General features: G+C 42.4%; 1 protein-coding gene and 3 long non-coding RNA genes across 6 annotated transcripts; 1 reads left to right on the top strand and 3 right to left on the bottom strand.

The window, feature by feature from the left end:
* Positions 1-53,683: 53,683 nt before the first annotated feature.
* On the top strand, positions 53,684-278,620 carry LOC105497451 (gamma-aminobutyric acid type A receptor subunit beta3). Of its 3 annotated transcripts, none has more exons than XM_071067295.1 (9): positions 53,684-53,818; positions 54,681-54,772; positions 54,984-55,051; positions 206,763-206,983; positions 238,461-238,543; positions 241,405-241,542; positions 254,497-254,649; positions 261,053-261,297; positions 274,007-278,620. In XM_071067295.1, exons 1-9 carry the CDS (start codon positions 53,739-53,741, stop codon positions 274,346-274,348), a joined length of 1,422 nt encoding a protein of 473 aa, XP_070923396.1. In that variant the 5' UTR covers positions 53,684-53,738; the 3' UTR covers positions 274,349-278,620. The 3 variants fall into 3 exon arrangements, with proteins under 3 accessions (XP_070923396.1, XP_011766850.1, XP_070923397.1); XM_011768548.2 differs by lacking the exon at positions 53,684-53,818 and adding an exon at positions 54,399-54,573; XM_071067296.1 differs by lacking the exons at positions 53,684-53,818; positions 54,681-54,772; positions 54,984-55,051 and adding an exon at positions 106,816-106,833.
* Positions 87,630-90,121, bottom strand: LOC139355513 (uncharacterized). The gene is made up of 3 exons (XR_011606282.1): positions 89,969-90,121; positions 88,354-88,542; positions 87,630-87,750 (listed from the first exon to the last, which is right to left on the bottom strand). It is a non-coding gene; the product is annotated as an uncharacterized lncRNA (long non-coding RNA).
* On the bottom strand, positions 188,984-194,254 carry LOC139355515 (uncharacterized). Its single transcript, XR_011606284.1, has 3 exons — positions 194,101-194,254; positions 193,679-193,866; positions 188,984-189,112 (listed from the first exon to the last, which is right to left on the bottom strand). It is a non-coding gene; the product is annotated as an uncharacterized lncRNA (long non-coding RNA).
* On the bottom strand, positions 195,279-198,020 carry LOC139355514 (uncharacterized). Its single transcript, XR_011606283.1, has 3 exons — positions 197,900-198,020; positions 196,756-196,822; positions 195,279-195,412 (listed from the first exon to the last, which is right to left on the bottom strand). It is a non-coding gene; the product is annotated as an uncharacterized lncRNA (long non-coding RNA).
* Positions 278,621-288,358: the final 9,738 nt, after the last annotated feature.

The raw sequence follows: 288,358 nt of genomic DNA, 5'->3' as shown, positions 1-288,358 counted from the left end.
GACGCTTTCCTGCAACAGTGGGACAGCTCAGAGTCTGAATCCAAACGTGTCTCCCACCTACTCCACTTACAGACTCTTCAGGTAAATAATTATTACATTCCCTTTTTTTTTCCTTCAACAAATTTTGTTACTGGTAATCTGAGCCATCCTATGGGATGTACCTTCTGTGTACCATGTTGAGGAATTTACTCCAGCATGTGCTTCTGTACAGTTGGTGAGGAAATCAAAATTTAAAAAAAACCCTGAGATTCAGGAAACTATATCCAACAAATGAATGCAATGATTGGAAGTTCTGGTGTTACAGGAAAGGGGCCCCGATCCAGACCCCAAAGAAGGTTCTTGGATCTATTGCAAGAAACAATTCAGGGAGAGTCCTCAGTGCAAAGTAAAAGCAAGTTTATGAAGAGAGTAAAGTGGAGAAAGAACAGCTACTCCATAGACAGAGTGGGACATTCCTGAAGGTAAGAGGAGGAACGCGTTCACCCTGGGTACAATGCTTGTATATATGGGGAAATGTGCTCTGCTATAAGGATTTGTGTTAAGGATTAATTTTTTTACTTACTATATTTTGCAAGAATCAATATTATTATCTTTAAAGCAATATTAGGAATGCCTTTGTTCTCCAGATATTGTGATATCTAGACACTCCCAAGTCTGAGTCTGTTTAGTAAACATTATTAATTTGTCCTCCTCACCCTAAACATCTAGAGGCTGAGGATACCTAACTTTCTGAGAATGCAGCCCAGCAAGTCCCAACCTCATTTTCCCAGCCCTCACTCAAAATGGAGTCGCTCTGGTTCGAAAGCCTCTGACACTCAGATCATAGCTGCTATGCAGCAAGCAAGAAAAATAGCTGGTGTGAGCTGAGGCAAGAGGCAGCTATCTGGGCTATCTGGGTGAGGCAAGATGTTATGGATTAGATATTATGCCCAGGGTTTGATAATGGCAAAAGCATTATGCAGAGTAAATAAAGTCAGTAGAAACCAAATGTTTTGCAGAAGATACCCAAAGACCGTCTGCTGAGATTGTGTTGGCCAGGACTGGGCCATAAACTTCCACATGCCACAGGCAGGGAAACATCATTATTAAGTAAAAGGCCAACATCCTTTGAACTTTATGGGACTCTGCACACCCCCAAATAGATATCTTCTGTCATGAAGAAAGTAAGTGGGGAAATCAGCACTTTCCACGGTAGCATTTCACCAACTCAAGAGAAAAGACTGCAAACTTGGGCCCAGAGTCTCACCTTCCCACAATGCCAGGACAACAACATCCCCAAATCTTAGGTCACCCCAGGAGGCAGGACAGAGAAGGGAAGCAGTAGACTTAGATCCAAGTGGAAGTTACAAAATGCCTGAGGAAATTACATAGGTACATAAATTGTCTGCACTTGGCGGTGGGGGCTTGGTAAGTACAATTATTTGAATTAAACGGTTGTGTTTGCACACCAGAGTCTGTGACTGTAAAATTCACGCTACTTTTGTAATGAGCCTGAACTAATTTTATAATCAGAAAAAGGTCATGTTTTACAAGTAGTAAGAGGTAGCTGGGCACAGTGGCTCACCCTGTAATCCCAGCACTTTCGGAGGCTGAGGTGGGCGGGTCACCTGAGGTTGGGAGTTCAAGACTAACCTGGCCAACATGGTGAAACCTTGCCTCTACTAAAAATACAAAAATTAGCTGGCATGATGGCCTGTGTCTGTAATCCCAGCTACTTGGGAGGCTGAGGCCGGAGAATCTTTTGAACCCGGGAGGCGGAGGTTGCAGTGAGCTGAGATCGTTCCACTGCACTCCAGCCTGAGCAACAGAGCAAGACTCTGTCTCAAAAAAAATGAAATAAATAAGTAGCAAGAGGTATGCAGAAAGCAGAGCTAGTCGTGGAGCTGGAGAGAGATGCTGACTTTTTGCAGATGAAGATGGTAAAGCCATTATGTGCTTCCATTAAATGTGTTGTAGGAAGGCTTGATACCCATTTGATCAGTCATAGTAATTTCCTTGGCAGTAAGCTCCAGTTTGATTTTACAACAAATATTTCCATACCGAGATTGATTTTGTAGCTTTTCCTGTGAATATTACTGGTGTTGCTAGACTTGCAATGGCAGCTTCCACTTACATAGAAATTGATTGCATTAAAAGGGCTTTGCAAGGCAGAGAAATTCAATTTGCTAGCCATTTACTTCAAAGAGATTTTTCTGAGCAAGAAAGAAAGCAAAAGATTTCTCATCACTAAGAAGATTAAGAAAGTTTCAGAGCCTCAGGAGAAAATGTAAAAAGAGGCTGGTCAAACAGTCAGAAACTACATTATTGAAGAGCAATTCTGTAACAGTCATTGAGGTTTTTTCATCTTCTAATGACCGTTGATTGCCTGACACTACTCAAGGCTTGGCAGGTTCTGGGAAAAAGAAATACCAGCACAACTGCTCACATACTTGTTTTGAGCTTCATTCATTTTTTGGAGATAATCGTTATGTAACATATATCCTCCTAAGTGTTTTAATTTTTCTAAAATATATATTATGTTTAAAATTATAAGAGATTTAAAAATTTTTTGAAAGATATTTTCCTATAATCTCAATTCTGGTTTTTAAATTCATCTATAATTTATAGTCACTTATGATTATGAAATGGTATATGAATTTGGACACTACAAAAATTAACTCATTAGTTCAATACTCAGTTATGCATTATTTAAAGTTCATCTATTTACTAAACATACACAGGCAAGGTTTTGTATTAGGATGTCATTTAATATTATATTGTGAGCATTTTTTTTTCTTTTCTTTTCTTTTCTTTTTTTTTTTTTTTTTTGAGATGGAGTCTCGCTCTGTCACCCAGGCTGGAGTGCAGTGGCAGGATCTCAGCTCACAGCAAGCTCCGCCTCCTGGGTTCACACCATTCTCCTGCCTCAGCCTCCCGAGTAGCTGGGACTACAGGCACCCGCCACCACGCCCGGCTTATTTTTTCTATTTTTTAGTAGAGTTGGGGGTTTCACAGTGTTAGCCAGGATGGTCTCGATCTCCTGACCTCGTGATCTGCCCGCCTTGGCCTCCCAAAGTGCTGGAATTCCAGGTGTGAGCCACTGCGCCCGGCCTGTGTTTTCTTGTATCATTAAAGATTATTGAAATAGATGATATGCCTGATTAATATTCCTTTAAAAGTCTGTTACCATATTTTATTGAATGATTTCTATATTGTTGGACACATTCTGCTTCTAACAGTTTAGTAGTAAAATGTACTGAGAGAAATATCAGCTTTTTTATAATCAGCTTTTTGGCCATCAGCTTTTTTTATAATCAGAAATAAGCACATGTTATTTTCTACAGGCAGATTCCCACATTTGTAATTACTACCCAACTATTCATTGTTTAATTTTACTATATGTTAGTTTGAAGATATTAACAGTTTAAGACATTTACATGTCATTCGCTAATCATAATAGTGCTTGGACTATGCAGGAAGTACCATGAGGATGTACACAAGGTTCATTGAAGAACATGCCAAGTATTTATTATGTTAAAATAATAATAAGAACTCCCATTCTTAGTTTATTAAAATTGTGTTTTAAAAATAAAAGAAAAGAAGTGTTGGTTTTTATTAAATATCACTTCTGCAGCTATTGATGGGGTGCCATAGCCTAGTACATTGGTTATTTTGAAGCAACGTGATCTATTGTAAGATTTTAAAAATGGGAAAGAAAGTCATTCATTCCAGTAAGTACTATTTGGTTATTGAAAATTTTCTTTTAAAATTATTGTTGAGATTGATTTAATTCTTTCTGGGATTTTTGTCCAGAGAAGCAAAAACATTGATAGCTTTTTCTTTGGAACTACACTGGGTTATTGTGTGTAACCTGTCTTAATATAGCGAGTTGATTAACCTTCTAATTTACTGCATGCTTTGAAACACAGTATATAGTGTCCTAGAATCATTGCAAAAAGATTTCCCATGAAGTTTTCCACACCTAGAGCTCGTGGAAGGTAGTTTTCCACCACATTTGTTAACTTCAGGCTAACTTCAAGGTCATCGTGCCCTTTATTGCCCTTGCAAAGCCCCTCTTTCTTGACTTATATATATAAATGGCATTTTGCTTTCTCTCTCTCTCATACCCTAATTCCATTCCCCTGCCATAGGCAGCCATTCAAACATCATTGATACATATTCTTTCATTTGTATTCGTTCTTAACGCAGTTCGTAATATTGCTTTCTGAACATGTACTTCTACGTTAAATAAATAGCTTTTGATATAGACTTTAATCTATTTCTCATTTTCCACTCCAACCTATGTTTCTATTTTGTTTTGTTTTGTTTTTGAGACAGAATTTCGCTCTTGTCACCCAGGCTGGAGTGCAATGGTGCGATCTCGGCTCACTGCTACCTCTGCCTCCTGGGTTCAAGCAATTCTCCTGCCTCAGCCTCCTGAGTACCTGGGATTACAGGCATCCACCACCACGCCCAGCTAATTGTTTGTATTTTTAAAATCTATTTTCTATTTCAGTGCTTACAACTACTTTGTGACCTATTATTTTTACATTATATTTCCAGTATGAATCCATTACGTCTTAAATTTCCCCAAGTTGGCCGGGCATGGTGGCTCACGCCTGTCATCCCAGCACTTTGGGAGGCCGAGGCGGGTGGATCACAAGGTCAGGAGATCGAGACCATCCTGGCTAACATGGTGAAATCCCATCTCTACTAAAAATACAAAAAATTAGCCAGATGTGGTGGTGGGCACCTGTAGTCCCAGCTACTTGGGAGGCTGAGGCAGGAGAATGGCATGAACCCGGGAGGAGGAGCTTGCAGTGAGCCGAGGTCTTGCCACTGCACTCCAGCCTGGGCAACAGAGCGAGACTTTGTCTCTAAATAAATAAATAAATAAATAAATAAATTTCCCCAAGTTATGGACAACTTGATTGCCTCTAACCACCACTCCCAAAGACAATGTTCTGATGAATGTAATTGTACACATCCCATCATCAAACAGTGTGAGAACTGTTCTCTATATGGTCACAGCAGCAGGACTGATGGTCACAACGTCTGGGCATATTTAATTGGACCAGGGCCCCCAGGCTCTCTGCAGAACGGCTGCACCTGTGTGTATGCTTATTGGCTGCGGATTAGGTTTCCTCCATCCACAGAATTTTACTAACACTGCATTACCCAGCTGTTTTTGCCAATCTCTTATGAGTAAAATGATATCCGATTATTGTTTTAATTTGCATTCCTTTAATTACTATAATGTTTGAACAACTCTCCAAATGCTCTTTTGCTTTCTGGCTTCTTTTCTGAATTACTTTATCTGTTCATATCCTTTGCTTAGTATTTCAACCGATGTGCCTATATTTCCTCTTGTTTATTTGAAGAGTCTTTGCATAATCTGGGTATGGATGCTTTTCAGTATTAGACTTGGAAAATAGTTCACCCCAATCTGTGATCTGTCAGTAAACTATGTCATATTCCCTAAGGAACATAATTTTTTCTTTTGATATAATCACATATCAAGTATAGCAATATTATATCTTGTGATTTGTGCTTTTGGCATTTAGGTTATGAAGACCATCCCTGCTCTTAGGTTACAATTGTATTTTCCTACATTGTCATCTATTCAATTCTTTTCCTTTCACATTTAGTTTTTAAGATACCTGGAACCAAATGCTACAGATATGTTTATTAAAAGCAAAATCTATGTATTACTTTGTTTCTTTCAGACAACACTGTGTTATTATGTATAATATCTTGAAAAAGTGAATTGATTAGTTTTCCAACTTACCGGGTTATTTGAAACACAACATATATTGTCCTAGAATAATGGCAAATAAACTACCCATAACGTTGCCCATATATGTAACTATATATGTGTGTGTGTGGGCGGGGGGGGGTGTGTATCAGACTAACTTCAAGGCAATCATGAAATTGTATTTTTATATTTTTCTTTATGTAGTGACTCAGTTTTCCCAAAACCTTGTGCTAAAATGTTCCTTTGGCTATTGGGTTTTAGTGCCAACTTTTCCAGATTTTATGAGCCTATGTAGGCTTAAATATGTCGTTGAGATCTCTATTGTGTCACATTAGCCTTGCAGATTGTTGTTGAGCCAGCACCATACTGGTCTTATTTATTTATTTGTTTATTTATTTATTTATTTATTTTTTTGAGACGGAGTCTTGCTCTGTCACCCAGGCTGGAGTGCAGTGGCCAGATCTCAGCTCACTGCAAGCTCCACCTCCCGGGTTCACACCATTCTCCTGCCTCAGCCTCCTGAGTAGCTGGGACTACAGGCGTCCACCACCATGCCCGGCTAATTTTTTTTGTATTTTTAGTAGAGACGGGGTTTCACGGTGTTAGCCAGGATGGTCTCGATCTCCTGACCTCGTGATCCGCCCGTCTCGGCCTCCCAAAGGGCTGGGATTGCAGGCATGAGCCACCGCACCCGGCCTACTGGTCTTATTTTTATAACTTTGTGGTATATCTAAGTATCTGATATGCTTAATCATTCTTCTTTGCTCTTTTTTAAAATAAAATCTTAATTATTCAAAACACTCTGTATCTCATAAATTTTTGAATCAATGTATTGACTTTCTCAAAAACTCCAGTGGGAATTTTGATTGAAATGACTTGAATCTATAGATTAATTTGGGAATAACTAACATGTTTGTATTTTTAGCTCATCCTAATCATGTGCAAGAAATGTCGTTTGTTTTAGAAAACTGTAAGTCACTTTAAAAAGTTACTTTTAACAGTGATTGTGTGTTTATTTTTTCGCTGTTTGTAATAAAGTGTCTGACCCTAATGGCTTAATGGTTGACTCCTGAGACGGCTTTTTAAGCCTCATTCCTTCTTCTTACCCTTGTGCCTCATTTCTTGGCAAGCTGAGAAAAAAACCTGGTGCTCTCTCCTTTGTCACCAGTTGGGGTTTCAAACCATGCAACCACCTACTGATGTACACAATTCCTCACCCAGGCCCCACTCCCTGTGTGCAATACACAACCCTAGCCAAGCCAGGTGCAGTGAGTGGTGTGTGCCTGTTGTCCCAACTACTCAGCAGCTGAGGCAGGAGGATTGCATGAGCCCAGGAGTTCCAGGCTAGCCTGGGCAACATAGTGAGACCCTGTCGGTATTAAAACAAAACAAAACAACAACAACAAAAATAAGCTAGCCAGTCTCCTCCCTTTCCCCACTCTCTCAAGCCACTTTTAGTCCAGCTTGGGAAGCTGCCACGCTCTCCCACAGGAGCCCTGCTATGCGAGCGATCGACATTTCACACCCTCTCAGTGTGAGTGTGGCAACAGCCAAACCAGATTTTGGATGAGGGTCCATCTTCTTTCTGCAGAGGAACAGCAACGATATTTAATTATATTTTATTTTTATTATGGTCTTATATTTTGTAAAGTATTATATTTTTTAGTAGTTTTACTTTTGTAGAGAAATATTTGGTTTTGGAAATTGACCAGAATCTGACACTTTGCCAACCTCTTGTTGTTTTAATAATGTATTTGTGTATTCTCTTATTTTTTCTATTCAAATTATCATGTGATCTATACATAACAATAGATTTATCTGTTCCTTTCTAATCCTGACACCTGATAATTCTATTCTTTTCCTAGATTATTATTTAGAAGCTCCAAAACAACGTTAAATTAATATGGCTCTAGTGGAGATTTTCACCTTATCCTGATCTTTTTTTTTTTTTCTTCGGAGTCTCGCTCTGTCGCCCAGGCTGGAGTCCAGTGGCCGGATCTCAGCTCACTGCAACCTCTGCCTCTCGGGTTCAGGCTGTTCTCCTGCCTCAGCCTCCCGAGTAGCTGGGGCTACAGACGCCGCCACCTCGCCTGGCTAATTTTTTTGTATCTTTTAGTAGAGATGGGGTTTCACGGTGTTAGCCAGGATGGTCTCGATCTCCTGATCTCGTGATCCGCCCGCCTCGACTTCCCAAAGTGCTGGGATGACAGGCGTGAGCCCCCGCACCCGGCCTTTACCCTGATCTTAAAGAGAAGGCATCTAAAGGTTATCTGTTAAGTGTGTGTATCCTGTAGATTTTATATGCTATATATATTTTTGGAATGTAACATCTTCCAAGATGAAGAAGTTTCATTCTATTTCTAATTCACTGAGTTCCGTTTTAAATCTTCTTTTATGTTTAATTTTTGTGGGTACATAGTAGGCGCATGAGATGTTTGGATACAAGCATGCAATGTGAAGTGACCACATCGTGGGAACGGGGTGTGCATCCCCTCAAGCGTTTATCCTTTGTGTCACAAAAACTCCAATTACATTGTTTTAGTTATTTTAAGATGTACAATTAAGTTATTATTGACTATAGTCACCTTGTTGTGCTATCAAATAGTAGGTCTTGTTCATTCTTTCTATTCTTTGTACCCATTAACCGTTTTTACCTACCCTACAACTCCCCACTCCCCTTCCCAGCTTTTGGTAACCATCTTCCACTCTATGTCCATGAGTTCAACTGTTTTGATGTTTAAATCCCACAAATAATTGAGAACGTGATGTTTGTCTTTCTGTGCCTGGCTTATTTCACTTAACGTAATGATCTCCAGTTCCATGCGTGTTGCTGCAGATAACAGAATCTCATTTGTTTTTATGGCTCTGTAGTATTCCATTGTGTATATATGCCATGTTTTCTTTATCCATTAAGCTGTTGATGGACACTTAGGTTACTTGCAAACCATAGCTATTGTGAACAGAGCCGTAACAAACATGGGAGTGCAGATATGTCTTCTGTATACTGATTTCCTTTCTTTTGGGAATGCCCAGCAGTGGGATTGCTGGATCCTATGGCAGCTCTATTTTTAGTTTTTTGAGGAACCTCCAAACTGCTCTCCATAGTAGTTGAACTAATTTATATTCACTTCAACAATGCACAAGAGTCACCTTTTCTCCACATCCTTGCCAGCATTTGTTATTGACTGTCTTTTGGGTATAAGCCATTTTATCTGGGGTGAGATGATATCTCATTGTAGTTTTGATTTGCATTTCTCTGATGACTAGTGATGGGGAGCACTTTTTCATATACCCGTTTGACATTTGTATGTCTTCTTTTGGGAAATGTCTATTCAAACTTTTTGCCCATTTTTTGATTGGATTATTAGTTTTTGGGGTTTTTTTCCTATAGAATTGTTTGACCTTCTTGTATATTCTGGTTATTAATCTCTTGTCAGATGGGTGGTTTGCAAATATTTTCTCCCATTCTGTGGGTTGTCTCTTCACTTTGTTGTCTGTGTCCTTTGCTGTGCAGAGGCTCCTTAACTTAATGTGATCCATTTGTCCATTTTTGCTTGGGTTGCCTGTGCTTGCCTATTGCTCAAGAAATTTTTGCCCAGACCAATGTCCTGGAGATTTTCCCCCAATTTTTTTTGTAGTAGTTTCATAGTTTAAGGTCTTAGACTGAAGTCTTTAATCCATTTTGATTTGATTTTTGTATGTGGTGAAAGATAGTTGTCTAGTTTTATTTTTCTGCATATGGTTATCCAGTTTTCCCAGCACCAATTATTGAAGAGACTGTCTTTTCCCCCAGCATATGCTCTAGGCAACTTTGTTGAAAATGAGTTCACTATAGGTGTGTGAATTTATTTCTGGGTTCTCTATCCTATTCCATTGGTCTATTTGTCTGTTTTTATGCCAGTACCATGCTATTTTGGTTACTATGACTCTGTAATATAATTTGAAGTCAGGTAATGTGATTCCTCTAGTTTTGTTCTTTTTGCTTAGGATAGCTTGGCTGTTCTGGGTCTTTGTGATTTCATATAAATTTTAGGTTTGTTTTTTCTATTTCTGTGAAGAATGTCATTGATATTTTAATAAAAATTACACTGAATCTTTGCAATGGCTTTTGGTAGTATGGTCACTTTAAAAATATTGATTCTTTCAATCCATGAGCATGAAATATTTTCCATTTTCTGTTGTCTTCTTTATTTCCTTGGTGTTTTATGGTTTCCATTGTAGTTTTTTATTTTTTTCACTTCTTTAGTTAATTCCTAGGTATTTAATTTTATTTGTGGCTATTGTAAATGGGATTACTTTTTAAATTTCTTTTCAGATTTCTTACTGTTGTCATTTAGAAAAGCTACTGATTTTTGCATGTGGATTTTGTATCCTGCAACTTTACTGAATTAGTTTACCCGTTCTAATAGTTGTTTTGTGGAGTCTTTAGGTTTTCCAATAGTTGAGTTACTTTTTAATATCATAAAAATGTTTTGAACTCTTTGGAAGCTTTCTTTGAATCTGTTGAGATAAGCATTTATTTTTTTCTGCATTCCAACATGGTATGTTCCACTGACAGATTTTCTAATGTGAATTCTCCATGCAGTTCTTAGTTAAACAGAATTTTGGCCTGTAGTGTATTCATTGCCATCCATTTCTAAGTATTTATAATCCTCAGAATTATTTTAAATTTAAGAATCATTTTTCCAAAATATGTAAAATTTTAGCAGGAACATATTGTATTATATTTTAAAAACAGTCTGTATGATACTGGTTCGTTGGAATTGGTGGAAGATTTTCCTTTATGGCGTAAATAATTCGTATGTTACCAGATCATTTAATGTCTCTATCCCAGGTATAGTGTTCAGATTGGCTCAAGTTTTCATTTTAAGTGATATTTTAATTTTAAATGCAACTCTTTGTATAGTTATTTTTGTGTTTGCTCTAGGGATTACAATATACATACTGAATCTTTAAAAGTCTATTTAGAATAAAAATTGTACCTGCCTAAGTGCAATATAGAAACCTTTATAGGTCCCTTTAAACTCGTTTTTTTTTTTTTTGGTATGTTAGCGCATATATTTTCTGTGTTGTACAGACTCATTTAATCTAAAATATTTCTTACCGAATTCTGGGAAATTTGTTCTAATTTTATCACAGAAGTTATTTCCTGGGACGTTTTCTTTTTTTGCACTTCTGTTACTTCCTATTTTCCAGATGTTGTCACTTATATATTTTCTCTCTCTTTGCTATTCCTAACTTCTGATTCTTCGGTGCTGCCTTTGAGACTCCAGTATGATCTTCCAGGCCACTCACTTGTTCTTCAGTCATTTACATTCTATTTATTCCTTTCCACATGTTCTTTCCTAAAACAGTTTCATATTTTATAACTGATATTTTATCATATTCTTTTTTATGTCGTTTTATCTCATGCTACTAACGTTCTCTTGCTTCTTTGATATATTGATTTTGCCTCTTTTACTTTATTGCTCCATCTTTTTCAATAATTTCACTTCATGTCAAAAGTGTCTGGTTTTTCCTTTTTAATTCTAGAAGTACTTTTTAGATGTCTGGTAATTCTGTGTGAGGCAGCAGCTGACTTGCCTGGTGACAGGTGTTGGAGGAAGGTTAAAGGCCAGGTCTCAGGTTGTGTCCTTCCACATCATTGGCACATTTTTTTTTTTTTCTTACTGTCAGTTATAGTTTTCTTACCTTCAGTTATGTATTTGTCTTTCACTTGTTTATTTGCATTATTTTTCTTATTTTAAATGACTTTCAGCATAACAAATACAGTGCCTTGTACACAGTAATCGATACATAATTATGATTTCCATTGTTACCATTAATAGTAAGGTTTAATTCTGCACATGAATATCCAGTTGTTCCAACACCATTTGCTGAAAAGCTTGTTCTTTGTCAAGAATCATTTGCTGACTTTCTGGAGTCACTGTTTTATTCAGTTGACCTGTATGTCTTGCCCTTTCACCAATACCATACTGTCTAGGTTAGTTTACTGTGGATTTACGGTAATTCTAAAAATGTAGTGGTGAGTCATCATTCACCATTGTATGACGATGCTGAGGGGTGAAAATTTTTTTCTCAAAACATACTTGATGCATTTATACCTTGGGAACTTTGAACTTTGTATTGCCTCTGTTTTCCTACAAATCTCATGGTTAACTTCTTCCATGACTCAGATTCCAACTGAAAATTTGTTTTCTAAGGAAATTTTTTTTTTTTTTTTAAATACAGGGTCTTACAGTGTCACCAAGGCTAAAGTGCAGTGGCACAATCTTGGCTCAAAGCAGCCTTGACCTTCTGGGCTCAAGCAATCCTCCCACCTCAGCCTTCTGAGTAGCTGGAACTACAGGCATATGCCACTATGCCCTGTTCATTTTGTTTATTTTACTTTATTCTTTTTTGAGACAGGATCTTACTCCGTTGCCTAAGCTGGAGTGCAGTGGTGCTATCTTGGCTTACTGCAGCCTCGGCCTCCTGGGCTCAAGTGATCCTCCCACCTCAGTCTCCTGAGTAGCTGGAACCAGACCTGCACTACCAAACCTAGCTAGTTTTTGTATTTTTTGTAGAGACAGTATCTCACTATGTTGCCCAGGCTGGTCTCGGACTCCTGGACTCAAGCGGTATTCCCACCTAGGCCATTCTAAGTGCTGGGATTACAGGCATGAGCCACCGAGCCTAACCAATGAAACTTGGTTTTTTGCATCCTATTTAATATGGCTTCTCTCACATAATTTTCTATTATAATATTTTATTTTAATTTTGTTACTGGATATACCACAATTAGAAATTATCTTTATTGTTTGTTTCCTGTCTCCTTCAGTAAAATTTAAACAGTGGTTCAGTAACCACGTTAGCTACTGTTGGAGCAAAAACCAGGGCCTAAGCTTATCTAATACAATGTGTATTACTTTTTTAAAATGTGTGTACATTTCTTTAAATGTTATTTCTTAATTTCCACAAAATGCTAGTCAAGATATCTTCAATAGACAGTTTGGGAACATGCTTATTGAAAGACTTTTAGACCTCAGCAATAATCATGAAGGTTACATTTTATCCTTTTTTGTGTTTTTTTTTCAGGAACGCAGTCAAAGAACACAGAAGATTTTATGCCATTTATGAAACCAGGTATGTCCATTATACCTGCATTTTATCAATGAAAGGTTTTCACTTCTTACTAATGCTATGAGTATTAGTAGTGATTGCAGTATGAGTGTATAACTTATTTTATGTATTTTGTTTTTGAAATGCTGGTCTAAATTATGTTAAGGAACAGATAGAGACTAAAAGAATACAGTGATGAAATAGTATCACCTTAACTTGTGTAATGTTGCTATAAGTTTAAATGAAAGTTTTGTTGAATTCCATCAGGGCATCTGATTCTAGGACTAGGTGTATGCAAGTTTAATATCGAGTGATTTCACGTGGGAAGGAGCTTCAGACATCCTCATTTGCCGTGTTTGGAGAGGTAGCCCACGAAGTTTAGGCTTGCCGAAGATCACACAGCTACTCAGAAGAGGAGTTAAAAAAAGAAAATATGTTCCTTACCTTTATCACCATGCTCTCACATTGCTTCACAATGACTGGCCAAAAAAAAAAAAAAAAAAAAACCCATGTAATTATTTTGTGCATATAAAATCATGTTCTCCAACTGATATTCTCTTAGAAAGAAACAAACTGACAACAAAATCTTGCAGTAACTGTTTAGAAGTCATACACTTAAAGAAAACTAATCGTGTAATACTTTTCTTTAATCTTTAAAGATTCATCTACACTACAACTTCACAGTTAAGACTTCTCTAGATACCAACCCCTCCCAACCTCCAAACCAAATCAGCCAGCATTCCAGCCAAAGTTTATTCTCCTCTGCGTCCATTCCTTTTTAATGTTTAAAGCTTTTCTATGTAAAAATATAACCCCTCCTTCCTTCCTATTTTCTTTCCTTCCTTCCTTCCTTTCATATACCCAGTCTCAGTACTGTAATATGAACTACAGTAGTTGTTAAATATTATTGGTAGAATTCATAATTTATTATTAAACATAATTATAATTTATCATTTTGCATATATATAATTTTTTTCATTCATCCATATGTGAGCATCAAGAAATGCTCCAATGGATATCTGAAAATCAAACACATTCCTATCTGTAATCTGCCTCCTCATAATGATGTGGGTCAACTTCCCTGACCATATGGCAACTCCAGTTTTAGCCATCAGGTTTACTGGCATGAGAAACCCAAAGTGACCAAGCAACAACAGCTTTACTGTTATTGAGGTTATTAATGTGCCTACTTGTGGGAGTGTCCTTTTTCTGAGAACCAGGACAAGTATACCCAAAATACTGATTTTTTTATTATTCACTGTTAACATTAAGGTTCACACTTTGTGTTGCAAATTCTATGGCATTTGAAAAATGTACAATGACATATCTGTACTTGAGAACAAGTATAGTATAATAGTAACATATTCTGTGTGTATTATAGTATCATACAGAGTAGTGTCACTGCCCTAAACTCCTCCTGTTCTTAATCTATTCATGCCTCCTTCCCTCCCCGTGAAGCTTTGAGAACCATTAATCTCTTCTTACCGTCTCCATCATTTTGCCTTTCCAGAATGTCATATAGTTGACATTCTGTACCCTGCTAAAACTGGCTTCTTGTGCTGAGCAGTATGCATTTAAGAACATTCCATGAATTTCTGTGACTTGATAGCTTATCCCTTTTTATCATAGTATGAATGTGCCACAGTATGTTTAGACACTCAATTATTGAAGGATATCTTGGCTGCTTTCAAGTTTTGACAGTTATGGATATAGCTACTATAAACATTCGTGTGCAGATTTTTGTGTGGATATACATTTTCAACTCAAATTAATAAATACCAAGAAGCATGATTGTAGATTAAACGGTGTATTTGTCTGTTTTCATGCTGCTAATAAAGACACACCTGAGACCAGGTCATTTATAAAGGAAAGAGATTTCATTGACTCTGTTCCATATGGCTGGGTAGGGCTCATAATCATGGCGGAAGGCAAATAAGGAGCAAAGTCATGTCTTACATGGTGGCAGGCAAAAGAGCTTGTGCAGGGAAACTCCCATTTATAAAATCATCAGATCTCATGAGACTTATTCACTACCATGAGAATAGTATGGGGGAAACCACCCCCATGATTCAATTATCTCCACCTGGCAAAACCCTTGGTATATGGGGATTACTACAGTTCAAGATGAGATTTGGGTGGGGACACAGCCAAACCATATCAAATGGTAAGAGTGTCTTCAGTTTTATAAGAAACTGCCAAACTGTCTTTCAAAGTGGCTGGACCACTTTGCCTCCCAGCCAGCAATGAATGAGAGTTTCTGTTGCTCTATATTTCAGTCAGCATTTGGTGTTGCCCGTGTTTTCGATGTAGCCAATCTCACAGGTGTGTAGGGGCATAGCATTGATGTTTTATTTGTAATTCCACGAGGACATGTGATGCTGAACATCTTTTCATATGCTTATTTGCCATCTGTGTTTCTTCTTTGGTGTGGTGTCTATTCAGGTCTTTTGCCCAATTTTATTTATTTTTATTTTTGTTTTATTTTAAATTCTGGGATATATAAGATGTCCACATTTGTTACAAAGGTAAATGTTAGACATGGTGGTTTGCTGCACCTATCAACCCATCAACTAGCTATTTTTAATGCTGTCCCTCCTACCCCCTCCCCGAGATACTCCCCAGTATGTGTTGTTCCCCTCTCTGTGTCTATGTGTTCACATTGTTTGCTCCCACTTACAAGTGAGAACATGTGGTGTTTGGTTTTCTGTTCCTGCATTAGTTTGCTGAGGATAGTGGCTTCCAGCTGATCTATGTCCCTGCAAAGGATGTAATCTCACTCCTTTTTATGGCTGCATAGTATTCTATGGTGTATATATACCACATTTCCTTTATCCAGTCTATCGTTGATGGGCATTTGGGTTGATCTTATGTCTTTGCTATTGTGAATAGTGCTGCAGTGAACATACATGTGCATGTATCTTTATAACAGAATAATTTGTATTCCTTTGGGTATATAAAACAGAAAATGGGATTCTTGGGTCAAATGGTATTTCTTGTTCTAGGTCTTTGAGGAATTGCCAGACTGTCTTCCACAATGGTTTAACTAACTTACATTCCTAACAACAGTGTAAAAATTGTTCCTATCTCTCCATAGCCTCATCAGCATCTGTTGTTTCTTGACTTTTTAATAATTGCCATTCTGCCTGGCATGAGATGGTATCTCATTGTGGTTTTAATTTACATTTCTGTAATGCTCAGTGATGTTGAGCTTTTTTTCACATGTTTGTTGGCCACATAAATGTCTTCTTTTGAGAAGTGTCTGTTCATGTCTTTTCTCCACTTTTTAATGGTGTCATTTGATTTTTTTCCTGTAAATTTGTTTAAGTTCCTTGTAGATTCTGGATATTAGACCTTTGTCAAATGGATAGATTGCAAAAATTTTCTCCCATTCTGTAGGTTGTCTGTTCACTCTGATGATAGTTTCTTTTGCTGTGCATAAGCTCTTTAGTTTAATTAAATCCCATTTGTCAATTTTTGCTTTTACTTGCAATTGCTTTGGACATTTTCCTTATGAAATCTTTGCCCATGCTTATGTCTTGAATGGTATTGCCTAGATTTCCTCCTAGGGTTTTACATTTAAGTCTTTAATCCACCTTCAGTTAATTTTTGTGCAAAGTGTAAGTAAGGGGTCCAGTTTCAATCCTCTGCATACGGCTAGCCAGTTCCCCCAATACCATTTATTAAATGAAAGACCCTTTCTCCATTGCTTGTTTTGTCAAGCTTGTCAAAGATCAGATGGTTGTAGGTGTGCGGTCTTATTTCTGAGCTCTCTATTCTATTCCATTGGTCTATGTGTCTGTTTTTGTACCAGCACCATGTTATTTTGCTTACTGTAGCCTTGTAGAATAGTTTAAAGTTGGGTAGCATGATGCCTCCAGCTTTGGTCTTTTTGCTTGTGAATGTCTAATTCTGTGAAGAATGTCAGTGATAGTTTCATGGGAATAGCACTGAATCTATAAATTACTTTGGTTTTTGTCCAATTTTTAATTGGGACATTTGTTTTTCTGTTGTTGAGTTTAAGGGTTTTTTTGTTTATTTAATAGTTTGAAAATCAGTACTTTATCACATGTGTTTTGCAAAGATTTTCTGCCAGTCTGTGACTTGTCTTTTCATTCTCTGAACAATGTCTTTCACAGGGCAGAAGTTTTTAATTTTAATGAAGTTCTACTTACTAATTTTTTGTCATTAATAGTGCTTTTTTTGTTGTATCTAAAAAGTCAACACCAAACCTAAGGTTGCCTAGGTTTTCTCCTATATTATCTTCTAAATGTTTATATTTTAGCATTTTACATTTAGGTGTATGATCCATTTTTAGTTAATTTTTATGAATTTTTATGAAGGTATGAGATCCCTCCCCCTCTCTCTCCATATCTACATCTATATCTATGAGGTATGCATATATACATATATATATATGAGGCACGTATACATATGAGGCATATATATATACACACATATATTTGCATGTGGATGTCCAATTGTTTCAGCACCATTTGTTAAAAATTCTATCATTTCTGCATTGAATGGCCTTTGCTATTTTGCCAAATATCTGTCAACTCCACTTGTGTGAGTCTGTTTCTCAGCTCATTGTTCTGTTCCCTATATACATTTGTGTATTATTTCACCAATACCACACCCTCTTGATAATTGTAGCTTTATGGGCAGTCTTTTATTTTTAACTTTTATTTTAGGTTCAGAGGTACATGTGCAGGTTTGTTGTAAAGGGAAACTCATGTCATGGAGTTTCATCACCCAGGTACTAAACCTAGTACCCAGTAGTTATTTTTCTTGGTCCTCTCTCCTCCCACCCTCCACTCTCAGGTAGGTCCCCACTGTCTCTTGGTCCTCTCTATGTGTTCACATGTTCTCATCATTTAGCTCCCACTTATAAGTGAGAACACATGGTACTTGATTTTCCTTCCTGCATTAGTTTGCTAAGGATAATGACCTCCAGCTCTATCCACGTTCCTGCAAAGGACATGCTCTTATGGCTGGATAGTATTCCGTGGTGTATGTGTACCACGTTTTTTTTTAATCCAAACTACCATTGATGGGTATTTAGGTTGATTGCATGTTCTTTGTATTGTATAGCACTACTGTAATAGTGCTACAGTGAATACACAAGTTCATGTGACTTTATGATAGAATGATTTATAATGTAATGGGGTTACTGGGTCAAATAGTAGTTCTGTTTTTAGCTCATTGAGAAATCACCATACTGATTTCCACAATGGTTGAAGTAGTTTATACTCCCACCAACAGTGTATAAATAACCCCTTTTCTCTGCAACCTCACCACCATTATTATTTGATTCAGAGCCATTCTGACTGGTGTGAGACAGTATCTCACTGTGGTTTTTATTTGCATTTCTCTAATGATCACTGATATTGAGCTTTTTATCACATGCTTGTTGGCTGCATGTATGTCTTCTTCTGAAAAGTGTCTATTCATGTGCTTTGCCCACTTTTTAATGGGGTTGGTTTTTTTTTGTTTTGGTTTTTTTTTTTGTCAATTTGTTTAAGTTCCTTACAGATTCTGAATATTAGCCCTTTATCAGATACATAGTTTGCAAAATTTTTTCCTATTCTGTAGGTTGTCTGTTTACTCTGTTAATGGTTCCTTATGCTGTGCAGAAGCTCTTGAGTTTAATTAGATTCCATTTCTTAATTTTTGCTTTTGTCGTGATTGCTTTTGGTGCCTTTATCATGAAATCTGCTGATTCCTGTGTCAAGAATGATATTGCCTAGGAGCTTCTGGGCTGAGACTATGGGGTTTCCTAGATATAGGATCATATCATCTGCAAACAGGGATAGTTTGACTTCCTCTCTTCTTATTTAGATGCCCCTGATTTCTTTCTCTTGCCTGATGGCCCTGGCCAGGACTTCCAATGCTATGTTGAATAGGAGTGGTGAGAGTGGACTTCCTTGTCTTGGGCTGGTTTTCAAGGGGAATGCTTTATAAGAAGTCTTGAAGTTGGGTAGTGTCAGTCCTCAGTCCTCTGACTTTGTTTTTCTCCTTCAACCTTTTGTTGGCTAGTTTGGCCCTCTTGCCTTTCCATATAAACTTTAGAATTAGTTAGTCAACATTTAGAGAACAATTTGCTGGAATTTTGATTGGTATTATGTTTAATCTATAGATCAAGTTAGAAAGAACTGACGTCTTGGGAGTGTTGAGTTTTCCTGTTCATGCACCGGAAATATCTCTCTATTTAGATTTTTGATTTATTTCATCGAGGTTGTAATTTTGTAGTTTTCCTCACATAGATCTTCTATAGGTTAGATTTATTCCTATTTCATTTTTCTGCCAATGATTGAATAGTTTTAAGTTATATTATTCTTTTATTGTTTACCATAGATATTATAGTAGGCATTCTTTTAGTAGAGTCTAATATGTATTATAATTGTCCTACTTCATAATTATCATTAATTTTAACTCTACATACATTTAAAACCCTACAAGTTGTTATAATTAGCATAGAAGTATGTTTTACACATTCAATATTCATTTAGATTTACTGACATATTTACCACTCATGTAGTTCTTAATTTTTTTATACACTACCATGTTTCTCTTAGCAATTATATTATCTATGGGAAGGATTCCTTTCAGTATCTCTTAATGCAAGTGTACTGACAGCAATTTCTCTAAGTTTTTTGCCTGATATGTCTTTATTTTTCCTTCCAAAGTGAAGCATGTTTTCACTGAGAATAGAATTATTTGTTGGCATGTACTTTCTTTCATCACTTTAAAGATCAGCTTCCAGTGCTGCCTTTGTAGTCCTTTTTCTGTTAAGAAGTCAATCACCGTCAGTCTTATTGCTGCTCTTTGAAGTTAATTTGTGCATTTTGGGGATGTGTGTACAATTTTTCCTTTGATTCTGATTCCAAAACTTTTACTATGGTGTCATTTTCTTTTTTTTTTTTTTAAAGATGCTTTGGTTTCATAGTTCCTGTGAATTTGTGGCTTAATCTCTTTTTACCAATTTTAGAAATGCCTTCTTAGCCATTATCTCTTCAAATATCGCTTCCACACCATTCGATCTCTTCTCTCCTTCTGGAACTTTAACTAGAACTATCTTATGCCTATTTCACCACAGTCTTAGTCTTTTATTCTCTTTTCTGTGTTTCCGTACTTCATTTTTTCCCGGGCTTCTGTCTGGTTATCTCTTACTGACCTATCTTCCACATAACCATTTCTCTCTTCACTGGATCCTATCTGCCATTTGGCCCATATTTTGGGTTCTTTATTTGCCATTGAATTTTTTATTTTCCATTTAATTAGCTCATATTGATTTTCATTCTCTGAAGTCTTTCTATCTTGTCATCTATGTCAAGTACATTAATCAAAGTTTTGTTAAAGTCTGCATATGATAACGCTAATATCTGGATCACCATCGTTATGATTTTATCACTAGTTTTTTAGGTTTCAGGTCCTGGTGTGTTTTTAAAATTTGATTTACTGCCAGAGATGTGCTTTAAAATACAAAAATCCTAGATCAATACTGTGCAATAGAACTTTCTATGAAGATGGAAATGTTCTATGTGTATGTCGTCCGATATGGTAACTATTACCCACACGGAGCATTTGAACAGTTGAATTGTGATTAGTGTGATGGAGGAAGTAATTTTTAATTTTATTTACTTTTAGTAAATTTAAATGTGAATAGCCACATGTGGCTTGGGGCTGACGTTGGTCAGCATGGTTCTAGATGAAGTTCCTTGCCTGGCACTGTGTAGTAAATGTTGCACATGCTCTGGGTGATATTTCTTCTACCAGAGAGCACAGTGTTTAGCTCGCAGCAGGAGGTAGAACGGGAGAAGATCACTTTAACGTGATCAAGCCCCGAGCTGCGGTCCAGCATGTCTTTGCTCTCTCTCCGGTTACCCTGCCTCTTAGTTTGTGGTTCCCCAGGGTCATGCACGAAAGCCCAGTGTGAGAACCTGGGCCTCTCCACTTTGCCCAGTTCCGAATCCCAGTTTTTGTTTCCTGGAATGATGGGAACCCTGGTGGCTCTCCTCAGCCTGCTAGCCTGCCACGACCTGCCGGCTGCTCAGCTTCTCTGCCTCTTGGCCTGTGCTGCTCAGGAACCGGCAAAGGGCTTAGGAGAGTAACGGGTCAAACTCTTGAAATCACTTTTCTGCACTTCTTTTTTCCAGGATCTTGGCCTCGCAGGCCCTGGCCGTGAGGATCAGGCAGCCCTGATCCTCCATTTTCATCTCATTAGGTCTGCCAGCCTAATGAAAGCTCTTCTCAGCCTGGAGCCCTCCACAGCTGCTTCCTGTTCAGCTTCACAGCCTCTGCCCCACACGGCTCAGGAATCATCAACTGGGCGGCCTTAGTGCAGACCCTGAGATAAATGTTACAGTAAAAGTCATTTATTTGGAGGCTGCAAGGGACACTGGTCATGGCATGGGGAAGTGATAGAGATGGGAGGGCAGCTAATAAATTTATTTTATTAAGCCAGCTACCACAGGAAGCAACTGGGGCTGAACCCTTCAGGAAAACTCTGGAAAATGGCTCAAAACACCTGTCTCACATTTGTCTTACTTAATTTTTGAGGGATCTAGGGGGTTTTTGCACCGACTCCCAAGGGCTGCGTTGGGAGGGAGGTGGTGTCTGAATCCCCCACCCTACCTCCACCTCAGGTCCAGCCTGCCACCACTTAGAAGAGCCTTCTGAGCTTCCTCAAACCCCAAATTGTCAGGCACTGAGATGCACACACAGACATTGGAGGTCTGCTGGAGCATACCCAAAGGCTGCCAGCTGCAGCAGAGCAAACGTGACATGGAAGGTCAGGTTCACCTCAATGAATTTGTTTTCCTTCCAGGATTTCAGTCCCTTCAGTCCTGCATACTTTAAGAGCTCTAAAACGCCCTCATACATATATAGTTTTTTTGTGTTCTATTTTTATCCATTTATTTTTCTGCTTGTTCTAAGTGGGAAGATGGGTCTCCTGAAAGCTAGTCAGTCATAGCTGACAAGTGGAAAGCTAGGTTGTTATATTTTGGACACTAAAAGTATTTTACTGAATGATTTATGGGCCTGAACACTAAAATATCTTTTTATTGATTTGGAATTTGGATAACTGTTATCCAATTTGTACCAGTGAAATGAGAGTATTTTAAAGACCATCAAGCAATTCTCAACAAACACGGACCCACTGGAAACCCACTTCCTCATTTCAGTGACCTACTGATGTATGTCCCTTCCAATTAACTGTGTCTTCTACTGTATTTGTTTATTTTTTCATATGTGATTGTCTATGAAAAATTAAAGAAACAGAGTTAAAATCTTCCAATATCATCCTTCCACACAGTTCATTGATGGAATCACTTTGAGAACAAAATGGCAATTGCTAAGTGCGGGGAGAGTCCTCCCTGATGCGTGGTGTTTATGCTTGCACAATTGTCATGGTCCTGGGCTTGCTGCCAGGCCACAGTCAGGCCCTGTTGCTGAGAGATCCTGGCCTCTAACGTGCTGAGAGCTCAGTTTCCCTTTTGGGTACTGCTGTTGGTGTCAGTTCTCATGCTCTCTGAAGCATCTACCACATCTTGGCTGTGTTTTACTACTGATTGACAACTGCCAATGTACATCTTCTCTTGGCATCCCTGGAACTCCCCACTTAGGTACTTCCTTGTTCCCCAGACGGGCTGCCCCCGCCTCCCGCCCCATGCTCTGTGCAAAATTCTATCAGCACAGACCATGCCGAGCAGCTGGATGTGCATCAGGGACCATAAGTAGAGAGTTTCTGTGGACTGTCAGAGGCCACTGGGCAACAGGCCAGCAGCCACCTTCATAGCAAGTTCAGGGAATGTGGACTAAGGAAGGAGGAATTTGGAGGAACAGCTTCCACCAAGCATTTTTGGTCATACATACTAACAGTAAAATATAATTCAATTCTACCCATATATACATTATGCTTTTTATAAAATGCACTAATGCAAATGAGTTTTTTTAATGTTCAAAAAAAAAAAAAAAAAAAGGAAAAAGCTCTCATTTCCTACCTCCAGTGGACCATTTTGATGACCTCTTGGGGAAACCATTAACGTAGACAAGAAGAAAGCCAGGTACCAGGAAACCCAAAGGCACTGCAACTGGAAAAGTGCCATTGTAAGGCAGCCCAAGGTCAGTCCTTGGGGTAGAAGTGACAACAGGCTGAGAGACCAATGTGTGCCAAGTTCCACAGGATGCAATCACTGAACTAGCTTCCCCCAGGACAGAATCCAATTTCAGAGGAGCTTAACTAAGCCCCGTAAGCAGAATGGTTAATGAGCAGCTTCCAGTTGAAGTGGAATGTGTAGAGAATTAGTGTTGTTTCCAGGGAGCAAAGCCAAAGAGATCCTGAGCTTGCACTGAGTTAGTTTCTTTGCCTTCGAAACCTTACATTCAATGCAATATATATTCCACTGCGCAGATATGTTTGTATCTGTTTTCCAACACGGAACATCAGGGTGGATTTTCTATCTGTTGGGGTGCAATTCAATCTCTTTTGACTTACAGCAGAAGTAAGTATAGCATAACTTTTATGTCCCATCGTTTAAATTGAATGAGTCAAAATCTGATATTGGCTTTTGCAGTTACTGTTGAATTGGGAAAGAAAACGAAGCCACGGATGGTAGTTGTAAATGCTAGCAGAGATTTGCAGGGGAGCCTTGCACGGACGCCTCTGCCATCCAGCGTTTCTCACACCATCTATATTTGGCAGCGGTAGTAAAAATGTGACTAGGACTGTGAAGGTGCCGCCAATATTTGTGTTCCTTTTGACCAAAGTCAGAACCCAGTGCAGGATCCCCGGAGGAGATGTTACAAGGCTCCTTGTCAATCTTCGTGCAGAGGGGAGGCACCATGCTGCGTGCTGCCACCTGACCCTCCTTCTCATCAAATGGAGAGCACTGGGTAGCTTCCGACTTACGTATCTTTATTCCTGGTGCTTATCTGTTAATACCACACACCTGACAGGTTGACAGCCCCGAGCTCCTGGAGTGAGAACACCTGCAATTATTCCCCAACCAGGGCACTGGAGCCAAGAGAAAGTGGCCTCTGCTCCATTCACAGTCGTGTGCATCTGACCCATCGTGACAAGATCCGAGAGAAAGTCTGACTCCACCTTAGGAGAGGATGTTTTGTCCTAGGAGTGTCTGCTTTCCCTTTCCTTGGAAGCTGGTATGCAAATATGTTATGAATATTAGGCAAAAAAATGTGATTATCATCATTTTTGTATCTGGTTTTTTTCCACTTTCTGTCCACCTATAAATTTGGCACCAATAAGTTTGAAAATAAGAGTTCTGGCAGGGTGCAGTGGCTCATGCCTGTAATTCTAGCACTTTAGGGTCCATGCAGGAGGATCAATTGAGGCCAGTAATTTGAGAACACCCGGAGCAACCTAGTGAGACCCTCAACTGTGCAAACATTTTTTTTTTTAATTAGCCAGGTGTGGCCGGGCACGGTGGCTCAAGCCTGTAATCCCAGCACTTTGGGAGGCCGAGACGGGCAGATCATGAGGTCAGGAGATCGAGACCATCCTGGCTAATACGGTGAAACCCCGTCTCTACTAAAAATACAAAAAACTAGCCAGGCGAGGTGGTGGGCGCCTGTAGTCCCAGCTACTCGGGAGGCTGAGGCAGAAGAATGGCGTAAACCCGGGAGGCGGAGCTTGCAGTGAGCTGAGATCCGGCCACTGCACTCCAGCCTGGGCGACAGAGCAAGACTCCATCTCAAAAAAAGTAAATAAAAAAATAAAATAAAATAAAATAAAATTAGCCAGGTGTGGTAGTACACACCTGTGGTGATAGCTGCTGGGAAAGCTGAGGCAGGAGGATCGCCTGAGCCCAGGCTGCTATGAGCTATGATTGCGCCACTGCCCTCCAGCCTGGATGACAGAGCAAGACCCTGTGGAAAAGAAAGAAAAGAAAGAAGGAAGGAAGGAAGGAGGGAGGGAGGGAAGAAGGAAGGAGGGAAGGGGAAGGGGAAGGGGAAGAGAAGAAAGAAGGAGAAAGAAAGCGAGAAAGCGAGAAAGCAGAAAGAAAGCAAGAAAGATAGCAGGAAAAAAGAAAAGAAAGGAAGGAAGGAAAGAAAGAAAGAAAAGAAAGAGAAGAGAAAGAAAGAAGAAAGAAAAAGAAAGGAAGAGTTCTGTTTATATATTTGAGAGCATTAGGAAACTAGTCACAAAATGATCAGGGTTTTCGTGGGCCTACAGTCAGCCTCCTTTTATCGTCCGGCCTCTGCTGTCTCAGGAATGTGCGGTGGGACAGCTGCAAAAGCCTTTCCCACACAGAGGCAGTCAGGGCTGTGCTGAGTGGCAGCTGTCTGCACGTTCCACCCAGGGACTTTAATGAGCTCAGGGCTGTGATCCTGTGAAAGGAGCAGCAAATGAGATAAGGCTTCTGGTCACTGAGATTTCTGCCTGGATGTAATTTCCAGAACTTGGCGCAGGAGAGGGGAATCCCAGTCCGGCAGCCTGGTTGAGCTGAGGAGCGGGAGAGGGTCCTCAGAGGCTGAGGTCATCATCACATGGTACAAGACTCTCAGAGTGGAGGCAGATACACAGAGAAGGAGCTGCAGACACAGGCTTGGGTGCAACTTAGACTCAACATCCATCTGCATGTGCCTAGGGTAAAGCTCCACATGGACAGGCAAAGAAAAATGTGCAGGAAAGACTAACTACTGGGAAATCAAAATTAAAAAAGAAAAGAAATCCTCAGAGATCACACAAGGCCAAGAATCATTTGAATTCCCCAAATCCAGACTGGAGAAAACTTGAATACCTGAGGTTTTCAGTAGGCCTCAGAAAGATGTCTTAGTAATGAGGCTAAACTAGACCTACAGGAATATCTGCCTGAATCCATCATGAAAAAAACCCAAAAGCCAGTCTTGAAAACATCAGACTTATCCACTGAGGCCAGCCAGAACAGTCACAGGAACCTTTGCAGGCATACAGCAAAGCCCAAACTAAAAGATGTAACGTTCACAATACGTGGCATTTCACTGTATGTAAATTATCCTCCATAAAAGTTGACTTTAAAGAAATCAAATATTTTCATCTCAACAGACACATTAAAAAATTAGTAAAACTTAATACCAGCTCATTAAAAAGCAAAAAATCATTTAGCAAGCTAGCAATAGGAGACAGCATCTTAAAGGCTATGATGGGGCATCAGGCTCTATTAACATCACAGTTAATAAGGAAGCATGAAGCACAAACCCTTTCAATCTTTAACATCTGCTATCAGCATTTGTATTTATCAGAATACTGGAGGTGCTGACCAGCAAAATAAGACAATAGAACAAAATTAAAAATAGAGGGAAATAAGATAAAGAATTAGAACTTCTTACATAGTTACTAGCTGCGTATAGAGTCATATATATAATAGCGAAACTAATTAGAAAATTGACTTTTTAAGAAAAGTTACCCTTTATAGTAACTAAGAACTCCAACTTTTTACAATTGAGTTGTATATCGTTCCTAAGCATATATGAAGGCCTAGGGGAGAAGATGAAAATTTTATTGAAAGGCATAGAGAAGACCTAAATAAATGCAGAAATATGTTATGTTCATGGATGGCATTATTGTAAAGGTGGCATTTCTTCTCAAAGTGATAGTAAATTCAACATAATTCTAATTATTCAACAGGGCTCTTTCTAAAACCTGACCTGGTGATATTAAAATTCAAGGGCAGATAAGACAACTGAAGAAGAGAAGTAGGTAGGGACCCATTCGACCACATTTTGTATGTTACAGCAAAGCTATGGTAAAGAAAATGTGGTTCCAGGAAGGTCACTAGGTAATGGACTAGACCAGAAATCCCAAAAATAAAGCAACAGAAGCACATGAGTATGGAGTGTGAGAGAGGTGGTGTCATAAATCAGAGAGGAAAGTGTGGATTTACTCATTCATGACACTAGGATAACGGACCATACATGCAAAAGCAATAAAGCCAGGTTCGTATCTCGTCCCTTACACGGAATTGGCACCAGATGGATAAAGCCAGGTCCGTACCTCGTCCCTTACACAGAATTAGCACCACATAGGTAAAGCCAGGTCTGTACCTCATCCTTTACACAGAATTGGCACCAGATGGACAAAAGGCAAAAAATGAGGAAATAAATTGTAAAACTTGAATAGAACAAAACACGAGAGAGTATCTCGATGATAGTGGTGGAAGAGATGCCTTTCTTGAACTACACACACACACACACTCACACACACACTCACACACACACACACACAAGCACATATTACAAAAGAGAAGACTGATAAATTGACTTTGCCAAAAATTACAACTTCTGTAGGAAAAATGTGAAAATATAAGCCCAAAATTCAAATATGTGTGCAACCTTCAGTAAGTCATAAATAATATCCAGAATATATATATATGTGAATATTATATATAGTTTTCCTTTCTCCTAGTGATTTAATTTTTAGGTGAAGAGATACTCTGGCTATCCTTTAGTTGTTAATATGGAATCGTATTACATTGGTTAGAGCACATTGATTTCTGCTTTAAAAAATCTGTAGACGTTTGCTTTTGCATAATACATGGTCAATTCCTGTGACTGGTCGTGTGTGTTTGCAAAATTTCTGTTGGTTATATATATGTACATTATCATATTAGTTTTTTTTCTCCAAGCTAGTTAAACTTGTCATATACATCTCTTATATTCTTATTTATTCTGAAAGAGTTGTATTAATGTCTCTCACTAATTTTGTGGGTTCGTCAATTTCTCCTTACATTACTATTTATCTTTATCATTTACTTTATACACATATATTAACATCATTAGAGAAATAAAAGAGGAAATAGAACCCGCATTACAAGAGTATGTTGCAGATTACCCATTTCCAAGATGTCCATATATTGCTTATGTTTTAGAAAGACCATTAGTGATCTTGGAAATAAGGCATAAAATTATCCAGATTTAAACATAATAAAAGTGGCTGGGCATAGTGGCTCATGCCTGTAATCCCAGCACTTTGGGAGGCCAAAGTGGGAGGATGGCTTGAGCCCAGGGGTTTGAGAGCTGCCTGGGCAACATAGTGAGATCCCATCTGTACATCTCTACAAATAATTTTTAAAATGAGCTTGGTGTGTATGGTGGCATGTGCCTGTAATACCAACTACTCAGGAGGCTGAGATGGGAGGATTCCCTGAGCCCAGGAGTTTCAGGTTGCAGCGAGCTGTGATTGTGCCAGTGCACTCTGGCCTGGGCGCCAGAGCAAGACCTCATCTCCAGAAAAAAATAAAAATAAAAATAAAAAAAGAGTAATTTGTATATCAACAGTGTACATTGAAAAAATAAGAATATATACTAAAATGATAATAATATTATTTTGTGTTGGGAACAAGAGCAATTTTATATTCTTTTTTATTTTCCAAAATGATACATATTATTTGCATACTTTTAAAAAGACTAAATAAGGGCAAGGTTATGTAAAATGATAGGGGAACCATATGCATTGTTAATAATTAGTTTTAATGGATAATATTTTGCATTTCACTTCTTGTCTTTGAATTATAAATAAAGTGATATATATTTTAATATTTGATCATGCTTAGGGTACTGGCATGAACTACATGAAGAAGCCTACAGTAATACTAAACAGTCATATTGATGGCCAATAATTTGAAAGCTCATTATTTTTATCATACCCCAGCACATAATACCTGTTATCGGTTAATGCCTTATATGAAAAAATTAATTTCATGAGCTCACCTGGGGATTATACCCAGAAAGAAAAATGTAAGAAGGCTATCGTACATGAGTATAAGCCAATTTGTCAATTGCTTTTAATTAAACAATGTATTTAAGGCTTCATATTTTATCCTTACTGTGTAAAGGAACTTGGAGTAGTCACTGCCGTCCTTACAACAAGAAAAGTCCCAACACATTGAAAATGAACAGCTTTTCTAGGCTATGAGAGCACTGGAGTCACAAGGCAAATCGCCTCCCAGAAATCTAGAGACACAGGGCAATTCAGAGGGCAGAGCAGAGAGCCGGGGGTGCTGTGGGGGCTGCTGGAGCGCACCCTAGGAAGATTCCTCATGGACAGCCGAAAATGTACTTCAGTTTTCACGCAAGGGTATAAAAACGCTTTATCCTCTACTTCTACGAATTAATTGTAAGATCTTAAAATTAACATCCATGTGTGGGAACACTTACAGGGTGATTCTGATGACCTGATGGAGGCTGAGCACTGGCGAGGCAGGGTGTGAAAATCCTGGGGGCCGCAGTCTTGGGACGTGGCCCACACTTGTGTGGATTTTACCTGGAAAAATGCCACCAGGTTCTCATGGGGAAGATCTGAGGAACAGTCCCTAGTGTTCTGGCAGGAGAAGGGGGGAATTAATTATTATTTTCTCTGCCACAAAAGCCTACACTCCAGGGAAAAGGATTCCCCTGAGCCCTATCCCAGCTGGTGAAAGATATTCTTCCCACACCGGACACCTCTAGCCTACCTGCCTCACGGTAAGGGCTTTCTTTAAAAAATTGTTAAAGGGTTTTACTACTCTGGAGAAAAAAATGCAATTGTGAAGGTCATAGCCTTTACACAGGCTGGTAAAATGCTGAGATTTAAGTATTTTATATATACTTAATATGTGTATATGTATGCATACACACATATACATATATATAGGAAATATATACATAAAGAAAAGGAAATAAAATGTGTGTGTATATGTGTGTGTGTGTGTGTGTGTGTATAGCAGAATGTTCAGGAACCATGGCACAATTTTATTTACTTAAGGCAGGGTCTTTGTCACCCAGTGCACTTGTGTGATCAGGACTCACTGCAGCCTCGACTTCCTGGGCTCAATGGATCCTCCTATCTCAGCCTCCTGAGTAGCTGGGACTGCAGGCACACGCCACCATGCAGAGCTAATTTTTTGTTTTTGTAGAGATGGGGTCCCACTATTCTGCCAGGCTCGTCTTGAACTCCTGGGCTCCAGCGAGCCTCCTGCCTCAGCATTCCAAAGCACTGAGATTACAGGCATGAGCCGCCGCGTCCAGCCTTAATCATAACATTATAGACTATTCTCCTTTCCCATACCTGGCCACTACACTGGCAGAGCTTCTGTAGAATAACAAGGAATTGCAATGGAAAAATGTGAAAAGCACAGAGTCTCTCTAAGAAAGAGTAATTAGGCGAGCCCAAAATCAAGAGAGGAGACAAAAACACGAACACTGGAGGAATTGGAAACCCCTGGCAACTAAAGCCACCGCACACATTCAGTAAAGGCCAACTCCCGCCCAGGCTCACACAAACACTCACACTAAGGCCTCTTTACCGCAGCCTCCATTACCTGATACGAGTTTGACTTTCAACAAAAAACTACAAAGAATGCCAAAAAGCAAGAATTACAGAATAGTCTGAAGTAAACAACAAAACTAGCCGCAGATAGGACACAGATGTTGGCATTATCAGAGAGGGACTTTAAATCACTGTGATTAATGTGTTTCCATTAGAGCCCTCATGGGAAAGGTAGAAACATGCCTGGACAGATGGATCATCTAAGCAGAGAGATGGAAACTCTAAGAAAAATTTAAAAGGAAATGCTAGAACTCAAAATGGCGAGAACAGAATTGAAAATCGAACAAAACCGAGCATGATTTCCATGGGCTTCTCAGGACCCTGGGGATGGGCAGGGAAGAGTCAGCAGAGGGAGGGCATAGAAGCTTCTCAAGCTGAAATGCAAAGAGAACGAAAATCAGCAGAACATTCAGGAACTATGGCAAAATTTTCTTTCTTTCTTTCTTTATTATTTTTTAAGAGGCAAGGTCTCGCTCTGTTGCCCAGGCCGGAGTGCAGTGGCGCAATCACACCTCACTGCAGCCTCTGACTCCTGGGCTCAAGTGATTCTCCTGCCCCAGCCTCCAGGCCAGCGGGGTCTACAGGCTCACACCATCATGCCCAGCTAATTTTTAAAAATTTTTGTCAAGATGCTGTCTCACCGTGTTGCTCAGGCTGGTCTCCAGCTCCTGGCCTCAAATGATCCTCCTGCCTCAGACTCCCGAGGTGCTGCGGTTAGTCATGAGCCACTGTACCTGGCCACTGGGACAATTTTAAAAGGTGTACATTCACATAATTGGCATACCAGAAACAGAAGAAAGAGAAAGCAGAGGCAGGAGAAATATTTGAACTGAGAGTGTCTGAGAATTTCCCTAAATTGATGGCAAACACCAAACAACAGATGCAGGAAGTTCAGAGAACACCAAGAAGAATGAATACCAAAACGAAAAACCAGCAACAGCAGAACTAACAGAGAACACCCAGCCATATGCTATTTAAACTTCAGTGGACAAAAAACAAAGAGAAACTTGAAAGAAGCCGGCAGTGTGGAGCTGGGGAGAGCTTTACCTCTAGAGAAACAAGGATAAGGGTTACAGTGTACTGCTGTTCAGAAACCATGCAAGCAAAAGGAGTGAAATAAAATATTTAACGTATTGAACAAACAAACAAAAACCAACCCACGATTCTACATCCACTGAAATTGTCCTTCCAACGTGAAGCAGAGATAAATTCTTTTAAGACAAACAAAAATAAGAAATTCAAAATCAGTAGACCTGACTTGCAAGAAATATGAAAAGACTTTCTTCACTGAGGAGGAAAATGTTATAGGTCAGATTTGGAGTGACAGGAAGAGATCAGAGAAGTTAGAATGTAGATTAAATGAATCTAAAATATAATTATTTCTTTAAAGTAGGTGTGATCACCATGTATTGAGTGATCATAGCACACAGATCATTGAAATGAATGACAGCAATGTCATAAGGGAACTGGAAATAGTTTTAAGGTCCTTGCATTATGTGTAATGAAGTGTATTGTTTTAAGATGAATTTGGATTTATTAAAATATATATTGTAAACTCTAGGGAAACCCTTAAAAACATTATAACTTATTATATTTATAATAAATAAAAATAATACGTCAATAAAGGCAACAAATCAAACCACATAAAATGCTCAATTAAAGCACACAAGAGAGAAGAAAGAAACAAAGAACTAATGCAATGAACAGAAAATAGTTACCAAGATGATGGAGATTAATTTAACTACTGTATATTAATAATTACTTTAAATGAAATGGTATAAGTACAACAATTAAAACACAGAGAACAAGACTAGATCAAAAACCCATACCCAAATAAATGTTTTCTAAAAGAAACCCATGATAAAGATAAAAATCACAGGTTAAAAAAATAAGGATGTGACACCAAGTGTGGTGGCATACACCTGAAATTCCAGCTACTCAAGAGGCTGACAAGGGAGGATTGCTTGAGCCCAGGAGTTTGAGGCCACAATAAGCTTAGATCAGGTCACTGCACTGCAGCCTGGACAACATAGTGAGACCCCATCTCTTTAAAAAAAAAAAAAGTGGGAAAAAACATAGCGATGTTGTGCTGGGTTGAGTAGTGTGCTCCCTAAATCATGTCCGCATGGAACCTCAGAACCAGAACCTCAGAATATGGCCTTGCTTGGAAATGGGGTGTTTGCAGATGGAATTAGTCAAGATGGATTTGAGTGGTTCTAAATCGAAAGACTGGCATCCTTATGAGAAAGAACGTGGATGCACAGGACACAGAGACACTCAGGAAGAACAGCAGGTGACGAGGAAGGCAGAGGCTAAAGTCACTTAGCTGACGGGGAAGGAGTGCCATGGATTCCAGCCACCACCAGAAGCCAGGAAGAGGCAAGCAAGGATTCTTCTCAAGAGCCTTCAGAGGGAGCATGGCCCTGCCTGCATGTTGATTTCAGACTTCCAGCCCCAGAACTATGAAAGAATCCACTTCTGTTGATTTTAACCACCCAACTGGTGGTTTATGACCACAGCCCTGGAAAACTGGTACTGTGTTGACACTATCAAAGCAAAGCTAGAGTCGCCACAGTCGTTTCAGACACAGCAGACTTTACAAGAAGGAAGATTATCAGGGTAAAGAGGGAAATTGTGGCTGGTCGCGGTGACTCACACCTTTGATCCCAGCACTTTGGGAGGCTGAGGCAGGTGGATCACGAGGTCAGGAGTTCAAGACCAGAACAACATGGTGAAACCCTGTCTCTACTAAAAATACAAAAATTAGCTAGGTGTGGTGGCGGGTGCCTGTAATCCCAGCTAATTCTCCTGCTGAGGCAGGAGAATCACTTGAAACCAGAAGGCAGAGGTTGCAGTGAGCCAAGATCGTGCCACTGTACTCCAGCGAAATTGCAAAAAAAAAAAAAAGAAAAAAGAAAAAAGAGGGAGACTGCATGATGATAAAGGGGTCAACCTTCCAAGAAGACATTACAATCCTCACTACCAAGAGTAGCCTAAGAAGACATGACTACTAAAAATAACAGGGTATCCTGAGTAGTATCCTGGAACAGAAAAAGGACATTAGATAAAACGAAGAAAACCTAGATAAAGGATAAACTTTACTTATGTAAGGTATCAATATTGGTTAATTCGTTGTAACAAATATGCCTGTTATGTTAGGCGTTAGTAACAGGGGAAACTGAGTGTGGTTTACACATTAATTTTCTGTACCTTTTCCGCAGTTTCTCTGTAAATCTAAAACTGTTTTAAAATAAATTGTGTGTGTGTGTCTGTGTGTATCCCCTTAGAGAAATGCATGACTACACAATTTAAGAAAAAGTAACAATGTCTCGTGTGTTTAAAACATTTTACCTTAATAATAAAAGTGCTGTATTAAAAACCTTGAGTTGCTATTTTTCACTCATCATCAAATGCTCACAGATTAGATGAAACGAACATCTAGGTGGGTATTCTGAATTAATGAGTGTCATACTCCTCACGTGAATTCAACTTATAAACTTTGGAAAAAATAATTGAAAATGTTACAATATCCTTTTTATAAGTTCCACACCATTTGACTAAATCATTCATTTCTTGAAATGTTTTAGAAGGCAAGTGTCAAAATGGAAGCAAAGGTTTTGGCCTCAAGATGTCAGAAAGGACATTGACTTATAATATTGCATATTAAATAGAATGTGTCTTGTATAATGTCTATACAGCTAACAGTTTCCTAGGAGAAGGCCACTTCGTTCTTCATATTCTAAGAGCTGAGCTGGAGAGCTGAGCTGCCAGTTGTTGGAAGTCGTTGTTTAAGACAAGCCAAAATGAAGGTAATGGCCAAACCTTGGGTCACCAATTGTGAGAGTATAAGCAAGAGGCTACTTAGGACAAAGTGCCAGTCCTAACCATCACTCACCAGCCCAGTTCCATTTTCCCTACAGAACAGTGTGAGGTGTGGGGCAGGTGGATCAGCTCAGAGGTAGGGATCATAGCTCTTCTCCAAACGGCTGCTCACATTCATGAACCTGGGGGCTATGAGGAGGGGTCAGGGCAAAGGCTAGGAGTGGAAAAGTACTAAACCCTGAGTCGCAGTGGAGAACGTGCCTTCAAAGCCACCTATGCCTGATAAGAAGGGAGGCTCCAAGGGGAGCTCTCAGCTGAGGGTCCCCAGTCAACAGGCCTGGGAGATAGGAATGGAGAGGTGCCTGACAGCATGGCTGGCCGGCGCCTGGTAGTTGCAGCAGCTCCCATGAGAGACTGCAGTGTGCTTGACTGTGCACCAGGTCTGCTGTGGGGAGGGCAGCTTCCCCCATGAGGCCTGCCAGATAAAGCATCTGTAATTGTCTGTGGTTGGCCTGAAAAATCACACACAAGATTTTGGCCAGGAGCTGGATTCGACATGCTTAACTGTTGAAAGAATGCTTTTCTGTTGCTGTTTGCATAAGGGGAAATAGACTCATGATTCCAAGAGCTGTATATTTTTAAATGAAATGATGTGTGGTAAACTTCTTAAGTGATATTCCTGTTACAATAGACAGAATGCTAGAATCATACACAGATGTTTTGAAAGAGTGTCAGGAATAAAAAACCAGCCAGGCACAGTGGTACCCATCTGTATAGTTCCAGCTTATCAGGAGGCTGAGATGGGAGGACGGTTTGAGCCAAAAGTTCAAGTCCAGGCTGGACAGCACAGCAAGACCCACATCCCTTAAATAAATAATTTTTAAAATTATTATTTAAAAAAGAAAAAAAGGGAGTATCAGAGCGATATCATGTTGCTGAGTGCAAAGTAGCTGTTAGTTAAAAACTATTACTTCTTGTTTGGTGCTTAGGAAGTGATGCGATAAAAATTCTACAGCCTAGAAAAAAATTAATGATAATGTAATAGCAATAAAAATGTTTAACAAATGTTTCTCATATCTTTGCAAAACAAGGTGGCAAAAATAAAGATTTCTAAAATATATATCTGAATCATATAATCAATGGCTTTTTGTCTAAACTTACCAACATTAATAATAGAGAAGCACTACAAACTCCTCTCTAAATGCTTATGAGGCACTTACAACAATTGTTTATATATTGCAACACACCAGTAAACTAAAAATAACAGAAAAATATTGACCAGTGTTCTGATTACACTGCAAAACTCTGGAAATAATCACAACATCATATTTTTAAAAATTAAAACAAAAAATAAAGTAAAAACCTTATTACTTGGAAACTTTAAAAAGTATTTTGGGTCAAAGATGAAATAAAATTGGCAATCATGGAGTATCATTGTATACTGAAATCCACTACTGTAGCCAAAGCTGATTCAGAAGAAAATTTATAGCCTTAAGCAAACAAACAAACAAACAAGAAATAAAAAATTTCATGATTTTAACATTTAAGTCAGGAAGGGAGATGAGATGTAATAACAAATACACATAAATATAGAAGAAATTAATGAAAATATATATCAGTAATTTAGAAAGCAAATAATAGAAATGATGTATGAATCCAATATCTCTTTTTGGGAAAAAGAGTAAAAGGCAATGATGATATTCTAATTTTAAGAAAAGAAAAGGCAAAAGATCCATGAAATTGCATATAGAAATACTGCCAATGTGGTTTTTAGATAGAAATCTGTAAATTCATAAATCAGTGAAGATACATAATATGTATACAATCTCAAAACTATAACTCAAGATTCGTTATCAAAGACTTAAAAAAGAAAATTCATAGTGATGAGTAGACTAATACTCCTTAGCATGTTAAAAAATACCCATTTTTACTTCTTATATGATAACTAATCAATATGAAGAATAATATGTTTTCTGTGTCATATTTTATTGTGAACAAGTAATCATCAAGGAACTATTAAAGTGAGATGACAAGAATATCTACAATAATCAATGTTTAACATTGTTTTGTATGTTAGAGGCAATGCAGTAATGGCTAAATTAATGTGATATTAGCAATTGAGAAGAGAACACACATTCGTCTTATTTCAGATGTTATAAATATTCACCTAAAATACCAAGAAAATAAAGTTTTAAAGTATTTAGAACCAAAAGAAAAATATTCAGTGAGTCTTGCACCTCAAAATTAGCATAAAGTTAGTAGTTTTCCTGCAATTTTTTCTTTTCTTTTTTTTTTTTTTGAGATGGAGTCTCTCTCTGTCGCCCAGGCTGGAGTGCAGTGGCACCATCTCGGCTCACTGCAAGCTCCGCTTCCCGGGTTCACGCCATTCTCCTGCCTCCGCCTCCTGAGTAGCTGGAACTACAGGCGCCCCCACCATGCCCGGCTTTTTTTTTTTTTTTTTTTTTTTTTAGTAGAGACGGGGTTTCACCGTGTTAGCCAGAATGGTCTCGGTATGTTTCTAACAGTCATTAAAAAATACAATGAGGAGGCCGGGCGCGGTGGCTCAGGCCTGTAATCCCAGCACTTCGGGAGGCCGAGACAGGCGAATCACGAGGTCAGGAGATCGAGACCATCCTGGCTAACGCGGTGAAACCCCCGTCTCTACTAAAAACACAAAAAATTAGCTGGGCGTGGTGGCGGCGCCTGTAGTCCCAGCTACTCGGGAGGCTGAGGCAGGAGAATGGCTTGAACCCGGGAGGCAGAGCTTGCAGTGAGCCAAGATCTCACCACTGCACTCCAGCCCGGGCGACACAGCGAGACTCCATCTCAAAAAAACAAAACAAAACAAAACAAACAATGAGGAGCTGGGTGCAGTGGCTCAGGCCTGTAATCCCACAATTTTGGGAGGCCCAGGCGGGTGGATTACTTGAACCCAGGAGTTCCAGACCAGCCTGGCAAACAGGTGAAACCTGTCTCTAGAAAAATAAAATAAAATTATCCAGGCAAGGTGGCGTGTGCCTGTTGCTCCAGCTGAGGTGAGTTGAGGGAGACTGAGGTGGGAAGATTACCTGAGCCTGGGAAGCAGAGGTTGCGGTGAGCCATGATGGTGTCACTGCACTCCAGCCTGGGCAACAGAGCAGACTATGTTTCAAAAATAGTAAATAAAAAATAAAATAAAAATAGGTCCAAAATACAATAAGAAGCTTCGGGCTGAGGAAGGTTGGTGTGGGAGCAGTGGGTAGTGAGGCTGGGTTTGATTGCTAATGGTTACAGGGCTTCTTTTAGATGGATGAAAAGGTTATAAAAAAAGGATCGTGGTGTTGCTTGCAAAATCCTGTGAATAAACAAAATTCAAAGGAGTTGACATTCTTAGCATGTGAAGCACTTATACAAAAAATTAGCATGTGACAATCCATAACCTATGATTCAGTAAGAAAAATAAAGTTTGTCTGAGGTACAAGCAAATATAAATGGTCAAAAAATTTGAAAAGATTTTTAAAGTTACAAATAAACAGGGAACTGCAAATTATCACCACACTGCTATTTCATTTTAGAACAAATTGACAAAAATGTAAGTCTTGGTATTACAGAGAATTATTGAATACATAGATCAAAGAGAAGTTTCAAGCTCTGCTATTGTAACTGTAAATTGATAGAGCCAATTTGGAAAAGAATTTTTGTCAATATTTAGTAAATACGAAGATGTGTGTATCCTTTGATAAGACGTATTTATATGTGTGTTTGTGCAAATTTACTGGAGCCACATTTATTAATAGGGATAAATCTAAAAATCACAATCTTAAGGAATAAAAGCTAGTTACATCACAAGAGCGGCAAGTCTACTGATAAGCACAAGCATTTGGGTATCTGGGGGCCATCCATACACATTATTATGTCAGTAGAAGTCCTTTGCACGAGGAGAGTAGAGTCTTCCCTCCTCCACTTCCTTCCCTCTTGGTGGTGTTACCAATCATTTAACTAGCACATTGCACTTGTCTTCAGCTGATAACTGAAGCTACTATTTAACAAGTGGACTTTTGTGGCTCTATGTACGTCTCCAAATGATAGTCAAAGAACACAATTCAAGTCATATGGATGGCTGAAATGTTTGCTATTCTACCACTGTGCAGGCTAAATTCAGCTGATCTGATAGAATAAAGTTTGTATCTTCTTCTTCTGTCACCACTCCATGACTTTTCTTAGCAGATAAGTAATTGTCTTTAGTACTGAGAGGTGAACCTGGCTGGGCTCCTGGGTCGGGTGGGGATTTGGAGAACTTTTCCGTCTAGCTAAAGGATTGTAAACACACCAATCAGCGCTGTGTCAGCTAAAGGTTTGTAAACACACCAATCAGCACTCTGTAAAAATGGACCAATCAGCACTCTGTAAAATGGACCAATCAGCACTCTGTAAAATGGACCAATCAGCGCTCTGTAAAATGGACCAATCGGCGCTCTGTAAAATGGACCAATCAGCAGGACATGGCGGGACCAAAAGAGGGAATAAAAGCTGGCCATCCAAGCAAGCAGTAGCTACGTGCTGGGGTCTGCTTGCAATGTGTTCTTTGGCTCTTCACAGTAAATCTTGCTGCTGTTTGCTCTTTGGGTCCGCACTACATTTATGAACTGTAACTCTCACTGGGGAGGTCTGCAGTTTCACTCTGGAAGTCAGAAAAACCACGGATCCACCGGGAGAAACAACTCCGGACGCGCTACCTTTAAAAGCTGTGACACTGGCTGTGAAGGTCTGCGGCTCCCTCCTGGAGTCAAACCAGACCACGAGCCCACCGGAGGAAAGAAACTCCAGACACATCCGAACATCTGAAGGAACAGACTCCAGAGACACCATCCTTAAGACCTGTAATACTCGCTGGGAGGGTCCGCGGCTTTGTTCTTGGAAGTCAGCCAGACCAAGAACCCACCGGAAGGAATGAATTCCGGACACAGTAATAGATATGGGAGTCCTCAAGTTCTTCTTTCTTGTTCCACCTGCTAAGTCCTCCTTTTGTCTTCCTTAGTAAGGTCCTAGTGTTAATGCTTCTCTAAAGGGACTCCCATTTCTTTCTCGATGAAGCCTCATACTGTATCTGTCTCTTTGTTGTTAAATCTCATGGAAAGAAATGGATAATCTCTTAGAGTTCTTACGTAGGCTTTGAAATTCTCCTATGTGACAAGTTGCTAGAAGGCAAGAACTGTATTGCATTTATATTTTTGTCTGATTAATTTGTTAGCAAAATGTCTAGGATAAGGTAGTTCTCAAATTGTCTAACTTAAATGGATGCTTAAATATGAAAAGGAGACAACTCTGAAAGCATTTCAGACTTCCTTCTCAATAAACACTTGAGATAACATAAACCTATTTGCTTAGATTACACATTACGTATTCCAACATTCTATGTAGAGTAATGGTGAAGCTTAAATGTTCTCAAGTTATATAGTATATATATGGTTAAGACATAATGTAGACTATAATTTAGACTACATTATTTTAGGTTTTATAATTTTACTTTCACTATATAATAGAATGTTAAAATCCATAGTTTATCACTTATATATTTGATTTAAACTGTTATGTACTTACATGTAATATAACAACATACATTAACATATTAACAGATGTTAATGCGTTTTTTAAAAAAACTTTATTTTGAAATTACTTCAAACCTACAGAAAAGTTGCAAAAATCATTCACAGAGCTACCATACACGCTACTCAGATTTAGCAATTTCAAACATTGTTCCACATTGGTTCTTCTCTCTTTTATCTGTCTCAACAAATATAAACACACACAAATTATTTTTCCCAATCTCTCTTGACTTAACTTGCATATATCATGTCTTTTACCTCTGATAATTCAGTGTGTACTTCCTAAAAGAAAGGACAAGGGTGTTTCTTCTCAAACTAAAGAGACTACCCAAAATTTCAGATGTATTGAAATGGTGCAAGATTTTTTCCTTTATTTTTAGCTGTGTTTTGATTTACAGTTTTCATTAAGATGCAGCCCTATGCTGGAGTTAGACTTTTAAGCTTGCGTCAATTTCCTATTTGTATGATCTTAAAACACGAAAACAGTTCTTAGTTTTATGTGTCTCTCGTTGTACCCAGCTTATGCTTGTATTAGGTCATCTCTTCACTATTTCTGATCATCATTGCTATTTAGTCAGGTTAGGAGGGAGACCCACACAAAGAATGACTCAGGAGAAGAAGAAAAAGGGGACCATGGCATCAATCTTAAAGGAAATTAATGATGTTTTGGAAAACACTGATTGATAGACTTCTAAGTCCATTGTTATTGAATATCTTAGAATCTAGAGTAATATCTCGGAAATGCAAATTATGTCATCATTGGATTAATATCTTTTCTTGTGGTGTTGCTGGTGTAAGAGTATCTCTGGAAACCTTGGGTAATAAAATGTTCCAGATGCAGGAAGACAAACTGTATGATTTATTATTGAAAAATACTTTGAGTTAACACTAGTAATCATTTTTTTCAGGGCAATTCTTGTCTTCTATTTCTTTGATTAGTTAAAAATTAACCAAGCAGGCCACATCTTTTCTCCTCTTCCCATTGGCATTTCAGCGACTACTATTCCTGGGACAAAGGTTTTAAATTAGCCTTTTGATTGGGATTTTGTCATAGGCATAAATATACTTAATAGGATGTATAAACGTATTTTGCTAGTAGAGTTATGGGTTTAATGAGATACTGAGATGTTCAAGAACCTTTGCTGCTTTTAGATCACTGTTCTGAGAACAACGACACTCTCAATAATCGCTCTTAGTAACATCAGTAGTCATTTCTCTGTAATCAAAATCAGCTTATGAATTCTCCTTCCAGCAATAATGAAGTGAGTGTGACTAGACTTGCTTTTCTATCATAAGTCACTAGAAAAGCTGAAGAAAACCTATAAAACAACTGTATGTAGTCATTAAACAATAGGCCGTTTGGTACTGTCATCCCTTAGAGAAAGGAAACAAGACCGCTACAATGGACTTGGCTCGCCTAGAGACCATGATGGACTACAGTGTAGTGAAAACAATCCTAAGCAGGACATGGCAGATCACTAGAGTGAGAAGACAGAGATCAGTGTTCTGAGAAAATGCAGCAACTTAAATTTGCAGAATATAGAATGAGAGAGGAGGGTGCTATGCAGAGCGCGCTCAGGACATGTGGGTTCTCTTGCATTTGTTGATGAGTATTAAGCTGCACGTGCATAGAGTGAGTCTCCACAGAGCTAAATAGACAATAAGCCGGGACCTACAACCTACATGATTTTCGGAGGTTACGCAAGACTAGATGACTTTCTATTTCTAACCAGCAAGAATGGAGGATCTTTATCAAACATACAGAGACCATTAAATGGACCATTAAATGGGCATATTAAGTAGGTATCCCAGAAGGGTAATGCTTTAGTAGTAGGACCAAAATAGCCTTAGGTTAAAGGCCACCCTAGACTTTCCCCTTAAAGAACTTTAAAACTACTCTTGAAAAGATCAAACTGATCAGTACATAACTTTACTGCTGGAGTAAAGACAAATACCCTTTAAAAGAAGATGGCAAAATACAGCACAGAACAACATAAAATTCACAACGTGCAGAGTCTGAAAAGAATTACTAGCATACCAAGATTCAGGAAGATGTAACGCATAACCCGAAAAAAAGTCACTCATTATAATAATAACAGCGCAAGAAATGAGAGATGATTGAATAACCAGACAAGAAAATGATAAACTACCGTTGATGAGCTTAATGGTTTAAAGAAAAAATGAACACAATGAAGGCAATAATGGGATATATAAGAAGAACCAAATGAAATTATTACAGCTCAAATACAATTTCTGAAAGACATGACTCAAAGCAAATTGGACAATGCAGAAGACAAGAGAAGTTGGGATGCCCACTGTCACCACTGTTGTTCAACACAGTACGTGAAAGTTCTACCTAGAGCAGTCAGACGAGGAGGAGAGAAAGGGCATCCAAATCAGAAAGGAAGTCAAATTGTCTTTGTCTGCAGATAATGCAGTATTATATTTGGAAAAACCTTAGAGATTTCACACAAAAAAAATTAGGTTGGTGCAAATTGCGGTTTTTCTAACAATTACATATGTTGGAAAATTACACGATTACATAATTACATAATTCTAACAAAATATAGTTAGAATGCAGAAGATGTAGTATTTGATGGCACATTAGGATGACTACAATGAACAATTTATTGTACATTCAAAAATAACAAAGTATAACTGGAATGTTTGTGACACAAAGAAATGTTAAATGCTTGAGGAGATGAATACCTCATTTACCTTGATGTAATCAGTATGCGTTGTATGCCTGTACCAAACTATCTCATGTACCACATAAATATACACACCTACTATGTAAACGTAAAAATATAAAGGGTTTAAAAAGAGAACTTGAAAACATAGTAATATGGTTATCTGAACTAAAGCACAGTGGAAAAACAGGCGGAAAAAAAGTATTCAGATGCCTGTGAGAGTATATCAAAGTGTCACACGTGTGTATTGGAGTTTCAGAAGAAGGGAGGAAAAATGTTTTTGAAAATAGGAGCTGGAAATTATCCAAATGAGATGAAAGCTATAAACACACAGACCTGAGAAGCTCAATGAATTCCAAGAAGGGTAAACAAAAAAAGTACATCTAGGAACATCAAGATAAAATTGGTGATGAGTATTGATAGACGGAAAAACTTAAAGGCAACCCAGGTGGTGCATATTAAGATATTATGGGCTGGGTGCAGTGGCTCATGTCTATAATCCCAGCACTTTGGGAGGATCACTTGAAGAGGAGGTTGAAAGCAGCTTGAACAACAAAGCGATACCCCATCTCTACAAAAAAAAAATTAAAAAGTAAAAAATAACTTAGCTGGTCTCAGTGGCATACACTTCTAAGTCCCAGCTACTAGGGAAGCTGAGCCAGGAGGATCGCTTGAGCCCAGGAGTTTGAGACTCTGATGAGCTATGATTGCACCACTGTATTCCATCCTGGGTGACAGAGCAGGACCCTGTCTCTGGAAAACAAAGTATGTACATGAGGACAGAGATAATATATTTTTATTAATTTTTTGTTGAAATACATAAGAAATTGTTAATTTCTTATGAAATAACAAGGGACTACTATTTTTAAAGTGCTAAAGGAGAGCTTGTCAACTTTGACTTCTATATCTAGCAAAATAATCTCATGAAAATGTAGGCAAACAAGATTTTCAGTCAACAAAAGCTAGGAGAATTGTCACTAGTAGACGTGCTCTAGAATAATATAGTAAGTTCCTTTGACAAAATGAAAATATCAGATGAAAACATATATCTATAACTACAAAATACTAAAGAGTGCTATAAACAGCAAATATATAGAGAATTATTTTATTTTAAAATATTTCTTGAAAGGTATTTATAGCAATATCAATGTGATGGTATTTTAATATATATAAAAGTAAAATAGAAAATAGCACACAATTTGGGGGTGGTAGAATTGCACTGTGGTAAGGTTTTTGCATTAAACATTAAATAGAATTACAGTATTTGAGACTAGACTGTACTTGAAGGTAAACGTTGTAAACCTTAAACACCAGAAAAAAGGCATAATTTATAACCTCACAGTAAATACGGAATTGAATGCTAAAAAAATACAATGATTTGAGGGGTTTTTTTGTTGTTGTTTGTTTGAGATGGAGTCTCATTCTGTCCTCATGCTGGAAGTGCAGTGGCATGATCTCGGCTCACTGCAACCTCCGCCTGCTGGGTTCAAGTGATTCTCCTGTTTCAGTCTCCCAAGTAGCTGGGACTACAGGCATGCGCCACCACGCCCAGCTAATTTTTGTATTTTTAGTAGAGATGGAGTTTCACCAAGTTGACCAGGATGGTCTTGATCTCTTGACCTCATGATCCGCCCGTCTGGGCCTCCCAAAGTGCTGGGATTACAGGTGTGAGCCACTGCACCCAGCCAAATTGAGTTTTTTAAAAGGCAGGAAAAGGTGGGAGGAGCAATAAACAGATAAGACAAACAGAAAACAAAACAAAAAAATGGTGCTTGGCATAAACTCTACCACTTCAATAATGACATTAAATACAGGTAGTTTAGATTTGCATTGTGCAAAATGGTAGCTGGTAGCCACTTGCGACTATTGAGCACCCTAAATGGACCTATCCCAAATTAAGATGCACTGCAAGTGCCAAAAAAAACCAGATTTTGAATACTTAGTATGATACTTTTTCTCATTTATATTTTTACATCGATTATAGGTTGACATATATTTTGGATATATTGGGTTAAATAAGATATATTACTAAAATTATTCCACTTGTTTTCTTTTTTTAATATGGCTACAGAATTTTTTGAAAATTTCAGTGTGTGGCTTACATTTCATTTCTATTAAACAGATCTGAACTGGACAGTCCAACTAAAAGGCAGGAATTATCAGACATGATAAAGAAGCTTGGCCTGATGAAATGAAGCCCACAAAAAAGAGATTTTAACTCTCAGCAAATAGGTTGCAATGAAAGGAAAAATTACAAAAGAGTTGGAGTAGCTAAGACAAGACAGGCTCCAGGCAAAGAATACTACCAGCAACAAAGAGGGTCATTTCAAATAGTAAAAGAGACATTCAGCGGGTGGATCACAAACTCAGGAATTGGAGACCAGCCTGGTCAAGATGGTGAAACCCCATCTCTACTAAAAATACAAAAAACTAGCTGGGTGTGGTAGCGCGCGCCTGTAGTCCCAGCTACTCAGGAGTCTGAGGCAGGAGAATCGCTTGAACTCTGGAGGCAGAGGTTGCAGTGAGCCAAGATCGTGCCACTGCTCTCTGGCCTGGGCAACAGAGCAAGAATCCGTCTCATAAAAGAAGACATAAAATTCCTGCATGCTTATGCACCAAATAACAGTTTGAAAAGACAGGAAGACAGGTAGCAGAAACTCAAAAAATTGAAAGAAGTAATAGACAAAAATTATTTAAAGCCATCAACATTCGCCTCTCAGTAATTGACTGAACAAGTACACAGAAAATCAGTAAGGACACGTAAAACCCAAACATCACTGTCAGCTAAATTAACCTCATTGACATCTATACAATACTCCATCCCCAAAGAACAGAACGCACTATCTGCTCAAGTGTGCATGGTATACTCACTGACCTAAACCATGCACAGGTCAGAAATTTTATCACAGCAAATTTAAAAAAGCTGAATCTATAGAAAATATATGCTCTGATTATAACAAAATTAAATTAAAAATAAAATAAAATCTAGTATAGTTTAATGTTTTGAAATTAGAGAACATACTTCTAAATACCTATGGCTAATAAAAATCAAAATAAATGAGAAAATACTATGAAGTAAGTTAAAATTAAAATATAGCATAGTAAAACTTTTGGAATACCACTGAAGCTTAGAAATATATAGCTTTAAATGCCCATATTAGAAAAGTCCTAAAAATCATTAATCTAAGCTTCAATCCTAAGAAACTAGAAAAGGAAAAGGCGAAGTAAGCCCAAAGAAAGTTAGAAGAAAGGAAATAGTGAAAACAAAAGCAGAAATCAATAAGATACAAAACAGGCGAATAATAGAGCAAAGTGGTACAACCAAAAACAGATTATTTGAAACGATGAATGAAAGTAAGCAACTTTAAGCCAGAATCATCAATATAAAAAAGAGAACACAAACTACTACTATCAGAAAAGAAAGTGGGAGCATAACTACATGCACTACAAACTTCAAAAATTACAAGGGAGTGTTGTAAATACGTTTCTTTAATAAATTTGACAACTTAAATGAAATAAACTTCAATTATGTAACAAAACGATCACAAGAAGAAATAGAAATCTAAATAGCCTGTGTCTGCTGAAGATACTGTATTTATTATTTAAAAATTAAGGAAATCTTCAAACTTCATTGGCAAATTCTAGGAGCCTATTTAAGGAAGATACAATGACAATCCTACAGAAAAATCTTTCAAAAATTACTGGAGAAGGGAACACATATGGAACCTTGCTTTCTGAGGTCAGCATCGCACTAATACAAAAACTAGGCAAGAAAAGGCAAACATACACCAAAATACGACCATAGGCACACATGTTTTTAATAATATTGGGCAATCAAATGCAGCAACAGGTAAAAAGTATAAGCAAAATGACCAAGCAATGTTTATCCTAGGAATACAAATATTGCTTAACATTTGAAAAATCAATGTCATTTATCATGTTAAAAGAATAAAGGAGAAAATTAATGATTATCCCACAGATACAAAAAAAAGCATCTGATGAAATTCCATACCTTTCTTGATAAAAACTCTCCATTAAACTAGGAATAGCAGGCAATTTCCTTAATCTGCTAAAGGGCATGTGCAGAATTTCCTTACACCTTTTTTTTTTAGTTTGAAGTCATCATAACATCACGGAAAACTTTTCTCACATATCTTAGTGTGGTTTCATACATACAAAGAGCCTTTCAGTGTTATTACAATACAACCATCAAAATATCAGGAAATAGATATTGTTAAATTATTGCCATTCAGTCTTTACACCTCAGTTAAGATCAACCAATTGCCTCATTAAAATATTTTACAGCAAAACGATGGAGTCCAGAATTATGCATGCATTAGTAATTCCTGTCTCTTTGGTTTACTTTAGTTTGGAGTAGTTTCAGTCTTTTCTGGACTTTAATGGCATTTGCAGTTTTGAATTATTATAGGGATATTATGCTGTAGGAACTCTCTTAATTTGGGTTTGTCTGATGTTTCCTCATGATTGGATTTAGCTTGCGTATTTTTGTGGAAATGACATAAACTGATATAATCTCACTGCATTATATCATGGGATGCATACTTTTGAGATATCTCAGTCTTTAAATTTGTTCATATTGATCTTTTGATTAAGGTAGTATCTGCCCAGCTAAATTATAAATTTACTACTTTCACTTCATAGTTAATTTTGTAATTAATTTTGTGAAACACATACTTAAAAGCTATGTAGGCCGGGCGCGGTGGCTCAAGCCTGTAATCCCAGCACTTTGGGAGGCCGAGACGGGCGGATCACGAGGTCAGGAGATCGAGACCATCCTGGCTGACAGTGTGAAACCCCGTCTCTACTAAAAACTACAAAAAACTAGCCGGGCGAGGTGGCGGGCGCCTGTAGTCCCAGCTACTCGGGAGGCGGAGGCAGGAGAATGGCGTGAACCCGGGAGGCGGAGCTTGCAGTGAGCTGAGATCCGGCCACTGCACTCCAGCCTGGGTGGCAGAGCGAGACTCCGTCTCAAAAAAAAAAAAAAAAAAAAAAAAAGCTATGTAATATATTACCATGAATGATCCAAATACATCATTCATGATCAGACAATTAATGTGTATGAACTCTAATTTTCCTATTTTATCCTTTGGGTTGCAATTATTATCATTTTTTATTTTTACTCAAATCATCCCAGAAATAGGCAGTATAAAAACATTAAAGCTGGATTTTGTGTCTTTTTGACATGTTCTCATCATTCTTTGAACACCTCATTGCTCTGTCACAAATGTTCCAATCCCATCTTAGACTTCCCCTGTCTGTCTCTAGAAGTATCCATTTTCCCAAGTAGCTCTGGTTCCTTTCTGTAGAAAATAGTATGGAGAAGCCAAGATCTGGGTGCAGAGGGTGCTCATTGCTATTGTGCTGTCACTGTTCCCAGGACCTCTTGGTGGGTAGAAGCAGAGAATATATATATATAAATGTGTGTATATGTATGTCTACAGTAAGTACATATATACATGTCTACATGTTTATGTATATATTTGTAGTTGTATTTATAGAAAACCAGTAGTTCACACTAATACATTCAATTGCACTCACACCACAGGGATTGTTTCTCCCTTTTTTTGTTCTTGTAACTCTCATCTCCAACAGAGAGAAACTTGGCTTCCATTACTCTTGGTGTATGTACTTATTGGATTAAGTCCCCACTATGTCTCCCATTGCTGCCACTGCTTCCATTCCCTGTGGCATTCTCCCCTTCCTTTTCAGGTTCTGACTCCCCATTTTGGGCCATCCCAGTACATGGATGCCTTCCTGACCTTGCTTTGGCTGGTTTTCCATGACAGGTCACCTTATCAAATGAATGACCCCCTCATCTTCACCTTGTGCCTGCCTTCCTGTGGGGGAACCCTCCTAGCACTGTGTGAGCTCGAACTCTGTATGCCAGGCTGGCCCACCCAGTGCATGCCCTCCTCCTGCATGGGCTTAGACCCTCATGCAAGGCAGTTTTCATGTGTAGACTCTCCTCACCCTCTGAAACAGACTGCCAAACCAGACCAGGCTTCAATGGGGATGTTCTCTTAGCTTTGCTTTGGCTATAATTTCAAACACAGGCTACTTTGCCCACCTTCTATGATCTGATAACTATGGCTGGCTCTCCCTCTCCAGGCCTGCCTTCCTTTGCTTTGGCTGTGATTTTCAAACTAAGCCTTCTATGTGAAATGGTGCTTTTCTCAGTTTCTCAAGCTATGAAGCTTCGTGCCCTCCTCACACTGCCTGGACTCTGGCCTGAGAGCCCCCTACTCCATACCAGGTACACACCATGTACTTCCCTACTCTTAGGACTAAACTCTTCCAGGAGATGAAGGAAAAGGAAGAGAGGGTAGAAGAGGGAGAACAGAAGAAAAATAAGAGGAAGATACCAACACCATACTTAATGGTAAACAAAAAACAAAAATCCCAAACAGCAATGACAAAACCCTAATATTGGAACAAGGCAAGGGTGTCCACTCTTACCACTTCCTTTCCACATTGTACTGGAAGCCCCAGCCAGTACTGTAAGGCAGAAAAAAGAAATTAAAAACATCTACATATAGGACAGGAAGAAATAAACTATATTCACAGATGATGTAATTATCTCTTGGATATAATCCTAAAGAATCTACAAAACTATTAAAATAATAAGTACATTGAGTTGTAGGATGTAATGATATAGAAAAGTTAATCATATTTATATGTACTAGCAATATGCAATTGGCAATTAAATATTTAAAAATCACTTATAATAGCATAAAAATATGAAATCGTGATAAATTTAATGAATCAAATACAGAACCTCCACTAAAATACACAAAGTACTTACAAAAAGAAGTTAGAGATGATCTAAATATAGAGTTTTCATAAACTGATAGTTTTCCATGTTGTTAAGATGTCAATTTTCCCTAGATTCATCTACAGATTTTATGTAATTCCAATTAAAATCCCATCAGGCTAGAAATTGAAAAGATCATTCTAAAATATTTATGAAATGCAAAGCCGTCACATAGTTAAAACAATTTTGGCAAAGAACAAAATTGGATGGATTATGCTACATTATTTCAATATTAATTTTATAGCTATATTAGTCAAAACAGTATGGATTGGTATACAGATATATAGATAAATTAATGGAAAAGGGTAAACAAAATAGAGTGAATAAACACAGCCACACATATAAGATCAATTGATTCTCAACAAACATATAAAGGTAACCAGATTGAAGGAAAGAATATTTCCAACAAATCATGGCTCATGAGATGGTTTGAGTCTATGTCCCTGCCTAAATCTCATGTTAAATTATAATCCCCGGTGTTGGAGGTGGGGCCTGGTGGGAGGTGATTGAATCATGGGGGCGGTTTCTCCTGGTTTAACACCATCCCCCTTGGTGGTGTGACAATAGCGAGTTATTGTGAGATATGATTAAAAGTGTGTAGCACCTCCCCTCCTCTCTCTCCTCCTCCTGCTCTGGCCATGTGACATGCCTGCTTCCCCTTTGACTTCCGCTGTGATTATAAGTTTCCTGAGGCCTCCCCAGATGCTTTCCACACAGCCTGCAGAACTGTGAACCAATTAACCATTTTTTCTTTATAAATTACCCAGTTTCAGGTATTTATAGCAGTGTGAGAACTGACTAGTACACTTCATTTGGAAGAACCTTGATCCTTACATCATCCACAAAACTTAACAAGTAACAGGTCTAAATATTGCTAATCTTTAAATGATAACATCCAGAAAATCTTAACTTTTAATTAGGCAATGATTTCTCAAGTAGAATATCAAAAGTCTGAACCTTAGAAGAAAAAAATGAATAAGTTGCATTTCATCTAAATTAAATTCTTCTTTTCTTTGAAAGATACTATTAAAGAAATGAGACAGCAAGGCTACAGACTGGGAGAAAAAATTTACATTACATATATCTAACAAAGGATTTATATCCAGAATATATAAAGAACTCTAGCTGGGCGTGGTGGCTCACGCCTGTAATCCCAGCACTTTGGGAGGCCAAGGCGGGCAGATCACAAGGTCAGGAGTTCAAGACCAGCCTGGCTAACATAGTGAAGCTCTGTCTCTACTAAAAATACAAAAAATTAGCCAGGCATGGTAATCCTAGCTGCTTAGGAGGCTGAGGCAAGAGAATCACTTGAACCTGGGAGGTGGAAGTTGCAGGGAGCTGAGATTGAGTCACTGCTCCCCACCCAGGATGACAGTGGGAGACTACATCTCAATAAAAAAAAAGCCTCTCACATCTCAATGAAAAAGACAGAGAATGCAATTAAAATGGGCAAAAATCTTGTATCTTCAAAAAGAAAATGTGAGTGGCCAATACGTAAATGAAATATGCTTACTTATATATATCACCAGGCAAATGCAAATTAAAACCACAATGGGTTGCCACTATACACCCACCGAGGTGTGGAGCAGCTGCATTTCTCTTGCGTTGCGGGTGAGATGCAAAATCCTCCAAGCACTTTGGGGACCATTTTGGCAATTCCTTATAAAACTAAACATACACTCACCACATGATTTAGCCATTTTACTCCTAGGTATTTGTCCAAGAGAAATGAAACCTCATGTCCACATAAAGACCTCTATATGAATTGTTATTCATAATCACTAAAATTAGAAAGGCTCATCAACAGGTGAATGGAATACTACTTGGCAATACAAAGGAATAAACTATGGATCTGCAACAACATGAATAGATCTCAGAAACATTACACCCAGTGAAAGACGCCAGACGTGAAACAACGTATAGTGCATCATTCTACTTACATAGAATGCTTAAAACAGGCAAGAAAAAAAGTAACAAGTATAATGACAGAATGTATGCTGTTCAGAGCTTGTCTGGAACCTTCAGTGGCAGATGGGTCAAAGGGTCACAAGAGAACTTTGGGAATGATGAAAATGTATACTAGTTTATACATTTGTTGAGACTTAGCTAACTATACATGCAACATTTTAGTTCATGTGTTATGATTTTTTTTTGAAGAGCATTAAAATTTGGTGCCAAAAAACTTTGATACTGTTTAAAAAAACAAGTTTTCTATAAGAAAGAAAAGTGACTGAACAAAACAGTTTGGGTAAAAGGCATTTGGGTCAATCAGAACGCACAGACGTGGATGACGTAATGTGATCACCTGATGCCTCCCAGCTATCTGCTTTCTACCTTGAGTGTCTCCAAATACTCTTCTAGACCATTTAAAACCATCTTCCTATGAACAAAACGGCATTCACCTCCTTTTCCTACTACCATGAAAAATTACCCTCTGTGGGACTCCTGGAGCCTTTTTTTCTTCCAGTCTAAAATGAATGCAAGAACTGAATTAATAATTTTCTGCTGATTTGGCTAATACGTAATTACTATCTAAGCAAGAGAGCACAAGGATGTGGGTGCTGGTGTTCAGTGCTTATCCTCCCCTCCCAGATGGCTGCCTATGTTGGAGGGAGCTGAGAAAGGAGGAAGGGTGGCGGGCTGCATGGCCACCCTTTGTTGTGGGTGTAGGTGCAAGCTGAGCAGTGGCTGTCATGTGCAGTAGTGTGTGGGTGTGTAAGAACCTTATAGCCCATGCATCCTGATCACACCTCTGCAGTCTTTCTCTTTGGTTTTGCCTTTTGAAAGAGATTGCATTTTAGGTGACACTTCTAATGACTTGCGGATTAATTCACAACTCAGCCTAGGTTCCCCAGAAAACATATCCTGAGGCAAAATTTAGTTGGTGATATGTTACTAGGGTGTTTGATTCCAATGAAAACAGGAGCAAAGGAAAAGGGAATTTAGGCATGGAAAGAGAGGGAGCAGATAGGAGGGAGGGTTCATTATCAGGCAGACCACCCACTGCTGAGTACGAAGTACAAAAGATGGATCCATCTCACAAGATCATCTTTGAGAGGCCAACAGCAACTGCATCTCAGGACATTTCTTAGGAGGCAATAAAGGGAGACTCTTTGATCCATGAATATGTGTTCGTTAGCCAAAGGTCTGCCCCATAGATTTTTAACTTGCCAGAAATTTCAGATTGCATATATGTGAGTACTGAGCAAATCCCGTGGCATCTTAGACCTTGTGATATGAGGATATGAGCATATCCCGTGTGGGCTTGTTCCCATGTAAAGCTGATCAGACTTCTTGCAGAAGTGGGTGCTGAGGCAGCAGCTGGGGTGTTAAAGCCAAAAGCTCCAGAGACAGGGGGAAGCCAAGAAGGTCTGATGTGATGCACGGTTGGATAATGTTGTAATGTGGTTCTGCAAGTCTTAGAACATATAAACTGGTAGTAAGGGGGCTAATTCTTGCTATGTTGTTGGTTTTATTCAAACAACTTCTCTTCATTGTTTACTTTTTATAGCCACGATCTCCAGCAGGGCATTTCTCTAAAAGAACTGCATGGAAATTGGAGAAATAAACTGAACTATGAATGTGTGTCTGATACAACAGATACAATTTTCCATATAATTCCATTGTGCATTAACAGGACATTGAATGCAAAGCAGTGGTGAATAGACTTTTCCAGAAAATAATTAGGGAGCTATATTTATCTCTGAATCTTCCAGGTACTGCGGTCACATTTTCTGTTCCAAAAATAAAATAGCTGATTTTTAGAAAAGGCAGTGATATTTAAAATTAATGCACAGAAACATGCCAACGTGAGATTTAGGATCTAGATTTAGATATTTACTAATATAAAGTCTCAACGATGTTAAAGAAAAGCTTAAGTTTCATAGAAAAAAAAAGAGTCAATAAAGTAGTTACCTATTATTAACCATTAAGTCCTGGAATAATTTGAAGAGGTCTACAGAACACAAAAACGAGTTTGATGTGTAGGTTTTGTTAGTTGGCTACAAGTAGGATTGTGTAACCATCTTTTTCAATATTAGAAATCCGAGGTACAGAGAAACTTTATTGGGGATCATTCACTAAAATATAAAACCTGTGGCTGTGGGTGAGTGGCCCTTTAGGTGTGCGGTGGTGGTCCAGAGGGCCGGGTGCACCCGCTGTGCACTGGTACACCAGGGTCCTTGCGCCAGTGGCCGCCTAATGACAGCCGAAGGAGGCCTGTCACAGGGAAGCAAGGATCCTTGCCTTATATTAAGGATCACGGATAGCTCTGGGCGGCACCAAAAGAGGCAGACATTTTACCATCCCTGGAATGACAATCCAGTCTCCAAGTCTGGCTGGGATCTAGTTTGCTGATAACAAAACACATATTCAGGCCTCTCTTAACCATCCATTACATATGTGTACATGTGAGCAGAAAGCGCTCAGTGCGCCTAAGAAATGTTCAGGAGTGAGGGTAAGAGGTGCAGTTTAAGGAGCAGCTTTTAAAAAAATGGTCCAATTTTATAAATGAAGAATCGGGCCGCCACGCCAGGGGCTGGACGACGGGTCAGGCGGGAAAGCCTGAGGGTGGGGGTAGGGGCGGGGATCCCCGCGTCGCCGCTTGGATGCTCGGAGACGGTGGGGGAGAGCGGATCCCAGCAGGTTAGGCCGAAGGAACAGCGCCATGTGCTCCGGGCTCCTGGCGCTCCTGCTGCCCATCTGGCTCTCCTGGACCCTGGGGACCCGAGGCTCTGAGCCCCGCAGGTGAGGCGGGGGCTTCCCGGCGTCTGCAGGCACCGTCGGGAGGCGGCAGCACGCAGTCCGGCGGGCAGAGGCGCGGCCCGGGGGCTCCGGGGCGGCGCCGCAGCGGGCGGTGGTCGTCGTGCGGGGCCCACTTCGGGGGCCGGGGTAGGCGGGCAGCGTTTCCGCCGCCGCTTATGCCCGCGTCGAGGCTGCGGACAGTCCCCGCACTCGCCCGGCCGCCGAGAGCCCAGAGCAGCCGGCTCCGTGGCCGACCCCCAGCCCCGCCCGACTCCGCGCAGCCGCGGCTCCGCTCGCAGCGTCCGGCCCGGGCCGCCCCCGCACTCCGCGGTCCCGGAGCTCCGAGTCCCGTGCGGCGGCCGCCGAGGCGGGAGGGAGCGCCCAGGGCCCCGGCCTCGGGCCGCGGCGAGCGAGGGGGAGGGCAGGGTGCGCGGCGCGCCGGCTCCGCCTCCGACTCTCCGGTCTCCTCCCCCGCCCCGCGCCCGCGCGCGCTCCGCTCTCCTCCCCGCTCCTCCCTCCCCTCCCAGCGCCCGCTCCTCCCCCTCCTCTCCTCCCCCTCCGCCCTTCTCCGCTCCGGGCCAGCGCGGCGGCGGCGGCGGCAGCAGCAGGAGCAGCCCCGGCTGCGGGTCGCGACGGCGGCGGGGCGCCCCCTCCCCCGTGCCGGGGCGCGGCGGAGGGATGTGGGGCCTTGCGGGAGGGAGGCTTTTCGGCATCTTCTCGGCCCCGGTGCTGGTGGCTGTGGTGTGCTGCGCCCAGAGGTAGGGTCGGCGGGTGGGCCGGCGGGCGGGCAGGGCGCGGGGTGCGCGGGGCGCGGGCGGCTGAGCCGCCCCTGACCCGCTCTGTGTGCCCCCCGCCCCTCCCCCAGTGTGAACGATCCCGGGAACATGTCCTTTGTGAAGGAGACGGTGGACAAGCTGTTGAAAGGCTACGACATTCGCCTGAGACCCGACTTCGGGGGTAAGTGGGCTGCGCGCGGCCGCTGCGGGAAGCGCGACCCACGGCGGCGGCGGCCTGGGCGGAGGGAGGCGGGGGCCGCAGCCGCGGAGCCGCGGCGGGTGGGGGTGGGGGCCCTTCGCCCGCGCCCCTCCTGGGGTAGCCCCCAGTCCTCAGAGCCGCCCGCGCCCCGCGTCGGAGCTGGGCTGATCGCCGTGTCCTGCGCTTCCCGCAGGTCCCCCGGTCTGCGTGGGGATGAACATTGACATCGCCAGCATCGACATGGTTTCCGAAGTCAACATGGTGAGTGCCCGCCCTCCCAGGGCGGTCCCCGCGCCCCCGGCCCGCTGTCTGGGATCACAGGCGTCCACAGGGCTGGGCCGGAGGCCTCTTCGGCCGGGGCCGAGTTTCCCCGGCCCGCAGAGGGAGCCGCGCTCCCCGGCGCCGGCCCCTCGCTCGCCCGGCTCCCTGCACCCGCCCGGGGCGCTCGGGGGCCTGGCTGGCTTCGGAGCCGCGAGGGCGCAGCCTTCCTGCGGAGGGGTCCGGCCGGCCTGGCGCTCCCGTCTGCCGCTGCAGCTCCGCCAGCGCTCTGCCGCCTGGTCCCGGGGCTTCCCGAGCGCCGTCTCGCCTCCCTAGCAACAGGCGCTGTGGAACCGGGAGAGGCGAGATGTGGGGGTGGCTCCCGTGTTCTAGGTAAGATAGTTAAGGTTTCCTTTGTTGTCGTTTGGAAAGAGGTGCTGGCTGCAGGAAACGGGAACGAAGACGGGGGTCTGTGCGCTCCAGGGGTGGTCTCTGCGGTTCCTCCCAGGCCGCCTCCTGGACCGGCTGACCCGGGCCCGGCCCCGCCAGTCTCTGTCCGAGGTGCTGACCGGCTGCCGCTGCTGGGGAGAGCAGGAGGCCGCGCCTGGGCTCGGAGGAGCCGCTCTGCCGGGAGGGTGGGAGGCCGGTGAGCCGGGGTCCCTTCGGTCTTCTGTGGATGCAGACTGGATTCGGTATTCTGACTGGGGGAAGCGGAGGTCAGTGCCCCGAGGTGCGAAGCGGGCTTTTGCCAGGAGCGCGTTAGGACGCCGGGGAATCGGGAGAAGGATGGCTCTTTCATTTGTTAATTGAGCTGAAACGCCGTGGGATTTGAAAACTAGTTTAGTTTTCTGCTGAGGGACGCTCTAGAAGGAGCATTTATAAACAATATATATATATGTTTTGGAAGGAATCGTTTGCAACTTTTCTTTCGGACATACAACATTGAGACTACAGTGAGACGTGGTTTTAGATCCACTCCGTAGGCTTCTTAACTCTGGTGTGCGTCGGAATCACGTGGGCAAACTTGCTTTAAATGCATGCTTGCTAGTTCCTCACTCCAAGGGACTCTGATCAAGGTAGGCTGGAGTCTTGGGGTCTCTGCATTTAAAACTGCTTCTTCAAATATTTTGAAGCGGGTGTTTTGTGGACAATATTTTGAGAAATTTTTCAGTAAGTCACATACACAAAGTAAAACTATTTTTAAAAATAGATGTTAGTGAGGTACTTTTAAAATACCTACCACTAAGGATCTTGTAGGAAGAAACTTAACCACGCCAAGGTGTTGTCATTAAATTTTCACTCTTAATCTAAAGCTTTTAAATTTACCATATGTATTTAAAAATGTACCTTTTTTCAAAGTGTATCACTTAGGACATTTGTAAGTCAAATATTATATCAGTAATTAGCAAGAAACACAGAAGGAATGTGAGTCATAAATTACCTTACAATAAACATTAACATGTGTATTTTACTTTTTATGTAATACTATAAAAGTGATTTTACTCAATGTGTTTGTTTTGTGCTTTTAAGGAAACAAGTTAATACATTTAAGATCCACACTCTGTGATCTGTGATTTTCTCAACTGGGGACTTCACATTCTCTAGAGAAGACAATTTAGTACAGAAGTTAATTGATTATTTAGTGGATTATTATGTCAAAAACCATTGTATCGGAGGATGGCAGGTGGAAGAGAAAATATTGATTTTGCCCTTCAAGAGCTCTACACGTTAGTAAAATAATTTGGGGAGTGAGGAGAGTGTGCTGTTGCACACCATCACATATTTGTTTGAGTTATTTTTTAAACTTAGTTTTCCAGTTCTGGCATCATGCTGTTAGTTGATAGCTTTAAAAACTTCATCAATGTTTGTCTAATTCGTAGTCTGTGACTTGAAGTGTCTCAATTTTCTCCAAACCCAGTAACAGAAAGACAAATGGAAGATACAGGCCATTGTACTGAACAATCTTTAAGTGTATATTCCATAGCCAATAGGTATATATAGCATGCCAAAATATACTTGTATGCATTTTTTTTTTTTTTGCATTCTTAGGACAGTAATTTTTCTGGCTCTGTAAACACACACTTATTATAAACAAATATTGAGGATGAGTAGAATTGGAGACTGAAGGCTGTTGGGTAGATGTGAATGTCAGCCATTGAAAATATCTTCTTCCCACAAGCAGATTGGTCACATCATGCTCTAGAAAAATCTGATTTTCCTTAAAATATTTGTGCATGATAATTATGGTATTTCACCTGTTCCTAAAGAAACCTCAAATAGAGCAATGGTTAAATATCATTTAGGGACTCACGTTTTAGAGGGAAAGAACAGAAAATATATGAGCATAGGATTAGAGCTGCCACTCAGTTATGTTGTTTGAAAACAGTAAAATCTATTAATGAGCTTTATTAATCACCTTACTGGTCACACAAAACTAAGTGTGGTAAGTTATGAAACTAAGTAAGAAATGGTCTCACTTTAAGTGTGTTGTCACTCTTAGAGCAGATATGACAAACGGTTGTTCACAGGTAGAATGTGGCAAGGCCCATTAGAGGAACAAGTGACAGGCACACAGAAGAGGGAGGGAGGGAGGAGGAGGGACGAGAGAAGCTGGCTGGGAGAAGGGAGGTATTTGATGTGGAAACTTTCATGAAATAAATTATATTTAAATTATGTGAGGGATATGAATAGAATTCTGACTGATTTACTTGAAGGAGGATATTCTGGGTTAGGAAAGAAAATGACAGAGTTCTGAATGGATAGATGAACAGGATCAGAGATTTAGAAGGGGAGATTGGAGAGACGAAGTTGGAAAAGCAAGACAAACCCCTGTGCACCTAGACCGTTCTGCCAGAGGCCAAGGACTTCACATGATAATTTCAGGAAATAAGGAGCCTATAAATGATAAAGGTTTTAAAGCAGGTAACTGACATGATTTGAGTTGTGGCATAAGATGATTATTTTGGCCAAAATGTTAATTTAGTAGAGGATTAGAGATAGTGAGGTAGAATCAATGAGGGATAAATGATCTTGGAAGATTCTTTCTTGAAAATTTCCCCTCAGGTTTTGATAGATATATTTTTGAAAACGTGTATTTAGTGAAATAAATACAAATTCACCAAAGTTCAAAACAAAGACTTTGAAAAACACGTATATCTGAAAATGGGGAGAGATGTGTATGCATTTGTTCATGAGTTTTTTAGGGTCATTGCGGAGAACAATAACAGATACTACTCAAGAATGATGCTGTTGTTGCTTTTTGCTTTAAACGATTGTAGATTCCAGTCCTTATCTACTGGTAACGTGTGTCGATGATGCCTCCAAAAAATGTCTCCGACCTCAAATAAACACATGCATAGATTAGTTATGCATGTAAATGCATATCTCATCATTCATTTTGGTGTTTTGTGGAAACAATCTAGGAAAGGATTTGAGTGTTTTAATATTTAGCATTGGTTTTGCCATAACTTGCTTCATGGATAGTGGAGTTCTACATTTCCATTTTTTCCTAAATCCTTTAATGTTTCTTTTCATACACTCTTTTTTTTTTTTAATTAGCTGACCTGATACTCATCAAAGAACATTTTGCTTTATGTAACTTCCCTCTTGTTTCTCTTAGCCCCTGTTTAAAATTTTAGGTAATCTATAAAAAATTACGCATGGCTAGATAGTTATTGAGATTTAGTCTGTATATTTCTTTAAGTGAGATTGCGTATGTCCAAGAACACTGTCTGCTGAAAATTACTGTGTGTGTTATCATTTTGGTGCTTACCCGTGGTTCTAGTGAACAATAAATGTGTTGAGTAGATAGATGAAGAGATCAACAAATGGGAAAAATTATTGCAAGTATAGGAAACATAAAATATTGAAAAATAAAACAATTAGGGATTTTAAATTTAAACACAGTGTTTTAAAATAAGAGTTTTAAAAAACTTATTAAAATGAGCCATTATTTTGATCTGTTAATTTGGAGAAGTCACATGTACTTACTTTTTACTTCATTAACTATGTGGTATTAGGAACATAAAACTAGATTCAGATTCTAGCGATAGTGATAATTCCTGTAATTTAACTTCCACTTTGTTATCACTTCATCCTTAACTAATCCATTAAAATTAACTCAATCTTAATGAAAGTGTAACTACAGGACTTTTTTTCTCATTTCATGCATATAAAAAATTATTATTTTTTTTAAATTAGAGTTCCTTTTGGGTAACCTATAATGTGTATTTTTAGTTATGAGACATACGCATTCATTATGCTAGCTGTTTTGTGTTCATTTCTCACTTGTTGCATTTTCTTCTCAAAATCAATTTTTTAATGTCTAGGTGTGAAATAAGTGTGGTGCATATGAACATAATTTTAGCACATTTCAAGAAGCAGCTTTGGAGCTATATCACTACTAAACGGATAAAGTCTGACCTGTGTACAAAAATGACACACACACATACACATTTGCACTATTATTTTATGTTTTTCTTTCTTCTTTTTAGAAGAGAGGCAAAGAGGAGAGGCAGATTCAGGCTAGAGTGAGCTAGGATTAGAGGTTTGGAAAATGCAGCTTTTAGACATCTTTTGTCCAAATTTATGTTACTCAGTCTCCTTTCCCCCATTTCAGGGTCTAGAAGCTGCTTTGCCATCAGAGAGTGCTGAATGAGAACACAGCATGTCCAGTCCCTGGCCAGGTTCTCAGGCAGGAGGAGCTGAATCCCAGGGGTCCATGTAGTGTGTTTAACAAGAGCCTTATTGCATTGGGACCTAGGGGTTCTGTTTCCAAGTCCATGGGACCATCTAGCCTCAGGCAAGTCACTTAATCCTCAGGAATTCAGTCGGAGGTTTCCAGATGCCCATTGTGTGGGGACACAATTGATACCAAAGTGATATCATAAGGGCTGAGGTCTACAGAGAAAAGCTCAGTGAGGACACCCACACTGTCACGTGTTAGCAGGCTGTACTTTACTCCTTGCTTCTGGAGAGGCCTGGGCCATTTTCAGAGTTTGCATATGAATTGCTATTGCTATTAGCAGTTTAAAGGTAGGAAATGCGCTAATGCTCTTATTACGGAGCACGCTGGGGGATGACTCAGCAGAAAGGAAGACTGTTTCCCTGACCCAGTTGGGGTTGGAAAACTGCTTACATGGAAGGCACTTCAGGGGTAAGGTCCAGGGTGTGTGTGTGTGCGTGGCTCTAGGTTGCTCCATTTGGGAGGTGAGGGTGTTTATTGAGCACATTACTTTTCACTGACAGTATGTTTCATGCATAAGTTATGATCATACATCAATGCTGGGGCACTGATAAGAAAGCATATAATGAACTTCAGAGATGGATGACAATAATACCTGACATAATATGCTCTTTAGTAAGAGAGGCTTGTGTTTAATATTAAAACGTGTAGCATAGAGAGCAAAAAGAGAATGCTTTTTGCCTTTCCCCTCAGGGGGATTGTAAAACTTATATTACATCTCTTTGAATAAATGGATCTTACATGCATCGTCCTGTTACGGATGACCTCTTGCTTGAGCCTGTGCTGGGCTCTAGGATCTTATGGTATGTTGTCTTTAGTTTGAAGTGATGGGGCAAATCTGCTTATTTACGTGTAGTTAAAGAATTACGTCTGGTAGGTAATTGAGTTGCAGTTGCCAAATTACAACTGGTGTCTGTCTTTGACTCCAACATTTGGTTTTTCCAAAGATAAAATATTCTACTTATATTTCCTTGGATAATGGTAAATAAAACGAGTTCAAAAAGATAGCTGTTGCTTCTTGGGCTACTTGCCAAATGAGGGTATCTTGTAGATTTGGTCTTCGTTTAAATGAAAAATGGAATAGATGTTAATGAGGAGGGCAGTGTTCTTTTAATGAAATGCATGCAGGAACAAAAGAAATGGAGAAGTGTCAATAGGAGGTGTAGAGTTCTCCTAGGATGTCACATCTCTTGGAAAGAAGGACTCATGTTTGGGACTGCAGGCTTCTTGATTTTCACAAGGAAAACCATCTGAATTCATCAACTGACTTTTCACAATCTAATATGGGTGACAGCTGTTCTTTTTATTCTATGGGTAGCTGAACCTTTCTTTCTCATGGGGTCTGTGTCTTATGCATGCTGATGATTGCATGTATTTATATCAAACATTTGGAATAAATAAATGAAGCCTATCAAACATTTGAAAATCTTAGTCATTCATGTTGAGGTGTGACATAGGGAGTTGGTAACTAACAGTTTTACACCATTCTGCAGTTTATAAAATGCTTCAGGTATTATGTCACATTTGATTATCAAATTTGATCCATCAGCTGGTGAGGTAGGTAGTAGAGGTGTTAACCTCATTTCCGTTTTTTAGGTGAGGAAATAGGCTCAGAAATAGCACCGACTTTCTCACTCTTACTTCACGGCAAAGCTGGGACCTGGTTCTGCTCCTTTGGTCTTTCTACCTCCTCATGCTACAGGACAACAAAAGATGTTCCATTAGGGGCTCATGGGACTTTATCTTCTTCCATGACCTTCACTGCTGTCTAAATTAGACATTTCCCATTCTGCATTTCTGTGAAAACTTATTCTTTCCTGCAACGCTTATTATAGTGTTAAATATTCTTTTGGTGTGTTTGTTTGCTTAGTCTTTCTCCTCCATCTCTCTCCATTAGACCATACACTCCGTGAGGCAGGGCTGTTTCTATGAGCCGTTCTTTGCATAGGATCCAGTATCTGATAGGTAGCTTTTCAATATTTGTGGAAAGGAATATATGAATGAAGAATAAACAAATGAATAAATACATATGTGCATGAAGAAACTGATAGTCAATTTCCAATGAAATACTTTTATATCTTGGAATTTGGGCTCAGGACAGGAAGAATCTCGCAGGCTAAATGTGATGTATACAGCGTTTACCTTAGAGGACATAATTCAACCATAATTTGTGTGATTGCACCAATTATAATACCACCGACCAAAGATCACAAAGTCTGTCAAGTATTCTGTAGTTGGTAGGTACCCCTTTCACTGGGGGAACTTTTATGCTGATTTCAGAGCAGAAAGAAGAGTAAAGGATTGCAGTGTTCTCTCAAAATTTAGCCTATGTAAGCACTGGTGAGGATATTCTAAGCACCAACACAGGTGCCTTTGTGCACTGAAAGTTTTGTGTCTCGTTATAAAGTATATGAGGGTGGAGCTTTCATATATTATAGGGAAGTTTTGACGTTCTTTTTAGACAGGGATTCTTTGGGCTTTGTCTTCCCTTCCCCCTGACCACTCAGCAGTGCAGTGGAGCAGAAGTGCTTTTCATTGGTTTGCAAGTTTCTGGTGCAACTTACTTCTGGGCCATTTATGCCAGCCATTAAGAGGATTGTCTAGCTGCAAAATTTGGAAGAAGAGGACTAAGATAGTTCTCATCTCTTGGCGATGTGCTCAGTGCCATTCAATCAAGACAGAGACTGAGTCTCTTAATCTCTGTAGCTTGAAATGTAGATTGCCCCTCATTCCTTTGTAGTCAGGAGACCACATCCAGAATTAGAAGCCATGTGTAAACGTTAACTAATGTATCTTATTTTTTTTTTTTTTTTTTTGAGACGGAGTCTCGCTCTGTCGCCCAGGCTGGAGTGCAGTGGCCGGATCTCAGCTCACTGCAAGCTCCGCCTCCCGGGTTCACGCCATTCTCCTGCCTCAGTCTCCCGAGTAGCTGGGACTACAGGCGCCCGCCACCTCGCCCGGCTAGTTTTTTGTATTTTTTAGTAGAGATGGGGTTTCACCGTGTTAGCCAGGATGGTCTCGATCTCCTGACCTCGTGATCCGCCCGTCTCGGCCTCCCAAAGTGCTGGGATTACAGGCTTGAGCCACCGTGCCCGGCCGGGTAATGTATCTCTTTTTGCAATTTTCCACTGAATTTAAACATCACACAGAAGCATTTACTACAGATATCAAAAACTTTGGCATGTGTGGTACTAACATTTCACATAAATAAGAATAAGATTAAGATCTGAGAACATCACAGTTCTTTAAGTGTCCTAATTTGTTTTTAAAAGAGGATATGAATTTTATTGATTACATCATCATCATGTTTTACCCCAGTTCTACAATAAAAGAATCCCTTTTATGTAACTGCTGAATCCACATGCCATGATTCATGACACTATATATATATATATATATATATATTTTTTTTTTTTTTTTTTTGAGACCAAGATTATAGGCATGAGCCCGGTGTGTGTATATATATATAAAGACTGAGTTTCCCTCTTTATAAAATGCTTCAGGTATTATGTCACATTTGATTATCAAATTTGATCCATCAGCTGGTGAGGTAGGTAATAGAGGTGTTAACCTCATTTCCATTTTTTAGGTGAGGAAATAGGCTGGCATGCAATGGTGTGATCTCAGCTCACTGCAACCACCGCCTCCTGGGTTCAAGCGATTCTCTTGCCTCAGCCTCTCGAGTAGCTGGGATTACAGGCACATGCCACCACGCCGGGCTAATGTTTTAATTTTTATTTTTAGTAGAGACAGGGTTTCACCATGTTGGCCAGGCTGGTCTTGAACTCCTGACCTCAGGTGATCCACCCGCCTCAGCCTCCCAAAGTGCTGGGATGACAGATGTGAGCCACTGTGCCTGGCCCGTTTGTTTTATGTTATTTTGTATTAACTTTAAAGATTACAAAATCTGCTAGTCTAAAATGATATAACCCTGACTGTTTGCTATATATGTGTAAAATATTTGTCAGTTAACTCAACATCACATCACTGTTCTTTTAAATTTTATTGTTTTGAATAAGACTTTACAATAATTAATTTTAATGAGTAGAAGGAACAAATTTTCTGGGTCATCCATTATTCCATGGTATGTGTGTGTGCGTTATCTATGCAGACCCAGAATGGTTGTGAAGGAACAAAGCCAATTTGGATAATTTATTGTAATAGTATTAATTTTTGCCAATTATGCGGACTGTAATGCTCTATGTGAGAGATAAGTCCACATATCAGGTCAAAAATATACTAGAATGGCCACAGAGCACAGTTCTTGCCATGTAGGATATGCTTGGTAAATATTTGTTGAGTGAATTCTTGGAGTCAGTGGCCCTTGCAGTAAAGGTGTATCTTTGAACTGTTTTATTGCAGAGATTCTCTTTTTTGGGTGCTTAGCCCATAAAATTAACTGTAACTTTAAACATGAAGATCCCTGTGAACTTGTCCCAGAAAAAATATCCGAGTTATGGAAAACAGGGCCATCCCTATGGCCCAGACCAGTGGTTCCAAAGCTGTGGGCCAAGAACCCTTGGGAGGCGCTGGAGTTACTGCCAGGTGCCCTCTAAGCATAATTTCTCACCATTGGTATACGCTGAAGGCGCTGAGTTCACAATTAGGGCAGGGCCTGCAAAATGTCTTGCCTCTTCAAGGCAGTCTGCATGCTAGAAAGAGGGCGGGGATACCTGTCTGAAGACCTGGGTTGATTGTGCGATGTTCTTTGTTGAGGCTGTTAAACATTCTTCGGGTAACTCATTGGTATGAGGGTATATTGGATTGTGCTGTTGAATGAGTTTTCGTTTCTGAATCTTTCTTTTGATTTGGCCCTGGGCACCAAAATTCCCTGTGAGATGTCATTCCTTGTGGCGTGGACTAAAACAACGGTTGCTTAGAGAACACCTTCCTGTAGAATGTTAATGTGTGTCCTGTAGTCAAAGTGTTTCTGCTCAAATAATATTGGAAATTATGGCAAACACATAAAATAGGTTTCTTTGCGGCAGGAATTGTCAGGTTCTTTAATACATTAATGATTTTGTAAATCTTCATGGGGGGTGAAGAGTTCAACGTTTTCCAGATATGTTTGACCGGAATTTTTTTTCTTTGTGAAGGGATGAGGGGCCCTATTAGCAACTTCTTCACAAAGTTTTTGGTAGGACACAGTTTAAGAAATATGGGGCTAAAGGACTGAATCAGAATGGTCTTCCGTATTGATGACGATAGCAGAGAAGGTTGCTGTATTAACATAGCCTCTTTTAGTGACAGGCCCACATCGTGGAAGGCAAAATTTTGACAAATAATATACCGGTTTACAAAGAGATGAGTGATATTTTCCAGAAATGAAGATTAAAGCACTTGATATAATTAATTGATTTAAAAAAATAAGATTTTTTGTTTTACAATAACAGTCTCTGTGATATTGAGGGGAGGTTTGTATGTATTAAGCCTTTTTATTTTCTTGTACGTACAGTAAGAATAAATGATAAAGGGGGCTGGGCGTGGGGTTTTATGTTGGTAATCCCAGCACTTTGGGAGGCCAAGGGGGGCGGATCACCTGAACTCAGAAGTTCAAGATCAGCCTGGCCAACATGGCAAAACCCCATTTCTACTAAAAATACAAAAATTAGCCGGTCGTGATTGCTCTCTCCTGTAATCCCAGCTGCTCAGGAGGCTGAGTCACAAGAATCTTGAACCCGGGAGGCAGAGGCTGCAGTGAGCTGAGATCGTGCCGCTGCACTCCAGCCTGGGGGACAGAGAGAGACCCTGTCTCAAAATAAATAAATAAATAAATAAATAAATCAATGGGATAGAGGTGTGTATTGAAGAGGAAAAAGTGCAAGAGGCATCAACAATAGTAGCTTAATTTGGAGAACAAAATACGGATTCCTGAGGCTATTGGGCATGGCTGTGATTTGTAGCATTGGATACCTGGAGATTGCTCCTGGGGGCTGTAGCAGCAGGGGAAACAGGCAGGGCTCTGACGCTGCATCCCACTAGGGAGAGCCCCCTTCCATCTCCGAATATATTCTGGTACATACACAGATATTGTGACATGTAATTTATATTATATACAATGAGAATATATAGTATAGTATATAATTTATGTGTCAGTTATATTTCCATATAAAATGAAATTCTGTTTGGATGAAAGATTCTAGTGATGAAAGTATTTGGCCTCCTCTGGAGGAAGTCACCTCTAAAATTTCTCTTATGACTAATATTGAATCTTTTTTTATTTTTTGAGATGGAGTCTTGCTTTGTCACCCAGGCTGGAGTGCAGTGGCATGGTCTTGGCTCACTGCAACCTCCGACTCCCGGGTTCAAGTGATTCTCTTGCCTCAGTCTCTCAAGTAGCTGGGTCTACAAGTGCGTGCCACCACATCTGGCTCCCTTTTTTTTTTGTATTTTTAGTAGAGACGGGGTTTCACTATGTTGACCAGGCTGGTCTCGAACTTCTGACCTGGTGATCCGCCCACCCTGGCCTTCCAAAGTGCTAGGATTATAGGTGTGAGCCACTGCACCTGGCCTGATTTTGTATAATTCTATGAAGAGTGTATACCTGTTCAGGAATAGTCCCTAACAGTAGCTGGGGGGCAGATGCATTTTCTGGACTGTTCTGTAAAGCACAGTACTTTCATAAGAGGACAATATTGATTAACCACCACTGCAGAGGCCTCTCTGGGACCTGACCTGTACTTGGCTCAGGGATTGTAAAAGACTGGTGATCATGGGTGAGTAAATGAAAGCAGATCCAGAAATCCAAAGAGATTCAAAAATGTTAATTGATTGTGGTGGGTTTTTGTTTGCTTGTGTGTGTGTGTTGGCATTTAGAATCAGAAAAAACCGGTTTTTACAAGAAGCATTCTTGTTTTGGAAATACAGTGCTTATGTATGTATATCTATATCTGTATCAATCAATCAATCAATCCATTATCCATTCTTCTTTTTCTCCTTATGCCTGGAGAACCACTTTTCAATCATAAAATAGAGTTTGAAGCAATACGAAATATGCTAAATAAAACATGGCTCTCCAGGCTTAAGATTTTACTTTATTATCATAAACTGTTTGGAATGTTAATTGTCTAGGCAATTTCTTCTATACTTCAGGGTAATTTGCCTTTAGAGAACATAGGGGGTTTAGCTTTCAAGCTCGCCCTCTGCAGTGGAAAATCTGAGGTGTAAGAACGCTTAGATCCCAAGGAAGGGTTCCTGTGAACTCTGGCAAGTCGTTCAGACTCAATTTGATCATCTTTCTAATGAGGGTATGGAATGGATGCTCTCTGGGTTGCCTCGCAGCTCTGATTTCCGTGTTTCTTGGAGTCCGTGAGCTGTTTGAAACATGAGGGGACCTTCTATTTGCTTTACACAGACCGCAGCTTCTTGTCATTTGATACCGTATGTGGTTTAATTGGTTGTCCACGTGGTGGTCAGTGGCACTGAGCCCATCTCCTCTGGCAGCTCGCAACTGTGTTGTCAAAGCGTGGTGTGTGTAGAACCCGGGAACTCTTTTTCAGGTTCTCTTTGCTGTATGCTGAGCCTCAGGTACTTTGTACATAAACAGCTGGGATTTAACATCCGAATCCATGCTCAGTAATTTTCAGGTCTCAAACATAGCTGCATTAGTTTTTTTGGTCTGAATTTAGAATTATTAGTTTGTGAATAAAACGTTCAGTGAGCTCTTAAAATGTTTCTCTTGTATCCAAAGCATAATATTTCCCTTATTACTAAGAAGAACCATCCGGTAGAGAAATACCTTAGTTTTTGTTGTTGGGTTCCAAATTGTCCGTATTCAGGTTTTTAAGAACATTTTACATACATTTAGTTCATGCACCATTTTTGAATCTTTTGTGGTGTTTTAGTAACAATCTTAACATTCTTTGAGTTCATAATCCAGACCAAAAGGAAGAGGACAGGGGTGTGGTCAGTATCGTCTGCAGTGCTGCACTCGGCCAGTGTGGGGTGTGGAGCCAGCGTTTCATGCAGATAATTTTAAGCTTGGACCTCAATTATAGCATCTCTACAAAAAATAATGTTTGGACTGGGCACCGTGGCTCACCCCTGTAATCCCAGCTCTTTGGGAAGCTGAGGCGGGTGGATCACGAGGTCAGGAGTTTAAGACCAGCCTGGTCAACATGGTGAAACCTCGTCTCTACTAAAAATACAAAACTTAACTGGGCATGGTGGCACGTGCCTGTAATCCTAGTTACTCAGGAGGCTGAGGCAGGAGAATTGCTTGAACAGGCACCTGGGAGGCGGAGGTTGCAGTGAGCCGAGATTGCGCCCCTGGCCTACAGAGCGAGACTCCATCTCAAAAAAAAAAAAAAAAAAATTGGTATATTCTACTGTTTTTGATTCCTAGTCTTATTAATAAAAAAAGTTTATTTATTTATTTATTTATTTATTTTTTTTTTTTTGAGACAGAGTCTCGCTCTGTCGCCCGGGCTGGAGTGCAGTGGCCGGATCTCAGCTCACTGCAAGCTCCGCCTCCCGGGTTCACGCCATTCTCCTGCCTCAGCCTCCCGAGTAGCTGGGACTACAGGCGCCCACCACCGCGCCCGGCTAATTTTTTGTATTTTTTTAGTAGAGACGGGGTTTCACCGTGTTAACCAGGATGATCTCGATCTCCTGACCTCGTGATCCGCCCGTCTCGGCCTCCCAAAGTGCTGGGATTACAGGCTTGAGCCACCGCGCCCGGCCTAAAAAAAGTTTATATACATAAAGTCCAAGCAAGGAAACCACTGCAGGTGTAGAGATGAAGACTTCGGTCTGCCTATACCAGAGACGTGCAAAGAGACCAGGAAAATTGCTTGATTTTATTCTGTCATAGGAAAAAGGTGGACGTGCAAATTGCTAAGTTTTAGGAAACTACCCAGTCAGTATTGGGATTATATCGATCCGAATGTGGAGTGTGTCTCAAACTTGGAAGTAGCCCGCGACCCCCACAAAAAATTTCCAAGTGTTCAACTTAGGTTTTTCTGCTGTAGATGAAATACTGTTGGTAATGGGTTTAGTGTTTGTGTGGAGGAAATTACAATGTAAAGAGAGTAAATAAGCGATTGACGCTAATTTAACACCTTGACATAATTTGTCTACAGTGGTGGTGTCACATATGTTACTTAAGGTTGGTTTTTTTTTCGTTTTTTCTTTTTCTCTTTTAAAAGTATGGCTGCTTCTTGCAAAGTTCAGATGCTTACAAGGGGAATGCACTTTGTTCCAAATGTAAGCTAATTAGCACACCTGGGGTAGAATCAACGCTGAGAATTGGTGGGTGGGTACAGATCGTGGGCCTTGGTTGGTTTGTTGAGATTAAGAAGAAAAGGTCAATTAATGGGGCAGATTGTCCTGCACTGGTTCTCAGCTGCCTGCCTGAATGACATTTACCTCTCCTTAGGAGATAAGCAGTGATGGCTTTACCTGCTGGTTTCTCTCTCCAAGTTTGGATACCTCATGAGTCTGTTTGACTCAGTATTTTTTCTCCTTTTATCACATCTCTGAGTTTCTAAAATAATTAAGGAAAATTCTCTTCTCCAACATCCTTCAGAGGAAAGCAGATGGAATTTGTTAAACAAAGGCTGACAGGAAAGCAAGCCTCTGTTAATTGACATCTAATTTCCTGATATGCCACCCTTTGCCCAAGACTCTATTTGATTATGCAATAGTGTGCAAACAGAAAAATCAGAACCTGCTCATGCTGCCGTATTAATAGGAACTGTCAGTCAGCTGGAGGAGGGACTCAACATCAGACTTAAATATGATTAAACCATATTCTGTGTATTACCACAAAAGCGTGAGTGTGTCTAGATTGTACCTCTATGGAGATTTTTTCCTGTGTGGCCACTTGCATTATAAAGGAAACTGTGAAAACAACAACCATCAGAACAAAACCCTGAAATGTAAAACAAAACATGTTAGAATTCCATTACACTGATGGTGGAGCCTGTTGAGATGGTAGAGAAGAGGACTTGTAAGGGACTGGTTTTGTGAATATGTATGGCAAAACACTAGTTTTGATGCTTCACAGTGAAGTGCTGTTAACTAATTTACACTTACTGTAACAGGTTAGTGCAAAGTGAGCTATAGAGAGAGAGATTTTTTAAATTCTAGGCTGATCAAAGCACTTTGCATTTTGTAGGTTAACAGTGGGAACTAGCTGGAAGGAGGTAAAACAGTGAACTTTGCCATTTTTAATTTTAAAAATACATAATATCACTGAATAATGACCTCTTGTATTCTCTGCCATGACTTGACTTTTTAGTTCGATTGCTCCATGTTGATTAGCGTGTTCTTGTATTGTCTCCTTCCTTCTAAATACTTTAGCTTTAAGAGGCGGCTTAACTCTGTTACAACTGCTCTTGTAACTAAATGAAATGTCCAGCGACGTAAATCCAAATGATGATAGTTTGGGATTTTCCACTTTTTTAGTGCCTCCGTTCAAGCTTTGCAAGTTTGACTTGTGACACTCCTAAGTCCTCAAGGCCACATTAAAGTTATTGAAGAAACTTATGAAGAGAATGTTTGATTTGAGCCCAGGAGTGAGTGAGCAATTGAGCGTGCCGGGCAAGGAATGTGTGAGGAATGAGTAATTACAGCTCCTAGGGACGCTGTTGGGCCGTGGTTGCAGGGCAGGAATGAAGAAAGGGATGAGTTTCTGGGCACTTGGCCTGGGGAGCTGACACAGTCCACAGCAGACTAGAAGGCATGGAAAGACGCAAGGGAACCATGGTGGGATACGAGTAGCAAAAAATGGTACAATTGGTATAAGAAACAGGAGTTTTCTTTTTTTAAATACTTGGGACACTGGGATATCTTGCTATGTTTCATCAGAAGGTAGATATACACCAGTTGCCACTGTGCCCAAAATTAAATTCTATTTAGCTTAGCTCTTAGAATGTTTACCCCTGATACAAGTGAAACCGCTGGGGGTTTTGACTACCTGCAGTGTTTCTACCATCATCCCTCTGGTGGCAGCCACGTTGGGTACATAGTTTCTAAGAGGGTAACAGCCTGCAAGGAACTGGTGCAGAAGAATCTCCAGGGGTTTCCAGAGCTGCAGACGTCTGGGATGCTTAGATACCTGCTCTGTTCAGACGTGATGAAAGGGAGGAAAGCAGGTAGGAGGATGGTTAAGTGGAAAGAAGTGAGGCAGACATTCTCCTTTACTTAGCTGTGGGCTCTGTAAATGATCTGTACACCCATGGGTTTTTATACGTAGCACATATGTGACTTTATACATAACACATACTTGAGATTACACTTTTATTTTTTTTTTTAACATCGTGTCAGGTGCAGGAACTTTTTACCTGTGTGGAGTGTTCTGTACTTAAAAAAATTTGTTTTCGAGACGGGATCTTGCTCTGTCACCCAGGCTGGAGTGCAGTGCTGTGATCTTGGCTCATTGCAACCTCTGCCTCCTGGGCTCAAGTGACCCTCCCACCTCAGGCTCCCGAGTAGCTGGGACTACAGGTGTGCACCACCACACCTGGCCAATTTTTCTATTTTTTTTTTTTAGTAGAGAGGGGGCTTCACCATGTTGCCTGGGGTGGTCTTGAACTCCTGGGCTCAGGTGATTTGCCCACCTCGGTTTCCCAAAGTGCTGGGATTACAGGTGTGAGCCACCACGCCCGGCCTGTTCTGTATGTTTAAATTGTGAAGTGAAGACCCATGTGGAGTTGATAAGACCATATTTAGGAAATTTGATACTCATTACACTTTTACTGCTTCTATAATACCTATTATTTTCCAAAATTAAAAAAAAAAATCCTCATGAAGAAAACTATAGTATGTGAATACATTTGGATGTATTTCTTTTAGCTTTTCATGCACATTTAATATGTATGCGCTATTATTTACACACTGTACATACAAGTTACTGTCATACTTTTATATATAGCTTTATATAGATACTCTTGTGCTATTAAATATGTTTTACATTTATTTTAAGGGCTGTATAGTATTCCCTTGACTGGCTGAATAATATATTTTACTTAGTAGTTTTTTTGTTGGACATTTAGATTATTTGCTCTGATTTGGTTGACTAAATAATGTTTTGATGAATATCTTTGTGCCTAAGTTACTGTATGTGTTATGGATTATTTCTTTGAGATATAATTCATTAAATAAGATTACTGAGTCAAATGGTATGAATATTGTTTTAAAGTTTTTTTATCAATGTAACCAAGTAGCTTTCACGAAAAGATCTTTCACTCTGGGCTTCTATTGCAATATCCAAGAATGTTCTATATCTATCCTTCTAGAATCAATTTCTGTTAGTAAATGGGAAGACAACTGCAGCCCATAAAACATTACAATGCAAAGTAAAATTGAGTTAAATCCCCAAATATTCTTAATATTGCCAATATTCCAACATGATCTCATATAATAGTAAAAAATAACACATAATTTGGCTTTACACTAAAATTGACTTTAATTTAATTATATATTTGGTATTCTGATAGGTGAACAATAGAATACACACGTTCAAGTCATTGTTTTGTTTTAGTCATTAAGACTAATTCTAATTTCCACAGTAAATCTTACACAAGAAAATAAAAAGTTTCTCAGAAGTCAGGCCTAAGAAGTTGGGAAAAAACCTGTTGGGGCGGCTGGGCGCGGTGGCTCAGGCCTGTAATCCCAGCACTTTGGGAGGTTGAGGTGGGCGGATCATGAGGTCAGGAGATCGAGACCATCCTGGCTAACATGGTGAAATCCTGTCTCTGCTAATAATACAAAAAAAATTAGCTGGGCGTGGTGGCGGGTGCCTGTAATCCCAGTTACTTGGGAGGCTGAGGCAGGAGAATCGCTTGAACCAGGGAGTTGGAGTTTGCAGTGAGCTGAGATTGCACCACTGCACTCCAGCCTGGCGACAGAGCGAGACTCCGTCTCAAAAAAAAAAAAAAAAAATTGTTAGCGTCTCTAACGATTTTTATCTGGAGGTCCATATGGTCAGATTCCACCAAGGGATTTAAGTCTCCATTTAATCCTGTGTTTAATCTCCACAACTGAGCCGAGCCTCCACCCCTTGGGTATTTGAGTGCATGGCACCGTGGTGAAATAAAGCGTGGGGAAACTGAGGTCTCAGGCCTGGCACTGGGAGGAGCCCACATCATCCCTGCACACACCTCTGGGGCAAGGAGTCCTCCTCTGTGTTGTTGCCTTGATCTTTGTCGGAGTGCGGTGAGGGTGTGCCAAGCGAGCTCCGATTCGTTGGAGGTGTTGTTTAGTGAACCAGTAGTTTACTTTGCCTACATGAGTAACATTTTCGGGGACTGTTTTCCATGTAGTTAATGAGAAAAAAAAGTCAGACATCGTTTAATATGATTCAAAGTTTGGTCTACTGATGCAGAGACAAAATGTTAAGTGGCTATTAACATGTAATTGGGAAGAGCATTTGGACTAATTTGGATTTATCCACATTGATTGTGAAATGAATCAGTAACTGTTTTTCCTCCCTACCCTAATTCTTACTCCTTCCAGCGTGCCCAGAAAAGCAGCACCTTGGTGAAATCTACTCAGAAGGGACTCCACGTTTCTCCAAGTTTCTCAACTGCTTCTGAGCTCTCTCTGTTCTTGTTTTACATTGCCAGGCATTTGAGCACAGGTGCTCTTCGCTTTTGAGAGACCCTTGTTGCTGGTTGTCTTGTCTCCCTCTCCCCCATTCTTCCTCTTCCTTCTGCTCCGTCAGAAATTTCAGTTCGACTCATCCTCAATTGCCTGGTTGTGCCTCCCATCTTAGGCAGCAAAGAAATCTGTTTCAAGGCTCTCTAGCTTCTTTACATCATGGGTTTATGTTGCTTTTTTCCAGCCTTGAGAAAGATGTTGGGGAAAGTGTCCGAAGCAAGCCCACCCACTAGGAGAAAATTGTCTCTGATGACAAAATGTCTCCTAGTAAATACATTTGTTATTTTGTCTTCTTCGTCTTCACCACCCAGAACGTTCTCTGCCCTCAAGGCCTTCATCCTACCATCCCATCTTTGCTGATAGTTGTGGAAATCAAGTTTTGTTTCCGTCCGAAGAGCAACAGTATTGGTTTACCTGGAGCCTGCCCTCGCTCCAGACTAGTGTATTTCTCGCAGAGATGCTGCTCCCCGCGGAATTCACCTCTCCACCCACGCTCTGTGTTTGGCTTTTCCTGTACCGACATTCGCTGTCGTCTTTCCGAAATGAGAGCTTCCTCTCCATTAGGTTCTTTCCTTTAATCTTCATATGGGAAACGGAAAGTGTCTGTATTTAAAAGAGACCGGCCAGTCCCTTTGTTTGACTGCACTGCCTCTGACAGTTGAGTTCTTTTTTACAACACCTCCCACCGTGTATTTCTGGACAGTTTCTGGGACCAACGTCAACCTGTATCCTTGCCCATGCCCTGGTGATTGGCCAGGCCTCCTGAATTCTGCTTCACTTGTCACTTGGTCCCAAAGATCATCTGTATCTCCTTCTTCCTTCTCCAGTATGTAATTATTCACCCCGTCTTACCCAGTACTTTTGGTAATATAGTGAAGACCGCTCATTTTTTCCCAGTGCCTTAGTGTGGAGCCCTCAGCTGCAGTGGTCTCTGATCTGTGTTTCATCTGTAAATCTCCTGTGGTCTGGTTCCTCTTGCACAGTATTATGAGTCGGTTCTTCCTGCCACTCCCAGCGTAGGCAGCCCTCACAGCTCTAGAGTGCCCACTTGATGTGTGTAGTGAAGGGGTAACTGGAGCCAGGGACTGCAGTGACGGGACACTAAGAATAAGGACCAGCTCCACCATCTTGGGAGAGTGCCTGTGGACTATGGCCGTGGACATCCAGGCAGCCCTCCGTGCCTGGGGCAGCTCAGAAGTTAGCAGAGTAGAGCAGGGAGTTCTGAGGCTCGCAAGAGGTATCAGAGCCTGCACCATTTGGTCAGTACAAGAAGCAAGATTTAGCTTTCTTTCTGAGAAAATGCTGGAACAGTAGAAGAACAATAGACACTTTAAGTGCATGTACTGGTAGTAATGTTATTTTGATTGACGAGGTGACCAGAGGTAGAAGAGGACCTAATCTTCAAGGAAAGCATTACCCAGAGAAAGTGCAGCAGTGCAGACAGAGCCAGATGTTGTCCTGGCATGCAGTGTCCCTCGGAAGGAGGATGCTCTGGAGAGCTACTGTACAGTGCGTTGACTGTAGTTAATAATAACGGACACGTGAACATTGCCGAGGGGGGATTTTAAATATTCTCACCACAAAAAATGCTAAGGCTGTGAGATGATGGATATGTTCATTTGCTTGATTGAATCATTTCACAGCGTGTACACACATCAAGGCCTGATGTGGTACATCATAAGTATGTACAATTTTATTCATAAATTAAGAATACAAATGAAAAAACATTAAAGACAGGGGCCGGGCACGGTGGCTCATGCCTGTAATCCCAGCACTTTGGGAGGCTGAGGCGAGCGGATCACGAGGTCAGGAGATCGAGACCATCCTGGCTAACCTGGTGAAACCCCATCTCTACTAAATATACAAAAAATTAAGTGAGCGTGGTGGTGCACGCCTGGAGTCCCAGCTACTGGGGAGGCTGAGGCAGGAGAATCTCTTGAACCCAGGAGGCGGAGGTTGCAGTCAGCCGAGATTGCACCATTGCACTCCAGCCTGGGCGACAGAGTGAGACTCCATCTCTAAATAAATAAATAAATAGAGCAAGTGATCAATTCTGAAAGTTTGAGAGTCTGCAGGAAGTCTGTCCATGTCTGCGGATTGCTCATCACCCTTCCCTTAGGTACTGCAGTTGCAAGGAGAACCAGAAAGAAAAGACAGACAGAAGCTGTGCACGAGGAGGCTCTCAGTGCGCTAGTTAAATAACACTAGGTTGTCGATGTTTTAAAAATGTTTTAAATCATGTTGTTTTTTATATAGAACAATGTATTTCTTGGGAGAGGCAGACATGCCACCTCAGATAAATTTATATTTTTCGTTTATTAGCCTATGTTTCCTCCTTGCCAAGCACCCATTGAAAGCCATGTTACATAGTTTGTCTGAAAATCAGCAATGCATATAACGTTTGTAGTTTACTAGTGTGGTGCAAGAACATGGCTTTTATTCCTAAAAAATAAAAATCTGAAATTAGCTAGGAAAGGAGCAGATCTGACAAAATGAAATCTAGAGAAATGAAGACATGATTTAATACTTGGAGCAAAATTTATTTACTGGAACGCTGAATCAACAGTCACATAAGGGACCCCCTTGCGAGGGGTCCCCCAACATAAAGGACCCTTCATTACTAAAAATAGTAATGAATTAGATATATTATTGATTTTTTAAAGGATGCTTTGGAAATAATAGGCTATGATGAAAATCAGGAGTCTAACATCAAATTCTGAATCAGGAGGAGGCAGTGGAGGTGGTTACTTTCAGATCCTTTATCTCATGACCTTCTGTGTCTAGAGAGCCCTTTTTTAACAGAAGGAAATCTGATCACTGCTCTGTTATTACTGTTGGGCTGTTTTCCAGGAGCTGGAAATCATAGCCTTTGGAACAATGCAGCTTTCCCTCTGCAATTGTTCTGGACACATTCCTGAGCATCTCTGGTTTGAATTTCCACAATGTAATTGTTGCCAGTTGATGTTTAAAAGGTTAGTATTTTAAATATTTGATTAACATGAATTGTAAAACATGCTTTGTTAAAGAAAGGAGGGAATCCTGTAAATTCTAGATAGCCTTATCATCAGAAACCATTTTTTCCCCAAGTTGATTAAAATGGAAGATACAAAAGCTCAGATTCTGAAGAACTTTTGTAAAAACACATCACATACGTTTCAGCATTAGCAGTTCTTCAGTCTTTTGTTATCTGGAAAGATTATGAAAATCTAGAGATTTCACTATTCCTAAATTGAATTGTATTTTATAATACATAATTTTAGAGAAAAAAAAGGGCCAAATACGGATTTGTTACTTGAGGGACTTAAGAATAAACACATCTCATTATATCATAATGAAATCTGAAAATAAATAAGTTTGGCAAAATGTCTATAATTCATGATATTTCTGAGTTTCATTAAGTAATTAGCCAAAAAAAAAGTACTTGTTAAATGTAACAGCATTACTTTGACCTCTTCACTTTCTAGCCTGCATCACAGGTTTTTACAGGCTTTCATATCTCTGGCAGTTTTCTACCATTTGTGAGTTCAGCATTTTATGAAATTTTGTTTTTTTTTTCAATTTAATAATAAAGCCATTTTACTCTAAAGCACCTTCTTGCATTAACTTGTCTCTTCATAATCAGCTTAAATTTTATGTGAACACATTGTAGTTAATCATAATTCAGTTGTCTCTGTGTATTCTGCCTTGTTCTTATTATTTAAGAGCATGCCTCGAAGATAGGCACCACGTCAGCTGGCCCTGTGCTTGACACGCAACAAAGAAATTTTTTAAAGCATAATTTATACTTTCCTAACAAAAAAATGCACATTTCCATTATATCATACAGTTTCTCATGAGTAGGGAGTATCTTATCCTCTGAGCAGTTCATCTGGAAAGCAACGAAAGGACAGTATCTTGGGAGTGAATGGGGTCTAGCCTTCCTATTCCACTCCTGCTGATTGAGGGCTTGGGTTGAATGGATAATTAACACCCACAGTTTATTGAAAACCTCATTTTAGTGAGTAGTTTTAACTTCTTCCTTCACTGAACCTCTCCTAGAGTTGCTAATGAGTAGCAACATGGACTGATTTGAATTCCAACTCCTTTAATTTCCCAGCCTTCTTTCTGTTGGAGGTGCTTAGAAGCAGGGATACAATCAAAAGGCGTGAAGGCACAGGGGAAGAAGAAATGGAAGACAGAATAGAAACAGTTAAAAAATGTTTCTAAACAGATTTCCAATTCTGGCCAAGATGGAGTAGTGTCATTCCTCCCAGGTCCTTCCTCCTGGAACACAAAACTCTGGCCGTAACACAACAAATACACACAGGAAGAATCTGAAGAAAGGCCGCTTGCCTGAGAACCTCAGGACTCGAGGAATGATGCTACGTTGAGTTCCTTAGGTTTTCTTTTTGCCTTTCACATATGCCAGACACTGCTATGGGAAGGCTGCAGCCTGACACTGCTGACAAGCAGACATACACACACACACACCCCCCCCCAACAAAAGAGCCCCCACCAAAGGACCAGGAAAAACATGGCCTAAGGGCACAAAAAACTTTTCGATAATGCCTACCCTACTCCAGCCAAACACCAACTGAAAGCTGCGTGCACTTCCTCCTTGTGGTTGCGGCAGTCAAGCTGGGAGCTGATCTTTCACCCACCACTGAGTAGAAACAGGAGGATGTGCTCCCAACATACAGAAGAACCAAACAGCATCATCAGTCAACAGGATTTGATTGACATTTATAGAACATTTAAACAACAAAAGCAGAATAAACATTCTTTTCATCTGCCCAGAGAGCATTTCCCAAGATGAACCATACTGAGTCTTAAACCCTACTACGTTTAAAATATTAGTATTATACAGTTTATGTTTTCTAAGTATAGTGAAGTCACACTAGAAATCAATGACAGAAAGAAAACACGAAATCACTAAACACTTGGAAGTTAAACAATAAACTTTTAAGTATCTGTAAGTCAAAGAGAAAATCTCAAAGAAAATAAAATGATACATAGTACTGAATGAAAATGAAAATGCAGCATATCAAAATTTGTAGTACACAGTTAAACCAGTACTGATGGGGAAATTGTAGCATTGAACACTTAAAAAGAAAGAAAGAAAGAAAAAAAAAAAAACTTCTCAAATTTAAGTCCTCAAAAACTTCTGAAGGAAGATCAAAACAAACCCAAACCAAGCAGATGATTTTGTCTTATTTTTATTTGTTTATTTATTTATTTTGAGATGGAGTCTCACTCTGTTGCCCAGGCTGGAGTACAGTGACGTTATCTCCGCTCATTCAACCTCCACTACCTGGGTTCAAGTGATTCTCCTGCCTCAGGCTCCCAAGTAGCTGGGACTCCGGGTGCACACCACCACGCCAGGCTAAATTTTGTATTTTTGGTAGAGACCAGGTTTCACCATGTTGGCCAGGCTGGTCTCAAACTCCTGGTCTCAAGTGATCTGCCCACCTTGGCCTCCCAAAGTACTGGGATTACAGGCATGAGCCACTGTGCCCGGCCCAAACTAAGCAGATGTAAGAACATTATAAAGATAAGAGAAGAAATAAATGAAATTGAAAACAGAAACCAATAGAGAAAGTTAATCAAATAAAAATTTTTATCTTGCCCTCCACAATCAATTAATTTGATAAACGTTGGACAAAAATAAAAAGAGAAAGACATCAATGTCAGGAATGAAACAGAAGCTATCACTACACATCCCACATACACTTAAAAGAAAATAAGGGAATACCATGAGTAATTTTATACATGTAAATTCAACACTTTAGAAAAAATAGACCAATTCCTTAAAAAACAGAAGTTACTAAAATATACCCAAGATGAAGTAGAGAATTTGAGTAGTCCATTAATGACTAAAGAAATTGAATTTGTAATTAGAAGTTCCCAAAAAAGAAATCTCTGGACCCAGATAATTTCGCTGGAGAATTCTGTGGTACATTTAAAGAATTATTATTACTAGCTGTATGCAGTCTCCTCTAGAAAATGGAAGAGGAGGGAACCATTCCCAACTAACTTTATGAAACAAGTATTACACTGATACCAGGAAGAAAGACAGTGTACAAAGGAAATCAGGGAACAACATCTCTCAAGAACAATGGCACAAAAACTCTGAGCAAAATACTGGCAAATCAAAGCCAGCAATATCTCAAAGGAATTATATTCCATGAGCAAGTGTGATTTATTCTAGGTGTGCAAGGCTGGTTCAAGAGTTGAAAATCAACCAGTGTGTCCACAATATTGATAGGCTAAAGAAGAAAATTTGTAGACGAAAAAAGCATTTGAAAAATACAGTACCCATTCATGATAGCAAATTAGAAATAGGGGAGAATTTCCTTAGTTTTTAAAGAGAATCTACAAAAATCCTACAGCTGTCATTATAGCTAAAGGTGAATGACTGGATGCTTTCCCCTGATTGTTAACAAGGCAAAGATGTCCATTTTCACTTCTGTTATGTTAGCTACTTAAGTAAAGCACAGATGATAAATAGAAAGCACACAGACTGGAAAGGAAGAAATACAACAGTCTCTGATTGACATGGTTATCCACATAAAAAATGCCGAAGAATTTATATAAAAACTTCTGGAACTGATAAGTGAATTAAACAAGATTACAGGATACAGGATCAACACAAAATCAATCATATCTACATACTAAAATCAAACCTGGGAACTGAGATTAAAATAAAGACGTAACATTCAGAATCACTGTAAGAAAATGAAGTACTTAGGTATAAACTTAATAAAACAAGTATAGAAACTGTATGCTGAAAATTGCAAAATGCTGTTAAAAGAAATGAAAGAAGACCTAACTAAATGGAGACACTTCCCATTTTCATGAATCAGAAGACTCACCATAGCAAATGTCAGTTCTCCTCAAATCTATAGCTTTTGTGCAATCCCTATCAAAGTCCTAGCAAAGATTTTTGTGCCCATAGACAAACATACTCTAAAATTTATATTGAAGTCTGGGAGAAGGGGATTTATATTGAAGTCTGAAGACAGGGATTGCATGAAAGCTATAGATCAATTTGAGGAGAAGCCCAGTCTGGGAGGACAGTGTGGGGGAACATTCCGCACAATGGTTATGCTTGCTATATAACCACAGTAATCAAGGGAATAGAATAGTCCGTTCAGAAATAGACCTGCACAAATATGCCCAACTGATATTTATTTATTTATTTATTTATTTATTTATTTATTATTTATTTATTTATTTATTTTGAGACGGAGCCTCGCTCTGTCACCCAGGCTGGAGTGCAATAGCGTGATCTCAGCTCACTGCAAGCTCCGCCTCCTGGGTTCACGCAGTTCTCCTGCCTCAGCCTCCCGAGTTAGCTGGACTATAGGCACCTGCCACCACGCCTGGCTAATTTTTTGTATTTTTAGTAGCGACGGGGTTTCACTGTGTCAGCCAGGATGGTCTTGATCTCGTGACCTCGTGATCCACCTGCCTTGGCCTCCCAAAGTGCTGAGATTATAGACGTGAACCACCCTGCCAGGCTGCCCAACTGATTTTTAACAAAGATTCCAAAGCAGTTCAGCGGAGTGACTTTATAAGAATGGTGATGGGCAGATGACTTTGACCTAAACCTCGGACTTACACAAAATCCACACAAAAAATGGACTTAAATGTAAAATGTAAAACTTCAGAAAAAAACATAAAAACGTCTTTAGGACATGGAGCTATAAGAATTCTTAAATTTAACACCAGAAGCATGATTCATAAAAGGAAAAATTGGTAGACTGGACCTCATCAAATTAAAACATTTGTTCTGCAAAAGACTCTGAAGACTCTGTACACTTAGAAAAAATATCTGCAAACCATGCATTTGACAAAGAACTTGGAGTATATAAAAAATTGTCAAAATTCAGCAGTAACAAACAATCCAGTCAGAAAATGGGCAAAATATATGTGCTGAGATTTCAGGAGAGAGTATATATAGAAGGCTAATAAGCGCATGCAAAAATGTCCAATATCATTAGTCATTAGCAAAATGCAAAAAAAAAAAAAAAGCCACAATGAGATATTCCTAAACATCTATCAGAATGGCTGTAAGAATAATCATAAAAAAAAGTGACACTGTTTAAGGCTGGCTAGAACGTAGAGAAACTGGATCGATCACTCCTACATTGCTGGTGGAAATTAGAAAATCATACAGCCACTCTGGAAAATCAGTTGGCAGTTTCTTATAAAATTAAATATGCAGTTACCTTACAACCCAGCAATTGCGCTCTTTGGCATTTATCCCAGAGAAATGAAAACCAATAGTCACACAAAAACCCATAAACAAATGTTCACAGCATCTTTAATAGCCAAAAACTGGAAACAAACTAATGTTGCGAATCATTTAACAAACTGTGGTGCATTCACACCGTGGAATTCTATTCAGCTGTCAAAAGAAACTATTGATACAGGCACACCTTGGATGGAGCTCTTGGAATTATGCTTATTAAGCGTAAAGGTTACACACTGTATTTTATTTACATAGTTATTATGAAATAATACAATTAGAGACAAGGAGGACACATTAGTGGTTGCCAGTGATTAGAGATGGTGGAGGCCAGTGGAGGAGAGGTGTGGGTAAAGAAGGTGGCACTGGGAGCCTTGTGGTGTGAGAAAAAAACTCAGCCCAGGAGGTCAAGGCTGCAGGGAGTCTACGCCGATGATAAAATTGCATAGACCTATAGCTATTCCTGCCCCCATATACATATGCTCCCCTGAGCGTGTGAAATACTGGTGAAATCTGAATGAGGTCGTGGATTGTACCATATCACTTTCCTGGTTTTGATACTGTACTATAGTTATACACGATGTAAACACTGAGAAAACTGGGTATGGAACCTCCCAGTACAATTTTTTTTTTACAACTTCTTATGAATTTATTTTTTTTCAAAATTAAACAAATGTTCAACTTTCTGAAAACCTATTGATATAGTTTGAATACATGTTTCTGCCAAATCTCACGTGGAATTGTAATCCCCAGTGTTGAGGTGGGGCCTGGCGGAAGGTATTTGGGTCACGGGGACGAATTACCTCATGACTTGGTGCTGTCCTCATGGCTGTGAGTGAGTGAGATCTCAGAGATCTGGGTGTTTACACGAAGCGTGTGGCACCTCCCCCTGCCATTCACTGTCTTGCTCCTGTTCTCGCTGTGGGATGTGCTGCTCCCACTTCAGCATCCACCATGAGTAACAGCTTCCCAAGGCCTCTGTAGCACCGTGCTTCTTGCATAGACTGTGGAGCTGTGAGCCAATTAAGCTTCTTTTCCTGATAAATTATCCAGTGTCAGGTATTTCTTTATAACAATGCAAGAATGGTAATACACAAACACACACACGTATACACTTATATAAATAAATGTCACTAAATAAAAATTTTCTTGATGATATAACTTGAAAATTGAAAATATGATTTTTGATGTCATGAATTTGATACTGATTATTCAAGTTTTAATGAAAGTTTCTGTTACTGGCCGGGCGCAGTGGCTCATGCCTGTAATCCCAGCACTCTGGGAGGCCAAGGTGGGCAGGTTACCTGAGGTCAGGAGTTCAAGACCGGCCTGACCAACATGGTGAAACCTCGTCTCTACTAAAAATACAAAAATTAGCTGGGCATGGTGGCAGGCGCCTGTAATCCCAGCTACTCGGGAAGCTGAAGCAGGAGAATTGCCTGAACCCAGGAGGCCGAGGTTGCAGTGAGCTGCTGAGATCGCGCCAGTGCACTCCAGCCTGGGCAACAGAGCAAGACTCTGTCTCAAAAAAAAAAAAAGTTTCTGTTATTGCTGATGAGTTAAGTTGAAAATGATTGCTGCTGTAGTTAATAACTCTTTATTTCAATAAGGAAGCATAGTTTAAATTTTTAAAAATTACAAAACCAAAAGGCATGGTAGTTACAAAATTAGTTAAATGTTTATACAGCCTATCTAATTTTTTAAGTGAAATATCTGAGAATTTTCTGCTTGATTTTAATATCAAATGCAATTACTCAACTGCTGTGTCCTGAACCATGCTGAATTGCGTGGATAAGAGCACGTAGATTGTGCTATTTTTATATGCCTCACTCAGAAAACCTCACCCTGTGTGAAATTCCTTCTCTTTAGTTTGTATGAAGCTTGGCTGGTGTTTTAGTGGGAGACACGATGTTGGTCACAATGGGAGGGGAATTAAGTACGTAAGACTTTGTTTTGGGGTGACTGGTCCCGTTCTTTTTCCCTAGCTTCCTTCCCTATCTGTAAATGCATTCTCCTTTCTACTTAGTGGCAAGAGTTGGGAAAGAAATTTGTTTTAAAGAAATCTGAAGTGAATTTCTTAGAGACGAGTGCTCAAAGCACACAAACTGCTGTTGATATTTGTGTGCATATGCATTCATCTCTGGTGACCAGTCTAATCACAGCTTGGAGTCAGTTCCTCGGTAGGAAGGAATGCCACTGGTGCAAGGTAAGTGTTCATAAAGAGAGGTGATCAGCAGATGGGGAAGACAGTCACTGCAATGACAGAAAATGGCCTTTTCCTATTAAGGCTGTCGGATTACATTTTGCTCAGTAACAAGACATACAGAAAAACTAATGATGTTCACCTTCCGCACAATGTTGGATTTTCTTCACTCCGCCGTAGACTGTCCACTGATCTAATGAAACCTTTATGTGAACACTTAGCTGTACTCTGGCACCATTCTGACTTGAAAAATATTTACAATAATAAATACCAATATCCAGACGCCTACAATTTATGTCGAGTAAAAGATTATATGGTTAAATAACAACAGCCATCTGTCACAGTAGAACACTCAGAGACTAAGTCAATTGCTCCAAGCCATGTAGCCTGTGTGGAACTGGGATTCAGCTCCTACCTGAAATCTTTCTCCTGCAGAGCTGAGGGGTGTGTTAGGGGCTGTGGGAAGAGTAGAGATGGGAGGCAGAAGAAAAGAGTATTGTCCATTTCATGTGTGCCGCTTTCATGGAGAAAGATAAATTCCAACTGGGTGTGGTGGCTCACACCTGTAATCCCAGCACTTTGGGAGGCCAAGGCGGGCGGATCACGAGGTCAGGAGTTCGAGACCAGCCTGACCAACATGGTGAAACCCCATCTCTAATGAAAATACAAAAATTTGCTGGGCGTGGTGGCACATGCCTGTAATCCCAGCTACTCAGGAGGCTGAGGCAGGAGACTCACTTGAACCCGGGAGGCGGAGGTTGCAGTGAGCCGAGATCCTGCCACTGCACTCCTGCCTGGGCGACAGAGCCTGGGCGACTGTCTCAAAAAAAAAAAAAAGTACAGAAACTGTAATGTCTAATGATAAGGTGAGGAGGCTTGTTGTATAGATCCTAATCATTGCAAATTAACATGTAAGATAAAATTCCAGTTGGAATTATAACTTTTGGCAAGAACTTGATAAATTGATAAAGTTCACGGGACAGAATACATGGGTGAGAATAACAAGGTTTGGGAGAAAAAGATGAATTACGGGGCTTTCCTTAAGCATTTAAAAAGCAGTTGGAGATGAGGGCAGGTCAGTCGCAGCAGGATGATGTGGTGAATCAACGGAAGAGAAAGGACAGTCTTGTAGCAGACACGTTCGTATATGGGAATTTAGACAGGTAACAAAGATGGTGCTTCAAGCTTCAGCAAAGGGATAGTCTCCTTAAGGTGCTGGGTGAAAACATTAGACACAATTTTCTATCTCATGCCGTGTATAAAATATCTGAGGGAGCAAAAGCTTGCACGTTTAAAAGGACTTGGGAGAAAACGTAAACGAATATTTGGACCACATCTTGAATATAAGTTATAATCGTAGAGTAGGAGAGGCTTTTTATTTTATTTTTGTGTTTTCAATACATCATAGACCAGAAACTAAGGAAGAACAGAGTTGAAACTAAAAATTGGCTGAAGAATGGGTGGGACGATATTCATGCCAAAGGGTAAAGATCCAATGTGGTAAAAGGACTCCCAGGCTTCAGAGACATCAGAGAGCCAGTCCTGGGAAGGACCCAAAAGGCAAACTCGAGGAGAAACATGGATAGTGGTAATGGGGAGGCAGGCAGTATCGATGATATGCTTAGAGAGACATAAGGATAAGTCACTTTTCACGCAGCATTACTAAGGATATGAGAAAATGTGCTTCTGAAAAATGTCACATAGGAGTGCATAAGGGGCCGGTATAAAAAAACCGCATACTTTTAACCCAGAGATTGCATTGTGAGGATTTTCCTCCGAAAATATTTACATGATTGTTACAGGGATTCTAATTGTGTCCTTTAGAACTGCAAATACTCATAGTAGGAAAGGCTGGTTAAATTAGCATAAATACTCTCAGACAGTTGGGTACAACTCTCCGAAGAGTAAGGAGGACCAAGGCAGGAGCATCTCGTGAGACCAGGAGTTTGAGACCAGCCAGGGCAACATAGCAAGACCCCCATCTCTACAAAAAATTAAAAAGATTAGCAGACATGGTGGTGCATGCCTGTAGGCTCACCTCCTCGGGAGGCTGAGGCAGGAGGATCGCTTGAGCCCAGGAGTTTGAGACTGCAGTGATCCTACCAGGGCACTCCAGCCTGGGTGACAGAGTGAGACCTTAGCTCCAAAAAACAGACAAACAAAAATGAGGTTATATACCCACATGGTGCTGCAGTCATAAATATTTGCAAAACCAGTGTCCGTAGGATGGACGTGAATTTAGAAGTAAATGTATGTAAACCGGAAATGGCCAAGAAGGATTGTGCGTTTAGCTCTTTCGGGAGGTGTCAGGGAGATGAAGTTATAGGTTGCTTACGTGTGTATGTGTGTAAGATCCTTTTTTTTTTTTAATGGAGATAGAGATACTGGCCCAGCAGACTGTGATAGGTCTCATGTCATTGGTAATGTCACTGTACCCAGTGCAAAGGCTACCATATTTATTTTCCTTTTTTCTTCTCTGTGAAGAATGTGTAGAAATCGCTGAAAGCAACTATTCATCATATAATGGGTAACTCAGTTCGTACAAGGCTTGTACATTTTCCACTCTGACCCTAACCTTGGTAGTTCAAGGAATGAAAGATTAAAAAGAGAAGGAAGTAACCCAAGATAAAGTCCATATAGGAATGTTTTTGCTATGTGCTTGTATAAAGTACTGGTGTCAACACACCCACACAAACACACACACACTCATTCCTTCCTTGCCCATCCTGCCATTCTACAGGTGAGGAAACCGAGGCACTCTGTGAGTTCTCCTGGCCCATCTGAAATTCTGAGTCGGCTCCCTAACTTGACTGTGTGCCGCTCTCGCCGTCTCCCCCTCCACGTACTTCCAGCAGTGCCTGTGTGTGTTGGGGAACCTGGGGGGAGTCTCACAGCACATTGTGCACACCAGCAGACTCTGAGAGTGAAAGAGCACGCTCTTAGTACTCTGCTGGGACCAGCAGGAGTGGCCGAGGCTGTCCTGGACAACGTGGGGCCACCAAAACTGGCCATCACATTAGATGTGGCTCCTATTGCCTGATACCGTGAATGTGCTTCACAGCACAGATTAGGAAAAGTCCTGTGAGGATTCCAAGGAGGGAGAGCCAAGCCCCAGTGGTGGAGAGAGGGAGGCTTCCTGGGGTACCCACGGGACAGAGGGAGGTTGTCCTGGTCCCTCGGGCGCTCCAGAGGAGGAGGAGAAGACAGACCCAGTGAGGGGACCAGGTGCTTTCGGGCCACCGTGGACGTCAGATGCAGGTGATCCTTGAGCCATTTCTCCTGCCAGGAACACAGCCCAGTCCCCAGGTCCTCACTGCAGCGTGCTTGTCATCTGCTTGGCGGTATCCTTCGATCCTTCAAGAGCCAGCCTGTCTTCCCTCTCACAGTAAAGCCCCTCTCCCAGTCAGCCGGGGTGAATTGATCACTGCTCCTACCCGCTTGGGCCCGTGAGCCCTGCATTCACTTCAGCTGCACTTTTCACAGTTTATCCTGAGTGTTGGCTCATTGGAGTGTGTGGCCTGTGGGCTTCCTGTTCCTGCAGAACCGAGACCGCAGCCTAGCTCCGCTGCCTGCTCACCAAGCCTGACGCCGGCACACTGAGGATGGGGATGGTGGGGGGGTCTCCAGGCACTCGAGCAGCCCTGGGAAGCTGCCGATTGTTGCGATTTCAGCAAGAGCGTGGTGATACCCACACCGGCTTGGAGGAAGATTATTTTGTTGACAAGTTGTTTAAAAGCAAAGGAGTCTTGCAGACAGAGACAAATGAGCGGCTCCTGCGGGTGGCACGGCGGGAAGTGGAACGGTCTCTGTTAAGAGGCGGGCTCCAGAAAATCTCTTGTGTGCAGCCCCTTTCGTTTTCTGAAGATAAGAATGGATTTTATCTTAACCCCATTATCCCGTTTTCTCTTTTATAAATTCTTTTCCTAGCATAAAGGAAAGATAAACGATGGATAGTCCAATTAAGAAAAGTGATGAATATTCCAGTTATCCCGATTTGATCTGTACACATTATGTGAACATATCAAAATATCACGTATACCCCCCAAATATGCACAGCTATTATGTATCAATAAAAATCTTTTTCTAATAAGTTTTCAAGCTTCGTTTTTCCAAATTTATAGTCTAGGCACACCACGTATTTGTTATTCAGAAATACCTGGACAATGAGAAAAGGAGCACACATGCTGCCTGCCGCATCGGCCCTCCTTGCATCCTGAATATTTGGCATAGAAAGGTGAATTAATTAATGCGTTAATTCACTCAGCAAATATTTACTGAGCACCTGCTGATCCCTTCATAGATTTCTATTTCCCAGCAGCCAGATCGGACCAACCATATGCCATCAACAAGTAATTTTTGTCAATAAGGATAAAGCTGTCTGGATTTTTAAGAAAGTGAACTATTCCTTCTCCTCGGCACTTCTGACACAAGCAGAAACGGGAATAAGGTGCGCAGAGTGGTATCTACTTGGCCAGACGTCGCTGTTGATTGAGAACAAGCTGGTGTGGCTTTCTGTAGACACTGACCTTACTGAGTGTGATGTAGGACGGCCAAGTAGAGCAGACAGGGCTGGGCTGGGCGAGGCTGGACAGAGGTGCCCTATCCGCCTCCAGCGTCCGCTGTGCTAGGACTCCGTGGAGCATCAGCACCAGGCAGTGACGAGCTGGGTCCCCGTGGGCCTCGGTGAACCTTCTCTAAGCCCACATTCACCTTATCTGTCACGGTTGTTGTTGGAATTAAATTAGACATATTGTTAGGAGAGAAAACTGCACGTACTGAATACATCCTCGGTCCTTCTTCCCCCTTTTTTCTGTTTACCTCATCAAATGTGAAAAACCCACTTTCTCTTCCTCTGTTATGTAATTGTTTCTGTTTTATTAAGATATATGGCTAATTTCTCATGGATAAATCCGTCTAACCCTTAGGCTGAGATAGCTCAGGGAGCCAGGAAATGTGGACGGAGAGCGAGCCCGGAGCCTCCTGGAAATGAGACTTAGCCTCTCTCCTGATTGCAGCAAAGTTACATGTTGTCTGGGAGGGAATTCCAAGGTAGGATGGGAGGTGGTGACAATAGGTGCAGTTACAGAAGGAAGATAAGTACAAAGAAGGGGGCCACCAGGCAGGGGCGCTGTGAGAGCCAGTCCTTGCGGTTTGCAGTCTCAGTGTGTGAGAGCATCCACCACAAGCTTAGCTTTCCTGCCAATATTTTGTGTTGTTTATTGAGGTCCTTTTAAATAGTTTCAGCCAAAAAAGGAATTAGAGTTCTCAGAGAAGACAAGGAGACAGGGACAAAGGTTCTCTCAGGTGCAGCTGGTAGAAAGAGAAATCCGTCCTTTTTGTCAATAAGCCCAAGACTGGCCAGGTGCGGTGGCTCATGCCTGTAGTCCCAGCATTTTGGGAGGCTGAGGCAGGTGAATCACCTGAGGCCAGGAGTTCTAGACCAACCTGGCCAACATTGTGAAACCCCGTCTCTACCAAAACTACAAAAATTAGGCAACCATAGTGGTGGGTGCCTGTAATTCCGGCTACTTGGGAGACTGAGGCAGGAGAATTGCTGGAACCTGGGAGGCAGAGGTTGCGCTGAGCCAAGATCGCGCCATTGCACTCCAGCCCAGGAGACAACTCCATCTCAAAAAACAAAACAACAACAAGAACAACAACAACAAAAAAACACAACATAAGCTGAAGACTCTTCAAAAAGTTGGTAACCTTTGTCTAGTGATTTCTCTTCCAGCAATCAACCGCACAGAAACACTCAGGAACTTAGGCAAAGGCGTGTGCCACATTGTAGTTTTAGTAGCAAGAAAGGAGAAACAAACTCGATGTCCAGTAAGTAACTGTATATTGAAATGATGGAATATTACACACCAGTAAAAATTCCCATCTTCAGAACTATTTCCTTATGGGAGAATGTTTACATAACATTAAGTAAAAAAGTAGGATATGAAAGTGTATGAACAGAATGATCCCCCAGTGTGTGTATATATAAAAACTAGGCTGGACGGTGGTACCCTGTCCACATCCCAGGGTCAGCTCTTGTATATATAAAATAGTCGATTTTATTTTAACCCCATTATCCCCTTTTGTACACACACACACACACACACACACACACACACTGTAGTAAATTAAAATACTGACTTTCCACCTGGATAGATTACAGGAAGTTCTTTTGGTTTATTCTGTGTACTTCTTTATTATTTTTCAAATGTTCTGTCTTCTACAATCTGTTTTTCCAGCCCCTGTCCTGAAGACGTTCAGTGAGCACACACATAGCAGGGGCCTGAGAACGGACCCGAAGAGTCTCTTTCCGTTGTCCTGCAACATTCCTCTTTAGTTTCAGTTTTTACCTTGGTGAAAATGTTTTCATTTATGTAGTCGAAGAAACAAAACACACCCGATTTCAAATCACTTTAGTGGTTGACTGTGCAGCGCTCTTGTTTTCCATGCTCAGTCTTGTTTTGCACAGCGAGTTCTTGCTTCCCTGGGCTGTCGAGTCATTGCTGCGTTTGAGGTCCCAGCCGTTTGAAGCGTGCACCAGAATCACACAGACGGGGTCTGCTCTTCCAGCCAGTATCTCACTAACACATCACGGAGGGGGAAGCTGCAGTGGCCTCAGCTGTGTTCTCTGGAACAGACCTAGAGCGTTTCTCTCATTGCAACAGCACTTCAGAGGGCCGTGGTGTCCCTGGAGGCCTGATGGTGCCACAGGAGGCTAAGAGGGAAAATCAAGGAGGTTAAACACAAAGGGACAAGGCTGTGCTTTGCCAGCCGCCCTCCTTATTGGAAAATGCACTCTTTGCAGACCTAACCTGGGAAGTGCTGGTGACTTTTGCCTCTAAGGATGTTCCCATTCACCCAGTAACTTCGGACCCCTTTGGCCCCTCTCCCTGTCCAGGCCTGTGGCCCTTGAGTTAGGGATTCATTTAGTCAGTGTTCCTTGAGGACTTGCTACCTGCTCATCCTCAAAAGAACCCCCGTTGTGTGATGTGGAAATGGAACACATTCTAGTGAGTTCCTTTCTTAGGTCACAAAGCTACCCTGTGCTCCACATCCACAGCCCGGCAGCGCCTCACGCCATGGAATTTGGAACGCGGGCCTCTCCTGCCGGAGCTCGGCCTCCTCCGCGCTGCCCGGCTCACTGTGCCGAGGGTGGCCCACAGAGTGACACTGCAGTATGCTTTCCTCAGACTCCGGATTGAAGTTGCCCGATATAAGCATTTAGCTAACAGCTTCGGAAGGAGTAGTCCTCAAGACACAGCAATTTCTGTCATGTTTTATTATTTCCTTCTCTGTAAACTGTCAACCATTTACCTCAGGTTAAAAGGAAGCACAAGTTATGCCTTATAACTTTGTCATGTTATTGAAGAGTGTATTTCTTGTCTGCTTTATGCTAATGGGAAAATAACTTTATGTAACTCTGCCAGTGATAGTGCCTTATGTAAGGAACTTATTTAAAAAAATTATTATTTACGTTTATTGAGGTAAAACACATAAAATTTACCATCTTGACCATTTTAAAGTGTACAGTTTAGTTGCATTAAATGCATTTGTGCTTTTGTGGAATAATTACCACTGTCCTTCTCCATAATGCTTTTCAGCTTGTGAAACTGAAACTGCGTATATTAAATAATAGCTCCACACACCTCTCCCCCCAGTCCCTAGCAGCCATCACCCAACTTTGTCTCTGTGATTTTTACTGTCTAGGATCTCATATAAATGGAATTATATAGGATATGTCTTTTTGTAACTAGCTTTTTTTTTTTTTTTGATACAAGATCTCTCTCTGTTGCCCAGGCTGGAGTGCAGTGGTATGGTCATAGCTCACTGCAGCCTCAACCTCCTGGGCTCAAATGATCCTCCTGCCTCAGCCTCCCGAGTAGTTGGGACCACAGTCATATGCCACCATCCCCCACTAATTTTTTATTTTTATTGTTTTGTGGAAATGGAGTCTCCCTATATTGCCCAGGCTGGTCTCAAACTTTTGGGCTCAACTGATCCTTTTGCCTTGACCTCCCAAAGTGCTGGTGTTAAACAGACATGAGCCACTGGGCCTAGCATGACGGCCTTCTTTCACCTAGAATGATGGCCTCAAGGTTTATCCACATTGTAGCTTGTGCCAGAATTTCCTTCCAGCTTAAGGCTGACTAATATTCCCTTCTGTAGATATATTACAATTTGTTTATCATTCATCTGTGGATGGATTCCTGGGTCACTTCTACCTTTCAGCTGTTGTAAATAGTGCTGCTATGAACACGGGTGTACAACTATCTTTTTGCAACCTTGCTTTCAGTTCTTTTGGGTGGGATTCCCAGAAGTCCCAGAAGGGGAGTTGCTGGAATTCTATCCAGAAGTGGCATTGCTACGTCATTTGGTAATGCTACTTTTAATTTTTTTATAAAGGCCACACTGTTTTCCACAGTGGCTGTACCATTTTACATTCCCACTAACAGTGCATAAGCATTCCAATTTCTTCACATCCTGATCAACACTTGTTACTTTCTCTTTGTCTGTTAGTAGTCATTCTATTGGGTGTGAGGTAGTATTTCATTGCGGTTTTGATTTGTGGTCCCCTAATGATGAATGATGTTGAGCATCTTTTCATGTGCTTATTGGCCATTTGTGTATCTTCTTTGGAAAAATGCTTGTTTGTGTCCGTTGTTCATTTTTGAAATGGGTTGTTTGTTTTTTGTTGTTGAGTTTTAGGAGTTTTCTATGTATTGTGGGTATCAATCCTTTATCAGATATGACTTGCAAACATTTTCTCCCGTTTTGTGGGTTGCCTTATTACTCTACTGATAGGTTTTGTTTTGTTTTGAGACAGGTTCTTACTCTGTCGTACAGGCTGGAGTGCAGTGGCACAATCACAGCTCACTGCAGCCTCAACCTCCCAGGCTCAAGCCATCCTCCCAAGTAGCTGGGACCACAGGTACACACCACCACTCCTAGATAATTTTTTGTAGAGATGGGGTCTTGCTATGTTGTCCAGGCTGGTTCTGAACTCCTGGATTCAAGCAATCCTCCTCTCTTGGCTTCCCAAAGTGTTGGGATTACTGGTATGAGCCACTACACCAGGCTTTTTGTTTGTTTTGTTTTTTGTTTTTTGTTACTGAGGCAGAGTCTAACTCTGTTGCCCAGGCTGGAGTGCAGTGTTGTGACCATAGTTCATTGTATCCTTAAACTCCTAGACTCAAGTGGTCCTCCAGCCCCAGCCTCCCAAAGTCCTGAGATTGCAGGCATGAGCCACCTTACCCAGCCAGATAGTGTTTTTTGATGTGCAGTGTTTTGAAAGTTTTGATTACATTCAGTTTGTCTGTTTTTTTCTTTTGTTGCTTGTGCCTTTGATGTCATATCCAGGAAGTCACTGCTAAATACAATGTTGGGAAGATTTTGCCATGGGTTTTCTTCTAAGAGTCCTGTAGTTTTGGCTGGGCCCGGCGGCTCACACCTGTAATCCCAGCACTTTGGGAGATCGAGGCAGGCGGATCACTTGAGGTCGGGAGTTCGAGACCAGCCTGACCAACGTGGAGAAACCCTGTCTCTACTAAAAACACAAAAAATTAGCTGGGTGTGGTGGTGCGTGCCTGTAATCCCAGCTACTCGAGATGCTGAGGTAGGAGAATTGCTTGAACCTAGGAAGTGGAGGTTGTGTTATGTTGAGCCGAGATTGCACCATTGTACTCCAGCCTGGGCAACAAGATCAAAACTCTGTCTCAAAAAAAAAAAAAAAAAGAAAGAAAGAAAGAAAAAGGATCCTATAGTTTTAGGGCTTATATTTAGGTTTTTGACCTATTTTGAGTTAATTTTTGTATATGGTGTTAGGTGAAGGTCCACCTTCATTCTTTGCATGTAGATATCTGGCTTATGCAGTACCATTTGTTCAAAAGACTGTCCTTTCCCTATTGAGCAGTGTTGACTCCCTTGTCAAAAGTCATTTGTTCATATATTCCAGCATTTAGTTCTAAGGCCTCTATTCTATTCCATTGGTCTGTGTGTCTGTGTTTGCATCAATACCATATTGTTTTGATTACTGTTGCTTTGTAGTAAGTTTTGAAATCCGGAAGTGTGAGTGCTCCAGCTTTGTTCTTTTTCAAGATTGTTTTGGCTGTTAGGGGTCCCTGGAGGTTCCATGTGAATTCTATGATGGGCCTTTCTTTTTCTGCATAAAACGTCATTGGGATTTAGAATTGAATTTAATCTGTAGATCAGTTTGTAGTATTGACATCTTAATAATGTTAAGTCTTCAAATTCATGGACTTTGTTTTTATTTATTTATGTCTTTGTAGTCTTTCAGCAGTGTTGCATAGTTTTTATTATACATGTCTTTCACCTCCTTAGTTTATGCCCAAGTATTATTCTTTTTTATTGTATCATAAATAAAATTATTTTTGTAACTTTCTGTTCAGGTTGCTCATTGTTACAATATAGAAATGCAGGTAATTTTTGTGTATTGACTTTGTATCCTGCTACTTTGCTTAATTTATATCTTTTAGTTCTAACAATTTGTGTGTGTGTGTGTGTGTGTGTGTGTGTGTGTGTGTGTGTGGTCTTTAGTGTTTTCTACATAAAAGATCATATCATCCATAAAGGGAGAGAATTTTACTTCCTTCTTTCCAATTTGAAAGCCCTTTATTTTTCTTGCCTGATTGTTGTGGCTAGAACTTCCAGTACCATGCTGAATAGAAGTGGTGAAAGCAGGCCCTCTTGCCTCATTCCTGATCTTAGAAGAAAAATTCAATTTTTTCAGCATTGAGTGTGATGTTCACTGTGAGTTTTATTTCACATATGGCTTTTTTTTTTCCTGTTAGAGACAGGGTCTTACTCTGTCACTCAGGCTGGAGTGCACTGAAGCCTCAAACTCCTGGGCTCAGGGAATCCTCCTATCTTAGCCTCCAGAAGAGCAGGGATGACAGGCACAATACCACCACTCCCCGCTAATTAAAAAAAATTGTATTTTAGTAGAGACAGGGTTTCATCATGTTGGCCAGGATGGTCTCGATTTCCTGATTTTGTGATCCACCTGCCTCAGCCTCCTAAAGTGCCGGGATTACAGCCAGCCATGGTGGCGGTGCCTGTTGTCTCAGCTACTCAGGAGGCTGAGGCAGGGGAATTGCTTGAACCCGGGAGGTGGAGGTTGCCGTGAGCCAAGATCGCACTACTGCACTCCAGCCTGGCAGCAGAGCAACACTCGATCTCAAAAAACAAACAAACAAAATTTTTTTTTTTTTTTTGGTAGAAAGGAGTCTCACCATGTTGCTCAGGCTGGTCTTGAAATCCTGGCCTCAAGCAATTTTCCCATCTCTGCCTCCCAAAGTGTTGTTCCCTGCCCATATATGGTGTTTCCTATTAGGTAGCTTCTGTTTTTTAAGAATCTTTAAACATGATGGAAGTCTTTGTGTTAATGAATAATCATACTGGTAATTGGACTATAAGAAGTGTGACTCATAGATGTGCTATTTATTTATCCCGCCATCTGCTCATCCATCCATCCGTCCATCCATCCATCCATCCATCCATCCTTCTATTCATCCATCCATCATCTATCCATCCATCTACTCATCTGTCCATCCGTCCACCTGTCCTTCTGTCCATCCATCTGCCTTTTGTCATTTGATCTGTGAGAAGTTGGTCTTGTCTAACCAAATTTTATATTGACTTTGTTACCAGGAAATAAACATAATCGATACCCAAATATCATTAGATCTTCATTTTTAGCCACATTTACCTTGTTGAAGAGGCAAATGTTGTTTTGTTATCTTTTTAAAAACACCGCTAAATGGTATGCGGGGTCTCCTTTTTCCTGCTCACAACTCCCCTGTGCATCTCTGCTGTGTTTGTTTGTTCACTGAATTTTGGCATAAACCATTTGCAGTTAGTATCAGTGTGTGCAGCATTACATGCAGAAATAAAAATGCAGAGCGTGAGAATACAAATGTGGCAGGGAGGGAAGGCCATTATCTTATCAACTCCAGTCTCCTGGTTGAGCTGAATTTCAAAGGAGGAAGCAAAAATAGGTCTCCTGCTGGCCTGCATCCCCCACTGGCATTTCTGTGTGGGTGTATGTCTGCTCTGCTTTGCATGTGGGGGCCAGAAAGAACCACTGAGGTGCAGCCTCCTGTGCGTGGACTCCAAAGTGAGGTCCATGGAGCTGGCACAGCCTCAAAAAGGTTTTACTCAACTCAAGAATTCAACAAGGATCTGATTCTGGCAAGAATTGTATACAGTGAAAAGCAGCTGCCTCCCTGATGGGAAGCAGTCTTTTGAAAACTTCAGGTAAAATGCCCATTGTAGTAAGTATGTATGTCTGCTGGTTTTCTTCATGATGTTTATTTTTGTTATACTGTTGTTTGGTGATTTCTTTCATTATTTTATTTAATAGGTCACATGTGTTCTATAAAGTGATCTCATTTTTAAAACAGGACTGTGAGATCAATGTCAATTATAATCTTTGTATGAAAATAGTCATTGATTTGTTGAAAAGATTAATAGAGAGAGTGAGTGAGAGAGCCTGCGTCATTAATACTGGTGTTGCTGAAAATAAGACTTTGCAGCAGTGGCTGGAAAGACAGACCACACCTGTGAGGTGAAATGTTGAACCCCAATTGTATTCATTATTGCTTGGTAAAAGTAACCTGTTAGCTTCTATTATAAGGGCTGCATATGTGTGAGTTCATTGGCTGCTTACAATGCTCCTCTGAGGAAAGTATTCACTCTTAACCCTGTTTCACATGTGAGGAAACTGAAGTGTATTTGGATTGAGCAATTCGTGCGATATAGCATAACCAGCAAAAACTAGATGGAGGATTTCAGCTTGGACATCTGGCGCCGACTTCCGTTCTGATCTTCTCTATTATACTACTTTTCATTAGGTAATTCATTAATAGATGTACCAAACCTAGAAAACAATCCACAATGGTAAAATGACTTTAAAATGTAAAGGAAAAATCATGGTCCCAAGGACCCAGCCCCACCCTGGCCTTTCGCTCCGTGGCCCTGGGCTGAAGGCTCTGGCCTCTTCTCTTCAGCTCCTCTTCTTTCTCTCCACAGTGGGATGTGGCCGCGTTCATCCGCAGGGCGGGGGGAGGTGCCTGTGCACCGGGAAACTGTCGTTCCGTCCTGTAAGTCTCATTGCCCTGGTCTTATCAGTTAATCCAGGGGCAACAGGGCTTCAGGAAATGGGATGTAACCAACGAAGAATGATACTTTTTCTCTACTTGGACTGTAAAAACAAATGTTTGCTAGATGTCTTAGGAATTTAGAATATTTGAAAGCCAGGTTTCTTCTAAATTTCTTTTGTCTATATTGGTGTTCTTCCTATAAGTATAGAGATGATACTGCTTCTGCCTGACATGGCCAGGCCATTTATGTGTTCAGCATTCATTTGACAATAGTTAGTGCATACCTCTTATGCACCTAAGTTGGTTCTAGGTACTGAGGTTACATCAGGGAATAGAATGAAGCCTCTGCCATGCTGGGACAGATGTTCTGTAGAGAGAGACAGACTGCAAACAAACACGCAGGTAAACATCTATTGTGTTGGATGGTAACATGTGCTGCTGGGCATGGCAGAGCCTGGCAGGTAGGGAGTGCAGGGCCGGTGGTCATCAGGGAAGGCTCTGCTGCTTGGGTGGAATCTCAGCGTGCACCTGGAGGAAGTGAAGGAGGCTGCTGGGGGCATAGGGAACAGACGGTGTGAACCTTTCTGCCCTGAAAAAGGAAAGCATGAATGATCTATTTTTGGCTCAAGGGGTTACAGGGAGAAGTGAGATTTTGTTCCCCACCTTCCACATCCACAGAGAATTTGGGGGCCTGATCCATGGAGGCTTTAGAAACACCCAGATTAACTTAAAGGCTTCGTCTGTAGGGGTTGTGTGCAAGTCTGCAGGCCTTCTAAAAGGCTAGCCACTAGCTTGGCGCTTTTGTCCAGTGTACTGTGCGGAGGATGATGGAGAGGTGGCAGTCGGTGGCTGGATCGATAAGGGCACCACCGTCCTCCCCAGCCTTCTTGGGTTCATGAGCCTCTGAGGAGTGGAAGGTGGAGGGGACAGCTTCTGGGGAGGGATGGTGGACCGGTCTGCCAGACTAAAGTTCTAAGCTTGTTACCTACATGTCGCTCCCAAGGGCCAGTCGGAGGCAGGGTTGCTCAGTGGTCTCCAGGGCGGGGAGCTGAGCAGTCTGAATACACCGTGCAGCCAGGACCACTGAGAACCCAGAGGCCCCCGGCCCCTTGCCCAGGCCTCTTTCCTGATGCAAGATCAGCAGACGCCAACTTGCAGAGCAGTGGGGGAAAGCAAGTGGATCTGAATGATAACATATATTTTTAACACAGTTGAAGTATCTATCTTACAAGTTACTAAGTCAGACTTGACTCACGTTTACTCAGTATAGGGTGTTTCTGTTATACCACCAAAACCAGGACCTTCTTCAGGAAAATTGCATCAGGAAGCTACATTTTCATTGCGCATTTTAGTGTTGTGTGAACAAATTTATGTAACCATATGCATTTAAATTGCTTAGCACAAAGCCTTGCCTATATAAGGGATGAAATAAAAGCTAGCTGCTGGTATATGAGCTGAAATATCTAGACAGGACCAGAGATCTTTTGGAAAATAACATACAGGTAATAACATGAGAGTCCTTTGAGTTTGAAAGTCCGAGAAGAGTCCTGGAACAAATATGTCATGAAAGATGAAATACATTAATGGTGACTGCATAGAATACCACCATCAGAGCTTTTCGAAAAGGCACTTTTAAGTGTATCTCTCTGTTATGAATGTTCTGTGTTGGCAGCGTGTGGCGTGTGGCCAGCTCACCTTATCCATGGTGTCTTCTCCCTTGGGCCTGGAGCCAGCCCGCCCTTTCCAGTCTCTGTTGTAGTTACAGGTGAGGCCTTGGGCTTGAATTTCAGCAGAAGTGATGTGTGTCCTTAGAGTCACTGCCTCCACTCCAGCACACAGTCTTTCCTTTCCATAAGGGCTCCGTGCGTGCTGGAATGGGACAGTCCTAGGCCAGCCGTGGAGGGCAGGTGCTGTAGATGACGGAGTCTCCATATGCCTGCATGGAGGGGACACTTTGGGCATTTGTTTCCCCTGTCTAGTGCTGTTACAGGGGGAAGATTTAAACTTTGATGGTGTTTGGGGTTTTGGTCTCATTGATGCAGTTGTGAGCCTCGCCTCGTAGAGTGAGGTATCATAAGCCATTTGACAGAGAATCCCTCAGTTGTTCCCCTGGAGGAATGTCTCGCCTTCCTGTTTAAATGTTACCTTTAGTTGCAGTATATCTGGATGGGCTGGGATGGGAGAATCAAGAATCAATGTCGGTAACTTTGAAAAACAGTCTTTTGACCATTGACTCGAAGGGAATAACAACTCCTCTCAAGTATTGTATTCTAGTTAGTAAGGATGTTAGTTTCTCACAGGGGTACGTGATAGAGTTTCTGAAATTATCTGTATTCTAGATGTGAGTAAATAAGTGAGTGTGTTCAATAATAAAAGCAAGTTTCTCCTTGTCTAAGAAAAGAGTGATAAACAAGGAAATAATTAAGGCTCGTATGAACCTTGTGATGTTGAGCTGGAATCAGTGGTATTGGTGTGAGCACATGAAGTTATGATACACATGCAGAGAGAGAGAGAAGCGGACGTGGCTGTGTGTAAATGGACTCGGGGTCCCAGCTCCGGCCAGGGCGTGTTATTTGAGCAGTCATGAGCACACCTGGCTTCCTGATCTTGGTTTCTAATATCCTCCAATAAAATGAATCAGGGCTTCTAGGAGCAATCCCTGATTTCAAGGCTGGGGTAGGGAAAGTGCTAGGCAAGCTTACAAAATCCTTTAGTATCAGAAAGTAAGAAAGTGCTTACAAATGTTGGGAGTCTATTGAAACAGCACAGAACAGAGTTGAAAGGTCTCCTGATGGCCAAATATGGGGCAGTTCGAGCAACAAAATAATGACTTTGTTTTGTACTAAAACCTATAGAATAAAAGTATCTCATAGAATAAACTATTCATGAGTCCACACTGATACAAATACATAATTAAATAGATAAATACGTAATAAGTAAATACCTAAGGACGGAGGGTCGTCTCTTCCTTACTGTAGAGGATGATGGAATTAGAAAGTCATCATTTGATGGGAATCATAATAACCAAAATTTCAGGTGAGAGTCACTAGTACTTGCTAAAACTGGTGAGTGATTTTTTTTTTTTTTCCTGAGATGGAGTCTTGCTCTATCGCCCAGGCTGGAGTACAGTGGCATGATCTCAACTCACTGCAACCTCCACCTCCCAGGTTCAAGCATTTCTCCTGCCTCAGCCTCCCTAGTAGCTGGGATTACATGCGCGTGTGACCACACCCAGCTAATATTTGTATTTTTAGTGGAGACGAGGTTTCACCATGTTGATCAGGCTGGTCTTGAACTCCTGACCTCATGATCCGCCCGCCTCGGCCTCCCAAAGTGCTGGGACTACAGGTGTGAGCCACCACTCCCGGGTGTGAAATTTTAATTAGAAAAAAAATATTTGCACAATCTCAAGATATCTCCCCACATGATGCCTCTTCATTGCGAAAGGAGAAGCAAAATAGTGACTTTGCAGTGTAAAAACCCAGCAGATACTAGCCTGACCAGGTGGTAAAAGTTAACCTTGCTGACAGTGGCACTGAGAGACATTGTGTCCCTACTTGTAAGATCACCAGGAAGGGCACAGCATCACCTCTGTGATATATTTGCCAAAAATATGTAAGTTGAATTGAGTCAAGAGGAAACGTCAGGCTATCCTAAACTGCAGACATTCTGTAGGATACTTTGTCAGAAGTCCTCAGTGGTGTCAAGATCATGAAAGACAAAGACAGACTGAGGAAGTGTCCAAGCTTCAAGAAGACTGCTAAAGGCAATGTGCATCCTTGTTTGGAACCTGGTCCAGAAAGGGACTAATGTGGAACTATCAGTGACATTCGAATAAGACTTGTGAATTAGTTAATAGGAGACCATCGTTGATGTCCTAGTTTTGATCATTTTACTGCAGTTATGTAGGATGTTAACGTTTGAAGAAGCTAGACTAATGGTATATGGGAAATCTTTAAACAGGTTGGGCATCCTTAATCCAAAAATCCAAAATTTGAAATGTTCCAAAATCTGAAACATTTGTAGTGCTGACATGATACCAACCAGCGGAAAATTTCACATCTGACCTCATGTGATGGGTTGCAGTCAAAATGCGGGCACACAACGTACAGTTCATTCAGTATCCCCAAGGGAACAAATGGCCCTCCCAGCTCCCTCCAGCTGTGATATGTCCTTTCTGTGCATGCCCAGCACACCCAGATTCCCCCATACTGGCACACCCGCAGTGAGGAGTAAAATGACACGCGTGCAGGCCGGACATGCCAAAGCCGGCTCCCGCATGGGACCAAGACTCATGAGCATTACTCACTGTGTTTTTTGATGGTGATGCCGAACAACCACCGATTGTCTACATGGGTGGCTGAGATAGTGACACCTTTGATTTTTGATGGTTCAGCATATGCAAACTTTGTTTCGTGGACAAAATTATTAAAAATATTACACAAAATTGCCTTCAGGCTATGTGTCTAAGTTGTATATGAAACATAAATGAATTTCGTGTTTAGACTTGGGTCCCATCCCCAGGATATCTCATTATCTATTTGCAGATATCCTCAAATACAAAAAAACTCCAAATCTGAAACACTTATGGTCCCAAGCATTTTGAATAAGGGATAGTCAACTTGTTCTAGATTTGCATCATTTTCAAAAGTTTGAAATCATTTCAAAATACAGAATTAAAAATTAAAGAATTTAGAAGTAATTTGCATGTAAGCATCATTACCAGTTACTTGCTATGAGGTCAATGTTCATAGCAAGTAACATTGGCGCTTTTGTCCAATGTGGTGTGTGGAGGATGATGGAGAGGTGGCAGGCAGTGGGTGGATCAATAAGGGCACCACAGTCCTCCCCAGCCTTCTTAGTCATGCGCCTCTGAGGAGCGAAAAGTGGAGGGGACAGCTTCTGGGGAGGGATGGTGGAATTATAAACTTACTTTAAGACTGTGCATCAGCCTGAAAAGACAGCTGAAGTTATAGCTGCTTAGTACCTTCCCAGAAAAATATTCAGTCAGTTGAAACTCCTCACAAGGCTATGAAAATCCAGACTTTTGTGTGTGTGTTTGAGGGAATAGGGCACCTTTTCCTAAGAACCAATTCATTCTACAGATACCTGTTGAATGCACTAGGTACAAGGAGGGGCACTGTGACGGAGGGACAGCAGTTAATTAGAAATGGCATCTGTCTTCAAGAAAGTGACACTGTACCGATTGCTTTGACAAGTGTTGGCCAACATTCACATAGTGTATTGTGAGCTCCATGGGCTCTGTCAACTGAAGAATGTCAAGGGGCATACATTTGGAAAGGAGAGCTTTATTTCTTATAAAGGGTTGCAGCCTGCATGGCCATTCTGACAGGCTGGGAAGTGTAGCCTCCCATCAAAAGCTGGAAATAAACACTTTGAGGGAGGGGCAAAGGGAGCAGGAATTTATGCAGACTGGGATAGCTGAATATGCATATTTAATACACCGTAGGAGGAGTCATGAATATTTACAAAAGAAGAGAGGAGAACCGTGCACATATGCAGTTAGCCTCATGCCTCTCCGTGGGACCTATGTTCAACGATCGGTTATCATCAGCCCAGGGGAGTTTTCAGCCCGCTGACATCAAAAGGTGAAGCAGAGGATGCAGTTCCCCTCACTGTACACCTGCTGCAGACCGGCCCCAGCCGCTCCATGGCTGGTGGTCTTTATCAGGAAAGAATGCTGGTTGGTGGTTTTGCTGAAATGGTACAAGGGAGGCAGCCTCAGGCAGTTGGTTGCTGTCAGTGGTGGAGTCTTTCAGAAGGGCTGGTTTCTGTTTAGCCCCTGGGAAGAAAGGTGCTTAGCAAGGGAAAGGGTATATCATGAGGCATCTCTGACCTTGCATCTCATAATGGCCAAGAACTCAGCTTCCACAATTTCTCTAGGGGATCCTTGGCCAAGAGGGGGTGCATTCAGTTGGTTGGGGGTTTCAGGGTTTCATTTTTATTTCTCAGGTGTGATGGCCCAGGAGGAGAGAGGATCCACTGATACTGTTAGATTTATGTTACATGGAGGAGAAAAGAAGGGTTTCGGAACAAGTGACATTTCTAGAAGATGGGCACAATGTTCCCTGGCAGAAGGGTGTTGTGGGTGAAGAGCTCTGCATAAGTAACAAGAAATGAATATGAAAAGCTTGGCTTGTGAACCAGGAGAGCAGAGTGATGTACACGTGGATTGTAGCAGCCAATGAAACGTGGGAAACAACACCAAAAAGGAATCTGCCCAACTTGTGAGATGCCCTGCTCAGGATGTGCCCATTCCTTGGGGCTAACCAATTACCATTCTTGTTTATGACCTTCTTTTTTTTTCTCACAGAAAAGGAATTCAGGGAACACTGGTACAATTGTTTTACATCACGTGTCTGATAAGTTTTTCTTTGTGAAAAAACAATGGTGCACAGGAGTCGTGGGCTTGGTTTGCCTCGTGGATAATCAGAGAGAGATGTGGTAGGCAGTGGTACCCTCATTCACAAAACAAGCATTTCTGTTTACCTGTGTGTTCTTCACGTTCCTGGTGACCTGTATTATTTTCTGAGTTAAATCATACAGATTTCCAACTGACAGTCGGTGAACTAGAACTTCTAGGAGAATTCATCAGGACAATGACCATGGCGGGGAGGCCAGGTGTGTCCCCTTCAGAGGCTGCACTTTCCACCCATGAGTGCTCAACTCTGTGTCTGCAGGCACAGGCACATTCTATCTTCATATTTGTGAAGATAATTATTTGCTTAAATTAAATGTGGGTAGCTCATTCTTTGCAAAATTACAGCTGATGAATGCCAAAATGTAGGATTTCTTAGTGTGAAAATAACTACTCTAGGTAGGGAGGGATTATATTCCAGGATAGTTCCACACTTACCAGGATGCGGAATTAGAAAGAATGCCTTCAACTAAGCAGCATACAACATTCAAAAGACTCAGATTATTTTCACATAGGGAAAGTTAAAAGATGTGTATAACTTGTTCAAAGCACACATCATTTTATATTGTGCCCTTGTGAAGACTCTAATGAGAAAATTAGTTTGACGGATACCTTCTGCAAATTGAGTGGAATGTTTCTATGAATTTTTTTCCTCTGATTTGTGGAAACTTCAGGACCTCTACCCTCTACCCCTTTATTAATGTGCTTACCGTGATTGCAGAACTCGGAATCTTCTCAGTGGAAGAAAAGAGACCCTTTTGAGTGACATTTTGGAAGCTACTCTAAATGTCTTAAGGTTGAGAGCTTTCGTATTATTATTAAAATGAAGTCACTCTCCTGGGAAATGAATGATACAATCTAACGTAGTGTGAAGCTGATAGGTCCCTGAGGCAAAGCAGGGGGCATGGAGAGGCAGTCACAGTTGCAGCTGAGCAGAGGCACCCAGGGGGAGGGCAGGGCTGGCTGTGGCACGGGGAGCCAGAACAAGGATGCCCAGCCCTCAGATCCAGTGACTCACATCTGAAGGAGCAGAAAGAGCATATGGGAGGAGTCAGAAAACCCTGATTTCTATGACTGCTTCCCGGGCCAGCCGTGGTATTCCTGAATGAATGTCTTTGCCTTGGGCCTTGGTTTCTCTATCTATAAAATCCAAAGTGTTGCCAAGAAGATACTCAAAGACGCCAATGCTGCCAAGCTTGAAATTCTGTCAGATTACGAGGACTGAATATTAACGTAAAACTCAGTGAATAAATTGCCTTAGAATTTCCCCCTTCAACTGCAGCCACCAAGAAGAAATGAAGGTGAGAAGCCAGTTTTGATTGTCACAGCATGTCATGTGGTTTGTTTTCCATCTGAGTGCCTATGTCACCAAGACCCTAATTGGCCCAGAAGAATAACGAACTGGAGGGCCTCAGTGTTTGTGAGATGGTTTAGTCCTGCATTCTCAAATTCTCTCTTTTATACACAAGCAACCCAAACAGCCATCCAGAGATCCTGGTGGTGTGGTGCTCAGGTCTCCCTTTCGGGAGATAGTTTGGCAATTCCTGAAACCATCTTAGAATGAATCCGGATAACCCATGCTGCACCCCAGCCCAACTGAAGCTCTCCAGGTTGTTCTAATGAGCCACCCTTGTTGAGGACCTAGATGGGGCAAACTGTATCTGAGCAAAGAGAAAAAAAGGAAATTAGGGGAGGTAAGCCAAGATTTATTGCATGGAACCTGCGTATACTGGGGGCTCATTAAAAAAATATGGAATGCATTTCAATTTAAAGAATGTAAAACTTTTTTCTCAGCAATATTGAGTAGATGGAAAACTGAGCTTGGTGTGGAGCTACAGTTAGAAAAGTAACCTGTGACCACATTGGGAAGCTTTAATTGAACTATTATGGATGCTGGTCTGTCTTTGATGTTCTCAGATGCCACTACATCCTCTGGGAGCAGTGAAGGTGCGGCTAAAATCTGCTGGTCCTGTCTCTTTCTTGGTGTCTCCACTGACTCACCAGGGAGCCCTGTCTCATCAGATTTATGATGCCTGTCAGGGAACACTGTGGACATTTGAGGTGGGGTCTGTATTTTGTGGTGCAGGCTCTTTCCCTTAGGTAGGAGTGCAGGGGTGGACAAATGATTTCCCTTTTACCCTTTACAGTTCTTAGTTGAGACAGAGCTCTGTAACAAAAGACAGATCAACAAGAGAAAAACAAGCAGAAGATTAATGCGTGCCCATGTGCAGCTGGGAGATACCCAGAGAAATGAGTACATCTCAAAGAGGTGGCTTTGAATTCAGGCTTAACTATCATCCTCTGATGAAAGAAGGGAGTGGAGAGGCCTGGCTTGGGGAGGTGACCAGGAGGAGCAAGAATAAGGCTTGTTATGTAGATTTCAGCGGGTGCCTCTCCGTTGATGAGTGATTCAGAGCCCTCCTCTTCCTGGTACCCGCAGGGAGACACCCTTACAAATGGAGATTTCCTTCTTAGATGCAAGTTCCCCTTCCAAAGGGCCACTTCTACTCTGTTTTCAGAGCTTTTCCTGCCTGCAGTTTCTCAAAATTACCAGCTTAAAATTATCATTATGCCAAAGAAGCATATTTTGGGGTGGCATATTCTGGACTCTTACAGGAGGTTCAGCTTCTCTGTCCCTGCCTACTGCACCTAGCGGCACTGCCTGCGTTCCCACAGCCGGAGCAGCCACGTATTTCAGGTCCCCTCAGGAGAGCTGATGGGGACCCCTGGGTGGATGGAGGAGAGTGAAAGCCTTGCAGAATGAAGTATTTACTGACATTTGAAGTGTTGGAGCGTTCTCCTCCCTACACAACCCCCACAGGATCTTGTTTGCATCCCCTTTGAGTGCCTTATTTTTGGGACATTGATAATATTAACTTTTTTTTTTTTTAACACATTCTGATAAAATAAACAGAATCTTGGGAATGTCCACACAATGCACTTCACTAGAATATAGGCTCCATGTTGCAGAAGTAAGGTGTTTCTGTTGCTCAGCAGTTCATCTTTCAACCTCGATTCTGGGTTCCCTTTTGAGGAATCTTCCTCCCTTTTGAAGTAGCTAGAAAATCCTCAGGGATTGCATATATGTAAAGGCCCTGTACATGTATAAAGAAGATTTAAAGAGAAAGAATGTAACAGCTCATGAATCAGAGAACTCTTGGTAATCCTAAGAGAAGATATTTGTGGTCTAAGTAAAATCTAATTCCTTTCGGTGGGGCGGGGGAAGAGATTGTACAACTGCCAATTTTTAAAAACCTGACTGTCTGGGTCCCTGGATGCTCTGAAATGATGCCTGCTTGTCCCAATCTCATCTTCCTACGTCACAGCCCCTTTGAATCTTCATCACATGGATATTTCAGACACTAAGTTCTACAATGCTGTGCGATTGAGCCAGGGATCAGAGAGCCAGAAGAAAAATGATGACTGACAGCAGCTGATAGAAGTGACAGGTAAGACAGGTTCTAATGACCAGTCAGGTTTGGGAATTGCCAGTTTTGGGTTATGATGTCAGTTACTGGGTGAATTTTTGGATTTAACTCTTTCTCGTCTTTTTCTTGTTGTCCTGGTTTCTTGAACTAGCTTGTGAAGTTAATATTCAGAGCTGACCGTCTTTAGCATAGCTGTGTCCAAACTGACGATCTGACCTATTTCACGACAGAAACAGTGGTCAATATAGCTACAATGCAGGGATCAATGTGTTCACACCTCGAGGCATTTTAAAACACTGTGCTGGAATGATAATAAATATCTGCTAAGTAGTGCTGTCAGTCATTCAAAGCTGAATATTTAAAACTTAGCTTTTACCCATGGATATTGCAAAATTGAGCCTATTAAAGTGTGAATAAAATTTGAATAAGAACAATTTTAGGAACGATCGACAATTGTTTGAATCATTGTGCCATGGATTTTCATATAATGATTTTATGCCTGATTTGAAGTGTGAAATTGAAACCAGCATATTCCATCCGTGGAGAGTGCCAACCTGAGTTCCTGGAAAGAAAGGCACACCTGTCAGTGTGTGTGCGGAGTCCTGGAACGGTCCGTACTGAGCAGCGTCGTTCCTTCCCTCTTTAGTGGGTCCCACATCTGTGCAGCAAACACTCACGAGCACCTGTCACGTGCCTCGCGCTGTGCCAAATGCTTCGCATGCAGATCTAAGACCAGGAGCTTGCCGTGCTGTTGTGGACATGGCAGGAATAATTACAATTCAGACCGATGTGCATGTGCCCGCCCAGAGGTCAGTGTGGTGCATGCAGGCAACCTGTAGGAAGCACCACTTGCCAGGTGGCGGTGGGGACCACGAGGAGATGCACAGAGGGGCCTGGTGAAGGGCAGTGGAGGAAGCATTGCAGCAGAGGAAGAGCTCGTCCAGGCCACCAGAGGGTGAAGTGGCCCCACAGCGTGTCAGCAGTGAGTGTGGGGAGAGGCAGGCTGAAGAGGGGTTGGATCTGATCACATCAGGCTTGTGAGCTGAGCCCAGGAGGGCCACAGTTCAGTGTGGAAGCACTGAGGTGTACAGCTTCAGGAGTAACAGGATTAAGTTGGCATGTTCGAAGAATCATTCTGGCCACCTTGTGGAGGATGATGGATGGTGGGTGGTGTTCTGAATATCTGAGATAGCTACAGCCGTCCAAAGCCGGCTGCTAAGGAGGAAACGTGGATTATCTGGATCAGCTGGGGAATAGACGAGAGTACTAATAAGAAAAAAAGCCACACTGAGCATCATATTAATCTCAAGATTGTATGCAAAATGTTTTGCAGTGTTAGTACGGATTCTTTATAAGTATTAATAGAAATAAGCTATTAAATTGCACAAGTTGTCCTTTGCCAATTCTGGCCTTTGGCTAGGCCTTTGGGGAAGTTTCTGTTTTGTTTTCAGGTGTGGGTAGGACCAACAACTCCCAGAAAAGAACACTAAACACAATTATATGACACTTTTTTGTTGTTGTTTTACTTTGCCAAAGTGGGCAAAAGAGAAAGAATGAGACAGAATGGGAGATAAACTTAAACCGATTGTGGAAATACTTGGGCTATGCAGAAGTGAGAACTCTTCTGCCTTTAAAATGATTAACAGAGGATAATATCATTTACAAGGATCAAGGGATCTCTACCTTTGGCCTAAGAGGCAAATGTCTTTGGAATGCTTGGATTCGTTACAGCTATCCAGTAAATATCTGTTGGGTTCTGTTGGTTAACGCCAAATACCAGACTGACAAGACGAAGATCCAGCTCAGCTTATAAAGAGGTGTCTGTTCCAATCTCAGAGAAGAAAAATATGGAGCAAGGGAAAACAAAATCAGTACACCCCAGAGAAGCATGAAGCATTACATGTGATGGGTGAGGGAGGGAGCCAGGAGGAGAGAGAGATCCCATTCAATGATCAGATCTGAAGGGCTGTCTTTAAAAAATGTGGAGTTCTAGTTCTGGATGAGCCTTTTTGGGTAGGCATAATTTGGACAAGGGGAGAATTCAGGGTAGCATCTTCCCTGGAACCCACAGCATGTTACTGTTTTGGTGATGGGTAAGTAATCTGAGTGCTAGGATGTCTGGTCTTAGCTTTACACATGGCCCACATTATCCAGTCCCTGGGAGCTTCAGAGCTGGAGAGCAATGTCATTAGAGCTGGGCTGTCATAGGGTGGATGTCCCCAGAGCTGGGCTGTCATAGGGTGGAGGTCCCCAGAGCTGGACTGTCATTGGGTGGAGGTCCCCAGAGCTGGGCTGTCATAGGGTGGAAGTCCCCAGAGCTGGGCTGTCATCAGGTGGAGGTCCCCAGAGCTGGACTGTCATTGGGTGGAGGGCCCAAGAGCTGGGCTGTCTGCTATTGGGTGGATGTCCCCAGAGCTGGACTGTCATTGGGTGGAGGTCTTCAGAGCCGGGCTGTCATTGGGTAGAGGTCTTCAGAACTGGGCTGTCATTTGGTGGAGATCCTCAGAGCTGGGCTGTGGTTGGGTGGATGTCATCAGAGCTGGGCTGTCATTGGGTGGATGTCCTCAGAGCTGGGCTGTCATTGGGTGGAGGTCATCAGAGCTGGGCTGCCATTGGGTGGATGTCCTCAGAGCCGGGCTGTCATTGGGTGGAGGTCATCAGAGCTGGGCTGTCATTGGGTGGAGGTCCTCAGAGCTGGGCTGTGGTTGGGTGGATGTCATCAGAGCTGGGTTGTCATTTGGTGGAGGTCCTCAGAGCTGGGCTGTCACTGGATATATGCCATGTGAGCTGGATGGACTGTGAAAGAGAAAGGGAGTTGGTGATAAAAATAATTGGATGATTCTTAAAGAAATAGAAGAGACTTGCTGATGGCAGTGAGAACCCACAGGCGGCCTCTAAGGAGATGTAAGTGGGATTCGCAAGTTGATGTGAGGCAGGCTGTGAGAAGCTGGTGAAGATGGTTTATGGGTGTGACCTGTTTGGGGAACTTGCACACATTGCTCAAACCCCCCGTGACATCATCTCTTCATGGCAATTGTGAGGATGGGTTAGGTACTGGATGGTGAAATACAGAGGGGAGCTCTTACCTCTGAGCGACTTGGATGTGCTGTGGTATGACACCAAAGGGCTGAGATAGGGGTTTTAGGAGCCTGTGGTTCTCTATAAATATGAATGCAGCATCATCAGCCACATTGGGAGCATTATCCTACCTCTTTGTTGGATGTGCTTCCACCTCCACTCCTAGCGCACACCCGTCACACACAGAACCACGTTCAGTGGGAAGAGGATCAGCATGTAGCATTCAGTTGCTGAGAGCTGTTTTGCAGTTTGTACCCTCTGGGCCTTTAGGAGAAAAAAAATCAATACAGTCTTACATTTTGAAGATGAGACTTTTCTGTTTCTTTCCCTTGAGTCAGGATATTGATCAACTCATGTATAGTTTGAGTTGGATGCACTTGTTTTAGAAGGTGTGGCGAATTCCTGCATGGCTCAGCTTTCCATTCTAATTGCAAACCAGCGCTGAGTTCACAACAGTGTGTGTTCTCACCATGGCTTGTTCTCTGTGTATTTTGCTTTTGGTGTTTGGAAGATGTAGCAAGTCTGGAAATTTTAGAGCAGTCTATGGAATATTGAGGTCACATTCTATACATTATAAATGAGTTGCAATAAAGAAGGCCCATAAATGCCAGACCATGGATGTGTTTAATAGTTTACTAACAAAAGAATGGATTTTGCACACAAGGCAACTGATGATTCAGGCATTGGATGCATCAGAGTAATCTGCCTGTCGTTAGTATATTACACAGAACAAGGCAACCAACCGCATGCACCTTAACAACATTTTCTAGCATTTCATTATCTATTATTTTTATCTGAAAACATATCCTCTGTGCTCAGGACTAGTAAGAGAATCGTTTATAAATAGTTATTATTTCATAATTTGTTCAACATAATTACCAAATGCTAAGTCATGTCCTTCTCGTTCCTGCCTTGGTGCTTAAGGACTTATTGTCATAATGTGGCATTTTTGTGCAAGTCTTATTACATCGTGTGGGTTTTCTCTCCTCTCTCTTCTGGGATGTAGCACATCCCACACACAGCTGCAGGGAAAAATTCTCTGTCACCATCATATCTGTTGCTCTGTTTCCTGCTCAGTTCTTAGAGAGGCTTCTGAGGACCCTCCAGACCCAAAGTTAACTTTGCTGGCTGGAAATGGTAACTTCGAATAATTGGTTTTTCTGCCGATTCTCAGATTTTTCTGACCTCTTCAATCACCAGCCCAAGTCTACCATGTGTGTTCCTGCCTAGTTCCAAGGCCTCGATGGTTAGCAAAGCTCGCTGGTCCTTGTGAGGAAGGCTCTCTCCTTGCTCTCTCCTGCCTCCTGCTTCAAGCTCAGACCCCCCAGGTCCTCCAGGAGCTGCCCATGAACCCCTCTTGCCTTCTTGTCTGCGTGCCCTCAGCACGGATGTATTTACCTGGCACCTTGTTTTTTGTGCCTGACTGCTATGTGGCTTTGTAATTTTTTTTTTCGCATGTGGCTTTTTGGGATGTGCTTTAGGCAGGGGATGGTTGTGTTTCTCTGTTTTTGGTGTGTCCTGTGAGAACTTGGTGTTCTCCATAGACTTCAGATTTGTCTTTCACTCCTATTCCTCGAACTCCTCCTGTTCACTGAGACAGTCCTGAGTGATTTGCCATGCACCTTTAAGAATTACTAACAGTGATCATGAAAATAATCATAGATAGTGTGAAAGGAAAAGAAAACTTGGGACCCCTAAATCCCTAAGCTAAAGGGAAAAAGGCAAGCTGGGAACTGCTTAGGGCCAACCCACCTCCCATTCTATTCAGAGTTGCCCCTCTGCTCACTGAGATAAATGTATATCTGATCGCCTCCTTTGGAAAGGCTAGTTAGAAACTCAAAAAAATGCAGCCATTTGTCTCTTATCTACCTGTGACCTGGAAGCCTCACCCCACTTCCAGTCTTCCTGCCTTTGCTCTGAGTTGTTTGGCCTTTCCAGACCGAACCAGTGCTCATCTTACATGTGTTGATTGATGTCTCATGTCTCCCTAGAATGTATAAAATCGAACTGCTCTGACCACCTTGGATACACATCATCAGGACCTCACGAGGCTGTGTCACAGACGTGCAGCCTCAACCTTGGCAAATAAACTTCCTAAATTAACTGAAACCTGTCTCAGATTTTTGGGGTTCACAGTAGTTTATGGGGACGTTGTTGTGTTTTAGGCACTGTGTCAGGCAGTTTCCGTGTATCATCTCACTTCATCCTCACACCGACCCCAGTGCAGGGGCACTTATGAAGCTCTTTTTACAAGGGAAGAAACTGAGGCTTAGGGAAACTAGGTGAACCGTCGTAGCTCAGATGTCTAAATGTTCTGCACACCTTCCTCGGCTGTTTTCCGTGTGTTTGAATGCAATGACAAACACATTCTCCTTATTATTGTCCTCGTTGCTGGCACGTGTTAGAGTTTCCTTCTGGGTCAGAGTCTCTACCACGGTGGTCACCTCAGCCCCACCATGGCAAATGTGCCTGGGGAACGCACTTTGGACACACACAACATGTGGCCGCTCAGCCTCCACCTGCCGTCTCTGATCCCTGGCTCCTCTGCCGGCTTCACTTCCTTCTTGCGTCTCCTCCCCTGAGGGCGTGTGGTTTGCTGAGGTACAGCACACCTGCAGTAAGGAGGCAGACGCGGGCACAGGAGTGTGCCGCCTGATGAATGCTCACTTGCACATAAGCTCGTGCAACCAGTGCCCAGATGGAAACGGGGAGCGTGCTGTCTCCCACCCACAGCATCTTATGGAAACAGCATGTTGCGGCCGCCAGTTCTCACTCCTTCGTGTGCCAGCATTGCCTGTCCACGGCATTCATTCTTCCCACCCTATTGGCCCCTCTTGGAGAACCTTTTTGATGCACATCTCTGATGTTTTTCCAGCCTGTACCCTGCAGATCTCCAGGCTGGATCATCCTGGTGGCCTCATCCTCTCTCCTTGCTCCTGAGCCCAGCACTGCATTTCGGGGCACTCAGAGATGACTGATGGCACCAGGCGACTGAGCTGCCAGTGTTGCTGATCGGGCCTGGGTCTCCTCCCTCCTGTGCGTCCACTCTCTGCATGTCCATCCTCTGCCATCGGGCCTGGGTCTCCTCTCTCCTGTGCGTCACTCTCTGCATGTCCATCCTCTGCCATCGGGCCTGGGTCTCCTCCCTCCTGTGCGTCACTCTCTGCATGCCTCCTGTGCGTCACTCTCTGCATGTCCATCCTCTGCCATCGGGCCTGGGTCTCCTCTCTCCTGTGCGTCACTCTCTGCATGTCCATCCTCTGCCATCGGGCCTGGGTCTCCTCCCTCCTGTGCGTCACTCTCTGCATGTGCATCCTCTGCCTCTGCTACCATTCTCTCTACCTGCCACATTCTCAGCAGAGGGCCTCACACCATGAAAAAGTAATAAAAAGGTTATCAAGAGGAAGTTCCTTTGGCTGTCCTCCGACTACCACTGCCTCTTCCACTACAGTCACGGCCTCCTGTGACACCTGTCCCACTGCCGCACCTGCCTCAGCCACTCTCAGGAGCTGAGCGCCGCCCGATTGCCCAAACCAGGGTCAGGAGGACCCCGACCCTTTCCTCATCCTTGCCCTCATGGGCCCCTTAACCAGCAGAGCCTGGTTCTCCCACTTCTTAAAAAGCTGTCCTTTCTTCTACCCCTACCTGGCCCTGGAACTCCCCCGTGGTGGCGTGCTGCATCTGACCAGCAACCTCGCCCTCCGTCTGCTTTCCCTGTGCAGCCAGCGTGCTGCCTCCTGTGGCTGGCTTTGGGTTTCCCAGACCACGGGGTTCCTTGAAGCTTCCCCGCGCGTCTCTTCAGCCTCTGCTCTGGCCTCTCAGCTGTTTGCTGTGGTCTCCGCGGGGTCATCTCCTCTCCGCCTTCCTGAGGTAGTCCTGGGCACAGGGTCCTAACTTCTACTTTCTCTCCACCTCCTCGCCTTTCCAGTGCCATCCGCACACTGCAACAGCACTGACATGTAATACGAGCCGTCACTTCTCCCAAGGGCCAGACTCACATCCTAAATGACCACTTGGAGGTTTCAGCATCGTAGATATAAAATGTCCACAACAGGGTTCTGGAGTCACGGGCTCTCGGCTTCCCCACACTCTCGTCCTTGTTCGTCAGAGAGTCCTGTCGTGTGCTGCCTGCAGCAGCTGCACGGACTGAACCCCCCCACACCACTCCTGCCCGCCCTGCTTTCCCACAGCTTCAGCATCTCCATCTGGATGCTTCTCCCTGCCTCCTTGCTGCTCTTCTGGTTCCCGTGCTTCTTACATAGTAGCCAGAGTAACCAGAGAAAACCACACCTTCTCTTCCCTTAAACAACCCACTGATATGGGCAGGCATGGTGGCTCATGTCTGTAATCCCAGCATTTTGGAAGGCTGAGGCGAGAGAATTGCCTGAGGTCAGGAGTTCAAGACCAGCCTGGGCAACATAAAGAGATGCTGTCTGTATAACAAAACAAACACAAAACAAACAAACAAACAAAAAAATGAAGAGTTCGCTGATGTGAGCATTCTCCGTCTCCTTCACATCCTCCCCAGTCTGCCCTCTGCCCATGTCCCTGGCTCCTGCTTAGGCCCTGTGCTCCCACCCGCTGTCTCACCAGTGCATGATGTCTGTGCCCACCCAGGGTCCTTGCCGTTGCGTCTGAGCTGCTCAGCATGCTCTGCTCGGGATCCACCCCAAGCTCTCTTCTTCTCGGTACTCAGATCGGTGCTAAAATGCCTTCTCCTCAAAGAGCCCTTCCCGTTTCCAAAGCAGCTTCTCCTGTCTGTGCAGTCCCTCTCTCTCTCCTTACTTGTTTTACTTTTCTGGAATTGACAAGTGTTACGATTGCAATTTTAAATCGTTAGTTTATTTCATTATGTTCGCAACTTCATTACAATACCAAGACAGGTGGTTTATGCTGCTGGCTGCTGCTGTAAGAAAGGAAAAGCTTCTCCTTTGCTAGCTGCAGCCAGAGCCGTTCCAGGGACGAGCTCAGGTTGGTTCCACACATTTCCCGGTTCACTCGGATGTGTCCTGCTGTGATCGTGGGCTTTGTACACTGAGGCTGAGAAGGGTGGGGGATGGGGAGCCTGGGGCGGGGGAGGTAGTGTTGACAAATCTAGACAAGAGCCAGTTAAAATCACTCTCGTGCAAACACAATAGAATACATTCATAAAATGAATATAAAGCCAATGGAAAAGAGGCAGAGTGGAGCAGTGGGTTTAGAATATGCCACATCCATCACGATGTAATATGTGTGATCCACAAATTACCATCCAAGGGGGTCAGAGGGCCAGTTTCCCAGAAGGAGAAACTTACTGTTATGTGGTGGTGTCTACAGGGCAATCAAACCTATTGCTTAGTGAATACAGTCATTCCTGTCTTCAAGACCAGCCAACATCCTCCTAGAAAAGGAGGAGTTCTTTGCCATATGACAGTGTCCTCAAAAACATCTTTAAAATAAACACAGTGATACATTTTGCTGGCCTTTCCTCATTAATAGAGGCCAATGATATCATTCCAAAGGGAAGATGGTGGAATCCATTTGCCAGAGGAATTGGCTGTAGAATGATCTGTCTAGATTTGTTCTGGAATAGACGGTGTTGAACTTGACAGAAAATACCAAAAAATTATAAGGTATTGTCAGACTACTTCTGAGCTCATGAGGCATAGTACATGCTCAGATTAAAGGAGATGTCAAAAACAGTCTCCCAAGAGAACTGAGAGATGCAAAAAATAAAAATAAAATATAAAAATAAAAATAAAAAAGAAAAAACCAAAGTGTTATTCATTCAGAAAATGAAAAGACGACCCACTTACTGGGAGAAAATATTTTTAAAGTACATATCTGTCCGGTATATAGAAAGAACACTTATAATCAATAATAAGAAGACACAACCCAGTTGAAAAATGGGCACAGTCTTTGTATCAGTATTTCCCTTGAAGATTGACAATATGAAGTATTAGGAAGCATTTGGAGAAATTGGAGTCTTTATACATTGCTGGTGGGAATGTACAATGGTAGACACTCTGCAAAACTATTTGAAGGTTTCTTAAGAACTTAGACATAGAGTTACCGTATGGCCCAGCAATTCTACCTCTTAAGTATCTGCCCAACAGAAATGAAAATATAGGCCATCCCAGCACTTTGGGAGGCCAAAGTGATCACTTGAGGTTAGGAGTTCGAGACCAGCCTGGCCAACATGGAGAAACCCTGTCTTTACTAAAAATACAAAAATTAGCCGGGCGTGGTGGCAGGTGCCTGTAATCCCAGCTACTGGAGACGTTGAGGCAGGAGAATCATTTGAACCTGGGAGGCAGAGGTTGCAATGAGCTGAGGCTGCGCCCCTGCACTCCAGCCTGGGTAACAAGAGTAAGACTCCGTCTAAAAAAAAAGGAAAAAAGAAAGAAAATATATGCTACACAACTTCTGTGCATTCTGTGCAGGGCATTCAAAACAGCCCCAAACTAAAAACAACCCCAGTGTTCATACACTGTTGAATGAATAAACAAAATATGGCCTATCTGTACCATGTAATACTATTTGGCAATACACAGAAGGTAAATGCAGCCGCATTGATGAACCTCAAGGAACGTTGTGCTAATTGAAATAAGCCAGACACCAAAGACTACATAGTCTATGATTCCATTTATATAAGAAAGGCAAACCTATATTTAGAGAGAATAGATCAGTACTTGCCTGGGGGTGAAAGTAGAGAATGACTGCAAAAATGCATGAGGAAGCTTCTTGGGGCGATGGAAATTTTCTAAAACTGGATTGTGGTTGCCTTAGTCTGTTTGCGTTGCTATAAAGGAACACTGGAGTCTGGGTAATTTATAAAGAAAGGAGGTTTATGGCCGGGCGCGGTGGCTCACGCCTGTAATCCCAACACTTTGGGAGGCCGAGGCGGGCGGATCACAAGGTCAGGAGATCAAGACCATCCTGGCTAACACAGTGAAACTCCGTCTCTACTAAACAGACAAAAAATTAGCCGGGCGTGGTGGCGGGCGTCTGTAGTCCCAGCTATTCAGGAGGCTGAGGCAGGAGGATGGCGTGAACCTGGGAGGTGGGGCTTGCCGTTAGCCGAGATCGCACCACTGCACTCCAGCCTGGGCGACAGAGCAAGACTCTGTCTCAAAAAAAAAAAAAAAGAAAAGAGGTTTACTTGGCTTATGGTTCTGCAGACTATGCAAGACCTCAGGAAGCTTCCAATTGTGGCAGAAGTGGAAGGAGGGTCAGCATGTCCTATGGAGAGAGAGGGAATGAAAGAGAGGAGGGGGAGGGTACTGGCCTTTTAGCAACTCTCCTGTGAACAAATAGAGTGAGAACTCACTCTTTGCTCAGAGGCGGGCACCAAGCCATTCATGAGGTCTCCACTCGCATGACCCAGACAGCTCCCACCAGGCCCCGCTTCCAACACTGGGAATCAAAGTTCAACGTAAGATTTGGAGGGGACACATGTCCAAACTGTATCAGTGGTGATGATTGCTTGACCATAAAACATTTGCTAAAAATTATTGAGCAGCACTCTTAGAATGGATGCTTGTTTTATCTATAAACTATACCTCCATAAGTTGCTTTATTAAAGTAAAAAATATATCCATATGATCTCTTAGCAGAAAATATAATAATCAATATTTAAATTTTCTTAGAAACCTAGCACAAAATAAGATATGCAATACTAACAGTAATAGCTAACGCTTACCAGTTATGTGCTTCTGTGTGGTAGCTCTCTGGATCCTTCCAAACGGCCTGCGTAAAGGTCCTGTACTGATCCCTGTTTTACAGACAAGGGAGCTGAGGAAGGGAAAAGCTGGTTCTATACCTTGCTTAAGGTCACACAAGTTTTAATCGGTGGAACCAGGATTGAAACTCCAACAGCCTTGGAGTTTGGCTAGCAATCACGGGCAAGCTGATGCCCATGCATGTGCCCATGGAAGTGGCACGCTGTCTTCCACTTCAGGTCTTTTCACAAGCTGATTCCTCTGCGGAAACACTCGCGAACCTTCTCTTCCCTGTGTTGACTCCTGCTCTTTTTGGAGTTGAGCTTCATTGCCTATTCTCTGGAGGTCTTCTTTGACCCCCTCCCATACAGGACAGCTCCTTTCCTCATGCAGTGCCCTAGTACCCAGGACTCTTCTTGTGGAAGCAGCAGCCACTTTTGCCTGTGCCCTCATTCCCTCATTGACTGCCTGTGTCCCTGGCGTGCCTAGTACACTGCCTAGTACAGTGCCTGCACCTAGTAACTGCCCGTGTCTTGGCACTATCTGATCTGCACCTGTATTGAGCAGGAGTTAGTCAACAAGTGAGCTGAACAGTAGTTGGTAAATGCCATCTGTGGATCTGTTCTCACTTCCTGCACCATCATTTCTTAGGGAGCCAACTGGGACATAGCACACATTTCTTGAGGGTGACTGTCATGTAGAACAATCAATTGTACTCATCCTTTTAAAGATGCACACTCTAGAAGAACATGAACATTTTTATTTCTCATAGAACATCTCTAGGAAAACGAGCATTTCCAGAATTTTCTTGAAAGTTCCGATCTGGTCGTGTATTGTAGGCCGAGTATTTTTAATCTGAAAGCCTGAAATCTGAAATGCTCCAAAATTTGAAATTTTTTCTGTGCTGACATGATGCTCAAAGGAAATGCTCACTGGAGCATTTAAGATTTTGAATTTTGGGATTAGGGTTGATCAATTGGCATAATGCAAATATTCTAAAATACAAAATATTTGAAATCTGAAACACTTCTGGTCCCAAGTATTTCTGATAAGAGAGTCTCACCTGTGAATCATTTTGGGAGACATTCTCTCCCTCCTCTCCTCTGCAGTCTTCCCATTTCATGTAACTTCTGCCCCATCATTATGCTGGAACACTTCATGTTTACAAGGCCTATGTCCACCTACTTGCCAAGTCTGAGTGACACTGTTCACACTTACAAGATTGGGTCCTCTTGCAGCATTTGACAACTTAGCCTGGGGCAGTGAACCCTAATTACCTCTGCAGCTAGGAAATGTGTCTTGCTCCGTGTGGCAATGCCTTCCACAACTCAAATGCACCATTGCCAATAATGAATGCATCCTCTTCTTCCTGGACCATATTCTCGCTTTTTCCATGACGTATGGCGGAAACTCAGTTTCACATGTGACCCTTTCTTGCCCTAAGCCTGTACTTCTAATTAAACATTCACTCCAAATATCCTAGATATTTCTCAAGTCTCTGCCGTCTTTTCCATCCTAAATGCCACCGTTTTCTTTCAACATCTTGCCATTTCTTGCCTGGACTTCGTAGTCATTTCCCAACTGGTTCCCCTGCCACTGGTCTCGCTCTCCATCCCCTGCGCTGACAACACGATGGTCCTTTAATATCGCTCTTACCTCACAACTTTCAGACAAAAAAGTTCCTGGGAACATGCCTGTCCTGCTCTTCTCACTGGGAACCTTATCCACAGTGCTCGGTGCATTTCTTCTTTCTCTGTGAAGCTTTTCTAGCCTCCAAAGATACTTTCTCTTTTATGATCCTGTAGCGTCTGGTGAGTTTTGTTAAAATATTTATCATGTGTTTGCAATCGTGTGTTTCCCTGATTCTTTCCTGTTGATTGTGTGAGTGCCTCCAAGATGGAAACCACAGTTTCGTCCTTCCTGGCACCCCGACACCTAGCACATTGGCTCTCCCAGAGTTGCAGCTTCAGCACTGCTTCTCAGACACAAACCCTCCTTCCTGTCCAAACTTCCATCTCCACCTTGACTCCTCCCAGAAGCACTGAGGGTAAAGGAAGATGGCTGGGAGGCTGAGACTCCCTTTTATTTTCATGCAGAATATCTGTGTACACACATTTAGGGCAAAATGGCTTAAAGAATTTTTGCTGAATGAATGAATACATGAACACATGGATAAATGAATGAAAAAACACACCCTTGCTCCCAGAAAACCCTTGTTGATGACTCTGCTTCACTCATTCCTCTTTTACTTTGAGGTCCTTTTTACTCTATTCATGCATTTACCCCTATTTTCTCTCTCTTTTTTTTTTTTTTTTGAGACGGAGTCTTGCTCTGTCGCCCAGGCTGGAGTGCAGTGGCGTGATCTCGGCTCACTGCAAGCTCTGACTCCCGGGTTCACGCCGTTCTCCTGCCTCAGCCTCCCGAGTAGCTGGGACTACAGGTGCCACCATCACGCCCGGCTAATTTTTTTGTATTTTTAGTAGAGACGGGGTTTCACCATGTTTGCCAGGATGGTCTCGATCTCCTGACCTCGTGATCCGCCCGCCTCGGCCTCCCAAAGTGCTGGAATGACAGGCGTGAGCTACCGCGCCCGGCTGATTTTCTCATTTTTTAAACCTAAGTTGTTTTAAAACAGATGAGTGCAGTTTTTATCAGAAAAGGAAGCAAACCTTTTTTCTCCTTAACTGCAGTTAGTCCATTTCTTCGTGCACATTAGGTGCTAAATAAACGTCTGATGAAGCAATGAATACCTTAACAAAGCATAACATGCCATAAAATGAAAAGGAACAGGAAAAAAAAAAAAAACCCTCAATTTGATTCCAAAGCCCTAAGTGACTGTTACCTAGGGTTTTGAAAATAACAGGTAAGTGTGAGTTTCCAAGGAAGGATTTCTAGGCTCCTGTAACACTTCTGTCTGAACTCTTTTGTAGGAAGATTTTATGGATAGTGGATTTGTCGTGCCTGGCTGTCTGTATGCACGAGGCGGGTGTTGCCTCAGGCGCCGTGCTAGGTTCAATTTTTGCGCTGGGACCTCCGTGAGTTTCGAAGGTGGGTAGAGCCTGAAGCATCTTCTGATTGAAGTCAACGAACATTGAGTGGAGTGGGATAGTCTTTGTTTCGTTTAGTTTTTTGAGGCACAATCAACATCTATGTACTGCACATATTTTTATCTGTTTGTTTATTGTTTTTTAATTTTAACTTTAGAGTCAGAGGAAACGTGCAGGTTTATTACAAGGATGTATTGCATGAGGCTGAGGTTGGGGCTTCCGTGGATCCTGGAACTCAGATAGTGAATATGGTACCCAATAGGAAGCTTTTCAGCCCTTGCCTGCCTCCTTATCTCCCCCCATTCAGAATTTGTAGTATCTATTGTTCCCATCTTTATGTCCGTGAACTGCACGTTTAAATGATACCCTATGGTGAACTGTGAAAACCCAGGAAACCATCACCACGATCAAGGGAATGAACATATTCATGTACCCCCAAATGTTTCCTGCTTCTCCTTCTTGATTCCTTCCTCTCTCGTGTCCACCCTCATCTTTTGTCTGCACTGATTGGTGTCTCCTAGAATGTTCTATACATCTAATTGTATAGAATGTACTCTTGTTTGAGTTTTTTGTTGGTTTCTGTTGTTTTGCTTTTTGCTCAGTGTAGGTTTTTGAGATCTATCCACGTTTGGGTTGTATCAACACTTGACCCTGTTTTACTGGTGAATGGCGTTTCATTATATATATATGCCAGAGTTTGTTACCCATTCATCTGTTGATGGTCATTTGGGCTGGACTGTGTTTACGTCTCCCGAAATTTATATGTTGAAATTCTAACCCCCAACATGATGGTGTGTGGTTTGAATGTTTCCTTTTCAAAATTCAGGTGTGCCGGTGTGATAGTGTTAAGAGGTGGAGGCTTTAAGAGGTGGCGAGGCTCCTTCCCCATGAATGAGATCAGGCGTCTTTATACAGGTGCTTGATAAAGGGAGTTGGTTCCCTCTTACCCTTCTGCCTTTTGCAACGTGAGGACACCGCAGGAAAGCCCTTACCAGATGCTGGCACCTTGGTCTTGTACTTTCCAGCCTCCAGAAATGTGAAGGAATACATTTCTGTTCTTCATAAATCGCCTAGTCTCAGGCATTCTGTTGCAGCAGCACAGCCGAACTCGGGCAGAACTTGGTAGGGTAAGTCAGAGGGGGACAGTGTTGCTGTAACAAATACCAGAAAATGTAGAAGTGGGATTCGAACTGGGCAGTGGTTAGTGCTTGGGACAGTTCTGAAGAGAATGCTGGAAAAAAGCCTATATTGCAGTGAATGAAGCATTGAGTGATTCTGGTGAGAGCTCAGAAGTAGAGAGGTGCAGGATAAGCCTCATTCTCCTTAGGGATTACCTGAGTGGTCTTGGCGGTGATGATCATTTTGATGAAGTCTCAGAGGGAATGAGGAACAAGGTATTGAAAACCGAAGGAAAGGTCACCCTTGCTATAAGGCGGCTAAGAATTATATACATGCTGTAGGACTTTCTGGAAGGCAGAAATTGAAACAATGGCTAGGATATTTAGCAGATGAAATCTCAAAGCAGCAAGGTGTGCAGGATCCTACGTGGCTTCTCTTACATGCTTACAGTAAAATATGAGAAGAGAGAAATATTTAAAGACGATTTATAATTAAAAGGGAAGGAAAATGTAAAGATTTGCAAAATTCTCAGCCTGGCCATTTAAAGACTAAAAAAAAAATGTGTTTAGGAGAGAAAACCAAGGGTGTGGCCAAGTGACTGTTTGGTAAGGAGATTAGTGTGGATAAAAGGAAGCCAGGGGCTATACACATTAAGACAGTGGGAGAATGACCTCAAAGACACTTCAGAGAGGTTCAAGGCCTTCCCACTGCAGACCCCAAATGCTACAACCTGGAGGGCAGAATGGATGCAGGGTACCTGTGGGACCTCAGGACTTACTTCCCAAGGCTACTTTAAGTCTTCTCCCCACATTCTGGCACAGCACTCCCCAAACACCCTGGCTGGTGCTGAAGCAGGCTGCACCGTGGCTCCGGCAGTGGCTCTAGGCCTTGGCAGTGTACACTTAGCACTGATTCTGTGGGCGCACAGAATGCAAGAGCGGTGGCAGCATGCCTTCCTCCTCCCAGATGCAAAGCATGTCTCAGAGAAGGCCCGTGCAGAGAACTGCCACGGGGTGTAGCCATCACAGACAGCCTCCACAGGGCATTACCTAGTGGAGTCTTGGGGCCTGGCTGCCCCCAGGACCCCAGAATGTAGAGCCATCAGTATGCAACGCCAGCCTGGCAGAGCCACAGGCATGTGACTTGAATGTGTGAGAGCTGAGGTGTGGGTCCTGCAAAGCCAGCAAAGTGGGGCTGCCCAGGGCTTTGGGGGTTCATCCTCTACCCCAGTGTGTCCAGGAGGTAGTATATAGAGTCAGATTGTTCTTCAGTCTTAAGATGTAATGCTTGCCCCCTTTGGGTTTTGGACTTACCTGGGACCTGTTACCCTGTTCTTTCCTCTCTCTCTCTCTCTCTCTCTCTCTCTCTCTCTCTCTATCTCTCTATCTCTCTTATCTCTCTATTTCTATCTCTATCTCTATCTCTATCTCTTGGCACTATCCTACGCCTGGCCCTCCATTGTATTTTGAAAGTATGTAACTTGTTTGATTTCACAGACTCACAGCTGGAGGGAAATTTGCCTTGGGATGAATTACACCTTGAATGTCACTCATACAATGTTTGGGTGAGATTTTAGACTTTAGACTTTAAAGTTGGTGCTGAGATGAGTTAATACTTTTGGGCTATTGGCATGGAGTGAATGATGTGAAAAGGACAGAGTTTGCGGGGCCAGAATCAGATTGTTGTGGTTTAAATGCGTCCTCAGGCGCTGCCAATGGATAGGATTAAGAAGTGGAGCTTTTCAGGGATAATTCGGCCATGAGAGCTCCTCCTTTGCAAATGGGATCAGGTGTCCTTGCACAGGGCCTTGACTGAGGGATTGGTTTTCTCTTGCCTTTCTGCCTTCCACTGTGTGAAGACGCAGCAAAAAGGCCCCCACCAGATGCTGGTGCCTGAGAATTTCCAGCCTCTAGAACTGTGAGGAAATTAATTTCTGTTCTTTATACATTCCCAGCCTTAGGCATTCTGTTACGGCAGTACAAAATGGAGTAAAATCATGCTTACTAGGAGGTGGGGCATTTGGGAGGTGATTAGGTCCTGATGTCAGCCTTCCTGAGTGGTATTGATGTCCTCATGGAAGAGACTGGAGAAAGATTTCTTGCCCCTTCCACCATGTGAGATTAAAGCAAATCGGCCATTTATGAACCAGGAAGGGGGCCCTTAACCAGACACCAGATCTGCTGCAGACTTGATTTTGGACTTTACAGCTTCCAAAAGGCTGTAAACGACAGAAATGTATTCCTCACATCTATTCCAGAGATGGCATTTATGGTATTTTGTTACAGCTATTTCGTTATAGCTGCCTGAATGGATTAAGACAGGCTGTCTCCAGGTTTGACTATTAAATTAAAAAGGCTGCTATGAACATTCATGTACAAGTCTTTGTGTAGACATGTGCTTTCATTTCTCTTGGGTTAATACTCAGGAGTGTATTGGCTGGATCATATGGTAAGTGTTCATTTAACGTTTTCTGAAATAACCCACACATTTTCCACTGGGATAGTGTCATTTTTTGTTCTCATCAGCAATGGGTGAGTGTTTCAGGTTCTCCTTATTTCTCGCAACACTCGATACGGTCAGTCTCTTTAAAATTAGCCACTCTAGTAGCTGTGTAGTGCTCCTGATTTGTATGTCCCTAAGGACAAGTGATGTTGAACATCTGTTCATGTGATTAGTTGCTGAATATTTTCTTAAGCAAAGTGTCTGTTCCACTCTTTTACCCATTGTCTTATGGAGTTGTTTATTTCCTTACTGCTGAATTTGGAGAGTTTCTTACCTATTTGGATATAAGCTCTTTACCAGATACATGCTATACAAATATTGTTTCCCAATCTGTCTTTTCATCCTCTTAACAGTGTACTGTATGTTTCAAAAGGCAAAAGTTTTTCAGTGTGGTGAAGTGTTTTTTACATATTGTGCTTTTGGTATTGAATCAAAGAAATGCTTTCCCAATATAAGGTCATAAAGGTTTCCTCCTATATTTATTTCTAGAAGTTTATAGTTTCAGGTTTTACATTTAGGTCCATGATTCTTTTCCACTTGATTTTTATGTATAGTAGAAGGTATGGGTTGAAGTTATTTTTTGGTGTATGGATGTTTTCGCCTATGGATATATAGATGTCAAATTAGGCTAGCAGTATTTATTGATGTTTCTTTTTCATTGAACTAACTACCTTTGTCAAAATCTGTTGTGCAGGTATGTTTCAGTCTATTTCTGGACATTATATTCAGTTTCATTGATCTCTCCATGTATATTTATACCAATACCACACTATCATAATCACTGTAGCTTTAAAATAACTCTTTAAATAAGGTGATGTTAGTTGTATCATTTTTTAAAATGTTGTTTTGGCTATGCTTGGTTCTTTGCATTTACATGTGAGTTTTGCAATGTTTGTCAATTTCTACATTAAAAAGCCTGTTAAGGTTTTGATTAAAATTGATTTGAATATACAGTTAACTTGGGGGAGAATTGACGCCTTAACAATATGAGTTTTCTAACCCGTGAACATGGCATATCTCTCCATTTATTTAGGTCTCCTAAAATTTCTCTGAAATATTTGCTGGTTTCCATTGCATAGGTCATTCACGTCTTTTGTCATATTCATCTCTCTTATTTTTGTAGGCTGTCATATAAGGAGTATTTCATGTGAAATTTCAATTGTTTATTGCTAATACACAGAAATAAAATCGGTTTTGTGTATTGACTTCATACCCCACAATCTTGTTAAAATTGTTTATTAATTTCAGTAGCTTTTCTCTAGATACCACTGGATTTTCATGTCATCTGTGAATAAGGACAGTGTTACCTTATCCTTTCCAATCTAGATGATTTTCATCTCTGTTTTCTTCCCCCCCCCAACTTATCACCCCGGCCGGATCTCTCAAGTGTTGAAAAGAAGTGGCAAGAGCAATATTCTTGTCTTGTTCCTGATTTAGAAGGAAAGCGGGCAGTCTTTTTACCGTTAAGTATGTTTGTAATAGTTGTTTCAGATGCTTTTTCTCAAGTTGAGAAAATCCTCTTCCTAGTTTGCAGAGTTTTTTAAAACAAGGGAAGGTTGTTGACTTTTGTGAAATGTTTTGCCCAAGCCTATTGGGATGAACAAAATTTTTTTTCTTAGCATGTTGAATTACATTGATTTACTTAAAAAAAGTTAAACTTTCCTTGAATTGTTGGAAACTTGGACAAGATGTGTTATCCTTTTATATGTAGTTAGATTTGATTTACAAAATTCTTTTGAAAACTTCTGCCAAAATGTTTATGAGGAATACTGATCTGCAGTTTTCCTTCCTTGAAATTTACTTGTGATTCAGGGGTCACAGTAGTTTTGACCTGAGAATAAACTGGAAAGTATTCTCTACTTGTCAGTATTCTGGAAGAACTTACATAGAATTGATATTAATTCTTCCTTATATGCTTGGTAGAATTTATCCTTGAAATCATGTTTGGGGGAAGGTTTTTATCTAAAAATTAAATTTCTTTGATAGATATAGGGTGATTCACGTTATTTATTGTTTCTTGAGTTTGCTTCAATAGCTCGTCTTTGAAGAATTTGTCTGTTGCATCTGCATTGCAGAAGGTATCAGCATAAAGTTGTTCATAACATTCCCTTAGTTTTCTTTTTGACATCTGTAGGCCCTGAAATGATGTCTCTTCTTTTATTCCCAATGTTAGTAATTTTGTTTGTTCTCTGTTTTGTTTTTTTCCTTATCAGTCTGGTAAAGGTTTATTGATATCTTTGAAGAGCTAACTTTTTGTTTCACTGATTTTTCTGTATTGTTTTTGTTTTCTCTCTCATTGACTTCTAATCTGATCTTTATTATTTTCTTTCCTCTACTAACTTTGGGTTTAATATTATCTAATTTTTCCAGTTTTATAAAGTGGAAGCTAAGGACATTGGTTTGAAACCTTCTTTTTTAAAAATAGACTTTCAGTGGTTGTAAATTTTCTTAAATATTTCTTATTTAAGCAGCCCACAATGTTGTGTTTCCGTTTTTATTCAATTCAAAAATCTCACTTATGCTCTTTTATTTTTTTCTTTCCTTTTCTCTCTGTATTGTATTTTGAGTTGTTTGTAATGCAATGTCCTCAAATACACTCACATTTTCTCCTGCAAGGTCTAGTGTATAGCTACTTCCATCTTCCATTTCATGTCAAATATTATTGATTTTATTTCTAGAAGCTCAATCTTAGTCTTTTATGTTATCTTTCACGGATCTAGTTAACTTTTGAATATCGAGAATAGACTTATAGTAACTTTTAAAATGTCTTTGCTAATCCTGACATTTAAAAAAGTTGAGTTTTTTTTGGATTCATTGATGTACTTCTGTATTATTTGTTATATTTTCATGCTTCCTTACATGTTTGGTAATCTCTGTTTGGATGCCAGACATTGTGAATTTTAACTTGCTGAGTGCTGGATATTTTTGCCTTCCTAGAAATATTCTTGTGCTTTGTTCTTGGACGCAGTTAAGTTACTTGGAAACATTGTATCCTTTTGTGTCTTGCTAATATTGGTTAAGCCTTATGAATGCTGCTCTTGTGGGAACAGATACTGTTTCCAGTTCTGGAAACTTCTTCTTAAACTCTGACAGATTTTCCTCTAATATTTATATACCTGCTTCTCAATGCACTTTTGTGTCTGTTTCTCCTTTTTTTCACTGTTCTCATAACATTAGCTTAATGCGAACTCAAACACTCGTCACACCATATCTAGAAAGTTGTGTGGGGTTTTCTTAGTTTTATTAAAATTCTAATTATTTATTCTAAAATGGGCAATTTTGTCACTATTATAGAGGTTCGACATAGCTCACTCAAAAATAAGTGTTATGTTTTTGTCATTGTTGTGGTTGATGAATTAGATTTACTATATCAGCTTTCTTTTTCACAGTCTTTGAAACTAACATTTTAACAGATGTAGTTTCTGACAGCTGAGAGCAGGGAGAATAAACATGGCGGGAGCCTTTGGGGAGTGACAGGGGAAAGGCAATATTGAGCCCGAAAGAGGGAGGATTAGCCCCATAAATATCGCTCATCTCCCATCAACTCTCCTAACATTGCCCCTTCCCTGCCTCTTCATTCTATTTGATCATTTGTTTTCTCTCTTGGATGTATACTTTTTGTCATTAATTTTTATTCTCTTTTCTGTTTTTATCCTTTTGAACATTTAAAGACTCTCTTCCTTTTTTTCTTGTTGCAGGTCCCTTGTCACAATGTTGTTTATGTTTGCAGAGCAGTACCCTATAAATGTGTATATAATTGTGATTCCCTGAGTGTGGTCACACGATGATCCATTGAATTCTAATAGATTTCACTTTGAAAATCTGTCCCCTTTCCTCCTGGGGTGTAATCAGTTGACATTTCTTTGGCAGTCCGGGAGGCTAACCTGGCAGCTTCCTTTGCGTCTGTCTTTTGTGCAGATTGCACGGGAGCTGTTGTGTCTCTTTTGCTGGGCATGATTCACGGAGGCTTGCTTAGTTGATGAGCTGGGACTCCTTTGATCAGCTCTAAGGTAATGAGGGAGGTGGGGTGAGTTAAAATGCCAGATGAGTTCTAAATTATTTCATGGATCTGTAATTCAGTGGAAAAATAAAAGTATTTGGTGGCATCTCTTTTGATAAGAGCCCTGAGTTCTGCTGGGAGAAACAGTGAACGTGGAGAAACAAATGAGAGCAGAGCATGGTTGCTGGTACTCAAGAAGCTTGTATTTAAGACCAGTTTTCTTCAGTGAGGGCTTGCAGGATTTACCAGCTCAGTGACCTCAAAAATGTTTGGATTGGAGGTGGGGGATATAAAGATAAATTGCAGTCCCTTTTTTCAACCCCAGGGGACAGGTAACAGGTTGGCCTTTTCCACACCCTCTCCGAAGCCATGGGCTGAGAATTGAAAAGCAGCTTTTAAGGGTGAATGTGGGTATGGATTGGCGTATGTGCTCCCTCTTCCTGCGTTATCTGAGGTCCTGCTTTCCGGGAGGACTTGAGAAGGACCTGAGAGAGTGTGCCAGGGCAGAGGGAAGGAGAGAGGCCGCTCTGAGCAGGGGTAGGAGGCTTACCGTTGGTGGTCAGGGATCGAGACATTCATTGGTCATTGAACAGATTGTGCTGATAGCCTTTGCTTCTCTCCAGAAAATGTTCTTTCTCAAGCAGAAATCTAGTAATTTACTTTTTAAAAGAAAAGCACATATAGGTTATGTTTATTTCCAAGGCATTCAAAGGAAAATCACATTATTTTAATAATAAGGGAAAGCTTACACTTTAAGAATAGATCATTACTTAGGGTAACGTGTTTCTTAAGAAACATTTTTCATAACCTTGTGCTTAAAAATAATTGAAATCTTAGAATTACACTTTCCATGCATTTAGCACTCTAAGGAATCTGCGCGGATCTGAAATTGCAAGGCCACCAGTAGGTGGAAGTAGCCAGAAGAGACTTGTATGTTGCAAGGATTCTTAACAGCTGTGTGGGTTTGGATATAAATGTGTTTAAAGCACAAGTTTTAATGTATCATCTTTTTTTTTTTTTTTTTTTTTTTTTTTTTTTTTGAGATGGAGTCTCGCTCTGTCGCCCAGGCTGGAGTGCAGTGGCCGGATCTCAGCTCACTGCAAGCTCCGCCTCCCGGGTTCACGCCATTCTCCTGCCTCAGCCTCCCGAGTAGCTGGGACTACAGGCGCCCGCCACCTCGCCCGGCTAGTTTTTTTGTATTTTTTAGTAGAGACGGGGTTTCACCGTGTTAGCCAGGATGGTCTCGATCTCCTGACCTCGTGATCCGCCCGTCTCGGCCTCCCAAATCATCTTTTTAAAAAAATTCCCTAAATTTTTGATTTTATCACTTGTTGACGTTCCCTCAAATTCACTGCATGTTGGCCATTATCGGGGTGCAATATTGCAATGTCAGAAGTAGCCCGGTGTTGCAGTGCCAGGGGTCACAGAGCACAGATGCTTCATATGGGAGCTTTTTGTGGGAGCGTGTTGGCATCAAAGTCTCCCACCCGCACTGGTGTTCAGGTACTCTCAATTGTACCGTGGCTCCCTGAGGCCTCTGCAGGTTCCAGACTGGGTGTGGTGAATGGGTCCATGTGGCAAAAGGCAGTGTGGCTGCTGGTTGCTGGGGAGACAAGAGTCAGATTGCTTGGGACCCTGAGAAGACAAACCCCTGTCTAGATTCAGGTAACTGTTGATCCAGTGCCAAGCTAAGAGTGTATACAGGTTTGCTGTATGGAAAATCCATTCTGACTGAGTACATGGGGTTATACCAGGCATAGTATGTCTCTCTTCCCAAGAAAAGATGATTATCTGTATATGGGAGGTAAGATTGCAGGTCCCAGAGTTTGGAGTGCAATCCTGCACCTTTCTGCTGTACGTAATTGGGCCTCATTTTATTCATTATTTGAATGATAATAATAATAAGATAGTAATAGTAATAGCAGTAGTACCTATCTTAAAAAGGTGTGTGGGGTTTAGATGAGAAAATGTATACAAAATGCTAAACACCATGCCTAGTCACAGGAGGCACTAAAAACAGGTGGCTGTTACTAAAATACAAAAAAATAAATGAAGTATGTGACAGAGTGACAGAGACCGCACTGTTTACTCTATCAGTATGTGTGCGCCTGTGGGAATTAGCTGGAGGAGGAGGCTTATAACCCAGATTCCTGTAAGTTCAATATGGGAAGAGACCTCAAAGAGTATAAAATTTCCATCTTAGGGAGAAATAATTTCAGCTTCCAAACCCTGTTGCTTTTTGTTTCTGGTTTTGCTTTGTATTGTTTCATGGTTCCCCATGTAGAATTTATACTATTTCTTACTTAAACCTACACCATGGAAGAAAAGACTTCTGGGAGTTTTCATAGGCAGAAAGAAAAGACTTCTGGGAGTTTTCATAGGCAGAAAGAAAAGACTTCTGGGAGTTTTCATAGGCAGAAAGAAAAGACTTCTGGGAGTTTTCATAGGCAGAAAGAAAAGACTTCTGGGAGTTTTCATAGGCAGAAAGAAAAGACAAATTGCCTCTCCATGACTGAAGATACAGTTTCCCTGGATTTACCATCGGTGTATCAAGGAAAAGCGTCTCTGTTGTCTGTGTCGGCTTCCAGGATCTGGGAAGAACTTCCAGGATGCTTTGCTTATTTCACCTATCGAGAAGCTGTAGTCACCAAACCCATTGCTGCTATTATCAGTTTGAACAGTTATTTGTTAGATCAATTAAGAATTAGGAAAATAAAATATTTTACGTTACCATCACTTATTTTTATCTTTAATGCTTTCCCTTTCTTTATACAGATCTGCGTTCCTGACCTATGTAAATTTTTTTTCTCTCTGAAGAACTTCTTTTAACATTTCTTGCAAAGCAGAACTACTGTCAACAAATTGCCTCAATTTCTGTTTGTCTGAGAAACTATTTATCCTTTGCAGGGATAATTTTGCTGAATAAAAGATTCCAGGTTGTGAGTTTTCTTCTTTCAACAATTTAAATACGTTACTCTATGTTTTCATGGTTTCTGAAAGAAAATTTGATGTAGTTCTTACCCTTTTTCCTCTGACTGTTTTTCAGCTCTTCCCTCTACTGTATGTTTGTTCTCATAGTTTCTGGAAGCAAGTCTGGTATAAATCTTCTCCTTGTTCTTCTATAGACAAAGTGTTTTTTCCTTTTGACTTTCTTGAAGATCTTCTCTTGGTCCTTGGTTTTCTGCAGTTTGAATATGATATGCCTAAGTGTACATTTTCGGGGGGTCATTTATTCTGTTTGGTCTGTCATTAATTTTGGAAAATTCTTAGCCATTGTTACATTGACTATTTCTTAAGTTCCTGTCTTTCTTCTGTTATTACCATTACATATATGTTCGTTATACCTTTTATAACTACCCCATGGTTCTTGGATATTCTGTCAGTGTCTTTTTTTCTCTTTATTTTTCAGTATGGAAGGTCTCTATTGATATATTTGTGAGCTCGCTGATTCTTTCCCCAGCTATGTCTGATCTACTGATGGGCCTATCAAAGGCATTCTTCATTGATGTTACAGCGTTTTTGGTTTCTAGCATTTTCTTTCAATCCTTAGTTAGTGTTTCTATCCCTCTGCTTACATAACCCATCTGTTCTTGCATACTGTGCACATTTTTTGTTAGAGCCCTAAGCATATTAGTCATAGCTATTTTTTATTTTTTGTCTGATAATTACAAAATCTCTGCTGTATCTAAATCTGACTCTGATGCTGGCTCTGTCTCCAGACTGTGTTTGTTGCCTTTTAGTGTCTCTTGTAATTTTTTTGTTGAAAACCAGACATGATGTATTGGATAAAGAGAACGAAGTTAAATCAGTCTTTAGAGTGAGGCTTGATATTTATCTGGCTCGGAGTTCAAGTGTATTTGCTCTTTGCTGTAGCTATGGATGTTAGAGGTTAAAGTTTCATGTAGTGTTCTTATTTTTGTCTTCTCTTTTGTCTTTGGGTTTCTCTAGACATTCCTTCTTAAATAGAATCTGAGCCTTTCAGTTCTTCAGTGGTGATTCCTTGTTACTATACAAGAGCCCTGTTGGGGTCATAATGAGGTATTGGGGAGAAGTATTTTATATTTCCGTGATTAGGTCACAGTTTTTAGTAAGTCTGTGCCCCTGGCCAGTGACCTTCACAAGTGCTTCTCAGCTCTTTTTCTCCCCCTTAAGTGAGACAAGAAGAAGAGATTTGTCTGGAATCAGGTATTTTCCTTCCCCCATATTGGTTAGGCTCTGGTAAAGTAGTTATCCTTGCAGATAGGCCTTTGTTAAGGGAAGAAGGCTCAATGGGTGAATTTTAAGATGATTTCTTTTATAAAAATTTTTTTAAGAGACAAGATCTCACTGTGTTGCCCAGGCTGTTCTCAAACTCCTGGCCTCAAATGATCCTCCTACCTCAGCCTCCTGAGTAGCTGGGAGAACAGGTGTGAGCCACTGAGCCCAGTGGAAGATGGTTTCTTTTCCCCTCTTTCTGCTGGAAGGACAAAGGGATTTTTCTGTAGTCTTCATCTGAGAACTTGGTGGGCCTATTGTTGGGAAAAACTGTCAAAAGTATAGGGGCTCTCCTAAGACTGGGCCCCCAGGAATTTTTAAGTCTCAAGGTAGACTGTGCTCCATCTACAATCTCAGCGAGTATTCAGAATATGCCCTCTGTGTTTTCTCAACAGTTGCTGGCTACAGCGGCAGTTTCTCCACTTAACGAGCCGTGATTCTGTGTGTGTATCTGTCTCTCTCTCTCTCCAGTTTTCAGGGCTTTGTCCTATGGATTCTGTTCTTGGATGGATCTAAGAGTTGTTTTGTTTTGTTTGTTCAGCTTTTTTTTCCCTTGTTGTGAGAACAGGAGTGATGAACTTCAGGATCTTTACATGTTGGAGGGGGAAGCAGATATCTGCCAGAGGTTTCACGATCACCTCCTCTGGGAGTGTGAAGTGTAGCTCTCATGTGCTGGAAATACTGCTTTGGTGGAGCTCCTCGTACCAGGCCAACAAGGGCACAGGAAGTGCCCGTGTATTTAGCATGATCTCATCGGAGAAATTCCATTTCCTCTCTTATGCTTCCTCTTGCTGTTTCATTTTTCTGGAGACGTTTGGAGACTGCGCTAGGAACACTGAGCCAGCTTGGGGCTCTGCCATTCATCAGCTGAGTGAATTCAGGTGACTCAATAATCTTTCTGTGCTTTGGATTTTCTCACTTGTGAAAATATTTACTGGGACATGTATTCTTCACCTGATTCTTGTCAGAGTCAAGTAAAACAGTGTGCAAAGGCTCTTTAGAATGAGCAATCCCTGTTCCTGGATTATCGGTGTGGATTTATTTTGGCCAGCGGGAACTGTTGTGACATTAGATCCTTAACATTTGAAAGACGTCTGAGCCTGGGAGCCGTAGAGATCTTCCTGTGCAGTTCTGGTCTTCATGGACTCCAATTTTTGCATATATTCTCCCTCAATCCTTTGTGTAACCTATAGTTGTCTTAAAGTTCGGATCTAAATCCTTTGCTCTTTAGGGAAAATTTTTGTCCAATAGAAAAGAAATGAACTTTACTCAAAATCGAAAACATTAGAACTAGGCTAAGTAACACGAGATTTCTTACTCTGATTGTGTGTAGTTGTGATTCACAAAGCACCCTAGTTTACATGCATTTATAGTATACCATTATCAAAACAGTATAAATAATACGAAAAAGTTTTTTTCTCTGCCTTCATTGCAAAAGCTATTGGGATTATCGCATGTAGACTTGTGACTAAAGTAAATATGCGTGTATCCTTGTCAGCTACCTCCAAATAGCAGTCAGCCATGCATGATGCAGAACATAAGCCTTTGAGTGCAAAACTTAGGGAATTAATAATCACAATTTAATGCCATCTCTAGCGTCCAAGCTAGAGTCAAAATACTTGCTTTTTTGAGTTGATTACAGTCTTGGAGAGATAGAAAATTACTTTTGGCTTATAACTGATTGTAAACTGTTACCTAAAGATTTCACAGAAATATAAAGGGGAGTTTTGTGATGTTCAAACATGGGAACTTTTGTATCTGAAAAGGTTTCTGCTGCCACCAAGAAAAGGTAATTGAGCTGTTACTGCCTTCCTCCGGCATGCAATCTGTTCGGCCTCTTATTTCTGTGTAATGTTAAAGTGTACTTCAGTTGGATAGCCTCTCTCTTAGACAACCACAAACCAGAAAAGGGACCATTTCTGCGAAGAGAAAGATCACCTGCATGAGATTAATTCATGTTTGGATGGCAGAGACGACACTTGGCTTGAAGCCAGTCAATATTGAGTTGATCAATGCGGGAGGTATTCAAGCAGAGGTTGATATGTTCTTTTGGGTTATTTTCAATTCTAATTTTTTTATAATTATGTTCTCTTTAGTCTAATTTACTATAGACTGATTTGTGGCAAGCTACTGAGAGGAATCAGTAAATTCTAATCACAGCCACTTATGCCAACACATGACCCTGGTGTTCGTCTCCAGTGAGCAGGTTGGTTTTAATAGACACAATATAAATAATACATTTTGATTAAGGATGCTAAAACTGGAAGATACACCAATATATTTGTAGGATCCATGAGCTGCACACAAGGAATGGGGTGTGGGGCAGATTATTGGGTCACTAGCAAGGCTTTTCTTTCTTTCTTTGTTTTTCAACTTGTTGAGAATTTTTGAAATGACCTACAAATTGGGTTTTGATACCAGTAGGTGGGAAATTAAGTATAGGAGAAGAACCCCAAGGGAAGGAACAGATAAGTAACCTTATTTCTTGTAATTCCTTTTTCATGAGATTAGGTCATTAAACAAATTGTGGTTCAATTTTTTTTTCTTCCTCCCCTTCCCCGAAGAACCTGCTTGCAAATTCCCTTCGCCATGGATCATTTACTTCCTATCTATCCTCCTCACTCGGAGAGGCTGCTGGCTCAGCTGAGGTAGCTGCCCAGAAGCAGTGGATGTAATGAATGGAAGGGATGCTAATAGGGCCAGAGGCTCCCTGGGGTGGCCTTTTTGGGATTCACCCATGTGAAGTCCTCTAATCTTTTTTACTTTCTATTGTTCAGGCTTCTTTTTCCTGCCCCATCTTTGCATCTTGATGGTTCTTTCCTTCCCTACTAGGAAATTTATAAAGAAATCATTTCTTTGCTTCACATTACCATAAAAACTCACATATAAAACTCATATATTAAAAAGGGGAAAAGAGGGAAAAAACAAGAGGAACCTAAGGGATGTCTGAGAAGATAGAATTGAAAGACAGAGCAGGGAGAGCAAGACGGTCTCAGTGTCTCAGTACCAGCTGAGAAGGTATTTGCTGTCCAACCTGTGCTAAAGGAATCCTGAAAAAAATAAAAGAAGGGGAGGGAGAGGAGGGAATAAGCACCAGGAATGGGGAAGATGCATTGCTAACAGGAGGAGGGAGAGTGAGCGAGGAGGGGAGAAGAGGGCTGGATCGTGCTGGGGTTTGAAAGAGGAGATCTGTAGAGCAAATGCAAGTGGCAGAAATCTTGCATTACCACTGATATAATCATGCATCTAATGATGACAGATTTTGCATAATTCCTTGCACCAGAGATCAGACAGAAGAATTTTGATCTCTGGTACAAGGAATTATGCAAAACCTGCCATTAGTTACCATAAACATGGCGTGGTTTGGAGTCAATGACAAGTATATCCAATACCTTTTTCTCCCTCCGAGTCGTGGTTACTGGATGGACGACTGTGCTGGGCACAGCACAAACACCTAGTGGGAATGTCAGCCCCGTGATCACTGGGACAGGATGAGCAAATGCCCACTACCCATCGCCAGCTCTATGACTCCGCCTGATCTACGTTTTGTCCTAATGTTCATGCCGACACCAACATGCCAGGGCTGAGTAATAATTTGACTTGGCTCAGGATTAATCTTATTGATAGTCAAGAAACCATTTCTTTCTTATTTGCCTAGAAATGGTTAGTGCCTCCAATTTATTTGTCCCCAAGTCTTTGTAACTGCTTTTGTACAAGAATTTCAGTCCTGGCTTGGTGGCTTATGTCTGTAATCCCAGCACTTTGGGAAGCCTAGGTGGGAGTGTCACTTGAGGCCAGGAGTTCAAGATCAGTCTGGGCAACATAGTGAGACCCTGTCACTACAAAAAGTTAAAAAAAAACAGCTGGGTGTCGTGGCATGCATCTGTATTCCCAGTTACTCAGAATGCTGTGGCAGGAGGATCGCTGAGCTATGATTATGCCACTGCACTCCAGCCTGGGTGACAGAGTGAGACCTTGTCTCAAAAAAAAAAAAAAAAAAAAAATTCCATGTACCTTCTCATTCTCCAGATTGGTAAAAATAAGAGCTGCATCTAGTAGGGTATGGCTAATACCCTGTTTTAGACATATTTTAGAGCTGTCAGTTTAGGTTAGAGAAATAAAAATGCAATTCTAAGCCCTCCAACTGACTGAATGGACACTCTCTTGGCCAAGAGGATCCTAGAGCCACCTTGAAAACTGTGTTTCCAGCCGTGACAGGAGGGGAGATCAGGCACGCCTCCTTATCATGCCTCCCTTGCTAACCACGATTAGGCTTCTGTCCTAAGAGTTAAACAGACCATCCCTTTGGAAAGGCTGGCTTCACCGCTGATGGCACACAGCCTCCCCAGGCGGCCTCTCTCTCGCGTCATTTCAGCAGAATAACCGGCCAGCGTTCCTTCCTGACTGGAGACCACCCAGCAGAGAGTGGTTCTGGTCGGTCCACACGGAGGCACAGAGAGGGGTTTTGTGTCCTCTGCCTCACCTTTTGATGTCAGAGGGCTGAAAACTCCGCTCTCGGATCGTGCTAACACCACCGTGTTCTGAACGTAGGTCCCAAGAAGTGGCATGAAGTGTAATGTGTCTCCCTGCATGAATATTCGTGACTCCTCATAGCTTAAGAAACATGTTTACTCACCCACCTCGCTCTGGATAAATTCCAGTTCCCTTTGCCCCTTCCTGGCAGTGTCTGTTTCCAGCCTCTGGTGGTGGCCAAGCTTCCCAGCCTGTCGGAATGGCCACGCAGGCTGCGACCCTTGGTGAGAAATAAAGCTCTCTCTTTCAGGTTTATGAACCTCGTCACTCTCCAGGTGACAGGTGTGACTGAGGGCACGTTTGGCCTCGCTTTTCCTGTGGGCGTGTGTAGAAGCCTCTGAGTCACCAGGGCAAGTCTGCGATGGAGGTCTCAGGAAGCCAGGTGCAGGAGACCAAGACAGTCGCAGGCAGGGCGCTGGGGGACCTGGGACTAACCCCGGCCATTCTGGGTCAGTCCTGAAATTACAAACTGCTGAACTATCTTCATAAAGAGGCCTTGTGATTCCACCACCCCATCTCTATTCTGCAGGAACGTGGTGAAGACAAATGGGAGTTGAAATCTCTGTGAACCTTTGAAAAGAAAGGCTGTTCCAGGAGCGTTATTCCTGCTTTAGGATCTGCATAAGAAAATGAGGCTTAAACAAACCAGAATAAAGAGGAGCTGAAGTTTTATCACAGGTTTGTGCTTTACAGTCCTGTCAACAGCTCAGCCACTCCTAAGACAGCTGAAGTCATCTTTGGAAAGCTTTGTAGGATTCTTTGAATATTAAAGTGTTCAGCCTGGGTAGCCAGCTGTCAGTGGCTAGCTTTATGTAGCATCAGAATTTCTCAGCTACTCCTCAAAAGTGATTTCTATGATTCCTGTCCCATAGAACCAGTGCAGTGAATGTGGATCACGGAAGCCTCTAACCAGTATGATTGAAATCTAGATGGACATAAGCAATAACTTAGGAGATGGATCACAGAAACTCCACAAATAGCATCAGTGACACACCTATGGCTCTCATTTTTATTGATTCCTTCAGAGCATGTTCGAAGAGTCCTCTGCTTCTCTGATTTCCTTATGCCCCACCTCCAAAGAAACACAAAACAACCACAAAACCAGTATTGGCATAGAGTCCTGGAAGCTTACTCCATGGAGAGATAACTGTAAAGTGCTGGTTCAGCCTCAAGTCAGCCATCGCCCCTGCTGAGGTTTAGAGTGGGAAGGGCTGGCTGGGGTCATAGAACTGGTGATGGGTAGTGGGCACCCTCTGGTCATTCCAGGGCACATGGCTGGCATTTGCTCATCCTGTCCCATTGATCACGGGCTGATGTTCCCACTTAGTGTTTGTGCTGTGCCCAGCACAGTCATCTATCCAGTAACCAGGACTTGGAGAGAGAAAAAATTGGATATACTTGCCGTTGACTCCAAACCATGCCATGTTTATGGTAATGAATGACTGATTTGGAGCTTTCCACTCAAATGACCAGTCTTGTGGTCGTTATGAAGTAGAGAAAACGTTCTAATTTTAGTTTCTTACACTTTTTGGCTGAAGGTGGTATGTCGTAAAGTCAGAGTGTCTTCCTCAGTAATGGGTTGTCCGCTGGGCTCAAAAAGCGTTCTCTGGAAAAGATGAAAGTTACTCAAATTCGGTAACTGTAACCGACTAAAAATGAAAATAATAGGTGTTTGTTCTAGGTAGTTATTTGGTTTGAAGCTGGGCTTCTTTTTAAATACACATTTTCTAATGATGTGAAAGGAACGTTCGTCACAGAAGTACTTATTAAAACTCTCAGTCAGCAGGTGTCATTAAACGGGGCCAGATATGCTACAGGGCAGCAGAAGCAATCGGTGTGGAAAATGCAAGACCTGCCCCATTTTGCTCTTGTCAGTCAAACTTTTCTCAATTAAGTGAAAAACAAAAGGATGTGATGGTTGTAAATATTTTATATTATACTATTGTTCATCATTCTGAGAAATGACTGAGAAGGAAGGAAGGGAGGGAGGGAAAAGGGAAGAGAGGAAGGAATGAAGAAAAGAGAGAAGGGAGGGGATGGGAGAGGCAGGCAGGCGGAGGAAAAGAGGAAGAGAAGGAGAAGCATGATGTCGAGATGTGTCAGGTCGTGCCGATTTAGGGCACTGCACGGAAACGTCTCCTGTTAGCATCGCCTCCTCTTTTGTATCTAGGCAGTTGCGTCTGTACAGTTACTTGTATGAGTGAACTTATGATTTAATAAAGCTCTTTGAAATTTTAAAATCTTCACCAGATTCTAAATCTCACATATACATATATAATCTTGGTCTTTGAAAAGGTGGCATTGATAAATTTCTTGTGAAATATCCTTAAAATAAATTATGAAACTGCAAGAGAAAGCTGCATATGTAAGTGTTCAATCCAGCCCCCTGGAGCGCAGTGGAGAGTCATCTGACAGTAGGATGAGGAGGAAGACACGGGTCAGGAGGAGGTTCGGAACACCCAGAGGTTTCTCCCGGCACCCTCACTTCCCAGAGTGGCAGGGGAAGGCCCTAGGTCCCAGAGCCAGCACGCCATCCCTCTGCGCCTCTTGGCATGGAGCCCCGTGGTGCACCAGAGCTGGCGGGTGGCTGCGTGGTCATCTAGCTTATGCCTGTTTTGCTGAGCTTGTCAGTTTCACCCTGGCACTTTCCCAGATGCAGCTACTGTTAATACAAGAAGTTCCGTTTTGTGGAGAACCATCACGCTCTAGGTAGAGGTTCTGTTAAATATATTCCTTCCAAAACAGACTTTGTGCAAGTTGGCCGTTGACAGCGACTCCTGGATGGCATCCCACGCCGGGCGCCCTGTGGCCCAATAGCGTCACTGTGTCAGCGTGCTAAGGAGGCTGTGCTCATGCTGTCTCAGCATTTCCCTGGGACACTGTCAGGGCAAGGCAAGGCAACACTGCTGGCCTGTTACCTTAACTTTGTGAAAACCCTTTGATCTGGGGTATATTTCCATGAGCCATGACACTATTATCAAATTAATTGTTAAAGCCACACAGTATGACCAGCAAAATGTCTCTGAGTTGTCAACACCTATTCTTGCCGTCTGATAGGAGTTGCATGATTTTTAGAGCTTTGTGTGTAGTAATGGATCTCATACTGTTGTTTATATCACTTAGTTATTTATCAGTATCACTTTCTGAGGGTACTGGATATTCTCAGCAACAGCAAAGCAGCAAAGAGGTGGGAATGCCCCCTGGAAACTTCAGTGACATCTCATCTTCATTTGTTGAAAATCTATTTTTATATCCAGTCCTTTTTCAAAATAGTTGACAGTCATTTTTATAACAGTCATTCATATTTTAGGAACATAAGAACCATTTTAGAGCTGGGTGCAGTGGCTCACGCCTGTAATCCCAGCAACTTGAGAGGTAGAGTCAGGAAGATCCCTTGAGGCCAGGAGTTCAAGACTAGCCTAGGAAACACAGCAAGACCCCATGTTTCTGCGAAAAATAAAAAATTAGTAAGGGGTGGTGGCACACTCTTGTCATCCCAGCTACTCAGGAGGCTGAGGGAAGATAGCCTGAGGCCAGGAATTCGAGACCAGCCTGAGCAACATAGAGAGATCCCACTCTACAAAAAATTAAATTAAAAAAAATTAGCCAGGCATGGTGGTGCACACCTTTTATCCCAGCTACTTGGGGGCTGAAGCGGGAGGAACGCCTGAACCCAGGAGTCTGAGGCTGCAGTGTGCTATGATGGCACCACTGTACTCCAGCCTGGGTGACAGGGTGAGACCCCGTCTCTAGAAAAAAAGAAAACAAAAGACCACCTTACCTCCTGAGACCAGTCCGATATTCCTGCCATCGGCTGTACCTTTGCGGGTCTTTCATAGCCATCATTTTGACAAGGAAGAGGCCCACTCCAACTATCAGTACATCCCTTTAATAATGTATTCTGAACAAACTGTTTCATAATTGTATTGAAAGTATTCTTGAATCTCTCTTTCTTTCATCCTGCATTCCTTTTTGAGATAATCTCATCTGCCTGGTAGCTAAACCATTTTTTTTTCTAAATTATATCTTTTTTATACTCATCTATGGGGTAACACATAACACAAATACTTGGTGAAGTATTTTCAGAAATATAGAAAACAAATCCAAATTCTCTTTTCCCTTGGAAATTGTGCTGTTATAGACTTGGATCCTATCTTTATGTCTTCCCATTCTCATCATCAGCCATTCGTGCCTCCATTCCTGTATCACCAGCTCCATCTCACAGGGAGATGCATTAGCCTCTGTGCTGCAAGATCCCTCAGCTCTGCTGTGAATTTCCTTAGTTGGCTCCCCTGGAAGCAGACCCGGAGGAGACGAACTGAGAGGAAGGGGCTTCATCTGAGAGGGCTGTGAATGCTGGCGGAGAAGTAGGGCAGTTACCCGGGTGGGAAGGCAGCCACAAAAGCCCCATGGTTAATTCACTTGTCACCGCCTGGAGCTTCATCCCACGGGGACCTGCAGGAAAAGGCTATGCTTCAGCATCATCTGACCCCTGAGAAAAGGAGGAGGCACAGTGCAGGCACATCTGACTTTATCACACTTTGCTGTAGATGGTGTGTTTTTTACAAACTGAGGGTATGTGGCAACCCCGCGTCAAGCGAGTCTGTTGGTGCCAGATTTTCAGTAGCATGTGCGCATCTAGTGTCTTCATGTTACATTTTGGTAATTCTTGCAATATTTGAAACTTCTCTGTGATTATTCTGTCTGTCATGGTGGCCTGTGATCAGCGATCCTCAATCTGACCACTGCGATTGTTTTGAGGCGCCAGGAACAGCACCCATAGAAGACAGCGAGAGGAATCAGTCAGTGTTGTGTGTGTTCTGACTGCTCCACCAACCACCTCTCTCTTTCTCTCTCTTTCCTCTCCTGTTTCTGGGCTTCCCTTTCCTATTCCCTGACGCCCAGCACTATTGGAAATAGGCCAGTTAATAACCCTACCATGGCCTGTAAGTGTTCAAGTGCAAGGAGGAGTTGCATGTGCCTCACCGTAAATCAGAAGCTGGAAATGAGTAAGCTTAGAAGAAAGGCATGCTGAAAGCCAAAACAGGCTGAAAGGTAGGCTTCTTGCACCAAACAGCCAAGCTGTGAGTGCAAAGGAAACGTTATTGAAAGAAATTGCAAGTGCTACACACTGGTGCACTCCGGTGCATTTTCCTCCCATATGTGAACATTTCTCTTGTACTCCCCATCGTTTGTTCTCCTCACCTGGACAGACTGCCTTCAACTGCATTTCTCCGTCCCTACCTGTGGCCACCAGACCTCCACCCTGCATCTGGGTGTAGGTGGCAATGTGGGGGTGTGCCTGTTGTCTCTTCGTTGTCAATTTCCATCCTCCTGGCTGGATCCAGCCTTGTGTGTACGTTTCGGACTGAAGAAAACGTTAGGTCTTCAGGGGACATCCTGAGAGAATTCCTCACCCCCTTCCTAGGTTGCAAAATGAGAGCGTGGAGCTGTTCCTTTGGTAAGTCAGTCTATTAGCCTAACCATGAAGTGCCACCTGCTGTCAGTCTTATGCCTAAATCTCACTCTCAAAACTTCTGCTGTGGTTTTTCCCATTGCTTGGATGAAGGGAACCTATTACTCTCCTTATAATAACTCAGCAGCATCTGAAAAGCTGGAGGTGGATTTGTGCCCTCCTCCTCCTGTGTCGGTGATGAAAGCATCACAGCGATCTCCGCACCTCCCTAGAGAGGTCTCCAGTCCTCTGATTGGAGACATTCTTCATGCCATTCTTCCCTTTCCACAAGCCAGGTCCCCACTCATGAGTGTATAATCCTATGTAGTTTTAGAGTGGCTAACAGGTTGGTTGTGTTCTGGTCTCCCCCACCCCCCACACTCCGGGAGCATTTGGTGGAAAAGCCATCAAAGTGTTTTCAGGTCTAAATTCATGATCTGTGTTGGGTTTCCTCCTGTCTTCCAGCTCCAGCAGAGAAGGATGACAGAACATCTCACATGGATCAGGTTCACTTAGGTCTTCTCTGCTACGACCGTCATGTCTGCACCTACAGGTCAATGGACAGTTTTCAATCTCGTCCATTGATTTATTCATCAACCCTTTAAAGCATTTACCATATATCAGGAACTGGGCTAGGGGCTGGTGATGGAGCAAAGAACAGACAAATTGGGTAGCCCTTGTTCCCCACCCCACCTGGCAATGAGCCATTTCCTACCAGGAAACCCAGTGGTGGGAGAGCCCTGAAACTCCAGGTGGGTGCCTAGTCTTGAATTAAAATTGACCCTCAGACACCTAGGGGAAGTTCCAGCTCACATATGCTGTTTTTTTATTATTTTGTAACAATATAATTTATTAATTTTATCAATTCTCTTAAACCTTTGTTATAAATGTTTTTATTATTTTATATTAGAGGCCTGACAAAAGAGTGTTTAGAATCCGTATCACAGCACCATCCAACGTTGGCAGCCAGCAGCCTTGTTGATGGAAGAGTTTTTTGTGAGCAGCTCTCACCTGGCTGGCCTGGGGAGTCTGTTTTGAAGCAGAGGCAGAAGTGCAGGCCCTGAGTTTGTTCCTAGAACCCAGTGAGCCTGCTGCTGGGGACAGTGGCGGGGGAAGCACTCTAGTGGCCAACAGCCGTTCAGGCCGCAGCTGCAGGAGCTCCTGGCGCTGTGAGAGGAGCTGCTCTTTGGGCTCCAGGCTGGCTGGCCGGCTGTGTCCCCAGCTTTGCCGAGCATTCTGAGAGGCTGATGGATATATTTGTAGGGTAGTGACGGCCCTGAACTGAGGGGCAGTGCCCCCTATGCATGGAGGACAAGGGATGTATTTTCAGAGCCTCAAGTCCTCCCACCTCATTGTCTAACAATACTGGGCCTCCAGGCATGAGGGAGTGTAATCCCTGAGTTGGTACAAATCCATCATTATGTCAAAGGACATTAAGGTGCAAGGGATGTGACCTACCCCAAGTCACCATGCTAGTTAGGGGCAAAGCTGGGACTCAGAACTCCAAACTCCCTTTCAGCATCAGGCTCCTTCCAGCACAAGAGTGAGTTTTCTGTAACATTGTGTTGAAGCTCTTTCATTTAAGTGAGCTTGGGGCTGTCCTGTGCCGGGCTCCGTGTCTGCACACCCTGCGTAGGGTTAGGTCAGTACTGGTCTTTTCAGGGGCCCTGCTCAGATTTCATTTGGTTCCGTGATAAGGCTTTATGTGCTCTGTGCCAGCAAATACTGGGGAAGCTTATGGAAACCCGCTCGGGCATTTTCCTTCAATGTAACAGTGAAAAGGGCCAGTTGCACAGGGAGTGGGAGAGGGAGGAAGGTATTGAAGTGCTCACTCCAGGATTTCACGCAGCCTTTGTTGAGGACGTTGTGAACGTGAAGGTGAAAGTAGACCTGCCTGCACTGTGGATGAGTCACCACTGCCCTCGCAGCACCATTGAGAAATGCAAGAAACTGATGGTCAGACATTAGCACCAGGCCTTATAAGGACAAACCTAAGGGTAAATCATTTGAGTTAAAGATTTAGTAATCTTCCTCAAAAAAAAAAAAAAAAAAAAAGTGAAAAGACTCAGAAAAGATTCAGAGTAAACAGAAGCAAGTAGTTAGCAATGCTGTGATAATTTTATGAAATTATATATATATATATTTTTTTGAGACAGGGCCTCCGTCTGTCACCCAGGCTGGAGTGCAATGGCTCAGTCATAGCCCACTGCATCCTCAAATGATCCTTCCATCTCCGCCTCCCAAATAGCTGGGACTAGAGGCCACCATGCCTGGCTAATTTTTCTTATAAACCTTTTTTTTTTTTTGTAGAGCCAGGATCTTACTATGTTTCCCAGGCTAGTCTCAAACTCCTAGCCTCAAGCTATGCACCCACCTTGGCCTTCTGAAGTGCTGGGATTACAGGCACGAGCCACTGTGCCTGACCAAAAACATTCTCTTACATCACCAGAAATACATTTCCAAGCTAGGAATGTCTGGCATTAATTAGAACCAAGAGAAACTTACAGTTTCTGTTTTGTAACATGGAAAATTACATACATCTCAATTCTTGAAAACGTAGAGAAGGATAGGAATCCACAGCCCGTTGGAGGAGGGACAAAGGGACTTTTCCTGGGTGCTCTGACTTTGCATACCTTAGCACAGACACAACATGAAGCAGAACCACATCATGGTCAGGTGCAGCACCTGGGTTCTGACAGTGTTCCCTTTCCCATACTAGGGGGCAGAATATCGGTTTGGATGTTATTTATGTTTTTAATAATCTGATTTTGAAGGAAAGTAATAGGTATTTAGAAACTTGCATTGATTTTCTCCCTGAGGAAGGAAATGGAAGGCAAATTATATCATCCCTTCACCTTAACTCATTTTGAGTCTAAGTTCTGAATGAAATGAGGAAGGAATCCAGGATGATCACATCCATTTCTAATATTAGAAATGCTGCTGGTTGGTTTGTTTATTTCGCATTACGTCCAAAAGATTGAAGGCAGCTTACAAAAATACATAATGAGCAATACGATTTTTAAAAGGAAGAGATTTGAAATCAGGCCTAAAGGAAAACAAGGATTAGAACGAAGTAATATAAAGCCGTGAGGAGGGTTAATCTTAGAAAATGCACGCGTTCATGGCTGCTACAATTTCAAGAGGAAGGACACAAGCTTGCTTCCTTTTTTCTAGCAAGCAGCATAGAGGAGACAGGGTAGTTATTCAATAAGAACGTGGTGTTCCTTGACCTGAGTTTGACAACAAACCCCTCTGTGGGGCCTCAAAAAGGGAGCGCGCTGTGTTCTCCACGCACTGCTGCCACCGTTTAAAGTAGTGTATCTCTTAATGACGATGTTGGCTAACCATGCCTACTTATTGGGTGTTTTTCATATCCAATACTGTGGAGTCAGTAGCTAGCAAAGATTAGCTGCCTAGTAAATGCTTAACACTGCAGTCAATCTGACTACCACACCTTTGCTTTTCATCATGTGGTAAATGAAGAGAAGAACAAGGTTGGGAATTTTTGCTCTGAAAGGTAAGCATCGTCTATGCCGGAAGACATGTTGAAGAGTGTTCCCATGTGTCATTTTTGGCTACGATAGAACTTGACTGTTACATCAAGAAGAGTCCATTTCATAACAAGGCTGTAGGGTGCCCATAGGGTAGGATATAGGGTGTGAGCAAGGGAGGACTAGGGGGCCAGTTCTTCCAAGGTGGGGATTCACTTCACGTGTAGTGTTAGGAAGGGAGCAGGAGTGATCAAGTGCCTGAAAACCACGTGTCAGGCTTCTCCAGAGAAAGAGAACCAATAGGATGTGTATAGAGAGATACTCGTTTTAAGAAGCCGGCTCACACAATTGGGAAGGCCGGCAGTTCTGAAATCTTCTGTGCAGGCTGGCAGGCTGGAGACCCAGGAAAGAGCTGAGGCTGCAGCCCTAGCCTACAGGCAGTCTTCCTCCTGGGAGGACCTCAGGCTTCTTCAGGACCTTCGACTGATTGGATGAGGCCCACCTGCATCGTGGAGGGGAGTCTGCCTTCCTCAGAGTCTATTGATTTAACTGTTAATCCCATCTGAAAAATAGCTCCATAGCAACATCTAGACTTGTGTTTGAACAAACATCTGGGCACCATAGCCTGCCCAACAAAATGAATGACACGTGAAAGTAACTACCACACCAGATTATGAAAGAAATAGAGGGAAGAGGCTAAGATAGCTAATCTTTAGAGTAACCTGGCCACAGATCAGGGCTAAGTCTCTCCACGTATGATGGACAGGCGCCTTAGAGAGCGAGGAGTTAGATTTATGCTGTGGATCCAGTGGGTCCCAGCCGTTGGATGCAGCTTTTCGTCTGACGCAGGGGAGAGCAGGTCGCCCTGCTCACCGGGACGGGCTGACTCCCCCATCTCCGGAAGCTTTCTGGAAGCAGTGAGATCGGCTCTGGGCTTTTGTGGAGGGAAGTGTTTCTGGCTCTGGGTGCTCCTAGATCCAGTTCTACTATTCTGTACTATTCTCTATTAGATAATATTTAACTTAAGATACTGTGATCATCAAAAATGATTTCTTTTCCAAAACAAATGGTCAGCCTGACCTTGGAAGTGGGGAGGTGGGGTGAGGTGGGGACGAGCATGCGGGTTTGTGATGTGAATGTGCGGTACACACCCCGTCACAGAGCAATGTGTGTGACTGGATCAGAGCGAAGTGCCCGTACCTCTGTGTGCGATGTCTCAACAGCAGGTGAGTGTGATTCTCACTGTTTTCTTCTGAAAGTTCAGGGCGGATATTTTAGAAAGGTAGACGCCAGCCTGTCCTTACCCTAAGGAGGTCAGAAACAGATTTCAGTGGACAGTGTAGCCACATTGTTCAGTGAGTGAGGGGCTGAGAAGCAAGTACCAGAGGGCAGGGCGACTTTCCCATAAAAAGAGTTACTGTTTTTATTTTGATTTTACACATTCAAATAAGAAAACAACCCACACCTCATGTCCCATAAGGTGTGACTGAAGTGTTGGTTTCATCACCAATGAGGTAGACCTTGTTGGTGCCCCCGGGGCGGATGCTGAGGTCTATTCTGCAGGTTCTGGGCCTCCTGTTCCATAGAGATCTGCCTTGAGGGACCTTGCCCTGTGGGTCTCCACGGAAAACAGCCTCCCTTGAGCTGGCCCACTCTGTCTCCATAGTTGAGGTTTGCCTCATTCTTCATAGAAACTCACACTAACATTTCATGGGTTCCCACTTAATGGAAATTGTACAATGACTGGGCTCCTCTGGGGTTCTTGAACTGAACCCTGCCTCAGTGAGATGCACTTTCATCTGGGACAGAGGAACACCAGTCCCCAACTGCCTTTTTGCTCCTAGCAACCAGGGCTCCAGAAAAGCAGCTTTCCAGTGTGTGCCTGGCCATCCTTCAGAACTCACCTTCCTGGGTGGGTTGAGAGCCGTGGTCATCTCAGAGTCAATCCATCCGTATTTCCTTTAGAATCTCTCTTGCTGTTGCTCTTTCTCTTGCTCTGGCTTTCCATCTGTTTTTCTTCCTCTCTGTATCTCTCTCCCCCTCTCTTTGCCTCTCTCTCACACTCTCATTCTCTGTCTCTCCCTGTGTTGCTGTCTTTCTCCCTCTGGCTTTCTTTCTCATGCTTTCTCATACAATAAGGTTCACAGAGAAGCATGGAAGAGCACGGGGCCTGGGCAGGCTGTTGCCAGGATCTTCCCTGCACTGTGCAGTCAGATGTGTTAGCAACACCGTGCTTGCTGAAGGCCAGGAAACAACATTGTCGGGAGCCTGAAGGAGGCCCTAGAATGTGAACCAATCAATTTAGAATAAGAAATTGTCAGCGGCCTAAGCATAGAAGTCCACAGGGCCAGCTCATTCTCTCCCTGCAGTCAGCCTCCTGAGAGGCCAAATCGTAATGAGAATGTTGCTGTGGTCGGTGAAGGTGGAAATCACAAAGGATCGAGTGGATCTTATGAAAACGTCTCAGGAGCGTTTGGGGGCAGCCCTATCTCAGCCCTCACACGGTTCTGCTCTCACTCTTGTTTTGGGCTTTCCTTGCTTTGGTGCGACACCACTCTGTTTTATTCTTTGGATTTGTTACTGGCACGAGTCGAATTGCTAAAATGCCCACACAGCGTAGTTTCAGATAGAGCTGGCCCCCAGCGCCTCATTGGAAGATAAATCCCTGACCTCTCTTTCACAGATGTAGTGGAGGCTGCGTCATGTGTTTCTGGAGGCCCTCGTCGCCTCCTGTGTGCTGATCTCTGGTGAAACTGGGAGGACAGTTTTAGTTCCCTGACTTACAAATTCTTATGGGAACTTCATGATAGCCCTAAACATGAACAAAACAGGAACCCAAACTATTAAATATTAAAGCGTTTTCATGAGTCAGCTTCAAAGTAAATAACCAGGAAGTCAGAGCAAAGAGATAGTAAAAGAAGTCTGATCCTCCATATCGCAATGTAGTATTGTAATTTTGGTTCCCTTTACTGTAAATTGTCTTTCTTTTCCCTTCCTTGGAATGCATAAGGAAGGCTGTTCTACCTTTGCTTTATTCTTCTGGATCCCCAGAAGTTGAGTGGGTGGTATTTTTTTCAAGCTTGGGCCCAAGTGCATACGTGGTGTCTCCCGGGTGGCGAGGGATGGCCAAGAGGATGCCAGAGCCCTTTGCTTCCTGTATTTTCTCTCCCCGAAACCAGCTTTTAGGAAAGGCTGTGATAAACTCAATCTCTAAGATGTCCATGAATGAGAGGACTTTAAAAGTTCTCATTGCAAATGAATAAACAAGATTTGTATGACCTCTTCTGTGGATATTTGCATTTAAATAGTCCGTGTTTCAAATCAGCGAAGGGAAAGGTGTTCTAACTGGGAATTGGGGCACCTTTCATCTAACAGGGAACATATTTGGGGGGCAGAACAACCTTCCTGTCTCTGAAATTGCAACTGTTTTTAGTCTGGCCTTTTTGATCTAAAGGACTTAAATTTCAGATGTTTTAGACGAGGCCAAAGAATAAAAATAATATAGAAGTTAAAAGAGGCAACCGGGATCCAACTAATCCGTTATTCCATGTGCGACCATTTCAATCATGGAAGAGTTCTTCCCAGCACAGGTCCCTGGCCTGTCATACCCAGGTCACTCAAAAGACAAGCCTAAAATGAGCAGGCATGAGCCACTTCTCTAGTTCATATTATTGCTAAAATCGATTTTTTAACCAAAGTCACTGTGTAAATTTTTAAAAATCTAAGGGAGAAAAAAATTCGTAGAAAGAAAATATATATAATATCTGGTATCATGTGGAAATCATAATCATTTATTTTATCTTGAAAGTATTATTTGATTAACGTCATTCATGCTTAGGTCTGCTAGTGGGGGAGCGTAATGCAAATGATGGAATTAACAAGATTTATTTAAGACTGATCTATTTTAAGCCTGATGGAGATGTTTAAGCGTGGAGAATTTAGGAGTGTATGTATGCCTAAGAAACTGAAATCTAAGATAGCAAGATAGAATAGCTCACTAAGTTCTTTTCTTCTTATGTTAGTAGCTTGAACTTGAGCCATTTCTGATAAGAAATTGAACACGTATAAAGAAATGGCAGTTCTGCCCCTGTACACGTGTGTGTGTGTGTGTGTGTGTGCGTTTGTGTATGTGTGTGCGTTTGTGTGTGTGTTTGTGTGCGTTTGTGTGTGTGCTTGTGTATGTGTGTGCGTTTGTGTGTGTGTGTTTGTGTGTGTGTGTTTGTGTGTGTGTGTGTGCGTTTGTGTATATGTGTGTTTGTGTGTGTGTTTGTGTATGTGTATGTGTTTGTGTGTGTGTTTGTGTGTGTGTGTGTGCGTTTGTGTGTGTGTGTTTGTGTGTGTGTATATGTGTGTGTGTGTATGTGTGTGTTTGTGTATGTGTGTGTGCGCGCACACATCAGTGCAGTGCCTTAAGTCTCTGTGGTCTTCCCAAGTGGTGGTTTTAGTCCTACCGGGTTCTGTTTCGCGTCTGGGAGCCTGTCCACTCCTTGTTGGTCCATTCCCATCTCACAGATTGATGGATGATGCCCTGAGCCAACCTTCCACCCCCAGGGACTTGGCAGGACCACAGTCAGAAATGAAAAGAGGAGAGGAAAACACCTGGGGGGAGCTGCAGAAATTTGATTTCGTGTGACTTAATCGAGTACTAGTCACAAAGAGAAGTCTGTTGAAACAAAATAAATAGTTGCAAGCAGGTGCTAAAGAATTCATTGCTTAACAACTCAGGTCCTTTGAAAGGTGTCCTCTGTGCTTATGGAAGCAAAGATGAGGGTCTAGTGGTGACTCCTTAAGCACTGTGATTAATTAGCTCAGTTCCTTTTTTAAGGACACTTGCATACTGCATGAGGCCTGATGACGAAGAGTCTCTCCTTGACCAAACTCTCATCAGGCCTTTCTTTTTTTTTTTTTTTTTTTTTTTTGAGACGGAGTCTCGCTCTGTCGCCCAGGCTGGAGTGCAGTGGCGCGATCTCGGCTCACTGCAAGCTCCGCCTCCCGGGTTCACGCCATTCTTCTGCCTCAGCCTCCTGAGTAGCTGGGACTACAGGCGCCCACAACCGCGCCCGGCTAATTTTTTGTATTTTTAGTAGAGACGGGGTTTCACCGTGGTCTCGATCTCCTGACCTTGTGATCCGCCCGCCTCGGCCTCCCAAAGTGCTGGGATTACAGGCGTGAGCCACCGCGCCCGGCCATCAGGCCTTTCTGAACTCACTTCTCAACTGGGCCCTGAACTTTGGGTGTCAGTGTTCATCTCTGCATTGGAAACTTTTAGCAAGAACCCTGCAAAGTCATTTTGACCAGAATCCCTAATGCTGGATATCTGACTCCTCGGTATCTGTTCAGTTTCCTCATTTACCATCTGCCTGGTAATGTTTGATCACCCTGGCATGTCTTCAGCAAAAGCAAGGTGAGGTCAGTTTATCCAGGATCCTCCCTTACCCTTGATCTTTTACCTCCTAGTGATTTTGCTATCGACTGACCTCCCCCACCTCCAGCATAAACACACTCTGCTCTTTTCCTAGCTTTCCTTGTTGTATTGGGAAGTGAGCCTGACCTTCATCCCCAACCGCAGGACCCACTGAGACCAGCCTGGCCAATATGGTGAAACACCATCTCCACTAAAAATACAACATTTGCCTGGTATGGTGGCGGGTTCCTAAAATCCCAGCTTCTTGGGAGTCTGAGGCAGAAGAATCACTTGAACCCAGGTCCCTATAACTATCTCAGTAGTCCCTATACCTATCTCAATGGTTCTGAATAAAGACTGCCTTATTTTCTTGAACAAATGTCATTCGTAATTTTTAACACTGCTTACCTCAACTCCCAACACACACACACACACAGACGCACAAGGTAGGGGGCGTTCAGAGGCATCCAGTCTTTAAGCGGGGTCCCGGGTGGGTTAGGTCCTCTTGGAAGGGCCCGAGCGTGGAAGTGAAATGAACAGAAGGTGGTGGAGCTCCCTCTTTCGAGCCAGTGCTCCACTCTTGAGTAGAACAGGGCACTGATTCCAAATCAAATCTTTGGTTTTATAAGCTGCAAAAGATCTTTAACATATTTTGTTGCTGTTCAGAAAATTGAGAAAAAGAAATAGCAGTGCTATGAGAAATCAGCTCCACAATCTCAACTGGACCCAGAGCTCTCGAGTGTAATTTAATATTCAGTTCCTCATTAAGACACCCAGGGACTCCTGAGACTTTTGAAACCACAAGTAATTATTTCATAGGGAGGCCCGCTAGCTTGATCAGTTTGATCCTACCTTCTCAGGGAGAAGGAAGGCAGATACTTGGATTATATAAGGTTAACTCTTTGTGGCAACTTGGTTTTATTTGGCATGTTATTCCCTTGACCTCAAGGAGAAAACAGTGCGTCTGAAATCAAGCCATCCCTTCCATCTACGCAGGACTGTCCTGCTGACCCTGTTAAGCCTTGCCCTTCCCAAAACCGGTCATCTTCTGTTGAAATCCTTTCCCAGAATTTTGCAGCCACTCTTCCTGGTTCTAATTTCACGATTTCAGATCTGCGTTTGGGCACACGCCCTCAGGTCTCTGCTCAACCGTCGCTCCCCAGAGGAGCCTTGTGGCATCACTTCTTGTCCCTTCTCATGGCTCTGTTTTTCCTCATGGATCTTATCCGTCTCCCTCATGTCATTAAATGTATATGGATTTGTTATTTTTTTCTGGAATTTCAATGTCGCAAGTACAGGGTCTTATACTCCTCTCTGTCTGCGCATAGTTTCTTTTTTTTCCTTTTCTTTTTGTCTTTTTTTTTTTGAGTCTGAGTGTCGTTCTGTCACCCAGGCTGGAGTGCAGTGGCGCGATCTCGGCTCACTGCAGCCTTCGCCTCCTGGGTTCAAGTGATTCTTCTGCCTCAGCCTCCCAAGAAGCTGGGATTACAGGGACCCACCACCACGCCAGGCAAATTTTGTATTTTTAGTAGAGACAGGGTTTCATCATGTTGGCCAGGCTGGTCCCGAACTACTGACCTCAGGTGATCTGCCCACCTTGGCCTCCCAAAGTGCTGGGATTACAGGTGTGAGCCACTGTGCCCTGCCAGCTCTGCCCATAGTTTCTAAAACACCACCTCAGGAAATACTAAAAAAAAAGTGGGGGGGGGTGAATAAGTGATTGATTGAGTGAATTAATACATTAACCTACCCACTCCTGAAACAGTTTGGCTTTTGCTGCCAGATAACATGTTTTAAAGATTAACAATTTTAGGTGTGTATATCTTTAAGAGATGACTTACATAACAATACTGCTAAGGTAAAAGATATAAATAGAAACAGAAATCTGCTTTAATGTGGAGTTTTCCCCATAATGGGTCATTAATTAACTTGTCACATTCTAGCTGTATTCCATTCTAAGAATAAAAGCTTTGGACAAAGTTTTTAACACTCTGGTGCATTTCTAGATTTCTGTGTGGTGGGCATCTGCTGTGAGGAGTGGCGTTTGGGGCTGGCCTCTCCCTCCTGCCTGGGACCTTTGTCTTGTGATGCACGTAGCTGCCTGATTTGCTCGGAATGGGGGAGCTTCTGGTGGTTTTCACAGTCGCCGCTTTCGCAGGCATGCTGGATACAGTCTTTGCTCTGTGTCTAAGAATGGAAGAGTAATTCCTATCACTAGTGTCATTATGTAGCCAGGATTTTGAGGTTACTGTTCTATCTTATTACATACTCCAAGTGCCTTAGGGGATGAAGCAAAATGTTAGGTGAACAGGTACAGCTGCTGACATTGTCCGGTAAGTAATAGAGATAAATGCAGTAGCCACAAGAACTCACTTTCCAGAGAGAATGTGAAGAAAATGAACAGGCTGAAAGTCTGAACTCAGCTACTCACTCATCTATGGTTTAAAATGATGTGTTAAAATAAGGCTTGTTACTAAGTCACCTGCATCCAGCCTCCAAGAAAGGAAGGAAGGAGGAAGGAAAGAAGGAGCAAAGGAAGTTACAATTGGAACTTTTTTCTAGCAGAATTAATGAATGCTGAGTTTCAGAAGTTACTTGAGTTTTAAGAAATGCCCACTTTCTGTGCCTGGCTTGTTTGGAATTTAGTCCCAGAAAGAGTGACCCCAGGAAAACACGATAGGAGGTCAATTTGTAGCTCCATTATGATATACGGATTTTTGCTTAAAAGGCATTTTGTACATTGGCTTTAGATAGGTAAATATGACATGCACTTTTAATGTTTTTATGAAATAGAGTTTGACTCCATGAAATAAGTAGCTACCGAACCCCAACAGGCCTACATATTCTTTTGCTGTCTCCCTTCTCTTGGCGTTTTTCTCTCTTTAATGGCATTTTATCATTCTTCCTCCATCACATGTTTTTCATCTGTCCTTATAAACATCATGCATCCACTCTGATCATGATATTTGAGGCCCACAGACTTTCCCGTAATCAAAACTTCAGTTTGTGTTTGTACATGGAGAATTATGCCAATAAAATAAATCAATGATATTGGACAGTGTAGGAAAGAAAATATTTTTTTCTCCACTCAGGTTCAGGGGCTGGGGGTGGAGGGCTGCGAATTAAAGCGACATCAGACAGGTGAACAGAAGAAAAGGCCTGCTAATTTATTACTGCTGAATTTTATGTGCATAGGGGCATCATGGAAAGAAGTAAGTGTGCAAAGGAGAAGTGAGGTTTGAGAGCTTATACCAATCTTCATAGGGGAAAGAGAGAGGGAAAAACACCCTCACAGAAGGGCAGATGATCTGTAGGAGCTGTAAGTGGGTCCTGGGAGGACAAATGGGGCATGGGGTGGCTTGTGACCATGTCTGGGTGTGGTGCTGACTTCTCTGCTCTCCTGCGATAAGGGTCAGTCTTCCCTGGTTGTGAAACGCCTGAGGTGGGATTTATGACAGTTGAGCTCTTTTTGAAGGGCCCTATTTTGGGGCAAAAATGAGAATTTAGAGAAAGCTTCTCCCTGCGTTTCTTGATTCTCAAATGTCTTCAGCTCAAAATGACCCTACATCACTGTGGCACGTTCTGGACCTTCCTACAGTTAGTAAAGTTCTAAGCACCCAAAGAAAAGGAGGGAGGGGAAAGAAAACTGTAGGAAAAGAGAAAAACACTAAGAAAAAACAAGCAGGATACAGGGTAATTATTCCAGATTTTTCTTGATAAGACCCATTGTTTCCATAGTGAAACCACTTGTTGGTATATATCAAAGTGAATTAGCAAACTTATAGATGTGAAAATGACAAGTAACTTTTTCCCTGGGATCAAATGAGCTCAAACTCTTTGAGACAGTGACTAGGAGAGAAAACAGAATTCCCTGCGTGTGGTCTGCTCAGCTGGCTCGGAGTCCTCACCACCTTGTCCCCATGGCACTGGGGAGGGGAGGAAAGGGTTGAGTATGTACTTCTAAAACTCATTTCAGTTTCTTAACAGTACAAAGTAAATTGAAAACATGTCAACCATAAAATTGATGAAGCGCAATGAGATTCTAGCAGGAAAGCCTACCCCAACTAATCAAATAAGAAATTCATAATTCTTTAATACGACTCATCCATAAAGCACCCCCAACATTTATAAAGCACACAACTCTCTTACCGATTCTGTTGGTCTCTTGATGAATGTTTAAAGCACTCTTGAAACAGGAAGCCCCCACCCAGAGATTCTCTTTTTAGTGGCACTGGTTTCATCTGGGAACTTGGAGGAATGTGTCCCTGCTCCAGCCTCAGCTGGTCTTCCTGTCCTTCGGGCACAACTGTGGTACAACTAAGGCCATCTCCGGCACGTCTTCTTAGACGTATTTGAAAAATGAATTTAGAGTTTCCTACAAGTCTGCCAGATACTTGCGTAGCATAATGAAATCTGTTTATTTCAAATCACTTAATGATGGAAGTTTCTCCTAATTTATTTTATTACAGGAAAAACTTTAAATCAATCAAGAACCTGAAAGGAAAATGACCAGTTATTCAGATTCTGTTCTGAGGACATTTTTGGAAATAAAAGGCCTTATTTCTCTTCTTGATTGGCATAATGTTGGGGAGATTGTTACTGTCATTTCTTTATACATCACAGTATTTCTTACTTCTTTAAGTGGCCTGGGGCTTATCCCTCAGCAGTCAACTATCTCATAGATTAGCCAGGCATGGTGGTGCACACCTGTGATCCCACCTACTTGGGAGACTGAGGCAGGAGGATCACTTGAGACCGGGATGTTGATGCCGTGATTGTGCCACTGCACTCCAACCTGAGCGACGTTTCTCTGAAAAAATAAAAATAAATAAACAAAAATAAAACTATTTAAAAAGTAAATATCTTGTAGAGTAGCTGCGTGATAAGGATGTTTAGCTATGAATGGTCTTTGGAAAAGGCAAGGGCTTCAAAGAAGAAAGAAAGAGGCGTAGGAAAAGCGAGTTTTAAAATTTTTACAAGTTGTAGCTGTGTCTTTTGTATGCATATGTGAATCTCATCGAATTGCTCAAAGTACAGTTACACTTCATAATTTTTTCAGTGTCAATGGTATCATCCTCCTAAATCTCAGAATTGTAATTTTCCTATGTCAATATTTATGGGAAAAGCTGCAGCCGGGGTGTGGAAGGCCCAGCCGGAGTCAGCTCCTGTGACGGCCCGAGGCTGGAGAGCTGGGGTGGAGCGTGGAGCGTGGAGCTGCGGCGGGCACGGACCTGGGCGCCTCTTCTCCTCGCTTCCTCCCTTCCCGGGCCGCGCCCCGAGGCCGCGCCTTGGCGGCCGACTCTGCGCCCAGCCTCCCGGTCCCTCCGCGGGCAGCATGACGCTGCCGTCCTGAGACCTGCACCTGCCGCCTCCCGGGCCCACGCTGCCGCCTAGACCGGCCTGTCCCGCGCCCTGCCCTGCCCTGCGCTGCAGACTGCGTCCCGGGCCTCTTCCCGCCGACCCTGAGCTCTCCCGCCCCTCCGTGCCCACCGGGGCGTCCTGGACATCTCGGCCTGGCCTCCCTCCCGCTGCCGCCCCGCCCCGCTCCCCGCTGGGCTCGAACCCCGTGTTGGGGCGCAGCGGTCTCCGCGCTCAGCCCCGCAGGCTCCCAGGTGAGGCTCGGGGCGCTCCGGCTGCTCCTCCAAGCAAGAGCGCTCCCGCTGCGGCCAGACACGCAGAATGAACCAGAGAAGCGAAATCGTCTCTTAAAGATTCTTTTAAAAAGTAAAAATAGCCATTCTTTTATGTATGTATCTAGAGACGGGGTCTCGCTCCGTCGCGCAGGCCGGAGTGCAGCGGTGCGGTCAGGGTCACTGCAGCCTGGGACTCCTGGGCTCACCGAGTCCTCCCCTCGAGTCCTCTCCCCTCAGCCTCTCGAGTAGCTGGGACTATGGGCGTGTGCTGCGTGCCGGCTAGGATGATCGTTCCTGCCTGAGCCGCCTTCTGGCTATTTGTTCTTGCAAGTGCTGTTCCCATATACCCAGCACTGGCTGTGTATAAAGCGCCTGTTAAATAATAACCAGTAATGCTGAAGGAAGAGCAGATACGTCCCTCTTTAGGGCCGTAGCATCAGCTTGGATCGTACTCAGTTGCACCAGAACATTCAAGGAGGTTTTGTTTGTTCTGCTTTATTAATTTTTGTTTATTATTTTAAAATATTTTTAAATTATACCTTAAGTTCTGGGATACATGTGCAGAACGTGCAGGTTTGTTACATAGGTATACACGTGTCATGGTGGTTTGCTGAACTTATCACCCCATCATCTACATTAGGTATTTCTCCTAATGCTATCCCTCCCCTAACCCCCCATCCCCGGACAGGCCCCAGTGTGTGATGTTCCCCTCCCTGTGTCCATGTGTTCTCATTGTTCAACTCCCACTTACGGGTGAGAACATGTGGTGTTTGGTTTTCTGTTCTTGTGTTAGTTTGCTGAGAATGATGATTTCAAGCTTCATCCATGTCCCTGCAAAGGACATGAACTCATCCTTTTTTTGTGGCTGCATAGTATTCCATGGTGTATATGTGCCACATTTTCTTTATCTGGTCTATCATTGATGGGCATTTGGGTTGGTTCCAAGTCTTTGCTATTGTGAACAGTGCTGCATTAAACTTATGTGTGCATGTGTCTTTATAGCAGAATGATGATTTATAATCCTTTGGGTATATACTCAGCAATGGGATTGCCAGGACAAACGGTATTTCTGGTTCTAGATCCTTCACTGGAGCTTTTCTTAATGTCTAGTATCACCAATAGCAACTACAAACCATTTATGTTAGAGGCTTCAGGGCTGGCAAATGGAAATTGTTTTGAGTATCACTTGTGTTTGCTTCTGTAATTAGCTCACTTTGCTTTTTCTATATGCTTTAGAAGAAGTTTTCAAGGTCAACCTAGAAGTTTAGGTGGGTCAGTAGCATTATCTCAAATCTGTATGTGGAAAATCAACACAAATTTAATCTTTTGGCTCCAAATAAAATCTTGTCAGAAATATTAGGCATTGAAGGCTAAGGTTACATTAGGTTGGAGAATTTTAAACTAGGTTTTATGATAAACTTGCAGAAGTCCACCTACATAGACTCAGTTTAAATATCATTTGGAAATACTTCAAACTTATGTGCATCTCACCTAGGACTGCTCGTGAAGGGGGCTGTAGGCTACGATAATACAGTTTATGAAAGTGTAAACTTTACCTCACCTACCTTCCAAATATAATGTACAAACTCTAATAGCATATTGGGTTGCAAAACTCAGTGTAACGTTGCTTCAGTCCCCTGTGTCTTCCTTTGATTAGAAAGTCTGTGCTCTCTCTGTTCTGTGCTGAGCCTGTAGTCAGCTGTGTGGCCTCGAGCGGGTCCCTTTGCATGGCTCTGTGCCCGTGATCATGACTGTGACCTCCTGCAGAGCATGAGGAGTGCCTTGGAGGATGGACAGGTCCTCTCTGGAAGTGACACTGGATTCAGACACACATACTGCAGGTGCAGTGTGCAGCATCAGGAGAATGACCAAAGGACAGTGACACTCAATCCTGAGAAAGGGAATCACAGGAAAGGTTAATTTGACCCAAAGGAGAGAAAGAATCAGGATCAAAAGGAGAATCGTGGAACGACTCAGAGCTCTTAGAGAGCGTGGGTGATGGTGGTTGTAGAAGATGGAAAGAAATGAAAAGGTAGCAAAGGAAAGACAGCAGAAATAGAAAGGAAGTCTTGGACCAGTATGTAAGTAGCCAAGAGAAAAGGTCAAAGAGAAGGACATGTTTATGTCAGAATAGGAGGACTATTGAGGGAGTGCAAGTTAATGGAGAGGGGAACGCGGGGCGCAGCGGGAGAGAGAGTCTTGGAAAGAGGCCGCAGGTGATGAGAATATCACAAGATTTCACAAGATTATAGGCCACTGCCTCTTGGAGGGAAAAGCAGGTTGTGGTGTGAACTATCAATAATTAAGGAAGTGAAATGATAATGTTAACGTGTTGAACACCTACCCCATGGCAGACAATGTGCTAGGTGCTTTGGACAGATTATACGATTCACTGCTCACAGCACATCAATGAGGAAGATACCAGCATAATCCCCAGTAAGCAAATGAGGAAAATGCGGCTTTGGGATGCCACACACTTAGCAAACATGCAGCCAGGGCTTAATCCAAGCTGTCTAAATTTTGGAGATACTTCCCTAAGTAGGAAGATACTTCCCTAAGTAGGAAGGACATCATTGAAACTAAAGAGATAAAATTCCTGTGGAAGGAGAGGGCAGGATTCTGTTGGGGGGTCACAGAGCAGATACACCAGGGGTTTGAGAGGTGGGAAAAGAGATAAACCAAGAAAGGAGACAGAACAAGAAGAAGGAGACAGACAGACTGTTTATGGAAGAGCAGTGAGCCTTGCTGTGGGGAGTCGGATAGTTTGACACCAGGACTTTCCATCTGCCGTCACGGAGGGGCAGGTGCAGTAGTTATCTGGATGCATAGCCATCCTCGTTGTGTTCGACATGGTGTGATTAATCTCCTTAGCCTCGCTTTTCACCCAAGGGTACTCTGCAGGGAATATGTTCATTTATGAATCGATCACCCATGCATTCATGTAAACGTTGTTTATGCTTCTTAAATCGTAGTCCTCTACAACCTTTGGGAGTAATGGACTTGGTATTTTGAGGGCCTAATGTGTACAGTTTTTGCATAGAGAGGTTTTGCTGCTCACTTCCTCAGATGTTATGGTCATACAATTTACTTCCCTTGATTAGGGAACTCTCTTTACATATGAGTTAATCTTAGCTATGTATTATTTTGTCAAGTACACATTGATTCTTCAACAGCACTGATTAAATAACTTTCTCAAGAAAAGATAGAAAAGAGGGAGTATTTATGGACTACACGCTCTTAGCAAGAGCTGACGTGCCAATTGATTAAAAAAAAAAAAAACCACATGAACAGCATCCAAGATACAGGGAAAACCATATGTATGAGGCTGAGGGTTCTGAAAAGAAGAGTGAGCCTTGGTGTGATTGAGTCAGTTCGGCCCTAGGCAGGGGCTGCAGGCATTCCCAGCCTCAGGTAAGAGTTTATACAAATGATAGTCGTAGAATATTTACTTTCTGCCAATCATAGTATCAAATATTATTTTCATATTTTTAAGACCACATTAAACACTAAAATAGCTAACACCATTTACCTTAAAATATCTTAATTCCAATTTACTTTGCTAAGTTAAGTAAATTGCATTCATTTTAAATAGGCATATTCCTCGTTTCCTTGCTTGCAAAGAAACCTGTGAGGTAGGTCCTGTTACTGTTCCCTTTCTGCAGGGAAGATAATCAAGGTTCATGGAGAATGGCCTGCATTATAAGGAAGTAGCAAAGCTGAGACTCTGACTCTTGTCTGGGTGACTCCAGAAACTGTGGTCTTAAAACCTCTGTTATGCCGGGTGTTATGCAGGGAATCTTGTTTCCTATTTCTGGAATTATATTTTTCAAACCTCGTTTTGGTTGTTTTATTTCTCTGGCCACCCTCCCTACAGTGCATTAAATGCAAGTCCTTGGCCTGCTGCCCTGAGCTTGCATCTGGACTTCCTACTTCATATGGGATTTGCAGACCCAAGGTTCTCATGCTTGAGCATGCCTCTGAGTCACGTGGAGGGCTTGTTTCGACACAGCTGGCTGCATCCCACCCCCAGAGTTTCTGAATAAACTGGTCTGGGATGAGGCCCAAGAATGTGCATTTCTAACAAGTGCCCAGGTGACGCTGATACCGCCGGTCTGGAGACCCTACTCTGGGAATGAGTGCCTGAGACCACAGCGGAAGGAATTACCATTAGGTTGTTTTAACTCAATGATTAGCGGAGGTCACCTTTTAATACAGAGAACATATTATGAATTTAAGAATTTAAAATAAACCTGATTAAACCACACCTTTTGTAGGGGCTGATGCATTTTCTAACAGCCAGCGCTAGCACCCCGCCTCTGGAGTCCACATGCTCCAGGGGGAACTGTGTCACACTTTAAGAGTTTACCATCCTGAACTGGTTCTTGTGCACTGCATCCTGTGGCCGCCTTAGTCAGAGCAGTTAAGATGAAAGGGGGCGGGTGAAAATGTCCTGGACTTTGTCACTCCCAGATCCTACTAGAAATAAGAAAACTCCGCTGCCAACACCTGTGGTCCCCACAAGTCCTGGAAGGCTCCCCTGTTTGGCGGTTCACTCCGTGGGCTCTGGCATTGGAGACTTTGGCTGGAATCTGGCTGCCCCATAACCCAGCTGTGAAACCTGCAACCGTGACCCTCTGTTTTCCTTCACTGTAGAACAGAGACAGTAACCAGGATGCGTTCGGGGCCGAAGTGAGGTGATATTCACGTATTATGGAGTGGTGTGCTCTCAATCGATCCCTGTCCTGTTATTTTCACACCAAAAGCACCTAACCCCTGCAATTGGTGTGCACTGGGATGGGCACCAGTTCCTGTGCTGGCTGAGGTCATTTTCAGAAGGGATGGATAACCCCTTGCCTCCTGGGAAGAGGGCAGAGATGAGTGTTCAGATCTAGAGGTGGCTGTGGTGGAAATAGAGAGCCCTGTTCCTTCTTGCTCAATGCTGTCTGGGCTGTGAAGTGACTGGCTTCATGATTCTTCTTCCTGACACGTCGTCTTCCCTTTTGAGAGCAGCTCTGGCCGTCTGAATGTGTCCTAGGACCATGGAATGTCGCTTCTGCACAAATCCTTCCTCTTTCAAGGCAGGAGGCGCCTCAGACCTCCATTCCCGTAGATACCTTGAGTCCTGTGGGTGACATAGGAATCCCTGAAGAGGCAAGAGGCACTAGATTGCCTTCCTGCTTCCTGCCCTACCCTGCATTTGACATGCACTCATGATTAACAATACAAGTAATGACTGTCAGGCTCTCAGTGGCTTGCAGACCATTTCGTATCCTTCCGTGTTCGCCTTTAGTTTATGAACTGCTTCAGACAGGCGGCCAATGGCTCGTGACAAGCCTGGCAGGGTCACTTTAGCCCTCGGCCTCCCCCTGCTTCACCACCCTGAGTGACTCCAGTGCGTACAAGAAGCCGGGTATGCTGCTGGTGAGTGGAAAGTACATTACCTCTGACAAATTACTTTTCAGAAAGAGTCGCAATAAAAATATTCTGTTCTTGCTTCCCATCTGCCAAGTAATAGAAATACACTACTCAGTTGGTGCCTTAAAAACTGTTTGACCATAAGTAATATGGTACTTGGGTAGAATGAAGGAGTAATGCTCTCATCTGAACAATTCATTTCCCCTGAAACCTAAAAATAGCATCACACTTGGCTGGATTATTGAGGAGTTTCACAGAGGCCGTTTTTTCAGTGCTGGTGCGCTTATGTAAGCATGCTTTCCTGTAGACAGTGGCTTCAGGCTAAAAAGCAGCTCTGTGTGTGCGTGTTCGTGCGTGTGCTGGGTAAAATAACAGTCTAAGGTCAGAGGGTTTCCACTGTGAATTATCTGAGGTGGAGAAAGGTTTTATACTTGTAAACCTACTTGTCTCAGTGGCTTACCACATGTGCCATTTCAACACAAATGCGTGCTTTTTATTGCTATCATCCATTATAAATAGCCAGGTTTATACTTTTTCTTCCATACAACTTTATAGTTTTTCCTATTGCTGTCATGTGAAGTAGCCCATTAGCAACTTTAAAAGAAAAAAAAAAAAGCACATAAGCCTGTACGCAGTTAGATGAGGTTTTATCATTTCCATTTTGAAGATTAGGAAATGGTGCCCCAGTAAGATGAAATGACTTGTCAGGAGCGCCCAGCCCTTCCGACGTGAGTGCCCACATCAGCACTGATGGTCTCCTTTTGCCTGACATGAGCTCCTCTTTCTCCCTTATTTCCTATTCCTCCTCTTGTCATGCTTGGGAAACGGAATGTCACTTTAGGTGGAACAGAGGGTAAATATCAAAAAGAAAACGTTCATTTGCTATTATTACTGTCATTACTACGGCTGTTTAAAAGATACTTCTAGTTTTTAAATCTTGATTCTTTAATTTTATGTTTACATCCAGCCTTACAAATAGCAGTTTGGTAGTCTCTGCTACCTTTGCAATTTTGTGTGATGATTTTGTTTTGCATGTGTTAAATGAGAGGATTTAATTCTGTGATCTTGAAGATTTCTTCCCCCGAAATGGAACTCATGGAGAGAGAGAGTAGAATGGTGAGGCTGGGAAGAGTGATGGGGAGTGAGGGATAAAGTGGGCATGGTTAATATACAGATGGATACAGTGAAGAAGATCTAGTGATAGGTGGCACAGTAGGGTGACTATAGTTTAAAATAACGTATAAATAATTAAAATGCTAAAATATAATATATATATATTATATATATAATGTTTTTTAAAAAGTAACTAAAACAGTAGAATTGGAATGTTCATAGAGTTCTTAACACAAAGAAATGATAAGGGCATTCACGCCTGTAATCCCAGCACTTTGGGAGGCCAAGGCGGGTGGATCACCCAAGGTTGGCAGTACAAGACCAGCCTGACCAACATGGAGAAACCCCATCTCTACTAAAAATACAAAATTAGCTGGACGTGGTGTTACATGCCTGTAACCCCAGCTACTTGGGAGGCTGAGGCAGGAGAATTGCTTGAACCCAGGAGGTGGAGGTGCGGAGGTCGTGGTGAGCTGAGATTGCGCCATCACACTCCAGCCTGGGTGGCAAGAGCAAAACTCCATCTAAAAAAAAAAACAACAAAAAAAAGAAATGATAAGAGCTTGAGGTGATGGGTACCCCATTACCCTGGTTTAATCGTATGATTGTACGATCACATACACACTGTATGATTGTATCAGAACATCACATGTACCCCATAAATATATGCAACTATGAGGTACCCATAATCATTAAAAATAAATACTAAAAAAATGGATTTTAATATGCAAAAAAATGATTTCTTCCCACCACAAAACATACACAATCAAGATTGATTGAAATTGTAAATGAAGATGAGACTCACAATTCTGGCCAACATGGCATATTCTTCTTCTTCCCATGCCCCTTCCACAACTGAAACACCCTGAACGTGGTACAACAAAACATGGGAGGATTCTGACAGGTGGAAAAATAAGACCTCAGAACAGAAGACCACCATGGTGGTGGTTTCCCGGGATTTTTGTTGTCTGCTGTGTTTTCCAGACGTGGTGCTGGAGAAGGTTGCATCCTGGAAGCACTGATGGAGAGCTCCAACCAAAGCCCGGTTCCCAGGCAAACCCAAGAAAAGGGCGCCCCAACAGAACGGAAGACATTCTTGACAACACCTGCCCTGGTCCAGCCAAACACCAACAGAAACATTGCATCTCCCTCCCACACCCATAGTTCCCTGGGGCTGAACCAGGAACTAATCATCCACCTGTCACTAGCACAGCAGGAACAGCAGCAAAATTCAGATTCCCTTGTCAGGCGGTGTTGATGAGCTGACCAGGGAGCTGATCCTCCATCCCTCTCCTGCCAAGCACATGCTGACGGGCCTTAGTAGAGATTGATCTTCCATCCAATTCTCCCAGTGGGGTAGTGTCAGTAAAGTCCAGTCGGGAGCTAAACTCCACCTTGACTTAGAAACAAAGAAAGTAATCACAAAAGATCTAACGTCTGTATCACCAGACACCTAGAAGAAAGGAGTATGGGCCTGAAAAAAAATCCAAGGTATAATAGCTGGAAATTTCCCCAAATTTGGCAAGTGCTGAAAGGAAAGAAATATCAACTGTGAATTTTATAGCCAGCAAAAATATCTTTCAGGATATTCTAAGGATATTCCCTTCAAGATATTCTAAGATGAAGGGAAATGTAAGAGAATTTGTCCTCAGTAGACCTACCTAGAAAGCATGTCTAAAATAAGTTCTCTTCGACATAAAGGAAATGCTGACAAAGGAGGGTTGACAACCATGAAGGAAGACAGAACAGTGGGATGAGCACATGACTGGTAAACACAATAGGCTGCCCCTCTCCTCAAGAGTTTTAAAAACTTGTGATTGAAACAAAAATTAACGTTACTATCTGATGTAGTGCTCAGTGAATGCAGAGGAGGCCTGGGCAACATAGCAAGACCCCATGTCTACAAAATCTAAAAAAACAATGAGCTGGGTATGGTGGCACGTGCCTGTAGTCCCAGCTACTCAGGAGGCTGAGGTGAGGGTTGCTTGAGTCCAGGAGTCCAAGGTTATAGGGAGCTATGATCACCACTGCACTTCCACCTGGGCAATAGAGTGAGACCCTGTCTCTATTAAAAACATGTAAAGGAAAATCTGAAGTCATTTCTATTTTAAAAGATGGGAGAATAAAGACTTAATAGAGGACAAGTTTTTAAATTTTGCTCAAAGTGTTAAAATGCTGATACCAGTAGGCTCTGATGTATGACTTACATATATGTTAAAACTTAAAATAATCGCTAAAAATCATACAAAAATATACATTGGAAAACACTATAGATAAATTAAAATGGACTTCCAAAAGATGTTCATGTGATCTATAAGAATGCAAGAGGAAAAGCAAACAGAGGTATAGAAAACAGAACAAACAGAAAACAAGAAGTAAATTGGCAGGCTTTAGCCTTGACCTCTTAATATCTATTTTAAATATAAAAGGTCTAAACATAGCAATTTAAAGACAGGGATTTTCAGAATGAATAAAAACTAGGATGCAGATTCATTGCATGCTTTCCAATAAACTCACATCAAACGTGACAGCACGGGTAAGTTGAAAGTCAGGTGATGAAAAAAGATATATTATGCAGGCACAAACTTTTAAAAAAGCAGGCATGACTATGTCAGATAATGGAGATTAAAGAGCAATGACAAGAAGGACATCACATCACAATTTAAAACATCAGTGTAGCGATTAGACTTAGCAGTCCCAAATACGCATGCACCAAAACTGTGAACTTTGTGACACCAAAACTAATAGCTTAAAGGAGAAACAAATTCACCATTAGAGGTGGAGATTTCAGCACCCCACGTTTAGTAATTTGTAGAGCTATTAGATAGAAAATCATATAATGTTCATAAAAATAGCACAATTGAAAAGTTGAATACATCAGTCGTTGCCAGGGTTGGGATTAGAGAGGAGGGAGGCTGATGTGGCCCTGAAGGGGATCACGAGGGAGACCTGTCACAGTGAACGATTCTGATTGGTTCTGTATCTCAACTGTGGTGGTTGCACACACCTGTACCTATGATAGGATTGCACAGAACTACACACAGACACACACACACACATGCTTATATGTAAAGCTACTGAAACCTGAATGTGGTCTGTGGAATGTACCAATGACTATTTCCTGGTTTTTGATATTGTACTAGAATTATGCCAGATGACAGCCTTGGGGGACACTGGGCATGGGGCGTGTGGAACCATCCCGGGCTTTCAAACATTTGCAACATCTTGTAAAGCTATAATTACTTTAAAACGACTGTAAAGCAAATGAAGAATGCTAACACTAAACGATGTGCTGGGTCTGTTGGAGTTGCCTCTGTGTTCCTGGTAATGCTTTTCCTGTCCTCATGTCAGTGTGTTTTCCTTTCCTGACCCGATTTGGGTTGCAGTTGTAATGACACTGCCCTGAAACATACTCTTGTGCGCTGTGCACTAGAAGGGCCTTTCTCTTGTGATTGCTGGGGCGAGCTGTGCATGCGAGGACCGGGGTTGTGGGCACCTTTTTTCTAAGGCCAAGGCTCTCCCTGTTCATCTGTGCAGGGGCACCGTGGCATGGAGCCGCACACAGTAATGAGGCCTAATTGTTGTGGGGTTTTACGCAAACCATTGAAAGCTAAAAATAAGGCTGTTTGTTTCCTGATGCAGGTGTAACAGCTGTGGAAATGCCCCTGGCTGTGAACTGGGCAGTGTAACCCAGTGAGGAAGTCGTGGTTGGCTGTGTCTGTGGATGGGAGGGGAGGATGACTGAGCTTACCCCAACTTGGATAAATCTTCTTTTCTGCCCAACCCAGTAGAGAGTTAACACTTTATATCCTGTCAGGGTTCTTTTAGAGCTATCTTTGAAAGCATAGAATCTTTGGAAATTGTAACATTCATGCTTTTCTATGGTAACAGCAGTGCCTATTTTCTTTGTATGAAATGTGGATAAAGATGAAAGAGGATAAGTATAGATCAGCGGGGAAGATATATTTCTGGTAAACATACTTCCTTTGTATGCACTGCACAGGTTCTGAAGCCTCCGTTCATTCAGAGGGATTGTGTTTTGATGATTATTAAAGATGGCATCTGAGGAAAGTTAGGAAGTACAGTGGAGATGAGTCATCCGTGGGTTATATTTTAATTTGACTATCTCGGCTGAGTTTAATTGAATACTCAGTGTCTGTTATATAATGCAGCATTTTTTTCATGTGGTTTGTGGCAATCAGAGCTACACGTCAGGCATAACAACCATATTAAGAGCTTAGCACTTATGTAGCCAAATTCCTTCCTAGGCAGTACTTCAGCCTGAGAACTGGAAGGACGCTGTTCTGTGCAGGTCCAGGTTCACGTCCTGGCTTGCTTTCCCCCTGCTCAGCCAGGCTCTTTCCGGTGGGATGAGCTCTGCATCTCCTTGGGTATCCCCTCACTTCATTGCGAGACCCCCTCCCATCGCCACTCTCATCTTCTCTGCATCCCATATGCATTTCCCTCGCCACACCTGAAACCCCGTCTCGCTCTTGTGCGGGTAAGCCTTTCCCTGCACACTACTGTGCTCCACTCCAGAGGCCAGAGGTGCTGCTTTTATCTGCGTTCCCCAAGCACCTCGCAAATGTTCCCTGGCCGACGAGTGAATATGATGATGAAAAGGGACACCCCGTGTAGACATCCCCCAGGGGTCTTGCATACAGGTGCTGAGAATTAAAGGAAACTTTAATTTGACTTAGCTCTTAGATGCCAAGTGTGTTAGATACTGAAGAGTTTGCAAATAATTAAGGGGAGGCAAAGAATTGTGTGCGTGTGTGTGCATGTACATGTGCTTTGCCTGTGGGTTTGTATGCATGTGTGTATGTGCATGTGTAGGCATGTGCATGTATGTGGGCATGTGCTTTGTGTGTGGGTTTGTATGCATGTGTGTATGTGTATGTGTAGGCATGTGCATGTATGTGGGTATGTGCTTTGCATGTGGGTTTGTATGCCTCTGTGTGAGTATGTGTATGTGTAGGCATGTGCATGTATGTGGGTATGTGCTTTGCGTGTGGGTTTGTATGTATGTGTATGTGTAGGCATGTGCAGGTATGTGGGTATGTCATAGTTTTCTCTTGAGCATATCAGTGTTGAGAATTCAACTGGTGATCAGGAATCATGAGTCTCCTTCACTGTGACTATCTCAGACTACTCAATTTGCCTGTTTTTACCTACACTAATTGTCAGTGAGGGAATATTTCTTTTAATTTTTTTTTTTATTGTTGGCTGGGCACAGTGGCTCAAACCTGTCTCATCCCAACATTTTGGGAGTCCAAAATGGGAGGATCACTTGAGTCCTGGAGTTCGGGACCAGCCTGGGCAACATAAGGAGACCCCCACACCGCTACAAATAATTTACAAATTAGCCAGGTATACTGATGCAAGCCTGTGGTCCCAGCTACTTGGGAGTCTGAGGTAGGAGGATCATTTGAGCCTAGGAGGTGGAGGATGTGGTGAGCCATGAGCACACGCTACTGCACTTCAGCCTGGGCGAGAGAGTGAGACCCTGTCTCAAAACCCCTTGCCCCCACCAAACCAAACAAATATGTTTATAATTCATTATCATTTCTGGATGTGGGCACTTGGCATTTCGCTTTAACATCATAACAGCTCTTTGTGGTGTACCGAGCAGGTTCTGTCTCACTTTGCAGGTGGGGAAACTGAGGTTCACAAGAGTTGTGACCAGAAGAGGCAAAACCAGATCTACAACCCAGGTTGTCTGTATCCTGGGTGCTTTCCCCAAAATATCCCACAGAATCTGGCTGCTGTGTGGTGGTGGTTCTCTGTATGATAAACAGGCCTTGACTTTTGCCAGATTTTGGGAATAGTCCTTACTGTCAAAGCATTTTGGGCAGTTGCCAGTAGCTTTTCATTCTAAATTAGGCAACTATTAACTCTGATGTATTTATCCTCTATATATAGAAGCTTAGAGGAGAGAAACGAGGAAATTGACTTGGGATTTCAAAAATCCCTCACCATCTGAGATCTGTGGTTTTACCTACAATGTAACAAAATGTTTATTACACACATTTGGTTGCTATGGAAATAGCCATAGTTGTCCTAATCAACTGAATATCTAGAGGATCCTAGTGCCACCACATTTACACGTATATGTTCCCTTTTTCTTTTTTCTTTTTCGAGATGAGTCTTGCTCTGTCGCCCAGGCTGGAGTGCAGTGGCGCGATCTCAGCTCACTGCAAGCTCCGCCTCCCGGGTTCAAGCAATTCTCCCGCCTCAGCCTCCTGAGTAGCTGGAATTACAGGTGCCCGCCACCATGTCTGGCTAATTTTTGTATTTTTAGTAGAGACTGGGTTTCACCATGTTGACCAGGCTGGTCTCAAACTCCTGACCTTGTGATCCGCCCACCTCGGCCTCCCAAAGTGCTGAGATTATAGATGTGAGCCACCGCACCCGGCCCCATTTTCCCTTCTGATGGTCAGGCCTTCTGTTAGTGGCCACTCCCTGAAGTGTGCCTTTTAAAGGGATTCCTGCCTGATTCCTGACAATACTGGCAACAAGATGCTTTTACAATATAGCTGTCTGTGTGGGCCTCCCCATGGGTGGCCCAGTGCAGGCTGGCGCCCATGGTGGGTGGTGCTTTCTCGCCAGGAAGGCGCTGGATTATGCTAATAAACTACCTCTATCTTCACAAAGAACATGTATTTCTTCCTCATTTCCATCTTCTTCTTTCTACTATCCAGACTACCAGGTGAATCTGTTTGGAAAACAGGATATTTCAGTCAAGTTTGTTGAAAAGAGTCTCAAGATTTTCAGCTTTCTATTTGCCATCATCATGAGATTTAACTTTTTTTTTTTTTTTTTTTTTTTTTGGGTGGGGACAGAGTCTCTCTCTGTCGCCTAGGCTGGAGTGCCGTGGCACGATCTTGGCTCATTGCAACCTCTGCCTCCCGGGTTTAAGCGATTGTCCTGCCTCAGCCTCCCAAGTAGCTGGGATTAAAGGTGCTCCCCACCACGCCCGGCTAATTTTTGTATTTTAATAGAGATGGAGTTTCACCACGTTGGCCAGGCTGGTCTCAAACTCCTGACCTCAAGTGATCCACCTGCCTCGGCCTCCCGAAGTGCTGGGATTACAGGCATGAGCCACTGTGCCTGGCCTTAACTTGTTTTAAATAAACTATTGGTTTCATTTTTCAAACAGAAAATGAAACTTCAACAAGCTAAAGAATAGTGCATGACTTGAACCATTGACAGTGGTCCCATGGCTGCCTCCAGCAGCCTCCCAGGCCCCTTCCTGAACCATCGCAGGCATCTGAAGGCTCGATCTTCACCCCTGGGTCTCAAGAACAAAATAGAGTGCACATAGCCTCTGTATTCATGTGGCTGAATGGGAAAGTGAAAACAAATTCCAGGGACTGAAATGGAGTTGCTTGTAGGAGCAATTTGATCAATGTATTTTACTGTGGTGATTCTCACCTGTGACCTGTCGTCCAAATGGGTATGCCGTGACTTTCTTTGTTATTGAATTCTGGTTCTGAGTGTTCCATTTAAACTGGCCACATAGCAGTTCCAGAATGTTTGCAATCAAAATGGCTTTCCATTCAAATGTCAATCACTATGCATGAGGAAATCAGCATTACCTCACAGGTGTGTGAGCACCTACACAAAACCTGCAAATGCTGGACAAGAAACCTCATGCAAATAGTATGGCAGCATTGTCAGGAATGATGGGGGAATCCCTTTAAAATGTACACTTCAGGCAGCAGCAACTAACAGAAGGCCTGACCATCAGAAGGGAAAATGTATGTGCGGATGAATGTGTGGCAGCACTGGGATCCTCCAGATATCCAGTTGATTACAAGAACTATGACTATTTCCATAGTCAGTGGCGTTCTTTGGAATCAGACAGATGTGTATGGGCTGGAGTGTGTACATATTAGGGCCATAACTTAATGTAAGCTCCCATCGAGTTCTTGACTGCTGCCTAGATAGAGCTGATTTATTGAGATAGGGGAATTGCAGTGGAGAAAGAATTTAATGCACATAGAGCCTGCTAGACGGGAGACAAGAGTTTTATTATTTCCTCAAATCAGCCTTCCCCCAAAATTAAAAAATTTGAAGGCTGGGGTGTTTTAGAGATAGTTTGGTGGGCAAGGGGCTGGGGAATGCTAACTGGTCAAGTTGGGGATGAAATCATAGGGACCAAAACTGTCTTCTTCTTGCTTTTCATTCCTGAGTGGGATCACGTAAATAGTTGAGCCAGTTTACTGGTCTGGGTGGCACCAGCTGGTCCATCACAGTGCACAGTCTGAAAAATGTCACAAACATGAGTTTCAGGTGTTACAATGGCAATCGTTATCCATAGGAGCAATTGGGCAAGTTTGGAACCTGTGGCCTCTGGCTGCAGGGCTCCCTAGCCAAAAATTCTAATCTTGTGGCTAACTTGTTAGTTTAGCGAAGGCAGTCTGGTCTCCAGGTAAGGACGGGGTTTGTTTGGGGAGGGGCTATTGTCGTCTTTGTTTCAAAGTTGAACTCGAAGCTGAATTCCTCCCACAGTTACTTATGGTTGGGCCCAGGAGTGAACCAAGGGCCACTTGGAACCGAGAAGCAAAATGGAGTCAGTTAGGTCAGATTTCTTTCACTGTCATAATTTTCCTATGTCAGACTTTTCTGTCCTAATTTTTCCAAAGGCAGTTTCATTAAGTGAATAAAACCCTTTGAAATTCAGTTACCTATGAACTAGAGACGACACTTCCACTTCTCATGTTTGCTGTGAGAATTTAACAAGGCCACCCGTATAAAGCACCTAACACAGTGTCTGAGACATGCCATGATCTCACTAATACTCCCTTTTCTGGTCTTCAGCTCACTGTGTTTAGAAAATAAACAGAATTTTACCCACACTTGAGCATATGGGGTGGCTAGCTTGTCGCCTAACATCCATCCATAGATTTAGATCATACAGGTCTCTGTTACTAAACTAGGGCAAGTGAGTATTAGTATGTTAGTGTTTCGTTGTCAGAATAACTTTGGATTGCATTTGGCAGTTAGGATTCAAGTCAGAATTATCAACCATTCATCACCAGTTTTCTCTGAAATAATCTGAAAACTGGTGAAGAGAAGCCACTCACCATTTGATACCGCTCAAAGGTGAAGAATATTCCATTAAATAAAGCACTAAAGAAGATAAACCTCTTCTCAGGAGACAAAGGGCCAACCCCTAATGAAGCCCACGCTGCGGGTCCTGAGGTCATCTCCTGCTCACGAGAAACTGGTCGCTTCTGGTGTGAGTTAAGATGAATGGAGAGGGGATTGGTTCCCAGAGACCACAGTGAAAAAGCTGCAGAACATAATCAAGACTGTAAGTTCCCCAAATAGTGAATTGCGTTTCCCTTCTTCCTACATACAGAAAGGAAGGGTGTTACTTTCCACTCTGAGACAGATGGAGCTACGAGGTAAAGCATCATTATTGCTGTTTCAGTCTCTGTTTGAAACACCATTTGCTGGGACTTAGATCAACAAGGATCTCAAAACTCAGACAAGAATTTTTTATTTTAATCCTGCGTTTTAGGACAGGGGTCCCCAATCTTTTGGGCACCAGGGACCGGTTTCGTGGAAGACAATTTTTTCCGCAGATGGGGGATTGGGGGAGGGGTATGGTTTCGGGATGAAACTATTCCACCTCAGATCATCAGGCATTTGATCTCATAAGGTGTGTGCAACCTAGATCCCTCACATGTGCAGTTCACAGTAGGGTTTGCGCTCCTATGAGAATCTAATGCTGCTGCTGATCTGACAGGAGGCCAGGCTCAGGCGGTCAGGCTCACTCCCCTGCAGCTGTCCTGCTGCTGTGTGGCCCAGTTCCTAACAGGCCATGGACTGGTCCCAGTCCACAGCCCAGGGACTGAAGACCTCTGTTCTAGGATCGTCAGAGTAAAATGAACAAAGGTTAGCCATGTGTAAGGTACTTAAGGAAAAATCGTAAGTTTGCAGCAAACAAATCATGCCCCTCAGGTTTTCTGAGAGACTGTGATTTTATGTGTCAACTAATCTTTATTGGCAACATTTGCTATTTATGAAGTTTGGGAAGGATGAACTGAGTTTGCCTTGCACTGAGTCACTAGACAGTTTATCTTTCCGGAGCTGGAGGGAAATGAGAGACGACAACTGGCTCCCTTTTTTACAGGTGCGGAGGCGGAAGCCCAGGTAGGTGAGTTCTGCTGAGAGTGACAAAGCTCAGCTTGGGGCTGTCCCCTGTACCACGCGGCCTGACAGAGGAGGCAAGCGCTCTCTGACCACTGTGAAAATATGCATCCGTATCTGATGGCTGATAAAACATGCATGTCCCAAAGTAACGAAGAGATGAGAGGCAAATAACAGAAATGGAAAACTAACTTGCCCAAATATGCTAGTCAGAGGTTTAATAACCATAATATAAAAAGAGTGCTATGATAGGAATAACTCCAACCCTGAACAAAACAGTGATGCAGATGACTTGTGCTTGAAAATGAAAAATGTAAATGAAAACAGTGATGAGTTTCCTCTTTGGTCTGTCTGCTGAGCGGACTAGCAGGTGCCTGAGTTGTGAGGCTGTTCAGGTACACAGGCACCGACAGGTACAAGTACACAGGTATGCAGAAACCGAGGGGTTTTCCATGTGCTCATAGCCATAAAATGTGCGTTCACCCCCAGTGTGCATCCTACAAAATAATAATGAGGAAGCTTGCCTTTATGTCTATGGAGGTGTTCATCATTATGTTATTTACAATAGTTAAAAGAGAGAGGTGGGTTAAATAAATTATGATATATCAGACAGTAGATTTGCACATAATGAAGTGATTATTAAAGAATTTTGAATGTGGAAAGATGTTCAGCATGACATTTTACATAATGTGAAGCACGCAGCACAAAATTCAATATAAGCATGATCTCTACTATATTAAATTAACCCGTATGTGCAACACAAACTTGTAAATCAATTCACCAAAATATTCACAATACTTACCTCAAGATAGTGGGGGTTTTGTTTGCTTTATTTTTTATAAACATTCTACAATAAACAGAAATTATGTTATAATCAGATAAAGGAATATACTTATTTAAAAATAATTGCGAGGCAGAGCATGGCGACAGTCGTAGCTACTTGGGAGAGTGAGGTGGGAGGATAACGTAACCCCGGGAAATCAAGGCTACAGTGAGCCGTGATTGTGCCATTGTACTCCAGCATGGGCAACGGAAGTGAGACCCCATCTCCAAAAAAGGCAAAACTAAAACCAAAACCAAAAACAAACAAACAAATAATTTACAAAGATAAATTAAATTGAACCTCCTTTACCTTTTTTGAGGCAAGGTCTCACTCTGTCACCCAGGCTGGAGTGCAGTGGCACAGTCACAGATCACTGCAGCCTTCCTGGTGTCACATGCTCCTCTTAAATCAGCTTACCCAGGAGCTGGGACTACAGGTGTGTGCCGCCTCGGCTGGCTAATTTTTTTTTTTAATTTATTTTTTAGAGAGACGGAGTCTCACTGTGTTACTCAGAATGGTCACAAACTCCTGGCCTCAAGCAGGCCTCCTGCCTTGGCCTCCCAAAGTGCTGGGATTACAGGTGTAAGCTACTGCACTTGGCCAAACCCATTTTTAAGAGCACCTTTATTGGCTGGGTGCGGTGACTCACGCCTGTAATCTCAGCACTTTGGGAGGCCGAGACGGGTGGATCACGAAGTCAGGAGATCAAGACCATCCTGGCTAACACGGTGAAACCCCGTCTCTACTAAAGAATGCAAAAAATTAGCTGGGCGTGATGGTGGGCACCTGTAGTCCCAGCTACTCGGGAGGCTGAGGCAGGAGAATGGCGTGAACCTGGGAGGCGGAGCTTGCAGTGAGCCGAGATCGTGCCACTGCACTCCAGCCTGGGTGACAGAGTGAGACCCCGTCTCAGAAAAAAAAAAAAGAAAAGAAAAACACCTTTAGTTACCACAAATTAAAAAATTTGAAGTCATCAAACTTTGAATATTATATTTATAGTGCATCTTCTGTATGTTGCAAGAAATAGCTAGGGCCGACCTCATGATGGTATTATTTCCTGGTGTTCTTTGCATTTGGGATTTATTGTTTTAACATTCAAGCAGTTTATTAGTCCGAATAAACATTATAGTCATGATCTGATTGAGTACTTTTCCAAGCTTCTTCCCAAATTTTCCATGAGCCTTGAAAAAAGGAACTTATCTAAATATTCAAACACTGCGGTTTATCCCTTCTCGGTTTCTACATGCTTCCTGTGTAAAAGATATTTAGGCCAACATTTATTCGATGTATTGAGAACTTTACATGCATAGTTCTGAAACTGCCTTTGCAAAAATTATGACAGGAAGAAAACTGTGACAGTGAAAAAGATCTGACGTAACTATAACCACCCAGTGGGTTCATTTTGCCTGCTGCCCCAATACGGCCAATATATCAAGATAGAGGAATTGCATAGAGAGTTTAACTCATGCAGAGCCAGCTAAATGGGAGACTGGAGTTTTATTAGTCAAATCAGTCTCCCTGAAAACTCAGAGTCTGGAGTTTTTAAAGGATAATTTGGTGGTTAGGGGACCAGAGAGTGGGGAGTGCTGATTGGTCAGCTTGGAGATGAGATCATAGGTGATTGAAGTGGATTGTTCTTGCTGTCTTCTGTTCCTGGGTGGGATTGCTGAACTGGTTGAGTCAGATTACCGGTATGGACGGTGCCACCTGATGCATTAGAATGCAGGGTTTGAAAAATATCTTGAACATCAATCTTAGGTTTTACAATAGTGATGTTATCCGTAAGAGCAATTGGGAGGTTCAGAATCTTCTGGCTTCTTTCTGCCTGACTCCTAAACCCTATGTTCTAATCTTGTGGTGAATGTGCTAGTTTTACAAAGGCAATCTTGTCTCCAGGCAAGAAGGGAGTTTGTTTTGGGAAAGGCCTGTTATCCACCTTATTTTAAAGTTAAACTCTAAACTAAGTTTCTTCCAAAGTTAGTTCTGCCTACTCCCAGGAATGAACGAAGGCAGGTTGGAAGTTGGAAGCAAGATGGAGGCAATTAGGTCAGAACTCTTTCACTGTCATAATTTTTGTCCCTGTTGTAATTTTTGCAAAGGCAGTTTCAGTTTTACTTGGTACTCAGAATAATCCACTAAGGTGTATACTCGTGTTATCCTTATTTTAAAGAGGAGGAAAGCAGGACTTAAAACTTTAGGCTGACAGACTCTCCCTTTTCTGCCCCACATCATTCATTTTCAATTTCCTGTATTCTGGAGATAGAATAAATCAGCATGAATAAACATTTTCATTGTTGCAGTACAAAAATACAGATTTACCCTCCTTTTAGGGTACAACTCCGTGGTCTAGGAAACTGCAAATCTTCCCTTGTTTTTTGAAGCCATAAATTGGAAAGGATTAAGGGTTTCATCTAAGCTAATGCTCAACTTGCTGTTGACTATTTCCAGGAAAGGTTTATGGCCTCTATTTATACTTCTACGTATATATTTATATTTTTGATATATTTTTATTAAGGACACATTTATGTTTTGATGGAATTATGGCTCCAGCTGTTTCTATTGCATCGTGCAGTTATAATTCATGTGATTTTTCTTTGGTTGTATTTGTCATCTTTGTTTCTGATAAGATGTTAGCCTCATGATTATAAGAAAACCAAATTCTGCCAAAATACATTTAAAGAGGTTTATTCTTAGCCAGTAGGAGTGACCATGGCCTGGGTTACACAAACTGAAGAGGTCCTGAGCAAGAGTGCCTGAGGCCGTTAAGTTAGTTTGGTTTTACAGTTTGGTTCAAGACATGAATTGCAGATAAAATCGTCAGTACCTGGAAGGTATACATAGGTTCTACCACAAAAGGAGGGACATTGGGGCTTGCAAGTCTTAGGTGGGTTTTAGAGATTTCTTAGTTGACAGTTGGTTGAGAGTTAAGCTGTTATCTAAAGACTTGAAGTCCCTGGGGAAAGGAACGCCTGAGTTAAGATAAGGGGGTTGTAGGGCTAAGGCTTTTGTTATGTAGAGGAAGGCTCACAGGTGGCAGCCCTCAGAGAGAATAGATGGTGAATGTCTCTTCTCAGACCTTAGAGGTGTCAGGCTCTCAGTTAATCTCTCCTAGATCCGGGAAAGGCCCATAAAGGGAAGATCTGGCCGCATGAATGGAGATGCTCTACAGATGAAAATTTTCACCACAAAAGATGGCTTTGTAAGGGATATTTCAATCTGTTAGTCCTTTGGCAGCCATTTCAAAATATGTCAAAGAAATATATTTTGGGATAACATGGTTTGATTTCGTTTGGGGCCTCCTGTGTGCCATGTGATGCTGTATCGGAGTGAGGCCGGAGAGCAAGCCACATCGTATCGGGTTAAGAAAAAACCCATCGAAATGAGATGTTATGGTTTTTAGGGTGTGACTCCCCAGGTGCCTTAGATATGAATTTTGGCAAGAGGGAAAAAAGGTCAGAGTATACTTCTCACTTGAGAGCAGTAACCATGTATAAGAATTATTTCCCTTTCTGATCTTCTTAGCGTTTAGGAATGGGCTCTAACCACTGATTTTTCCTCAGTCAGAAACCACTAATACAAGGGATATTTACACCTGATTTTTATAGCTCTGAACGTAGTTGAATATTCCCACAAGTCACTATGTACACCCTCTGTTTTTTATCAGCAAGTAGCTGAATGCAGAAGGATGATACTAAGGCTGAAGTTAAAGTGATGCAGGATTCTTCTTGGCTCCTTTGCTGGACACACCACAGGGGTCCCCTGTTTATTCAGTCCATGCTGGACACACCACAGGGGTCCCCTGTTTATTCAGTCCATGCGCTCAACCCCTTGTGGGAGGGAGTGTGTGAACAAGCCGGTGAGGGATCCAGTCAGCTGCACTGGGCGCCAGCAGGAGCAAGCTCTGTGGGGGGCCTGCGGTGGCACCTAGGTGGGGTTGCCTGAGACCCCGAAGCTCCAGAGGGGGTGTTCCGGTGCTGTCCTAGCTCCACTGTCTGCAGGTGGCAGTGTGTTAGCAGCTCAGCTGGCCCCTTGTGGCAGTGCCCAGAGCAGTTGCCATCTGTCAGCGAGGGCAAAGGGCCCGTGTCACAGCCTTTCTGGGTACCCATACTCCATAGGTCCCTAGCCCTTGTCTGGCATCCAAGAAGAATGAGGTCAGGTTGGTGGCACAGACAGTTGAAGGATGGTGAAGCCGGAGAATTTTCTTAAGCGATGAACATGGCTCTCAGCAGAGAGTGGAGCTGGAGAGGGGACAGGACGGGCAGGCCATCTTCCCTGAAGTCCGATTGCCTCTTCTCTGAAGTCCGTCTCCTCAAAGTCCGACCGTCTCCCCATCTACCAACTGAGTCTGGGGTCTTTATAGGCACAGGATGGGAAGTGCCTGCTGATTGGTTTGTGAGCATGCAAAATAGGTTAAGGTGAAGACACCACTCAAAGGTGGGCACAACAGTGTAGAAAACCAATTAGGAAAGGGTAGGTATATGTAAACTAGGTGAAGGGTGGGGATCAACCAGAAGGAAGGCAAGTTCTCAATCCAGTCTGAGGATTTAACTTAAAACTCGTCTTTCAGGCTTTCAGTTGTCTTCAGCTTGGAGGTGGGGTTTCACTGGGTACTCGCCCCATCTGTCTAAGCATTTAGCTGCCTCCTGTTGCTATCAAAAGGAACTATTTCCATTTACTTCTGAAGTCAGAGGGATCCTCTGAAAATCTGCTTCTCTTTTGGCCCTACTGGGTCTTCAGCCTGACCTCTCCTTCTTACAGGTTAAGTCCTTCTCTCAGCATCACCCACGCCAGCCCAGTTACCCAGGTCTGAGTTCTTCACTGCTCAGATGGGGCTAAGGATATGTGTGGGGCTGGGGTGAGGCCAACTTGACTCTACTTTTGTACTGCTATGAAATCCCAAGGGAGTTCATTAACCCAATACTCATCTTTCTCACCTGAGAAATGGCGTGATAGCCATGTGAGCCTTGGAAGGTGGCAGGGTGATGTACATGAAGCGTGCGACAGAGCTCTGGACAGGAACTGAGTGTTTCAGCGATGCACAGCCTTGGCGTGGTGATTATTCCAAGCTCGTTGCTGCTGGGCTGCTGAGGGAGCTGAACAAAGCCACATAAACTTGCTGGCTGGCTCCACTACAGACGCATAGTGTCAGTCTCTGTTGGACACTCAGAACTGCTCAGAATTTTGTTTTGGTTTTGTGCCCAATTATCTCTAAACATAGAATTGGACTGTTTTATCTCACTAATAAAATATCCCCTTTGTAGGAGTTTTGGAAATTACAAAACATTATTAAAGACTGAAATTAAAAACTCACGATCCCACCCCCCGAGACAGTGATGATTCCATATTTCCATATTTTAGTGTATTTTGATATTGATGTCTCCATAGCTACCATCTATCTATGCATTCATCCGTCCGTTCTTTTATCGACTTATCTTCTCTCTCTCTCCCTGTCCTCTCTAATTACACACACACACACACGCACGCACAGCCTTGTGTCTGTCCTGCTTTCTTCTATGGGCTCAGCAATTTTCCTTCCTCCTCATCAGCTCACTTTCCCTGTAGTGGCTGTTACAAGAACCTGACATGTCTCTTTACCTCCATTCATGCCTGTCTTGGTCCATTCCTGCTGCTATAACAGAATACCACAGACCAGGTAATTTATAAACAATAGCAATGTATTTCTCACAGTTGGAGACTAGGAAGTCCAGGAGCAAGGTGTCAGCATGTTTAGTGTCTGGTGAGGACTGCGGTCTGCTTTTAAGGTGCTGACTTGCTTTTGGGTCCTCACATGGTGCAGGGAGAGGAGAGAGAGGAATGCTGTGTCCTCATATGGAAGAAGAGACAGAAGGGCATGTCATGTCCTTCTAGCCCTTTTACAAGGGCACTAATCCCTTTTGTGAGGGCAAAGCCCTCATGACCTAATCACCTTGAAAGGCCCCACTTCATATCACCAAGGTGATTAGGCTTCGGCATATGAATTTTGCAGAAATGCATACATGCGGATCGTAGCAATGCTTCTCACCGTAGCAAATGACCCAGCTTCTGGATCCACCAAGAAAACAGCGCGAGAGAAGTAGATGGTTCTGCTGCCTCCTTGCTCGCCCAGACCCTCTGTATCTTCTCACCTCTTAGCTCTTTGCTATTTCCACACTTGCATCTCTGCTTACCTCCTCCATGACTCAGCTTCTCGGCTCTGCAGGCACCCCACAAGCTCCAGCGCCTCCCTGGAACCCCACCAGTCATCCACATTCTGAAGGCACCCCCTTCTGTCCACCCACCTGCTGCTAAAAATCCCAGCCACTGTCAGTTCTTTCCTTCCCCATCAGAGAGGAACCACGGTCTCCACACTAGTGATTCTGTCTCCTGCCTCGCCCTGCCGAGGTACCTTTGGGCTTCTGCCTGTGGTTTTACAGACCCTGTTTCTCTCCTGTGACCTCTTGGGTCCCCAAGACCTTGGCCTCTTCCATATGTCTTGTCCCAAACTTTTTGCCACATTATTCTTGGCTACCTGAGATTCCCGCTGCCTTGTTCTCCTGCTGCTCCCTGTTCCTCCTCAGTATTTTTAACTGATGACCCTTTCTTCGCTGCTTTCTCCGGGATCATGAGGTTCTCACTGTACACCCTCTCCATGGTGTTTTCTATGCCAAAACCTCCACTTATTTTAAATTTAGAACTTTAGCGCTTCTCTTCCACATGCACAGTGATTGCTCCTTCCTAGTTTGCCCCACAGGCACCTCCAGATTACTCTGTGCGAAACAGAACATTCTTACGATAAATTATTGTTGAGCCTTAAAAAGGAAAAGTCTTAGACATGGTTCCACATGGATGAACCTTAAGGATATTATGCTAAGTGAAAAAAGCAGTCACAAAGGACAAACGCTATGTGACTCCACTCATATGAGGTTCCCAGAGCAATAAATTCAGAGACAGAAAGGAGAATGGAGGTGGCCAGGGGCTGGGGCTGGGGGCAGGGGGTTGGTGTTTAATGGGCACAGAGTTCCAGTTGGGGAGGTGGAGAGTTCTGCAGATGGACGGTCATGACGGTAGCGCAGCAATGGGAATGTACTTCATGCCGCTGAACTGAACACTTACAGACGGTTAGGGTGGTAAATCTTGTTAGATGTGTTTTACCACAATTGGATAAAAAAAATAAGTTTTTCCCCTTCTCTTCTGATCTGTCCGCTTGCTAACCAGGGAACCCGTTAGTTGTGTCTGTTTTGAGAAGGCTGTGGGTCACTGCTTCTCCTCCCTGACTAGCAGTGGGGGAGGCAGCTGTGCCCCTGGATACTTCAGATCATCCCTAGTGCTGGCCAGGCAGCTCCACTCTGGGATCCTGCCTTATCCTGCCTTTTCTAACAGTCCCACAGGTCCCGCTGTGGCCTGGGTTTGCTTTCATCTCTTGAGAACGTCTACCACTTCCGTTGAGTCTACAGACTGCATTCCAAATTGTCTTTTTTCAAATTGAAAAAAAATTCAAATTGTACCCCGTACTGTAGAATGCCTGGCCTTGGCACCTGCTGTCTCTTTACCAGGCCTGATTGCACTGTCTCCTTTCTGTGACAAGCAGATTTACAGACCAATGATCTGCACACAGAAACAAACTCAAAATGCATCTTACACCTGAATGTAAGAGCTAAAACCATAAAACATTTGGAGAAAAAAACCCTAGTACTAAATCTTCCTGATCTTGGGCTCAGCAAAGATTTCTTAGACATGACTTCAAAAGCCCAAGTGATGAAAGGAAACATTGATAATTTGGACTTCATCAAAATTTAAAACTTCAGTTCTTTGAAATACCGTTAAGAGACTGAAAAACAATTCACAGACAGGAATAAAATATTTGCAAAGCATATAACTGACAAGGAACTTGTATTCAGACTATATAAATAACTCGCACAACTTAAAAATAAGAAAAACAAATTTTAACATATATGGGCAGAGACTCTGAATAGATACTTCTCCAAAGAAGTTATATGAGGACCGGCGTGGTGGCTCACGCCTGTAATCCCAGCACTTTGGGAGGCCGAGGTGGGCGGATCACGAGGTCAGGAGATCGAGACCATCCTGGCTAACACGGTGAAACCCCGTCTCTGCTAAAAATACAAAAAATTAGCCGGGCGTGATGGCGGGCGCCTGTAGTCCCAGCTACTGGGGAGGCTGAGGCAGGCGAATGGCATGAATCCGGGAGGCGGAGCTTGCAGTGAGCCGACATCCGGCCATTGCACTCCAGCCTGGGCGACAGAGCGAGACTCCGTCTCAAAAAAAACAGAAGTTATATGGATGGCCGATAGGGAAAAGACCGTTAACATCATTAGTCACTAGGGAAATGCAAATTAGAACCACAATGAGATACCATTTAATGCCAGCTAGGATGACCATAATTTTAAAAAACAGAAAATAGTAAGTGTTGATAAGAATGTGTGGAAATTGGAAACTTCGCATGTTGCTGGGGTGAAGGTGAAATAATGCAGCTACTTTGGAAAAACATGTTGGCAGTTTCTGATGTTATTTAGCATATGACCCGGAAATTCCACTGCTAGGCGTATACCCAAGCAGAATGAGAACACTGTTCCACACAAAGACTCAGACATGAGTCTGTGTAGCAGCAGTATTCACAATTTCCTGGAAGTGGAATAACCCACATGCTCACTGACTGGTAAATGCATGAACCAGTTAGTTTATTCATACGATTTAATCATGCTTGGCAATAAAAAGAAATGAAACACTGATACATGCTACCATATGGATGTGCCTCAAAAGTATGATGCTCAGTGAAAGAAGCCAGGCACCAAATACCACGTACTGTATGATTCCATTTATCTGAGATGTCCAGAATAGGCAAATCCATAGAGCCAGAAAGTGGCTTAGGGGTTGCTTGGGGTGATGGACTGTGAAGGGAGAGTCACTGCACATGGGCACCGGGTTCATTTCTGGGGTGAGGGATATGTTCTAAAATTAGACTGCAGCCATGGATGCACGACCATCAGTTTGCTACAATACATGATTTATTGTACCCTTAAAAACAACTGAAATTTTTGGGGTGTAAATTATACCTCACTGAAACTGTTAAGAAATAGGTCCCATTATTTGGTAAAATATCACTGAAATGTGGATAATTATTTTTCATATATTCTTAACATGAGGCATGTGAAGATAGTTCCATTTCTGTTAACAAGTCACTATCTTTGGATACACACATCCAGATACGCACTGTCACTGTCACACAGAAAATGACCAAAAGAGTTCACCAGAGCAGGAACAAGTGGCTTTGTTTGTTTGTTTGTTTGTTTGTTTGTTTTTTTGGAGGGGGAGATATGGTCTCACTCCTTCACCTAGGCTGTAGTGCATGGTGCAGTCATGGCTCAGTGTGACCTGGAACTCATGGGCTCAAGCGTGCCTCCCGCCTCAGCCTCCAGATCGCTGGGGCTACGGGCACACACCACCAGGCCTGGCTCACGTTACACATTTTGTAGACAGGGGGTCTCACTCTGTTTCCCAGGCTGGTCTCAAATGCCTCAAGCCATCCTTCCTCCTTAGCCTCTTAGAAAAAGTGTTGAAATGACAGGCGTGAGCCACTAAGTGTAGCTTTGTATTGAAGACATTGGAAGTGTTTTTCGTTTTCTCCCTTTAGCTCATTTGAAAATTTCACTACAGATCTATCAGGTTTTCTGTGGGTCTCCCGCACATGCTCACGTGTCCGTGAGTGGAACTGTTCTCATGTGGACTCACCGTGGACTTGCCGCGGCGCCTCAGGCTATGGACAAATCATCAGGAAGGCCCTGTCGTTTGGCAGCTTAAACTTCTCCCCAACACAGCCATGTCTGACTGTTGTCACCACGCCTTGTGGGCTGCAGCGGTGTATCCGTCTGCTAGGGCTGCCATGGCAACGTACCACAGACCGTGGTCTTCAACAACAGAAGTTCATTCCCTCACAGTTCCGGAGGCTGGAAGCCCCAGATCAAGGTGCCAGAAGGGTTGGCTCCTTCTGAGGACCTGGAGGAGAATCTGCCCCAGGCCTGTCCCCTCCTTGTGGTGGTGGCTGGCCATCTTTGGCGTTTCTTGGCTTGTACGAACATCATCCCGATCTCTGCCTCCTCCTTCACAAGGCCTTCTCTCTGTGTGCGTGTCTGTCTCCGAGTCTCCTCTTTGTAGCAGGACACCAGTCTTCTGGGATAAGGGCTCACCCTCACAACCTCATTTTAATTTAATCATCTCTGTAAACACTTCATCTCCAAATAAGGTCACATTCTTGAGATACCAGGGCTCAGCACCCCAACATTGAATTTGTAGAGAAGGCAGTTTTCCATACAGCAGTACGACTGAGATTTTTAGTGCAAACCCAAAAATGTGCTGTAGCTTCTCAGTGCTTTCCAAACAAAACCAAAAATCCGTACCAGAGCCTCTAATCTCGGAGTGACTAATCCTGTCTTCTGCTTCTGGTCTGAACATCCATCCCTGCAACCCCTGGTGCGCCCGTCAACCTGGAATTCCCTCCCTCACCTCCTGCCCTGGGTACCCTCAGTCATCACTGCCCACCTCCCCGTCACTTCTCATGGTGTAATAGTTCTGTGGATGTCTGTCAGTGTCTGCCTCTCTCATTGAATTCCACGAAGCCCCACTAAGGCAGCGTCTGCAACATAGGAAGTGCTAAACAAGTACTCGTTGAGTGAATGGAAAAGGGAAGGATCCACAGTTTCGGTCTTTGCTAGCCTATAAGCAAGATCCTCACAGTGTCTTACTGTCTCCCCTATGACGGCAGGTGGTGGGTCACCAGTAGTGTTTGTTGAATAAATGAAAAAGTAACAGAAGAGGAGGAAAGTTTGTACTTTGGAGGTCAGGCTGAGGTCACCCATGGGACTGCTCCTGTGTCAGAACCAGTAGGGTGAACCCCTGCAGTGTGTATGTGTGTGCATGCATGCGCGTGTGCACGCACACACACACACACACAGTGTCATGAAAGCTGGGGTGCATGTTGGTTCTATTACATTCTCCTTGTTCAAAGAGAATGCTGATCATAGAAGTGTTGACCTCTGTGTTGTGGGGGGCTGGAGACTGAAGACACCACAACATCAACATTGCTCCTGCCTGAAGTTGAAAACTACCCTTTGGCCGGTACCCATAGCTGTTGTTTTCAGAGTTTGCTGTGTGGAGTGACTCTGATCTTGAAGGTTTAAGGTTGCCTGGTGGATGTGGTCAAAATGGGCTGTGCCATCTCTGACAGCTCCTTGTCTATTTGCATGGCCTGCTCTTCTGCTTTCTGGCGTCCCATCACCCTGAGGCTGTGTCCCACCATGACTGCAGTCAGGCACCTGGCCCCCAGGATGGGGGCACAGGGCAGTGCATGAGACCAGGGGAGAACAGCTCCTCGGGGAACTGTTACATAGGGCCTGTGATGTGGAGAAATGTAAAATCTTCGCATGGACAGGATCTTGCTGGCCATCAGGGATAACCTTCTTATGTTCGATGAGCAACTGACAGAGTGCAGAATGGAGGAGACAGTCTAAGAAGGTCAGGGTGGAGGTGTCAGCTGAGGGCTCTCTGGTGAGATGGGACAGATGGGAAAGACTTGTGAGATGGTGAAAACAGAGGAGAGCCACGTGAGAAGAGTAGCAGGGAAGCCCCGAGGGACTCAGACTGGCGATACCGGTGTAGCAGGGAAATCAAGCCCGAAGCTGTGGACTGAGTCCATAACATATTTCTTTTATAAACTTGGTGAGGCAAATGTAATGAATAAATGAATAGAAAATGTTGAATGGATAAGCACAATAACTGAGTTCATAAATAAATGAATTTATTTAATAAATGCTCATCTGTTGAGTGATAATCTTTCTTGCAAATAACTCACAATATTTAAAAATTGTGTATCAGTGCAGCTCTCTATTGCTGCTTTGGTGTGTGTGCACGGGGCGGGTACACATACATATATGCATATATATGCAGGTAGATAGAGAGGAGGGGGGAATTATGTGTAGGGTAGCAGTTAAGACTATTTTTTAGCAAGAGAACAGTAATTCAAAGTGTCCTTCATGTTTCTCATTTCTTTGCAGGCTATGCAGGAACTGCACAGCTAGGATTCAGCCACTGTGGACCTAACATGACTTATAGATTCATTGTTTTTCCTTTCCAGGAGTTTGGGATTGAAAATGTGTGTATTGAGTTGTCCCTCAGTATATTCAGGGCATTGGTTCCAGGACCACCCCCATACCTCCAAGTACACCAAAATCCACACATTCTCAAGTCCCGCAGTCAGTCCCATGGAACCCAAGTATACCATATACGAAAAGTCAATCCTCTATTTTTGACTCACATTTGGCTGCAGATTCAGAACCCGTGGATATGGAGGTTGAACTATATTTACGGAAAACACTCTGTGGGCCAGGCTTGGTGGCTTATGCCTGTAATCCCAGAGCTTTGGGAGGCCGAGGCAGAAGGATTGCTTGCAGCCAGGAGTTCAAGACTGGCCTGGGCAACATGATGAGACCCTGTCTCACAGAAATTTCTTTAACAAATTAACTGGGCATGGAGGTGAGTGCCTTTAGTCCCAGCTACTTGAGAGGCTGAGTCGGGAGGATTGCTTGAACCCAGGAGTTTGAGGCTGCAGTGAGCTATGATCCAGTCACTGTACTCCAGCTTGGGTGAGAGTGAGACCTTGTCTCTAAAAAAAAAGAAGAAAAAAAAGAAAAAATAAAACAATCTGTGTATAAATGGGCCCCTACGGTTCGAACCTGTGTTGTTCAAGGGTCGGCTGTCTGTTATCCCTGTTCTTTATTCCCGAAGCCACTTCATTACTGCAGGACACCAGGAGCTGTCCTCCGTCACAGCCAGGGAAGCCAAGGGGCATCTGGCCATGGCCCAGCCGTGAACTGGCAAAGTGGTGTCGGCATGGTAAGTGTGGCCCACGGGCAGTGCTGATGGAAATGACCAGAGGCAGATGTGATCTACCTGTCAGGTGCGGAGGCTTCAATCACGGACAGTTGAGAGGTGGAAATAGAATGCTGGAAACCTTCATTCTAACCAAGTTTGTATTCCATAGGAATGCTGGCTCCTGCACCTCAGTGCCCTTCTCCTTTAGTGTCATCTTTGAATGTCAGCTATGCCAGTCAATTCACTTTCCTGTCCCTTCACTGTCTTGCCTTCCTCTGGCCAGTGTCGGAGGCAAGGCATCCCAGAGAGGTGAGGGGAGATGCCGGCTGGCTGGAACAAGTCTTCTCTGCAGAGCCTCCCAACGTTGGCTCCAGCTCTGGGAAGTCGTAGCATGCAGTGAGCAAGTTCTCGGTGTTACTTCTCCACCTCACGTCCTGCGTCAGAAGGCGATCTGATCATTGCAGGCTGTCGTTCCTAAAGGTCTATTTGATATTGGGCTGTAGCGGCTGAGATGGGAGTCTACAGATCTTCACAGATGTTCGCCACTCCTCATGCTGTTCTGTTTAACCTTGCTCCTGGACAAGGTTAGAACAGGGCGTTGGAAAAGGATGCAGCTTTTGTGACATCACATCCTATACATCATAAGCGACAACAGTTTCACAGTTTTAAAGGTGAACGTAAAGCAAGTGAATCGTGACTGATTAAATTACCATCTGTTAATTATATTGCCAGTTATAAATTATAAAACCTAATTTTGATTAACACAGCAGCTAATGAATTGACATCTCTGGTTATGTTACAACTGCATCTGGCATGCATAACTCCAAGCTCATGGAAGGTTTGGACAGTGTATCTCTAAGCTGTGTAATCATCTCCGCAGTGGCTGAATCCTGGCTGGGCAGGGCCTGCAAAGGAATGAGAAACATAAAGGACACTTTGAATTATTGTTCTCACACTAAAAATAGTCTAGCTGCTATCCAACTTGAGGCAACTCTCACATATGGAAAACCTGTATTTTAATATCCAACTTACAAAATCAGGAAAATGTACAATTAACTTGATAGTTGATGCTTTAACCAGTGCCATGGTGAATAGAGACACCTCGGCTCACTGCAAGCTCCGTCTCCCGGGTTCCTGCCATTCTCCTGCCTCAGCCTCTGGAGTAGCTGGGACTACAGGCGCCGCCACCAGGCCCAGCTACTTTTTTTGTATTTTTAGTAGAGACAGGTTTTCACCATGTTAGCCAGGATGGTCTCGATCTCCTGACCTTGTGATCCACCCGCCTCGGCCTCCCAAAGTGCTGGGATTACAGGAGTGAGCCACCACGCCCGGCCAACCTTTTGCTACTGTAAATCACCATCTGGATGCTACAGGAAAGTTTGCATTCAGTGGCCTCAAGTTGGCGTGGCTGGTCCATGCCTCTGTCATAACTCCCTCGAGCTCATTTGAATATGAATAGTGTAAGATGTTACGTTAAAGTTTAACCGGACTACAGCTTGTAGCTGAGGGAATGCCTTGCTTTATTAAAACAATGCTGTCTGCTTTGAGTAATTTAATACTTCTTGTTTACCAACTTTCAAACCAAAATATGGCGATTTTTACAATGAAAATCATCCATTCACGACTCTTGTTGGCATCGTAGACATTTCACCTTCTCTTTGTGAAACCGAAATCTTCCACGTGCCTGCCTGATATCTGTGCATCACCACTGAAAGGGAATAATTAGAAACATCTGTTTACATTTACCAGGAGCAGATATTAGAGGCATTAAAACAAACACAATCATTACCCAACAGCTTAAAGAAATCGAATGTACCGGCATGTCTGAATTTCACAAGAGCAAGGGATTTCTAGATGAATACACTATGTGAATACGCTGTAGGATACGGAAGTATCCTTTACAAAATGATAGGGACCAGCAAGCAAAGTTAACATGTACTGGATATGTACAGTTTTCCCTCCATATCCTTGAAGGATTGGTTCCAGGACCCCTTGAGCATACTAAAACCCACAGATGCTCAAGTCCTTGATATAAAATGATGTAGTGTTTGCATATATCCTACACATATCCTCTCGTATGCATTAAATCATCTCTGTCCTCATAATTCCTAATAAAATGTAAATGCCATGTAAATAGTTGTTATACTGTATTGTTTAGGGAATAATTACAAGAAAAAAAGTGTACATGTTTTGTACAGACACAACCATCATTTTTTTTTCAAATATTTTCCATCTGAGCTTGGTTTGACTCCACAGATGAGAATTCACAGATACGGGGGGTCTACTGTATTCTGAAGTATTCATTTCTGTTCTTAATTTTACTGAAACACCTCATCATTTTGGAATTAACAATGGGCATTGGGTTGATGGCCATGATTATTATAGCATCAGGCCCTGGACGAAGGCTGGTTCTCATGCCGAGGCCATCCTCAGACACCTGTGTTGCAGGGAGTGCCATCTGAAAACCGGTGATGTTAGAGCCATGACCCGTGTCTACTTGCTGTCATTGTCAGGTGTTGACATGGCATTGATGGATTTTTGGAGACCCGCTTGAAGCGGTTTGCAGCAAGACCATATTGACATCCACTAGAATCCCAGAAGCGAGTGGAAGACTGTGTTCTTTCTTTCACCTCACCGGAACAGACTCTTCCTGGTTCCCGGCGGAGCGTGGTGGGGGCTGTTCCTCTGCCAGTGGCCCAGCACACACGTGCGTGTTTCTAAATATAGACTGTTGATTTTAGGAGATAGAGTTTTCTGATTTGGGTGAAGTTGAAAGGTTTAAATCAAAATAGTGACCAGAATATGTATTAATGTCATAAAGACTGATTACATGCAAAAATAAAAATTTCAAATGGAGCTTTAACAAAAGACCAGCCTTGGGCTTTACCTCCTGGGATTCTGACTCAAGGCAGCTGGGGTGGATCTTGGAACTGGATTAGCAAACAAGGAAAGAGAAGGAATAACGATGACAAAGAGACCACAAAGTAGAGCTGTCAGAAGAGCAGCTGGATGAGGACTCGGCACTCGGGGGTCTCCGGCCTTCAGCCAGAAATGGGTGTCATCAGCTGTGGTTTTTGTCAGACATCTTAGGAATGATTGAGATCACCTTGGAAGACAGGAAGGAAGGAGCAGGGCTCAACTGAGGTAATCTAACCTTTAAACCTAGAACACAGGTGCCATCTATCCCGGGAGCCCTGAGCCAGAGCAGCCAGCCAGTGAAGTAAAAAGGCAAGAGGAGTGGGTATCACAGAGACTGGGCACAGAGGCATAAAGAGAACAAGCTCTCAGCCCTGCTGCATCTGCCTAGATATTGAGTAGGATGAAGAGAAAAGAGTGCCCTTTGGAAGTCACTGTGTGACCTTGCTCTGACCAGGCTTGCGGCAGGTTCAGAACCCTGGTGGGCTGATGAGGGATGGGGACTTCAGTGTCCAGAAATATGATTGCCTACCAGTTCTAAAGAACTCTCCATATAAAGCACTAGAAATGGCAGATAAATTGTAATGCACGTATTTAAATGTATTACTTAATTCATAAGAAAATAATAGGAAGCCCCAGCTGAGAGTGAAAGCATTGTAAGCTGCACTTGGAGGATGGAAAGCCTGTGGTCTTTTGCCGTTGGTAACCAAGTGGCTTGGTGTCAGTGGCTAGGCAGAAACAGGAGACTAGGGACTAGGCGAATCCTCCCAGCAGAGGGTTGAAGTGGAGTCCCCACAGAGCTGGTGCAATCAGAGGGGTACATAGTAAAAGGGTGTTCTAGAACAGTGGTCCCCAGCTATCAGAGAGAGAGAACGAGGAAATGTATCTGTCTTGCTCATGCTTCAGGTGGCCAAGACAACATCTGCTCTAAGAATTTGTATCACATTCCTGTACTAATCTGGATTTGGGGTTTAACTTTAAGCTGCAGAGAAGTTTTCACTGGAAGTAATCCAAGGCTATCAATCAATCTGGAACACCTGTGAAAGAACATATAGCTCTTTTCTGAAGGGACATACCAACAGCCAGGTTATACAGAACTTCTACACACTGTTCAGGAGATTTTTTTTATGCAATGCCTAATTTGTGCTCAGCACCATCCTAGATGCTGTGGATACATCTATGAACCAAAGAGACAGAATTTCCTGCACTCATGCAGCTGATGTTCTAGCAGGGAGAAAAAGGAAAGAACTATCATCTAGAGTATGATTAGGATTAAGAGGATGGGAGCGTGTAGAAGGTGCAGGTTGCCACTGTCAGGAGGGTGAATCTGAGCAGAGTTGACTAAGGTAAGGAAGTCAGGAGAAGGTTGTTAGGGGAAAGAGTTCAAGGCAGAAGGAACAGCGAATGCAAGGTGGAAGGATGCCTGGGTTGTTTGAGGAGCAACATAGAAGGCATTGTTGCCAGAACTAAGCTAGCAAAGGTGACAATAACAAGAGGTGAGATCAGAGAGGTGCTAAGTGGGCCCAGAGCATGTTGACTTAGGCTTTACTTAGGCAGGAAGCCACTGTAGGATTTTGAACAGGAGAGCAAATGATCTGACTTCAATTGTTCATTAATCACTCTGGTTGCTCTGATGAGAACAGGACCGTGGAAGAGAAGAGTGCAAGGACCCAGTTAGGAGGCCTCTAGACTAGGAATGGGGAGAGATGGCATGTTTGACAAGGGTGGTAGCAGCAGTGATGGTAAGGTATGGTGGAACCTGTGTCTGTGTTTAACATGGGGTCAACAGAATTTCAGACAGATTGATGAAGAATGTGAGAGAAGAGATGAGTGAAAAATGACTCCAGAAATGTTGGCTTGAGTAACTGCAAGGAGAGAATGCCATCGTGTGAACTGGGAAACCACAAGTGGATTGGTTTTGAGGGTAAGATCAATAATTCCATTTGAATGTGTTGAGTTGATTCTGGAGTTTGATTTAGAAATTTGGTTGGAGACAACATTGAGGAATTCTAAGCATATAGATGGAAAGATCAGGATCAGCCATGCAGCTAGAGGCAATCACTTAAGGGAGGGAGTGCCGATAGAGAAGAGACCAAGGTCTGGTGGAATGAGTGGGCGGATGGTGGCATCAAAAGAGGAGCCTTGGGGCCCTCTAGCATTAAAAAGAAGAGGCAGCATTGGAGGGAGTAGCAAAGAAGACGAGCCAGTTAGGTAGGAGAAAATGCAGGAGAGCATGTGTCCAGAATGGTGGAGAGTCTATTTTGCCCTTCTTGCAAGCTAGCAGGTTGGTGCCATGGATGCTGGAGGAAGACATGGATCTCAATGGTCAGAGACAAAGGACAAGGTTAGTTCACTACTCACAACCAGGGCCAGCTATATAATTTGAGGGGCCTAAGGCAAAATGAAAGTACAAGGTCCTTTGTTCAAAAAGTAGAAATAAGGTGCTATTATTCTCTAATCTAAAGGTTAACACTTGTGTTTTCCCTCCTCTGGCACTGTGCTTGATTGGGTATATGAAACCTGCATTGCAGTTCCTGTCTGGCTACCTGGCTTTGATTACAGTATTCCAGAGGATAGGGCTGCTTTATGCAATGCCTTGCAGAGACGTCCATCCAAATATTTCTCCAATTAATAGCAATTCAGAAAAGACAACTATCAAACTAGTATTTCTCAGCTATATCAAGTGCAGTACTGTTGATACTGTGATTTGTCTAACAGCAATAATCTAATAAGTTCTGCACAGAAACTAGAAATAGGCATGATCTCAGAAATGAATAGCCTTGCTGTCTAAAAATAGCACATCTCAGACATTGAAAGAACTCTAAAATGCATGGCATCACTCATCCACATGATTTGTCTTTGAGGTAAGGAAATCCATTGACAAATCCTGATCTAGATGCACATACATGAAATAAAAGGGCAATTCAGTTTTCACAGTGTAAGGGTATGGGAGCAGTCTTAAGACAGAAATACTCATTCTGTAAATGAAAAGGAGTAAAAAACCCATTAAGAAAGGTTGACTGGTACGGCACTGGCATTCACTTGTGCCAAATATCAGAAATCATTCCTCCTGATAAATAAACGTCCTTCATTCTGTTTCAGCATTTTTTTTTGCCTTGTCTGCTCTCTTGAAGGGATTCAGAGAAGTAATTTTAAGTGATACTCAGTTTAGCAAATCTAGTAACACAAACTCGATAAACCATGCCACCCAAGAGAGGACCATCACCATTTAAGAACATAGAATTCTTAACCTTATGGCCATCTGCAGGAGCTCTGCTTAAGCAGGGGAAGAGCACAGAGGCATGGATCATCCAGCCTGATACACGTCACACAGTCAGAATGGGGATGAATCACTCACCAGTCTCCAGGGGCAATGTTCACCCAGTTCAAGTAGCTTTGAAATATGGAGATTGAGGGTGCCTTGTCCAAGCAATATGGATGTTTTTCACAGCCAGTTCTCAGAGCATCTTTGGAAGAATATCGTTGGGAGTCATTGCATTCCCTTTGGGAATTCTCTTAACTGAAGACAGTTGCTGCAAAATAAAACTATGGCTCTGATTAGTAACCATATGTTTCAACATATAAGGTCTTTCTCTCTTCCTCTCTCTTACTTGGGAAAATTATCTAATCTTTAGAGATTATCTTTTATATATATATATATATATATATAAAATTTTTTAAAGTTTTTTCTCTCTAAATGTATACATACATTTAGAGAGACAATACATACACACACAAACACATATATACATAAGTAGTGAGTATTGTTCAGATAAATACCTGTTTAAAATAAAGGACAGTATGCAATGACTCCGTCGTTTACCAGCACATTCCAGAAGTTCATTCATATAATATTGTGTTGGTTGGAACATCTTCCCCCCTATAGAGTGTGAGACATCTGGTCATTCCCTATATTATTCTGTTTAACCCAGAACATGTCTGAGGTCTGGTATTTGACCTCCATACTCTAGCCACCATGGGTAAGCCTGCTTCTGGGATGCAATTTGTGAGTCTAGGCACTCATCCGCTAATCCGTTGCCACGGTGACATCAGTGGAAACCCTCCAGCCCTCAGCACTGCAGCTGACCTCATGATCCCATTCTAGAGATGGAAGACTTTTAGGAACTAGTTACAGTAGAACACAGTGGCTGAGTGACTGTTGGAGGTTAGGGTGAGAATGAAAGAAGAGGCTGGTATACTGCTTCTGGTGTAGGTGGGGTTGAGTGGGTGGGTGGGTGGGTGGGCGAACACATTTGAGGCAGGAAGACAGTGAGTTAATTTTGGACATGGCGATCTTGGGTTGCATGTGGAGCATCTGGATGGAAAGGTTCAGAAGGCAGTGGGATCAGTGCATCCAAATCCCAGGGAAGCAGAATGGGCCAGGGACAGCAGGGGAAGAACGAAGACCCAGAGGCTGATCAGGAGTGGGAAACAGGGTGCTCCCCTCCCTTAGCTCCTTGGTGCCCAGTTTGGTAGAAGAAGTAACCTCCCCAAAAAAAGGCTACAGTAGGTCACCAACTTACAACTAAAGGGGGCTGCAGAGGGAATGTTTATTGAAAAGTTCCTTATATGGAGGAATCACTTGATTATAGGATGGGGTTTTCTAAAGGCACAGGGAAGAGAGGGTGGGTGGGAGGTGAGCCCTGGAGCACTGGAAGGGTGGCTGTCAGGGTCAGCGGCAGTAGGATGGCTGGTGGTGGTTTCATTTTGATTAGCACTGTAGCTATTTTACAAATTTGTGTTTAATTTTAATTTGTAACTTCAAAGTAATTCACAGCAGAAAAAAATGTTTTATGGAAAAAAGCTCGTGACCGGATACATTTCCGGAAACAAGCTTGTATTACATTTGGATATCGAGTAGACGATGAAACTTGGGATTTGAGAGCAAAGGGTGAAGCCTGCTCCAGATAGGATTGGGAATTCTACACCATTGGACTGAGATTTCTTCACCCGCATCTCAGGAAAACAAGCACATTTTCCTTTGTGGTTTGGTGTGTACTTGCTGTGGAACAGTGGGGCTGGGGGCAGCTAATGAAGAGGGTCCTTTTTCATTCGGTTCTGGAGCGTCTTCTTTCAGGGGTGACTGGCCCTGCTTTTGAGACAAGAGAAGGTAGAATTTTCCAAATGCCTGTTGTGAGTCCAGCACTGTGTTAAGCATCGTTAGATCAATTAATGGCTACAGCACTTTTGCAAAAGGAGCATTTTTAGTTTCATTTTTACACAAGAGGTTGCTGAGGCTCAGAACAATTAGATAACTTTCCCAAGTAAGGCACATGGCAAGGGTGTCACCCAGTGAGTCTGACACATTTTGCTCCACCACACCCCACACCATCGGCAAACCAGCACCTGCATAAAGAGTTTATTTAGTGAAGGGCATCTCTCTTACATTTCCCTGGTTCTCACTGGCTTAGGCTGAATTCTCCAGATTCTTCTCACAGTACAATTTATTTGTCCTTTGAATGTAGGTCAGTGCAATCATTTTGCTTTTCAAACTTACTTGACTCCAGAAAAGTATCTTTTTAGACTTATAAAGAAAAACATTTTCAAAATAATTCCTATCCTACGCCAGCTTCTCAGATGGCTTTAGGGGCCTGGGAGACTTATATCTCTTTTCACGAGCCCTTTCAGATTTCATACAGAGGTGACTACTTCATCTTCTGACTACATTCAGCATTGAGGTGCATAAATGCACACTCTGCCTTTGGGCAGGTATAAAGGCTGAAAAGCCTCAGTAACTGGACTCCTCTCCTGCCAGCCCTAGGCTTAGTGAGAGGACCCTTACATACACACTTCTTTTGCATTGCTGTACACTTAACTCAGCACACCATGTCCTCCCCCTGCTAAGGACTTCAGATTGTGTGGCTGGCAGGCTTCACACATCCAGTGACAGCCATAGGACAGTGAGGTCGCCTGTCACTGGCTGGGCCAATGGGAGGCCGACTTGAGACTTGGGCACGTTTGCTTCCAAAGCTGCTGCTCCTAATCACTCTAAATGTACTTGGATCCATTTTTCTTTCTCCCCACTAGATAGTGAGCTTTATGGAGGTATCAATTCTGTCTTCCTTATCTCTGGATCCCTAACACTAAGCATGGTTCTTGGCTTATGCTAGATAATCAATGCTTCAAGCAAGATGGAGGGAGGCAGAGAAGGAAGCTGTTTTATTATTAAACATCAAATAGAGTCAGCGAATGGAAAGCTAGATACCATCGAAGTCTGTTGTCAGAGGAGAGTTGGTTGTAATGTTAGATACTCAGTTCTTGGTCATTAAATGGAATAGATTGGAATTTCCTAAATAAATTTTGTTAACAAAAGTGCCAATTCCCTCAGCCTAACCTTCCTTGTAGGAATTACTGCAAAGGAAGTCACCACCACCTAGGGCTTATGTAAGCTTCTCAAAACAATTTTCCATCTTCCCTGACCTGAGAACAACTTACCTGCAAGGTTTTGTATCATAAACTTGCTGAACCAGATGCAAATGCAGGTGTCCTGTGGTTTTCACAGCTGCAGTTAAATATTTAAATTTGGTTTAGAAATTGCATTTCTTTCTCAGGGATAGTAAATTTTTTCTTCATTTCCTGTGCTAAGGAATGTAGTCAATTACTTAATTGCAGAATAATGAGCAATATTTCCACTTTCAAATGTGTATTCTTGTCATTTTCATGTGATAAGTGCCAAGAGATTTGCACAAGCAGGAAGAAACTTTGTTGTTTATATGTCTTACTGCAGTTCATCTGAGCTGCCTGAATTACACACCTAAAGATGAGCTGAGGTTTCATTTTGGTTGGTTGTTGCTGCTGCTTGTATATTCTCAGGAGATTTTGAAAGGACAGTCACTATGTATAAATGCTTGACTCGTGGGTGGCTCATATTCCAGAATGCCTGCTCCCAGCACTCAGGGCTTCCTCTACAGCTTCTAGGTCCAGCAATACTTTCCTCACCTCCCAGCAGCACTGTGGCTCCAAAACAGGGAGCCTGGGCTAGTCCTGGTGTCTCACCAGGAACCATGGCCTCTTAACCTTTGCATGAAATTGATAATCTGGAGTGAAACCTAACAACCCTTTTTGTCATATTTTTTTCAATAGGAAAACATTGCACACATCCTAAACAAATGAATTACAAATTTGCAGAACTCTACCCACTAGTATTGAAAGCAATTTGAGCTTGTAAAACACGCATCCCATGAACTTCAGGGTTTGTGCTGTTTGATACACACACCAATCCCGAGAGACTGTATTGTCTGTGGAGAGGGCCCCTGATTTCATTAGATTATCAAAGGGCTTTATGATCCCTAAAATAAACCAAGATGAATAAATAACTTTTTAATTCAAGGGATTTTGTTTGCAAAGTTTCTAAGAAAGACCCCTTTTTTAAAGAAAGGTTCTGTTTTTAAGAAAGACCCTGTTTTTAAGAAAGACCCTTTGTTGTGAATGCAATTCTTACTCGAATATTTCTTCATGCTGATTCTAAGTTCTTCAGAAGGCTTTCATAAGAGAAAGAAAGGTATTCAAGACATCTTATCTAATGATTTTGACAAACTACAATAGTTCAAACTAACTATAATTCAGCAAAACAACTCACATGTATACAGCATACTCCAGAGAGGTCCAGTTCCCAGTGGACTGGACGATTCCCTTGTGCTTTCCTCCTCACTGCCTGAGCACTCTCCATTAACTCCCATATCCCAGGGCCTCCATGTCCACAGGAACCTGTCACGGTATAACTGGAGGTGCTGGCAGCTTTCCCTTCTGTGGACAGCTGTTTCAGGTACGGAGGGACTGGGTACAGCAGGGGCCCAGAAGGTCTCTGCAGGTGCCCTGGGCTCCTGCCCACCCAGAGGAAACAGCCTTACCTCCGGGAGCCTGGCCTAGGAATGCAGGAGTCCAGGGATAATTTCTCCACATGGGCTTCCCCAGCGGCCTTCCCTGGTGAGGGTTTGGGGTTGAACCGCTGAGTAAGTGGGGTGGCAGAGGTCGTGGAGGGTTGGTGGGCGCCGGGACATCTGATTTCCTATACCTAGAGCCTTCCGAGTACTGTATCCATCCAGGGCCAGCCCCATCTCAGGACTGGCGCTGCACCTTAACCAGAAGCCAAACGTTCTCAGGGTGCCCAGGGCTGTGGAGACACCTGCTAACAAAATAAGTTGAGTGACTATTGGTGCACACACATTCATTGTGTCTTAATTAATTTACAGGAGGGATATTTTATAAATGCTTGAATGGCTATAAATCTCAACTCTTACTAACAGTGTAGTTTGCTAAAGTCAGGTTATATCGAATTATAACCAGAAGGGGCTCGGTGAGCTTAGAAGCTGCACCAGGGCTGAAGATTTCGGTGATGTGAGAAGTTGAGTGTTACCACCTTGGGTCTGTGGGGCCCACCCACAGCCCAGGACGCTTCTGCATCCCCTGGACACGGGGCTGTGTCTCTGCAACCCCACTGGAAGCGATTTCCGCAAGCTCTGACCTCTCCACCAATACCCGCTCCTCCTCCTCCTCCTGCCAACACATTCGGTCTAGAGGTGCTGATAATGCTGGCTGTGCCACAGCCAAGGGCCAGTGCCAGGATTCAGCCTGTGTCTCCCGAGTGTGTGCTGAGCTAATCAGGTCCAGCCTCCCAGGACGAGGTTCCCCACCACACAGCCGCACGGCGCACCGCGCACAGCGCAGCGGGAGGAGCCTGCCGGCCAGGCACGGGAGCTGGGCCACGTCATTTCCGCTAGGGGCCACGCCCCTCGAGCCACAGACCATGCCTCCTCCCGCCCCGGGCCACGCCTCCTGCCGCCCGGGCCCGCTTCCTGGAGCTGCCCTCCTCCGCAGGCCCCGCCCCTGGTTGCCTCTGCTTCGCAAAGCCCTGCGCCTCCAGGCAGCTGCTGCTCCCCACACTGCACCCCTGTGCCTCCCCCAGCGTTGGCCTCCCCTGTAAAGAGCAGAGATGGAGAAGAAGCAACAGTTACGACTTGGGTTAGCCTGGCGGAGGCTTTCGGGGTCTTTGGGACCTCAGCACCGGGATACCAGGAGACTCCCTCGGGTCCCCATGTGGGCCAGCTACCAGACAAGCGGTGAAAGTCGGGGACGCGGGCTCTCTGCAGAGTAACAAGGAGTGGGGACGCTCTTGCACCTGATCCCCCACACCTCCCAGCTCTGATTTCCAAGGCCTCAGAGCCTCTCTTTGAGGACTGCCGTTTCAGGCCTCTGCTGGCCCCCTTTCTTCTCTCTAAGGCTCCCTCAGCTACCCTAGGGGGTCACCAACCTAGGTAGAAGGTGAGGTTCACCCTGTGGAGCTGTCTCCTCTGCCTCGCCCTGTGGCACTGCTTTTTTGTGAAAATAGCTGTGTGGGGTAAGTTGATATCAGGAGCTGCTTCGTCCAGATGTCCATACCCACGACTGGCCCTCCAGGGGCAGCCGCCCTGCCCTTCACATAGCTGAATCTTTTACTTCTAGTTTCAGATCAGATGGTTGTTTGTCCAAGAATTCATCTGTAGTCATCCTTCCCAGAAGTGGCTTTTTCTGAGTACCATATCCCTTCGAGTTTAGGATGGCACTTAACCTAGATTGCTTTTGAATTCTTGGAACCTGCAATTATTGTCTCTGCCACATGGCCAGTCCCTTAGGGCCCATAGTGGCTGTAGTTCATCTTCGCCTCCCTCAAGTTGTCTAGCAGGCGGTAAGCACTCAATAAACATTTTCTGAATAATTGAGTAAATACAGGTACACCTCCAGAGATACTTCAGGTTCTGTTCCAGACCACTGCTGTAAAGCAAATATCATGAAGTGAGTCACAAATTTTTTGGTTTCCCAAGATATATAAAAGTTATGTTTACACTGTATTGTAGTCTATTAACTGTCCAATAACGTGTCTATAAAATGTACATACCTTAATTAAAAATACTGTGTTGCTAAAAATGCTAACAATCATCTGAGCCTTCAGAGAGTCATGATCTTTTTGCAGGTGGAGTGTCTTGCCTCAGTGTTGATGGCTGCTGACTGATCAGGGTGGTGGTTGCTGAAAACTCTGGCAGTTTCTTTAAATAAGGCAACAATGAAATGTATTACTTTGACCATTTCATGAAAGATTTATCTGCAGCATTGGATGCTGTTTGGTAGCGTTTTACCTACAGTAGAACTTCTTTCAAAATTGGAGTCAATCCTCTCAAACCCTGCCACTGCTTTATCAACTAAGTTTATGTAATATTCTAAATCCTTTGTTGTCATCACAACAATGTTCACAACATCCTCACCAGGAGTAGATTCCATCTCAAGAAACCACGCTTTGCTCATCCATAGGAAGCAACCCCTCATTCATTCAAGTTTAATCATTAGATTCCAGAAATTCAGGGACATCGTCAAGTTTCACTTCTAGTTCTCTTGCTGTTCCCATCGCATCTGCAATGACTCGAACCCCTCAAAGTCATCCATGAGGGCTGGAATCCACATCTTCCAAACTCCTGTTGGTGTTGATATTTTGACCTCCTCCGATAAATCATGAGTGTTCTTACTGACATCTGGAATGGTGAGTCCTTTCCAGAACGTTTTCAGTTGGGTTTGCCCAGATCCATCAAAAGAATCACTGTTTATGGCAGCTATAGCCTTATGAAATGTATTTCTTAAATAATAAAGCTTGAAAGTCAGCTTCTCCTTGATCTATGGGCTGCGGAACGGATGTTGTGTTAGCAGACTTGAAAACAGCATCCATCTCTTTGTACATATCCATTAGAGCTCTTGAGTGACCAGGTGCGTTGAAAATGAGCAGTAACATTTTGAAAGGAATGTTTTTTTCTGAGCAGAAGGTCTCAACTGTGGGTTGAAAATATTCAGTTTTGTAAATACGTGTTGACACCTAGGTTTTATTGTTGCATTTATTGAGCATAGGCAGAGTAGCTTAGCATAATTCTTAAGGGCCCTAGGATTTTCAAAAGGGTCGGTGAGCATTGGCTTCAACTTAAAGTCAGCAGCTACAATTAGCCCCTAACAAGAGAGTCAGCCTGTCCTTTGAAGCTCCGAAGCCAAACATTGACTTCTGTCTTGCTATGAAAGCCCTACATGGCATCTTCTTCCATTAGAAAAGACTTCTTCCAAAGTCTACACGAAAACCTTTTGTTGAGTGTAACCACCTTCATCAGTGATCTTAGCAGGATCTTCTGGATAACTTGCTGCAGCTTCTCCATCAGCACTTGCTCCTTCACCTTGCACGTTTATGTTATGGAAATGGCTTCCTTGCTTAAACCTCATGAATCAATCTCTCCTGTCTTCTAACTTTTCTTCTGCAGCTGCCTTACCTCTTTCAGCCTTTAAAGAATTGAAGAGAGTTAGGATTTTGCCCTAGATTAAACTTTGACTTAAGAGAATGTTGTGGTGGGTTTGATATTCTATCCATATCAGCAATAAGGCTGTTTGACTTTCTTACCATTCACTGGAGTAGCACTTTGAATTTCCTACTAAAACTTTTTATTTGCATTCACAATTTGGCTAACTGGTAGAAAAGGCCTAACATTAGGCCTATAAAACGTTTTTGCACATCAATCATTTGACCTGCTCCCTCACTAAGCTTAATCATTTCTAGTTTTTCATTTACCGTGAGAGATGGGTGACTCTTCCTTGCACTTGAAGCCTTAGAGGCCATTGGAGGATTATTAACTGGCCTCATTTTGATATCGTTGTGTCTCAGGGAATAGGGAGGCCCAAAGAGAGGGAGAGATACAGGGTTAAGATTCAGTTGGTAGATCAGTCAGAGGACAAACAACATCTGTACGGTAAGTTTGCTGTCTTACGTGGGTGCTATTCCTGGTGCCCCAGAGCGATAATAATAGTAATATCAAATGTCCCTGATTATAGGTCACCATAACCAATATAAAAATAATGAAATACTGAGATTGAAATCTTGTGAAAATTACTGAAATATGACCCAGAGACATGAAGTGAGGATATGCTGTTGGAAAAACAGTGCTGATCGACTTACATGCTGAACGCTGGGTTGCCACAAGCCTTCGATTTGTTAAAAATGCAATATCTGTGAAGCACCGTAAAGTAAGGCAAGCCTGTATCTGGTGATACAGATATTTTCTTGTGCATCCTGGGGCTCTGGCAAAAGAGGGAACGGTAGCAACTCAATTGGTGGAGGACGCAGGCTGCTTCTATAAATGGTATCAACTATCTGTCTCATTTGGTGTCCACTGCTACCTCCCCAACCCCTTGTCAGCCAGCAGGAACCACAGCAACGGGCCCACCCTGCCCCAGAATGGCCAGCTTGGCTCTTCTTTGAGAAGCTCCACCCTTCCCAGTCATTTCTTATTTTTGTACCCAGACATCACCTGAGTCCACCTCGAGCCTTTAATTAAGGTTAAAGAACAAAGGCTTAATTTCCATTTCATGTTCTGTGAGGAGTCCAGTGTCCCCTCTGCTCCCCACAGCCAATATTCCTTTAATCCTTGGAGCTTTTAAAGTCTAAAGGATCTTCCGTTTCTGCAGACGGGCTTGGAATTCAAATTCTGACAGACACTGCATCCCATGCAAATTCCATCTCTTTGTGACTGTGCTCTTCTCTTTGGTTCATGCCACATCACTGCAAATGTAAAAATTGGTAACTTCCCTGGGATGCATGGGATGCATTGAAGGAAAGGATACTTTTACAAAGCATTTTTCTGTAGCAACTATGCTAAATGTTTGGTGATGGGTTGGGCGTGGAAGGAGGAGTTGGTGGTGCCGGAGTTCCGATTACTCTCTTTGAAGAACCCCTGCATGACCTGACTGTCCATGCTCAGGGACATCCTTTCAAAGCGCCACCCTGCCAAGCTCACTCCCCTTTATTATGAGGAACTGTTTAGCTCCCACCCCTTGGAGCTTCCACATTGAAAGCCAGGCCCTGAAGGGAGGTGGCCCGAACTTCAAGTCCCGCTGTCCCGGGTTACTTGTGTTTGAGGGAGTGGAGGGAGCGGATGAGGAGCAAGTTACTTCAGCTCTTCAATTTTTGTTACTTCATCGATATAGGATAATAATTATAATACCTGCTTCGTAGTTCAATGAGGTGCTAGGCAGCACGGGGCCTGGAGTTTGCTGAAGGATCATGCACACAAGCGGCTGCCCGCTGTTCCTGGCTCAGTGCTCACCACTGCGTGTCACAAGGGGCGGCACCGTGGCCCCCAGAACAGGAGAACCCTGCATTTGCTACTCACAGCTGCACGAGAGTGGAGGGAGGCTTGGACCTTTCCACCATCCCCTTCCCTTTCTTTGCCAGCTAGTAAGTATCCCAGAAAAGAAGGAGGACACTGATTTGTGCCCCCACTGATGTGATAGTCCTTGCCAGACATGGCTGATCACATGCAGCGGGTTTGGATTTACATACCAGCTTTTCCCTCCTGCTGTTACCTAAGCTCTTACCCCCTAGTCCACTCAAGTCACCTCAGCAAACACCCGAGACCCAGACCCAAATTGAGAGGCGCCGCTGATGGTGCGGAGAGCGACACAGTCCAAAATAAGGCGCGGAGCCCAAGCTGTCAGGCTGTGAGTGACAGCTGGCTCCCAGGGCTGACGGACGAGTTCTCTCCCTTCTCGTGGCAAGCCTCGTGCAAGCCCATCCAGAGGGGCTCTGAGAAGGGCGCCAGACATCGCGACTCAGGCGTTAAGGATGCGGGGTTAGGAGTAAAGAAAGAAACAAGGGAAACTTCTATTTCAACACGAATGTCACATGGAGGGTGATAGTAGAGAAACCCTGTGGTTGCCACTGCTAACACGCGTCCTTTTGTTGTGAAACCACAGCTTCGCACGCCTCAGTTCCAGCGCACCACCCACACCAGTGAAAGGTAGTGGTGATGAAGGGGTGGAATATGCCCTGGGAAGGTGCATTCTCTTCCTGATGTTCCGCATCAGCCCAGTGTCCAAGAACCTTTCAGGCCTTTGCTTTACCCACCACTCAGCACTGTCCACTCCTCAGAGGCCCCTGCACGCCATCCCTTCTACCCCTTGAACTCACCATTGCTACGCTAGTTTTCCTCACAAGTGGCTTTGTGTTTTAAGATGGAGGTTTTATTATTATTTAGGTCAGGCAAGGCCGACAGATCAGGAGACGACTGCCATTGAGAAGAGTGTGTTCCTCCCAGTTCCGGGGCAGCGGGGAGCCACACCATGCCATGGGGGCTGTTCTGGGGGCGCCAGGGTGGGTCAGGCAGCAGAGGGAGGGGAAATGCCTTTATTGTGGTTGCTGGGAAGGAATGGGTGGCACGGGGGGAGCAGGCTCAGAATTGGCCGGTTTAAATAATTTCAGGCCCATGGGCCACAGGGGCTGTCTTTAGTTGTCCAGTACCTGGACCTGGGGCAGTTTAGGCGGGTGATAGGGACCCCAGAATGTGCAAGCTCAGTAAAAGAGGAGGTTGGAGTCTTAGCCGCTGAAATCTATGCCCTGTGAATTTATGGCATAATAGGTATAAAAAATAAAAGACCTCTGGACTGTAAAAACAAACAAAAGAGGTGGCTGGGGTGTGGGTTCTGGACTGGTTGGTTTGTATGTGAAAGCTAGTTGTTTACCATCTCTAGGAGTTAGCCAGCCCTGGAAGGGGCCCTCCCTCCAAGGTCCACAGGGTCGCAGATCCAAGCATCAGAATACAGAAATAAAAGACACGGTTAATACTCTTGGTCATGACTCTCTGCTCCATGGAAACTGTCCATGGCTTTCATTGGCTGCGAAGGTGGCATTCTAGTTTCCACCTTCTGGTCACTGCCCTGGGGTCTAGCCCGACCCATCGCTCTGCTCTCTTCTCCCCATAAACCCAGCATTCCAGCCAAACTGCACTCCACAGGCTTTTTCATCAGGCCCTTAAAAGCAACGGCCTGTGTGTTTTCGATGTGCCCTGTGTGCTGTCTGCCTAGCCGAGGCTTATCTTTAGTGCCATCTGCTCTGTGAGAATCTTCCATTGGTGGTGGTGGTGAGGGCCCCCACAGGTTATTACTAGGCACAGAGCTCTGCCTACGAACGTGTCTGGGGAGAAAAATGCCTGCTTCTTTTCGTCTGCTTCAATGCTGCCTCTCCTTTCAGTTGAAGACAAGGCCTCTCTAAAGACTGTCCAGCCTATTTGGACTTTCTTGCCTTTCCTTCTACTCTTAATTTTTATGAGACTCGAAGCTTAAAAATGTATTTTGTTTATAGTGCTATAGTACAAGCTGGTTTTGTTTCCCCCTCTTGTGGCAAGCACCTGAAGACAAACCCATGTCCCCTATCCGTCTCTAAGCCTCTGTATTCCAGCACTACCGAGAGCAGCCATAGACAGTCATCGGTTAGCACCACCGTGAACTGCCCTGTGAGAAGCAAAGAGAACACTGGAAGGGTTGTCAGGAGGCTGTGTCTAGGCTGGATTCTTCAGCTGATTAGCTCTCCACCCCTCACTGCCTACAGGTGATGAGATGTTTACAGACATGATCTTAGAGGGTGTGAACTCAGAACGCGGCTTGTGCAGAATGGCAGCGATTTTTTTCCCTCCGTGGTTGGAGAATTTACCTCCTAACTTTTGATTTTCCAGCTTGTATCCTTCCACAGAGTGGTTCGAAATGTCCTGTGAATATCACCAGAGTTTTAGACTTGGTCATTCTAGAACTGAATGGTGATTGCCCCCAACAAAAAGAGAATTTCTTTTGTTCCCCCATGTCTAGCCTCTGATTCGTCTTTTTTTCCACTTTGTTCTCACTGAACTAACTGCTTTGGCAAAACAAAAGCAGAACCATCACGTAGACATTTGGTAATTTTGTGGGCAAGCCTGTGGACAACACCATGGCCCCGTCTGTCTTCCACCTCCCACATCCTGCTTTGACCTCAGGGTCCCATTTTCCCCAGGTGAATAGCTCATCATCTCCAGGTGATTCTATGGTCCGCTTAATGTAGAAATGGCCACGGCAAGTTGGAGGAAAACAGAAGTACGACAGGTAGGGCATGGAGACCTCCCACAGGCCCTGGCGTCTCCGGAGGATGTTTATGGCGGGTTTGTGTTTATAACCCTCGTGGAGGGCAGCACCAGAGGAAAGTGGCTCAAATTGCAGAGAGAGAGTTTGTAGACAGAGCTCATCTGTCGTGGGTGGTTAAAGCACCTGTCTGCCTGCTGGGAGAGGGAACATCCATGGGAACAATCTAGTTCCCCGCCAGCAATCTGATTTTACAATGACTTTTTCACCTTTATTTCTATGCTGTTATCTGTTAAATGCCAGTTTGTCTCGTCTGCTTCTTACCTAAGTAAAACAGAGGACGTCTATACGTGACACACACAGATTCGTGTCCCTATTAAAGCTGGTATTTGCATTCACAAGAAAGCAGCCATTGCTTCCCATCCTGCATAAAAATGACATCCATTTCTCCTGGTTATTGGCTGTAGAGCCTAGATTGCAACCTGAATTTGGCTGATCGTGGAGGAAATACGCCTGTGGATGAGTACAAACTAACTTTCTTTCTTTTCTTTTCCCCCCAGGATTATACCTTAACCATGTATTTTCAACAATATTGGAGAGATAAAAGGCTCGCCTATTCTGGGATCCCTCTCAACCTCACGCTTGACAATCGAGTGGCTGACCAGCTATGGGTGCCCGACACATATTTCTTAAATGACAAAAAGTCATTTGTGCATGGAGTGACAGTGAAAAACCGCATGATCCGCCTTCACCCTGATGGGACAGTGCTGTATGGGCTCAGGTCTGTGTGCCTCTTCAGGGCCAATTTTGCTGTTGCATGGTGCATGGGTGTGGAATAGCTCACTTGAGATGATTATCGTAAGTGAGGCAATGACCTCAGATTAATTAGGAAGCGTCTATGAAGCACTTTAAGCTTTGCAGAAAACAAAAAAAATCTCATAACCATAAAATTTGGGGCATTACTGTTACTATAAATAGTCATCAAGCAGTTGAAAAACAGCCACCTTTGGATCAATTGTATATAATTGGATTGCCACGTCTAAGAACACAGATTCCCTCAGGATGGATTTTCCGTATCATAGCCACAGAGCCCTGTAATTAATATCGCCCTGACACTGCAGTGGCTTCAGCGAAGTTTTTTTCAAAGCTGTCTGCACAGTTGAAAAAAAACGTCTGTTGCGCAGATTGTAGGGTTTACTCTCCACGGAGCTTTACTGAGGTAGTGCCACGAATATTTATGGGAATGACTAAGCGAGAGGTTTCCTGATGAGAAACATCTCTCTCCAGCGCTCTTAATCACTCAAATCAGGCAACCAGGCTGCCTTCCTGAGTCCCAGTGAGGAGGCCCTGGGCTTCCCTGGTTGCTTGGAAACCGCCAAGCCTTTCCATGGGGCTCCATCCCAGCTGGTGGTCAACTATTTTGAATATCACCTTGCTAAATGGTGCCCTTAAAAACCGTCTGTCCCCTGCATAGATTTTGCCTGATTTTGGGTTTGCTTTGTTGTAGAACAGTGTTTTGTGTGTATGTGTGTCTGCTTCTCGAACTCTTGGCCTAAAAGTGCCCTTGAGACCCTCTAGCCGTGGCTCTCGGTGTTGAGTGGGACACATGTGGGTAGCTTGGAGAAAAGATGTATCTGAAAGTGTTGTGAACCCAGAGCCTTCAAGCTAAGACCCTAACAGCTATAAGCGAAATCATAACCGTATGTATTTAAATCCACATCCCTGTGACTGTCATGCCTCAAGATGGGTAGAGTGAATGATGTAACATTGCCTCAAATAGAACGTGTGAGTGATTTTCTCAGAACCACAGTTTAGAGAGTAGAATTTGGGGTTTTGGCAAAATCACATGTTTTTAATGGTAAGCGGCACATGTCACCCAAGCCATGGTCTTCCTTGAAAGAGAGTCTAGCCTGGAGTTTCTCTGGGAGGTTTTCAGCGTTTGCTGTTTTTGCCTGAAAATGAGACCTATGGTTGTAAGGCTCTGAAGGTTCGGGTTCTGGTAAGTGCATCCGCTGCACAAACCGACTCTTCAGACGTCTCGGAAATGTAGAACGAGGAGCCATTTACCTGCCCCCATCCCCAAAAAACTGAAGTGAAAGAAGCTCTGTGTGTGTAAATGCGTGTGAGTCTGTGTGTGTGGGTGTGGGTTGAGTTTTGTATGTGTGTGGTATGTGACGTGTGTGGTGTGTACTTGTGTGTGTGTGTGTGTGGTGTGTGTTGGGTTTGTTGTGTGTGTGGTATGTGTTGTGTCGGCGTGCATTGTGCCTGTGTGTGTGGTGTGTGTTTTGTGTGGTAATGTGTGTATTGTATGTGTGTGCACGTGTGTGTGTGATGGGGAAGAGCAAAAAGAAGCAAATATCAATAAAAATTAATGTAGGAATTTTTGACTTTTTAAACAAGACGTGCTATTTGGGTTTTCTCCACTTTATTTTTGCATTCTTTATTTATTTTTTTTTTTTTACCAGAAGTAGAGTATGTCAGTCTGTGTATGTCTTTGTTAAAAGCAAAGAGCTTTAACTCTGTTAAAATAGAATTATGTAATACACATAAAAACTCTGTCATAAATTCCCCAACTCTTGGAAAATGTTGGATTTTAGGTAAGAATAAGATAAACCAAGAAAAAAAAATCGCTTGGTCTGTAAGTTTATATGTAAACGTTAAATAATAATGTAATAATAAGCCATGGGGACCTTTAGTAGTAAACTTTGTACAATAACCTAAAAAAGCCTTAGTCAAATTTATATCCATTATGCCTCTCAAACGTCTCTTAAATCAAGAAATGGATTTTTAAGTAAGTAGCTGGGTTTTTTTCAAGTGTGGTATAGGTATACTCCTTAGCTCTTTATTTACAGCATCATATTTTTGAAACAGTTCTTCGGAGTTACATAGACCTGGATAAGCTATCATAAAGAAAATCTCCAAAGTATAGAATGACTGCAACATTCTTCATGTGTTTAGCAGCTAAACTTATGTCATCTGCTCATTAGAAATTGGCTATTCTAGAAATTTCTGCCTTGATATTTAAAAAACACGTAGCTCTAGAGATTGATTTGAACTTCTGGACAAAAGAGCAAATTAAAAAGTCTCAACACTGATCATTAAACTCATATACACGTATTCTTTGCTATCCTATGTAAACTTCAGTACCATTTATATATTTTACATGTGACCTTTGATAAAAATCAAGGTGTGAGTGCTCACTTGGATCAGCCACCCTCCATCCTCTCTTTGGCCCCAAGGCCCACCTTCCCTCCCGGTCTTTTTACTGTTGCACTGGTTGGATGGTGACATGGCGGGCCAGGAGTGGGCCAGTGTGTGTAACCCAACAATGCCTTGCATCCTTTCGGTAAATGGGTACTATGGCCTTGGCCTGGAGGAGGTCTGGCACAGCTGAGAACACTGAAGTTAAATTCCCCATGGTGGAAGGTTTGCAGAGAGCTGGGGTTGTTCCTGCTCTCCTGCTTGTAACGTACGGCTGGGGAAGGTCCTGCCCACAGAGATTGCTTTCCTACTCATTATGTGTGTGAAATACTGGTTGGACTGGCTGTATCACTGAGACCTTCAGCTTGAATTTCTCTCACCCCTGGACACTGGGATTGGCTCTCGCCTTGTCTGTCCAGCAGTGGCCTACACTGGTAGGTCAGTCACCACTTAGCTCCTCTAGGCTTCTTTCGTCTCATGCCCAGCCGTTATGGGAACAGCATCAGTGGGCTTTTGCTTTATCTAGGCTAGATGAAGACCTTTGGCTGTAGATGAGCTGTCCATGACGTAGGTTTGCACGTCAACTCAGCCTTATTCTGGGAAATCATTAATCCTTAACTCTGATGACTCTGCAAAAGTAGTCACTGACCACTCATGCAGATGCTTGAGAGTGATCACATTCTTGTAGTGATAAAAGGTTGTTTTAAATCATGAGCCATTTTCCCCATGACTCTTGTAGCCCCTTGAACTTGAAACATGGGCTAACACTAGCTTGCTCTTCTTAGCAGCTTGAGCTCAGCTGAATACGACGGTGAACTGAGATCCCTGCACCAGCTGAAGTCAGCATGTGATGGGAGAGAACGCTCTGGACAGGGCATGCCATCCTAAAATAAAATGTAAATCCTTGACAGTTTCCTTTGGACAGTCAAACCTTTTAAGGAACTAGGAAGATCTTGGCTGACTAAGAAACTAATGGGCCTTTGTCCTGGCCCAGTCACAGCTTTTCTGTTTTCTTTGATGCTGCACTGAAGTTTTCTTCTGTCTGTAAGAAGGCAGAATTATCATCCCTTTTCCTAACTTTCTTTTTCAGTCTCTTGGACCTCGGATGTCATTGACCTTTTCACCTTGCATCATTAAGCATACTTTGTAATGTGGTCTTTTCTTCGTGCCATACATGTTGTATCTTCCTATCATTTCTCTGATGCTATGAGTTGGCAAGGGGGGTTCACAAAGTAGTATTCAGTTTGCTCCAAAAAGCACCTGGGAATCTGAGGCTGAGTCATCAAAACAACATAATCCATATTTTGCCTGAGAAGTGTATTGCAAAATCCGTTGGACCATACATGATAAAGTTCTCACTTGTGGCTAAAAATTGCTTTAAGTTGGCAAAATTGCCATTTCTATACTTAAAGATTGAAAGCAATATTAAGATGAAGCCAGAACTTATATCAGACGATTCAAATGAACTCATCAAATTCGTTTGACTAGCATCTTATTCTGTAACTATTTTATACAGTGGTTCTGTTAAAATACTTTTCTCCTCAGAAAAGATATCAACGCACAGAGTTATTAGGGCTCGCATGATTTTTATGCAGCCGTCCCTAACTCCCAAACCCTTGTTTTGTCACCATCTCCCAAATTATCCAACTAAAAAGCATATTGATAAATTTCTTACCAGATGGGATTATGCCAGTTTACACTCCCACCAGCAATAAAGTATATATTAGCTTTAGGACTGTGATACCTGCTTTGGAATTTATTATTACTGAGGCCACTGTAAGTAATCTATCCATTTTCTTCATCTCTCAAGGCTGGTGAAGATCGCCTGACTTGCTTTAAGTTCTGGCTCATACACTTCTCTGCTCCCCACCCCCAGCATGTTTTATTCTTCTCCTCCTTATAAGGACTCTCTCACCTTCTCCGCAGACTCCCCCCTCACTTGGATTTGATGAGATTACTTCACACTTTAATTGGAAAACTTCATCTTTGAGTTACAGAGAGCCCACCTGAGCTATCTGTTGCTCACTCTTTGCCTCCCCTGTCAAAATGGAGAGCAGCTCGGCGTCCTGACCATTTCCAAAATGAGCTTCGCCTTGGCACCCTGTCACTGCTGGAGGACTTGGCTCCTGCAGTCCTGACCTCTCCCTTTCTGCTCCTCTCCTCCTCCCTCATCATGCTTCCAGTATGCACACTTCCCTTCTGCTCTTAGAAACATCAGGCATGCCCCCATCCTCGGGCCTTTGCACATGCCCTTGCGGGACACGGACTCCTCTGTGTCTAGATGGTTGTGTGTTCAGCATCATGATAATGTAATTAGGTAACTAAGGATTGCTCAGCTGTCACACTCATAGGGAGAGCCCTTCGCTGATCATTCATTCACTTTCTATTACATTACGTTTTGGGTTGTTATCATAGCACTTACCCAGAGCTGACATTATCCTGTCAGTTTATTGCATTTCTTATTTATTGACTCAGTGTTCCCATCCATGATGACGGGGAAGCCACCATGAGAATATAAACTCTAGGAGAAAAGAATGGTTTCTGTCTTGTTCATTATTCCATCCCCAAATTCTAGAGTAGTGCTTCATGGGGAAAAAAAAAAAAAAAAAAAAAGTATGGCCTGAGCGTTAACTTTGAATTCCATTTAGCCTTTCCATAGTACTTATATTTTCATATTTTCCATTTAGGTGTTCAATCCCTTGGAATTTATCTTGGTGTAGGATGTGATGTAGCTATCCCCTCCCTCCCTCCCTCCCTTCCTCCCTTCTTTCCTTCTTTCCTTCCTTCCTTCCTTTCTTTCTTTCTTTCTTTCTTTCCTCTTCTTTGTTCTTTCTTTCTTTTTGAGACGGAGTCTCGCTCTGTCACCCAGGCTGGAGTGCAGTGGCATGATCTCGGCTCACCACAACCTCCACCTCCCAGGTTCAAGCGATTCTCCTGCCTCAGCCTCCTAAGTAGCTGGGATTACAGGTGTGCACTACCATGTATGACTAATTTTTGTATTTTTAGTAGAAATGGGGTTTCACTACGTTGACCAGGCTGCTCTCGAACTCCTGACCTCGTGATCCACCCGCCTTGGCCTCCCAAAGTGCTGGGATTACAGGCGTGAGCCACCGCGCCCGGCCTGTTTGTTTCTTTTGACACAAGTTCTTGCTCTGTTGCTCAGGCTGGAGTAGAGTGGCACAATCATGGTGCATTGATACTGCAACTCCCAGGCTCTTATGATCCTCCTGCCTCAGCCTCCTGCGTAGCTGTGACCAAAGGCGCAGGCCACCACACCCAGCTATTTTTTTTTTTTTTTTGTAAAGATGGGGTTTTATTATGTTGCCCAGGCTGGTCTCAAACTTCTAGCTTCAAGCAATCCTCCAGGAGGCCTTGGCCTCCGAAAATGCTGGGATTACAGGCATGAGTCACCATACACTGTCTGATTTTTTGTTCTTAAATGCTTAGCTCTTTGTCCCAATACTTGTTTATTCTTCCACATTAACTTTAGAATCATTTATTTTATCAAATTCCTAAACGTATATCTTGTGTTGTTTGTTGGAATTATGCTCATTTAGCACTACTTCGGCAAGAGCAAAAGCTACACTATATTCAATGTTTCCTGCATGAGCATGGCACGTTTGCATTCATGTCTTTGTTTATGGCTTTCAGTAAAGTTTTGTCATTTACTCCATTGACTTCTAAACTTTCCATTTTTAACTTCACATTTCTTGCTAAACTTACTCCACTTTTTGGAAGTGTGATGCTGTTAGAAGTAGAATTATTGCTCCATTATTTTTCTAGCTGGCTTTCCCTGGTATGTGGGAAGGCTCTTGGTCAATTTGTACATAACTATCTTTAAGTATGCATCTATCAAATAATATAGCTAGCCAGTCTAATGTTTCATTATTTTCAACAGTTTAGTTAATCCTGACTATTTTAGTCTTACAGTCATATTGCTTATAAGGATGATTTTTTATCTTCATTTTCAATTGTTTTTATTCTTATTTCTGTTTTTTTGTATTTTCACCTTCCAGAACAATGATAACCAGTGCTAACAGTGTTAATATCAGCACATTTTTCATTGTAATGGGTGCTTCTTGTGGCCCACCATGAAGGATGAGCTGCACTTTTAGTTTAATGTAACTATTCCTTATTCTTTTACTTCCATTATTTTTTGTTCCTGATATATACATTAATATCTGTAAGTCCACCAACACCACTATGCGTTTTGTGCAATTTAGAAATTCACTTCAGGCATGTGACCAGTAAGCATGTTAGTGCTAATACTATCTATGCAGAGAAGCAAGTACAGTATGAAATAAAGCAATGAAAACATTTATGTGAAATGTATATTCATGCTAAATCTGGCTTTAGGCTTAACTCTATTAAAAAGGAATTGTCAAACTGCCAGTGTAGTTCATTACAATACTTCTTATTTTACTTTAATCACCGCTAAGAGCTTTAACTATGACCAATGTTAATTAAACCAGCTTCTCCAATTTTCTATCTAGTTTTAAAACAATTATTATCTAAATTTTTTCAACTTGCTAGTTCCTCTGCATGTGCATGAAGATAGACATAGAGAGAAACCAAAAAAAAGTATGTATGCCTTGCGCAGACATGCTTGGACTTTCTGTGTTTTCATAAATTTTCCGTTTTTTAAATAACCAGTCATTTTACTTTAGGACAAAAATTTAGCATAGACCGTAATTTGAATCAACTTTTAGATCAAATCTGAATTAGCAAAACATTCTTTTATTCAATAAGTACACATCTACTTTGGCATATTTTATATACAAAACTTTTCACTGTAATTCTTATTGTTAATAATAATTTTGTGAAAACCTACGAAGCAAGAAATCCTGAACTGCCTATCAAATGTTAGCATTTTCCATATGAGAACCATTCTGTAATTTATAGAAATGTTTCCTCACAATTTTCATTTGACTAGAAATGACCCAGACATCCAATGAACATCAAAAGAATTTTAAGGTTTAAATTACACAAAAAGTTCACCTACCAGGATTTATTCTATTTACATCTACTCAAGCCTTTCATTTTTTAAAGAGTTTATCTAGATTCATTCTGAGAACTGAGATTATACAAAGCTACTTATCATTTGCAGTTACTTCCTTGTCCACCATTTTTTAAAATGTGAATATCAGGTGTTCACCTGTGTAAGGACCTTAAGGTTAAATACATGGGTATTTTGGCCAGTAACTCAGAAGATACAGCTGTTTTCATTAAACCAACAACCCTAAATTAGCCATTTCTCAAACAATGTCACATAAACAAAGATCATTTTGTTTTGGCGGAGTTATAATTTTATAACCTTCTGTGCGAAATCCTGACACCTCAAAATATCTAGCAGAGACAAATATAAAACCCAGACAAAAATGTATGCCGACAATTCTGAAGACATTTCTATTTTCATCTTTTACTTTGAAACTCTAGCAATGAGATAGCAATACAAACCCACCAGTTTACGAACAGGTTTACATGCTTAAAATTTGTTCTGATAGGTAATCCAATGAAGGCTGTGAACCACAGTTTTAGGTAAAGCAGTTTCCAGTTTTTATTTATTTATTTATTTATTTATTTATTTATTTATATATTTATTTTTGAGACAGAGTCTCGCTCTGTCGCCCAGGCTGGAGTGCAGTGGCGTGATCTCGGCTCACTGCAAGCTCCACCTCCTGGGTTCACGCCATTCTCCTGCCTCAGCCTCTCAAGTAACTGGGACTACAGGTACCCGCCACCTCACCCAGCTAATTTTTTGTATTTTTAGTAGAGACGGGGTTTCACCGTGTTAGCCAGGATGGTCTCGATCTCCTGACCTCGTGATCCGTCCACCTCAGCCTCCCAAAGTGGTGGAATTACAGGTGTCAGCCACCACGTCCGGCCTCCGGTTTTATTTTTAAAGGCCAAACTTCCCCAGGCTCCAGAGATCACTGGGGCCAAACAGCACTACAGAAGATCATCACATAACTCCATCCCACTTTCCCACTGAACAGCAAAATGAGGTCCATAGGGAGCCCAAACTTCTCCAGATTCTAAAGAATTACTGGGGTCAAACAGTATTATAAAAGAGTATCAGCTTATCAAATTCTGATTTCCCATTACTATGTCGATACATACACAATCAGTCACCAAAAACACAATCCAACTGCTGCAACAACCAACACATTTATGATCACAGCACCAAAATCTGTTACTGAAATACGAGGGGTTTGGTCTAGGTCTGGCTACAAGCCACACAGAAAGCCAATCACTGAGGTGAGTGTTGCCAAGGAAGAAGGCTTTCTCCAGATGCTTCAGCTGAGGACACGGGAGGTCAGTCTCAAATCCATCTCTTCGACCAACAAAAATTAGGGGTTTATATACAGTTTTTGCTATTACCTTTAACGGAAAAAACCACGATTACTTTTGCACCAACCTAATGTATTATCTAGGAAAAAAAAAATCTATATATGAGAAAACAGGAATTAGGGAGGGATAAGGAAGAGGAGTTGGTCAACAGGAGGCAGATCAGGCAATCATGATGGGTGAGGGTCTGGCGTCTCATTGTCCAGATGTGGTAAGCCAGTAGGTGTCAGTTCCTTGATACTGTCTGCGGGGCCTGATGGTTGGTTTCCAGAGAAAATAACTCAGGTAAGACAAATGTAAGTTTCTCAAGTTTGAAGATGGGAAGGGTTAATTTCTATGGTCACTCAAAAGAAACTGTAAACAACAGTTCTATGGGACAATTGGGTCAGTTTCAGAATAATTAAATCAAGTGAGCTAACGTATTTATCTGGCTAGCTAGTATTTGAACTAAACTTTTTTTTTTTAATGGTAAGCACATTTCAAATGTATTCTCTCAGCAACTTTGAAATGTATAAAACTCTATTATTAACTGTATTCACCATGCTCTTCAATGGAACTTAAAAAGAACATATTCTTCCTGCCTAACAGATTTTTTAAAAATAATTTGGGAAGTCCTTTATTTTATTATGTGACACCATATAGCAGCTGCCTAACCACACAATGTAGATATGAATAGGGAAAATGGCTCAGAAATAGCAGTACTAGTGACTCAAGTAGTTAGCTTTATATGATAAAAGGAATGAGTTTTGACTGATTTACGGAAGTTTTAAAATGCATTTTATATTGAGTAGATTTGTTTCATGGTTTCTTAAAAGAATTATTGTATTGAACCAAAAATAAACTAGATATAGTTTGTTCACAGACTGAATCTACCTTCGAAGACATGCTTACAAATTATCATTTGATAATCATTGCCCCATTCCCCCCATCCTCCGTTCGCTGTAACCACTGTTCTCTGCTAATGTGAGTTCGACTGTAGAATCCACAAATAACTGAGAATGTGTGGTGTTTCTTTCTGTGACTGGCGTAATTCACTTAGTATAATGTTCTCCAATTCCATCAATGTTGTCACAACTGACAAAATTTTTTTCTTTATTAAGAATGAATAGTATTCCATTGTGTGTGTGTGTGTGTGTGTGTGTGTGTATCATTTAAAAAATCAATTTTTCTGTTGATGCACACTTAGGTTGATTCCATAATTTGGCTACTGTTAATACTGCTTCAGTGAACTTGGGGGTGCTGACATCCCTTCAGTAAATTTTATTTCAAATCTTTTGGGTAAATACCCAGAAGTGGGATTGCTGTAGCATATGGTAATTCTATTTTAAGTTTTTTGAGTTTTCCATAATGTTTTCCATAATGACTGCACTAATTTGCATTCCCACCAACAGTGTACAAAGGTTCCCTTTTTCCCACATCCTTGCCAACACTTATCTTTCATCTTTTTGATACTAGTCATTCTGACAGGTGTTAGATGTTATCTCATTGTAGTTTCCATTTGTGTTTCCCTAATGATTAGTGATGTTGAACTTCTTTTCATGTCTTGTTGGCTGTTTGCATTTCTCCTTTTGAGAAATGTTTCTTTAGGTCCCTTCTTCATTTTTTAAATTGATATTTTTTTGTTTTCTTGCTGTTGAGTTGTTTGACTTCCTTAAATATTTTGGATATTAACCCCTTAATGGATGGATTGCTTGCACATATGTCTTCCAATCTGTTGGTTGTCTCTGTATAGTATTAATTGTTTTTGGTGCAGAAGCTTTTTAGCTTGATGTAGTCTCATTTGTCTATTTTTGCATTTGTTGCATCAAATCAAATTTTAAAAATCATTACCCAGCCTAATGTCATGTGGTTTTCCCCCTATGTTTTCTTTTAGTAGTTTAACAGTTCCTAGTTACATTTAAGTTTCAATCAATTTTGAGCTGATTTCTGTATATGGTGTGAGTTAAGGGTCCAATTTCATTCTTCTGAATGTGAATATTTAGTTTTCTTAACATCATTTGTGGAAGAGATTATCCTTTTCCCATTGCATATTCTTATCACTGTTGTCAGAAATCAATTGAAAGTACACGAATGGGTTTATTCTGGGCTCTAGTCTATTTCATTGGCTGATTTGTCTTTCTTTTGTTTTTTTTTTTTTTTGCCAGTCCCATGCTGTTTTAATTGCTATAGCTTTGTAGTATAATTTGAAATAAGGTAGTGTGATACCTCCAACTTTGCTCCTTTTGCTATGATTACTTGGTTTTGGGTTTTTTTTTTTTTTGGTTCCATATGAATTTTATAATTTTTGTTTCTATTTCTATGGAAAACTACGTCAGAATTTTGATAGGGATTACAATGAATCTATAGATCATTTTGAGTAATGTGGACATTTTAACAATAGTAATCCTTCTAATACAGATATATTTCATTTGTATCTTTAAAAAATTTTTTTTCATGAATGTTATAGTTTGCAGTGTATAGGTCTTTCATTTCCTTGGTTAAATTTATTCCTAAGTATTTTATTTTACTTTATTTGAAACTATTGTAAATGGGATTGTTCCCTTATTTTTTTCAGATAGTTTAGTGTTAATTTATAGAAACACTACTATTAATGCTTTTTGTAAGTTGTTTTTATATCCCATGACTTACCTAGTTTTTTTATTTGTTTGTTTTGTTTTGTTTTTTTGTTTGGGGAGTGTTTTTTTAGACAGGGTCTCCCTTTGTCAGCCAGGCTGTAACGTAGTAACGTAGTTCACTGTGACCTCAAACTCCTGGGCACACGGGATCTGCCCACCTCAGGCTCCATAGTGGCTGTCACTAAAGGTGTGTGCCACCATACCTGGCTAACTTAAAAAGACTTTTTGTAGAGATGGGTCTTGTTATGTTGCTCAGATTACTGTAGAATGTCTGGCCTTTAACAATCCTTTTGCCACATTGATTTTACTTTTAAATTAGTTATATCAGTTCTTTGGTGGAGTCTGTATATATACATAGATAAAAGAAAAACTTAAGCCGAATTAAATATAAGAGAGTTTAATTGAGCAATGAACAATTCGTGAATCGGGCAGCCCCTAGAATCACAGTAGATTCACAGAGACTCCAGGGGTGCCCCGTGGTCGGAACAAATTTATAGACCAAAAAGGTAAAGTGAAGTACGGGAATCAGAAGTGAGGTACAGAAACAGCGAGATTGGTTACAGCTGGGCGTTTGCCTTATTTGAATGCAGTTTGAACATTCAGCAGTCTTTCAGTGGTTGATAGGTAAGATGTTACTACCATCATCATGTTAGTTATTTTCTGGTTATTTTGTGGATACTTTGTTTCTTCCTCTTTTGTTGTCCTCCTTTGTGGCGGCTTTCTGTAGTAATATGCCTTGAATCCTTTCTATTTTTTTTTTCTTTGAGGCGGAGTTTCGCTTTGTTACCCAGGCTGGAGTATAATGGTGCGATCTCAGCTCACTGTAACCTCCACCTCCCGGGTTCAAGCAATTCTCCTACCTCAGACTCCCGAGTAGCTAGGATTACAGGCACCCAGCTAATTTTTGTATTTTTAGTGGGGACGGGTTTTCACCATGTTGGTCAGGCTGGTTTCAAACTCTTGACTTCAGGTGATCTGCCCGCCTCGGCCTCCCAAAGTGCTGAGATTACAGGTGTGAGTCACTGCGTCTGGCAGAATCCTTTCTATTTTTATTCTGAGTTTCTTCTAAAGCTTTTTGCTTTGTGCTTACCATGAGCCTTATGTAGAACATCTTATAGCATCTCATTTCAAGCTGATAATAGCTAATTTTGATTACATACAACAACTGTATACTTTTACCACCCACACACACATTTTATATTTTAATGTCGGAAGTTACCACATTTTGTGATGTGTTTTCCCTGACAATTTATGGTAGCTATAGTTGTTGTTAATAGTTTTCTTATTTAACCCTCATACTAGAGATAACATTATCTTACACATCATCATTACTAACCTAGAGTATTCTGAATTTGATACTGTTTTACTTATATGGTTGAGTTTTATTCCTTCGTATGTTGCATATTATTAATTTTTGGCTTGTTGTTTCAGTTTAAAGAATTCGCTGTAGCAATTTCTGTAAGGCAGATCTAGAGAACAGTGATGTCTTTTACATTGGTTTGTCCGGGAAAGTTTTTATTTCTTTGTCATTTCTAAATGACAGCTTAACTGGATAAATATTCTTGGTTGACAGTTTTCTTCCTTTATCATTTGGAATATATCACACCACTCTTTCGTGGAATGCAAGGTTTCTGTGGATAAGTCTGCTGATAGTTGTATTGGCACCTCTTACATGCAATATGTTTCTTATCTCCGGATGCTTCTCTTCTTTTTCTTTGTTTTTGATCATTGGTAGTTTGATTATTAATGTCTTAGTGTACTTTTGTTTGGAGTTGAATTTGATGACTTCTGTGTTTCCTTTAACTGGGTATCGATATCTATTACTAGATTAAGAAAGTTTTCAGCCACTATTTTTTAAAATATGCTTTCTGGCTTTTTTTTTCTCTTCTACTTCTGCAAAACCTATTATGTGACTGTTTAGTCTCTTGATGGTGTTCTCTGATACTCAGAAGCTTTCTTCATTCTTTTTAAATCTTTTGTTGTTCTTGTTTATCTGACTGGATAATTTCAAATATTTTATCTTCCAGTTCACTGATCCTTTCTTCTGCTTGATAGAGTCTGCTGTTGAAATTTTCTATTAAATTTTTTAGTTCAATCATTGTAGTCTTTATCTCGCAGATTTATATCTGGTTCTTTTCTATTCATTCTACTTCTTTGTCAATGTTTTGCTCTGAGTATTGTTTTTCATATTGTAGTAAATTTTATCTCTATATATTGTTGTAGCTCACTGAACTTCTTTCTGAATATTATTCTTAATACTTTACTAGTCATTTTATAATCTCCATTTCTTGGGGGTTCATTGTTGGAGCTTTATTAGTTCTTTTAGAGGTGTCATGATTTCCTGATTCTTTTTAATCTTTGTGCCCTTCCATTGTTGTCTGCACATTTGAGGAGATAGCTCTTCTTCTGGCCTTTACAGATGTTTTTCTTTTTGTTGTTGTTTTGTTTGTTTTTCTGTTTGACAGTGATAGACCTTCACTATCTCATCCTCTCTACCTTCTAGCCTGTCATTCTGAAAGGCCAGCTCATGACAACCTTGCACAGGCAGAACTTTTCAATTCTGTGGTTGATGGGTCACTGCCTTTGCTTTGATGTTGAATGAAGCTGCTGACTGTGCTCTACTCTCTGGTGAGGCTACTGGCTGGACTCTGCTATCAGGCAGAGCTGCTGGCCAGGTACTATGATGGTTCCTGGTCAGGCTGGTTATGGACTGTATTCCCTGGCTGGGCACTTTTGCTATTTGGGATCTGTAGTTGAGCAGGGCTGCAGGCCAGGCCCTGAGGTTAGGTGGGGTCACTGTTCAGGATGGGTGGAGCCCATTCTGATGTGGAATCACCTTTTTGTTGAATTCAGTAGCTGTTTGACCTCCTAGCTCAAGCAGGTTTAGCCCCTTTCCATCTCTGGAATGTGCAAAGATAGAAGTTTCCTTACCGGGTGGGGTCATTGAGTGGACTTTTGGCTAAATGGAACACTGCTTGACTTTCTGGTCTAAGCTAGTCTAGCCCCTTCACTTTTCTAAAGTGCATAGAAGTGGGAGTCTCCCTTCCTGGGCAAGGTCATTGTGCAGGCTCTTTGGTGAGTGGAATCATCTTGACTTCCTGGGTCAAGCTGGTCTAGCTTCCATACTTCTCCAAAATGTGCAGAGGTGAGAGTCTCCCTGCCTGGGCAGGGTCACTGGGTAGGCCCTGAGGCTGAGCATGTTCACTATCCATCTGGGAACTCGAGCTAGGTCAAACTTCCCACTCTGTTTCTGAAGGCAGCCGAATCAGCTTCGTGGGTGGTTTATGAGATTGGTTTGTACCTTCAGTTTTGGTGCCACAGCTGGGAGAAACAGAAGTACCACCCAGATTTGTTTGCTGGTGACTATGACTTCTGCGTCTTTTCTTTGTTTCTATCTAACCCTGGGCAATCTAGCCGTGTTGTTTCCCCCTAATGTTCTAAGTGAGGTGAAACTGGGGTGGGCTTCCTGGGAAGCCTTTCCAAATGCTTGGAAAATTGGATGACTACCTCCAGTTTTCTTTTCCCCATGTAGAATATGTGTGCCCATAGAAGTCCTTTTCTTCTGGCATCCTGCTGACTTGGGGAAGGGGAGTGCAGTCAAAGACAGACCATTCTTTTTACTCTTCTAATTTGGATTTCAATCAGTTCTGCAGACCCAATGGATGTCTCGGGCTTGTTTCAATATTGAAATTTTCAAAAGGATGTTCTGGTCTGTAGACAGTGGCTATTTGATCTTTCTTTGTGGGGTGGAGGGGTGAAGGTGGAGTCTAACTTCCTATTCCACCAGCTCGGTGACATCACTTCCCCGACCCAATCCATTCAATTTCTGGGATAAGTCCTATTTTATGATGATGGGTAATCCTCTTAAAATTTTTTTAATTTTGCCTTGCTCTTGGTTAATTTACCTTTTTTTTTTTTCCTTAAAAATTCTTATTTGAGTTTATTGCTTAAAAAAAAAAAAAAAACAACTGTGATCTAGTCATAATGCAGTTATACCCTACTATTAAACTTTGTTCAGGGAAGTATAAAATTTCTCTACCTTTGTGAAATTTGAGCACATATCATGGTTTTCTGCCAATGTTTTAGTAAAAGTTGTTTTCTGTCTTTATGTTACACAGGTATTCTCAGTTCGGTGTTTAATACTAAATTCAGATTTAGCATTAACATTTTCCCTTTACACAGCCCATTTGTACTTCAGACTGGAAGCCTGCAGTGGCAAAGAGCAGGGACTTGGGGCTTCTCAACCTCTCTGCCTTCTACTTTCTCTTTTCCCTGCCCCTACCCAGTATGATAAATTACATATGACTTCCCTAATGTAAAGATTTAATTTTGGGGGTGGAGGAAAAAATGGATAATAAGTTTTACATTAACTGTTGGTGGCTTCATACTCTGACCTGGAAGATATTGAAAATTAACTCTTCTCAGAGCTTTCCAGCAAATTCCTTGACTGAAATTGGGTATTGGTGGTGAAGATGGTAGACTAGTTTTCTGTTCCATGGAATTTCCTGGGACTTTTGTTAGCTCTAGGACTGTATCCTTCATGGTCATCTTCCATTGCTGTACTCATCTAGGCAGCCCTGTTGTAGAGGATCCATGAGAAATCCAGGACCTCCATTTCATCCATGTAGCCCGTGTGTGTGCAACAGGAGATATGCCTGCGTTTTCATCATCTGAAAGGCCAATTCCTATTCAGTCTCCTGTATCTTGTCACCTTAACAGCACTTTTCTCAGGTATAAAGTAGGCACCATTACTCCGTGTATGCCACTTGGAAGGTGCCAGCCTTTCTTCAAGATGTGTGTAAACTCTCCCAAGAAATCTATTTCCAAGTTCCCTCTTTCTCACCTAGCATCATGGCTTGGCTGAAGTTTCCAAGAAACACGAGCCAATTTATTGAAGTTTCCTAGATAAACTATCCGGTGTAGAGGTGGTCGTAGGAAGCCCTGCAATGGTTTGAATGTCCCCTCCAATACTCCTTGAACTCCAAAACTCACTGAATCCCCAGTGTGGTAGCATGGAGAGGTGGGGCCTTTCAGAGGCGATTGGGTCATGATGGCTCTGTCCTCATGAATGGATTAATCCATTTATAGATTAATGGGTAATGGGCATTCATGGGAGAGGAACTGGTGGCTTTATAAGAAGAGGAAGGGAGATCTGAACTAGCGTGTGAGCCTGCTCAGCCCCCTGGCTGTATTACACAATACACTGCCCCCCCCCCCCCCCCCCCCCCGCCGTATGACACACTACACTGCCCCGCCTTGCTGTATGACACACTACACTGCCCCACCCGGCCGTATGACACACTACACTGCCCCCCCTCCGGCCGTATGACACACTACACTGCCCCCCCCCCCCCGGCCGTATGACACACTACACTGCCCCCCTGGCCGTATGACACACTACACTGCCCCCCTGGCCGTATTACACACTACACTGCCCCCCCCCCCCCCCACCGTATTACACACTACACTGCCCCCCCCCCCCGGCCGTATTACACACTACACTGCCCCCCTGGCCGTATTATACACTACAGTGCCCCCCTGGCCATATTACACACTATACTGCCCCCCGCCGGCCGTATGACACACTATACTGTCCCCCCACGGCCGTATTACACACTACACTGCCTTGAGACTCTTCAGAGAGCTCCCTCCAGCAACAAGGTTCTCACTTTCTTCAAATGCGCCTTCTCTACATTGGACTTACCAATCTCTGTCACTGTAAGAAAGAAATTTCATTTCCTATAAATTACCCAATTTCATGTATTCTGTTACAAACAACAGAAAATGGACTAATGAAGGTTGTCTCACACATTTATCTGTGATATATACCATATATGGTCTCTGAAATGTAGTAACAGATTATATATGTCTTCTTTTTTGGTGTGTTTTGTCCTCACGTGAATCAAGTAGATTTCTCTCTTTTTTTATGTTCTGCAGTGGATTATATTGTATGGGAAATTTCTTTTTTTTTTTTCTGTAGAATGATAGGCTTATTGATTTTATTTTTTCAAAGCCTTTAAGAGAATCTACAATCTGTCATCATTTAATTCATTCAAAATCAACTTTATTGAGGTATACTTTACATGAAATGACATATACCCAATTTCTAGGTTGATAAGATTCATCTAATACATATACCCATGTAATCACTGCCACAATCAAAACAGAATGTTTTTATTACCCAAAACATTCCCCGTTGCTCATTTGCAGTTTATCTCTTACTCCTTATCCCTAAACAAACATTCTATTTTCTGTCAGTATAGAATTTTTATTTTTTCGGATATCTTTTTTTTTAAATTATACTTTAAGTTCTAGGGTACATGTGCACAATGTGCAGGTTTATTACATATGTATACATGTGCCATGTTGTATGGGAAATTTCTATATCTGAAAGGGTTGATGTTCTTTTAAGCATTTAAAGGTTTACCCATAAATATATAATTTATATGAAATATTTTGGGGGGAATGTTTTATAAATACATGCTGCTTTGTAAAGGATCTTGAGTAACATTTTCCACGCTGGCACACAGGGCTTCAGTTTCCGCGCTGGCACGCGGGGCTTCAGTTTCCGCACTGGCACGCGGGGCTTCAGTTTCCGCAGTACTTATGGGTCTCGACGTTTTCTGCTTGCATTAACCTTGAGAATTCATGTTTTTCAGGAAGATGTCATTTTTGTTTGGCCTTTCTAATCATTAGCAGGCACATGTACATTGCTTTTTCTTATGTTTTAAGCTTTTTAGAACATAACTGTTATATTACCTTTTTCATTTACAGCTGTGTTTGTTTGTATCAAGAAATATCTATTTTATTTATATTTTTAAAGAACTAGGCTTTGACTTTATATCGTAACTCTATTCACTAACTTCCTATCTATCTTTGTAAACACCCTCCTTCTCTTGCCTGCAAAGACCCTTCTCTTGCTTTGGAAACACCCGCCCTCTCCTGCTGTGATCAGCCCCTGTGTTGGGTTGTTCTGCAGTGGGCAGGTCTGTACACACCCACCCCCATCAGCCCCTGTGTTGGGTTGTTCCGCAGTGGGCAGGTCTGTACACACCCACCCCCATCAGCCCCTGTGTTGGGTTGTTCCGCAGTGGGCAGGTCTGTACGCACCTACCCCCATCAGCCCCTGTGTTGGGTTGTTCCGCAGTGGGCAGGTCTGTACACACCCACCCCCATCAGCCCCTGTGTTGGGTTGTTCCGCAGTGGGCAGGTCTGTACACACCTACCCCCATCAGCCCCTGTGTTGGGTTGTTCTGCAGTGGGCAGGTCTGTACGCACCTACCCCCATCAGCCCCTGTGTTGGGTTGTTCCGCAGTGGGCAGGTCTGTACGCACCTACCCCCAAAGGCTGCGGAAGCTGAGAGGCTAAAGAAAGAGGCTGACAAATCCGGTTTCTTAGAAAGACACATTTAATGAGAACTTAAGAACAGGCGCCGTGTCTTTGTCTCAGGCAGCATTGAGACAAGATGGTGGATCCTCACACAATTACCCTCAAGATCCAGGGCTTCTACACCTTAGTGAGGGAATGCGTAGGACCATCGACGTTGACCTCTCAGGGAGAGGCAAGAATGCTGTGTGAATCTGCTTAAGGGCAGGATTGATGGTCAAGGCTCTTTTGACCGAAAGTCAAGATTTATGGTGACAGTAGAAAAAGCAGAAATCTTAGAGGCATTCCTGGAACAGGGGTTAATCAGAAGCCAGAATGGCAGATGACCATCCAGAATGGGGTGGCTTTAGTCTCCACTTGGATGGTACCATCAGCAAAGTTGCAGACTGAAAAGCTCCAAGCTCTTGTCCCCTCACAAAAACATCCAAACAAAACAGAACAAAAGCTAGAAGCTGTCTGAACCAACCTTGTAGAAGCTCTGGAAATCAGTTTAAGGTTCACAGTAATCAGTCAAATGCCCAATTAGCAAAAGGCTATATTAAAAACAACAGGAAAGTTTTGTGGCATTTTTCACTTGCCATTTCCCCCACCCACATCCTAGGGCAGGGATTGTTTCGGTTTTGAGCAGGCAGCAGCCTCATACCCAGTTCTCCCTCTCCTACCAGAGGGAGCAGAGCAGATCTTATTTGCAAATTATTGTGTACATATGTTCTAAACTGTCTGGAGAATGCCTGAAGGATTGAAGCAAGATGTTCATCTCAGTTTTGCCTAACTCAGAATGCAAGTAAGAGAAGGGGCAGGCAGTGCTCATTAAGGCTGCAGGGTAAAGACGAACCTAAAGATGCCTGGGATGGGAGATTTTGGATGGAAGCATAAAATAGACCATCTAAGGCTCAAAAGAGAAGCTGGGATGAGACTCTTAGAGAAATGAGGTCATTCAGAAGCAGCCACATATAGAGAGATACTTAAAAATCCATGCACATGCCTAGATAAGAAATATGCACAGAAAAGTCCTTAGGAACCTCCAATTTTTGCTTTTGGTTAATCCCTAGGCTTAGAGGAAAGTGTACCCCAGCACATAGCTGGTCTGCAAAGACTGAGAAAGAATGCTGTTCTCTTTTTCGTTTGTGCGTTTTTTGTTTGTTTGCTTCAGCTCTTGGCACTTAAGGAAATGCTTGTTAAAACATTTTCCAGGCATGGTGGCTCATGCCTGTAATCTTAGTGCTTTAGGAGTCCAAGGTGGGAGTACCAGTCGTGATCATGAGTTTTAGACCAGCCTGGGCAATGCAACAAGACCCTGTCTCTACCAAATAAATAAGTAAATAACAATAAAGAAAGAAAAAATCTAGCCAGGCATGTTGGTGCATGACTGTAGTCCCAGCTACTTGGGAGGCTGACACAGGAAGGTCGCTTGAGCCCAGGTGTTTGAAGCTACAGTGAGCTATGGTCAGGCCACTACACTCAGCCTACGCAATAGAGTGGGATCCCATCTCTAAGAAATAAATACATACATAGATAAATAAATGTAAAACATTCTCTAAACATGAGCTAAAGCAACAGAGACTTCACTGATTAACCTTGACAAGAAATAATCTTTTCAAAAACAGTTTAGAAATGACTCAAAACAAATGGACTGATAAAGTTAAAAGCAGCAAACCCTGGGCAAAGGAAAGAATCTGATTTTCAGAGTGACCGCATTATAATAATGAAATGCCCAGTTTTCAGGGGAAAAAAATCACAAAGCATACAAAGAAAGAGGAAAACATGGCTTAGTCAAAGGAACAAAATAAATTGGCAGAAATCTAATTATTGGGCTTACTTGATAAAGACTTTAAATCTCTTTATTCAAAGACGTAAAGGAAAATATGGACAAAGAACTAAAGGAAATAGGAAAAAAGATAATAGCCATCCTAATGTGTGTGATGTAGTACTTCACTGTGGTTTTGACTTGCATTTCCTTAAACCGCAATGAGACACTACATCACACACATTAGAGATGGCTGAGATATATATATATGTAACATTTTAATATATATATTTTTTTAAATGAAAAGAACAAATGTTGTCAAAATCAAGAAAAAATAGGAACCTTAGGGATTTCTGATGGGAATATAAAATGATTCAGTCACTGTGGAAAGCAGTATGGTGGTTCCTTAAAATTTAAACATAAAATTAACATATGATCCACAATTCCAGTTCTAGGTAGATACAAAAGAAGTAACCCAAACAGATATTTTTACGCCAATGTTTATAGTAGGATTATTCATAGTAGCCAAAAGGTAGAAACAACCCAAATGTCTACCAACAGATGAATGGATAAGTAAAATATGGTATATCCATATAATGGAATATTTTTCAGTTTTAAAATGTAATGAAATTCTTATACATGCTACACCATGGATGAACCTTGAAAACAATATAGTAAGTGAACTAAACTAGGCAGAAAAAGACAACTATTTCACTTATATGATTTCACTTATATGTGGTGACCTATCGAATAGGTCAATTCAGAGAGACAGTGTGTGAACTAGAGATTACTGGGGCTGGGGTTAGGGTCATCAATGTTACTGTTTAAAAGGTACAGAGTTTCTGTTTGAGATGATGAAAAAGTTCTGGAAATGGATAGTAGTGATGGTTGCGCACCAATGTGAATGTGCTGAATTATACACTTAAAAATCGCTAAAAAAGGCCGGGCGTGGTGGCTCACGCCTGTAATCCCAGCACTTTGGGAGACTGAGGTGGGTGGATCACGAGGTCAGGAGATCGAGACCATCCTGGCTAACACGGTGAAACCCCATCTCTACCAAAAATACAAAAAATTAGCCGGGCGTGGTGGTGAGCGCCTGTGGTCCCAGCTACTCAGGAGGCTGAGGCAGGAGAATGGCATGAACCCGGGAGGTGGAGCTTGCAGTGAGCCAAGATCACGCCACTGCACTCCAGCCTGGGTGACAGAGCGAGACTCCGTCTCAAAAACCAAAACAAAACAAAACAAAAACAAACAAAAAAGAAATAGCTAAAATGGTACATTGATATTGTGTATATTATATTTGAATTAAAATGTTTTTTTATTTTTTCATGTTTAAGTTTAATTTGCTAATTTGGATGCTGTTTGGTCTTGCTCTAATAAATCTCAGTTATATGCCCATTTTATCCCCTCAATATCTATCATCTCCTCTGTTTTCAATGCTTCTTTTTTCTACCTCTGCCTTTGAGTAGGTTTTACAAGTTTGCCCTCTCCTTTCTACTAAAAATAGGGTCACCGAGACCAGCATCAGCATCACCTGGGAACATTATCTGGGAATTTCAGAATGAAAGACTCACCCAATTCCAGAATCTGAATTTTTTTTCTTCTTCTTCTTTTTGACGGAGTCTTGCTGTGTTGCCCAGGCTGGAGTGCAGTGGCACGATCTCGGCTCACTGCAACCTCCACCTCCCAGGTTCCAGCAATTCTGCCTCAGCCTCCTAAGTAGCTGGGACTACAGGCATGTGCCACCACGCCCAACTAATTTTTTGTGTTTTTAATAGAGACGGGGTTTCACTGTGTTAGCCAGGGTGGTCTCAAACTCCTGACCTTGTGATCCACCCACCTCGGCCTCCCAAAGTGCTGGGACAGAATCTGAATTTTAACAAGGTCCTTCAGTAACGTATGTGCCCATTAAAATGTAAGAAGCTTTCCATGCTGTTAAAGGATTTTCAGCCATGTTAATTCTATCGCCTTGTCTTCAGTACAGATTTCAATTTGGCATTTGTGGCTAGGATTTCTTGCATTCATCTCTCAGTGTTGCGGCATCTTCTGTCTATCTATGCCTTCATTTCAGAATGTTCTTTTGCCTCCCCATTCTTCTTGAAAAGAGGCCGTATCCACTCATACCTTTTAGTAACCAGACACATGTCATGTGAATTTTTCAACTTTTCATTTTCTATGCTTCCATTGCTTTTCATGGGACATCTCTTCTGTCATTCAGAATGTTTATGCTTTGGTGGGACAGACTCATAGAAACAAAGTGACTTGCTGGTGCCAATATGGATATGGTGATCTTGACTTGAGTTTCCCTCTCATGTTGGAGGCTGTAGCCTCTAGGATATAAATGTGAAGATCAGGTGAAGGTGGTCCGGTTGTTATGCCTAGTTGTCAGTTAATTAGGGTAGGTCTTCCTGTCCGGCTGCTGAGTTATAGCTAAACCATGAAGTCAGACACACTTTGTGGTACTTTGGGTAGAGTCTTGAGTGACATTTTCTACGCCGGCATGCATGGCTTCCTCCAGCTGTGACAGCTTTCCTTCAAGCCTCTGGGTTCCATGCATTTGAACATATCCCCCCAGCTACATTCATCCAGGGAGTCATGTTCTCAGAGGCTAGAGACACAGATAGCAAGCTATTATTTTTGTGCTGTCTGATGGAGCTTTCTGTGGTAATGGGGGTATCCATAATCCGCATAGTACAGTAGCTACCAGTCAGTCACAGGGGGCTGTTGAGCACTTTGTATGTGACGAGAACATCGGAGGAGCTACATTTTTAATATTATTTCATTTAAATTAATTTAAAATAATTAATTCTAAATGTAGATATAAATAGTCACACATAGCTGGTGGTTACTGTTTTGGACAATGCATTTCTAGATTGTGAAACCCCCAAGTGCCATAATTAGATCCAGGTAGTTGGAGTGACTCAAAGTACTTTAGTGATTCTTTCAAACTGTTTTCTCTGTTCCTCTTCAGAGGGTTGAACCTGTGGTGTAGTCCTTAAGAACTCATTCCACCCTCTGGGCAGTTCCTTTCTTTCAGGTATTCTAGAATCTGGCATACACCTTTTGTTCTGGCTGGAGCACTATTGCCAGTTTGTGGCTTTGTGTAGCATGTTGCCAAATTCTTTGAAAACCAAGAGGAGGTACGTTGGGCCTGTCTCCTTCGCCTGATGGGACTTCTCACTCCCAGAAATGAGCATTCCTGAATGGTGGTGGAGTTACGCATCAATATCGAAACAGATGTCCCTATTTTAGAAAAATGCTCTTTGCTGAGGGCTTTGCTGTCTTATGACACTCCTCAGAAGTATCAGGTTGTGATTCCTACATATTGATAAGATAATTTATGCTTTTGTATGTTTGCAGTGAACTTGTGTTGACTACTGTATCAGTTATCTGTTGCCACAAGAGTGCGGTGTAACAATCAGCTGGAAAGCCTCGATGCATTCGGTAACCCCAAAGTGCTCATTGCCTGTGTGTCTGGGTTGTTAATGAGCATCTCTGCTGGTTCTGGCTGGCGCTCTCACAGGCTGGGTGTCGGGGACCCATTAGCTTACCCAGGGCAGTCTCTGAAAAGATGAATGGTCACCTCAGTCCTGCTCTTTGTGTTCGTTCTCCTGAAACCAGCAGACTCCTCTGGGTATGGCTTTCTCACAGCAGAGGTAGAAGCAGAAAAGCCCAGGAAAAGAACGCATCTTGGGGCTTAAGCATGGACTGGCACATGGTCACTTCCAGCCATTATATTAGATAAAGCAGGTCACAAAGTCGGCGCACCTTCAAGAGGTAGGCAAACAGCCAGCTCCTCTTTGGTGAGAAGAGTTGTAATGACATGGCTAGAGCGTGGATTCTGGAAAGAGGAGAGGAATGGGCTCTAACACACTCAACTTAGCACAAGAATTTTCCCAGCAACATCCTCAACAAGTTCCCATAGCAAAAGCCTTTGGACGGTTCTATGAATGTGTTTTCTTATATATTTTGAAAAGCAAAACGAAAATCAGGATAACCAAAACATTGACCTGTGTCCTGTGACTTCTTCACATTGAATAATAAGCACTTGCTCAAGGAAAATTCTTGGTCTGAATTACTCGATTTAGGTCCTACATCCTGGCATCTGAGTTCCTTTTCTTGGTAACATGATAGCTGCCTCCGCCAGCCAGTGCATCCTGCGTCAGAGGAATGAGGAATGAAGATGCGAGTGAGTTGCTGTAGGGTGACTGCAAAGGACCAAATGGTTACCTGTGAAGCAATGGCCTTGGCTGTGGTGCTAACCCATGGCCAGAGATACAACTCTCGCCCAGATTTCTGGAACGTTTGGGCATCTTGAGTGCAAGCCAGAAGTCACACCAAAGGAGCTACTAACTTGCTTCCAGGTCCTGTCAGCTTAACAAGATTGTGATCAGAGTTCTAGGACTCCCCTGAAGGCAGCATTTCATCGTGCTCTTCACTGCACCTGAAGCCATAAAGCTCTCACACACAAACATTAGATTCAATTCTGCAGGATTGAATTCTGCAGGTAAGAATTGAATTCTGCAACATAAAGATTCACCGAGACCACTTGACCATAAAAATAGGGGATTCTTATCCAAGCCTCTTGACCAGTGAGCCCATGGAGGCTCTCAGAGTCCATAACCATGCACAGCCAGGACTCACGCTGGGAGTGCCTGTTAGCGGGCATGTGTCCCCACTTACTCTTACATTTGGGACATTAAAGCCAAGAAGGACTAAACCAACTCCCTTTCCACATTTTGCTCGAGTCCCACACTTCAGCTCATGCCTGGTCCTCTTATCTCGAAAGTCATTTGTTCTGAGAGTATTTACAGGACACTTACTCTGCATGTGTGGTCGGGGGTGCTGCCGTTCTAGGTACTGGGGAGAGAACCGTGGACAGGAGCAATAAAGTCCTGCTCTTGTGGGCTCACCTGGGGGTGAGCGAAAGGCCAGCAAGTTAGCAAATAATGGACATTCTGATTTGTAGGTGTAATGAAATGTAATGAAAACATTAAAAAGGAGGAAGCTGAGGAGAGAGAGAGACCAAGATTGTTTAGTTCCAGAAGCTTCTCTGAGAAAGCTGGTCCAGGACCTTGACATCCAGTGACCAGCCAGGGACATCAGAATTGGTGCTTGCAATGGACATTTTAATCTGTTCTCTCCAGTGTTTCCAGTGAATCAAAGCTATTCATACAAATGGAGGAAGAGACTGTGTGCATTGCTGGATTCACTCTAAGCGTGAATCCCAGACCTTGACCATATCCAGCCTTTTCCAGTAACACTGACAAGGAGCACTTGTATACCTAAGTCAACAGGTGGATATTTCAGACAAATGTTTACAGAAGCGAGCATGTCCCTGACCATCAGACAGCAACATTTGCACAGCAGTCCTACCAGGTGATATGCAGAGGAGTTTGTATTTATGCAGTTCATGAAGAGTTTGTGTCTGCCCTTATTATATCAATGTGTGACTATTTTAAAAATGGAAATGCTAACGCCAAAAAGTATTTCACAAGCTTAATACAAGTGAGACAAAATGAAAACCCTTCAACACACTGACATCCGTGTATCTTGACCTCCTTGACTCAGGCTTCCTCACTTAGGTGTGCAGGGAACGGTCTCCGAGGGTAGTTGAAGACAACATTCAAAGACGGTGTGTCACCAGAATCTCAAAATATGATTTTACACTTACTAGAGATAGTGCTCTCCTTACAACTTCAAGTTTATTTCTTACATTTTAATACTTTTAGTTCTTAAACATATCTTTAGACATATATTGTTTGTAAAAGCAGGAATGATCTAATAAATGACCCTATTCCACAAAGGGTGAGAAACTGTTGGATTAAATGTCACTGTAGTTACCGCAGAAATAGCATGTAGAATATTTATTTTCTGCATTTACTCATTATATTTCCAATTTGACATATTTAATGAGAATATTATGGGTATAAAAGTATATATTATGGGTATAAGTATCAATATTTATATCTGTCTACATAAATTTATCAACCTTCTTGCTCTTCATTCAAAACAAGATTCTCATTTCCTGAGTAGGCTTTAAAAGTTGAATATATTTTGTATGTTTAAGGTGAAAGAGGTAATACAGATGTAGCAGAGCATAGGGTTCAAACTGCCTGGGTTTGAATGCCACGTCTGCCTTCCAGTGGCATTGGGAACGTGGTCGAGCTGCCTACTCTTTCCGAATCTTGGTTCGCTCATCTGCACAATGGATATAATGATAATAATACTTCTATAATATGGTTGTTGTGAGAGTAAACGTGTGTGTATTAAAGTGCTTGGCACAGAACTGGGCATTGAGCAAGTGCTCCACCAGTGTTCCATGAAGTACAGATGTGACTGGTGGGTGTGCTGGGCACTCAGATGATGACTTAGCACCATCCCTGTAATGTTGTCCAGTTCTCTAGTCCTCACTCCTCTGTCTCTTCGTCAACTTTTTTGTTTGTTTTTTGTTTCTACTTTCAGCATTCTTGAAGTATGACTGTAAAGAAAGGATATATTGGACACAGGCACGTCTTCTGTCACTTGGCCATTATCTTTCTCTGCTTCTCTATCAGAGACATGCCTTGTAGTCACAGAGACCCTAAGCACTGCTGTCTCTCAAATCATAAAACAAAAAAGAAACAACCAAAAGAAAAAAAAGGGAATCTGCTGAAGAGTAATACTGGGAGAGCCTCACCCAGTCCTACTGGATTCCGACTGCTGAGCTTCATCACCATTCCTTAGGAATAACAGTGGAATTCTCAGATCGCAGAGGGTTGGACAAGGTGGCGCTAGATGTTGGTTAAATTATTGTGTCAGGACGAAAAATATATACGTTTGTTGGGGAAAATATAAAACCACGTGTGTGTGAGTGTTGGGGATTACACAGGTGGAGCCCGGATGTCACTGTGGCCTCTCTGCCCTTGGTTGATCTCCGTGCACTTGGCTTGAACTCAGTTCTGCCATCTGTGAAATTCCTCAGCCCTTCTGTAACCCTTGTCAGCCCAAACACAGCTCCGGCACAGGCTTTGAGAAGCTGCTCCCCGGAGAGGTGGAGCGCACGTTTGATGATTTCTGCCATGTCCCAGGATCGATTCACTCAAAAGGCCCACTTAGCCAGTCTCTGATGAGTTGAGTCAACTTGGATGGGGATTTTGGGGCTCAGGGAGGGGTTGGGGCATGCTTCTCCTCCACAGTTGGCTGCATCACTCTGCCCCTCACCTCCACTCTCTCCCCTTTGGCCTTTTTGTCCCAGCTGTTCAGCTACTTCTTCTATCTTGATGGTTACCTTTTGTAGCATGAGCAAGAGCGAGCTCCTGTGCCTCACTCTCCACTCTGAGAGTGTTTTCTGAGGATTTCTTCCAAATGAGGAAGAGTAGTGAGTAGATGTGTCTGTCTTATTCCTCACATAAAAAGAAAAAAGTGGCTCCATTTTTTTTCTTTTCTTATTGTAAATTGACAATGATAATCGTATAGATTTATGGGTTCTGTGAAGAGGGAGTTGTGTGGGGAAAAAAGGTATGGGGTACAAAATGATGTTACGATTTATGAATCCAATGTGAAATAATTAAATCAAGCTAGTTAACATATCCACCACCTCAAATAATTAACATTTTTTCATGGCAAGAACATTTGAAATTTACTTAGCAATTTGAAATGTACAACAGTCTACTACTAACTATATTCACCATGCTGTGCAGTAGAATGCACAAAAAGAGAAAACATATTCTCCATTTGAAATTGTCTACCCTTTGCTCATCACCTCCCTATTTCCCCTCCTCCAGCTTCTGCCACCACCATTCTACTCTCTATTTCTATAAGTTAATTGTTTTAATTCCACATATAAGTGAGAACATGTGGTATTTGTCTTTCTGGGCCTGACTTATTTCACTTAGCATAATGTTCTCCAATTCCATCAATGTTGTCACAAATTTCAGAATTCCCTTCTCTCTCTCTGTTTTTCTCTTTTTGTTTTTTTTTTTGTTTGTTTGTTTGTTTTGTTTTTTGAAATGGAGTCTCACTCACTTTGTTACCCAGACTGGAGTGCAGTGGCCCCATCTCAGCTCACTGAAATGGGCCTCTATTTTATAGCCAGAATTATAACAGAATGAGAAGACCTGGACAGCTGCTGTAGTTGGTGTACTTGGTGGGACAAGGGTGTGCTGTCACCAGTTCTTCTAGCCTCAGGTTCCCCTTCTCCCTCCAATAATGTATCCCCATGGCGTCCCCAAACAATTTGGGCATGTTTATGTGTGTGTATGCGTGCGTCTGTGTGTGTGTATAGGGGGGGGTTTGAAGAGTGAATAAGAAAACAAACAGTAAGAAACAGAAATTTCAATCATTGACTCAGTTCAAGTGAATAGGTACCAAAATATATAAGACAGTTAAGCCAGGCGTGGTAGTTCATGCCTGTAATTCCAGCACTTTGGGAGGCCGAGGTGGGCAGATCACGAGGTTGGGAGATTGAGACCATCCTGGCTAACACGGTGAAAACCCATTTCTACTAAAAATACAAAAAAATTAGCTGGGCATGGTGTGGGGGGCCTGTAATCCCAGCTACTCAGGAGGCTGAGGCAGGAGAATGGCATGAACCCGGGAGGTGGCGCTTGCCATGAGCCAAGATCACACGACTGCACTCCAGTCTGGGCAACAGAGCAAGACTCCGTATTTTAAAAAAAAAAAAAAAAGGAAAATTTAAAAATTTGAACATTGTCAGTGAAGGTTTTTTTCTTCTTCATAAAGATTCATAATTTTAGCAGAACTCTGTTCTAATTTTGCATTATGGGCATCTTGTATGGACATTGGGTTGTCAATCTGCCATAACACATGCCACAGTTGAAAAGTGTGAGTCTGGAACTTCAGTTGGCTAGAATGTTAAATGCTGTAGAAAAATGTGGCAAAGAGCTATGTGTTGGTTTGGGATCATAGAACGTAGTGCACTCCTTGACTCCTAGGATAAAGGGAAGTGTTACTACATTTGGAAGGAACACACTGTCACCATTGGTATGGATTTTGCTGATTGTCTGCATGGTGCATGCGTGCTGTGTGCATAAAAAATTAAGCATTGACCTGTTTGCTAAATACGTTGACATTTTCCCTCACTGCTTCTGTCAATCATTGCAAAGCAGAACGTTGCTCTATCTGCTTGCTTAACCAGATGCTAATAGAAGGACATACCTTACTCCATTATTTCCTTATCACCTGCGTGTAGGGTACATGAGACAAATCCATCAGAATTGGCACATGTCTAGTGTTTTACAGATGTTTGGGTTAGGATCTGTTGGTAAGAGTCGGGCTTGCTCATTACCTGCAGCATTAGTAGGTTTGTTGTGAATATTAATAATGAAGACCATTCAGATAAAGCTCAACACTGAGCTTCAAGAAAGATGAAACCTGAAGGACAGCTGGGGACTGAAGGTGACTCTAGGGATCTCAGGAGAAAGCACTCTCACATTTTCATTCTTCCTCCCCATCGTTGAATGGGCATAGCCAGGACTGCTGGTTACACAGAGCCTGCACAGGCTTTGAGAAGCTGCTCCCTGGAGAGGTGGGGCACACATTCAGCAAGGCCCCCCGCTGCGGCCCAGGGCACAGCTGTGACTGCATCCTCAACTCTCCTTGCAGCACCTTCTGTCCTCTGTGGTGCTTTCTCATCCTTTGCTCTCCAGTCTGAAAACAACATCACAGGCCTGTAAACCATGGCCTTGCAGATGCACTTCCACTCTTATCTTTGCTGTTCAATTCATTCCTATGGAAGAGAGTCTCTTTAGCTCCACTCTGCCTTCCAACTCAGCCCATGTCATGGATCTCTTGCCCACTAATGGCTTGCTGTCTCTGACTCAGGAACCCACTCCAGTCCAGTCACCTTTGACAGTGGTGGGGAAAAGCGGGGGGGGGGGTTCTAGAGATATATAATGCAAAATATAATGACCCTAATAGTTGCGTTTTCAAAGAAGCGGCTTTGAGTAAGTTGGTCTCCCTAAGAGGAGGCTGCAGACAGAATAGGAAAAGGACTGGACATTTCTAGAAGTGTTGTTTGTCAGTGTAGGGCTGGTTTAACCATTGCATGGTGGAGCCTTAACTGTTTTGGGGAAGAAATTATTTCCATGGCTTTAGCTGGCCCCAAGGGAACTTAACCCACCCAAGTTTGGTTCATGATTGATAAAATAGAAGCCAAATATTCTCTTTGAAAAGAGAGATGATTACACAGTTAAAAAAAAAAAATCTGTAATATTAGAATCCAGCCCAACAAACAACGATAATAACATTGAAAGAAGCAGAGGTGAGGTTTAGAGTTCCAAAGTGCATCTGTAGCTACTTTAACACTTCCCGTGGAAAGTCAAAGACTCAGTCTTAAAACCTAGTTGGTGGTGTCCCACACATAGGATCTCTCTGTACTAGAGAGGCAAGAGAGCCTATAGACAAGAAGAGAAGCAAAAATTGAAGGTGAGAACTTCCTTGGAAACCCCCTTTCTCTGCCATTGATGATCCAAAGTCAATAAGACATGGTAAGGTTTTTGGTACAATATGGTGACTATAGCTAATAATAAAGTGCTGGATACTCAAAAATTGCCAGAGGGTAGATTTTGCGTTTTCATCACACGTAAAAAGAGCTAAATAGGTGATACAATACCTTTGTTAATTACCTCAGTTTAACTATTTCACAGTGTATACATATTTCCAAACATCATGCTGTATATTACAAATGGATACAATTTTTATGTGAATCAAAAAATAAATGATTAAAAAATAAATAATAAAGTTTTGTGGTTTTTCCCTTGATAAATCTCTTGTATATTACGCTGAAAAGAGTTTCTTATTTACTCAGGTTTCTCTCTGTGTATAGTGAACGATGTTTAGCCAGTCGTACTTTGGGCAGGGGTCCCACGGGGTGCTTACTCGCTGTTTATATAGGAGCAGTCTCCCTGATACATTTCTCAGCCCTTCTTTAATATCTTCCCTCACCCTGTGTATTTCAGAATCACCACGACAGCAGCATGCATGATGGACCTCAGGAGATACCCTCTGGACGAGCAGAACTGCACTCTGGAAATTGAAAGCTGTGTGTATCCGTATCTGTGTTTCTTTCTCCTCCTATTTGTATTTTAGATCCTGTTGTCATTATTTAGCATCTTTTTTCAAGGTACCCATAATTTTTTTGACATGGAAAGAGGGGAAGACAGAGAGAGAGAAAGACAGAGAGAGAGACTCAGTACAAAGGAGTTCTTCATTCTAATCTGATTAAGAGAGTCTGTTTGCTGTGCTGAAATAGAAGAAAACAAATGCCCCTCATTTCGGTCCATTCAGTGAGAGGAGAGCAAACACCGAGATGCTATTTTTCTACAATATGCTTCATCACGCATGAGTGGCTGCACTGCTGGGACCCTGGCGGTCAGAGTAAAACTCATTTCCCATCAGGAACTCGGCTTTACAAGCAGGCTATTTCTGCATCTCGGCAATTTTCTTCAATTTGAGTAGTATTCAGTTGCTTTATTGATAATTCAGCATTGAGTACTCCTATATGAGAGATGAGAGCTGCATCCATAACATCTAACAATGTGCCTCCTGCTACCTAAACTACACCTCCTGGCATATCAGGATACGGTTTTCGTTGTTGCTCATCTTGGCCTATTATAAACTGGTTTATAACTAGTCTCAATTGGATTTAGGCTTGTCAATATTTGTACTGAATTTTGTGGGGATAAATGACTTTGACTTTGCAGTCCCACTTGATACAATTGTGGTAAGAAGCCAGCGTCTTTGTGAATGACCATGTTGAGAAACTGCCCTGGTGGTAGAGCCTAGTGTAGATCTTGGGTGAGGCTGGCTCCACGGTGCCCCTCACTTCCACCTACATCACTGTCATGTTTTCCGAGAGCTGTGCTTTTACAGAAGAAGAAAGACGTAAAGCCTTGTCAAATGATGCGTAGTTGAATTCTCTGGGGACGTTTACCTTAGAGGACAGAAGGCTCAGGGGAAAGATGATTTCCCAGTATTTGAAGGACGATCTGAAGAAGTTAACTGGCTTCAGTGTGGCCGGAGGGCACAACTCCAGTGAGTCAGTGGAAGTTTCAGGAAGGGCAATTTGGAATCTAAGTAAGGCAGCAGCTCCTATTTCAACTGTCAGGTCACACAGTGAGTGACTCCTGAGGGAGAGGACTCTGCCGCTGTGGTGTATGGGCAGGGGTGTTTGATGAGCAGGAAGATCTGCTGTAGAAGAGATCCTCGCCATGTGTGAGGTCCCTTCTCTGCAAAGAATCCATGGTTTAATCATTTGAGTGGAAGAAGGGATTCTCCTGATTCTCTCGTGGTCTGACTACACGTCTTCATGTTGGGAATAGACAAAAGAATAGTGGTGTCTTTATTTCCACATGGGAGGTCAAATTCATCAACCCAAAGTTTATCCAACAAACACTCACTGGACATTAACTCTGTGTAGGCACGGTTGTAAGCACAGGGATAGTTAGAGATGACAGACAAAACACCTGCCTTCGTGGAGTTTCTAGTCCACAGAAGACAGGAAACCCTTAGACCAAAATCAAATAGTGCTAGTGCTTCGAAGAAAGTAGTCTGATAAAAGCATAGTGAGAGATTGCGAGGTTGCCTGTGAGATGGAATGCCGGGGAAGGCTTCTGCGAGGTTTGATTTCAGCCAAGATGCAAATGTGGGAAAGAATGAGCTACATGAAGATCTGGAGGTGTGCCCCTGCACAGGACCCAGAAGCCCTGGGCACAGCACGCTGGTCTGAGCTGCAGTAAGAGACCAGTGATGCCTGGCTGGGTGAAGGAGGAAGGGGAGCCGAAGGCCCAGGGGCCAGGTCTGTAGGTCCTTGAGGTTCTTGTAAGGAGTTTGTACTTGTTTTGCTATTAATAATTTCACTGGGAAGCATTTGCAGGTTTTAAGCAGAGTATGCCACTTACCATGTGGAAAGATGCATGTTTTATTAAAGAGAGGACAGTAGGTAGGACCAGGAAGGTGGCGTTAGCTGTGGGGAGCATCCCTTCCCCACCCTACGGTTTTGGTCCATTTGTTTGACTAACATTCAATATTGAGTGAATATTTTTTTTTACATTTTATGTTCAAATTAAAAAGTCCTTTATCTTGAGATAATATTGTTCTCCCAATCTCTGTTTTAATTGATCTTATTGACAAAGTTGACCTAATGTTTTAGGAGACTCCTTGGTGTTACAAGTAACAGTGGACTCTATTGCCCCACTTACTCATTCTCGAGAAGCCGTGATTAATCACCACGTGAACATGAACACTGCGCTAAAGCTGGATTTGCAGCTATAATCCAGCTAACGACCACTGTTCTTTCTGATGAGACTACCTGTGCACATCTCTAAGGGTCAGGAATATCCCAAGAACAGGGATTTCTAAGGTTGGCAAACTTTGTGGCCAGGAAGAGCTGATAAAACCATCCAAATATGCTAAGGAGAACATTCCTTTTGCTCTGAGCTCACCTCATTTAATCAATCACCGATTGGTGAAATTCACCGTCAGTCTTTGAACTCTCTCAAAAGCTCTCGAGAGGATTTTCCTTTCCAGAATTCTTCGTACTGCAATTCCCATTTTCTCTTGAAACTATCTTATTCATTGCAGTTGAGATGTATTTTAAATTCATCTCCATGTGGTGTCTGGGTCAGCTCTGAAGTTGCACTTCACAGACAGAACTCTGGTCAGAGCACGCATTCTCCCCAGCTTCTCGGCTTCTCAATACCAACCCGGTACACATGAAATGGCAGCGATAACTCAGAATACTGGAAAGGTAGTTCTTTGATGACGCTTCCCCTAGACAAGCACATTAAGCAAATCTACTCAAAACATAGCAGAGCCGCAACCTCCGTGTTAATGATAGTTTATTTAGCCGTGCATTTGTACGAAATGGTGATGTTTCCTGTCTCCCTGCTTCTCTCTCGGCAGATGGCTACACCACGGATGACATTGAGTTTTACTGGCGAGGCGGGGACAAGGCTGTCACCGGAGTGGAAAGGATCGAGCTCCCGCAGTTCTCCATCGTGGAGCACCGTCTGGTCTCGAGGAATGTTGTCTTCGCTACAGGTGAGTCCTGCATCCATTACAGACCCTTCAGGGGCACTGGCTCCGTGGGTGTGACTGGAGTGAGAGAATACGCTGCAGCAGACCCCCGGCGCGGGATCATCCGAAGGAGTGTTGTCGTCATTCACACGTCACACACCCCTCTGCTCTCTGTATCAAAGGAGAGTGGTAGGCTTTGGTGGGGAGGAAGGCTCACCTGAGAAGAAGATGCTCTCTGGGACATTATTGAAAAGACTGAGGATGAATTTCACCAATCAATGTTTGATAACATAAGAATCTCCCATCCTTGGGCAGACAACAGGTCATTGATGAACTTGGAGGCAGGAAGGAAGAGGAAGGAAAGAGGATGACCAGAGGAGGTAGGCGCTGTTCTCCTCCCAAGAGTAAGCTGCCTTCGTTCCACTGGAGTTAGCAGCCAGCCTTGGTGGTCCAGGAACTTGCATCACCTCCAGTCTGCCTTGCCCCATTAGACATGGTCATCTTCTCCTGACGTTACCTTATGATGAGGGTTGCCTTAGCCTGGGTTTCCTTGTCATCTTTATATCAACTGCCCAAAGATTGAGACGGCGTCTTCTGCTCCTCAGTCTATTCTTGCACAGGTTTTACTAAATGTGTATTTTGCAGTGTGCAGTGCTGACTGTGCTTACTGAATGCTGTGCCTTGTAATTGATATAATAAATGAAAGTGCTTTGTAAAATGTAAAGCATTACAGAGACCGCAAACTCTGGGTTGAAAATGCTCAATGAAGGCAGAACCATCCATGTAGCTTGAACAAAGAGTGCATAAAAATTGATCCCAGTCCTGTGATGGCAGCCATGAAGCCAGTGAGTGCCTTGAATGCTCCTTGAATGCTCCTGACCCATGGCCACCAGCTTCGCCTTCATGTGGCTAGCTCCGACTCATTCTTAGGCTTCATCTGATGCCACTTCCTCTGGGAAGCCTTTTCGACCTGCTTGGCCCCACACAGCCCCCCAGGCTGGGTTAAGTGGCTGGGGTGCATCTCCGCAGGGCAGTACTGACCACCTTCCAGCTCTGCTCACAGCTCACGGCACCTGCATCTGCAAGGACACACCTCCCTGAGGAGGAACCCGTATCAGTCATGTGTGGTTCATCCGCTCCCCGCCCTCCTCTTGAGTAATGCCCAGTGTGTCCTGAGTGTGTGGCCGTTGTCAGTGAGTAAGTAATTGATCAGTCAAGGCCGTCACCAACGTTCCCTCTCCACCCCAGCCCCTAGGAGCCGAAGTACATGATAAGTCGATGTAAAAGCCCAAATTTTTAAGACACCGATCAGGTCGTTTTTTTAATGCAGCATCACTTTATCCTCTGCCTCAGGAGGCCTTGCAGGTGTCCCTGCATTCTCCGGAGAAGACGCACTGAGAGGCTGACCTCAGGGAGGAATGAGAGCCAGCAGGAACATGGACTTATCATTAAGAAATAGTGTCCACAACCAAGAACGCTGGCCTGTGAGGCATTGAAAAAAATGGTGTATTCCTTCTAAAACTGGGTTTCAAAGTGTTCCATGCCCTGGGTGGTGTGAGCTGAGGGTCTGTTCAGAACAGAGATTAGTATACTCACTGTGGAGTAGTCCTGTCTGTGCAGCCTTTGCCTAGAAAGTTGCAGAGATGGCCATGAGGGTGCTGCCATGCGAATTTCTTACTGCATTTTCGTGCAGCCTCATTAGAAAGCTGGGTGAGGTGTTTGTAGAGGGTGTCCTGCTTCCAAGGGGGACAGCCACTTAGAATGACCCTGAATCCACTAACTTGAAAGCACTTAGAACCACCGTTCTCCAGGTGCAATCCGTGTCTTTTCAGCCTGTATGTGTTAGAACACATCCTAAAAATGTCTGGAGAAAACAGACACTACAGGTATGTGGCAGAATACCTAACTATTCACAGACCCATGGGGCCATCAGAATGCAGGATTGCGTCTTCCTCCCAGCACGGACTGAGTCCTGCATTTACTGGGTGTAGCCCAAGGGGTCCCAATCAGTCAGTTACAAAACCTCCCAACTTTCAAAAGCTTGCACTTTAAAATTATTCTAATTCACCTACGCATGAAGAAATGGCCTAAGTTGCAATGTTTTAAAAATATTTTAATGTTAAATATTATCCTGATTTATTTTCCTTTCCACAAGTATTCTCAATTAATAAGAATGCGACTAGTAAACAGGATTGAAGGACTTTCTGGCCTGACAGAGTATTCCCAGGAAAAGAGATTAGAGGCTGGGCACAGTGGCTCACACCAGTAATCCCAGTGCTTTGGGAGGCCAAGGCAGGAGGGTCACCTGAGGCCACAGGTGACCCTGCCCAGCCTGTGAAACACAGTGAGGACTCACCTCTAGAAAAAAAAAAAAGAAGATTAGGCTGGGCATGGTGGCTCACGCCTGTAATCCCAGCACCTTGGGAGGCTGAGGTGGGTAGATCACGAGGTCAGGAGATCAAGACCATCCTGGCTAACACGGTGAAACCCCGTCTCTACTAAAAATACAGAAAATTAGCCAGGCGTGGTGGCGGGCACCTGTAGTCCCAGCTACTCAGGAGGCTGAGGCAGGAGAATGGCGTGAACCCAGGAGGCGGAGGTTGCAGTGAGCCAAGATCGTGCCACTGCACTCTAGCCTGGGCGACAGAGCGAGACTCTGTCTCAAAAACTATAAATAAATAAATAAATAAATAATAAAAGATTAGTCAGGCCATGGTGGCAGCATCTGTGGTCCCAGCTATTCAGGAGGCTGAAGTGGGAGGACGGCTTGAACCCAGGAGTTTGAGGCTGCAGTGAGCTCTGATTGTACCACTGCACTGCAGCCTGCAAGATGCTGTCTCCCCAAAAAAAGCTGGGGGGTAACTAGAAAAGAACGAACACTCTGAAAGTTTATTAGGACCAGACTATGATGTCACTAGGCAGTAGGAAGTTTTCAGCTCCTCTATTATCTTAAGGGATCCCGTCCATTGACCTACAGGTGGTTATGAGGGGCATGACTGTAACTTGTTTTTCTCCCCCTGCAGATGACTTTGTGATTTTTCTCTTTGCCTTTGGTTTTCATGGACATCATTATGATGTACCAAGTTGCAGCTTTTTCTGTGATTATTATTCTTGGAGTTTTTTGTTTGTTTGTTTTGTTTTGTGTTTTTGTTTGTTTTTTTTTTTCAGACAAAATCTCACTCCGTCACTCAGGCTGGAGTGCAGTGGCATGATCTTCACTCACGGCAAACTCCGCCTCCTGGGTTCAAGCTATTCTCCTGCCTCAGCCTCCCTAGTAACTGGAATTGCAAGCATGTGCCACCAGGCCCGGCTAAATTTTGTACTTTTAGTAGAGACGGGGTTTCACCATGTTGGCCAGGCTGGTCTCGAACTCCTGACCTCAAGTGATCTGCCCACCTCAGCCTCCCAAAGTGCTAGGATTGCAGTCGTGAGCCTCTGCACCTGGCCATTCTTGGAGTTTATGGACCTTCTTGAGTCTCTGGTTTGATGTCTGTCTGAGGTTTTGGAGCATCACTGGCCATCATCTCTTCAAGGGCTGCCTCTGCCCCATTCTCTCTTCTTCTAGAACCCTGATTACACACATATCTGATCTTGTCATCCTATCTTGTCTATCTTGCTCATTTCTTTCCGTATGTTGCTTTTCATTTTCTTCTCAAGCTTCATGCTGGCAATGCTCTTTTGGTGTATCTTTTAGAGAGGATCTGTGCTTGCTTCTAGTAGACAGCTGGAGGCATTAGCAATCTAGGATAAGCTTCATCTACTTTCTGGGGTATGAGTAATTCTGAGTTCAGGCTCAGTCTTTGAGCATGCATGAGTCCGTCTGGTTTATCTTCACATCTTGAGCAAAACTCTTTGTGTAAGAATACCCAACCCAAGCTGTAGGAGGTTTAACGCGGCCCCTTCTTGATGGCCTCTGTGTCCAGCGTCTGCCCCCTTAGTCCCCTGAGTCTTGGATGTCCTAATTCGCTTCTCATCTTTCCCTTATGGAAACTGCAGGTACGTGAAACATGGGGCTCTTCTCTCTGTTTTCTTTCTCTCCCACATCTTGATACAGACTCTTTACTGGCTTGTTATCTCTCCATTGAAATCTCTCCAGATTTAAATAAATCTTCAAGCAGATTTATTTAAATTCTGTCCATTTTTTCCAGTCATTTTCAGTATATTCTATAATACCCTAACACCGTGGTTTATTTTTCACCCCTCTTTATTTTTTTCAGAAAAGTTTCCAGTTGTTTCAATATGTAATTCTTGCTTCGTTTGGGCTACTAATACATGAGCGTGAAAAAAAAAGAAAATTTAGGAAACCTTTTTTAAAATTTCATTGCAGGAAATTCTGTAATTTTCTGAAAACATGATAAAGAGGAAACATTTATTCGAATACTCTGTCGTTGAAGAAAGCACTATGAAGCTCAGTCAGGATATTTGAGCCTTTGGCTGTAACAGTTTCAAGCTGTGAAAACGTGAGCCAAGCGCTTGCATAACAGACAGATACGGGATCAGGTTAAAAGAAATACTGAATTAAATTTATTTCAACAAACATATTCAGCTGAAAACCAAAGAGCTCCTCAAATACCGCTGTGAACACACTGATCAACAGATTGAAACTTCAGCTTTTGTACGGGTCTTGAAAATGCGTCGTGCTCACGAGCAAAATTTGGGATATACAGTTTTTGCCAAATCTGAAATTTACTCGTAACTTCAGAGTTGTCTTTGAACGGAAAGATAGAGATTTTCGCAAGATATGTGGAGAACAGATGATTTAATGTGCTTCTTTAATTTTGTGATGTCTGTCTTTCTCTTCCTTTTTTCTGTGGTACATTTGGACAGTGATACATTCTAACTTTATTTCAGAATACTTTGGCTAAGATTGGAAGAAAAAGAGGAGGAGGCAAAATGGATAATGATGAGGCATTTCAGCTAAGACATGTGAATTCTCTTTTTTTTCAAAACTCAATTTTCAAAATATTGCTTTACTTTCTTATTAATGATCATGACAAATTATAAATTTTTTTAAAAGTCCACCTGTCACGGTGTTTGTTGATACATGCACTCAGGTTTCTCTTTAAGAGTCCATTTGTGAACTCCAGGCTTTAGGCTGCTTAACTAAAGCCTGGGATCCAATTATTGCCAATTCAGTCTGCAAATACCATCTACTAGAGGTACAGAAAAGATAGATGAAACATTAAAAGGAGGAATTACTATCTGTCTTTTATTTGTAATTTAATTTGACCTGAAATTCCAGAGAAAAAATTCTATTTCTTTTTTCCCCACTGACTTTGGTTACAGGCATCTTTAGAGACAATTCACCTGTGCTTCCTGGCCAGTTACAATCCCTAGTCTCTCAGTCCAAAATGCTGGGCCAGAGCATGCGCACTCCCAGGGCCAAAGCAGAGCTTAACTGTATACTCTTTTTGCTGTGACATCACTCTTTACAAGTGCTCCTGACATATGAAGCATGTCTCATTACAGAAAACAGATTTCTTCAGAAATTCATTACCTTAAATCTTTTTGCAGAAAGAGTTTTTAACTACCTTCATCCTTTTCAATTGCCTTTAAGACCTCCAGCAAACATTTAAAACTGTGCTCAACGGTGAAAGCCCCGATTACAGAATCATGAACAGAGAAGGCACCAAAGTAGGAGAAAAAGAAAAGAAAGAAGTAACTTGTATTTATCGAGTGTGTACTTTGGGTCAGATAGTGTGTTTCATAGTTGATGTGAATTTGATTGCCGGTAAAAATACACGTAGTAAACATTTTTTTCCTTGTAACGGATCTATTGAGATACAATTCACATACCATACAATTCACCCATTTGAAAGGCAGATTCAGTGGTGTTTAGTATATTTGCAGAGTTGTGCAACCATGACCAAAATCGATTTTAGAATATTTTTATCACCCGAGAAAGAAGGCCCCATATCCACTAGCAGTCTCTTCCCCTTTCTCCCAGCCCTAGACAACCACGAATCTTTCTGTTTCTTTGGATTTGTCTCTTCAGTCTCTTCCACTTCGTATCAGCGGAATCATTTGTGTGGTCTTGCATGTCTGGGTCTTTCACTTAGCATGACATTTTCAAGGTTCATCCGTGTTGTGTCATGAGTCAGTACTTCAGTCCATGTTATTGCTGAAGAAATATACTGCAATTTCTTTATCCGTTCATCAGCTTATGAACATTTGGCTTGTTTCCCCTTTGGGCTACTAGCTATAAGTCTGCTGTGAACATTCAGTTATAAGTTTTAGTGTATGTATATGTTTTCATTTCTTTTAGGAAATTAACTCATATACTTAGGAGTGGAATTCCTGGGTCATATAGGGTAACATCCTTTTGAGGAACTGTCAGACTATTTTCTAAAGTGGTGGCCTGATAATATTCCTACTGGAAGTATAGGAGGGTTCCAATTATTTCTCCATATCCTCACAAACACTAGTTATTTTCTGTCTTTTTTATTGTGGCCATCCTAGAGGGTATGGTATGGTATCTCACTGTGGTCTTGACTTGCATTTCCCTAATGACTAATGATGCTGACCATCTTTTCTTATGCTTTTTTGGCTGTTTCTCTATCTTTGGAAAAATATCTATTCAAAACCTCTTCCCAATTAAACAAATTCAGTTATTTGTCTTTTTTGTAAGCATTCTTTTCTTCGAGACAGGGTCTTAGTCTGTCACCCAGGCTGGAGTGCAGTGGTACAGTCTTGGCTCACTACAGCCTCAATCTCCTGGGCTCAAGCGATCCTCTCATCTCAGCCTCCTAATTTCCTGGGACTATAGGCGTGTGCCACCATGCCCAGCTAAGTTTTATATTTTTATTTTTGTAAAGATGGGGTCTCACTATGTTGCCCAGGCTGGTCTTGAACTCCTGGGTTCAAGCAATCCTCCTGCCCTGGCCTCCCAAAATGCTGAGATTGCAGGCATGAGCCATCCACCCAGCCACATTCTTTATGTATTTTGGATATAAGTTCCTTATCAGATACATGATTTGCAAATATTTTCTCCCATTCTGTAGGTTGTCCTGATGGTACACTTTGGAGCATAACTAACTGTTTTTAATTTTTATGAAGTGTAATTTAATTTTTTGCCACTTAAGGTATTCTTGCCTTGATTTTACACACAAGGAAAGAGAGGATAGTAACCTTCTCAAAAACGAGTATCCCAAATAACGGTGGGGCTGGATTGTTCAAACAACCATCCCTGTTCTTTGCTGCACTGTTATATGGTTCAATGCTGGTTTTTCTGTGGAGGGTTAGAAAGGATTCATTGCCTGGTTGAGACAATATTTGAAATACTTTTTTTTAAAACCCCAATCCCATTTTTCTTCTTTCTCTTTTCTATTTCATATATTTCCTTTTCTTAATGGATTTTTTTCAACATATAATAAGGTGACTAGTAATGGGAGTAAGAATTAGAAAGACTATTTTAAATTTTAGGCTGCATCTAGATGATAAATGAATCATATAGCATGATAATGGGCCCAGAAAGCCTCTAAGTGAGAGCTCACAAAGCTTCCCGGGCTGCTGTGGGAGTGCCCCACCATGGCGGCCTTGCTGGGAAGAGGAACATGTGATGAGTGAACTCTGCTGCAGCTGCTAAAATACCAGCTTCTTAGTTCACAGATGCATTTGAGTGGCTCTTAGCGCTCTACAAAGCTGCCATGACCCTCTGTGTCTGCATTTTTAATGAGTTCTTCAAAAACATTAATGCCTAGAGAATAATATAAATTCAGGCTGGATTAGAGATCCAGAGCCGTGTTTTTGGCATAACGGTAACTGCATATGGGGAGAAAGGGCTGGGATCAGCATCTTCACTAGGTAGTTTTGCCAAGGAATCCCTGCGTTGGAACAATGCACTTGTGCCCAGGGACTGTGCCTCTATCTGTTGGCTCAGCGTCTGCCTGGGGACCTGACCACATCTGCATTGGCACGCAGACATTAGGGCTTCAGCGCATTTCAGTTGTAAATTCAAGCTTCCGTTTCGTTTTAAAGGGGATGTCGTAGTGCGGCTGACTCATTACTTCTCAACTTTAAAATATTAGCCACTGGCTGTGATCACTTGGGAGTTTTCCACATAGATACAGCATATTTCATGGCATTCCATCCTGCCAGTGTAAGGACCTTGTCTACCAGAGCTACAAAAATACTTTTATGCACTCTGTAAGATGCACATCAAATGGGAAAAGCCTTTGCCTAGCAGAATAGATCCACTACGTCAGATAATTACTAGGTTGACTAACCCTCTGAGGTCTCTGTCTCGTGGCATCTTGAACGGCTCTGCTGGGTCCGTTACCTTGAAAGCTCTCCTTCCTCCCTGCCTGAAGGAGTCCTATTCAACCATGACTGTCTCATACACCAGAGGTGCCTACACCGTGAAACCTCTCCTAAATCACTAAGTCATGTGCCCTAGCATATTTTTATACCTCCAGGATAGTGCATGCCACAGCTTTATGGAGGCCAGTTCTGAATGAATCTGTCTGACATGGGTCAGGAGCTACTAACAGTTAGGAGGGTGAACTGTGCTTTTATTCATCTTCGTTGTTTGCCCCACTCACTGTTTCCACTTCAGAGACTGGGATGTGTGGGGCATATGCTGAATACCTAAACATTTTGCTAATTGGAAATGACATTTTCCTTTTTTTTTTTTTTTTTCTTTTTGAGATGGAGTCTCACTCTTTCACCAAGCTGGAGTGCAGTAGCTCTATCTCAGCTCACTGCAACCTCCGCCTCCCAGGTTCAAGCAATCTCTTGCCTCAGCTTCCTGAGTAGCTGGGATTACAGGCATACACCACCACACCCAGCTAATTTTTGTGTTATTAGTAGAGACGGGATTTCACCATGTTGGCCAAGATGGTCTCGATCTCCTGACCTCGCGATCCACCCACTTCGGCCTCCCAAAGGCATTTTACTTTTAACAAATAGAATGTATTTGCTAAATAAATACAAAAGAAAATGGTATATTTTCTTAATTCCAAATTCTGTGTCAATGAGTATCTTGGTGAATTTCCAGAGATGAATGTGTTTTTGAAATCAGTTTCGTATTCTCTTCCTCAAGATCCCTAATGATCTTCCAAGTGTTTGTTTGACTGTACGGTCATGGCATTGCATGGGTGTCAATATTGGTTTCTACTGCCCACAGTTTCCCTGAAGATGTACTTTGGAAAATGTTTAAGAAAGTTGACTTGGCAAATGGAAAGTTGGAGGATATAGTAAATTGCATTATCATTCAAAAATATTTGCTGCTCTTCTCTGGGGGAGGATTAAACGTTCCCATTCTCCTGACATAACAGTTGGCGATGAGACTTGCTCTGGCCACAGAAATATGACGGGAAGTGTATACAGCCCTTCTACCACAGAGGCCAACAGAGTTAAAACAGAGGGAGCTAAGTGGATATATTGTTTATAAGAAAAATTTTTGTTACAAACTACAGAGATTTGGGGGCTATTTGTTACTGTAGCATAAGCCATCATGTTCTGACTGATACAGAGACTGTTCCATGTATGGTGGATTATAGTAAGATGTACTTGAAGCAAAGAGAAGCAAATAAGTGCTAAGAAAGGTCTGAGGTTGCCATGAAATTGCAAATTAAGAGCCAGTATTGAAGTTACTTCAGTAAAGATATTGAAGTTGCCATGGGATTTCAAGCTACAATTCAATAACGATGTTGAGCATTTTGTGTATTAAGCTCAACTAAAGATTCACATAGAGAAACTAAATACTCCTATTTTCATTCATTCAGCATTCAGAAGTATTTATTCAGAACCTATGATGGTTTTGACATTTACCTAGGCATTGTAGTATATAAAAAAAATACCTCACAAATTCTGCCCTGGGGACTGTACGGCTTATTAAGGAAGATCTCACCTTGGTAAATGTTTATAATTATAATAATATGAATAATGAGAAAAAAGATTCAAGAGGGTGATTACTTACATTTGGAAGGAGGAAAAAGAAAGGATTCATGGAAGATGGGGCTTTGACCAAGACCTTGAGGTGTGGATAAGGAAAGACACGTCTTCAAAACCAGGATGTGAGTCAGCAGAGGCAGGAAATAGAGACGAATATTTTGAGGCAGTGAGAACCTCTTTGACTGAAAAAATGTGGTGCTTAAAGCAGAAACATGGTGGAAAATAAAACTGAAGTTAAATTGGGAAAAGATGGAGAAACTAAATTTCCTGGATGCGTGTTTTGATGTTTGTGGGAAGTAATGAGCCGTAGGAGATTTTGAGTGTGGCATGACAGTGAGCATCGTTTCCGTGTTTCCTGAATGTGCCCAAGTTGCACAAGGCCCAGAACTGGGAGGAGGCCCGCGAGGAGGGTCTGGCACCCGCGCGTGGTGCATCATGCCCATGATCCACATTTACAAGAAACGGAGTCTAAAAACAACAGAACTGTGTGAAATGTGTTATGAAAGGAAGCCTCATTCTACTGATGGTGTTGGAGAAACCGGTTTGCTGTTTGTGGAACCAAAATCCATGTATGTTTTCACCTCATGTCAAACACTGAAATAACTGCCACCCCTAAAAATAGATTTGCAGGTAGATCTGTATTGTGAACTTACCGAAGGCTAAACGCAAGTTTTAACAGTCACGAGGGAAAAAGTGAAATGGATAGATGTAATTGCATACAGAAAGTTAGGGATCTGTATGTCCTCCACTCAAAGCTGTTACAAGCTTTACAAACTGACAACTGGGAAAATGCTTGCAGAGAATACAAGCAAGGATTAGCATATAAAGTGTTTCAATGAAAAGGTAAAAGCCATCAGAGGAAAGAGAAATGAGAAAAATAAATGAGTAATCAGATAATTTATAAGATTAAATACAGAGAACAAACAAACATTTAGGAAGTATTCAATTTTTTAAAAAGTCGTTGAAAGCACAAGGTTTTCCCAAGGGATTTAGCAAAGCCTATTTATAAGAGATAATGTATGATATTGTCGTATTTGCAAGGTGCACTAGGTACTTTTATTAATCTGCTGATAGTGGCAGTGGCATACCTTGGTGTGATACATTTGCAAAGTAATTTGACAATATTTATCAAAAGCTTTAAACCTTGGCCTACCAGTCCCTCCTTTGGCATATTCATCCTCAAGAAATAAGTCTCAATGTAGAAAAATAGCTCTGCACAAATATATCCTTAAGAGTACTATTTATAGTTTTATAAAAATTGAAAACACCTAAATCTACAGCATTCAGGAATTTATATTTATAGAGTCCTTGTGTCGATATTTGATGGATCATTAGGAAGAAACGAAAATTGTGTTTACAAATAATTTGTAGCAACTCTAAAAAATTGTATGCTATGATGACATGGGATATATGCATTTGATCAGAGCTGTGTATGAGAAATTCTACACAGACACACACAAAGACTGGAGGAAATTTCCGAGACTGTCAGCCTTGAAGAGCTGGGTATGTTTGGTGATTTCTTTTCTCTTTTATATAATCCTGGCTGCAAATGTGGTTGATGCTAAAGGTAGGAGGCCTGGAGATAAAATCGTTCATCTCCTGCATAATGGTAATAGTCATACGAGTGAATCAGACTGCCAAAGAGAATAATCTAGGGGCAGACACAGAAAGGGACGTGGAATAAAGTCTGAAGAATGCATATACTTAGGGGCAGGAGGAGAATAGGAGCCTGCCAGGCTTGGAGTAGGAGGAGATCAGGAAAGGTGAGGCCTCTTGGAGTTTAGGGTGTGGGCGGCTTCAGAAAGAAGGCACCTGCCAGTGTCGGGGAGCAGTTGGAGGAGCTGATTAGAGAGGGTCATTGGGTTCTCACTGGCGGGCTCTCAGGCAGCTCCATCAGAATCCAGAAAACAAGGAGCGGGAGGATTGGAACTGAGAAAGTGGCCTGTTGAAACGAACAGGGGGAAACAAAGGCCACACTTGCCTTGCTCTAAGAAAAACAAAATAGGCCAGGTGCAGTGGCTCGCACCTGTAATCCCAGAACTTTGAGAGGCCGAGGCAGGCGGATCACAAGGTCAGGAGTTCAAGACCAGCCTGGCCAATGTGGTGAAACCCTGTCTCTGCTAAAAATACCAAAAACAAACAAACAAACAACAACAACAAAAAAACTAGCTGGGCATGGTGGTGGGCACCCGTAGTCCCAGCTACTTGGGAGGCTGAGGCAGGAGAATCGCTTGAACCAGGGAGGTGGAGGTTTTAGTGAGCCGAGATCATGCCACTGCACTCCAGCCAGGGCGACAGAGCGAGACTCCATCTCAAAAAAACAAAAGGAAAGAAAAACGAAATAAGAGAGAAAAGGCAAATACAGTGCTGAATGTGGCAGGATATTTTCTCACTCTGTCCTGGTGGTGTGGTAGGATTCCAAAGTGTGTGGAGTGGAATGTTCACATCTGAGAATTAATACTGGGACTCGTGGACAAGAAAGCAGATGGGCGCTCCTCCGCGCTCTCGTTGACGCCTTTTCTGTGGCCGAAGCGGACGCCGTCAGTGTGCACCGCTGCTTTCTCCGGGACTGGACTTGCTTCTCTGCCTCTCTTGTTCTTAGGGTGCCCCTGGGCCAGCCCAGTCACTCTAGGGACCACGCCTCCAACATCTGGGTTCAGGGCTGAACTCCAGGTGGGCTGAAAGGACAACTGGTCAAAGCCTTTCTTGCCCAGTAAAGCCTTGAGCCACATCTCCCCTGTCTACAAGGAAGAAGGGAATAGTCATCCATTAAAGAATAAACAAGACATTTGGCGTTATTATGGATTCTAAGCTAAAAACTTCTAAGTTTTTCCAGGTTCTCAACTGAGTATGTAGCCTCAGAAGAGCATCCTCATCACTATCTTATAAATAGACCAAAAAGCACCCCCCTCCTGATTCTTCTATAAATACCGCTAGCAGACAGAAGCAAACTGCTTGGTGGTGGACCACTCCCTTCATTCACAGACTTTTCCATTGCATGTTGTTGACCTGTGGAAGTCAAAGCAAAGTCTTTAGTCTGCCGTGTCGTTCCTCTGGTGTAATATCCTTGTCTGTTTCCCGTAGGTGCCTATCCTCGACTGTCACTGAGCTTTCGGTTGAAGAGGAACATTGGATACTTCATTCTTCAGACGTACATGCCCTCTATACTGATAACAATTCTGTCGTGGGTGTCCTTCTGGATCAATTATGATGCATCTGCCGCTAGAGTCGCCCTCGGTATGTGCTATTTTTAAGTGATATTTAAATGTAAAGTAACCGTATCATTACAGGATTCAGACAGTTCAAAGGCTGTAGTTCAACTACCATTTTTTGACATCGTGACACAAGCGTTGCCCATATAGTCACTTTTTATCTTGAAACACTAATTTCACGCACGATTCCCTTGATGTGTTAATTTAATTATAAGGCTCAAATGTGAATTTTCATGCCCATGAAAGGGAAAATATGCTTGCAGAATATTTGCATGATAAAACTAGTTTTGACACTAATTTTAAAGCAAGGATTAACATCTCCTGTTCAAAATTATTCCATGGCCCAGAAAGAAGACTTGATTAATTGTGCATTCTTCTTTTATAAGTCAGAAAAATAGTCAAATATTACAGCATAGAATTGGAATTGCACAATGTAATGAGCACTAAAATGTAGAATTCAATTCTGAATGGTTCCCAAAGGCTCTGGTGATCTTTTCTGACCGTTGGTTATTTGACAACTGGATTATTAGCTGATGTACAATATGTACTATAGGTTCCAATATTATTTTTAGCATTTTGGTTATTAAGGGAAGGCTTGTATTTTCAGAAACATTATTCTCTACTCAGCTGATTAATATGAAACGGCATAGACAAAATAATTATTTAAATACATTTACATAAGTACAGAACTGTTGGGCAATCTTCTGTCCATCCCTTTGGGTGGGGTTGAATTTATTTCCTGAAAGTGAAAGTCAATAGTACTTATAAAAATTGATGGAAAAGAATTATCAACGCATTATCTAGCAAAACGCCTTACAAAAAAACATAAGAATTCAGGGTTCCAGTTATCCCTTCTTTCCTGTTCTTTTCTTTCTTTTTGAGACAGGGTCTCACTCTGTCACCCAAGCTGGAGTGCAGTGGCACAATTATGATTACGGCTCACTGCAGCCTCAACCTCCTGAACTCAAGTGATCCTCTCAACTCTACCTCCTGGATACGGGGGACAACAGACACACACACCACCACACTTGGCTAATGTTTTAATTTTTTGTAGAGATGGAGTTTCGCCATGTCTCCCAGACTGGTCTTAAACTCTTGGCCTCAAGCCATCTGCCCACCTTAGCCTCCCAGAGTACTAGGATTATAGGCGTGAGCCACCACACCCAGCCCTTTTTCTGTTTACCAACTTTTCCCAGGACTTTAAGTTGAATAACATGTTTTCTTTTCTAATAAAATGTGAGTACATGTGTGTATATGCATGACAAACATGTGACTTGCATAGTTGTAATCAAGGTTAGATTTATTTCCCAGGAAATAACACATAACTATGACTTGAGAAAATCAGGTAGCTCTTCCTAAGGGTGTTAAGTGGATTAAAAAACCACTCTATGAAGAGTAAAGCTGCAAAAAACTGAAAGTGCTGTTTTAATTGTTATGTATTTCTAATAGGTATCATAAACACCGTTCTCTTTAAAAAAAAAAAAAAAGTCTCCAGGACTTTCTACAGCCTGCAGATCTTCCCCAGTCATGTCAGTCTTTATGTAGCTCTTACTTTAAAAATACATATATGTTTTACTAGATTACTCTTTGTTAAACTCTTTTCTCTTTTCACTTGGAAAATTCAGAGATACAATACATGTGTAGGGGCAGATCTAAATTATGCAGAGCTGTTAGCGTATACAATTTCAAGCACCCCCTTTTAAGAAAAATAATATGAAATATACAAATGCAAAGTTGCTGGGACCCCTCCGCAAGCCTAGAAAAGGCGTATGAAAGTGGAGACCGAGCTGAAGCTGACATTTCACTGCTTTGCCGTGAATCTGCTGCAGAGAATTTGCCAGTCACTGCGATAATTAGTGAAATATGAGTACCAAGGAGCCATGATTATCTGACATCACAAGGGGTGGGGTGTACTGAAAATGTGCATATGTGAATTTCCTAGCCATCACAGATTCTGTCCCGCCCTAATTGTAAAGTGTTGCCTTCTACGGTGTTAAACTGTTATTACCCCGAAAGTGAGTTCCATTTAACCCAGTTTCATTAAGGTATATGAAAGTAGATTCCACACTTTTTCTTCATGACACAGCATTTTTAATATAAACCAGTCGGGCCTCTGTGGCTTTGCTGGGATGAAGGCATGGGCTGGCTAGGGTTGCTGAGGCTTCAACATTGGAGGATTGACACTTGTGCTCTGGGAGGCAGGCATGAGAGCCAGAGTGAAGGGGATATTCATTAGAGTTAGCGTGACCCCGAGGTCAAGAAGGCAGCTGTGATCTTAGGGCTGTGGGTCTGGCCAGACAAGAACCCAACAGATCCAGCTCTCAGAGTATGACACCTGCACATGTATTCCCTCTGTCCCTTCTGCCAATACAAGACTTGAGTCCAGATCTGCAGTCACTGGGAAACGTCAGTTGGTGAATTCAGACAATTATGACGCAGTGTCAGGAGCACTGAATGACGTCATCATCATAAATACCACAGCCAGGATAATAAAGGCTGAAAATTATCACATAGTTGGGCGCCACTTTCTCTGCTAAGGCCATTCACATAGTCAATCTGTCCTGGAGAAGATTCCAGCAGGGTACGGAGGATTATCGCCCCAGTTTTACAGAGCACGAAAATGAGATGCAGAGAAGCTCAGTAGCTGGTACGAAGTCATGTAATTACCAAGTTTCAGAAGAAAGATTTCAATCCAGTTAGTCTAACTTCCAGACCTTCTCCCTTAACTACTACATATAATTCCTAAAGTGTCAATAAAACTGCAGTAAAGAGTTACTTGGTCTACTATGTTATAAAAGCCATGGATTTTTTTAAGAAAAGAAGAAAGCTAACCAAATATTATGAACTCTTATTATTGAGGAAACCCTCATAACTGTTAAGATGCTACTGAGCTCCATAGGATACAGCTGTAGTTTGGAGAGCTTTCACTGGAGAAATCCCCCTTCTTGCCACCCCTTCCCAAGCACCTCATCTTGTAGCACAGCTTTGAAATGCTCACAGTGCTTTTTGCATTCCTCCGAAGGGGCTGCACTGTGATCAATACGCATGGCTTCTAAATGCATGATAAAGGTGCAGCCTCTGCACAGACAGGGTGGGCGGGGCTCAGCAGAGGCCTCTGTGGAGGGGGCTCACCCTGGGGCTGTGGGCACTATCGGACCTGGACTCAACGCAGGAGGGACTCAGGGCCTGTTCCGCTGGCTCTTCCGACAGCCGTGCTCCTCGGCTGCTCTGTGGGCTTCAGTATGATATGCTTCTGCTGCCCAGGGTCTGACCGTCAGATACGTTGAACTGTTTGCGTTAACGACCACCAAACTTTAAAGTGGGAAGTTGTCATTAGATGGCCTCCCTCAAAACCCTTGGTGAATACTGGTTGGTGTCCCTTATCCAAAATGCCTGGTACCAGAAGTGTTTTGAAAATCAGATTTTTTTCTAATTTTGGAGTATCTGCATTATACTTAGAGTTTGAGCATCTCTAATCCAAAAATTCAAAATCTGAAATGCTCCAATTAGCATTTCCTTTGAGCATCATGCAAGCACTCAAAACGGTCCAGATTTTGGAACATTTCAGATTTTGGATTTTTAGGTGAGGGATGCTCAATCTGCAAAAGTACTGGTACTTCTAAAGGTAAAAATGTATACTGATAAAATTTAGGCCAGATTATTTTTTTCATGAGGAGGAGAAACAAAATATTGTGATTAAACAATGCAAAGAAATTATATTTTATTTCGTATTCATTTTTATAAATACAACTTTCGAATACAATATTTCATACACAATCTAAATGACAAATAAATTGAGGCTGGCAATTTATAGAAAGACTTACAAGCCTAGTGAATGTACAAAACAACACGAAAGCCACCACCCAGCCATTTTCTGTACCGCAGCTGGATGATTTGCCTTTAGAGAGCAGAAGGTCAAGGCAAGGCCAGGAAACCCAGAGACTACCGAAGAATGATGTTTCTGTACTGATGATACTCATATGATTATTTGTTGTTAGTGTTAACGGTGCCAGTTACTATTTATTGGCACATCAGAGCTTTTCAGACATTGCCATCAGATTTCCAGCAGCTCCAAATGATGGCTACAGACCCACAGAGGCAGAGCAGGGCTTTGGGTGTGGGCCGTGTGGCTCCCCTTTACAGGCTGTGTACCACCACAATACACCACCATCCACGGTCTCCTACATAGGAGGTAAAGCAACAGAAGGAGTTAGTAAATGCGTTGGCCTCTTAAGCTAAGAACTCATGTGGCCTGTGGGTCCAAACTAGAAAGGGCCGAGCAGTCACTGCGAATCTTTTTGTCAGGGATTCCTGAGCCTGTGCTGATGGGCTTGGGTCCGGGGTCCTAGCCCAGGTCCCTCTGGGGCTCATTTACCAGGCTGAGTACCTGTGGGATGTGCTGGCTGCACCTATTCCTGTGTGCTTTCAGCCCATTGTCTGGGACATCTGCTGAGGCCTGTGTCATACATGTCCATTCAAAATAGCCAGCAGGAAAGCCGTGACTAAAGCAAAGTGCTCAGTCTTCCCAAATCCACGTTGAAGGGGGAACCACGGTAGCGGCAACAACATTACAAACTTTTTGAATAATGGTGAGAATGCCTAATTTTGTAGCATTTGCACAGTGTTTTCACATTTATTTGTAAACAGTAATTATCCCATTGCCATTTTCAATTTTAAAAAGTCCCCAGGTGCACATGAATGCGATGTTAAAAGAGAATCTTAAAATACTCTGACATCTTGGATTTCGGTACATTCCATCAGCAACCATGGTTTGCAGTTCTATGTAAAAAGAGTTCCTCAGCTCTTCAGTTCTCTTCTTAGCTTTTAGTAGCAGTTCAGAGCTCAGTGGAGGGAGTGCTTGTGTTGGAGATGGAAGACTGGGCTATCTAGCCTGCTCTCCAGCTCATTCCCAGGCCAGCTGAGCTCTGCAGTCTCGAGTTTCTCCCTGTGGGCCTCGAGATGCTGCCCCCTAGGATAGGATGGGAAATCAGAGGGGGATGAAATTGGAATGCTTAGTAAATTCAAACCCTGCCCTGGAGGGCTGGGCTGGGACCATGTACAGAATGGCCTGGGCTGCATCCCAGAGTACATATCCTGCAGTGCTGAACTGTAGGGCTGGCACTACTTCTTGGCCTCAGTGATGTCATGTAGGTTTTGGGTGACTGAGGATGAAGGATTATGGTTAGAGTGTCTCCTTTTAAAGTCTCATTTTTGAGGAAAGCCTGAGAAAGCAATGCAGAGAAATCTGTTCACTTTACTGGGTCCTGAAAGCCACATGTTCACATTCAGTGGCATCAGTTGCATGGGTAGAAAAGAGCTCAGCCCTCAAAGCTGTCTTGCATCCTTGAGACGTATTAATATTTCAAAAATACAGTCTCCAAGACAGCGTGTCAGCTGCAGTACTGACATCCCACCCTACCGCATGGGAGTGATCCGTGCCTTTCCTGTGAGCGCAGCTTAGCTTAACTCAACAAGCTCTGGGCACGTCACTCACTTGCCTCCCGGTGTCTGTGGCCTCGGATGATTCAGTGTGGAATCTTGTCTATTGCTATAGGAGGGAGAATTGCACAATATGGTCCTTACATGGTTCTAGACTACATTGAGCTCTGTTTGGGAAACAGTGAGATCATTCATACAATACTATGTAAAGAGTTCAACGTAACGACTTTTAAAAAAAGGATCTGACGAGTTGCCCCGGAGTATGGTGGGATTCTATAAGATGAATGAAATCACTAACCCTTAACTTGAGCAAACATTTCCTAAGCAGCTTCTGTACAGATTCTTTCTTAGTTGAGGAGGGAAGTTGCTCTGTGAGATCATCTTCCCTGAGAAGAATAGCTCAGCTATTTCTTTCTCTTTGAGCTCAGGGCTGGATCTCATGGCTAATAATTTTAAAAATCATTGCCTCATTCCTCTCGCTTCCAATATTGTAGTAGGAATTATTTTCTTCTCACAGGCTGTCTCACTGAGCTCTCACTCATAGCCTTGCCTCTGCAGCCACGGACCCCTCAAATTCATTCTTTTTCCTGGAGGTTTCTCATCATTAATGCTAAATTCTGGGTTTCTTTTTATTTTTTCCAGCATTCATAAAAACCACATTCTTTTTTTCTGCTCTCCATATCTCTTCTTCTGCTCTCAAAATTCCATCCTGTGTGATAGCAAGGTGCAGTGGGCAGGGGTTGGGTGGGGGAGGGAGACGCCCTGCACAGCTTCACTTCCCCAGAGTACAGATGTCAGCTCGCTGTTCTGAGCGGCGACGCGTGGCCCCGATGACACGATGTATGCTCTGTTGCATTCCAGTCACCCCGCCGTATTCGGCCCATCATCTCCGACTACTTAAAGCTATTTGAGAAAACGTAAAAGAACAGTGAACAGTGAAGACCAGTGTGGCAAAGCTGCAGCCTCTCACCACGTTGTTTCTTTTCTAGGGATCACAACTGTGCTGACAATGACAACCATCAACACCCACCTTCGGGAGACCTTGCCCAAAATCCCCTACGTCAAAGCCATCGACATGTACCTTATGGGCTGCTTCGTCTTTGTGTTCCTGGCCCTTCTGGAGTACGCCTTTGTCAACTACATCTTCTTTGGAAGAGGCCCTCAAAGGCAGAAGAAGCTTGCGGAAAAGACAGCCAAGGCAAAGAATGACCGTTCAAAGAGCGAAAGCAACCGGGTAGGCTCTCCACCGCCTTGACCCCACCTGGGCCCTGCAGCTCAGCAGCTACTGCATTTACTTGCATGATCTTTCCTTGTTTTTTCCCCAGTAGTGTATGTCAAGCCACACACCCTTCTCGTACATGTGATATAGTCCTTATGACATGGTGCCCAGCTCTTTTTTATTCAGACCAGTCCAGTGGAGTTCTGGCCATCTAGTTAGGACTGGCCAGAGTTGACTGAAACCAGTGGATGTAGGCTTACACACAAAGAACCATTGGCCTGGCCAACGAAATTCACTTGTGGTGTTTCCGTGCACATTGACCCTGGTCCAGTTGCTTTTTGCCCAGGTAATGCATTCCCCAACGGTCGCTTCCATTATTCCAGTCTACCCTCAGGTAATGCATTCCCCAACAGTCGCTTCCGTTATTCCAGTCTACCCTCAGGGCACAGACCTAGGCCTTCTTCCTCTCACCAATAAGCCCCTTAAAACAGCAACTATCTGGATGGACAGCCTATTGAGAAGTGGAGCTCATTCTTGAATTTGGGTGACGGCATTTGAACTGGGGCTGGTTAATCTCTGGCCTGGTGTTGAACACAAGGGAGAGGATCAACATGGAGCTGGCAGTGAAAGACTCCCTTGCCCTTTCTGAATTCTCCACTTACAGAAGTAACAGGGCCCCATAGTTTTTCAATATACTTGCATGAGCTTTGAGTAGGACTTGGGCAGACTTGATGATCATAATCTGAAATATTTCCTCGTGCAAGTTACCGGGTTTCCTATAAAACCAACATTAGTGTTGATGCTGGAGAAGCCAAAATCATCTATAGTTTCCTACAAAGAGAACAAAACCTGTGGGTCTGGAATGAATGAAACGCTGGGGTGGAGTGTGTGAATCTGATCTGTAGAAGCGTTTTTCCAAAATGTTTCAATATTCCTTTAGTTGTAAAATTATCAGTTTGAGGATCCAGCGTGCTGCCATTCTTTGCACTGGAGTAGGCATACAGTCTCTTGTCCACCTGCCCACTGGCCACTGTCCTCTAGGGAAAAAGCAAAGTTCAAAAGGAACGAACAAGACGGGCAGTGCTGTCTCTGGAAGCTCTCATAGATCTGCCATGGCCCTGGCCCCTCGCAGTTGTGTTCTGCAAAAAGCCAGGGTTGGGCAGACCTAGGCACTTTGTTTTAGGAAGTCCATGGACTTTCTAAAGCCCTCGCACACCCTCCTCCAGCCCAGCTTAACTCAGCAATGCTCTTACATCCTTCCAACCACAAAGCCACTTGATCTTTAGATGTCATTTCAGCTTATATAAAAGCGGTATGTTATTGTGATTATAAACAACATTTGAATGAAAGCACATTATAGTTCCAATATAATTTTTAAAATGTATCCTTCCACCTCTTCTATCCCCTCAGATCCTCAAGGATATATTTCTACCTGTTTACATATTGGGTTTCTTACCACATTTTTTTTTTAATTCTTCTTGTTAAACATACTGTTAGGCCATTCTTGTGTTGCTATAAAGGAATACCTGAGAGTGGCAAATTTACAAAGAAAACAGGTTTAATTGGTTCACGGTTCTGCAGGTTTTACAGGAAGTGTGGCAATAATGTCTGCTCGGTTTCTGAGGTGGTTTCAGGAAGCTCACAATCATGGTGGAAGTCAAAGCGGGAGCTGCAGGCACGTTACATGGCAAAAGTAGGAACAAGGAGGAGGGGAAGATACCGCATACTTTTAAACAGCCAGATCATCTCATGAGAAGTCACTCACTATCATAGACAGCACCAAAGGGATGGTGCTAAACAATTCATGAGGAAACTGTGTCAAATTGTTGGAGGTGGGACCTGGTGGGAGATGATTGGATCACGAGGGCGGTTTCTCACGAATGGTTTAATACCACACCACCCCGCTTGGTGCTGTCCTCGTGAGATGTGTCTGCTCCCCCCTTACCTTCCGCCATGATTATAAGTTTCCTGGGGCTTCCCCAGAAGCCGAGAGGTGCCAGCACCATGCTTCCTGTACAGCTTGCAGAACTGTAAGCCAATTAAACCTCTTACCTCTTTCTTTATGAATTACCCAGTCTCTGGTATTTCCTTTTTTCTTTTTTTTTTTCTTTTTCTTTTTTTTTTTGAGATGGAGTTTCGCTCTTGTTGCCCAGGCTGGAGTGCGATGGTGTGATCTTGACTCACTGCAGCTTCCGCCTCCCAGGTTCAAGTGATTCTCCTGCCTCAGCCTCCTGAGTAGCTGGAATTACAGGCATGTAACACCACGCCCGGCTAATTTTGTATTTTTAGTAGAGACGGGGTTTCTCCATGTTGGCCAGGTTGGTCTTGAACTCCTGACCTCAAATGATCCACCTGCCTTGGCCTCCCAAAGTGCTTTGATTACAGGTGTGAGCCACCACACCCAGCTCAGTCTCAGGTATTTCTTTATAGCAATGGGAGAATGGCCTAATACACCTTCCACCAAGCCCCACCTCCAATAGTGGGGATTACAGTTCAACATGAGATTCGGGCAGGGACACAGATCCAAACCATATCACATACGTATTTCTCTAGCCTGTGGAGGTTTTGTTCCTCTATCCTGTGCCCTCCATGCCTTTATGGGTCCACACCTTCCAGCGAACACAGTAGCTCCTTGGAGGACTGTCTGTGCCCGTACGAGGCCCACGAACATTCATGAACCCATGGAAGCACATTAAGTGAATGTCAATGGCTCCTTCCTTTCAGCACAGCATAAATAGAGTTGGTCAGAAAACTGAGGATCTGTGAATAAAACGAGGTTTTTCACAGACAAAACTACCTTAAATTTCTTAGTGGAAAATATACTTAGTATCATACTGTTATATTTCCAAATAGGTCCATATCCTACTAGGAACACACAGTACGCTTTGGTCATGCTGTTTCCAAGGAAACTAGAATTCATCACATCATTATTGTTTCCATCACAGAGGCACACGTATCCACACATACACATACAACGAATGCTGTCTTTCCAAATTTCCTCTTAATTTAAACAGATTATAAATTTTTTTCTTCTAAATGAGACTGTTTAAAACAGTCAAATTGTGGTGCTGCAGAAATACCTTTCTGGGTACAAGGCTTAAAATCTAAGATAAAAACAAAAAGACAAAAAAACTCGAGCATCCGTAGAGAAAATTAGCGGGATATAGAAAAAGTGTATTATAAATTAAATGCAGAAGAAATTTTTAGTTGATTCATGAGTCTGTGTTTATTGTTTGGTTTTTCAAAAATCTGTTTCTGTGTTTTCTCAACAATCTTAGTAAGGCCTTTATATATTCATATGTTTAAGAATCTGTAATTATAGATCGTACTTAAGGTTTGAAGTCAACATATGATTATGTGTATGCTAATTCTAAATGCATATTTGATGCTCCTAAAGATAAGCATTAAAAAATTGTTCCTGAGCACACCTAAGTCTTTAGTGATAATTTTTAAATAGAAATGTACCTCCCAAAAAGTTTATATCAAGTAATGTGGATGAATGAAAGGAACATGAGAAAAGAATCAAATTTTATGTGAAACAGAAGCGGTACTATATACACAACCTAACAGCTTACTTAGTCCTTTGTTTCTTTTTTTAACTATTATTTTAGCTTCAAGGGTACATGTGCAGGTTTGTTATATGGCTAAAGTACATGTCACAGGGTTTGTTGTACAGATTATTTCCTCACCCAGGTAATGAGCATAGTGCCCAAAAGGTATGTTTTTGATCCTCTTCCTCCTCTCACCCTTCACACCTAAGTGGGCCCTGGTGTCTGCTGTTTTCCTTCTTTTCGTCCATGCATACTCGGTGTTTAGTTCCCACTTGTCAGTGAGAGTGTGCAGTATTTGTGTTTCTGTTCCTATGTTAGTTACCTTAGGATAATGTCCTCCGGCTCCATACATGTTGTTGCAGAGGACGTGATCTTCTTTTTATGGCTGCATAGTATTCCATGGTATATATGTACCCCACTTTCTTTATCTGGTCCACTGCTGATGGGCATTTAGATTGATTCTCTGTCTTTACTATTGTGAATAGTGCTGTGACGTGTCAGGGATAGCACCTGGGATTGCATCTCAGTGTGGCCAGCAACACCCTGCAGCTTTCCCCTGACTGACAGCTGCTGGCTCCACAGCAGGGATTTGGCTTGTCACCGTCTTTCCTGAGACCACTTTCTGTGTCCTGTAAGGCATCTCAAGAGAAAACAGTACCCTATGGACACTGTAGGCCACCAGCAACTGCCTGTTGATACTGTGGTTTTAGTGACCCTACTGTAAAACCATGAGTAGATTTTCCTTATATTTAGTATTTATGCCATATTTTAGCTTAGTAGTTGATTCATGAATACTTAAGACATTCGCATATTCACTTAGTATCTCCCCAGACTAGTGGTACCATGTAAGCGTTGACCTTCACTTGCCTGTGCATACCGTCTGTTCCTGAGTTGTTTCTATACCCAAGAGTTCATCTTTGGTTGTAATTCATGCATTATGGTTACAAGCCTTGTGATATTTTACAAGTTGACCAATTAGTATTTGAATTTCATGAGGTGGTAGAGAGTCATAATTCTTGGCAAGGAATCAGAGCTGCAGACTCAACATCATTCTTATTAAAGAGCAAGATTTCATTCTTCCTGTGGCACGTCCTTTCTCATTCCTCTAAAACGACAGTATTTTACTTAACTAGAAGCTGGAAGAAAATTAGAGAATGAGATATCAACTGTGTGCCAATCTGGTGACATATTTTAGGAAAAAACAAAAAATCTCTCTGTGCTATATTCTGAATGAGATGTTTTTAGTCTTTGAATGTTTGCACCTGTCAAGGTTATAGAGCAGGAAGAAAAACTTCATTGAAATCAATGGTTCTAATTATAGTAGAGATGAGATGAACCCTTCAAAATAAAGAGTATTCATGAAATGATTTAAAAATTGCAAGTCATCTGTCATTCTATGAAGGGCATTTCAGCCTTGTATTTCACCCACAATCGCTTCTTTCTACTTTAAGACTTAAATTCTAGATAATAGAAAAAGACTTTCTCTTTTGGAAATATTTGTTTATTTGGCTCCTAAGATTTAACAGATTTTTAATAACCCTTTAGTTCTTTCAGAAAAAAAAATCCATGAGTAATTTTGGTGGAAATTTTCTACATACTGGTTCATGCTTAAATGAAAACCATACAAATGTAAAACCATAAATAAAGCAGCCAGACTATTTCAAGCTAAGATCTTATTAATTCAATATATATTCAGGTTCCTTTTCACACTAGAATGAGAGGTACCTGCACTGTTATTTCCATTACAACTGTTCACCCACTCTGAAATAAGAATACTGTAAAATTGTATTGGTTCTCGAATTCTTTCTCACATGCACTGTATCCTGAGACAGCTACCAGTTAGTCATACATGTCCAAAGCCCCCAAGAGCACTGTAGTTTTGTAAATTATTAACAACATAGGTGGGGAGGTGGGTTTGACTTCCCTCAGGCTAAGTTTTCTTCACTAGAGTTCAAGGGCACAGCCTTAGAGACCCACCTTCGTGAGATCGTTTCCCAGACACAACACTGGCCACAGGGCTGGGGAAGACAGGACATGGATTCATACAGATTTGTATCTCAATCTTGAAAACTCAACTCAGCATTCATTTGACCGGATGTCTTGTGTCGTCTTCACTCTACCTGTGCAGTTCCTGAAGTCCCCACCTACATGTGACCCATTCCCCTTCCATTGTCCTGTCCTCTCTACCTAGGATGCTTTTCTTCTTGGTCCACATTTCCCTCCAAGATCTAAGCCAGATGTTTTCCTCCATGACATTTTCCTTGATTGCTTTTTTTGTTTGTTTGTTTTTTGAGACGGAGTCTCGCTCTGTCCCCCAGGCTGGAGTGCAGTGGCACGATCTCAGCTCACTGCAACCTCTGCCTCCCAGGTTTAAGCGATTCTCCTGCTTCAGCCTCCCAAGTAGCTGGGATTACAGCCACCATGCCCGGCTAAGTTTTATATATATATTTTTAGTAGAGACAGGGTTTCACTGTGTTGGCTAGGATGGTCTTGATCTCCCGACCTTGTAATCCGCCCCCCTCAGCCTCCCAAAGTGCTGGGATTACAGGTGTGAGCCACTGCGCCCGGCCAACATTTTCCTTGATTTTTTTGGCCTCCCATGTATCTGCATCCTGCCCCCATCACTCCCTGCTCTAAGCAGTTGGTTTTGTTTCTCTTCTGCCAACTTACAGGGCACATGCTTTATGCTTGTGAAAATGGCAGATCACTCACATCCCATGTGCCCAGCAAGCCTTGCCTGCTAGACAGCATGTGACTCACTGCACCTTCCAAAATATGCACACCCATGACACGGACGTGGTACACCTGCTCTTGTAACATGTGTCCATGAATGAGCGCTAGTTGTCATGGATTTGGTCGCACTGGAGGGGTATTTTTTCCACTTTCCTAGTGGGAAGAGAGGACAAGGCTTATAAATGTCATCTTTATAAAGCCGGGTAAAACTGAGTCATTAGAATCGTCAAAGTTCATCTGACTAAACAGGTTGCAAAATACTCCCCTTTCTTCCTTTAAGAAAAGACATTGCTCTCCTTGGTATTTCACTCCACAAATTTGTTAATTCTGGTCTACTAGATTTTGATAAAAGGAGCTTTTTATATGTTATTTATAACTAGGAAAGAGATGGTATTTAAAAGTGTGTTTAGGCCAGGTGCGGTGGCTCAAGCCTGTAATCTCAGCACTTTGGGAGGCAGAGGCACAAGGATTCCTTACGCCTGGGAATTCCAGATCAGCCTGGGCAACAAAGAAAGACCTTGTTTCTACAAAAAAAAAAAAAAGAAAAATAAAAAAAATAGCCAGGTGTGGCGAGTTCCTGTGGTCCCAGCTACTCGGGAGGCTAAGGCAAGAGGATCACTTGAGCCCAGGAATCTGGGGCTGCAGGGAGCTATGGTCCCAACACTGGACTCAAGCCCAGGCAACAGAGCAAGACCCTGTCTCTGAAAAGTAATAATTATCAATGTGTTTAAAAGGCAAACTGCAGTATTTTTTCAAATGCACTTGTTGATTATTTAAGATCTCATCAGCTAGACCCTTTGAGGGTGAGGACCTTCTTGTGTTCACTTTGTGCTCCTAAGGACAGAGCAAGATGGTGACACGGAGCAGCCGTGTGGTAATGTTTTAACGAATGGTCTTGAACAATCCCGGCCCCTTCGTGGAAGTGCATTCTCCAGTGAGGCGTCCCACGTCCTGAAGTGGACGACTGGGCTCTTCATCTCACAGTTTTGTTATTTAAAACATTGCATAGTCTGTAGAGACCATTTTTCTAAAGCTAAGTAATGCTTTCTGGTTTTTTCCATCTTCAGGAAAATGATTTCACTTTTCTGATACTGTAATTCCCAAACCACTTAGTATTATTGAAAAGAACAAATTCTGCATTACTATGCAGTGGCTCACGCCTGTAATCCCAGCACTTTAGGAGGCCATGACATGTGGATCTCAAGGTCAGGAGATCGAGACCATCCTGGCTAACCCAGTGAAACCCCGTCTCTACCAAAAATACAAAAAATTAGCCTGGTGTGGTGGCGGCAACTGTAGTCCCAGCTACTCGGGAGGCTGAGGCAGGAGAATGGCGTGAACCCGGGAGGCGGAGCTTGCAGTGAGCTGAGATCGCGCCACCGCACTCCAGCCTGGGCGACAGAGCGAGACTCCGTCTCAAAACAAAACAAAACAAAATACTACAAGCATCTTCCACCTTTGATTATCTTCTGACTCAACATCAGATAAATTTTAAACACATAAGCTTACCATTTAAGTAGAACTGTTTAAAATGCTGGACATTCTAATAAAATCAAATTGAGCTTGTTTGATAAATGACCTCAATTTATCAAATTCCTTTACATGGTAACCTAATATACTTTCTAATTCATGATTCAAAATCAGACGTATTTGGTGGGGTACCAAGCGTATTCGTTGCAGTAAATGGAATGAATGGAACACCCCAAATGAACAGGAACACACTGGCCGACCCCCCTCCAAGGCCCTCCCCACAACAAGATTCCCAGTGTGAGCCAGGCAGCTCATTCTCCCCACCACGTCTTTCCTTTGTGGCACAAGGTACCATAGAAGGTGCTGGAAGGAGATAGAGACCAGAGGACAAGCTTCTGTCCTGGACAATCTTGCTGTGAATCGTTCTTCCTGCAAAGACCAGCTGGGCTGCCCAGGGAAGCCCTCCTCCCTGCAGCATCCAGGGCAGGTTCAGGTTACCCCTTCTCAGGGATAGTGAATGGCTACTCTTGCCCCAGGAGGATGTGGCCCTAGCACTCCCACAGCTAGCCCTAGGTGGCCTGCACAGGGGACATGCTACTGCCATGGGCACCTGTTTCAGCCACACCTGAATTTAACTGTTGGGCTTCTCCTGCCATATTCTCTTGGTACAATGAGAAACTCTGTCTCCCAAACCAAGGAATGCTTCCCTTGTCTTAAAGACGTGCAGACATACTTTGTCATTTAAAGAGTTTTCCTGCTAATCATCCCATGGAAAGAAAACAGAAAGGACAGATATGTAACAGAAGGCCAGGTGCGGTGGTGCACACCTGTAATCCCAGCACTTTGGGAGGCTGAGGCAAGAGGATCACCTGAGATTGGGAGTTTGAGACCAGCCTGACCAACATGGAGAAACCCCATCTCTACTAAAAATACAAAATTAGCTGGGCATGGTGGCACACGCCTGTAATCCCAGCTACTCGGGAGGCTGAGGCAGGAGAATCGCTTGAACCCAGGAGGAAGAGGTTGCGGTGAGCTGAGATCACGCCATTGCACTCCAGTCTGGGCAACAAGAGTGAAACTCCACCTCAAAAAAAAAAAAAAAAAAAGAAAAAGTCAAAATTTTACCAAGGTCTAACATTCCAAGTGCTTTTGAGATACAAGCTCCATTAGAATTTTCCTTCTGCTGGATAAAAAAATATAAGAAAATGCCCTCCTCACCTCCCACATCATGTGTCTCCATGAAGGGCCTTCCAGCACGGGTGGTGTGATCTCGGTCCATTCCCATCTCCAAGCGCTCTCAGCCTGGCCGTCCTCCATTCTAAGGAGACCACTCCATCCAGTGGTGGACAGATGAGGTCACTCTCTGACCGCTTCTAAACCAATGCTGGCCGTAAACGACAGGGAAGACCCGCAGTGACACTGTTCATCCTAGCACTATAGGATGTAGCACTGGTTTAGAAGCACTGGCCCCACCCGGACTCATGGCACACTTGCTGCCGTGTGAACGCTCCTGCTAGGAGCTCACAGGGAACAGGAGTGCATGGGCCGGAATGGGATTGGGGTGCTGAGTGACTCTCCACTCCTTCCCCAGCCCCTGAGCTACAGAGATTCAGCACTGGGCAGGCGGAGGCCCAGCGTTGCTGCTGTGGGCATGCCGTGTGTGGCTCAAGGCTTAGGGAAAACCCCAAGATGGGTTGCAGTCGCCAGGGGAGCAGTTATTCATGGGCTTCGGGCATTTCCATTCCAGACCGCCCTAAAGGAAACAGAGACCATTGCAGGGCGCTCTCCCTGCGGCCCCGCTCTGCACGCTCTCTTCTCAAATTCAATTTCTTATAGCTTGAGTTGCACTTCAGCAATCTATGACTTTCTACCTAGAAATTACTCTTCCTGTTCCCTAAAGAGTTAAATAGAAATCCTTTCACCTGACATACAGAAAACAAAAACCTCACTGGCCTGAATCTACTCTGTGTTTCCACCCAGCACGAGGTGTACTTTTCTCTTGTGATAAGAGGATACGAGAGTGATCATGGCGGTGACGATCGTGACCTCATCTGTCTCAGGCTTAGTATGTGCTGGGAACACTGTTTGCCTTTCTCAAAATATTTCAGGTACTCTTCAAGCTTCACTTGTGATGTTTTTGCTGCATTTTGTCTGAAAAATTTCTACTCATTCTTTGAGGCACAATGCAAATGTACCTTCCCTCTCACCTCCTATAGTAGTGTTGATTACCATTGTAACAGAGTACCACAAATGTAGTAGCTTTAAATGACACCTGGTTTTATCTCATGATTCTGTTAGGCCAGACGTGCAGGTACAGTGAGACTCAGCTGGGTCCTACCCTTAGGGTGTCAGGAGGCTGACATTAAGGTACTGGCAGTCTGTGTTCCTTTCCTTTCTGCAGGCTCTGGGGTTAACTGTGCTTCCAGGATCGCTCAGGTGCTTGGTCAAGTACAACTCCCTGTGGTTGTGAATTGAGGTCCCCATTGCCTTGGCTGGATCTTACGGTTGTTCTGTTTTTAGTTATTTGAGAAACCTCCCTACTGGTTTCCATAATGGCTGTATGAATTTATATTCCCACCAACAGTGTCTAAGAGATCCTGTTTCTTGGCTGTCTTGCCAGCACCTGTTATTTTTGTCTTTTTGATAGTAGCCATTCTCACTGGGGTGAGATGATATCTCATGTGGCTTTGATTTGCATTTTCCTGACTAGTGATGTTGAGTATTTCTTTCATGTGCCTGTTTGCCATTTGTATGTCTTCCTTTGAGACATGTGTATTCAGATCCTTTGTCCATTTTCTAATGGGATTATTTGATTTTGGGCTGTCAGCTGGGGCCATCTTTGCTCCTATCAGCTGCCTTGTTCCTTCTTATGTTTTCCCTGCAGCCTTTCCATCGAGGGTGACTCAAGTCCTCAGGCTTTGAGTTCCTCTGCTTTTATCTCTCTGACTTTTTCTCCTGCTTCCTGTTGGAGAAAGTTCTCTACTTTTGAAGGTGTGATGGGATTGGGCCCACCTGGACAATCCCGGGTCATCTTCCTATCTTGGGGTATGTGCCCTTAATGACAAGCACAAAGTCACTTTTGCATAGGGTAACATACTCACGGAATCTGGTGAGGATTGTGAGCTTGGTGCCGAGCGATGAATGGGCTCACTGCCTGATGTGCTGGAAGACAATACGATGGCACCGAATTTTGAGAAAATAAAAGTTTTATTGCGAGTCAGCTGGCAAGGAGATAGGAGGAAATGCTCAAATCTGTTTCGTGGAACTGAGGTTTGGGGCAGGTTTTATAGGCATAGGGTAATGAGGCATGTTCTGATTGGCTCTTGCAATGAGGTGATGCTGGGAGGTGTGGTCTGGCTGCATCGTGCCATGGGGTGACACAAGGGCTCAATCTGATTGGATGCTGGATCCTGCCATGTGGTGTTTGCTGAGCAGTTAGGCTCCACCTATGGTTGTGTGCTTGGTCCATCTGGGCATGCTCAGGTTACATGACCTTCAACCTGGGGGTTCATGGCAACTGAAAATAACTCACCATTTTATTACACAAGGTTGAACCAGACTGGGTTGATCCTAGGGTTCCAACCTCCCTGCGGGACATTACCCCGATGACCACCTCACTTTCCCCAAGCATAATGAAGTAACCTAGAATGGTGTTACCAAACCTGTAGATATCTGAGAGTCCTCTTTGGTGCCTTTCCACCAAAGTCTGAGTGGTCCTTGGATGTGCAGCCCTTCCTGTGTCCCAGCCCCCTTGAAGTCTGAGGTCATCCCACCAGTGGTCCTATCCCCACTTGGAACTTCACACAGGCCCAGCGCCTTCTCGAGCAGGACTCCTCTCACCACCTCACCTCCTGCTCATCTAGCTGGATGCCACTGATGACATTGCAGAAGGCGGGAAGACACAAATTAATACAGCAATAAATTATTCCTACACAAAATAACTGTGTTTTGTGAAAGAGTTATGGAGGAAGCCACAGACACTTAATCTAGTACTGGAACACGGGGTAGGCTTTCCACAGCCGAAAACAGGACAGAGAAAATGGCCCTCCAGACAAAGAAAGAGAAGAGAAATAGAGAAGTGTGGGGCTTGCTGGAGTGAAAGCCCAGGGGACCGTGGAATGGCCCTTGACGCTGTAGCAGAGATGGGAACTGCTCAGAAAGCAGATGCTAATAGTTCATTTCAGAAAGGACTCCACTGGGGCCGCCAGCCCCAGGATGTTCTGTGAAAGGCTCAAAGTTCCAGGGCAGACCAACCCACAAACAGAGTGGACCTTTGGCATCATCATGAAACATCTGAAGCTACATTTGGCACAGAATAAAACGCTATCATTGTAAAGTCTGGCTCCATTGTGGGAAGGGAATTTCGTCTATTTTATATGTAGCCCTTCAAAAGGAAGTCTCCTGCCAGGACCAGTATTGGGCAAGGGGCGCCTGCTTGAGTTGGGGTTGGGGATGTGTGTATCTACTCCACGGAAGTCATCAGGCATGCCTTTCGATCCCAGGACTATTCATGTGTTTCTCTCTAGTAATTTGGGGGTGTTAGATCATCAGAAAAGGGAACGAGATGATTTCCAAAGACAAATGGGAGAATATAGATTTTATTCAAAGCATCGTTGTGAAAATGGTTAGAGCACCTAAGTTAACAGCTTGAAAGTCATTTGTACTTTAAGTTTTTCAGTAAGGATTTGTATCCGTAATGTGAAATTGCAATTTGAAAAAGCCGCTCCCCTTCTTGCATCTAATCTCTTACACAAGCATTTTTAGATCAAGGAAATAAAAATCTCTCAACTGCAATTAACCTCCAAAATGACATTTTCCAATAAAACGGAGTGCTGGGTTTGACAGATGTACAGTTTCTCGTAAAACACGTAAGGTGATGGCGTGACATCATTCTGTCTGGGATCTGCATAGGGAAATCGGATTCATTGGCCTGCTGGCTGTCTAACCATGTGCATTTTCCTTCCAATTAGGTGGATGCTCATGGAAACATTCTGTTGACATCGCTGGAAGTTCACAACGAAATGAATGAGGTCGCAGGTGGTGTTGGCGATACCAGGAATTCAGCAATATCCTTTGACAACTCAGGAATCCAGTACAGGAAACAGAGCATGCCTCGAGAAGGGCATGGGCGATTCCTGGGGGACAGAAGCCTCCCGCACAAGAAGACCCATCTACGGAGGAGGTCTTCGCAGCTCAAAATTAAAATACCTGATCTAACCGATGTGAATGCCATAGACAGATGGTCCAGGATCGTGTTTCCATTCACTTTTTCTCTTTTCAACTTAGTTTACTGGCTGTACTATGTTAACTGAGTGACTGTACTTGATTTTTCAAAGACTTCATTTAACACTGAGTGAAATATTACTCTGCCTGTCAAGTTTTTATACCTGTACACACACAGACACACACACAAGCAGACACACACATATATACATACGCAATTGTATATATATGTGAACTTTCTCAGCATATATATAAAATACACGTGTATATGAGGATGTATGTGTATATGTTTATACACACAGGAGTCAGTGCCCATGTGTATGGAAGACAAATACACATACATATATACATTTTGCAGCTATGGACAATTTACCACAGGATGCATATTAAAGAAAGTCATAGTTTTTTTCTTTTTTAATTGAAAGGGACAAGTATCTAAATATTATGCCTTGAGAATGAGGGCGTGAAACACAATATCATCCCCAAATGTGTCTTTTATTACCATAAGTTAGATGTTTTAGTTTAAAAATCAGAAAGACATTCTTAGTTAATCTTTGAAAACTCATACAGTGGTATTGCTAGTTTAAACTGAGTCACTCACTTCATATCCTCTCGTTCAGTTTAGTAAGCGAAGGCTTCTTGGCTTTTCTGGTGATGAGGTTTGTTTTCATCGGGCATACGTTTTCTGTAATGGTTTAGTGGCTGGGGTGAGCCACTGGCAGTGTGCTTACCTGTTGTCTTAAACATAGATAGATCCCACGTTGATGTCTGAACGACCGTCTTTTGAAAACCCATCGGGAGTGAATGGCATCTCATTGTAAGTACTCTAATATACAGTGTGTAGTTTGTTTCTGTTGTTCACTTGGAGTGGATCCAGCTTCACTGTCATGTGCGAACACAGTGGCACGTTTTGCCAATGACATTTCAATCACTGAAAATGTGCTCTACATCTCGTATGGATTTCTAGGCCTGATATCCAAAAGAAAGCATAGACGTCTCAGGTTATTCGTTACTCTAAGGTAAAACCATCTAGGATGATTTTCCCCCTTGCAGTTATGTTATCAATCATTCTTATAACATTGTATGTTAATAGAAAATATATTTGCATAATATGCATATATATGTATATTTACCAAGATTCTGTTTCTTAACGCTTGCTATCATGGCAGCATGCGATGTCATATTTTCCTTTATGTGATGTAACTACTTTCTGTTATCTAGAAATTAAGATTGAAGCTAAAACACTTCTGTTCAATTTCGGAAACTAAGAAACATCCTCATGCCTTTATTTCTGTATCTGACATACTTCATAAGCACATCCAACTACTCCTAGACTGACTAGGATTCTGCAGGAACATGACCCCTACACACCACGCGTCACCCAACAACCCATGACCGTTCTCTGAGGCAAAGGAGGGCAACCTGACGGCAAACACAGTCACTGTTGCTTCCTTCTGATCCACAGCCTCATCAGTATTTGGACTTTTTAAAGCTCGTAGAAACAAGACAAGGTGCACCGGTTTCATAGACGCAACCTTAACTTACTATTTAGATGAGATCTTTCTAAAGAAAAAAAAAAAGAGATGATATATTTTTTTGTAAACAATATTTCTATCACAGGCATCCATAAACTGAAATGACTACAGTTGTGCAAACAGGTGTCACAGTGAAGTTGAGCATTTGGAGAAAAAATAAAAAGCAAAATTTGCAGGAAGAACTGCTAAATTAATACTTTATCCCAAAATGCCACGTATGCCTCGCCCTCTCTGTTCTATCCAAAACCAAGGACCAGAGTCTAGCCCAGTGCTCCAATGGCTGGCCCCAGTTGTCTCGACATAGGTAGGGGCACCACCTTCCCTGAGGATGCGTGTGGTGTGGACTATCCCCATGAGCTGACCACTACTTGATTTTTCTTTGGTGGCTGTAACAACCTTTAATTTGTGGGCATCTGCAACAGTTCAAAACCCACCATCAGACGAACCATAATCCACAAAATCTCACGCTAGAGGCATTTACCTCCTTTAAGGCCCTTTTCCCTCCTTCATTCCTATCTTTTTCCTCCTAATCACTGCTCTCTGGTTTTATTTTCATCTGGAGACTAGCCAGGGATTCCTTTGGCTTTGGCTTTTCTCTGACAGTTTTTTCCATCGGTAACAATGGGGGATCCTAAAAGTTAAACAGATTGGGAAAAACCTTGTAAGTGGCCTTATCATTATTATCATGTTAAAGAAAAAAATACATTTGCAAAGACCTTATCCCTTTCAATACTTCAGGTATATCTTTTTCCGTATCCAGTAATTAAAGGTGTGAGGTCCACATGCGGAAGAGGGACCCCAAAATGTACATGGATGTGGACAAAAACAGTCGATGGTCTATTTAAGTGTATAATGTATACTGTTCAGAACTGTGACATTAATTCTTTCTGGGAGAAAAGTGATTTACAACTTTTTTGATGCATAGTTGAGGTACCCAAATATCACAGGCAGAGACCCCATGAGGCTCCAAGGAGCTGCAGTCTCCTTCCCGAGGTTTTCTGGATATAAATTTGCATGGTATAGTCATAATAGCTTTTGAGCTTTTTATATGCATTTGGCACCAAGACTGGGATCCACAACTTTGTAGACACCGCGATGAAGTTAACATATTAGCTATACTATAAATAGTGTTTGTAACTACACACACACACAAACACACACACACACAAATACATACATATATTCTGTAAAAACAAAAAGAGAAAACTTTTTAAGATCCTTGGGTATGTGTTTGCTTTACTCCATTTCAGAAGAAAATTACTTTTCTTCTAACAAAATTATTTTATAGCTTCTCCATTTTTAAAACTTGTGAGAACATTGAGAAGAGAACTCTGTGTTAACAGAAGAGAGTTGAATTGGAGTCTCTGTTGTGTACAAATGACCTCTCATTACTCCACAGTAGTTATTTGAGCCAGTGACTGAGCCGCGTTGAGGAATCCTGAACCCGGACCTCTGACGTTGTTGGGAGGTGGCTGCTCCCCACACCCAGACCTCTTGCGTAAGGAGAGAAACATTATCATTGGGGATATAATGAGATTTCTTTCTTAACAACTGAAAGTAATAAAAAGTTAATTTTCTAAGTAGTCCTGTCTTTCCAAAATGCGCCACAGGGGCTCAAGATCTACAGAAGAATCTTGTTATGACAGTTTGTTATTACCCATATTCAGATATCCTTGAGATCATGGAAGAGCCCTGCTACATAACTCCCTACAGAGAAAGACTGATAGACTTGAGTGCTCCTTAAAACAAGTGTTACTCCTGTTCACCAACCCCGGGACTGTGGAGGGGTTCCACTGTCTATACCATGCGACATCCATTTCCCCCTGAATCTCAAACGAACTAGAAGGTATGTCATGAGAATATTTCCATTAGGTGTGGAAGCTACCTGTACATCTGCAATATCTTGTGTTTTTAACGCCAGCACCCAGAACTTTGACATGTTCGGTCACTCCCTCAAAGGCACGTCTCTCTCGTCCAAACACAGCACTGACATTTTCACCAAGGGGATCATCTCAAAGGTGACGCCGAACAAGTCTGGGGCTGGTTTTAAGGGGACAGGCACATTGCAGTTGTAGGTGTTCGTTTTCAGCATCTAGTAGATAATCCATTGGTGTTTGTCCCACCGTGGTGTGTTCTAACAAGAATGTGTCCGACTTTGAATCTCCTGGCTTGAAAGTATAAACCATCACTTAATTCTTATTTTAACTCTCCACCTGAAAACCAGTTCATATTTCTGGCCATTTTATGTAAGCAAAACCGAACACTTGGTGAAATATTTTGTTACTCTTGGAATTGATTCTGGCTCTCAGTGTGAGCCATTAGAGTAACATCGAATCTTGGGGTAAAGAGCTGCCCAGGTGAATTAAATTTTTCCAGGACACTAGCTAGTGTGCCTTGGATTGATTACCTCTTCTACTGCATTGAAAGGTGCCATGTTTTGCTGAAATACTAAATTCCCAACACCTGGGTAAACAATGACCTCCCAGAGAGTGGCTCCCGTGTGCCTCTCCCTAGGACCAACCCCGTGAACATGTTTTGTCACACTTGTCTCATGTTTCTACTTCACAAGTCAGTTGAGTGTGTTTAAGGTAAGTACAGGATTATTCTAGTAGGAATAGGCGATTGCTGTCATAATCAATTCTCATGTTGATTTCATTTTATTGTAAAGATAAATTTAAACCCAGTTTTGCTTAAGCACATTGATGTAATTTTTTGGTATTATTTGACATGAAAAAAACAGCAAAATTGAGTGATAGATACAATATGAAACTTGTTGATGAATGAATTCAAATTTATTAAAAAAGGACTAACTGACTTAAATGTGAAGGCTGATTTTTTTTTTCTTCCTTGGCTATCTTGTGAAGACGGTGTGGTTATTTTAATTCTAGTCATTCTTAGTAGCACATGCCCATTTGGGTTATGCTGAAAGTAAAAAGAAATAAACCTGAAATTGACTGCGTGTGAGATCAATTGAACTATGACTTTAAAAAATGAAAATCACTGTTTACCCTGAACTTCAAAGGACAGCTAGACACACAGAGCTCTAACTTGTCCCTGTCTTCATGTAGGTATTTTAAGCAAGAAATATTTTTACATTAAAGGTCAGGGAGCCAACCTACCTATAAGCTCTGGCCAAGGTGGTATTAATCCTTATCTTGAGTTCTTTAGTATGATAAGGCAGTTTCTTTGTTTTTTTTTCCTCCAGTGAGAAAGTACCAAGCAATGTCTCAGAACTAGTTAATTAATTAATTCAGATCCTTGGACAGTTTTAGATAGAATTATTATTGAGAAATTATATCTAGGCCCCCAGAGAAGCTGTTGGTTCACCTGCAGACACCTTAAAAGGAATGTTCCCCATGGTGGTTTAAGTCTCACAAAATGCCCTCAGATTTACCTCCAAATTTCCTTACTCTCAAGCAATATAATGCAGATTCTTTAGGAATTCTTTACAGGTCCTATTTTCATTCTTTTTTTTCCATTGTTTGGATAAGTTTTTTACATTTCTGGTCTACTTGGGGACCGCAACTTGGACATATGCCACACTAATTCTTCTAAGGCTGGCACATCATGAATGGGGACAGTTCTTACCCATTTCACTAGGTTAAAACCTTATCCATCCCAGGTGACAATCTTAAATTGCCATAACCACAGAAGAAAGGATTTTCAAAGGACTGGATTTCTTAAAGCTTTTTCTTTAAAGAGTATTCTGTTTTTAATTGGTGGAGGAAGCCTCCCTGCATGTGGGGTCCAGTGATACCCAGACCATCTCTGCACGGTCTCCTCCCTCCTGTCTCATAGCTGCCCTGCCCACACCCACGTGTGACACCTTCTTACAATTCCTGCTCTAACTTCCTTTTTACCAGCTTCTAAAGGATAGGGATTATCAACCCTACTATGAATAAGAACATTATTCTTCAAAGAAGACAGACACTTTGGAACCTGTGATACCACTTTTAAGGTAGGACATACAGCCCCATGTTGCTAAACCAGCAATGGTTATTATTTGAGGTACTCCTGGCATTAGAGGGACTTGTGCTTCATGGCCCTTGGTTTTTATAGAAACAGTTAAAATCAACAGGCAAGCAGTGTAGAGGGTACTTGTAAGTAAAATGCAATTCACTGAAATGGCATGTTGGGTGTGGGTGTGGGTCTGTGCATCTTGAAACCAAATAGGAAACTAGTTGGTGGCTCTCATAGCCAGGTAGTTTTAGGAAAATGTCTTCACAACTTACATCTCCATTTATTTCACTAGGTATGGGCATTTATCTCTTGACTCCCCATTTTCTTAGATGAAGATACAATGCCCCCATCCTTCCATGTGTTTCTCTTTCTCCTTTTCCACCTCCCATCTTCTGTTTTCTGTGACTATAATTTTACATTATCAAGGTGGAAAGCATGTACACTGAGATCATAAAATTATATTTCAGTATTTAAGATTATGTTTACAGATTGATCCTAAAAGTTGAAAACTAAAAACAACCCACATTATTGAGCTATATTATGTAAGTACGGTTCAAGGTTTAGTATGTTGTTTGAATGTGTAAAAGTAAACATTAGAAGAAGAAGAATAACAGAAATACTGTAGTGCTTTTAGCCTGGAAAGTGGAATTTGTTGATGCCATGTGAGAAAAGAGATGTTCTGTCAGTTGTTACTTCATTGTCAAGATTGAGAACTTGTACATTTGGCACTCTAACTATACTCCAGCCTTGAGGGGTTTACTTATAAATAAATTCTAAAAGTTAAAAACAAATTAACAACTGTGATGTTATTAAGATTACATAAATATTATTCAAAGCAGAGCTAAGCAGTTTGCTTGGGTTTCTTTCTGACCTTTAGAAGTACAATATCTCAACTTTGGGCTATTTCAAGGAGAATATTCCTAAGATTCAAGTCAAATGAATTGTTTTTCTTACATTCCTTCAATTGATCCAAACCACATAACATTTATGTTTGCATCAAGACCTTCTTAGATTTCATTTCACTCCATCACCCACAAATATATATTCTGGGGTTTCTAATTTGCATTCTTTTTAATGAAGAAAGACGTATGTGCTTTCTTGACTGTGTGCATAATATTACCACCACTTCAGTCATTAAATTTATTGTTGGGAATCTTTTCCATTTTCCTTCATGAAAATATTCTTCTTGGCATTGACTAACTTCCCATACAAATTCGAATTGCTGCAAACTAATTCCTCATTATAAATCTCATCCTGAGACTTATTTTCACTAAACTCCCATATTCCATAATTTTTAAATATCGTTCATGTTTCTCCTTTTTTCTGGTTTTGTCCCCATTTTGCGTAAGTTCATCTTCAGTTAATGTCTCAGGAAGAGCATAGGTGACAAGAGGTTTCGAGGCTTCATGCATCTCTTGACTGTTCTTTTGGTCCTTCATGTTTAATTGGTAATTAGCTAAGCATTGACTTGTGTGTTAGAAAGTAATCTCCCTAGAACTTTGAAATCATTGTACCATTGTATTTTATCATTCAGTGATGCTGATAACAGGCTTGATGTCAGATGATCTTATTTGCTTATAGGTGACTCACCCCCAACTTCTCACTTCCTCACTATCCCCACCCAGCCGACCCTGGCTGAGCGAGCCTTTTCTGGTATTTCATAAAGGTGAATTTACTATGAATCTTTTGTTTATGGTGTTGGATCCTGGGTGAAACTCTCAGCCTAAAGATCTGTATCTCTTAGCTCTAAACATTTTTCTTCTATTTTTAGAAAATTTCTTCTGCCTCTTACTAATCTGATTTTGCACTTTATGGTTTGATTCTTAATACATAGTCTTTCTGTCCTGTTCTAGATTTTTTTTCTGTTAGCTATGTTTTCTGGGAAATTGTTTTTATCTTTCAACAATTCTATTTTATTTTCTAAATGACATTTTAAAATTATAAATGACACTCAAAAACCACACATATTTAAAGTGTGCAATTTAATCAACTTTGACATCATTAAACAATCCTCACAATCAAAATAGAAAACATTCGTCTCCACCAAAATTTTACTAGCATCACTTTATAATATCTCCACCCCACTCTAAGCCTCCCAATCCTGTCTCCAAGCAACAACACATGTGCTTTCAACAATTAATACGCTAGGGATAAGTTTGCATTTTCTAAAACCTTATGTAAATGAAATCAAATAGTACACACTCAAGATTCATCCATGTTGTTGTGTGATCAGCAGCTCAGTTTTATCACTGAGTTGTCTGCATTGTATGACTATACAACAATTTGTTACCCATTCACTTGTTGACCGACATTTGGGTTGTTTCTACTTTTTGACTCTTCAATATAAAGCTGCTATGAACATCCATGCACAAGTCTTTGCATACTTCTGTGCTTTCATTTTTCACTAGATCTTAGCTAAAAGGCTGAGAAGTGAAATGCTTTCATTTTTCTAGGGTAAAGGCACAAGAAAGGATCTTATGGTGGTATATGTTTAACCTTTTATGAAACTACCAAACTATTTTTCAAACTAGTTTCACCATTGCACATTTTATCATTTGTGTATGAGAATGTCAATTCCTCCACATATTCTCCAACACTTGATGTGGTCAATCTTTCAAATTTTAGCCATTCTAAGAGTTGTGTAGTGGCATTTCTTTTAGTTGCAATTGGTGTTTTATTATTAATGGATATTAAGCATCTTTCCTTACGTTTACTTGCCTGTTTACGTCTTCTGTCCATTTTAATTGGTTTGTTTCTTACTGTGTTTTGAGAGTTCTTTACATATTTTGGATACAAATCCATTATAAGATATATGCTTTGCTTTGTGACTTTTCCCTCCTGTTCCTTGGCTTCTCTTTTTATTCTCTCAACAGTTTTTCAGAGAGTATAAGTTTTTAATTTTGATGAAGCCCAAATTATTTTTCTCTTACGGGTTATGCATTTGGTATTGTATTTAAGAAATCTTTTCCTGACCAAAGGTCCCCAAGAATTTTCCTTATGTTTTATTCTAGAAACTTTATAGTTTTAGGTATCACATTTAGACTTATACATTTTGAGTTAACATTTGCATATACTGTGAGATATAAATGAAAGTTCATTTTCGACATATGCATACCCAATTGTTAAACACCATTTGTTAAAAAAGAAACAACTTTCCTTTCCCTACTGAATTGACTTCGCATCGTTGCTGGAAATCAATTGTCCATATATATGTGTTGGTTCATATCTAGACTCTCCTGTTCCGCACGGCTATGCTGCAGTCAAGATCGCACTGTCTCGACCTCTGTGGTTTTAGAATAAGGCTTACAGTCATGTGGTCTTAGTTTATCCCATTTGTTATTCTTTTTCAAACCGGTTTCAGCTATTTTAGGACCTTTTCATTTCCCTATGAAATTTAGAACTGGCTTGGTAATATACACACACAAATAAAAGCCTTCTGGGAATTTGATTGGCACTGCATTGGATGTATAGATTTGTGGAGAACTGACACCCTAACACTGTTAAGTCTTCTGGCCCATAAACACTATTTACCTCTCCACTGGGCACCACGCCAGGGTTTCTCAGCCGTGGCACGCTGACATTTTGGACTGAGTAACCTTCTGTTTGTTCAGGGGAACTGTTCAGCAGCATCCCTGGCCTCCACTCATTAGATTCCAGCTGCATAACTTGTTTTCCCCAGCCCCAGGTGTGACAACCAAAAATGTTTCCAGACATTGCCAAATGTCCCCTGAAGCAAAAAAAAAAAAAAAAAAAAAAAAAAAACTGACTGAAAACCACTAGTTTAAGTGTTTTAACATTTCTTTCAGCAACAGTTTTTGGGTTCTTTTTTTTTTTTTTTTTTTTGGACGGAGTTTTGCTCTCATTGCCCAGACTAGAGTGCAATGGCACGATCTCGGCTCACCGCAACTTCCGCCTCCTGGGTTCAAGTGATTCTCCTGCCTCAGCCTCTCAAGTAGCTGGGATTACAGGCATGCACCACCACACCCAGTTAATTTTGTATTTTTAGTAAAGACAGGCTGGTCTCGAACTCCCGACCTCAGGTGATCTGCCCGCCTTGGCCTCCCAAAGTGCTGGGATTACAGGCGTGAGCCACCGCGCCCAGCTAGTTTTCAGTTTTCAATGTAGAGACCTTGTATACCTTTTGTCAGATTTATTCCTGTTATTTTATATTTAGGAGTGTTACTGTAAATGCTAATTTTAAAATTTCAATTTCTCATTGTTGCTGGTATGTAGAAATGCAGTTGACTTTTCTATATTGGCCTGTATTTTGAAATATTACTAAACTCACTAATTAGTTCTAGTAGCTCTTTAAAGTGACTCCCTCAGATTTTTTACAAAGACAGTATTGTTGTCTCTAAATAAAGATAATTTTAATTTTTTCTTGCCAGTCTGGATGCCTTTTATTTCTGTTTCTTGCTTTATTTCATCAGCAAGAACCTCCAGTACAATGCTGGATAGAAATGGCAATAATGTTCTGGCCGGGTTTCTGACCTGACAGAGAAAGCATTTTGCCTCCCACAATTAAGTTAGTGTTTGCTGTAGGTTTTTCATACACGCCCTTTATCAGATTGAGAAAGTTCCCTTCTCATCTTAATTTTCTGAGTGCATTTCATCAGGAATGCATCTTAGATTTTTTCAAATGCTTCTACTCCTAATGAGTTGATGGCAAAGCTGTTTTTCTGTTTTTTCATATGATGAATTATATTGATTGGTTTTTGAATGTAAAGCCCATCTTGCATTCTTGGGCTGTACCCCAGTTGGTCATGATGTATTGTCCTTTTTACATATTTTTGGATTTGGTTTGTTAAAATTTATTTAAAAAATGCTTGTCCATGAGTGACAGTGGTCTATAACTTCTTTTCTTGTGATGTCTATATCCAGTTTTAGTATCAACCGATGGTGGCTTCAAAGACTGCATTGAGAATTCTCAATGAGAATTCTCTTCAATATTGATGAAATGTTTGTGTAAAATTGGTATTTTTTTCTTAAATATTTGGTAGATTAAAGCCATCTCATCACTTGGGTTTTCTTTATAGGAAGCTTTTTTGTTGTTGTTGAGACAGTCTCACTCTATCACTCAGGGTGGAGTACAATGGCACCATCATGGCTCACTGCAGGCTCAACATCCTGGGCTCAAGTGATGCCCCTCCCTCAGCCCCCCAACTAGCTGGGATTACAGGCATGCACCACCACACCTGGCTAATTTTTTGTATTTTTGGTAGAGACCAGGTTTCACTATGTTGCCCAGATTGGTCTTGAACTCATGAATTTAAGTGATCTGCCCACCTCAGCTTCCCAAAGTACTGGGATTACAGGTGTGAGCCACTGCGCCCAGCCTATGGCAAACTTTTGAACCAAAAACTCAAGGTTTATATACATTATATACACACACACATATATATACACGTACATATACTTTAAGTTCTGGGATACATGTGCAGAACATGCAGGTTTGTTACATCGGTATACATTTGCCATGGTGGTTTGCTGCACCCATCAACCCGTCATCTACATTAGGTATTTCTCCTAATGTTATCCCTCCACTAGCCCCCAACCCCCTGACAGGCCCTGGTGTGTGATGTTCCCCTCCCTGTGTCCATGTGTCCTTACCCACTTATGAGTAAGAACATGCAGTGTTTGGTTTTCTGTTCCTGTGTTAGTTTGCTGAGAATGATGGTTTCCAGCTTCATCCATGTCCCTGCAAAGGACATGAACTCATGTTTTTTATTGCTGCATAGTATTCCATGGTGCATATGTGCCACATTTTCTTTATCCAGTCTAACAATAATGGGCATTTGGGTTGGTTCCAAGTCTTTGCTATTGTGAATACTGCTGCAATAAACATACATGTGCATGTGTCTTTATAGTAGAATGATTTATAATCCTTTGGGCATATACACAGTAATGGAATTGCTGGGTCAAATGGTATTTCTAGTTCTAGATCCTTGAGGAATCACCACACTGTCTTCCACAATGGTTGAACTAATTTACACTCCCGCCAACAGTGTAAAAGCTTTCCTTTCTCCACATCCTCTCCAGCATCTGTTGTTTCCTTTTTAATGATCACCATACTAACTGGCATGAGATGGTACCTCATTTTGGTTTTGATTTGCATTTCTCTGATGACCATTGGTGAGCTTTTTCTCATATGCTTATTGGCCGCACAAATGTCCTCTTTTGAAAAGTGTCGTTCATATCTTTTGCCCACTTTTTGATGGAGTTCTTTGTTTTTTTTTTTCTCGTAAATTTCTTTAAGTTTCTTGTAGATTCTGGATATTAGCACTTTGTTGGATGATAGATTGCAAAAATTCTCTCCCAATTCTGTAGGTTGCCTGTTCACTCTGATGATAGTTTCTTTTGCTGTGCAGAAGCTCTTTAGTTTAATTAGGTTCCATTTGTCAAATTTGGGTTTTGTTGCCATTGCTTTCAGTGTTAGTCATGAATTCTTTGCCCATGCCTATGTGCTAAATGGTACTGCCTAGGTTTTCTTCTTTGTTTTTATGGTTTTAGGTCTTACATTTAAATCTTTAATCTGTCTTGAGTTAATTTTTGTATAAGGTGTAAGGAAGGGGTTCAGTTTCAGTTTTCTGCATATGGCTAGCCAGTTTTCCCAACACCATTTATTAAATAGGGAATCCTTTCTCCATTGCTTGTTTTTGTCACATTTGTCAAATATCAGATGGTTGTAGATGTGTGGTGTTATTTCTGAGGCCTCTGTTCTATTCCATTGGTCTATATATCTGTTTTGGTACCAGTACCATGCTGTTTTGGTTACTGTAGCCTTGTAGCATAGTTTGAAGTCAGGTAGCGTGATGTCTCCAGCTTTGTTCTTTTTCCTTAAGATTGTCTTGGCTATATGGGTTAACTTTTGGTTCCACATGAAATTTAAAGTAGTTTTTCTAGGTCTGTGAAGAAAGTTAATGGTAGCTTGAGGGGAATAGCATTGAATATATAAATTACTTTGGGCAGTATGGCCATTTTCACGATATTGATTATTCCTATGCATGAGCATGGAATGTTTTTCCATTTGTGTCCTCTCTTATTTTCTTGAGCAGTGGCTTGTAGTTCTTGAAGAGGTCCTTCACATCCCTCATAAGTTGTATTTTTAGGTATTTTATTCTCTTTGTAGCAGTTGTGAATGGGAGGTTGCTCATGATTTGGCTCTCTGTTTGTCTATTATTGGTGTACAGGAATGCTTGTGATTTTTGCATATTGATTTGTATCCAGAGACTTTGCTGAAGTTGCTTATCAGCTTATGGAGTTTTGGGACTGAGATGATGAAGCTTTCTAAATATACAATCATGTAATCTGCAAACAAAGATAATTTGACTTCCTCTCTTCCTACTTGAATATGCTTTATTTCTTTCTCTTGCCTGTATGCCTGTATGCCCTGGCCAGAACGTCCAATACTATGTTGAATAAGAGTGGTGAGAGAGGGCATGCTTGTCTTGTGCCAGTTTTTTTTTTTTTTTTTTTTGAGATGGAGTCTCACTCTGTCACCCAGGCTGGAGTGCAGTGGCCGGATCTCAGCTCACTGCAAGCTCTGCCTCCTGGGTTTATGCCATTCTCCTGCCTCAGCCTCCCAAGTAGCTGGGACTACAGGCGCCCACCACCTTGCCCGGCTAGTTTTTTTTTTGGTATTTTTTAGTAGAGACGGGGTTTCACCGTGTTAGCCAGGATGGTCTCGATCTCCTGACCTCGTGATCCGCCCGCCTCTGCCTCCCAAAGTGCTGGGATTACAGGCTTGAACCACCGCGCCCAGCATTGTGCTGGTTTTCAAAGGGAATGCATCCAGCTTTTGCCCATTAAGTATGATATTGACTGTGGGTTGTCATAAACAGCTCTTATTATTTTGAGATATGTTCCATCAATACCTAGTTTATTGAGTGTTTTTAGCATGAAGGGGTGTTGAATTTTATGGAAGGCCTTTTCTGCATCTATTGAAATAATCATATGGTTTTTGTCACTGGTTCTGTTTATGTGATGAATTACATTTGTTGATTTGCATATGTTGAACCAGCCTTGCATCCTAAGGATGAAGCTGACTTGATTGGGATAGATAAGCTTTTTGATGTGCTGCTGAATTTTGTTTGCCAGTATTTTATTGAGGATTTTTGCATCAAAGTTCATCAGGGATTTTGGCCTGAAATTTTCTTTTTGTGTATGTGTCTCTGCCAGGTTTTGGTATCAGGATGATGCTGGCCTCATGAAATGTGTTAGGGAGGAGTCTTTCTCTTTCTATTATTTGGAATAGTTTCAGAAGGAATGGTACCATCTCCTGTTTGTACCTCTGGTAGAATTTGGCTGTGAATCCATCTGGTCCTGGGCTTTCTTTGGTTGCTAGGCTATTAATTACTGCCTCAATTTCACTTGTTATTGGTCTATTCAGGGATTCGACTTCTTCCTGGTTTAGCTTGGGAGGATGTGTGAGTCCAGGAATTTATCCATTTTCTTCAAGATTTTCTACTTTATTTACATGGAGGTGTTTACAGTATTCTCTGATGGCAGTTTGTATTTCTGTGGGATCAGTGGTGATCTCCCCTTTATCATTTTTTATTGTGTCTATTTGATTCTTCTCTCTTTTCTTCTCTTTTTTTCTCTACT

Source organism: Macaca nemestrina, chromosome 7, assembly GCF_043159975.1.
Source record: "Macaca nemestrina isolate mMacNem1 chromosome 7, mMacNem.hap1, whole genome shotgun sequence".
Classification (NCBI taxonomy): domain Eukaryota; kingdom Metazoa; phylum Chordata; class Mammalia; order Primates; family Cercopithecidae; genus Macaca; species Macaca nemestrina.
Note: the sequence above shows the minus strand (reverse complement) of the source record. Positions and strands in the feature narration are given on the sequence as shown.

Coding starts and splice junctions, on each gene's coding strand:
- LOC105497451 (XM_071067295.1), top strand. CDS start 53,739: ATGTGCTCCGGGCTCCTGGCGCTCCTGCTGCCCATCTGGCTCTCCTGG. Junction 54,773..54,983: donor CCTGAGACCCGACTTCGGGG/GTAAGTGGGCTG, acceptor CGCTTCCCGCAG/GTCCCCCGGTCTGCGTGGGG. Junction 254,650..261,052: donor TGCCGCTAGAGTCGCCCTCG/GTATGTGCTATT, acceptor TTTCTTTTCTAG/GGATCACAACTGTGCTGACA.